This window comes from Rhineura floridana, chromosome 1 (assembly GCF_030035675.1).
Source record: "Rhineura floridana isolate rRhiFlo1 chromosome 1, rRhiFlo1.hap2, whole genome shotgun sequence".
Taxonomy (NCBI): Eukaryota; Metazoa; Chordata; class Lepidosauria; order Squamata; family Rhineuridae; genus Rhineura; species Rhineura floridana.
In genome coordinates this window covers 282,546,523-282,834,880 of record NC_084480.1, presented here as the reverse complement: position 1 = coordinate 282,834,880, position 288,358 = coordinate 282,546,523, and the positions used below count along the sequence as shown (strand labels likewise).

Sequence of the window (288,358 nt, the reverse complement as noted above, 5' to 3'; positions counted from 1 at the left end):
GGAGATTAGTTGGGGAAGTATGCTAGGTAATAAATATGAAGTATGTTGGGGTTTTGTATCTCCTCATGAGAAATCATAACTTCTTAAGACTACACTGAATACCTTACACAGGATGTGTATTCCAAATACTTTCCACAATAATTAAACCTAATGCCTCTAATTATGTCTCACTCTGTTCTCTGAAAACATAGCAATTTCCTAGCAATTCTGAGTAGAATTGCCAGGTCAGAAGCATCCTAAACCCTGAGATTTCAGGATGGGCCCTAGTAATGTCACAGGGGTGGGCCCAAATGATGTCACTGGGGTGAGCCCAAGTGATGTCATTAAGCATGATACATTAAGCATCAGTCACAGTTACTTGGAGCATATAATTCAAACAAAAACATTTCTCTGATTGGAAATCTTAGCTAAAAGATGGAGTCTGGATAGGGAACATTTAATCTAGCCTTCTTGGCTAGAAGGGTTTAAGTGCCCTCAGGTCAGGCCAGTCACCAGAAGGCCATTGTAGGAAGAAAGAAGCCTAGTGTCGTGGTGTTAGATAGTAGCACTCAAAGAGTAAAGATGAATGCCCCTGAAGGCTGCAATTCTAAACACACTTACTAAGCCCCATAGAACTCAATAGGACTTACTTCTGAGTAGATATGGTTTGGATTGTGCTATTGGTAAAACTTGACTAGAGATCCTCTGCAAAGTTATCTATATCCAAGCAGGGTTGGCAACCCCCTGCCTGAAATGCCCTGCCCTTATCTTTTAACATGGCTGCTCCAAACTTCTTTACAGATTTGACCCTTCAGAAAGAGGTTTGAGATATGAGTAAGAGTAAGAAGATTCTCTACCCTTTCCTGACTACTCTGTGGGCTGCTATAAATGCTCTTTGACAGCCAACTCAATTCCAGTGAGTAATAACTGACAGAGAGAAAACACATGGTTTGGTCTACCTTCACAGGCAGCACTTTGGGAACAGCAATTGCAGCCACACTTCTCAATACGTGAATTCTCTTTTACCACTAATGGGCAAAAAAACCCCATCATACAACCAACAAGGTGCATCATCAGTGGGTTTAAGGGGGTTGAGCTGAGCACATGGAACCACTGTTGCTGCTTCTATGGATGTAAGGGAGTGAAGTTAAAGGTAAATGAAATGTAAATAGAAAAACAAAAGACAGTGATGCTTTCCTAAATGCAATACCATACCAACCACAACAAATTCCTATAAGGCAGAACATTCAGCATCCTACCACCAGTCAGGATTCCTAACCAAAACCAAAAACTAAAAAAATCCTGGCAGCCAGCCAGCCAAATTCACAGAAATCCCCATGCAGCACAACTGGGGGCTGCAGTTAGTGCAGAATGCAGTGGCATGATTGCTGACATGAGTGAGACCCTGTCAGCATATAATACCTTTGCCCTGAAAGCATCACTGGTTGCTGATTTGCTACCAGGCCAAGTTCAAGGTGTCCTGTTCATGTTACAGGTGCCACACTGTACTTGTTCTGTCTGCTTTTGTATGTAATCTGTCCTTTAATGTGGCAGCTTTGGAACTCCCTGCCTATTGACATCAGGCAGACGGCTTCATTGTACTCTTTTCAGCACCTGCTAAAAACCTTTTTTATTCAGGCAAGTCTACCTAGGCACATAGAAACTATTGTGTTTTTTTATCTGTTTTTAACTCATTGTTGGTTTAATTATTTTGAATGTTTTTAAATACCTTTCTTTAACTGTTTTTGTCAATAATTTTATTGTTTTAATTCCTTCTGTAAATTGCTTTGAGATTTTTTACAATAAAGTGGTATATAAATGTTGTAAATAAAATGCATAAATAAATTTCAGTGTCACTGTGGCCCTTGGGTCTCTTTCCACTTTTAGAAATGAAGGAATCTGCCTTATATCGACTCAGGTCATTTGGTACCAACTAGCTCAGTACTGATGACATGAACTAGCATTGGCTCTTCATGATACCAGGCAATAGTCTTTTCCAGAGATTGAATTTGGGACCTTTGCACGCAAAGCATATGCCCTACCACTGAGCTACAGCCCTTCCCTTGTTTTTTTAAAGAATATCTTTTAAAATTGTTCTTTTCAGTTCACTAATGAATGCACATCATACCTAGGGCAGATCCACACCATGCATTTAAAGCACATTCAACACACATTTGAAGCACATGAATCACACCACAGAACCATTGGAGCTGTAGTTTGTTAAGGGTGGTGGGAACTATAACTGTGGGGGGGAAACTACACTTCCCAGGATTCTTTAGAGGAAGTCATGTGCTTTAAATATTTATATAAGCATGACTGTCAAATATGCTTATTATTTACACAACCTGTAAAGATATTTGTAGTGCAATCCTATGTTTGTTTACTCAGAAGCACATCCCAATGTATTCAGTGGGGCTTACTCAAATAGGGAAGCATGCACAGAACTGCAACCTCAGGTGATAAGAAACTCCACTCACCCATCCCAAAATTCAGAATTATGACACTCTAAGCTGTTTTGCAACTATTTATAGTTTTATGGTTATTGGATTTTAAAGGGATTTATTTCTTGTTGTAAGCTGCCTTGGTTTCCAATCACCTACCCTACCTCACAGGGTTGTTGAGAAGGCTCCATATATACACACACACTGGAGATGTAAAAATACATACATCCCATATAATAGTTTATTGTCAAAACCAGTTGGTCATTGCAGAACATTTTTTAAAAAAATAATAAAACCAGTATTAGTTTCCTACATAATAAAAGCAGTGATATCTATGTAAGCACTGCCTAATTGCTTTAAAAAGCAGGATTGATTTACAACACAAAGACAATTCTTTGCTATTTTCTCTCAAATGTCCCATTAATTTACCGCAAAATCCTAACCATGTCTACTCAAATGTAAATCCTATTGAATTCAATGGAGTTTACTCCAGGTATGTGGGATTAACATTGCAGTTTTACTCCCAGAAAAGTGAGTATTGGATTAAAGTTTCATATTGGGAAGGTTTTCAAAACCCTGACCTCTTCAACAGCCCAGGAAAATTTAAACTTGTTTGACTTCTGCACACAAGAAGGAAAAAGACTGAAGACGAAATACTTAATTTTTGAAACAACAGTTTTCAGGCCTTGCAATGTGGTCCTGGTACTGCCTGGAGGTCAACACTTATTGGCTATAAACCTGAAAGGACAGGGTTAGAGCAGCCAGCTACGAACTTGTTTAACAGACATTGCGGAGGTAGCTGACGTTTTGGTATATATCTCGAGAACCAGACCACCTAGAAACTTAATTTTTTTTAAAATGAAAGCTGAGAGTCCAGAGATTAAGGTGACCTACCCAGAGAGGATCCTAAAAACCCAGAGCCTCTGGGCAAAAACCAGTCACCTGGCAACCCTAATTCTGAGTATATGTTGCAGGATATAAACAGGGGCCCTCATTAGTATGGTAATAAATTGTATGCTCCATAAATTTTTGTATCATTCATAATCTTGGGCAAGGAAGTTTTTTTAAAAAAAATCTGTTGACTTTGGAGTGACCTTAAACATTAAGGTTTATGTGTGCATGGGGAGGGAGTAACACCATGCCTTTTGAAACAGTTCATTTCTACTAGATTTGGGGGGGGGGATCCTGTGAAATCTTTTTTAAATATATTTTTTTTAATGCAGTACAGTTGGCCCATCAAGTTTCAGTTTCATTTTGAAGTGTATGGTGCGGGAACAAGCTGTAAAAGTCAATATATTCAGCAAGATGAATTCAAAATTATTGTGGCTTGTAATAGTGTTTCATTTGCACTGATTTCTGTTGGTACCACTTTTTTTTAAAGAGAGAATAGAGGAAATGTCAAGTTCTCTCTCTTTTTTGTTATTTTTTTTAAAAAAATCCCTTCTTTCTGCTGAGAGCTCAATGCAAAATTGTGATCTCCTTTCCTGATCTTTCAGAGTTTCCCTACAGAGAGATCCACAGCTAGGGATTCTGTTGGTGTACTTAGTATTGACCCTGGAGCATTAGCAACATGAGTTCTTTTGCTGACTAGATAAAAATGCAAAGCTGAAAAGGATATTTGTTATGACTGACAAGCAAGAGGTGCATCTGTCGGCAAAAACTAGCCAGATCCTTGATGATACCCCTTGAACAAACAGTGTGACAGTTATCTCTCTATAAACGCAATTCATTATTGAGTGCACATTTAGTTTGATAAGCGGTTTTGTGTAAAAAAAGAAAAAGGGGGGAAAAGCTTTGCATGTGACAACTAAACACTTGGTGAGACAATTTTCTTCACCAGCGCAAGTCAGCATCAATAGAGATGTTGATTGATATGCATCAAAGGGGAACCAGATAATCTTTCAGTATATGAGAAAATCAGTTAAAAGCTCTGTGATTTATAAAACAGCAACAATGGATTTGTCTGAGTAATACAGGTAAGATAAGCATTTTATAAATCAATTTGACCATGCAGCTTCCAGAGAAATTGGGCAACATCTAGTGATGTCCATTTTCTCGTGCAGTGGAAATCTACTTGCACAATTTGACTTCTGGTTTCTCTTCTCTCATCTCTAGCCCCTTGTGCACCTCCAAAATCTGCTTTGGGTGTCCCTAGCCCTCTGGACCAGTTTTTTTGGGATGCACAAGGGCAGTAAGAAGAGGAAGAAATCCAATTGTGCAAGCAGACACTTCTTGTGTTACATTAGATCTCAATTTTTTTTTTGCTACTTTCACTCTTTTGTTGGACTCCTCTCCAAGTCCCATGGAAAGGAATACATGTTGTGCAGCTAGAATTCCACAGTACACATTTCTTTTATTTAATATCAACATTTATATAACACTTAACATCACAAAGGCATTTCCAATGCAACCAGGAACACCAAACAATTAAGATACTAACTATGGGGAGACACATTTGTGGACGATGAAATGGCAGGGCATTTTTGTGATTTTTTGGGTGTGTGTGTGTGTGAAATTTTGGCGAAGGGGATGAACTTAAGCCCAGAAGCAATTGTGTTCCTGTTAGTGGCTACCAGCCACAATTTCTCACCTACAAAAAATGGATTGCTAAACTTTTTCAGTCCGAGGGTCACACTGATAGTCAGCTATCCCTCAGAGGGCCACAGGGCAGCAATGGGTTGGTCAGTGGATACTTATGCACATGTGTGCATACACGCAGACTCACCACACACACAGCACACATATAGACCACACACACGAACACGCACACCTCCTGTTTAGGCATTCCTAGCTCCCGGATGTGACCTTGCACTCTCCTTCCTCAATGTCCATGCATATAGCACAAACATCTGTAGCAAGGGGACCTCTGCACATATAGTTATACACATGAAGGCTTCCCTGGAATCTTCAACCTTGAATGATCAGGGTGTCTTTCTACTAGGGAAAAAAATCACCTCTACTGCCTGCTGCTGCTGGAGGCAGTGTGCTTCTGAATACCAGTTGCTGGAAACTGCAGGAGTGGAGAGTAGGGTTGCCAGGCTCAGGGCCTGAGACTGATCCTGTATCTTCAGAAGAAGAGACAGTCAGCCAAGCGCAGGTTTTCTTGCAACACTGTAATGGGAAAAACCACAAGGTGGAATTCTCCCTTCCCCCTGCACAACTTTTAAAGATACAGAAGACCTCTTGGAGAGTGCTGTTGCAGTCAGGTCTTGCTTGCAGTCTTCCCACAGGCATCTGGTTGGCCAGGAGGAAGGAGGGCAGGCTTGATCATTTGCATGCTTATTGAATTCAATGGGATTTACTCCCTTTCGATCATGCTTATGATAGGTAAAACTGAGCACAGGGGAAGAAGGGAAGGGGGAGTGGGGAGGGTTGGAGTTGGAAGGGGAGGGGAGGAGAGGAGGAGGGGAAGAGGGAGGGGAGGGGAAGGAGGGAGAGGAAAGGGGGAAGAAGGAGAGGACAACAGGGCACTGGGCAGAGCGAAAGCCCCTTTTCTTTCCAATAGGAAAACATTAACAGTATCATTATTTTGTGGTCCCCCCCCCGGCTTTTATTCTACAGCAGGCACATGGAGTCTCCCACACAAATTTAAACCAAAGCTGTCCCTGGCCACATCCACACCACACATTCATTCCACTTTAAATAGCTGTGGCTTCTCCTAATGAAACATGAGAAATGTAGTTTGTGAAGGGTGCTGAGAAGTGTTAGGAGATGCGCTATTCCTCTCACAGAGCTACAGTCCTCAAAATTCTCTGGCAAGGGGCTGACTGTTAAACCACTCTGGCCACTGGAGCTCTGTAAGGGGAACAGGAGTCTCCTAACAACTCTCAGCACCCTTCACAAACTACACTTCTCAGGATTCTTTGGGGGAAGCCATGACTGTTTAAAGTGGAATAAATGTCTGGCATGGGTGTGGCCGCTTGATTAGCCAAGCCAAGCAGCTGTTAGTCTGGCTTTTAGAACACTGACAGCTGGTTCTTACAGAACATGCCTGTGCTATCATAGACTCCAAATGTTAATTTTCTTAAATTAATTAAAAATCAGCCATTTTTTTTTAACTTTTAAACTGCAGAAGTGGAAGGTCAGAGTATGGGGCAAGGTCAGTAATAGGATCACATGTACTCTGTGAACATGGCTGATTTTTAATTAATTTCCACAAATTATGAGACCACTGACAGAAAAAGTCCAACAGGGGTCCAGATTTTTCCGTCTTCTTTTACATTTTGAACTCTTTATTCTCTCTGAGTGTTTAGTGTATCACCATGAAAACATAGAGGATTGTTAAGCAAGTGCTTCTGAGTTCAGGACTATAAGTTTTGTAAGGGTTTGTTTTGAAATGAGCTTCTGGGAAGCAGCAGAATGGCATGGGGGAATTTTCAATTTAACACGGCAGAATGTGAAAAATCCATGCTGGCTATAGCATACATATAGCCACTTTTATGGCTGTATAATTCATACATAGATACCCAGATGCATCTCGATGCATCTCATGAAGTGAGCTGTAGTTCATGAAAGCTTATATGCCACAATCAATTTATTTGTCTTTAAAGTGCCACAATATTCTTTGTTCTTTTTGCTGCAACAAACTAAAATTATTTCTCCTATGGAAACATAAAGATGTGCTTGTGTGTGTTTGTTTCCCCCCAGTTAATGCATGACTGTTCTAAATTATTTTAAAGGAATTTCATTTGCATTCCCAGCCTGACACTTTTCTATTTGTTAATTTTGAAATGCCTTGTATCATCCAAACTGTATGCTAATCTCCTTGCTCTGCAAGCTTATTATTGGAACTTGCCCAGTGTCACAGAAACAAATCTATAATGTGCATGCAATGCTTAATCTATTATTAACCACTCAGAAGGTGCTTGGCTGCCTGCAGCTTTTGCAAGAAAATGTGGGTTCACAAATTGTTTGGAAAAAGAAATAATTTTTTTCCCAAACTCACTGCAAGGTTTGCTTGCTGACATTTAAAAATAACTGAGTTGTTTACCCACGTTTTCCCCTCCCCCTTACCTACACCATGCAATCCATACAAATAACTGAAAGACTCCATTAGTGATTCAGTTTCAAAGCTAGATTCACGGACACTGTTTTTTATTATTGTTTAATGTTATGTTATTATTAACTGTGTTTTTGGGTGAATAGCTAAAATTCCAAAACCATCATCAATTAAATAAATATATTTTGAGGATACACTCCAAAGAGAAGTCTTTTCTCTTTGTTGCATGAGCACTGTGGGTGACCTGTCACCTTTGTTTGGAGTGTTTATACCTTCGCAGAGTAGGTTTTTATCTTGCCCAAAGGAAGACAGTCACGTTTATGAAGTTTAAACTGGGTCTTTTACTTAAAATCATTACTGGTTACAGCAAGAAGCAAGGTGGAAGAGAAACTAAACTCACAACTCAGGAAGACCATATAACTTCCTGGCCCTAGATACATTAACCCTTTGGTGGCTTTTCCCTGTTAGTACAGTGGGTAGTAATTAAATACCTCTGCTTATTCCAACATAATACTTCACTTTTTGACCTGCCAGGATTCTTAGAGAAGTTTACTACACAATTTGAAAACTATAATAAAAAGAGTATCACAAGTAAACCAACAGAGCCAAACAATAACAGCCCATGCAGAGCCAATAAAAACCTACAAGGAAACAGTATCAATGAGGGAGTAGGGAACTACATTTTTTAAAAAGCAAAAACAAACAAACAAAAAACACCAATAACAAGAATGTCCCAGAACGATGCTATGGTCAGGATATTTTGGAGGTGAAATGCTGGTTGCTGGCTGATGGCCACTAATGGATAAAATGTAACATTAATCAATTAACATTCCAAAGCCTGAACACAGCAGTTTTAACTTGTCATCTAAAAGCTAACAGGAATGGAACAAGAAAAGCCCCTCTGGCAGTGATGACTATTGCCCATTGAGACTGGTAAAGTGAAGGCAGAAGGACCAATGGGAGGTGGAGCCAGAGACAATGACAGCCAGAGTCAAGTAATTTCTAGTTTTGCCCCATCCACCTCCCTGCTGAGTTCTACAATGGCAACATTGATGCTACATTCACTCAAAATTTTAGTCTAGAGTACTTGTTTTTTCTGCATAGTCTACACACAGTCTTTATCTATTCCTTGTGTTTTGAACCTGAAAAGTGCTTCCGGAGAAACTGCAAAGCTCATTGAAATAAAGCAAAACTCACTGCAGATTGATTCTGCATTACCCAGCAGTGTGTCCATTTGAAAACAGATGAAAACAGATGAGGGAAATGGGGTATGTGTGTATCCATACCTGCCCAATGATGTTGAACAGCTGTGTGGTTAAAAAATATAAGAAGAAGTAGCAAACAGATATAATTAAGTTGAATTAAAGAGGTTACATTCAAGAGATTTCCTAGTGAATTACGAACCAATGTGGTATAATGGTTAGAGCAGAGGCAGTCAACATGGTGCCCTCCAGGTGTTGTTGGATTACAACTCCTATCAGCCTCAGCCAGCATGGTAAATGATCAGGGATGATGGGAGTTGTAATACAATAATTTCTGCAGGGCTTACATTAGCTACCTCAGGGTTAGAGTGCCAGTCTAGGACTGCAGAGACCCGAACTGAAAGGCCCACCCAGGCACAAAATGCACTGGGTGACCTTGAGCTAGTCAGTGTCTCTCAGCCTAACCTACATTCCAGATATTCATAATTTCCATGATGGCAGCTTTTTGGTCTTACTCCAGAACGTTCGCTCTTATCCAGCTTTAAGAACAACTCATGAGCCATTCAAGCTTGCTAGCCCTAATCTATGATTCGGAGTTAAAAAAGCGAAACCCCCCCCATTGTAAAGGAAACTTTGCTGAACCCAAAGTCAGAACAAGATGGGGGTCAGGAGAGAGTGGGGAGGGTAAAGGTTGAGCAAACCATTATAGCAAGTTAGGGAGGGCAGTGCTGGCCCTGAATGGGTCCTCTTCCCTGGATGGCCAAAAAACCCCTTCACTGATGTTGCTGCTGCTCATCTGCTTCCTCTTTCCCTCTGGGCCCAATCCTCCCAGGAGAACAGAGGGAGAAGGCAGGATAAGCCGATACTTGTTTTCCTTGACCCTATTACTGCTTCCTCGCTCACTCAGAGAGCAGGCACACAAGCAGAGCAACAACCAGAAAAATGATAGGGCCGGTGGGCTCTGATGGTTACCCTTGCCTCCCCTTTGCATGCACATGGGCCTTGGCCAATTTCTGATGCCAGCCCCCAACAATGTGGGCGTAAATGAGAGGCTGATATCTTTGCTCTTAAAATGGAAATTTAACAGGATTAAAAGCTTTGGCCGTTTCTACTGATTTTCTACTGAAAATGAATAGTGATAGTTTAGTTTGTGTTGATTCGCCAGTTAGAGTCGCCGTGGTGACTGTTAACTCATGGAGTGGATGGATTCAATCAGAGATTCTCAAGAGCAAAGTCTGCTTCAGTCGTCCCCCTAAAAATACACAAAGGAAACCACTTGCAGTTATGTTTTTTGGCACATGAAGAAGTGTAAACCATCGATCTCAGTACAAAATGCTGAAAACAGAAGAAGGAGAAGGAGAAGAAGAATCCAATTTATTCCACATAAAACTACTCTGTTCTCTGGTGACAGATTCCAGAGTCAAACACCAGAGGGGAACTGACAGCAGATGTTTTAGAGCCAGGACACAGAGAGGCTGAGTAATAGTAGAGAAAAGAAATTGCTTTGAACTTCACCCCTGCTTTAAATACTTCAAATCAATAGGGTCACAGAGCTCTTTAATAGAGTGATGAGGTCCTGGCTTAGCAGATCTTCACAGTGACAAGTTGATGTGCTTCCTAGCAGCGGGGTCATAAAAATTTCAGGCTTTCTTCTGAAAGAAGGCTTTGTGTTTCAGGGGTCCATTTGGAGTAAGTCCCTTGTATGGCCACTCTCAAAAGCAGTGCCCTAATAGTCTACATCTAAATGGGACTGACCTCATGAATTGCCTCCCGAAACTTCATCTATAAACTGGCTCCTTCTTATACAGACTGATGAATTCTTGTTTATTCCTAAATGGCTGTCACAAAACCTATTCATCAAACTCTTAACGGGGGATGAGAAGACTCACATAATCCGGCGTCAAGCACGGCACCATTAAATAATCATTAGACTTCATTGCTGGTCTTGAGACCCACATCAAATCCACAAAGCAAGCTTTTTACCATTCATCAGAACTGCATCTAGATGAGATTTTGACCTGATTAAAAAAAATAAAAAGGGTATTTTTTGTCACTATCTGTTTCATGGCTGTGTTCCTCGTCCTTTCAGAGGAGGCTGGGATTTCCACCCTCACCCCCCTTCTTAACAAAAGTAAGAGAAAATAAAGGCAGATGGCCAACTCTTTTCAATATCCATTTGCTTTATTTGAGCAGTTTAATGTAGTGAAACAGAGTGAAATGTTGCTACTTACTAAATGGTAAACAACGCCATTACCCAGAATTCTGTAGCAGAGCAGCAACAAAACTGACTGCTAGTGATTAATCAAACTGTTGTAATTGTAATGCATGATACATAATAGATAGTGTGTGCTGTGTGTGTTTTTAAAGCTGCAAATTAGCAAATAATAACTTCCATACAGAGCACATATCCATTCCATGCTGCTAATGCACAAATCATATAAAAATAAATAAATAAAAGGCCATTACGGCTAGCCATTATGTCTGTTTTATTTATTTTTCTTTACCCTGCAACAAGTGCTATTAGAGTTATATGTTCTGGTGCAGCAGGTCAACCGTGTCTGCAGCATAAGGGAAGAGGTATTCGCTCTAGAGCCTTACTTACATAAATGTGAATTTTTAGGCATTGGGGTGTGTGTGTGTGTGTGTTTCCCATTTCCTTGTAATGTAAGGTCTGGATTAGTTATCTGGAGCTATCTGCTTTTTAAAGTCTTCCACCACACATGCCACTATGATGCTTTTGTTTTGTCTTCTTGCAGTCTCAATATAAAAAGGTGCCCGCTTCAAGCCTTTTTCTAAAGCTACTGGGTTGGATCCAAACTAAACTAATTGCATGGACGTCTCATTGAAATCAACGTGACCTTCATGCAGTGTGAAAACTGATTGTCCTCCAGTGTAGAATTGCAGCATAAGTTAGTTGCACATACCTGTAAGTCTCATTGATTTATACTCACAAGGGAGTAAGTCTCACTGAACACAATGGGGCTTACCTCTGAGTAGATAGGCATAGGATTGTGCTGCCAGTCCAGACACAACCCACTATTTTTAGTAGTCTCAAAAGTCATTACTTTCACAGCAAGAGACAGATGTCATGTCTCACACATGTTTATGAAAACATACCTATCTAAGCAAATATCACCTATCAGGTGTATCCAGTGCTTAATTCACACAACGTAAACTAGAAATTCTTGATTTTAGGAGACAGAGAATTTTGTTAATATTTCAGCAACCTTGACCATTGATTTGGCTGAGCTATGTAGTTTGGTCTTAGAGACTACTATATTGATAACTCTCATACTAATGGTCAGTTCCCACATGCATGCATGTTATGGGATGTCTCATCATTATAGTACTCAACACTATGTGATATGGGATGATGAAGGACATGGGGGAAGGGACATAGTCCAATGGTAGAGCCCCTGCCTTGCATGCAGAAGGTTCCAGGTTCAATTGCCGCCCTGGGCTCCTTCTGGGAGGAAAGGTGGGATATAAATTAAATAAGAATAAATCCCAAGCATCTCCAGGTAGGGCTAGGAGAGTCTCCATCTGGAATCCTGGTGAGCTGCTGCCAGTCAGTGCAGACAATACTGAGCCAGATGGACTAATGGTCTGACTCAGTATAGGGCAGGATTCCTATATGGCTCCCAGTCAAATGTGTGAACTATTGCCATTGAAAAATATTGTGTTTAAGCTAAAACTGGATGACATAAAAGTGATTCATTTGTGGATTTCTGATTGTTCATATATACAAATAATCAGTCTAGTGTATTTCAGATGTTTTGGACTTCATTTTTGTCAGCTCCAGCCGGCATGGTCAATGCTCAGGGATGATGAGTGTTATAGTCCAAAACAACTGAGAGCACCTGATTGGTGATTGTTGCTTATGAGTGATGTGCTTGCATAGGTGAACTAGCTTTTAAAATGTGTGGTTTCAATATGTATTTGAGTGCTTTGAGTCATTTATTTATTTATTGCATTTCTATACCACCCCATAGCCGAAGCTCTCTGGGCGGTTTACAACAATTAAAAACATTAACAAAGAAATATACAAATAAAAAAAAACACATTTTTAAACAGCAATTTAAAAACACATGCTAAAATGCCTGGGAGGAGAGAGATGGTGGGAAGAGAGCAATATTGCATACGCTGTTCCTTTCTTGAAGACCATATGTTGATATGAAGGTTGGAAGTGGGGGTTAGTGTCCCGGCTCACCATCACAAAGCATCACAACAAGTTTCTTTCTTTCTTTCAAGTAATAGAGACAGGTTTATTCAAGAGGGCTCAATACAGGTTCATCAGAAGGCTCAGATTACAGGAGTCGCAATGCAAGCGTCTAACAGCAGGGTCTGGAGAACAAGACTGCACGGGAGCTGCAACTGCTCGTGCTGATGAAGGCAGCGTTGAGCCTTTGGTGACAGAATAGTGGCTTGCCTCCCTGGCTCCTCCTCCTCCTTTTCTCCCTCCCATCCGGTCAATGACTTCTCTGGTAACCAGTGAAGCATACTGCTCTGGAGGTGGGGCAGGACAAAATCCAGAGACTGTGCTGCCCCTTCCCTAACATCCTGAGTCAAGGGGAGTGGGTTCTCATCCTCCCTCCCAGTTGGCCCCAACACACTCATCCCCTCTGCCTTCTCCTCCTCCTCCTTGTCTGTCACACATAGCTGCCCCAGTCCAGACCCTGTCAGAACCATGGGGCTTAACAGCACATGACATCACACTCCTTGAAACAGTACTGGTCCCACGAGAAGCAGAATTCTAGCTAAAGTGATAACTGGCCCACACGAAAAGGAATACATTTAGATTTGGAATTTTGCACACAGCCATTATTAGAGGTGTCAAAAAGAAGACATGCTTATTATGACTGAATAACTACCCATTGAGAAAAATGGAATCATGCCCTCTTTTGCTCCATTCCATATGGTAGGGCATCTTGATTCACCTTTTTTGGCCCTAGTTCAATTCCAGAACTGTGCAAAGGACCACATCGGACGTCCTACTGGCAATCCCACTGAATTGCAAAACTGCATTTTGGACTTAAACATCAGGATAGTTGCATACAGATGCTTTTTGTCACTGCTCCTCTCCAAAATATATGGAGTGGGAATATGAATGGTAAGAGAGCCAGTAGTATCTGACTCATGCTGAAGCTGGTTGCCACACAATTTCTTTTTCTGCTGCTATCATGTCTGTAACGCATCACACAAAGCCATTTTCTGAGGTAAATCTAGTCTGTACTCATGTGTCGACAGAGGCATGTTCTTGTGATGTGAATAGTTCGTCACTTACAATATGTTTACTGTTTGTATCTGGCAAGATCTGGAGAGTTTTACTACAGACTTGAAATTTGGCTTATGGGAGGTCAGGCATGTACATGTCATATTCACCACCCTATTTGTGGGCAGAGAAATGGGAGGGCGGATATCATCAGATTTTTCCAAGGGGACAGAAATTCTCCAGCAGTTTCTCAGAGGTGGCTGCCATTTAGCTTCTTTCCCCCCCCAAAGGCAGGAATGGCCAACATGGTTTCCTCCATATGTTTTGCTGCCCTGGGCTTCTACTGGGAGGAAGGGCGAGATATAAATCAAATAATTAAATAATGTTTTGGACTACAACTCTCATCAGCCCCAACCAGCATGACCAATAGTCAGAGATTATGGGAATTGCAGCCCATAACATCTGAAGGGCACCACATTGGCGATTCCTGTCTTAAGGAGGTTGGGTTTTGTTGTTTTGGTACAAGATGTAGCAACAATTGTGTTGGCCACCATTCTGCAGTCTTCTTAGTGCACCAAACCTAGTATCATTCCAGGGCATTGTGGGATAAGATAGTGCCTGTCTAAAATTATAATAATGATGAATATCTGGAGACCATTCTGCAAAGTGGCCATTGGGGAGGGGTGGTGAAAAAAATCAGAATTTTTCTCAGACAAAAAGTCTTCTGAGAAATTTTGCTTCAGCTGTATTTCATATATACAGAGTACTTTTGCAAAGAGGTTTCAAAGCAGAGGGAAAGAACATAAAATGTAAGTCCTATTTGAAAACAACTTTGAAGAAAAATCTTTGTGGCCTTCATGTTAACATTCGGCCTCTATTAACCTATTAATTGAAATGCCTCTTTGCTGGCTGTCTGGATCTCTTCTCAGTGTAACCCAGATACTCCCAAGCCACTTCAGTCTCCTCCTTCTACTTCCGTAGATAATGTGTATGAGCCAGCTCTCCAGCTTCGTCCACTCTGGGGTTCTCTAAACCAGGGGGTTCTTCCTTAATTTTCATCAGCTATAACAGTTTGCAATGGACTTCCCTTGATTTAATGGCTGTACCATTCCATATCTCTTCCCTTTCCCCCCCGTTTCATTTTGTTGGAAATACCCCTGAACAGGGCTGGCCCTACCTAAGACAGAATGAAGAGGGAGTAACAGGGGTGGGGGGATTGGAGGACAGAGTTGTGTACGTAACACAGCCTGCCATGTGTCCCCTCAGTGGCCCATTATCAGTGCTGAAGTTAGATTCAACTGGGTGCCATCTTGTCCTTCACCTCAGAAAGCAAAATGCCTTGGACCAGCACTTGCCACAAATGTGTTATTCATTTTTACACAGACCATAAATTGGCTCTTCTGAATTGGAATAATATTGGGCGAATCTGGGTCTCACGGATGACCACCCTCCTGAAATTCACTAATCTTAATAGAGACATTTAACTTAATTTGTTTATTTATTTATAAACATATTTCTAAACCACCTATTTGTTTAAAATATCAAGGTTGTCTACAGCAATGTATACAGATACAATAGAACATTATACCTTAAAAACAATACAAAATATAATAAAAATGACTGGCTCATCTTAAGAAACTATTGGCTCACTTTAACCAGTTGAATAGGCCTGTTGGCATAAAAAGAGACACCTGAAAGTTAGTAATAAGGATGCCTGCTGAATCTCTGCTGGAAGAGTATTCCACAGCATGGGACCAGTGACACTAACAATGCTCCTCTGGATGATTTCAGTGGTTGAGTTGGGCAGGGCTGGCACCAGGCATGCCAGGGCCCTTGGGCACCAGCCTACCCCAGGCCCCGGCACCCGCACACACGCCTCACCTACCTATCTTCTGCGATCCATGGCAGCGTTGGTTCCTGACCCTGCCATGGATTGCGGAGAGGGAGCTCCCAGACACCCCTACTGCTGCTGCGCAGGCCCACGTTGCCTGCCTTCATGGCCCACCTACCTCTTCCTCAATGTAAATGCTGGTTGCGCTGCAGGCGCAAGCCTGCCATCAACCAAGATGGCAGCTGAGACTTCCCTAAGGGGCTGATGCCACCTCCACCACCATCTTGGTTGATGGCATGCATGTGTGCTACACGTGCGCATCCCTGCCATCAACCAAGATGGCAGAAGGGGAATCAGCCCCTTAGGGAAACTTCAGCCGCCATCTTAGTTGATGGCAGGCTTGCGCCTGCAGTGCAACCAGCATCTATGTCAAGGGAGAGGTAGGTGGGGTCTGCGTAGCAGTAGGGGGTGTCTGGGAGCTCCCTCTTGCGATCCACAGCAGGGTCGGGAGCCAACGCTGCCACAGATTGTGGAAGGGAGCACTATCCACCCACCTTAAGGAGGGGCCCTTTAGGGGCCCCTTGGGAACCAGCAGCCCTCAACCAGGGCCCGACCTGGCCGCCCTCTGGTGCCAGCCCTTGAGTTGGGATATAAGGACTCAATTAGTCCTTATGGTATGCTGGACCCAAGCTGTTCAGGGCTTGCATATTGTATATTAATATGGGCAACAAGTGCAGATGTTTTAGCAGAGGTATAACTGGCTCTTGGGCATCTACTGCCCTCAGCAGTGTAGCTGTTACATTCTGCACTAGCTGGAACTTCTGCAGCAGGCCCACATACAGCCTATTGCAGTCTTAAGTTTACCAATGCATATCTCCACTTTGTGCCCTATTGGAAAATTGAGTTCAGCTTTTTAACCATCATCTCCTCAAAATGGCACAATTGTAAATGTTTGCAAATCATCATCATTATCTACATATTTATATCCTGCCCTTCTTTCCAAAGGAGCCCAAATGTTACAATACTAATCCTCAGTGCTCTTTACATTACAACAGCTCTGTAAGTTGGCTGCCTGTATGTTTCCGAGCTCGATTCAAGGTGCTGGTTTTAACCTATAAAGCCTTACATGGCTTAGGACCACAATACCTGATGGAACGCCTCTTCTGATACGAACGCACCAATACACTACGCTCAACATCCAAGGCCCTCCTCTGGGTGCCTACTCGGAGGGAAGCTGGGAGTCTGGCAACTAGAGGGCCTTCTCAGTGGTGGCCCCAAATTATGGAATGATCTTCCTGACAAGGTGCACCTGGTGCCAACACTGTTATGTTTTTGGCACCAGGTCAAGACTTTCCTCTTCTCCCAGGCATTTTAGCATGTGTTTTTAAATTGTGTTTTTAAATTGTGTTTTTGTTTTAAAATTTGTATATTTGATTTTAATGTTTTTAATTGCTGTAAACTGCCCAGAGAGCTTCGGCTATGGGGCGGTATATAAATGTAATAAATAAATAAATAAATTAGGTGCAAGGGACTGGAGGGCTTAAACCAGGGACTGAGGGGGCAGAAGCCATACACCACTGAAAGAGATGTCAGTCTGGGGCACTACTAGCTCAATTTTCCAGAGGTGGAGCTGCAGCTCTTCAGTCCAGCCAGGACCATGTGACTTAAGTGATGAGTAGGAGCCTGGATGGCTGTTTATAACGTCTACTCAGAGCTGATCTGGGGCTTGACCTGCAGCCTGCCTATGCCTACATCTTTTGCCTCTGGCTCATTTGACTTGTGCTTACCTTGCCAGAATCAGACCCTAGCTACAGCCTGCTCCAAAGCTAAGCCCTGAGTCTGACAGATGGTCAGCATAATTCTTCCTGTATTACAATAGGAGAAAGAGGCTTAGAGAATTCCGGTGTGCTCTGCCGCCATTTCAATGGCAGCCACGCACCCCCCATGTCTGTGCATTTGATGTACTTTGGAAGCAGTTCTATTTATTTATTGAAGTATTTATAATACACACTTTCATAAATTATATCAGGGTGGTGTGCAACCTATAAATATAATAAGTAAAAATATCCATAATTAAAAGAGTAATGAAAAACTTCAATAAAGCATCAGCAGATACTGGCTGTATTTATTTATTGAAATCTTTATAATGTGTGTACCCATGTATGTGCGTAGAGCTCCCCCACACAAGGAGGGACCCTGATTGGGTCACTCTTTGAGTGGAGGAGTTCTAAGGGCATACATTGCTATGCAAATATAACACCTTCTGGCATATGCCAAATGTTCAGATGGTGAGGACCATGATAGTGGGGATGAGGCACACAGCCCCAGACCCCCCTCCACAATGCTTTCTATGTGTGTGTGTGTGGGGGGGAGTTGCGTAAACCCTCATTATTGTTACACCTGTTCTACAATGAAAAAATAGTAATAAAACATAAAGACCATTATTTCAGGTTTCAGAATAATTTATTCAGCTTTGGGGATGGGCGAATCTGTCAGTTTGGTGTTCTCTCAGTTATTTCCAGTTGTAAGTTTAATTCTGCACATTTCCACATCAGTGTGCGACTTTTTTTAAAAAGGGGCCTCATGAAAATTCATCAGTATTTTAGCATGAATTTCTCCTTATACACATTTTTGCAAAGCAATTTCCCCTAAAATAATACATTTTACATGTTATTTTCACTAATATATGTATTTATATGGACACTGTATTCCAGTATATGCATGTTTGTACACATTACTTGGCTGGGGAACTGCATTGCAAAATTCAGATTAATGATAATTTCGAAAGGTGGCTGTGTTTCAGTTCTCATATTGTTTTAGAAAGTGCAAATAAGAGAGATCCACCTTTAAATGTGAACTGAATGTATTTTCTTCCCCATCCCTAGTGGCTGAAACTCTGAAATCCAAGACCACCTTAGCAGCTCATCTTAGGAGCTCCATTTCATTTCTGTCCTCTCTCTCTCTGTCTCTCTCTCAAGAAGAAAGTGAAATGCTTCAGAATAAAGAGGGACTTGTGGGCATCAATCCATCTGGTTCCAGGGTGGTGATGGTGGTCTGTGGGGCCGGGGGGAAGAACGCTAGCCCAAACTTTTCAAGTGCGTCAAGCTTATCAGAACTGTGTAAACTTTTGAAGGCATGACAGCCTCGGTCTCCTACTTCCTCCCTTCTTTGTTTATGGCTCTGACCTGCACTTCTTCACCACTTCAAACAAAAAGGCAGAAATGCTGTGCTTTCTCTGCCTGGATTTTGTTATTTTAGGTTGCTTGCATGACACTGAGACGGACTCAGATTGCTCTTATCTACCTTGGTTCAGGGAGATGTTAAACGTCAGACCTCACAGAGCCCACATAGCTGAGGAGTAGCTCTCAGCCCTGGCGTACCTCCTGAGATACAAACAAATCTGATGGGTGCTAAAAGCTAATAAAAATAAAGAAGATATGAAGGACTAAAGTGACTGCTTGCAGAGTCCAAATTCCATATGCAGCCACAGTCTATTCATCAGGCTAAAGAGACAAACAGAAGACAGAAACAACAGTAAACTTATATCTATTGAGCTCATTGGAACCATTTAGTTAAGGTACACACATTTCTACTGAATACGGAGTGTCAGCCTGTTCTTTTACACTTTCTTATTTTTTAGGGGTACACCTAAGATTTAAGTCTATATCTAAAAATCTAAAATGTGAATGTGACAAACTCATGGAAACACATCATACAGGTAGGTATGTTTGTCAGAAAGCTGGGGATTAGCTGAGGTTGGTTCCCTGCTGAATTTATGTATGTATTTATTATTTGTACACATAACTCACTTTCCCCCAAATAGCCACAGGGTGTGTTACATATAAGAGCACCATGTAAAACAGTCCAATTAATAAAAACCATGACCTTAAAAACCATGATACTAAATAAAATCACAAGAGAGCAACGCAGGAGGGAAAACATCTATTTACCCAATTTATACTCTTTTATATACTTGTTGACGGTGGGATTTGATTCTGTGTAATGGGAGTAATCAGCTGATGAATTAACCTCTCTCAAGTCTAGCATTCCCTCATGGTGTTCAAGACCCTTTTTGGGAATGTGTCTTTCAGGCTTGAGATGTGTCTTGACATAAGTTTAATCAGGGCCAGTGCCAGACATGCCAGGGCCCTTGGGCACAAGCTTGCCTTGGGCCCCGGTGCACATGTGCGCGCATACACACACACGTGAGCGCTTGACCACCTGTCTCTCACAGGGAGAGAGCTTCTTCCATCCTTCCGTTCACTGGCTCCGTCACTCCTGTCTGTTGCAGCTGTGTAGGCTGCTATGCCCATGCATCGCTGCCATCAACCAAGATGGTGGTGGAAGCTTCAGCCTCTTAGGGAAACCTCAGCCACCATCTTGGTTAATGGCAGTCCTGTGCTTGCAGCCGCAAAAGACAGGAAAGACGGGTAGGTGGAGCCAGTGAACGGGCGGGTGAAATAAGCTTCCTCCCTGGGATCTCTGTCAGCTACTCTGCCACGGATCGTGGAAAAGGAGTGCTACTCCTCCCCCACCTTGTCAAGAGGCCCCTCAGGGGCCTTTGTGGCTCCAGGGGCTCTTAGCCAGGGCCCAACTTGGCTGCCCTTTGGGACTGGCCCCTAGTTTAATTGACAGACTGTAGCAAAAAGATGCATTTATTTATTTAGTAAATATATATGCTGCTTATTTTTAAAAAAGTTTTTTCTCAGTGGTGAATGACTTTGTTTTTCAGTCTCTCACTAGACTGCTGATTTAGGTGTTTCATATACTAGTCCTACTCAGAGGAGACCCACTGAAGGGAATGGACATGGCTAACTTAGGTTCATTAATTTCAGTGGGTCTACTGTGAGTAGGACTTACGTGAATAAAACTCTTAATGTTGCCTCATTTAGTTGGAGGTCACCAGACATACACTACTCTCTCATAAGCCTGTTTCACACATTACAGAGGATTAACATAACATAAGAACATAAGAAGAGCCTGCTGGATCAGGCCAGTGGCCCATCTAGTCCAGCATCCTGTTCTCACAGTGGCCAACCAGGTGCCTGGGGGAAGCCCGCAAGCAGGACCCGAGTGCAAGAACACTCTCCCCTCCTGAGGCTTCCGGCAACTGGTTTTCAGAAGCATGCTGCCTCTGATTAGGGTGGCAGAGCACAGCCATCATGGCTAGTAGCCATTGATAGCCCTGTCCTCCATGAATTTGTCTAATCTTCTTTTAAAGCCATCCAAGCTGGTGGCCATTACTGCATCTTGTGGGAGCAAATTCCATAGTTTAACTATGCGCTGAGTAAAGAAGTACTTCCTTTTGTCTGTCCTGAATCTTCCAACATTCAGCTTCTTTGAATGTCCACGAGTTCTAGTATTATGAGAGAGTGAGAAGAACTTTTCTCTATCCACTTTCTCAATGCCATGCATAATTTTATACACTTCTATCACGTCTCCTCTGACCCGCCTTTTCTCTAAACTAAAAAGCCCCAAATGCTGCAACCTTTCCTCGTAAGGGAGTCGCTCCATCCCCTTGATCATTCTGGTTGCCCTCTTCTGAACCTTTTCCAACTTTATAATATCCTTTTTGAGATGAGGCGACCAGAACTGTACACAGTATTCCAAATGCGGCCGCACCATAGATTTATACAACGGCATTATGATATCGGCTGTTTTATTTTCAATACCTTTCCTAATTATCGCTAGCATGGAATTTGCCTTTTTCACAGCTGCCGCACACTGGGTCGACATTTTCATCGTGCTGTCCACTACAACCCGGAGGTCTCTCTCCTGGTCGGTCACCGCCAGTTCAGACCCCATGAGCGTATATGTGAAATTCAGATTTTTTGCTCCAATATGCATAATTTTACACTTGTTTATATTGAATTGCATTTGCCATTTTTCCGCCCATTCACTCAGTTTGGATCACCAGTTTTAAATCGCCAAATATTGATATAGATATAGATATATACAGAAAGAGAGAGAGTGTGTCTAAGTGTTCAGATATTGGTCTGAGATTTTCAGCACATTGTGATGCCAATTGATCTTGATAGTGACTCTGATGCATTTAACGGCCAGGCGCTTCTTCCCATGGTGGTCTTTGTAGGGTATAGGTCCATTATAGGGAAAGCATCTGTTACTGATTTTTTTCCTGTTGTTCCTCTATCCAAAAAAAGAGTTGGCAATCATAAACTAGCCATATTTTGACCTGCTTATATTTTATTCTTGGAAGCACTGCCAACTGCACACACTGTTCCACATCCTGTTGTTTCACCTCCTCTCAGATATACCTTTTTCTGTCTGAGACTGGATCTATGCATGCAGCAGAAATAGACAGGAATCACCAATAGAATGCTGAGGTGGTACAATGTATCACCATGCAACAGGTGTGCCATTTTGGAATACTTCTTCAAACCTTCCCTTACAAGAGAAAACTAACAAATTCAGGAGGAACGGTCTTTGCCTACTGTGTTCATTTCTATCTGTACAGATCTGAGGAGGATATGATTTTCGTTTTTGTCTTTATGCTATGCCTTTGGCTTTTAATTTTTTGTAAGTTGCTTTGTGACTCTTGTGTAGCGAACAGCTACTAAGAAGTCAAATAAATAAGTAAATAAATGGACGCACACCAGTTTTCCCCTTTATTTTTTATTTCATGTACATTCATGTAGATTTTGAAGATTAAGTAGTATAGAAATCCTGTTGAATAAAATAAAATGTGTGGAAGGCGATGTGCTAGTCAAAGTGATGTCATTCCATTGCATAGGCCCTGCCATGTCAAGCATGTAAAAGTCCCACGGCTGACACTGGCACATCAACAGCTCTTTCCCTAATATCTACATGTTAAGTCTATGCTATAGGAACCCTGTATGATCAGGGTTCTTGCTTGGAGAAGCCTCCCACGTACAATTATACCTTCATATGCATGTCTTTCTGAGGCCCCATCTGTACTATACATTTAAAGCAGTATCATATCTCCTTCAACAGTCATGGCTTCCCCCAAAGAATCCTGGGAACTGTAGTTTGTTAAGGGTGCTAAGAGTTGTTAAGGGCCCCTATTCCCTTCACAGAGTAATACTGCTTTAAATGTATAGTGCAGATGGAGCCTGATGCACTGCTCAGTGCACCATCAGGAGGTGGGGTAGCAGCAGGCCAATGTTGAAGGTGAGGCCAGAGGGCATGGTCCTGCTCCCATTCACACACATGTTGGATATACATGTTGTCAACAGCCCTTTTGGCTTGGTGTATGTATGTTGCAGAATGAGGTGTTACAATGGACAGAACCACTTCAGACTTTAGGTACAGAGAGGACCACATTTTTGAAAGCTTCTGCATGATAATCTATTTTTTAAAGTTCCTGCAAATTGAAAACCAGTAAAGGCAGCAAAGGACTGAGATAGAACTTTCTTGTGGAGGTGCCTTTCCCCCCCTGGAAGCAGAAGAAAACACTTTTCCTTATTTAAGTTATTTTATTTTATTTAGAAAAAAATATAGACTGCTTAATTAGAAAAAATGCTAAGCAGTGAACATAATAAAATAATATATTGCTAAAACAAGATAAAACCAGTAAACATTCAAAAGACAAATATAGATAAAATAATTATCAATAAAACCAAGGTAAGGTCAGCAACACTTTTAAAAACCAATATACATAACTACAATATACATAATTCTACAACAAAGGCTCTTACCATATATGGAGCGAGAAATGCCAGACGTCCAAGCTGGATTTAGAAAGGGAAGAGGCACCAGAGACCATATCAAAAACATACATTGGATAATGGAAGGAGCAAGGAATTTCAGAAGAAAATCACCCTGTGCTTTATAGATTACAGCAAAGCCTTTGACTGTGTAGATCATGAAAAACTATGGAATGCTTTACAAGAAATGGGGGTGCCACAGCATCTTATTGTCCTGATGCGCAACCTATACTCTGGACAAGAGGCTACTGTAAGGACAGAATATGGAGAAACCGATTGGTTCCCCATCTGAAAGGGTGTGAGACAAGGGTGTATTTTATCACCCTATTTTTATTTATTTATTTATTTATTTAATTTGTATCCCGCCCTTCCTCCCAGCAGGAGCCCAGGGTGGCAAACAAAGCACTAAAACACTTTAAAACATCATAAAAAAAGATCTTAAAATACATTAAAATAAAACAGCATTAAAACATTTTTTTAAAAAACAACTTTAAAAAAGGGTTAAAAACATTATTAAGAACTTATGAAACAATTCTGACACAGATTTATTTAATCCATACGCAGAACATATCATACAGAAATCAGGATTGAACCAAGATGAAGGCAGTGTGAAAACTGGAGGGAGAAATATCAATAATTTAAGATATGCAAGACGGAACAATACTACTAGCAGAAATCAGTAATGATTTAAAATGAATGCTGATGAAAGTTAAAGAGGAAAGCACAAAAGCAGGACTACAGCTGAACATCAAGAAGAATAAAGTAATGACAACAGAAGATTTGTGTAACTTTACAGTTGACAATGAGGACATTGAACTTGTCAAGGTCAATACCTTGGCATAGGCATTAACCAAAATGGAGACCATAGCCAAAAAATCAGAAGAAGGCTAGGACTGGGGAGGGCAGCTGTGAGAGAACTAGAAAAGGTCCTCAAATGCAAAGATGTATCACTGAACACTAAAGTCAGGATCATTCAGACCATGGTATTCCAGATCTCTGTGTATGGGTGTGAAAGTTGGACAGTGAAAACGCAGATAAGAGAAAAAAAACTCATTTGAAATGTGGTGTTGGAGGACAGCTTTGCACATACCATGGACTGCGAAAAAGGACAAATAATTGGGTGTTAGAACAAATTAAACCAGAATTATCACTAGAAGCTAAAATGATGAAACTGAGGTTATCATACTTTGGACACATAATGAAAAGACATGATTCATTAGAAAAGATAATAATGCTTGGAAAAACAGAAGGGAGTAGAAAAAGAGGAAGGCCAAACAAGAGATGGATTGATTCCATAAAGGAAGCCACAGACCTGAACTTACAAGATCTGAACAGGGTGGTTCATGACAGATGCTCTTGGAGTCACTGATTCATAGGGTAGCCATAAGTCGTAGTCGACTTGGAGGCACATAACAACAACAACAATATATAATTAAATTGTATGTCTGGGTAGGCTTACTGAAATAAAAGAAGTTTTCAGCGGGCATGTAAAGGAACATAGTAAGGACACTTCCCTCCTTAATCATGAAACTTTCCTTGAGGAGGTTTGGTTTTGTCAGTGTCTAAATCCTGCTCTTTAGCACAGCAAGCAATTTATTATACAGTTACTGATTTTCTGACTCAGATTTCCTTCCATTTTGCTGTTCAGTTCTACATCTTCAGGTTCATTACAAGCCTCACAGAGCTGAGCAGAAAATCAGCCGAGCCCACCTTCATATTATGTCAGATAGTCAAGCTTAGTCATGCAGCTTAAAATAAAGCAAGCAAAGGGCAGATGGCAAAGAGGACCGAAATGTGGTTTATTTAATCTGTCTTGTGTTTGCAAGGAAGCAATTGTCTTTGAGGCTCCTGAAAAACAGAGTGTGACCAGAAGACAAACAGTCAAAGCTTCCCTTTCCAGGCTACATATGACATTGTTTGTCTAGCCTCAGCAGCAGGGCGCTGGAAGTTAATGCAGGGCTTTTGATAAAATTTGAAGTCACCATATGCACCAGTGCAAGAACACCTGAGCAGCATCTTGCTAAGAATTGGGAAACAGACCTTGCTTTTTGAATATCACATGACACCTGGAGGTGACAGCCTTTGTTTTGAGTAAATAACTGTAGCTCAGTGGCAGCAGAACATCTACTTTGTATATATACATTCAATCCTTGTCATTTCCAGATAGGGCTGGAACAGACCTGTAGAGCCTCTATCAGTTGGTATAGGCATTGCTGAGCTAGATAGGCCGGTGATAAGGTGGTATAAGGCAGCTTCCTATTCCTAGTGCATGCTGGGATCTCTCAATGGACCACTCCACTCTCTCTTGATACGTTTGAGCTGCTGTTTTAGGAGCAAATTAGATCACAGAATCATAGAGTTGGAAGGGGCCTATAAGGCCATCAAGTCCAACCCTGTGCTCAATGCAGGAATCCAAATTAAAGCATTCCTGACAGGTGGCTACCCAGCTGCCTCTTGAAGGCCTCCAATGCTGGAGAACCCACAACCTCCCTAGGTAATTGATTCCATTGTCGTACGACTCTAACAGTTAGGAAGTTTTTCCTGATGTTAGTTACAATCTGGCTTCCTGTAATTTGAGCCTATTATTCTGTGTCCTGCACTCTGGGATGACCGAGAAGTGATCCTGGCCCTCCTCTGTGTGACAACGTTTCAAGTACTTGAAGAGTGAGATCATCCCCTCAGTCCTCTCTTTTCAAAGCTAAACATGCCCAGTTCTTTCAGTCTCTCCTCATAGGACTTTGTTTCCAGTGCCCTGATAATCCTTGTTGCCCTCCTCTAAACTCTTTCCAGTTTGTCTGCATTCTTCTTAAATAGCGGTGTATGGAACTAGATGTGGAGATCTGAACTCATTCAAAGGGATTAGGTATTCCTTGACCATTTGTCTATCATCTTCAAACTGTAATCCTGCTCCTTAAATTTCACGTTTCTCAGGAGGGTCATAGAACCTGTTTTGGGAGAAGACTTAGCTAAAGTAGGAATTGAGCACTTCTGCCTTTTCTTTGTCATCTGTTATCATTTTGCTATCCTCATTGAGTAGCTGTACCACCATTTCTTTTCTCCGTCTTTTACTGTGGATGTACCTGAATAAAGCTTTTTTGTTGCTTTTGGCATCTCTTGCTAACCTCAGCTCATTCTCAGTTTTAGCCTTCCTGATGCCATCCCTACAATTCCGTGCTACCTGTCTGTACTCTTTCTTCATGGCCTGGCCTTCCTTCCACTTCCTTATGTGCCCATTTTTGTTTTCAGGTCATCTCTAAGCTTTCTGTGAAGCCACATTGTCTTCTTCTGCTGTGTTCCTCCTTTTTTTCTTGATGGAATTGTTGGCCATTGTGCCTTTAGAATTTCCTCTTTTAGAAACTCCTAGAGCTTGGAAAAGTTACTTTTTTGAACTACAACTCCCATCAGCCCAATCCAGTGGCCATGCTGGCTGGGGCTGATGGGAGCTGTAGTTTAAAAAAGTAACTTTTCCAAGCTCTGGTCCCACCCATCTTGGATGCCTTTTCTCATTAGGGTTGCTCGCCATGGAATCTTACTTATCATTGTTCTGAGTTTATTAAAATCAGGCTTCCTGAAGTCCAGGGTACGCTTATGACTACTCTCAGCTCAAGAACCCTAGAATAGGATGGTCACTTTACCTCAGAGTTCCCGTAATTGCCACTTCATCTACCAAGTCATCTCTACTGATTAGAATCAAGTCAAGGATAGCCGATCCTCTAGTTGCTTCCTCCACTTTCTGTAGGAGAAAGTTATCTCCAACATAAGTCAGAAATTGTTTGGAGGGGCCGTGTTTGGCAGAATTTGTCTCCCAACAGGTATCGGGCTAATTGAAGTCTCCCATTGCTACTATATCATGCCTCCTTGAAACACTGGCAATTTGCTCGGCAAAGGTTTCATCCTTGTTTTCTCCTTGATTGGGTGGTCGGTAGTAGACTCCAGCTACCATGTTCCTTTTATTCTTTGCCCCATTAATTTTAATCCAGATACTCGCGGTGGAGCTACAAAGCTCATCCTCCTGTATTTCTGTGCAGGGATATATATTTTTAATGTATAGCGTGACTCCGCCTCCCTTTTTTATTCCTTCTGTTGTTTTTGAACACCTCCAATTGCTGTATTCCAGTTGTGGGAGTCATCCCACTAAGTTTCAGTTATACCTATCAAGTTGTATTTACTCTATTAAGAGTTCAAGTCCATCCTGTTTGCTTCCCACACTCTGAGCATTAGTATACAGGCATCGAAGACCAAGTGATTTACGGCCTGGCTTCCTTCCTACATTTTCATGAAGACTATTACTGGGCCTCATTAGAGCAGTTCCCTCAGTTCCTCTTACTGTGCACAAGCCTTCCTGAGTCGTTACCGCCAAGTTTATGTCTCCTTCCCCCTTAGGATTCAGTTTAAAGCTCTCCTAATGAATTTCTTCATGCTGTGGCCAATACATTCTTCCCAGTCCTTGTGAGGTGCAGCCCATAACTTGCCAGCAGTCCATCTTCCAGGAAGCATAGCCCATGGTCTCAGAATCCAAATCTCTCACGTTGGCACCACCTTCATAGCCAGTCATTCACCCAAAGTATGTTTTCCCTCCTTCCCACTCCTCTTCTAAGTACAGGAAGGATGGACGAGAAAACTATCAGAATCCCCCGTCAGATGTTCCAGGTAACTGCGTTTGCTTCAGTCACATATAAAGTGAGGTTGGATGGGTCAGCTCTTTTCACAGAAAGTAATGAGTGGGAGAGGTGTCTTGTCTCATTGTGCTCCATAGTACTACCACACTTGCTTGGGCCACAGGTCTCTAAGTATGTCTCCAGGCTATGTCTCCTTGTTCAGGGAAAAAGCCGTTCTGGAACACAAAGTATTAAGGAAATTACTTCCCAATGCGACCCTTGCCTTATGCTGCCAGAGGGCAGGCTGCTGTTGATTGGGTAGAGCTGGTCCAAACCAAAATGCATGGGAGTCTAGCATGGGAAACATTAAGATTGTTTAGTCTGGGTCAAGAAGTGCCCTTGTAAGGGATTCAGGACGCTGCAGAGATAAGCCAGAAAATGGCGTTTATTGAATGACAGGGTTGACCCAACACATTTTGCTGCCGGATGTGGAACAGCAAATGGTGCCACCCCTTAAGTCAAGGTACTTAGTACCAAAGGCTGGCCATTTATTTTGGCACCTGAGACAGAGCATCCCACAAGCACTTCTCTCCCATCCTGGCAGTAAGAATACAATGAAAAGAAATCCAATCACCATTTGATGCCCTTGCATAACACTCCAAAATCAGTTGTGTGAGGTTGAGCCAGAAGATTTGCTGAGCTTGCTTTAATTTCTAGTTTATGATTCTATGAGAGAGAGAGAGAGAGAGAGAGAGAGAGAGAGAGAGTGTTACAACATCAATCCTTTGCACAAAACCCAGAGTTAATGGTGGTATAGAGATGGTATGGAAACGGCGGCGGTGGAAGGTTAAACTGAAACCACATTCTGCAAAATTTCAGAATTCAGCACATTCCCAAATTTGATTGTGAAATTAGGCATGTCAAATGGCAGATTCAAGATATGGGGAAAAATGCACATAGTTTGATTAACTGAATGGATTTTTGCTAACATCTGTCATAAGTCAGCTGTCAGATGCTGAGCACAGAATATTCGGTATCAATCAGCATGCACAGAGGAAACACTGAAAATCATTTTTAGGCAAATTCATTTCAGTTCTAGCAAGGAACCAATGCATGCAGTGACCTCTTCTACCCCCCTCCAAGCAGAACTTTGCTGGCCATCAAACCTGCTCTTTCCTTCCCCAATAAGTTAATGGCCTGGAACCAGAAATAGTCAAGCTTAGAGCACACCCAGTGAAATCAATAAGACTTAAACTAGTAATGACTTAGCTTAAGTCCTAATTATTTCAGTGAGTCTGCTCTAATGTCCCATCTGCACTATACTTTGAAAGCAGTGTCATGCCACTTGAAACAGTTATGGCTTCCCCCAAATAATCCTGGGAGCTGTAGCTTATTAAAGGTGCTGAGATTTGTTCATAGATCCCCATTCTCCTCACAGAGCTACAATTCCCAGAGTTCCCTAGGAAGAGGGACTGATTATTAAACCACTCTGGGCAGGGCTGCCATGGTGCCCGCCTGCCCCTACCTTTCCTGCTGCGGTAAATGCTGGCTGCGCTGCACATGCATGCCTGCCATCAACCAAGATCAGCCCTTGGGAAGCCTCAGCCACCATCTAGGTTGATGGCAGGCATGCACACAGCGCGGCCAGCATTCACCCTAATGGGAGAAGTAGGTGGGGTGTGCAGGCGTGCATCGCAGGCCTACATGGTTGTAGGGGGGGTGCCTGGGAGTTCCTTCTCTGTGATGTGTGGCAGCAGGGCCGGCCCTAGACATGCCGGGGCTCTTGGGCAAAAGCCTGCCCCAGGCCTCCCCTTCCATGATTCGTGGCAGGATCACTGCCGCGGATTGCACGCCCCACTATTGCCTTGCTTAACCTATCTTTCTCAGCTGTTCTGTGGTTGTACACACAGCGCTGCCCTTAACAAAGATGGCAGTCGAGGTTTCCCTAAAGGGCTGAAGCCTCTGCCGCCATCTTGGCTCATGGCAGGGATGCATGTGCGCAGCATGCATGTGTGCCATCAGTCAAGATGGTGGCAGAGGCTTCAGCCCCTCAGGGAAACCTCAGGCACCATCTTTGTTAAAGGCAGCGCTGCGTGCACAACCGCAGAACAAGGAAGGTTAAGCAAGGGAATGGCGGAGCCCCGAAGCTCTTGCCGCGTGATCCGCAGCAGCAGTTCTGCTGCGACTCGAGGAAGGGGAGCAGAGGGGCCTCTGTAGCCCCAGGGGCCCTCAGCCAGTGCCCCACCTGGCCGCCCTTTGAAACCAGCCCTATGTGGCAGGGTCAGGAGCTGATGCTGCCACGGATCACAAAACAGGAGTACCACCTGCCCACCCTAAGGAGGGATCCTTGGCCAGGGCCTGCCCTGGCTGCCCTGTGGTGCTGGGCCTGACTCTGGGAATTGTAGCTCTGGAAGTGGCATAGGCATTTCCTACCAACCCTCAGCACTCTTAACAAACAGTTCTCAGGATTTGGGGGGGAAGCCTTGATTGTTTAAAATGGTATCATGGTGCTTTAAATTTATAGTACATATGGGGCCTAAGTATGACTAAACCTGGATATAACCCAATAACTCCCATTATCTGTTACTGCTGAAATTCACCAAGTTGTTGAAGTGGGGACAAAACTGTCACCATTACACTGGATTCACCAGTGTCCTTGGTAAGTCTCTTTTTATTCCTCCCATGTGAGTCAGTGGGAGATGTTTGCTTTACTAGCAAAAAGAAGGGCTACAAGTCAGCAACATCAAGGTGGAAAACCAATGTGATTTGGACAAGTTTTTTCCTCCCCCCCTCCCTGTACCCCCCCAATCACCACCATATAGGTACATGGAAGCCAATGGAAGTGGATCTAGTCACATTAGCAAAATGCAAAAAAAAGCCATTTTATTTACTCTCATAACTCAATCCTAAATACATTTTTTTACAATTAAATAAGTATGGGATGTTTTTCCTTCTTTATGTTTTCTTTTTCTTTTTTTAAAAAAACGGTTGGCGGGGGGTGGAGAAGCACCTTTAGCAGTTGAAAGGTAAATGCTTCTTTTTCAATAGGCATCAAGAGAAGAGATTGCATTAACCTTTTGGATAACCGGAAGCACATTAATCTCACCCCCTGCAGACTTTGTTGCCTTTCTTTCCCTTCCTCCTTAAATTCGGGAACATCCGTTAGCAAAGCAGCATCTGATTAGCAAAAGTATTTAGTAAGCTAATGTTCACTGTCCACAGCAGGAGGCTCACACAGCTTGGCTGATGAGAAATGAACTGCCTGAAGCGAGCTTTTAATGGCAACTAATTCCCCATATTTGATACTCAGATCAACCAGCTTATACGTAGTTCAACCGTGACAAGACAATCACAGTTAGGTTCAGAAAATCCTTTAATCTGGGATGCAAAACAACATGCTCAAGGCCATAATGAACTTCTGAGATTATGTGCTGGCTATTTCTTTGTGGCTTGGCAAAGTTGAAGCATCCAAGGTTTTCCTTCTTCGCTTGTGACTTGGCATAAGTGAAGATGACCTGCTAACAAACCCCAGCCTGCTGCCCAGGTTCAGGAAGGTCACAGAAATAACCTTCTCCTGAAATAACCCAAAGGAGATGGCGATAAACAGCAGCGCAACTTTATCCATGGCTTTTAAATCTATTGATCTTGTAATTCGTAAATGTGCTTAAAACAGCTACCATGTATTATATACTGCAGTAGCTTCATCTTTGACAAATCCCATTACTCTATCTCATTACACAGTGAATTATTAAATAGAACACTTAACCTAATTAGATATGATTGCCATGAAACATGAAGGCATCTTTAGACAACTCATTCCTATCAGTTGTTTTCAGGACTGCCTATTTCTATCTGCAGCATTCTCTTTCAATTTTCCCTGCCTACACACACTACTTCTCCAAATCCATCGTATCAAAGGATAAAATTTTCCTGTGAGTGCCACACATTTTTAAAAATGACATTGATTACAAAATTATGTCTGGGTCTGGCCTTTATTCTAACAGCTAAACATTCTCAAGTAAATGCAATACATGTTTAGACAAATGACCTCTGCAATATTATGGTTAGGCATGGGAAGATCTGTCTGTTTTGGTTCTCTCAGGTTCTCATTTTTCCAATGTTAAATTCAGTTCTCTACATTTTTACATTGATCTACAATTAAAAAAAAATCCTCATGAAAATTCTCCACCATTTTAGTGCAAATTTCTCCAAATAAAACACATTTTTGTAGGCAGTTTCGACAAAGATACACATTTTTGCAAGCCATTTCTCATCATTTCATGCCTTTTTGCATGTCATTTTCACTCATGTATTTATTTTTATGCACACTTTCTCCTAATATATGCATTAAATGTTGTTTAGTTGGCGACCTGTATCCCAAAATTCTAATAAATGAGGATTTCGAAGGATGGCTGTGTTTCGGTTCTCATATTGTTTTGGAAAGTGCAAATTTGATAAATTCTGCTTGAAATGTGAACCGAATTGACATTGTTCACCCATCCCTAATTATGGTACAGGAAATGTCCAAAATTCACCTGTGATGGTGAGAGCTTGAATTTGTGAACGTCCAGAAGGGAAGATATGCATACGTACAATTTTTTTTGGGGGGGGGGAGTGGGTGTTCACAAAATTCCTTTGGGACTGTCAGCATTCACATCTGAATGTTGACATTTGAGATATTCAGTACTATATAAAAATGTCACACTATGTATGAGAGCAATATATGCAATTCTCTAATTTGAAACTTTATATCTCATGCACATATTGAGTAAGAACAACTTCCCCCTCAAATATTTCACCCTCTCCTCTAACACTGTATATCTTCTTCCACATGCATGGATTAAATATGATATAATTAGAAATAGTTTTGGTCTTAGTCTTGCTCACCATTTTTTCAGCTCAAAGAGAGCCATACTGCTCTATTTATGCTTCAGTAATGATAAAAGTCTTAAGACTGTCTTATAAATCACTTGAAAATTCATGTCAGATAGGCACTGTCGTGTATGGCTAACATAACCCAGAGCCTCAATGCTGTCAAGACCTCACTGGTGGGCTGTTCCTAACCCCAGTGATTGAGGCATGTATCTGGGAAGCCCAATGAGATAATTGCAGGCTATTCCTTTCAGGGAATTATCAGATCTACAAAGCCAGGCTGGTGGGTTTCAGTCGACCCCTTGAGAAACACAATGACCTCATCTGCGGCTGATTAATGGGAATAGTTCTTGCTGCATTTCATAACGTGCACTTTCTAAATTACCAAGACATACTTCACATACCTGTTTCAGTTCAATCTGCCGATCAGAGTACCGTTTACCAGAATAACCTTAGACATAAAAATAGTTTCTTTCTTGCAACCAAGCACTGATAATCAAGTCAATATTGTTACTTTAATGAGGCAACTTCACTTGAATTACATGCTCTACATGACTTGTAGTGGGCTCTTTTCCCCGATTTCTTTTCACAAGTATATTTACCAGTGTATAACATTTTCCACTAGAATTAGAGATGGGTGAACCCCCATCCTTGCTGGTTTGATTCGTAACTGAGCTTGGCAAATGGCACTATTTTCCAAAATAAATAAATAATGGAATATTTAAGTTTATTCCAAGTTTATGCATGAATGTGTTTCAGGCCCTCCCCCAACTCCCTGTGAGCCTTCAAATCCCTTACCCCTCCCTTGCTTATCTGACTACTGCTTTGGCAGGAACTGCAGGAGGAAGGATGTGAAACAGCTCCTCTCCACTTTGGTATTTGGAGTGTCACTACAGCAGCAACACAGATACCAGTGGCCTTGGGAAATGTAATTTCCCAGGAAGGAAGGGAGAGAGTTCTTCTCTGCTTTGGTATTTAGAGGAGTGCTACTACAGCAGATACTCAGATATTTGGAGCCTTGGGAAGCATAATTTTCCAGGAAGGAAGGGAGAAAGTTATTCCCCAATTTGGCATTAGGAGTGCTACTACAGCAGTGACCCAGGTGATCATATCTTTAAGAATTGTAATTTTCCTAGTTTTACCGATGTGCATAGAAAATTCCAAGGGCTACTGGTTACTGGGTTACTGCCAAAGCAGTAAGAGTTTGGAGTCAACCTGGAAGGCTGAAGGCCAATGGGTGGGTAGAAAAACAGAATGAATTATGTTATCTGACTCAGATTAATATCCAAGCCAGAGAAGAATTCAGGGGCCATAATGCTCACCTCCCACTAGGAATACTGCTGCCACTGCTAAGCCTCTTTTGGTGAACCCTTTATTCCATTTTGTTCTCCACAAAGTCCCTTGAAATACCCTCATACATTTCCAGCTATGAATGGGTCTGCAAAAATGTCAGTGAGGGTGCAGGATTTCAGCCTAGCTTTAACTTAGAATAAGGAACATGTAAGAAGGTAGGACTAAGCAAGGGAATGAGCTGCTTGCCTTCTAATAGGTTTGCACTACAACTGGAAAATATGGCAGAGCAGTTGTCGCAATATTAGCCACCCAGCGGTGGAGTCACTGCTGCTTTCCACGAGGCGATGAGAGTTGAGGTGGTGGCAAGTTTAGGGCTGTATGGATACACTTGCAGGAGCGAAGGACACACTGGCAGGAGTGCAGAAATGGCTCCACTAGTCCATCTGCACACAGCAGAGACTGATGGCTTCGATGTCAGTGGGGCAGTGAATTGCTCTGTTTTAGTCTAAACTCTCAGTGATTAGCCTCCTAACAGCAGAGTTTGGACTAAAGCCTAGAGTGGATTTACTGCCTCCCTGACATTGGAGCCACCAGCCTCCATTGCATGCACAGCCCTGACCTCAGTGTTGCTTTTCCTATTCCAGTAAGCGGCAGTGACTTTGGTCCCAGAAGGATATTGTTGTGGTTGTGCCCAACCAGGCAAGCTGCTCTTGCAGCAGGATGGTTGTTTTACCTTTTTATGTAACCTGAAGGAGGAGAGGAATGTGCTCATTAGCACGGCCCATAATTGCAGGAGTACTGCATTGCAAATTGCAACGTTATGCAAACCAGAACATACAGGTGGAACATACAAGGAGGAACAGGTAGGAGATAAAGTGGGAAGCAATTACATATAGAAAAATAATATTGCCAGTCATCTTTCTTTGTTTTTTTCTTTTTGGTCTTCTTCCTAGATTCCTAATGAAGAGCTTTTTGCTAGAACAAGGGAGAGGAAAAGGGAAACACTGGATGCACTTTAGACAACCACTAGAGTTTTTGGAATAAGGGCCAATTCAAATCTGCAAAAATAGAATGGTCCTCAATGGGTTGGCGTAACTCTAGTGCTTGAAATAACCCCACTTCTGGTTTATTTCAGCCTTGATACAACAAGAAGCCTGTTCAAGTTATCTCCTGGGCTAAATCAAAGGTTGTCACTTAGAAGGGCTTGGGAGGAAAATGTGCTTACAATCTCCCACCACCCAAAGATGATGCAATTTAAGGGTGCGTGCGAGCCCTGTCATACTGAAGCTTGATTCATACATGCATGTACATCGTTTGATTTCTCTGCATGATCTGTGGTTGCTGGATGCATTAATTTGCACAATGGAAAAGCATGCAATGTGAAATAACAGACCTACTCAGGCATTCTAATCCCTCATATGATTGGAGTTGCTCATTAGCTGCTAAGTTCAAGGTTCTGGTTTTGGTGTACAAAGGCCTGTACAGCTTGGGACCAGGATATCTGAAAGATCATGTTACCCCCTTGTGTGCCCAGTAGAACACTATGCTCTGCAGGTGAAGGCCTCCTGCAAATACTTTTTTTAAAGTATTTTTAAAAGCTTTTTAAAAAATATGTTTTTAAAGATGTTTTGTTTTAATATATTTTAATGTCTGTTTAATATTTTTTAACCTCTGTTTAGTGTTTTTGTTTGCCGCCCTGGGCTCCTACTGGGAGGAAGAGTGGGATGTACATTTAATTAGGAAGAAGATGCAGATGAAGATGATGGAGGTGGACCGAGCATGCTTCCTTTTACGAGTAGAAAAAGCTTCCTGCTGCAGAAGGTTCAGTCTCCAATGTGGAGGGCTGTGGGAGCGGCAACAGTGATCTGAGGAGGGGGTGGGGTAGGGAGGATGTCCTCCTCTTCTCCTCATGTGATGGTAATAGGGTGTGAGGGAACACAAAGAGAGGGATGATGTAGATGTTTTGTCTTGTATGCTATCAGTGGTTGACCATTCATACATGCAAATCATCACTGGATGCTGCGTTTATGACGGGTTAGTTCACCCATGCGTATTCTCCACTTCGTAACTGCAACAACTACTAATGACTTGCATGTGAACAGGACATCATGGAGGTAGCAACACCTAAGCACAAGGGTGTGGATCCAGAGTTGTGTGTGCAGAACTCTGCTCACATTAGGAACGGGATCCATTGGCCAGTGCCAGTTTGAAAATATTCCATTGACCTAACAGGTCGCTATCAATTTGAGTTTGTTTTTTGTCTGCTAGTTACAGCCTTTATCAATCTGTTTTTTCCCCTTCACAATAAATATTGATGTTAATCTTGGTGTTTTTAAAAGCAGTATCTATAATTTTAAAAGAAATATCAATGTTTTGAAAGGACATATTGATAAATGAAAGGAACTATCAATAACATTATCATTACTAATATTGGTATTTTAGGGGCAGATTTTTTTTTAAAATCCATTTTCAAAAATAGCCGCAGAAAATCACCACATAAAAGTCCAATTCGTAACAATAGAGAATAAGCAAATTAAAGCAAATACAGTTGTGAACTGTGCACAAGCGATGAACATAAGATGCATTAAAATGCATGCATCAATGGACATGAATGCATGAGTATGTAATCCTAAATATTCAAGTTAAGATCTGTTGGACTCAGTAGGACAGGAGTTACTTCCAAAGATTTGTAGATATGCTTCAAATCATGCTGCAAAGTCCGTGAATATCCTTTGTATTGACCTGTTGTTGAGAAGCACCAAGGGAAGATTTTGTATGGAGCCCATGTTTCCCAAATAATTAAACACCTATTAGCAGAATAAAAATGCCCCAGTAGGAGTCCTTCCAGGACTCTTTGCAATTTCATATTAAATTATGACTTTTCAGCCAAATTATATACACACACACACACACATATATATACATACATATATATCTTAATGCCCACCCTCTCTGAGAAGAGCTTTGATTTACAGAGGGAAGTGAAACTAATTTGTGTGTGTGTTGTGTGTGTGTGTGTGAATCTAATTGTGCACCTTGCCCAACCTAATTTACATAACCCAGATTGATAAGATAGGAAGGAAAATGTTTACAATGCAAGAAGATAGGAATTTGGGGATTTAAGCAGGAAGCACATCGAAATGAGCTGTCTGAGGTAATTATGAAACGCATACTTCGTATGTTTTCATTATATATTCCTATTATACCACACAAGGCAACAGGGTTTGATTAAACTGCCTCCCAGTATAGAAACATTGGCACAAATTACCAAGGAGCTAGTTCATTAGATCTTAAAATCTCAGCAGGGTTTCCAAGAGTGTGGGTTTACTCTCCAGGTACATGTTGGGTTTAATAAATTGGACTCAAATAAGAATTATTAAAGTGGGGAGAGGGAAATGGCAGAGAGTTAAAGTGACTGTTAGCTTATGCCACTGCCCTTTTCCATAGCTTGCAGCAATGGAATCTTAGCTATAGGAAGCCAGCATGGAGGGAAATTATAGCAGAGTGTCATACGATATTATACAACATGATATTTCACTTAGAAGTGGGTTCATGCTTCCTTTAACTACAGGGCTAATTCCAGGAGGTGAAAGGCAGCTTCTGGGTCTGACAGACTGACTTTGATAGAGGACTATCCTATTTTTATTTCACATTTTGTTGTTGTTGTTGTTAATTCAGTTTATGACTTGGCTTATGCTAGGGATGAGGAACCTTTTTTTCCTCTGAGGGCTGCATCCCCTTCTGGGCAACCTTCTGGAGGGTGCAATGGTGGGTGGGTCCAGGGAAAAGTGGGCAGAGCAATTAATGTAACTTTTAACTTTGTAGAGTAGGCTAATTTATGCACACACTCATACACTTCACTCTATCCTCCCTTCAGACAAGCAAGAGGCATTATCAAGAACACATTTCATTTAGGCGAAGCAGCATCAGTGAGGGGTGTGGCCTGGGGCAAGTTCCAAGGTCCTGAGAGAGATGCCTGGAGAATTGCCTTTGGCCTCTGGGCCTGGGTTTTCCCACCACAAACTTATGCCAAAGTCTATTTTAAAAAATAGTGAATACAACAAATACATTTCAAATAAGAATCAGGAAATATAAGACACAGTACAGGAAGCAAACCCAACACTTAAGATGGCAGGAATGATCACATAAATTGTTGTTGAATTATCATTTCCATCATTTTACAGAGCAACACAAGGAAAACACAGACATATCCTTATGCCACAGATTTTCAAAATTTCATCAAAAATGGTAGGTGTCCCATTTTGGCAAGGCTGTGAATTCACAGGGTGTTACACCAATCACGGGAAACAATTTGCAGATTCCAGTACCAGGTATCAGGTCCAAAGTACAAGTTTCAGAGAAGCAGGATTAGCCCTAAACTTTGCAGGATCTGAGAAAGCTTCCAGGAGGAGTTCCTAGAGAAGGAAGTGGTTGATCCAACAGAGTTCAGAGATAATCTGTGACCATATATCTCCTTGATGAACCGTTTGGAATACTTAAGCTAATTATGATGTGCATCTTGCTATACCATGGATTCTCAACAAGGGGGGGATTTTAGGGTTCCAGGGGGGGAATTGGGACCACTATTCAGCAAAGTGTGATGTTCTGTAGATTATGTACAATCTGTAAAATTGTAGTTTGTTTTTAATTTAATCTGCGACATTCAATAAAGTTTGGTAGACCGGGGCACCTACGTTTTCAATGTGAGGTTGCCAACCCCATTAGTAATCCTGCTCAGACAAGGGCAGTGAAAACAGAGCCCAAGGCTTTAGAAACAGCGAAAAAGGTTCAGTTCTGCCAGATAAACTGGACAGAAGTAACAGACCTTGATTCAAGTCTGAGAGAGGAAGTGAGAGTACAAGGGGCAAATTATTGGGCATTGCTTGATACTGGTGCCGCTCAGACATTACTGAGGCCAGATTTAATAAAATCTGAGGTAATATTACTTCAGGAAACTGTGACTATCCAAGGAGTGAGGGGTCAACCAGAAAGTTTGCCTGTGGCCCTGGTGGAAATGAGTTGGAGAGGCCGAGAGGGCCGATATAAAGTAGGCATTAATGCCCAGCAACAAGAACCAGTAATACTGGGAAGAGATGTAATGGGAGCCCAAGGAAAGAGAAAGGATGAATGTGAACCAGTGAAACAAATGATGGAGGTGGTGAAAAAGAATTTGAGTCAAGCACAGGAGAAGCAACGTTACTGGTATGACAGAACAGCCAGGAACATGTGTATAATGTGGGAGATATGGTTATGGCGTTCATACCCAGGAAACATGACAAATTACAGGCTAACTGGGAAGGACCATATACCATCAGAGAAAGGCTTGACACAGTGACGTATGTAATCACCACAGACCAATTAAACAAAAGCAAAGTGGTTCATGTAAATATGTTGAAGCCTTACCATACCAGGGATGCACAGGTGTTGCAAGTTACCTTATTCCCTGAGGGAAGTGGGCCTGAACTTCCAGATTTGGTACAGGAAAGCAAAGACAAAGGAGGGCTAGATCAAGTGGAATGGTCAGAGGAGGTGAAGGAGGAAGTAAAAGAAGAGATTCTGAGAGTTTTGAAAACCTATAGGAATCTCTTTAGCAACAAACCTGGCCGAACCAGTATAGTTATACATTCCATTGATACTGGAGATCATGCCCCAATCAGATCTGTTCCGTACCGTGTGAATGGGAAAGTTTTGAATGAGATCAAAAAGGAGGTGGAAGAGATGCTGGAATTAGGAGTGATCAGGGAATCCATCAGTCCCTGGGCCTCAAGTATTGTCCTGGTTCCGAAAAAAGATGGAACGACCAGGTTTTGCATTGATTATCGGCTAATCAATAAAATTACTGTCCCAGATGCGTATCCTATGCCTAGGGTAGACGCAATGTTAGAGTTATTGGGGGCAGCAACCATTATCTCTACACTAGATCTCTGTAAAGGATTTTGGCAAATGGAACTAGACGAGCAATCCAGAGCCAAAACTGCCTTCAGTACACCAGATGGGTTATATGAGTTTGTGACCTTACCCATGGGACTAAGGAACTCACCAAGTTCATTTCAGAGGCTAATCAATACTGTGTTGCGAGGCATGTCAGATTTTGCAGTGGCCTATATCGATGACGTGGCCATTTTTAGCAAGTCGGTGCCTGAGCATGTCCAACACCTGACAACAGTATTGGAGGCCTTAAGAAAAGCAGGCCTCACAATAAAAGCTAAGAAATGCCAGTTTGGACTAAAGGAAGTAATCTATTTAGGACATAAGGTGGGGAGTGGGAAAATCACCCCCTTATGGAGCAAGGTGGAGGCAATACAAGTGTGGCCAATCCCCTTAACCAAAAAACAAGTAAGGGCATTTCTGGGTGTGGCTGGATTTTATAGGAAGTTTGTGAGAAATTTTGGGGAAATAGCAACCCCCTTGCATGAATTAACAAAGAAGTGTTCTGAGCGTGTGGTATGGACGGATGAATGTCAGAAGGCTTTTGATCTACTGAAGCAAGCCTTGTGCCAAGGACCCATATTAATAGCACCAGACTATGAGAAACCATTCATCGTGGCTACAGATGCGTCGGACCTCGCGCTGGGAGTCGTCTTGCTACAGGAGAGAGAAGGCACCAGACATCCAGTGGCGTACCTGAGTCGCAAGCTGACGCCGAGGGAGAAAAACTATTTGTCGGTCCAGAAGGAGTGCCTAGCGGTCGTGTGGGGACTGAACAAGTTGCGCCCATACGTGTGGAGACGAAGATTCACAGTGACTACGGATCATCGGGCCTTGTTATGGTTGCAGACTATGAAAAACCATAACACTATGCTGCAGAGGTGGTCCTGGGCCCTACAGGACTATCAAGTGGACTTCCAGTTCATCAAAGGCAAGGACAATGTACTGGCCGATGGACTTTCCAGGCAAGTGGCTGGGACTGCAGTGACGTGACCAGATGGAGGGACAAAGAAAGACATTTTCCCCATAGAGACTTGTTTATATTGTTAACGCGACGTATAAATCCTGGAACAGGAATAATACTCTGCCGTTGTTTAAGGGGGGGAAATGTGATGTTCCTATATTAATGTATATATGGTAAGTGTTGGTTGTTTAGAAGATACATGGTAAGTGGAGTGAAAGAGGAGGGGAGTGAATGGGCAGTAGAATGCTAGATGATTGGCTGAGTGTTTAAAATGGCTGAACATATAAAAGGAAGAGTGAGAGTGGAATCTGGGGGGAGAAGAGAAAGAGTGGGTTGCTTGGTGGGGTTTGAGAGAGTTGTTTGCCAGGAGAGAGTGGAGAAGGAGGGGGGTGGAGTTCGGATTAGTATTGAGTAAAACCATATGCTTATGTGCCTTAAGAAGAAATCTTGTTAATCTTGTTAGCTTTGTTATCTTTAATAAATACTTAATTTGGTTTACCAAAGGCCTGATCCTTGGCTGGGGTTTCACAGACCAGAAGGGAGGGTAAGGTAATGACCAAGGCTGAAGGGGAACTGTAACAAATGGTGGCAGCGGTGAAGAGAATAACAATATCAGTATTCAGAGTCTCTGGGAATACTAGTATTAGGACGTGACTGGTGGTTGCCTAGCAGGGGGATCTGTTGAGATCTGTGCTAGAGCGGGGACAGAAACCATAAGAGAGGACAGTCCGGACTGGTGGAGTCCCTGGTGGTGCCTAGTGACAGGCAGTAACCACGAGCAGGTAGGAACCTGACAGGGAGAGCCAGGGAAGGACGCCTCACATCTATCAATATGTAATGTTGCCATATTGAAAAGCTTATTAAAAAAATAATTGAATTTACATACTGTCTTGTCAGAGCTTGGAAAAGTTACTTTTTAAAACTACAACTCCTATCAGCCCCAGCCAGCATGGCCACTGGATTGGGCTGATGGGAGTTGTAGTTCAAAAAAGTATTTTTTCCAAGCTCTGGTCCTTGTTCACACATGATGCTAAACCAAACCATGGCTTAGTATGAACTAACAAACATGCACTGTGCTGAGTAAATGTTGGTTACAGCTCGTGGTTTGTCTGGAGGGAGCTAAACCAGAAGCCCGGGTTTGGACAATACGCTAAGCCAAACAATGAAGTGATGAAGAATCGAGATGTACATGTATGAGGGAACTGGCCTATTGTCTTACCATTTTGACACACAGGTCATATCACTTTCTCATCTTCCCCTTCCAATACATCATATTTAAGAGCTGTATCACACTTGGCAGTTCTCCTAAACATGGATATATTCTACAGGATATGAAAGTGCCTACCTCTAATGTGAGATCCCTGTACCAGTGCTCCCATTCATCTCCCAGCAAGCAATTCTCAAGTTATGGAAGGTGTGGCATCAAGGAAAAATGCTCATCACACACAAAAAAGAAAAGAAAAAAGATCATTAAAGCTCACCTTGTGGTGGCTTGGCCTCATTAAAAACAAACATGATAAATAAGCCTTATACACATGAAACTGTACAGAATTGCTGTGCAGTAGAATATGAGATAATTCCCTTTGTAGCATCTTGTAGCAACCCTGTGCATGCACTATTATATTTTGAGGATTAATTTGTTGTCTGTGTATTTTCCGCTGAACATTATAAGAAAGTCTATCTGCAAAACACACACACACACACACACACACACACACAAAGAAAAGAAAAAGAACAAAGGAGAAAACAAACCTAGTAGACTGCCACCAGGAAAATAACAGCAACAACAAACCCTGCTAAAAGCAATACGTTTGCTGACAGATGGTAGAATCAGTTGAAAACCGAGTACCATATTTACTAAGTCGAACCCATTTAGTAAGCCAGAAAAGTGTTATCTAATTCTTTCCCCTGTGTGTGTGTATGTTTTGGAATAAACAGATGCCTAATGAGGAATGTGTTGAGAATTATTTTTGAAGAACCTGGAATCATCCTGGTTCAGATTCTGTTCTTGATTGTTTAAAAAAAGAAGACTAGCAAAATGGACATCTCAGGACCTCTTGTTTGTAAGAAAGTTTGCCTGTGGAGGGAAAATGATGCAAAAAGCTGTTAACACATCATGTCCATAGATGCAGAACACTCTAACCCTCTCACTGGATTTCCTATTCTGTTTATCCAACACCCAAAGAATGTGGTAAGGGAAAGGGCAAATACTCTCCAAGTGCTCGCAAACCTGACAATGAACACACAGGATTCATATGTGTTTTGCAGTTGGTATCACACAATAATAGGGAGCTGGCTGAGGCATATGTTTGCTTGCACCCTGGCTGAGAAACAGGAACTGCACGTATGGAGATAGATTTTTCAACTCTTTGGAGATAAACATTACACGTAAATGCTTAAAATCTGAGAATGTAGATCTGAACTAAGATTTTATACAAACTGATCTGTGCTTCCATGTTAGCATGGCTTGCTGAGGAGGTAACAAAAATGCAGCAGAATGAATAGCAGATTCTCAGCTTTAGAAATTAGAATGAAGCCTCAGTGCCCAAGTTAATATTGTTATTAATATTAAACAACCTGGTTGCTACTTTTGTATTGGCGCTGTCACCTACATTTTTTTGCAAATCAGATGATATAATCTGTGAAAATTCCCAGTTGTTGTTGTTTTACAAAGATGACCTAGGACTTTTAAACTTCCAGTTTTGCTGTGATAATTTGCTCCTGTCTGTTATTGCTGTTTCTTAAATATTGCAAAACTGAATTTTCTGAACTATTTTACAAATAATAATCAAGGGTACAACAAACTATCAGGAAGTTGCACTGAACAGGCCCAAGGCAATGAATGGGAGCTGTGGAGAAGCTCAGTAGTGCATGAGCACGTGCATGAGCATGAACACATCCATACGCAAACACGAACTCTTCCCAAATTGTTATCATTTAGGGTACAGTGGAAGCTCACTGTACCATGGATTTGGATATACCACGGGTTTGACCATGTACCCCAAATAAAATATACAGTACAGCAATTTACCCTCATCTTTTAACTCACAAGATTGAAAAAAGTTGGTAGGTTTCCATCCTTCCAAACACCTTTTCTTACTTCAGTGCCTGTCTAGGAACCAATACTCACTGGCTTTAACCCTTAAGAGTGAGCCTGAACTGAAATGCAACAAGGGTAAGTTTCTCATTCGCTCTTATATCAGCCTTGCTTTCTACTTCATTTTTTTTCTGGTTGTTCTATCTTATTCTTCATCTCCAGTGTTCCTTTCCCTGGTGAGTTCTGTTTGCTTCCCTGGGTGCTTATGAGCCATTTTTTCCTGTCAAGGTTCTTCTATTTTTTCTCCTGATGCTTCCTCCCCCCATTTCCAACCCCTTTTTCTTCCTGGTGGCTTTTTTCTAGGGGTCATTTATCACTCAAGCCTTCTCCTCAGTTTTGGTTACTTCTCAAGCCCTTTTGTTATTGTCTGTGGAGTCTGTTATATTGATCAGGATGAGACAGGATAAAACAGAGCTTCTTTATTTAAAAATTCTTAAACAGTAAAACATCTGACCTTGTTATGTGCTAGGCCTCACCCAGCACAAGAACACTAACTCCAGTAACTAAATCAGTCTAGCTTCCTCTAGGGTGTGTAATACCCTCTAGTGAAGGTTGACTCTTTCTTTGCTGTGCATCTAACCTAAAGACACATTTCACTACATTTCCCTTTCTTTGAGTTCTAACTTATTTTGTGTCTTTTCCTATCAGCAAACATTGTATAGAATAACATTTAGTTTCTATAACATTCTGTTTTTCAAATTACTCTTCCAATGGATGTCACTCTCTTCAGACACCCAATAGATAGGCTGTCTTTGGCAGGTCATGCTTGCTCACAAGAATTTGTCAGTTCTTTGTTCTCAGTCTTTTGAGATTGTTCTGGCAATAAATTCTGCTCTTCTGGTATTTCTGCCTCTGAATTCTCACTTTGTGTGAAATTGGTTGTGGTTTGGGAACCAGCTGTAGATGTCTCCTGTTCCTTTGGAATGTTCCATTGTTGGTAGTGACAACAAGATCTTGGAGTTTGACTTTGGCTCTGGACTGTTGCTGGTTCAGACCATCCTTTCTGGTCGTCCAGTTTCAGTCTTACTTGTGAACCAGTTTGTAATTTTGGAAGTGTCTTCACTCCATAACGTCTGTCGTAGTAATATTTGTAGTTTCTTTTAGCCATGTTGTCTATGACATTAACTTCTCCCAAATCAGGCCACTTAGGATACAAATTTGCTTAGGTTTGAATTTGTGTTCTTAATTGTCTTCCCATTATCAGTTGTGCAGAACTGCACTTCGTTGAGTTGATAGGCTTTGCTTTGTAGCTTGGCAGTGCTAGGAAGGAATCTTCCTGATATAAGATTCGCTTTGCTGTTTGTACTGCTCTCTCTGCTTCCCCATTAACTTGTGGGTAATGGGGACTGGCTGTAATGTGACAAAAGTCATATTTCTTTGAGAAGAAAGTAAACTTTCCCTGCAAATTGCAGTGCATTGTCTGTTACTAGTTCATTTGGGCAACCCCATCTGGCAACGATATTCTTCAGACAACTGATAACAGCAGAGCTTGTTGAATCAGGCATGTATGCAATCTCTATGTATCTGGAGAAATAGTCTATTGCGACTAAGTACATTTGTCCTCATAACTCACAGATGTCTGCTCCCACTCTCTTCCATGGTCTATCCGGCAATGGAGTGGTAATGAGTGGTTCCTTCCATTGTGAAGGTTTATTCGTCTGGCAAAACTCATAGTTTGCTATTATTGCCTTGAGGTCTTGCCCTATCCGTGACCACCAAACAGCCATTCTTGCACATTCTCTGCACTTAGTGATTCCTTGATAACTGTCATGGAGTTTTCCCAATATTTTCCGTCACATTGTAGCAGGAATGACAATTCTATCACCAAATAGGACTGTTCCTTCCAACTCTGTAAAGCTTCCCTTTTTTGCAAAGAAAGGTTTAAGGTTAGTTGTCACTTCAGACATGTACAATGGCCAACCAGTTCTGACAAATTTCAGCACCGTTGAAAGGTCTGGGTCAGTGCTGGTAGCTGCTTGAATGCGTTGAAGGAGTGCAGTAGATATTGGTTTAGAAGCTTGTAGAAGATTTACATAGACTGATTTCCTCAATTAACTGGGTTGTTTCAGGGTCTGAAGTTTCCTATGGATTTCTTGACAGTGTGTCTGCTATGACTAGAGTCTTGCCTTGTCTATATTCTGCTTGAGGATTGTACCTCATCATGCGTAAAAGGAGTCGCTGACATCGTATTGGTACTCGATCCAGGTATTTGCAATTTATCAGTGGTACCAAGGGTTTATGGTCTGTATAGAGCAGCCTTTCCCAACCAGTGTGCCTCCAGATGTTGTTGGACCACAATTCCCATCTTTCCTGACCATTGGCAATGCTGGCTGAGGCTGATGGGAGTTGTAGTCCAACAACATCTGGAGGCACACTGGTTGGGAAAGGCTGGTATAGAGTGTAAATGATTCTAGCCCATAGAGATATTTTGAGAATTTTTCACAAGTCCAAACAGAAGCTACATTCCTTTTCTATCTGAGTGTATTGGGTCTCAGCTTCTGTTAGTGTTCTTGAGCAATAGGCCTCTGGTTTCAACTCTCCATCATGATTTTGGAGTAGTACTCCTCCCAGGTCATAACTGCTGGCATCAGCACTCACTACGGTCTGCCGGTTAACTTCATAGTGAGTAAGTACTGGAGCCTCTATTAAGAGTTTTTTCACTGTTGAAAAGGCCTTTTATTGGCTTGGGCCCCAGCTCCATGTGCTGTCTGCTTTCAAAAGTGTATTTAATGGGTGTAGTTTCTCTGCCATATTTGGCAAGAAGCGTCCTAAATAATGTACCATACCCAAAAATCTTTTCAGTCCTGTGATGGAGTCTGGAGGTTTGATTGCGGAAATGGCTTCTACTTTCTTAGGATCTGGACTCACACCACACTCATTTATGCAGTGCCCAAGATATGTAAGGTGTTTCTAGTGTAAGATGCATTTGATGTTGTTGAGTCTTAACCCTGCTGCCTTTACTGTTGCTAAGACTTTGGCCAATATTTCACCATGTTCTGCCTTTATTTTTGGGTAGCAGTGGAACTGATATTGTTCTGGCAGTGTGAATAGCATAAGGTACAGCCCCTTCTTTGAGCCTTATATGTACTGATGGTCAAAGGTCCAATTCTGTTGGGAATTTCTGTGGAAAGCTCATCTAAACGTTGCACCAACCTCATCATAGTTGCAACATCTCGGCTTAGGAGGTTATTAGTCTTTGCACAGATCACATAGACCTTAAAGTCATAGTCATTGTCTCTATAGCAGGTGCTTGCTATGAAGTATCCCGTGCAATTTAGATTCTGTTCTCCAGGGCCAGTTAAAACTGCTGTTGTTTGCTGGAGACTAGGCAGGTTAGAAAAAGACGTGTAAACAGACACAGAAATTATGCTGACATCTGCACCAGTGTCTATTTTAAACTTCATCGAGAGCCCACTGATTTGTAGTGATACTACCCAAGGATCTGTGGAATTTTCCACCCGTGTGGCTGGACCCAGGAAAAAATTGTTCTTGACTTTTCTGCTGCTCCAGTTTCACTCACCATTCTAGTGCGGCACACAGTGTCAAAATGTTCTTCTTACATTTGTGGCATTCTGCAGTCTTTGCAGGACAGACTACTCTTTGTGTATGCCCTTTCCCACATCTTGTGCATCTACGGGCTTTTATTTGAGCATTAGGTGTTTGGCTGTATATTTGTTTCTGGTATTTTGGAGTTTGGGGTTTCCATTTCTGCGGAGGTTTCTTTGATATTTCTTACAGCCCTTTTAAAGCACCCTGGTCTTGGACCTGGCCTTTTATAAGCTCAGAGTTTCTTATCTCCACAGCCCTCTCCAAAGTGAGATTGGATTCTATCTGCAGCTTCTGGGACAGGTCTTTATCCAAAATTCCCACTACCAATCGGTCTCCAAACATTTCACTCCTGGTGTCCCCAAAACCACATGTACCAGCTTTCTTATGCAGTCATCTTATGTAGGCCTCTGCAGATTCCCCTGGTTTCGAATGTCTCTGATGAAAGTGTGCCCTCTCATGAATTACTTTTCTTTGGCACAAAATATTCACCAAATTTTCCCAGGACTAGGAGGTAGTCATCCTGGTTCTCTGCAGCAGCAAACTCAAATGATTTAAGTATCTGCTCTGCTTGCTGGCCCATGGCATAAATCAAGGAGCATACCCGAATGTCTTCCTTCTCTTCACTCAGTTTTGTAGCAATGTGGTATCTGGAAAACCTCTGGTTCCCATCTGACCATGCTGCAGGCCTGATGAAATCAAAGGCCTCTGATGGGGAAAACTTTGCCATTGCTTTCCTTTGTTTGTTTTTCAGTTATCCCAGGAGCTCTGCTACTCTGGAAACACTATGAGGATTTCTTAACTTCTGACACCATGTTATATTGATCAGGATGAGACCGAGGATAAAATAGAGCTTCTTTATTTAATAATTCTTAAACAGCAAAACATCTGAGTTTGTTCTGTGCTAGGCCTCACCCATCACAAGAACACCAACTAACTGACTTCAGTAACTAAATCAATCTAGCTCCCCGTGGCCTAGGGTGTGTAATATCCTCTAGAGAAAGTTAACTCTTTCTTTGCTGTGCATCTAACCTAAAGACACATTTCACTACAGAGTCTAATTTGTTAACTTGTTCTTTCCTAAGCATTACCCTTCTTCCCTCCTGCCCTGTTCCTTAGATGCAATGGCAATGGTTTGGCCTCAGCCATGGCAGTTTGTCTTTTTCAAGCAGTTTTTCCCCTCAGTTTTCCTCTGCAACCCTATACCTCTTCCCAGTTTTTCTGTTCCTTGTTACTGTTTTTATTAGTTTTGGTTACTGCTTCTGCACTACACAATCCTCTTGTCCATTATATAGATATATTTCAAAAAATCACTGTAAGTGCCTTGCAGTGCTATTTTCATTATAATGCAGAACCGCTATAACACAGGTACACCCTTTGGCCCCCAACCCCTGCTTTATAATGAGCTTTCACTGCAATGCATGAATTTCACTTCAGGATTGCCACATTCTAAACCTGATTACCCAAACATTTATAAGCTGATGACATTTCTAAGGTGATGACAACATTCCTACAGGGGATGGAACTCATTTCTATGTGTCACCCATGTGCAGTTCACCATGCTTGTGTGCATGCATGTATAGCAAGGGGTGGGGAACCTACTGCCCTCCAAATGTAGTTGGACTACAGTTCTCATCATACCTGACCATTGACCACATTGTACCAAATTGTTGCATTAAATCCTCAGACTCAGAAAAGAAAGCCATTGGCCCAGATATGGTCCACAAAGCCTGCCACTCAAGCCTCTGATAAGCTGGTATCTAAAAATCATCCTTGTCAAAACAAACATATTTTTAAAAACTCACTCTGTCTGCTGCCTAACACTAAAGACTTCCAACCTTCAGGGAGGAAATGAGATGTGGGCTGACTGCGTTGATCACCGACCTGCAATAATGTATTAGTTACATAAAGCACACCTGCACTACACTAGACACACTGACCGCAATCAAAGCATGCTGCCACCTTTTATCACTGCACAGATGTTTCAACTTAGCTTTGCAGTGAGGCAGCTAATAGGTCAAAGTTATTGTAAGTGATGTAAGGATAGATTGTAGGGGGTCACTTGCTCCAGGACTCCAGGGCTATCAGAGGTTAGTACCTTCCATGAGCAATAAATCCAGTGGCTTTATTAAAGGACAACCTTTTCCTCATGCTGTTCTCCTGCCCTCCCTTCCCCAAAGCTGTAGCTATCAAGTATAACAGATGGGAGAGGAATAAAGAGTGAAGCTAAATGAAAAATAGGCCTTCCATCCAATTTAAAATATTACTTTTCACTTAAAAAACAAACAAACCCCAAAACACCCAACCTCCATTTTGAAATCTTGGCCTCTGCACTTGCTTAGCTTTGGGCTTTGCTTTGTCAGTCCACAGGGAAATAGTAGCATGATTCATCTTATTACACAGTTCTCTTTTCGAGATAATTGTGGATAGGGTTGGAAGGATCTGTCAATTTTAGCTCTCGCCGTTCCTCATTTTTCCAGTTCTATATTCAGTTCTGTAGCAATTTGTGATTTTTTTTAAAAAAAATGCTCATAAAACTCTTTAGCATTTTAGTGTGAATTTCTCATAGTAAACATATTTTTGTATGCAGTTTTAACTAATGAACACATTTTGGCAAGCAATTTCTTGCAATGCATTTTTATGTTATTTCCATGAACATGTTCATTTTTATGTACACTTTCCCCTAAAATTTGCATTTTTGTAAACAGTGGTTGGAGAACTGTGTCACAAAATTTGGATAAGTGTGAATTTCGAAGGATGGCTGTGTTTTGATACTTGTATTGTTTCAGAAAGTATAATTTTAATAGATTTGGCTTTAAATATGAACTGAATCAAATTTCTCTCCTATCCCTAATTGTGGATAGGAATGGTTGATTTCATACATTATTGAGCTTGCAATCAATAGAGATATTTATTCTGAGTACGAGTCAGTGAGAGAAACACATTCTGTGTTGGTAGTGATGTTTCATCGGTGCTAAGTGATAATGCTCAGCACTAATACACTTACTACTCTTGGTTGCTTTCAGCGCAGCATCCTTGGGTTCAATGCATTGGGTTCAATGCATAATCAATCCATTGATTATGACCCTCCCAAATTCTATGGCTGTTTTGTAAATTGTGCTGTATCATCCATACCTGTCATATCTAGGCCACTGTCAAGTTAAGGGAAGCAACCACTTGTGTCCAAAGGGCAGGGCAAATCAATATATATCAACCCCAACTTTCAACACAAGCTGAGAACCAAAACTGCAGTTTGCTATTGCTTCTTTAGTTCAAGCAAGTCTGCTTTCTCCCTAGAATTGAAGGCACATGAGGTCAACACTTTGCTAAAGTTAAGCAGCTTTGGAGCTGGTCAGTGGCTGCATGGGTGAACACCTGGAAAGCCTCTTGGGTTCCACGATGGAAGGAAGGTGGGATAGAAATGTTAAAAAACAAACAGATAAGATGCACAACTGGAGCTACTGGAAAAACCTTTGATTAGTGCCTGAGCTCTGCCTATGCTAGAGTCGCAAGCAGCAGTAAATCTATGTGCTGAAGCCATAGACGGGATCTGTTTTATGTCTTTCAGCAGGCTATGATTTTAATGCACATACTCCGTGCATATCTCTGAATGTTTCTAGTGCTCCCCTCTCCCCCACTACCCCAGACATAGTTGTCTGGAATTCATTTTGCAGAGTCATGTTTTCTGTTTAAAAAGTAGCATCCCTTGCTGCTTCTGGCCCTTGACTGCCAATTTGCGATCCTCTGGCAATGCTGCACCACCACCCCCTACCATTTCTGTAATGCACCCTCAGTGGTGGCAGAGGCCAGGGCTGCATGGGATTATGAAGGGTAGCTGGAATACAGGGGAGTGGCTAGCAACATGCACCATAGTGGTAGCTGTGTGTTCCCATTTTTCCTGGCCAAAGCACAGCTGGAACAGTGCAACTGAGATCAGAAAAATGGTGTGCAGGAAAGTGTTAAATATGCAGGAATAGTGTCAGGAAGGCTAAAGTTGAGAATGAGCTGAGGTTAGCGAGAGATGCCAAAAGTAACAAAAAAAGCTTTCTTCAGGTACATCCATAGTAAAAGACAGAGAAAAGAAATGGTGGTATGGATACTCAACGAGGATGACAAAATGATAGATGACAAAGAAAAAGTAGAAGTGCTTAATTCCTACTTTGGTTCAGCCTTCTCCCAAAAGAGGGTCTATGACCTTCCTGGGAAATGTGAAGTTGAAGGGGCAAGATTGCACCTTGAAATTGATAAATGGTCAAGGAATACCTAATCTTTCTGAACAAGTTTAAATCTGCAGGGCTGGATGAACTGCATCCTGGTATTGAAGGAACTGGCTGAAGAACTCTCACAACCACTGTCTATTATCTTTGCAAAATTATGGAGGATGGGTAAAGTGCCAGAAGACTGGAGAAGGACTAATGTTGTCCCTGTCTTCAAAAAGGGCAAAAAGGAGGAACCTGGGAACTACAGACCAGTCAGCCTGACGCTGATCCCTGGAAAAATTATGGAGCAGATTATAAAATGGATAATCTGTAAGCACCTTGAAAACAATGCACTGATTACTAAAAGCCAACATGGATTTATCAAGAACAAATCCTGCCAAACTAATCTTATCTCATTCTTTGATCAGGTAACCTCCATGGTTTGTTGTTGTTGTTATGTGCCTTCAAGTCGACTATGACTTATGGCAACCCTATGAATCGGCAACCTCCAGTAGCATCTGTCGTAAACCACCATATTTAGATCTTATAAGTTCAGGTCTGTGGCTTCCTTTATGGAATCAATCCATCTCTTGTTTGGCCTTCCTCTTTTTTTACTCCCTGCTGTTTTCCCCAGCATTATTGTCTTTTCTAGGGAATCATGTCTTCTCATGATGTGTCCAAAGTATGATAACCTCAGTTTCATCATTTTAGCTTCTAGTGACAGTTCTGGTTTATTTTGTTCTAACACCCAATTATTTGTCTTTTTCACACTCCATAGTATGCGCAATGCTCTCCTCCAACACCACATTTCAAATGAGTTGATTTTTCTTTTATCCGCCTTTACCTCCATGGTAGACTGTGGGAATGCTGTGGATATAGTATATCTCAGTTTCAACAAAGGTTTCAACAAAGTGTCCCATGATATTCTGATTAGCAAGCTAACTAAATGTGGGCTGGATGGAACAACTATCAGGTGGATCCACAGTTGGCTACAGAATCGTACTCAGAAGGTGCTTATCAATGGTTCCTTCTCAAACTGGGGGGAGGTAACAAGTGGGGTACTGCAGGGCTCTGTCCTGACCCAGTGCTCTTTAATATTTTTATTAATGACTTGGATGAAGAAGTGCAGGGAATGCTTATCAGATTTGCAGATGATGCTAAATTGGGAGGGATAGATAATACTGTGGAAGAAAGAAACAAAATTCAAAGGGATCTTGATAGGCTGGAGCATTGGGCTGAAAGCAACAGAATGAAATTTAATAGGGATAAGTGCAAAGTTTTACACCTAGGAAAAAGAAATCAAACGCACAGTTACAAGATGGCTCAGCAATACTACATGTGAGAAGGGTTTTGGGATTGTTGTTGATCACAAGCTGAATATGAGCCAACAGTGTGATGTGACTGCAAAAAAGGCAAATGCTATTTTAATTTGCATTACAGAAGGATAGTTTCCAAATCGCGTGAAGTATTGGTTCCCCTCTATTCAGCACTGGTAGGCCTCATCTTGAGTACTATGTCCAGTTCTGGACACCGCACTTTAAGAAGGATGCAGACAAACTGGAACTGGTTCAGAGGCGGGCAGTGAGGAAGATCAGGGGACTAGAAACAAAGCCCTATGAGGAGAGATTGAAAGAACTGGGCATATTTTGGAACCAATAACCTAGGGAGGTTGTGGGATCTCCAACACTGGAGGCCTTCAAGAGGCAGCTGGACAGCCACCTGTTGAGTATGGTTTAATTTTGATTCCTGCATTGAGCAGGGGGTTAGACTCGATGGCCTTATGGGCCCCTTCCAACTCTACTATTCTGTGTGCTCCCCCCATAGCACCACTCCCCAGATCCATTATGTCCTCCCCCACTGCTGCTTCCAACAAAGCCCTAGAAGATGAATCAAAGCTTTCCAATCAAACACTCACAAACCACCTGCTGTCACTTCTATACCCCCCCGAGCCACCTGGATACCCCCCACAAGTGTACACTTGGGCAAGCAAGCAGAACAGCATTGGCTTCACTTCAGGCTTGCCCTACCATTAGGCAGTGTGTGGCAGCAGGCATTGGGGGGCAGGAAGGTGCTGAAGGGCAAGAAGGACAGAGCTGTGCACATCACCTCCCTTTCACTCCCTAAGTTAGCCTTAGTTGCCATCCCATTGCCCATATTGAACTAAGATTCAACTTCCAGTCTACTAGGCTTTTGTACATGGAAGGGGGGGAGGAGCTTTTTCTGTCTTTCACCTCTGGCAGCAAAACGTCTTGGGATTCAGGCATTCCCACTCCTCAGCAGAGCATCTTTCAGGGGCTGGTTTCTGCCCCATTGGGGTGGAGAGCATCGTTTTCTCACTGGGGATGCTGGAACTTGTAGTGCTCAACCCCTAGATATATTTCGGGGGTGGGGGTAAGGATAGGGGAAAGTTGTGGAAACAGCTCCCAGGATCATAGTCCATATAGCCCTCCTTGCTTTGATCCTGCTTGAAAGCATTCAGTCATGGGTGCTCACTTTTTCAAGCCCCTTGATCAAATGCTTCCAACAACCCTAGGAAGCATGCCTCTCCAAATTAACAAATTAAGCACTGGAAAGAGAGAAAGAGGAAGAGAGGTCAAAAAAGAGTGTTGTAGTTTGATAATAATCAAAAGTCAACATTGTTCCAATGATTTGCAGCAGTCCAGTGCCAAAAACTGGCCCTTAATTGTCCAACCACTTAAGGGCCAGTTTTTGGCACTGGATTGCTGCAAATCATTGGAACAATGTTGACTTTTGATTATTATGCAACACATTATTTCCTTAGCAGACTTTTTTTTTAAATGACCTTTTAAGTATATATTCTTGTGATTAGAGCTTTTTAGTTGTTGTCGCTCATAGTCCCCACTGATGCTGCCTCCAAAAGGTGCAAGGGAATCAAACCAGTAGCAGTCACTGTTGTTTTACTTTGAATTGTTGTCAGCAGTTTCATGTGACTCATTTTCTTTCATACAATTAGATTCTAAGGACACTGGGACTGGGCTTTTTCTTCTCTCCCTTTTTTTAATTCCAAGGTCTCAGTAAGAACAGCATAATGTATTCTCCCCAAACTGTGAGAACAGAGCAATACAGAATAATTTACTTCCCTAATGCCAAATTAAAATTCATAATGCAATTCTTTAATTACCATCTGAATTTAATTCTCAGAGAAGTGTGTCCTAATTGCATTGTTGATATGCACAGATGCAAATAAGATGTTGACTGTTTCCCGTTGTAGCAAATTATTCTTTTTCTAATGTCTGTGCATCAAAACACGGTGGGGCAAATCCATCATTTGGGTTTTGCCCACATGTGCTTGGATAGACAGGTGACCATTTATACTAGAACTGGACTTTCCAAGAAGCAGCCCAATGGCAGATGGGTGTAGAGACTATTCCTCAAATGACACTTGCCCTATGTCTAAAACATTTCACCATGCCCCCCCACAACCATTTTCTGATAATTAGCAAGAAAAATTGCATTTTAAAATGATCAAAAATGAGATAAATGTTCAGTTAAATCTTTATGGGTGATGTCCTGGGCCCTGTAGAAGAGAGATCAAGAGGAGGAGGAGGAATGCGATCCTGAGGAGAGGCCCAGTGGACTGTAGTGGGAGAGGGCTGAAACAGGAGGAGGCTTCAGCTGTTTAGACAGTGATAGCTTTGCCCCCTTAGTTCCAGGGACAGCTGAAGGAGTGCTGTCTGACAATGAGCTGGCCCTTGTCCTACCTATCAACCCTGCCTTGTTGTCTGAACCACCACTTGTGCCCCTCCTGAGGAGGAGGAATCAGAGGCTCAACCAAAGGTGGTGTCAGAGGAGGATCTCGCTGAAGTGCCACCGCCACCGTGGACATGCAGGTTGCTGATGCAGACACACACGGCTAGAACCAGCTTTTCAACCTGTTTGTAGGAGTGCTATTTTGCTTATGGGGCTTTTTCAGATCATGCAGCATAGGCAGCCAGGGATGCTGCAGAGTGCTGGAGAAATGTTTAATGGAAAGAAAACACACACACTCACACACCACCCTCGGCCATTTCATAACAAGAAGCTCAAAACCCTACACCCACCAAAATTCTAAATAAATTCTAAAGGGCCATGGATGGATGGATGGGTAGAAAGAAAGAAAAAGAAAGAAAGAAAGAAAGAAAGAACCTCTTGGGGGTTCATTTGAACTGAAGGTGACATAGGAAGAATACAACCAATCAATCAGAAAGCAAAATGGAAGTCTCTTTTCAGGGAGGGAAAACTTTCAGGAAATTGGGGAACACACTAACAAACACACACACACACACACACACACAAAGAGAGAGAGAGAGATGTAACAAATGTGTGTGTGTTGCAACAGGTACCAAAACCAACAAAAGAAAACAGAACTGTGTGTGCCCCTTTGTTGTCATGCAAAAGCAATCTTTTAAAAACATTGCAAGTGGTTAGGAAGACATAGAAATAGATTCAGAAGGTAACCTTGCTGGTTAAGGGAAAAAGAATAGTACATGGCATGATATACCATGATGTGAAAACAATGGGGGGAAAGTCTTCCAAACCCAAGACACTCTGGCAATGTGGAGCCCAGCTTGCACCTTGGTACACCAGTGAGCTAAGGGCAATGAAACAGGCTGGACGATGGCTAGAGTGCAAGTGGCAAAAAATGTGCTATGAGGCTGATTGGGCATGAATAAAACATCATAACTGTGCCTACTGTGTGGCAGCGAAGGTGGCGAAGAAGGCCCACTTCTCTGCCTCCATCGCATCCTCAAGTAGCTGTCCAGTGGAGCTTTTCCATATTGTCAGGGGCCTGTTGACATCAGCTCCAGGAAATGGAGTTTTAGATCCCTCGGAGGCCCACTGTGAATTGTTTGCAAGGCACTTTGAGGGTAACATTGCTCACCCCTGTAACAATCTTGATGCCTCATCCGCATCTACTGTAGTCTCCAGTGAGGTAACGTCTGCTGCAACTTCTTGGGAACGGTTTCAGTTGATGTGGCCTGATGACATAGACAAGGTGCTTGCAACGATGAGGCCAGCAGCGTGTCCTCTTGGCCCTTCCCTTCTTGGCTTATTAAAGCTTGCCGAGGGGGTTTGACCAAGTGGATCCACGGTGTGGTCAATGCATCATTGCGGGAGGGAGTGGTTCCAGCCATCCTGAAAGAGGTGGTGATCCGACCACTCCTGAAAAAGCCCAACCTGGACTTATTGGCCTGTGACAGGTACCACCCTGTTGCAAATACCCCCTCCTTAGGGAAGGTGATTAAGAGGGTTGTGGCGCAGCAATTGCAAGTACTCTTGGATGAAACAGATTATCTTGACCCATTCCAATCTGGGTTCAGGCCTGGTTACGGGACTTAATTGGCCTTGGTTGACCTGATGGATGACCTTGATTGGGAGAAGGACAGGTGGAGTGAGACTCTGTAATTCTTACTTGACCTCTCAATGGCTTTTGCTACCATTGACCATGGTATCCTGGGCTGAATTGATGAGATGGGTATTGGAGGAACTGTTTTACAGCAGTTCCGATCCTATCTCCAGGGTCGTTTTCAGAGAATAGCATTGGGTGATTGTCTTTCAGCCCCCTAGCAGTTGTGCTGTGGGGTTCTGCAGGGTACCATCTTGTCCCCCATGCTGTTTAACATCTATATGAAGCCCTTGGGAGCAGTCATCAGGAGATTTGAGGTGAGGTGTCAGCAATATGCTGATGATTCCCAGCTCTATTTCTCTGTAACATCTGAATCAGGAGAGACCGTGGACCACTGCCTGGACTCGGTGGTGGGCTGGATGAGGGCCAATAAACTGAGTCTGAATCATAGCAAGATGGAGACACTGTAGGTTGGTGGTTCCCAAGTTTGGATAATTGGCCAGTTGCCTGCTTTGTATGGGGTCGTACTCCCTCTGAAAGAGCAGGTCCATAGTCTGGGGGTGCTCCTGGATCCATCTTTGTCTCTAGAGGCCCAGGTGACCTCCGTGGCTAGGAGTGCCTTTTACCAGCTTTGAGTGGTTAGACAGCTGCAGCTGTTTCTGGACCGGGATAGCCTGACCACTGTTGCCCATGCACTGGTAACCTTCAGGCTGGATCACTGTAATGCACTCTATATGGGGCTACCCTTGAGGCTGGTCCAGAAGCTGCTGGTGGTGCAAAATGCGGCGGTGAGATTGCTCACTGGGGCAGAGTATCACCAACATGTTACCCCGCTGCTGAAAGAATTGCACTGGCTACCTATTAGCTACCGGGCTAAGTTCAAGGTTCTTGTTTTGGTGTACAAAGCCCTATACAGCTTGGGACCAGGATACCTGAAAGACTGTCTTATCCCTTGTATACCCAGTCGATCACTGAGCTCTGCAGGTGAGGGCCTCCTGCAGATACCACCTTATCAGGAGGTCCATTCTGCACAACATAGGAAATGGACTTTTAGTGTAGTGGTGCCTACCCTTTGGAATTCCCTTCCCTTAAATATTGGACAGGCGCCATCTCTGTTATCTTTTCAGCACCTTTTAACAAACATTTTAAGTAGAGACCTTATCCAGTCTGCGTCTATGTTGGAATTGCTTTTAATATATTTCTAACCCTTAATTTTAAAAAAATAGATCTTTTTAAACCTTTTAAAATGTTTTAAGATGTTTTGTTTTAAGATGTTTTTAATAATTGTTTTGTTTTACTGTATTTTTAAGTCTGTTTTTATGATGTGTTAAAGTGTTTTTAGTGCTTTTGTTTGCTGCCTTGGGCTTCTAGTGGGAGAAGGGGCAGGGTATAAATCTAACAAATAAATAAATATGATAAATATAGTAAATTCAAGAGGAGATTTGCCAGCTTGACAAACGGTGTATCTTTGGCCAGATTATTGCTGATAACAACCCCCACTCTCTCTCTTCAGTAGATATTGTCCCAGACCTCATGATGTGCATCCTTTCTGTTGGTTACTAGATGCTGTTGCCATGGATCAAAAATGGACCCAAGGGAGGATCCACAGACAGCCAGGAAAGCAAGTGAGACTTCAATACTTGTATCTGTTCTGTAAGCATCAGGTGATGGGGAGGGGCAGCAGGGGAGTGTTGGAGGACAGAGCTCTGTGTACCACAAAACCTTCCCTGCATTCCCCTCAGTTAGCCGGCTGTCTTCAGACATGATGCAGGTTGCTGTGCAATCATCAATGTTGAAGTAAAATTCAACTACCCATCTTGTCCTGCACTCCTGGAAGCAAAAGGGCTTGGAGCACTGTGTCATCTACTTGGACATCCTGCACTGACCACTTTGCCCTGTGTATATTGAATGTAGAATCAAAGGATGGATAAGAAATTTCTCCAGTCTACATTTTAAAGTGAACTGACCTAATTTGCTGTTCCCAGACATGTATGCAGATTGGAACACAGCTATCGGTTGGATTATCCACTTCTCTGAATTTTGCAATACAGTTTTGGTTCAAACAACATGCACAAAAATATGTATATATGGAAAATATGTATTATATGTATTTTAGGAGGAAATGCATTAAAAAGCACAGAAAAACATGTGCTTTAGGGGAAGAATGCATATAAAATGTGTTGCAATTTAAATGCAAAATTTCCATGCTCTTTTTTTAAAAAATGGGATGGAATAGCTCAATGTTGGAATGCATATGAAACTGTCATATCCATCCCTGGTGCAACCCTTTGTGTCTCCTCTCTGTAGTCTCCTATTTGAAGTCCCATCCAGTGGTCAGAAAATAGTTTGGCTGGAGGAGGGAGTAGTCTAACTCTAGATTGGAACATCCTGTGCTCAGGGCCGGATTATCCATTAGGCTTAGTAGGCTGAAGCCTAGGGGCCTGGAGTCTTGGGGGCCCGTGGGGCACTGACCCGAGGGTCCCTGGAGCTACAGGGGGCCCTCCGCTCTTCTTCCGCAATCCACGGAAGCATCCGTGGACCGCCATCCCCCCGCTATCCCCCTGCTTTACCTACCTTTCTGTTGTTTTTTGCGGCACGCAGATTTGCCATCAATAAAGATGGCGGCCAAGGTTTCCTTAAGGGGCTGAAGCCTCTGCCACCATCTTGGCTGATGGCACACAGCTCCTTAGGGAAACCTCGGCCGCCATCTTGATTGATGGCAAACCTACGTGCGCCACAAAAAACAACGGAAAGGTAGATGAAGCATGGGAAGGGCCCCCCAAACACCCATCAGCCTAGGGGCCCTCCTCAGCTTAATCCGGCCCTGCCTGTGCTGCTTGTATTTATTTATCACAGTTATGCTCACTTCTTCCTTCGCAGAGTTCAGAATGCTTCACATTTGTTTCTTAGGCACTTTCCCATCCAGGAAACAAAGCTGCTTTAGCTTCAGCAGCAGAATGGTGACACATGCCCTCATTTCTGCTCTCTCCCAATTTACCCTTAACTATGCTTGAGGTCCTTCCAGCTTGTGCAGGGAGAGGTTCCTGACCTTCCTGACCTCTCTTTCTGTGCCCTCACTGAGGTAGCAATTAGGGAAGACAGAACTGATGGCTGCCTAGCAACTACCCTGAAGTCCTAGTAGGTACCACAGGTAACTGGAAGCCATAGGATAGATGATGGGAGATATCTCCTCTAGTTAATACTCTTTGGTGGAGAGAGGGGGGAAGGCCATAGTCAGGGATGAGAGAAAAATTGGAAGAGGGTGAGCAGGTAGGCAGGTTGGTGGGGACAGCATTTATAACCCAGCCAACAAACATCAGTGCAACTAGATAATTTTAGATTGTGGACTTAATGGTCTTCTGCACACACCACTTTAGATGGCCACGTGCAGTTGTGAAGCACACAAATAATGTTTCTTTTTTCTCTCTCCCCCCCCTCATATGGCTCTTCTATTCTTTACAACTGCTTCTACAGTCCTGATATGTTAGAGCAAAACACAGTTTGCCATCCCAGCTTAAGAAGGAGAGGAGGAGGAAACATCCTATGTGCAGTTTCATATTTTAAACTCACTTAAATCATAGCACCATTATGTCTACAAGAATAAAATAGAGTTTGCTTCTGCTACCCTTATACTAAATATATTTACTTGGGAATAAGAACAATTTGCTTGTATAAAAGGATCAGATACTTTAAAAGTAAAAAATAATAATATAATAGGGTAGCTCTAACCATGTTCCTGCTGTGCTGGACTCCCTGATTCTCTCTCTCTCTATATATATACATGTGTGTGTTTGTGTGTGTTAAGGGAAATGTAGGTTGAGCGGTTAATGTGCATAATATATGCACATTCCCCAAGGCCTGTTGGAGATTGTGTACATTGACTGGGAAATGTGCACACTTTCCTCTTCATGGACGGATTATGTGCACATTCTCCATGAGGCCTGGGGAATGTGTGCACAATGACCGGTCCTTATGCACATTAATACATACCTACTTGTGATTAACAAAACAGAGATTTTCATTGTACTACCAAAATGTTTTGGCTTCCTCCTTCATCAGCCGCTAATATACAAATGCTGTTACCAAGGTGGCAGCTATAGAGCTTTGAGGATGGAATGCTCAGAGGGGCTTCAATTGCAGAAGCTAAGTCATGTTTGTACTGTCCTCCAGGTTAAGGTCATGTGATGCCAATGTGTCCAGAGAGTATATCCAGAAGTTCTATTTTGTCAGTGCTGCTGGATCTGTTGGCATCACTAAGCTGTTACAGAAAAGTCTAGCAGACTGTGGCCCTCAGTGTAGAAATGTTTTGCAACTGGCTGCTTCATTTTTTTGTCAAGATTGCTGATTTGTGGTTTCTGAAGCATATGTGTAGGTCAGTTGTAGTTTTTCCTACGTGTTGGATATGACATCCTGGGTTTTTGCATTCAATGACATAAATTATATCGCAGGACCTGCAGGTGATGTTCTGTTTGATGTAATATGTTCTGCCCGTCCTAGTAGTTTTGAAAGTAGCTGTCAACATGAGGTACACACAGATGATACAGCGTTTGCAATGACAAGGATGAGACTCAGGGTTACTGATAAGTGGCTTAAGCACAGCTCTCACTAATAGTCTGTGTAAATTAGGAGGCTGGTGAAATGCTATAACAGGAGGTTTATTGATGGCTCTAGCAAGATGTTCAGAGTTTGCTAGGAATGGGTAACTCTCTCTGATAGTTAGGAGATGTTGAATGGAAATCTACCACAAATGGAATCCATTGTTCTTTGAAATCTCATTATGATATAGGAGGTTTTCTCTGGACAGAATGGAGGCTCGGTGGATGTTGCAATCAATAATATGTGGAGGATATCCTCTCAGAAGAAGGTGTTCACTAATCCTTCTCTAGTATATATCTTCATTGTTGCAAGTATGTTTGATTCTGAGAGCTAAGCTATAGACAATGTTTTTCTTAGGAGGGCAGGATTTCCAGTTTAGATAGGTGTGGGCAACAGTGGGTTTGCTGTAGAAATTGGTGGCTATTTTATTGTTTTCAGTGGTAAGGACATCAAGAAAAGGGATATGTGGATTATCATTTGTACTATTAAAAGTAAACTTAATAGATGGATGGATAGAGTTGAGGTCATTTTTAAATTGTTCTAAGCTCTCTACCATTTGTCCAGACCATAAAGATGTCATCAGTGTATCACCACCATATAAATGGTTTGTTAATGTCCTTTTTGAGGATCTCTTCTTCCAGTCCATGCAAGAGCCCATAGCTGTGCCTTGTAGTTGCAGGTAGTGTTCTCCATTGAATGTAAAGTTGTTGCAAGTCAGAAATAGTGTAGCTAAAGTTGTGATAACCTCTGTTGGAGGATTGTTAGCGTTTATGGTGTTAAGGAACTCATTTAAAGCCTGGATCCCATCATTATGTGCTGTATTGGTGTAAAGGGGACATCTAAAGTAGCTAGTATAGTATTCTAGTGGAATTGATACTGCTTGTTTAAAGACTCAGTTTTAAGAAAGAAGTCATTGGTGTTTTTGATATATGATGGGAGGTTTTACACCATGTTTTGTAAATTTAAGTCAATGTACAGAGAAATCTTTTCAGTAGCTGTGTTGTTGCCTGAGACAATGGAGCGACCAGGATTGTTGGCATTGTGGATTTTAGGCAAAACCTTCCGGGGTGGGATTTGGATTAACAAAATATATATGAAAGGATGCTGGGGTGATGAAAATCAGCCTTGGGGGGCCACAGCTAGGGATGTAAGAATGCATCATTTTCTGTTCTGCCCTATATTTGTCACATGCAGCACTGTCTCCATTCCACTGCAGGTCATATTCCACCCCAAACCATGTCCACTGTGGTGAAATGACATAGCTTATGTCATTAATTACATAAATTATGTTGCCATTATGCTGTTCCATCCCATTCATTTCAGTGCAAAGGAAACACAAGTAAAATGGGGGGGGCATAATTAATGACATATCATTTGCAAACTGAAAGCAACCACAAAAGTGAATACCAATCGTATTCACTGAGTTGGTTTCTGTTCTGGACATGGGACAAATCAGCAAACGTTGCCAATTTCCCCTCCTGTTTCCATTTTCACTGGAACTCTCTCAGCCCTATCCATGACATGCCCATAAGAACACAGAAAGCTGCCTTATAGATAGACCATTGCTCCATGTATCTCAGTATTGTTTGCACTGACTAGCAGTGGCTCTTCAGAATTTCAGACAGGGTTCTCTCCCAGCCTACCTGGAGATGCCGGTATTGAACCTGAGACCTTCTGCATGCAAAGCAGATGCTCTACCACTGAGCTATGGTTCTTCCCCATTTTGGCCCAGGGACTTATGTGTGGCCTGTTTGCCACTGTCCCTATCATCTGCTGCTCTTGGGTTGGTCATTTGGGGGGGGGACACACCCTGCACTGTGGAGCCCTGGTCTAGTCCAAGCTCCACCACTGCTGATTTAACTCCTTAATTGCTGACTTTTGCCCCAATCCAGGCAATATGTTAAAACATCTGCTTTCTATTCTGTTAGCTTTCAGAATTTGTTTTGAAGAAACATTTTCCCATGTTTCATTTTCCCCAGCAGCTCTTCTTACTCATAATGGCAATGCTCTCAAGTGTACCCATTCCCCTTTGTCAGAGGTTGGAAGGCCTGTAATAATAATAGGTGGGTTTTTTTTGTAACACTAAATGGCACAATGCCAGGAGGATTTGGATCTCAGATTTGCCACCAGGGCACACAGCCCAGGGTTGTTGTTTTTTAAATGCAATCATTGAGGAAACTCGGTTTGCTTTTCATCTTGAATCTATAAGCTATTCTGCAGAAAGTGGCTGAAGTCATCACCACTTTTGCAGACAGAGGGGAAAAACTTTCAAAACTTGGAATCCAAAAGGACTTGGGGTGGATTTCTGTTATTTTTCTCTCAGCTCTGTGCTAAAAAATGCCTTAATTGCCATCAGCAATGACATGACATGTACACTAAATAAAACAATTGCAGAGCAATCCAAACTATAGGAAGCCGGCAGAATTTATGCCAGTGTAAGTTCTGCTGATTCTAAATCCTGTTTGGAAGGCTCTGGGAGGGGCTCTAGGCAGTGGAAACTCATGAGCCTGGTGGATCAGGGGTTTGGAGTGTGCAGTAAGAAGTGTACTGATGTTAGCATGCCAAAAAATAAATGGAGTCCAGAAGTCAAAGAAGGAGGAGGAGGAGGAAACACTGTCCATAGTTTGGAGTGGATTCTTTGTTTTCCCGTGAGATCCTAGGACGTTCCTTGTGTGCAAGCACTCTTCAATATAGTGTGTCAACTGGTGAAATCATGAGAAACTTGAGATGTAGTCCCATTATGGGCTAATTGATTTTTAAATACTCTATTATTCCACCGTTGGCATCTAATTATTTTCTTTCAATACCATGACATCCTAGTGGTAGTTTCAATAAGCAATGATTGTTTGGAATGTAATGCTGTGGTAGGCAACAGAGGTTCAGCTTGAAAAAAGAGGAGGCGGTGGTACCCCTGCCGTTTTTCTATGGGATCTGATTGACACGTTTGATGGATTGTGTGGCACAGCACACAGAGAGAGATGTGAGAGATGAAGCAATGGGAGGCTTGTAGATGTTGTCAGACTCCAGCTGGGGTAGGACTTCAGTGCAGAGATCAAATGCATTACCTTTGTCAAACAAATCAGCTCGGCCTTTGGGTCAGCCATATTTATAGTAAAGAGCTAATTAGACACACACCCTGCCCACTTGAGAGGTGGCTTGGAGGAGGCGGGGGGAAGCCACACAGCTTTCTATAGTCTCTAGCCATGATTGCAATATTATTTGATAGCTGAAAGAAGAGCCAGTGCTGGAGATATGCCAGGGCCTAGTCAGCTGATGTCTACGTTGGGCACAAGAGAACACCTGTTCTCCCACCATTAGCATCTCATGTGGCATTTTAGACCATAAAGACCAGTCCACATGTTATGGCCATCAATTGCTTGATGGAAACTGTATAGAATGGCTGGAGTACAGAAGTGTCAAGCCAAAGGCTTGGCTTTGGTAACGAGTCTGGTTTCTGAGTCTGACACAGGTATGAGCTAGCCAGATGGGCCAGAAGGTGTCATCTCAGAAAGGCCAAATGTCTGATGCTAGATCAGGCAAATGGGAATGAATGGCCAGAGGCCAAAGACATGTTCATGGACAGGTTTATTTTATTTATTTATTATTTGATTTATATCCTGCCCTTCCTCCCAGTAGGAGCCCAGGGCGGCAAACAAAAGCACTAAAAACACTTTACAACACCATAAAAACAGACTTTAAAATATATTAAAAGAAAACATCTTTAAAAACATCTTTAAAAAGGTTTAAAAACAGCTTTTAAAAAAGGTTTAAAAACATTAAAAACCAGTTGCAACAGAGATGCAGACTGTGATAAGGTCTCAACTTAAAAGGCTTGTTGAAAGAGGAAGGTGTGGTTCATTAGCATTTGAGGGTATATGATGCCCTGCAAAACTCTCCACTTTGGAACTTTAGCATAGATCAGAAGATCTATCTATCTATCTGCATCAGATCTCACAGGAGCTTGTCCATCGCCATTCCGAGGGCTTCCTGGTGATTGGAAAGGACATCTCCTCAGAGAGAAGGAACTCAGTGGAGACCACCGATCACGGTGCTACATGGTGGTCAGCTCCTACAGGGGCCTGTCCACTGTTATCCTGAGGGTTCCCAGGCAGCAGAAGGGACAAAAGACTGACTGCTTTGCATTCTGTTCTTGTATGCTTTGCTTAGTAATTTAATAAAATTTGTAACTTTCACCCATTTGTGTTGTTATTGTCTCCAGAACCATAAAGAACCTTGCCCTTTGACATTACAAATTGGCTTGGGAAATCAACATGGACAGCAAAAAGAAAAGAAAAGAGGAGCCAGTACTCTGTACCAGTGAGTATTGTCACAAAGAAGCACTGCTTGTATGATACATACATTTTCAAACATCTTTGCAAAATGTTTGTTACATTTTTAAAGCGTAACTTAACATGCAAATACAGATCTTTTTTGAAAATGTCAGGTTGTATTCAACTAAGTCCTACTCAGAGTAGACTCACTGAAATGAATGAACCAAACTTAGGCTGCAATCCAATACACACTTACCTAGGGGTAAGTACCATTGAACTCAATGGAGCTTACTTCTGAGTAGACATGTATTGGATTGCATCTAAGTCATGTCTATTAACTTCAATGGGTCTACTCTGCGTAGGACTAGAATGGAATACCACCCATAATGTATAAAGTAACCTGAGTGTGCAGAACTCCTGTGTGGTACCGCTTCCAGGCCCATAGGGATCTGTCTTCCAGCCATAAGTGTAGCTCTGCTTCAGAGAAGGTGGTAGCTTCATGGGATGAGTAGCTTGTGATAGGTTTGGTAGTCTCCCCAGTTACAGCCCCAGGGCTGGCCCAAGACATTTTGCTGCCCGAGGTGAAAGACATTGCCCAGACCTTCCATTCCACGTACAGAAGCCAGGTGGACTGACACTCAAATATTACTTCAACACTGGAAAAGAGATAGTATCCTAAACTCTACTTGAAGGCAACAGGCTGGTTAAGGGGATTCAGGGCAGGCTGCTTGAGAAATGGAGCTCTGTCCTCCAACACCTTGCCACTGCCTTCTAGTATCTGCTGCCTCACTCTGCCTAATGATAGGGCTGGCCTTGAACAGCACTATAGTCAGCTCCCCTTGACATGCCTGGAGGGTCTGTGGTTCTCACAGGAAATAGCCTTGCAGCCACACTATTTGTCGCCCAAGTACAGGAAAGTACCAGAAGGTCTCAATGTTCAGAAAAAGCAAACTATGTAAATCCAAGTTGAGATCAAACACAGTTGTTCTTAATGTGAACATGTTAACACATTAAAACTACACATTTAAAAACACTTTTATTCTTATTATGGACATTTTAATGAACTAAAACCACACATAAATATTTTGAAAAATCACTTTTTCTTCCCTGTCTAGGTTGGTACTCTCTTTGTTTATGAGGCTTTATGGTTTTATGAACTAATCAGGTACATTCAAATACCTGAAGTAGTTCACCATTCTGATCTCATTTTTCATGGCATTTTTATTGCTATACCTTTGCTCACATCTGTATCAAATACAGAAACCCTATTCAGATGATATTTAAACTGATTATCTGTAATCCCTTTTTATTACTAAGATTCCCCCCCCAAATAATCTCACTTTACGAACAGTTGCTGCTGGATACTTTACAAAAAAAACCCTAGCCAAAAATACAGATTAAGATGGCTTCCAACACATCTAGGCTTGGGGTTTTTTTTAAACACCATGAGGTTTGAAACTATTTCCAGAAATTAAATACATTTTCAATTACATAAAATTTTCGTGAACAAAAGCCTGTATGGTTTTGTTTTAATTCTTAGGTATATGGTGATATACGTTAGTTGGTTAGAGGCCAGAGTGTGGGTGAGTAGGTGCGAAGGAGAGGAACACAACATCTTTGGGAAGAACTGGGGTGCTGGGTCTGTATTATTATAACCATGTGGTCAAGTCCAGGAGGAGGTGATCTGCAGACAGAAACAGATTTATATAGGTAGACCACCCCCACTTGGTACATACATATCCAGTTGCTTTGTGGAGGGAATGTATCAAGTAGCCCATGTCAAGTAGCCAATGCATCAAGTAGCCCATGTGGAGGGAATGTATCAAGTAGCCCAGATCTTTGGATCTGTGAATCAGCAGCAAGTGGGTGGCCCTATGTCTTACATTATTCTCCTCCTCGTCCTTAATTAGCTTTCACCAGAAAGCCCCAGGATTGGCTACAACATTGGAAAAATACAACATTATAATCAGTTAAAACAATTTACAAACAAAAGAACAGGGTAGGTCCTAAATCTCAGGTGCCAAGGGCCAGGGTAAAGAAGTGTGTCCAGCATATAACAAAGGCTGTAGAACAAAGGTGGCAGACATACTCCCATCCTCTGTTTCCAGGACTGGTTGTTTAAAGATCAAGAACTCAGTGGAGACTGGTGGCTCCAATGTCAGTGGGACAGTGAATCCGCTCTGGGTTTTAGTCCGAACTTTCAAGGAACTCGGAATAAAACCCAGAGTGGATATACTGCCCCACTGACATCAGAGCCACCAGTCTCCACTGAAAGAACTATGTATAAGAAGAGAGAGCCATTGAAGTTTCTCATCAACAGTTAACAGCACCTGGGCAGCAGACTGAACAGGCATGTAAGTCATCTGGCTCCAGTCCCCTGGCCCTCCCCCACTATGGAAAGATGTGTTGCACTTCTGTTTAAATTATAGTAATTCTTTCTAAATGTGCATCAAAATAATAATAATTATGATAGTAATAATTTTAAAATTAATATAACTTCTTTTGTCAAAAGACAACAGGATTGTTAACAACATAAAACATAATAAACAATTTTTGTTAATGCATAATATCTATACAATATAAAATGTAAATGTAATTCCTAATTGTAAGCAATACTTAGTAATAAATAATATAGAATAGTACATAATTCATAATGAATACATTGCTAGGCAGCAATGTCAAATTATATATGTATCAATTAGCATATGCACATTTTAGGCAAATACCTGTCCTCTTTTCTGGTGATGCATAAGAGGCTACGCTAGCAGCAGGCTGTTTGAGCTTGATAGAAAAACCCCATTCCACTTAATCCTGGTCCCTCCTGTTTCTCTTTGTCCCCATCCAGCTTATTCTGTTAAGAGAATGACAGTGCCAATCACCTGTACAGGAGGGAACAGGCCAAGGGTGCAAACAAAAGAGTTTAAAAAGCCGCTGGGGGAGGGAGACAGATGCACCAGTGGTTATGTTCGCAGCATGTTTTGAAAAAGTTAGTCTCTTTTTCTTGAGATTTTCTTCCGTGCTTATTGGAAGGCTGCTCAGGGCACTTTCCCTTGCAGCTCTCCTTGCTGAATCTGCTTAGGTGAGCTGCAAGAGAAAGTGCCCCAAGCAATTTTCCTATAAGTTAGCCTTGAAATAAATCCATTGATAACGAGACTGACTTTCTCAAAATGCCTTGGGAACATAACCATAACCATTGGCTGTTAGCACCCACTTACCCTCAGCAGTAGCAGAGGGAGAGGAAGCCTGAACTATCTATCTAGGTAGAGAGTGAGTAGCGTGCTGTAACATCTGTTGCCTGCTGTCTCTACCTGTGGTACTCTTACAGGAGGATTACCTGGGAACCCCATGCATGTTGTCTTGTGTTCCATGGTGGAAGAAAGGTGGAGATATCAGTGCAATACAATAAAACTTAAAAATATAATACCCAATGTATTGAGATCATGTACAGTTTCCTGGGAGTATGCTCCACTGAACCCAGTATTGTTTGCTTCTGACTGCATAGGTTGAACTTGTAAAACTCACTGAGCTTTAAACAAAGATCTTCAGCCAGCTGAAATGTAACTGTTAACCTTTAATTAGAAATGCAGATCATCTCACAAAGAGGTGTAACCATGTAAATTACTAGTGTGAAGTAGGAACCCCATCAAAGGAAAGGAAAGAAGTATCCACCCTGTGCTTGATTATTTTTCCTCATTCTCTGACTTCCCCTACGCTAATCTGTCATAAACAAACCCAAAAGCCTCATTCACATGCCAGAGCAGAGAGAGTCCATCAATTATCTTGGGGGTCCAGAAGATGACACCATTGCTTTGCTCTGGGGGAAAAAACTTTTCTGAATTGTGCTCCTCTGTGTTCTATCTATGGTACACCACTGAAGCCACCCCTTTAGTCCAAATGAATACAGCCACCTCAAATATTTTGGCCAACATTTAAAAAGCTTCAAATGGACTGTTTGTGGCTTTTTTTTTTAACTGCTGAGACCTGGGAAGGTAAGAGGCCTGGGACATGCTTCACAGCAGTTGTTGAGGTTCTACAGAATTAGACTCAAAATATAAGTGCAGGTCCATTAGGGTGAATGGAGCACATATTCATAAAGGATAATGGTTTTTCCACTACAGGCCTTCCTGAGCAATCATGTTTTGGTCAAATACCTAAAACCATCAGGGCCAGCCCAAGACATTTTGCTGCCTAGGCAAAGTACAAGATGTCCCCCTTTCTTTGCACATACTACAGTTGACACTTATTTCAATACAGTGGAATCTTACTTCAGTCAGCCATAGGCCTGCCCTTGCTGTCCCCCCATCCCTTGTTGCCCCTCCCCAGTATTTGCCACCTGAGGTCATTGCCTCACATTGCCTAATGGTAGGTCTGACCCTGAAAACCATAAAGTGTCAGGACTCTGTGAATCTCAACCGGGGCATTCCACAGACAGCCCTAATCCTAGTTGCTGCCTGCCAGGTCTCAGATGATGCATGGAGCATGTGAGCAGGAACATACAGAAGAAAGCAGTCCTTAAGGTTCCCAGTAGGGATGTGCTAGAATTATTCCCAGTGCGGATTTGGTAACAAATTTCCCATTAATTCACTTACTGTCTATAATTTTGAATCAGATTTTTATGTAACGATATTCCATGGCTATTTTTGAAAACTTTTTTTTTTAAAAATCTGCTTCTAAAATATCAACATTAAGAACAATAATTTTACTCATATTTCCTTTCATCAATATTTCCTTTCAAAATACTTTTATTTCCTTTCAAAATAGCAATATTAATATCAATATTCTTTGTGAAGGAAAAAAAACGGATTGTCAAAAGCAGCAGCTTTTGGACAAAGAGCAGACTCAAATTGATACTGGCCTGCGAGGTCGATAGAATGTTTTTGAATTAACCCTGGCCAACGAATCCTATCCCTAGTTCCTAGATCCCATCATTTAGGGTTTCAAAGATTAATTCAGAACACTGAACTGGACTCAGAAACAAACTGGCAACGATTGTAGATCAAACAAAGTGTTCATAATATGTACTGTTCACCTCGTTCCAGTCAATATCCCGGCAGTAGCATTTTGCCCTAGGTGCAGTTTTCAAACCCCTTTCAAAGGCAACCCCACAAAGAACATGTTACAGTAGTCTAACCTGGAAGTAACTAAGGCAGGTATGACTGAAATGCTGCAATTATTAGAATAATTGTAAGGGGCAGTTACACTTGACTCTTATCACACTTAGCAGCAAGAACAACAACAATCCCCCGCCACGCACACTAACCAGGCAAGTTTATGGAATGTACAGATGAACAGACCTGGTAAATAGAGAAAACAAACTTAATTCTGGCATCAAACACAGAATGTAACTGCAAAACAGCATGTTGCAAACCAGCATTGTCTCTAGGTAGTAGCAGCAAGAATACAGTGTTCATTTAAATTAAACTAGTTCCTTGGATAATAACAAAATAATTAAAGAAGCCACCAAGGAAAAAGAGCCAATTTATTTGAATCATGTTCATAAAAAACTACAACAAGGGCCTGAAGGTACAAAATAATGTAGCTAAGATGGGAGATTGACAAGGTTTTTTTTTTTAAAAAAAGCTTCTTCATATTAATTATTGTCCCTAGTTTGAGAATCATAGATGTAATAGTTTGTTTCTCGTAGTCCCAAGTTTTTAAACCAGGCTAGGTTTTTAAAAAAACTGTTATTCTCTGATGTAATAGTTGACCATCTTTTTTTTTATCCTTTAAATGAAACTAGAAGCCTGTAGCCTAAGTTAGTGAGTTTATACTATTGATAAATTTCAATCAGTATGTGAAATTCAGCTGCTCACACACAGTGAAGCAGCTTGCCTGGTGGTGCGGAGCTGCAACACTAGCTTTATTTATTTATTATTTATGTGTTTATAATCTGCACTTTCATAAAAATATATCAAGGCAGTAACAACATATAAAAATAAAATCAGCAAAAAAGCATCCATAAAACATCAATAAATACAGATTGGTTAAAAAGAGAACATTCACATTGCAAAAGCCTGTCTAAACAATATAGTTTTCCAAAGACATCTGAAAGAAGGGAGGGGTGGTTCCTGCTGAATCTTTACTGGAAGGAAGTTCCATAGGGCAGGGTCTGCCACACTAAAGGCTCAGTCCCGAGTGAAGGCCAGCCAAACCTCAGGGGCATGGGGAACCACCAGAAGTGCCCCATCAGAGGTTCTCAGTGATCGAGGTGGAGCATAAGGAATAAGACAGTACTTAAGGTACTTTGGGCCCAAGTTTTTTAAGACGTTGTGAATTAACACAAGTCCCTGGAACCTGGCCTATTAGCAGTGTGGGGGGGTAGGAGGTTAGTGCAGTGTGGGCACATCTGGGGGACCACTGGATTTGCTTTACCAGTGCACCTGCATTGTGCAAACCTCCCAACTGCCTCACCTCTCCTCATAAGTGGGAGCAATCACACTGTCAGGAACCTAGCATTGTGGCTCCATCCCACCAGGCAAACTGTATATATAAATATATATAGAAAATTTCCCCCTTAAGGTTGCCAAGTCTTCATGCTCCACTGATAGTAGAAGCCACATGTAATGGATTTCCCCCGTAAGGTCTAGAATCTAGAGCAGCCTTTCCCAACTAGTGTGCCTCCAGATGTTGTTGGACCACAATTCCCATCTTTCCTGACCATTGGCAATGCTGGCTGAGGCTGATGGGAGTTGTGGTCCAACAACATCTGGAGGCACACTGGTTGGGAAAGGCTGATCTAGAGTATCCTTAGCCTGGTGCCCTCCAGATGTTTTGCACTACAACTTCCATCAGCCCTTGTTCAAATCTCCATGCAACCTGGGGCTGCTGGGAGTTGTAGTCCAACACATATGGAGAGCACCAGGTTGGCAAAGGCTCATCCAGAGATAGCAACCCTCAAACCTTCCATTGCCAGCCCAGTTATTTACTGCCTGAGGTGCACAACCCATTCTTAGTTTTTAGGATAATGTTGCATATAATTAGTTGGACTTTTAAAAACCCATTATAATGAACAAGCAGCTCAAATAAAAGAAGATGCTGAACGCAAGAGCTGGTCCAATGTGAGCAAAGGAGCAGTTGGAACTGCCACTTCAGTGTATAAATAAGTTTAAAATTGATGCCTCCTCCATCCCTAATCAAAAGCTGATGAGATATTGAGCAAGGGCAACAGGGTCACACATTAGGTCCCAATGTATGTCTTTGGAAAGGCATACATGAAGATAATACTTTTATTTAATTGATTCAATGTATGAGTCGCCCAATTAAAAAATATTCTCTCTGCTCTCTAATTATGGATTGAAATATATAGTTTGTGATAAAATTTGGATTAAAATACAATTTTCAATATAAATTTTCACATGATTTTAAAAAATGTTCACAGATTATTGTGGAACCAGGACAGAGCGAAATTATGAATGAGCTCATGCAAAATTGGCACAGACCAGAAATTGATTGATCTGTCCATCACTACTGGCAAAGTGCATCTCTGCAACTAAGCAGACAAACTATCTTGGCTTTGTAGTCATATAGTATATTAGGAGCACAGTCCACCCCTGAAAAGAGTTCATATTGTATGGCTTTTCCCAATCAAAATATTTATGTTTGAGTTTTATATCAGTTTCCTTTGGCATGAGTGTTTCATGTTTCTAATCCCTTAACTACTTTTCCAGAGGAGTGACTTGGTGGCTGTAGCTTAATATAGATATCATTTTAACTTTCGCAGGAGAAAATAACTGTTTTCAGCCTTCAAGGGGGAGGGGGGAACCTATGTTATAGAAAAGTTAAGTGAAACAGCTGAAATAACTTATGTAAATTACTGCACACAGTCTAGTGGAAAAAACATCAGAAGACATAAAAATTAGAACACATTGCACTGAAGTATAACAAGTTTCATTCACTGTCTCTCTGTGGCTACACACATACACACACACACATATACAATACATGCACATTCAGGGAACACTATTGCTAAGACATTGCCTTAATATCCCATGCAAGTAAAGTAATGGTCAAGATTCTACAACAAAGCTCTTACCATATATGGAGCAAGAAATGCCAGACGTCCAAGCTGGATTTAGAAAAGGAAGACGTACCAAAGATCATATTGCAAACATATGGTATTTCAGAACATATGGAATTTCAGAACACAGTCACTGTACTTTATAGATTACAGCAAAGCCTCTGTGTAGATCATGAGAAACTATGGAATGCTTTAAAAGAAATGGGGATGCCACAGCACTTGATTGTCCTGGTGCACAATTTATTTTATTTATTTATTTATTTAATTTCATTTATAAACCGCCCTTAGCCAATGGCTCCCTGGGCGGTGTACAACATACAATAATAACAATAATCAACAAAAATCGCAAGATATAAAATACAGATACATAATAGGACTACCTAATGTTAAGGTAATTAAAACATTAAAATACATACAAATGAATTAAAATGCCTGGGAGAATAGGAAGGTTTTGGCCTGGCGCCGAAAGGATAACAGCGTAGGCGCCAGGCGTACCTCCTTGGGGAGACTATTCCATAATTCGGGGGCCACCACCGAAAAGGCCCTAGATCTTGTCATTACCCTCCAAGCTTCTCGATGAGTCGGTACTCGGAGGAGGGCCTTAGATGTCAAACGAAGTGCACGGGTAGGTTCATAGCGGGAGAGGCGTTCCATCAGGTATTGCGGACCCACACCGTATAAGGCTTTATAGGTCAATACCAGCACCTTGAATCTGGCCCGGAAACAAATCAGCAACCAGTGCAAACGGGCCAGAACAGGTGTAATATGTGAGGACCGATTGGTCCTCGTCAACAGTCTGGCTGCTGCGTTTTGCACTAGTTAGAGTTTCCGAACCGTCTTCAAGGGCAGCCCCACATAGAGTGCATTACAGTAATCCAATCTAGAGGTCACTAGAGCATGAACAACTGAGGCGAGGTCGTCACCGCAGAGATAGGGGCGTAGTTGGGCTACCAAGCTAAGATGGTAGAATGCATTCCGAGCCACTGAGGCTACCTGAGCCTCAAGTGACAAGGAAGGATCGAAAAGAACCCCCAAACTACGAACCTGTTTCTTCAGGGGGAGTGTAACCCCATCCAGAACAGGATGAACATCCTCCATCTGTGCGGAAAAGGCATTCACCAACAGCGTCTCAGTCTTGTCTGGATTGAGTTTCAGTTTATTAGCTCCCATCCAGTCCATTATCGCGGCCAGGCAACGGTTCAGCACATCAACAGCCTCACCTGAAGAAGATGAAAAGGAGTAATAGAGCTGCGTGTCATCAGCATACTGATGACAACGCACTCCAAAACTCCGGATGACCGCACCCAAAGGCTTCATGTAGATGTTGAAAAGCATGGGGGACAGAACCGATCCCTGAGGGACTCCACAATGGAGAGTCCAGGGTATCGAGCAATGCTCCCCAAGCACTACCTTCTGGAGACGATCCGCCAAGTAGGAGCGGAGCCACTGCCAAGCAGTACCCCGACTCCCAACTCCGCGAGTCTCTCCAGGAGGATACCATGGTCGATGGTATCAAAAGCAGCTGAGAGATCAAGGAGAATCAACAGAGTTACACTCCCCCTGTCCCTCTCCCGACAAAGGTCATCATACAGGGCGACCAAGGCTGTTTCTGTGCCAAAACCGGGCCTAAAACCGGATTGAAACGGATCTAGATAATCGGTTTCATCCAAGAGTGTCTGGAGCTGGCTGGCAACCACCCGTTCCAAGACCTTGCCCAGAAATGGAACATTCGCTACCGGTCGATAGTTGTTCAAATTATCTGGGTCCAAGGACGACCTCTTTAAGAGAGGTCTCACTACAGCCTCCTTGATACAGCGAGGGACAACTCCCTCTCTCAAGGAGGCATTGATCACTTCCTTGGCCCAGCCGGCAGTTCCAGCCCGGCTAGCTTTTACTAGCCAAGAGGGGCAAGGGTCCAGTACCGACGTGGTTGCACGCACCAGTCCAAGCATCTTGTCAACTTCCTCAAGCTGCACCAACTGAAACTCATCCAATAATTGAGGACAAGACCGTGATCTAGGTACCTCAGTGGATTCAACTTTCCTAACATTGGAGTCGAGATCCTTACGGATGCATGCGATTTTATTTTGGAAGTGCCCCGCAAACTCGTTGCAGCGGGCTTCAGATGACTCTGTGATATCCTGAGGGCCAGAATGTAAAAGCCCTCGTACTATCTTAAAAAGCTCCGCTGGGCGGCATAAAGATGATCTAATAGTGGCAGCAAAATAACACTTTTTTGCTGTCCTTACCGCTTCTACATACAACTTAGTGGAGGGACTTACCAAGGCATAATTGCATCCGTCAGGAGTTCGCCTCCATCTGCACTCAAGCCTCCTCCTCTCTTGTTTCATCACTCTCAGCTCCGGGGTATACCACGGAGCTGTATGAGCTCTACATCGAAGGGGGCGCGCAGGAGCGATCGTGTCAACAGCCCGGGTCATTTCCGTATTCCACAGTTTGACCAGGGCCTCGACAGGAGCACTAGTCTTATCAGCCAGAAAGTCTCCCAGAGCCTTGTGAAAACCCAGAGGATCCATTAGTCTCTGGGAGCGGACCAGGGAGGAGTTGCTCTTTCCCAGCTCTGCCCACCTGGGTATATGGTTCAGCATCATGGTAGAACCGAAGAACGGGGAGGTGGGGTCGCTGTGATCTATAGGAGTTCTTTCTCGCTCACCAGGCACCCTGTCCAGGTGACGACTGGCTTGGAGTGTCTCCAACTTGTGCTGGGCCAGAGAGACAGACTGGGAATTTTGTTGGTGTACCGCCCACCCTGCTGCTCAACAAATTCCCTAACTGAGCTGACAGAAGTAGTCTTGGAGGTATTGTTGCGGTCCCCTAGACTATTGGTACTGGGGGACTTCAACATCCATGCCGAGACTGCTTTATCTGGGGCAGCTCAGGACTTCATGGCCTCCATGACAACCATGGGGCTGTCTCAATTTGTTACTGGCCCGACGCATGTGTCGGGACATACCCTTGATTTGATCTTCGCCACTGGACATGGGGATGGTGATCTGGAGGTTGGCGGTTTTTCATCTATTCCGTTGTCATGGACAGATCATCGCCTGTTGAAGTTTAGACTCACAGCGTCCCTTTCCCTCTGCAAGGGTGGGGGACCTATTAAAATGGTCCGCCCCCGGAGACTAATGGATCCGGAAGGTTTTCAAAGGGCTCTGGGGGATTTTCCGACTGAGAAGACTGGTGCTCCTGTCGAGGCCTTGGTCGATCTGTGGAATACAGAGATGACCCGGGCGGTTGACATGATCGCTCCTATGCGCCCCCTCCTATGTAGAGCTCACACAGCTCCATGGTATACCTTGGAGCTGAGAGCGATGAAGCAAGAGAGGAGGAGGCTTGAGTGCAGATGGAGGCGAACTCCCGATGAATGCAATTATGCCTTGGTAAGTGCCTGTTCTAAGCGATATATAATAGCGGTGAGGGCAGCAAAAAAGAGCTATTTTGCTGCCACCATTAAGTCATCACTTTCCCGCCTAACGGAGCTCTTTAAAATTGTACAAGGGCTTTTACATTCTGGCCCTCGGGATATCATAGATTCATCTGTAGCCCGTTGTGACGAGTTCGCTGGGCACTTCCAAGATAAGATCGCATGCATTTGCCGGGACTTAGACTCCACTATTATAGCAGTTGGATCTAATGAAGCATCCAGATCACGGTCTTGTCCTTATTTATTGGATGAGTTTCAGTCTGTGCAGATTGAGGATGTTGACAAGATCCTTGGAATGGTGCGGGCGACCACGTCTGTGCTGGACCCTTGCCCCTCTTGGCTGGTGAAAGCTGGCAGGACCGGAACCGCCGTCTGGGCCAAGGAGGTGATAAATGCCTCTTTGAGAGAGGGAGTGGTCCCTGACTGCCTAAAAGAGGCAGTAGTGAGACCACTCCTGAAGAAAGCCTCCTTGGACGCAGATAATTTGAACAACTATAGACCTGTGGCAAATGTTCCGTTCCTGGGCAAGGTGCTGGAACGGGTGGTTGCCGGCCAGCTCCAGGGGCTCTTGGATGACACTGATTATCTTGATCCATTTCAATCCGGTTTTAGGTCCGGTTTTGGTACCGAAACAGCCTTGGTCACCCTGTATGATGACCTCTGTTGGGAGAAGGACAGGGGGAGTGTGACCCTGTTGATTCTCCTTGATCTCTCAGCTGCTTTTGATACCATCGACCATGGTATCCTTCTGGGAAGACTCATGGAGTTGGGAGTTGGGGGTACTGCTTGGCAGTGGCTCCGCTCCTACTTGTTGGGTCGTCATCAGAGGGTAGTGCTTGGGGAACATTACTCGACACCCTGGACTCTCCATTGTGGAGTCCCACAGGGATCGGTACTGTCCCCCATGCTCTTTAACATTTACATGAAGCTGCTGGGTGCGGTCATCAGGAGTTTTGGGGTGCATTGCCATCAGTATGCTGATGACACGCAACTCTATTTCTCCTTCTCATCTTCCTCAGGTGAGGCTGTTGACGTACTAAACCATTGCCTGGCCGCGATAATGGACTGGATGAGAGCGAACAAACTGAAGCTCAATCCAGACAAGACTGAGATGATGTTGGTGAGTGCTTCCCCTGCCCAGATGGTGGATGTTCATCCTGTTCTCGATGGGGTTACACTCCCCTTGAAGGAACAGGTTTGTAGCTTGGGAGTTCTTTTTGATCCTTCCTTGTCACTGGAGGCCCAGGTGGCCTCGGTGGCACGGAATGCCTTCTACCATCTTCGCTTGGTAGCCCAGCTACGTCCCTATCTGGACGGTGATGACCTCACCTCTGTTGTTCATGCTCTGGTAACTTCTAGATTGGACTACTGCAATGCGCTCTACATTGGGCTGCCCTTGAAGATAATTTGGAAACTACAGCTAGTCCAGAATGCAGCGGCCAGACTGTTGACGCGGACCAGAAGGTCCGCTCATATAACACCTGTTCTGGCTCGTCTGCACTGGCTTCCTATTTGTTTCCAGGCTAGATTCAAAGTGCTGGTTTTGACCTATAAAGCCTTACACGGCATGGGACCGCAATACCTGGTGGAACGCCTCTCCCAATATGAACCTACCCGTACACTGCGCTCAACATCTAAGGCCCTCCTCCGAGTGCCATCTCATCGAGAAGCTCGGAGGGTGGTGACTAGATCTAGGGCCTTTTTGGTGGTGGCCCCCGAATTGTGGAATAGTCTTTTTGATGAGGTGCGCCTGGCGCCGACGTTGCTATCCTTTTGGCGTCAGGTGAAAACCTTTTTATACTCCCAGGCATTTTAAAGTGTATTTTAAACTGTTTTTAAAGTATATTTCTAATTGTATTTTACTAGTGTTGTATTATGATGCTGTTTGGTTTTTGTTGTTGTTTGTCTGTTTTTGGCTTTTGACTTTTATTTTTATCGTAGTTATATATTGAGCTGTTTATCTCTTATGTACACCGCCCAGAGAGCTGTTAGGCTTAGGGCGGTATATAAATGAAATTAAATAAATAAATAAATAAATAAATAAACTTAATAGGTCCCCCACCTTTGCAGAGGGAAAGGGACGCCGTAAGCCTAAATCTCAGCAACCTATACTCTGGACAAGAGGCTACTGTAAGGACAGAATATGGAGAAACCGATTGGTTCTCCATCGGAAAGGGTGTGAGACGGGTGTATTTTATCACCCTATTTGTTTAATCTATACGAAGAACATATCGTACAGAAAGCGGGATTGGATCAATATGAAGGAGGTGTGAAAATTGGAGGGAGAAACATCAGTAATTTAAGATATGCAGACGATTCCATACTACTAGCAGAAACCAGTAATGATTTGAAACAAATGCTGATGTAAGTTAAAGAGGAAAGCACCGAAGCAGGACTACAGCTGAACATCAAGAAGAATAAAGTAATGGCAGCAGAAGATTTATGTAACTTTAAAGTTGACAATGAGGGCATTGAACTTGTCAAGGATTATCAATACCTTGGCACAGCCATTAACCAAAATGGAGACAATAGTCAAGAAATCAGAAGAAGGCTACGACTGGGGAGGGCAGCTATGAGAGAACTAGAAAAGGTCCTCAAATGCAAAGATGTATCACTGAACACTAAAGTCAGGATCATTCAGACCATGGTATTTCTGATCTCTATGTATGGATGTGAAAGTTGGACAGTAAAAAAAGTGGATAAGAGAAAAATCAACTCATTTGAAATGTGGTGTTTTAGGAGAGGTTTGCGGATACCATGGACTGCAGAAAAGACAATAATTAGAACAGATTAAACCAGAACGACAATTAGAAGCTAAAATGATGAAACTGAGGTTGTTATACTTTGGACACCTAATGAGAAGACATGATTCACTAGTAAAGACAATAATGCTGGAAAAAACAGAAGGAAGTAGAAAAAGAGGAAGACTAAACAAGAGATGGATTGATTTCATAAAGGAAGCCACAGACCTGCTTACAAGATTTGAACAGGGTGGTTTATAACAGATGCTATTGGAGGTTGCTGATTCATAGGGTCGTCGTAAGTTGTAATCGACTTGAAGACACATAACAACAAGTTGCTAAAACTAGGGCTGGGTACAGACCTTCAGATTTGATTCATGGGCCTGATTTGTGAATCCAGATTGCACCTGATTTGGTCTGATTTGGACCGATCCAGAACTAATTTGTTTCTCCGTAGATCAGAATTGTGATCTGGAAAATACAATTGTTTGGAAATCCTATTGACTTGCATTGTGAAACCAAAATGGCTATAACTTTTTCTTTTACATAGCTGTGTGAAAGATGGCTAAATTGTAGCCCCTACAGAGGAGATTAACGTTGCCAAATTGCAGAGCAATAGCTTCAGGAGTTTTAATGCTACCTACTTTTAAAATTTGCTTTTTTTGAAAAAGGAACAAACATATATTTTTAAAGACTGTTGGTGGGTGCTCAACCCTGCCAATTCTCATGTTCCCATGTTTGGCCTGTTCCTTCCATGGAAATTTTGAAAAAGAAATCATTTGAGGGCTTTTCTGTTTTCTTCTTCTAATTATTAGGTTGAGATACTAGGCAGGGACTGGCAGCATCAGGCAAACACTGGTGGGCAGCCCTAGGCAGATATACATCGGGGGGGAATTAAATATTCAGGAGTTTTTTTGAGGGGCAGATTGTCAGCAGTGAGAAAAAAACAATAAATTTATTCACTAGAGTCACAGAGAGGCCCTATCATATAAGGAGCAGATTGCTGGCAGCAACAATGTGAGGGGAAAATACAATAAAATCAGTGCCTACATGTCTTCGTAAGTTAACTATTGAGATCTAAAACAAAAACAACCATTGTTGTTGGTGTTGTTACAATAAAGGATTCTTTAAGAAAGGATGGGAGTGATGAGACAGACAGACAGACAGACAGACAGAAAGAAAGAAAGAATGAATGAAAGGGGGTGAAATGGGTGTGAGAGACCCAGGCCACATTCACATCATATATTTATTCCACATTATTCCATTCTAAACACTCATGGCTTCCTCCAAAGAATCCCAGGAAGTGTAGTTTCTGCTGAGAGTTTTTGGGAGACTCTTACTCTCCTCACAGAGCTACAATTTTCAGAATGGTTTAACGGTCACCCCCTCTTCCAAGAGAACTCTTAAAACTGTAGCTCTATGAAGCCACTGCTCAATGCAGGAATCCAACTTAAAGCATACCCGATAGATGGCTGTCCAGCTGCCTTTTGAATGCCTCCAGTGTTGGAGAGCACATCACCTCCCTAGGTAATTGGTTCCATTGTTGTGCTCCTCTAACAGTTAGGAGGTTTATATAGCTGCGAGAGTGGCTATATACTATAGCCAGCGTGGATTTTTCACATTCCGCAATGTTAAATTGAAAATACCCCCATGCCATTCTGATGCTTCCCATAAGCTCATTTCAAAACAAAACCTTCCAAAATCTATAGTCCTGAACTCAGAAACGCTTGCTTAACAACTGTCTCAATTTTCATGGCGATAAACAAAACAGTCAGAAAGAGTCGAGAGTTCAAAGTCTAAAGAGAGAGAAAAAAATCCAGATGCCTTTTGGACTTTTTTCTGTCAGAGTTCTCATAATCTGTTGGAATTCAATAAAAATCGGCCATGTTCACAGAGTACCTGAAATCCTGTTGCCCTTGCCCCATACTCTGACCTTCATCTTCTGCAGTTTAAAAGTTAAAAAAAGGCCTGGCTGATTTTTAATTAATTTAAGAAATTTTGCTTTGAACAGAATGATAATGTCAGGCATGCTCAGCAAGAATCAACTATCAGTGTTCTAAAAGCCAGACTCACAGCTGTTTTGCTTGGCTAATCAGGGCGACACCCACACCAGACTGATTTCACATGAGACAGTCATGGCTTCTCTCAGAGAATCCTGGGAAGTGTAGTTTATGAAGGGTGCTGAGAGGAGACTCCTATTCCCCTGAGAGAGCTCCAGTGGTCAGAGTGGTTTAACAGTCAGCCACTCTGACTGAAGCTCTGTGAGGGAAACAGGGCCTCTCCTAGCAACTCTCAGCATCCTTCACTAACTGCACTTCCCAGGATTCTTTGAGAGAAGCCATGACTGTCCAATATGAAATAAAGGCCTGGTGTGGATATGGCCAGGGATTGCTTCAGTTTAAATTTGGGTGGGAGGCTACCCTGTGCCTGCTGTAAAATAAAAAGGTGGGAAACACTGAAAAGCAATGATACTATTCACAATGTTTTCCTTTTGGATTCCCCTCTGCCCAGTGCCCACCCACCCAATCTCCTCCCCTCCCCGCCCCTCCCCTGGGTGTGTTGGACTAAGACCTGGGAGACCAGGGTTCGAATCCCTACACAGCCATGAAGCTGATTGCATGACCTTGAGCCACTCACTGTCTCTCAGCCTCAGAGAAAGGCAATGGTAAAACCACCTCTGAATACTGTTTACCATGACAACCCTATTCATAAGGTCGCCATAAGTCGGGATCAACTTGAAGGCAGTCCATTTCCATTTTGAAACATGATTGTACAGCAATAAATCCCATTGAACTCAAAAAGTATGCAACTGATCAAACCCATCCTCCCTTCTCCTCCCTCATATCCCCTCCCTCTTGTCCCTTCCGATCCACTCCTACCCCCTCCCTATGGTCAGTTTTACCTATCTAATTATTGCACTGGAGTAAATACCACTGAACTCAATAAGCATGCAAATGTTCAAACCTGCCCTCCCCTGCCCCTTCCTTTGCCCCTCCCCCTCCAATCCCCTCTTTCCCCTCCCTTTCTCCTCCCTCTCCTCTCCGCTCCCCCTGCTCCTCCCCCATGGTCAGTTTTACCTATCCTAACCATGATTACATAGTAGTAAATACCACTGAACTCAATAAGCATGCAAATGATCAGACCTGGCTTTCCCCTTCTTCCCCCCTCCTCTCCCTTCCTGCTCCCCTCCTTTCTTCCTTCTTCCTCCTTCCCTGCTCACTTCAGCCATCCCTCCCTTCCCCCATCAGTTTTACCTATCCTAAGCATGATTGCATAGGAATAAATCACACTGAACTCAATAAATATGCAAATGATCAAACCTGTCCTTCTCCTCCCCTCCCCCTCCTGCCTGCTTCCATCCCCCTCCTCCCCTCCGCCCTCCCTCCCCTCCCTCCTCTTCCTCCCCTCCCCATCCCGTTGTCAGTTTTACCTACCCTAAGCATGATTGCAGGGGAGTAAATCCCACTGAACTCAATAAGCATGCAAATGATTAGTCCATTCTCAGCAATCTTGCACAGGATCCCATTTCTTACCTCCCGGATTAAAAAGCAGGGAAATTCACTAATAGGCAAAAAAAAACCTTTCGGTTTAAGAACATACCTATAGCCCACAGCTATTTCTATCAAACTTTAAAAAGCAGGGAAATTGGGCAGCTCTAGTGAATGCACCAGGGGAGCAGGAGACATGACCTCCTCTCTGAGATATTGGACTGCCCTACAAATTTGTCAAAATGCAAACACAATTTGCAATTTTAGTGAAATCGTTTTCTTTTGCTTCTATTTCTGTGAATATGTGAAGTACAGCAACACTTTGCAAAATTTACACTAAAAGAACTGCAAAAATTATTGTGGGATAATGGCACTGACTATTCTGCAGAATAGTCTCCAGTGGACACCAGGAGTGTCTGTTTGCACAAGATAAAACAGTGGGAGGTGAAATATATTCTAGCAAAATTCTAGGTGTGCTCTATGTTTTTAATTGACCGTGCCCACCTTGCCTTAAATGAAGGGGTTTAAACATAGCAGGTTTGTTTTTTCCAACAGCTAAAGTCATTCCTGAAGTAGGAACATATTGTAATCAATCTGATTTTACATCAAACTGCAGTTTCAGATTCAACTGTTAATGCACCCAAAATAGAAATAGAACATAACCTCCAATTTGAAACACAAAAGCCTGTCTTCACCATCATATGACACTGACCAATAAAAAGGCTTTGAAATTAATAAAAATAAATTTGACAAAGGTTTCTAGGATGAATAATGAGATAAATAAAATTTTCTAGATTAGATTCTCTGTAGAAACAATAGTAACACAGAAATGATGCAAAGTAAGAAGAACACCAACAAACATAAAAATGTCATTCTCCATCTTTGAAGATGGCAGGTATTGCCACCACTCACCATATGCTCAGAGGCACATGTTACCAAATTCTTCCAAGGTACACAGGAAGCGGATTGGACTGTGTAAGACCAACCCAAATTGTGTTTGCATTTTAACAAATGTGTAGGGCAGTACAATATCTCAGAGAGGAGGTCAGGTCTCCTGCTCCTCTGGTGCATTCACTATAGCTGCCTAATTTCCCTGCTTTTTAAAGTTTGATAGAAACATCTGTTGGCTATAGGTATGTTCTTAAACCGCAAGGTTTTTTTTTCCTATTAGTGAATTGTTCTTATATTCAGATGAAAACTGGCATTCTGCAACTTGAGCCCATTATTCTGTGTCGTGCACTTTGGGACAATTGAGAGGAGATCCTGGCCCCCCTCTGTGTGACAACCTTTCAAGTACTTGAAGAGTGCCATCATATCTCCCCTCAGTCTTCTCTTCTCCAGGCTAAACATGCCCAGTTCTTTCAGTCTCTCCTCATAGGGCTTTATTTCCAGTCCCCTGATCATCCTCATTGCCCTCCTCTGAACCCATTCCAGTTTGTCTGTATCCTTAAGTGCGGTGTCCAGAATGGGATGCAGTACTCAAGATGAGGCCTAACCAGTGCTGAACAGAGGGGAACCAATACTTCATGCAATTTGGACACTATACTTCTGTTAATGCAACCTAAAATAGCATTTGCCTTTTTTGCAGCCACATCACATTGTTGGCTCATATTCAGCTTGAGATCAACAACAATCCAAAGATCCTTCTCGCATGTATTATTGCTGACCTAAGTATCACCCATCTTATGACTGTGCATTTGGTTTCCTTTTCCTAGGTGTAGAGCTTTGCACTTAACCCTTTTAAATTTCATTCTGTTGTTTTCAGGCCAGTGCTCCAGCCTATCAAGATCCCTTTGAATTTTGTTCCTGTCTTCCAAGGTATTACCTGTCCCTCCCAATTTTGTATCATTTGCAAATCTGATAAGCATTCCCTACATTTCTTCATCCAAGTGATTAATAAAAATATTAAAGAGCACTGGGATCAGGACAGAGCCGTGCAGTACCCCGCTTGTTACCTCCCCCCAGTTTGAGAAGGAACCATTGATAAGCACCTTCTGAGTACAATCCTGTAGCCAACTGTGGATCTACCTGATAGTTGTTCCAGCCAGCCCACATTTAGCTAGTTTGCTAATCAGAATATTATGGGGCACTTTGTCAAAAGTTGAGATATATTTTGTCCGCAGCATTCCCACAGTCTTCTAGGGAAGTTATTTGATCAAAAATGAGATAAGGTTAGTCTGGCAGGATTTGTTCTTGATAAAACCATGTTGACTTCTAGTATTCACTGCGTTGTTTTCAAGGTGCTTACAGACTGACCACTTTATAACCTGCTCCATAATTTCCCAGGGATCAATGTCAGGCTGACTGGTCTGTAGTTCCCAGGTTCCCCCTTTTTGCCCTTTTTGAAGACAGGAACAACATTAGCTCTCCTCCAGTCATCCGGCACTTTACCCATCCTCCACGATTTTGCAAAGATAATAGACAATGGTTCCGAGAGTTCTTCAGCCAGTTCCTTCAATACTCGAGGATTCCATTCATTGGGCCCTGCGGATTTGAACTTGTTCAAAGTGATTATGTATTCCTTGACATTTGTCTATCAATCTCAAGCTGCAATCCTGCCCCTTCACATTTCTCAGGAGGGTCATAGACCGTTTTTGGGGAGAAGACTGAGCCAAAGTAGGAATTGAGCACTTCTGCCTTTTCTTTGTCATCTATCATTTTGCAATCCTCGTTGGGTAGCCGTACCACCATTTCTTTTCTCTGTCTTTTACTATGGATATACCTGAAGAAAGCTTGTTTGTTGCTTTTGGCATCTGTCACCGAAGTGAAGAGGCTAGAAAGCACAGAGTCCCAACAGACTTAACTTAATGCATTTGGCCAGAATTGGATGATTACCAAAAATAAATTCCCAGACATCTCCCAGTACAGTCAAATATTTATGCAAAAAAGGGCGAAGCCTTTATCTGGTGGTGCTGTGAAGCACACTATCATTGCCCTTTCACAATACTGTCATTCTTGTGTGCTTATAATGCCAAAGGCAAAAGCCTCTCACCTTGTATTTTGTGCAGTGCTAGCATATTTTATTATAAGCCCTGTCTTTTCCCCTTCCAAATGCATTGGTATTGGCTTCTTTATCTTCTTTATCTTTATTCAAGACCTCCTCTTGAATTGCCAGAGAATCCAATTCTCCAGAAGTTGAAATATGCAAAACTAGGCCATGTGTATCCTATATTTGAAACAGAGCTGGGACATCTTGCAAACTGTGGAAAGAGAGATGCCTTGAAAGAAATAGTAAATCTTTTGTATAGTTGGTACCTTGAAAGATCTTCCTACATTTTCTGAAAAGACATGGAGTGGGAGTGAGGAGAAATTGATTGCACTGAAATGGTAAAGAAAGAGGTAAGAATAATTGGAAAGAATAGGGCATTTAATGTATAATTAATTCTCCACTTTGAAATAGCCTTTAGTTGAAAATAGTGGGCACAAAGCAGGGATGTAAATATGTAATTTATTTTCTCTTTAGTAAGGCTGGAGCAAGACAGGTCCATAACATTTATTTCATTTTCCTGTTGAACTAACCAGGTAAGAGATTCAAACCCAATGTAACTTACTAGGGCTACAATATATAGTCCATGACGGGAAAAGTCAAAACTCAGTCTGAGATTCAGGAGCGCATGAGACAGCTGGTCTGTGACAGTGGAGCTGTTAAACATTGGAATGACCATGAACATGGTAAAACGCACCTTAGTTTTTCAGCTGGGACTGTCTTAACTGCCTTTCAGAAATCACTTAAGCTGGAGTTCTGTGGCAGAGTGCATGCTCGTTCCCTGGTTTGTTCTCTGGCATCTCTAGCTAAAAAAAGGACACAGTAGTTGGTCCCCCCTGAGATCCTGGAGAGCTGCTGTCAGTCAGAGTGAACTGCTGGGGGGTGGCACACTTTGTCCTAACATATGCGTTTTTGTAATCATTGGATGGTTGGTGAACTGCCCTGAAAAATTCACATAAGTGCGAATTTCAAAGGATGGCTGTGCTTTGGTTCTCATATTGTTGTGGAAAGTGCAGATTTTCCAAATTCGGCTTGAAATGCGAACTGAATCAAAAACTTTTGCTCATCCTTAGTGGGAAGCCTGTGACTCTCTAGATGTCGCTAGATCCAGTTCTCATCATCCCTGACTAATGGCCATGTTGGCTGGAGCTGATGGGAGTTGTAGTCCACATCTGGAGGGCCCCATGTTGGCTGTCCCTGCAATGTAAGGCAGCTTCCTGCATTCCCTGTGTGCATTTGTAATGTCCCAGACCATTCCCTGTGACCTCCCATTAAAAGGGATTCTCATAAGCAGAGCTAGAAAAGACCTCCTCTTGAATTGCCAGAGAATCCAATTCTCCAGAAGTTGAAATATGCAAAACTAGGCCATGTGTATCCTATATTTGAAACAGAGCTGGGACATCTTGCAAACTGTGGAAAGAGAGATGCCTTGAAAGAAATAGTAAATCTTTTGTATAGTTGGTACCTTGAAAGAAATGGCAACCATTCAGCTACCATCTTACATGTACGTTCACACATTCAAGAAGTAATCAGATTTCAGGGGTGTGCTCACAATAATATCAGTCTGGCCTTTATTCATTTTCAGTTGATCTTCAGTTCATGGGGGGGGCAGAGGGAGAGTATCCAGTTACTTGCTTACGATATCCATGCTTAGGGCAGCTTTTAGGGGGTAGCAGTAGCACATATTGGGGAAACAGCAGGAAGTTGGACCTGAATAGTGCAGATGGAGGAAGGAAAAAAGAAGACAGTCTATATTGAAGGGGGATTAAAAGCCTCCTGAAGTGCTGTGACTTTTTCTTCAAGATATAACTAGAGAGAGAGGGCAAAGGGGAAAGTTGCCCAGGGCCTCCTCCCTTCTTTCAAACCCCTTCCTTGAAAGCACCCAGTAAGTGCTTGTCACCTCACTGCTTCAGACATCTGATGAAAATAAAATTGTACACCCCCACCCACCTAACATACCAGGGACTGTGCGTGGATTGCATAATACATTTTGGGAGTGGGTGGGAGTGGAGAATGCCTCAGTGAGACTCATCTTTCCAGTCCAGGTGTCCTTTCTACTCTGAGTCTCAGAAGAGGAGCTAAATTATACCATCCATTATCCCAGGCACCATATTTGCATCAAAATTATTTGCATACATCCTCCTGTCAGGATACCAGTCACTTTTTGGCTTCAGCTCTGTGGCCACCATTCACTGCTTTTGACATCTTGACATCCACTGCCTTTCTGCGTGCTTTGCAGCATGCTAAATGCTTCAGTCAACCATGCATACTTGCAGAAGCCCTTTATTGTTTGGTGAAGATGATGTTCAGGGTGAGACAGTTACAAATTCTTCTTTGCCAAAAAATCCAGCTTCTTGAACTTTTTTTTTAAAGTAAGAAGTTTCCTCCCCAAACTGTGCATCTCTAAGTTTATATAGTCTAATGATAGGATTTCCCTTCCAGATTCATTTGGGAAAACAGCTGCCTAGAAAGGAGAATGTGGGCAAGAGAAGCTTTCCCCATTTTTTTGCTGTACCAGCAAGTAATACTGCACCTTTGAAATGGAACTGTAAAAGGAGGAGGAGTCCATTCGTTTAGGAACAGGGGAGAAATTCAGTTCAGTTTACATTTTAACACACACCTACCTCATTTGCTCTTCCTAGAACAATATGTGGACCAAAATGGAGCTATACATCAAAATTTCTCCAAACAAAAAATGTGTACAAAAAAGCATATATTAGAGGGAACGCATGCATAACAATGTATTTGTGAAAATAACATACAAAATGCATTATACTAGGGGCAACTGCTTGCAAAAATGTATATATTAGGAGAAATGTACACTAAAATGCTGAACAACTTTCCTGAGGACTTTTTTTAAAAACAAAAAAAGGTCGAAACTGAAGCAGAAACATGACGAACTGAGCTTAAGGCTGGAAATAAGAGAGGCTCAGGAAAACTGAACTTGGCAGACTTGTCCATCCCTACATCCATTTAAACGTCACTGATTTAATGGCTTTTGATCCTGTACACAGTGATTGAATCCTATTGATTTTCATGGGGTTTAAGCAGCTTTTCTGAGTTCAGGATAGCAATCCTCACTGGGCAATCTTGACAGATATTTATTTTATTTTTTAATAAACAAATCTATCTACTGAGGGGATCTAAAATTTTCACCAAATATTTATGTGTTGTTTATTTGCCCCCCCCCTTTTAATATGCAGTTGGCTGGTTTTATACCAGCCTATTCCTTTCACTCTGGACATATTCTTCAATATTAAAACATTTCTTTAAATGCCTCTGTTGCTGGGCATGTTTCTTAGACTGAATCACATAAAAGGTCATTAAAGTTGCAGGCTGCCGTTACTTCCACATGTCAAACAAAAGGTGTCTTAGGGCTAATTTAATGACACGTGAAATTGGTAAACACAGGGCAAGATGGTGACTGCCTGGGAGGACAAGAAAGCTCTAAATTTTTCTGTAGTGATGGCAACTGCCTTTCTCCTCCCCTGACAATGGTCTGGACCAATAGGATACATATTAAAAAATGGGCTTAGGAACCAGTGCACTGGAGTTCTGGAAATGTCCGTCCATTATCAGATGGCCCGACTCATTATCAACATGCTTGCTTCTGCCATTTAAACATTCATCTTAACTGACACACAGTTATACCGTCCATCAGAGGATGGCTTTGAGCGTAGTTTTGAGCTGCATTTCAGTGGCATGTTATGTGGAAGTGGGTTGATATCCCACTTGACACATGAGCCCTGCTGAATCAGGATAAAGGTCCATCTAGACCCCACAGTGCCAAGAAGATGCCTTTCTGAAGTCCACAAGCAGAGTATGAAGGTAATAGCTTTCTCCCACTTTTGTTCTTCAGCAGCTGACATTTAGTGGCATACCGCCTTGGATCCTGAACACTGCATATATCCATCATGGCTAACAGCCATTGATAACTGCGCTGAGTGGAAATTTTTCAACTTGCTTGGTGTGAGAAAATATAAGATATTTCTTTTTTTTCCCTCATAAAAAAGAGACCATTTTCCACAGAATTTTCTCCAAATATTCTATTTATTTATTTCATAGAATCATAGAATAGTAGAGTTGGAAGGGGCCTACAAGGCCATCAAGTCCAACCCCCTGCTCAATGCAGGAATTCAAATCAAAGGATTCCGGACAGATGGCTGTCCAGCTGCCTCTTGAATGCCTCCAGTGTTGGAGAGCCCACTACCTCTCTAGGTAATTGGTTCCATTGTCGTATGGCTCTAACAATTAGGAGGTTTTTCCTGATGTCCAGTCGAAATCTGGCTTCCTGTAACTTGAGCCCAGTATTCCATGTCCTGCACTCTGGGACGATGGAGAAGAGATCCCGGCCCTCCTCTGTGTGACAACCTTTCATGTACTTGAAGAGTGCTATCATATCTCCCCTCAGTCTTCTCTTCTCAAGGCTAAACATGCCCAGTTCTTTCAGTCTCTCCATATGGGGCTTTGTTTCCAGTCACCTGATCATCTTTGTTGCCCTCCTCTGAACCCGTTCCAGTTTGTCTGCATCCTTCCTGAAATGCAGAGACCAGATCTGGATGCAGTATTCAAGATGAGGCCTAACCAGTGCTGAATAGAGGGGAACTAGTACTTCACACGATTTGGAAACTATACTTCTGTTAATACAGCCTAATATAGCATTTGCCTTTTTTGCAGCCACACCTCATTGCTGGCTCATATTCAGCTTGTGATCAACGACAATTCCAATTCACATGTCATACTGCTGAGCCAAGTATTCCCCATCTTATAACTGTGCATTTGGTTTCTTTTTCCTAAGTGTATAACTTTGCATTCATCCCTGTTGAATTTCATTCTGTTGTTTTCAGCCCAATGCTCCAGCCTATCAAGGTCCCTTTGAATTTTGTTTCTGTCTTCCAGGATATTAGCTATGCCCCCCAACTTTGTATCATCTGCAAATCTGATAAGCGTGCTCTGTACCTCCTCATCCAAGTCGTTAATAAAAACGTTAAAGAGTACTGGGCCCAGGACCGAGCCCTGTGGTACCCCACTCGTTACTTCTGCCCAAAGCTTTGCTGAAGTTGAGATATATTATGTCCACAGTATTCCCACAGTCTACAAGGGAGGTTACCTGATCAAAAAATGAGGTGAGATTAGTTTGGCAGGATTTGTTCTTCATAAATCCATGTTGGCTCCTAGTAATCACTGCATTGCTTTCAAGGTGCTTACAGATTGACTGCTTTATAATCTGCTCCAGAGTTTTTCCAGGGACTGATGTTAGGCTGACTGGTCTGTAGTTCCCTGGTTTCTCCTTTTTGCCCTTTTTGAAGATAGGGACCACATTAGCTCTCCTCCAGTCATCCGGCACTTCACCAGTCCCTCATGATTTCGCAAAGATAATAGAGAGCGGTTCTGAGAGTTCTTCAGCTAGTTCCTTCAATACTCTAGGATGCAGTTTATTGGGCCCTGGAGATTTGAACTTGTTCAAAGTTATTAGGTATTTCTTGACCATTTGTCTATCAGTCTCAAGCTCCAATCCTGCCCCTTCAACTTCATGTTTCCCGGGAGGGTCATAGACCCTTTTTTGGGGAGAAGACTGAGCCAAAGTAGGAATTGAGCACTTCTGCCTTTTCTTTGTCATCTGTTATCATTTTGCCATCCTCATTGAGTAGTTGTACCACCATTTCTTTTCTCTGTCTTTTACTATGGACATACCTGAAGAAAGCTTTTTTGTTGCTTTTAACATCCCTCGCTAGCCTCAGCTCAGTCTCAGCTTTAGCCTTCCTGACACCATCCCTGCAATTCCATGATACCTGCCTGTACTCTTCTTTTGTGGCCTGGCCTTCTTACCACTTCCCTGTATGTGTCCTTTTTTGTTTTCAGGTCATTTATAAAAGTATTTATATACCACCTTCTCACAAAGCATCAAAAATATTCCCTTTTGTTTTGTTTTGTTGCGGCAGCCATTTCCCACCACCCAGCCAAAAAGAACCCCATCCAGAATAACACTTGGTCCATGGCATTGTAGATGATGCAAAATGATGCATTACAGATGATGGTCAGGCTGCCTATAGAGTTGCTGATGCTGCAAAAATAACCCTGATGGGAAAAAAAAAGCTATGAGAACACCACTGCAAATGGTGAACCCCACCCCAGAGAAACTGTGGGATAATTTCTTCTCTTCCTGATGACAGAATCTCCCTAACTTCTCCAAGTGTCCACAAATAGAATGGAGACTTTTGAGACCCCATATACACACAGCTCTAATTGATAGCTCTATCCCCATGAATTTGTTTAATCTCCTTTTAGTAATCTAAAATAGTGCCCATCATAACATCCATAGCAGAAAATTCCATAAATTCCATAAACAGGACTGCTTCCTGTTCTCTATCGCCAGTTTATTTCATTTGATGACCCCAAGTCCTAATATTATGAAAGAGGTAGAAAAAAAATTGTCTCCATCAACCTGAATCTCTAACATGCCCTTCCTCCCCACCCCCATTCATCCTCATTTCTAAATTGATAAGGCCCAAACATGTTAATGTTTCTTAGTATTCCAATCAACAAAAGCCCTCTTGTGCATGTTTACCTACTGGACCAGTCAGCAAAGAGGCTGCTGATGTTCTAAATGTTGTCTTCCCTCAGTTGTTCACCCATAAATCTTCTGTTCTGCCTCCCTCCCTAGACCATGATTCCCCTCTCCAAACAGTTTTAGCCACATAGATTCTTTATGGATTAGTTAGAATTTAGTATCTGGATGAGATATTACGCGAAGACTGAAATGGAATAGGAAGTAGAGGAAATAGTCTGTACCAGGAGAAGAACCATAGTTCAGTGGTAGAGCACATACTGTGCATGCAAGAGATCCCTGGTTCAGTCTCCAGCACCTGCAGGTAAGGCAGAAAAAGATTCCTGTCTGAAACCGCAGACAACCACTACTAGTCAGCGTAGAGTGTAGAGTATGGAGCAATATTCCAGTTCTGTATAAGACAACCACCCTGTGTTCTCGTGATTCACAAATGAAGTCCAAGTCTGAAGTCCAAATGATGCAGGAAACTGCTAAAGCGAAGCAAAACAAATCTGGGTCTGGTCACTGCCTGGATGAGAGACTAGCCTTGAGTTCCCTAACCCTATCATGAAAGACAAGTTTGTATGCTTCTCAAAGTAAACCCATTAAAATTAATGGACCAAAGTTAGTCATGTCCATTAATTTCAATGGACCTACTCTGAGTATGACTAACACTGGATACAACCCACAGGATATACATGCTACAAAGAGATAAACTAGTGTTTAGTGCAGGGATGGAAACCTGTGACTTCCGGATGTTTCTGGACTACAACTCCTATCATCTCTCTCCATGCTGGGTGGTGCTGAAGTGAGCTGGAGTCTAACAATATCTGGCCCTAGTTTATCAAAAGGAGCTGAAGCATGTCTTGAAAAATTAAGTCTCCATGTTGGATGCACCTTTCATTATATGCTCTTCAGAGTAGAGAGGTTTCTCTATTTCCGCCAATATATATAGGCAATGGCATCATTCCAAATGAAACGGGATAAGGATGGGAAGGCTGATAGCTCAGTAGCAGAGAACTTGCTTTGTATGTAAAAGGTCCAAGTTTCAATCTCTGGCATCTTCAGATAGTGCTGAAACCTACTGCCAGTAATTGAATCCAATTATAATCTGGATGGACCAATAGTCTGATATAAGGGAATTTGCTATGATACACTGCAATTCCCTGACACGGTCTGTACACTACAGCTATCAGGCACAAGAGAAACCTGGAAGAAACACTGGAAGGCAAGATGAAGAGATATGAAATTATGAATGAGATGGAGGGATCAGAAACAGGTAGTCATAAAAGCCCTTTCTAAGGGTACAGACACACTTACTGTTCTGCCCATTCCAGTGCATCTCCATCTGTCTCTTCTGAAAAAGGAGGCATACAACGCTAGTCAAACCTTGCCCTTTTTTCTGTAAAACCTGGTGGGATCTGTTTGAGTACATTTTTAAAAAAACCCAGCTTCAAGCAGATTTTGCAAATGATTGGCAGCTCAACGGTTCCCCCTCCAGGTGTGGCCAATGGAAACGCTTTGCTGAAGGCGACTAATGTGCTCACAGCCTTAGATAAGAAAGACAGGAACTATCCCTGTTGAGTTTCAGGCCACTGTTTAGGGGTAGGACTGTAGCTAAGTGGTAAAGCATCTCCCTTCACACTGAAGATCCCAAGTCCAATACCCAGCATCTCCAGGTAGGGCTGGGAGAGACTCCTGCCTGAAACTCTTGAGAGCCACTGTAAGGCAGTGTAGACAATACTGAACTAGATGGACCAATGCTCTGACTCAGGCAGCATCCTATGTTCCTAGAAGTATTTTATTTCAAGTGACCTTTGCTCTATGAATGCTTCTCTAATGTTTTAAATAATTTTTTATATTCTTTGTTTTAAACTTCTGAGATTTTTTTTGGTGGTTTAATTTATATTTTAAATTTTGTACATTGTATATTGTTGTAAGACATGTTGAGACCTAAAAGAGGATATGCATTTTTAAAATAAATAGATAGATATATAAACAAATAAATCCAATCAGGCACTGCAAAACAATACCTGTTTTAGGACCAAACAAGATTCATTTTGTGGCACGGTAGGTTTTGAGAGAACTTCCTCATGTTAAAAGTCAAACAAAAACAAATGTAGACAGATTTTTAATTAAAGGGTTTTCTTGTATAATTTCCAGCCTAAGGAAGAGTCAAGGGTTTAATTTTGATACAGCTCCCTTTGCTCGGAAATAGAAAAGAGTGTTACTCAACCTTCACTTGCACACCTTCAGTGAATTATAATTATAGAAAGACCTGCTGACTTACAGGATATAACGGCGAAAAATAAGAGGAGTTACATATATCAAAATATGCCTTCATTCTTTATGCACTCCTCTTTGCTAGATGGCAGCAGTATCATTATTCTGTGTCAGCCTTTGTTGACAATCCTGTTTTGAGTTCTGCTAATGGAAAACTATCACACTGATTTGCTTCAGTTTAACCTAATCTTCCTGTCACACTACAGGTATTTTCCATTATGCATAGCATATCTATGGTGATAGGTAAACGATTTTGATGAATTCTGACGCAGTCTTTAAAATAGTGGGACAGAAGTGTTATTTTGGAACCAACAATAGCATCAGAGAAATGGCGTCTCTCAGATGTCTAAGGTAATTTGGCTATTTTACTTCATCTTACCAATATATATATGACTCTGGTTGTGATGGAGGCTGCTTTTATGTTTCAGTTGTACAGGCTGGTGAGAATAATGCTTCACTTGTTACTATGGATGGGTAAATCTGTACATTTTGATTTCTCTCTGTTTACCATTTCTCCAGTCTTAAGTTCAGTTGCCCACATTTGCATGTCACTTTGTGCATTTTTTTTAAAAAAAGTCAATGAAAATTAATCAGCATTTAGTTGAAATTTCTCAAAACATGCACATTTTTGCAAACCGGTTTTCCCTAATATATGCATTTTTCTGCACACTTTGCCCTTGCCATATGCAGTTTTATACAGCTGACTTGACTGGAGAACTGCATTGCAAAATTTGAATAAGTGTACATTTTGAAGAATGTCTGTCTTTTGGTTCATGCATTGTTTTGGAAAGTGCAAATTTGGTAGGGTCCCCTTTAAATGTGAACTGAATCAAATTTCTCCTCCATCCCACCTTGCTTCACTTTTACCAAAGTGTTAGGTAGGGAGAATTTGTGTGGCCAAATTGCCATAGTCAGGACTGGCCCAAGCACTGGAATCCTTGAAGAGGAACATGCAAATAGCAATCATCTCCCAGGAATTAATATGGGGTCTAATCCATTGGGGCATTTGCCTGCATAAGCCCCACAGAGATGAATGGAAACAGTGTATTATGCCATGCCCTTGTGCAGTTCCTGTTCATTTTGAAAGGACCATTCCGTTTAATTCCATGCACTCTTCAATAACAACAGGATCAATTGTCCTGTAGTGTTTTATCTTCCGTCTCTCCCCTTTCTTTTTTTCTTTTTTAATTATGTTTAACTTCGGGCTCTGCCAGATAGGGTTGCCATGTTCATGGCCTGAGCCGGGCCTGGCAACCAAGAGGTCTTCTGTATCTTTAAAAGTTGTGCAGGGGGAAGGGAGAATTCCACCTTGTGGTTTTTCTCATTACAATGTTGCAAGAACACCTGCACTTGGCTGACTTTCTCGTCTCCTAAAGATACAGGATCAGTCTCAGGCCATGAACCTGGCAACCCTACTGCCAGATGATCTGTTTTTTGAGCATTCATCCTGATTTGTTTGCAAGGAGATTAGAGAATGTGAGCTATTTTAAAATAACATTAATTCTGGTTTCTTTATGGGGAGGTTAGATGATGTTATGTCAGTGTTACAGTTTCTAGCGCATTTCCCCATCATTGCAAAAACTATGAACTTTGGGGGAGGGGGGTTGTGCAAGACTCCCAATCAACTATCATTGCACAACCTGATTTTGGCAGTATGTAATTGAGTCTTAGAGGTCCAATGAACCCTTCTTGAAATGAATGGAAAGTGGAACTACTAAACACTGAAGTTAACAAGGGCAAGTTCTACTTCCAGCAACTGGGTTATAGGTGATTTGGAGATTTAGGAATATATTCCCAGGTAGAGTGATCAGAGTGTAGGTGACCAGGTAGAGTGTAAATGAATTTTAAAGTAAAGTAACCTCCACATGGCCATTACACATATACCAGCCCCTCAGAGATGGGAAAGAAATGATTAATTTCTCAAGAGTAATTTTCTGTAAAATAGACTGTCCATATCTTTTTAAGGCTGAAAATGTCACACTTGTACAAAGAGTGTTCTTGGGAGCTGCGTTTGGTCATTTGTTAACCACTGTGATATAAAATGTAGAAAATCCATGTGTAATGCTTCAAATCTCAAATCTGGTTAAAAAGGTCAGTTGCAGCCTAAAAGGACTTGACATTTTCCCTTTAAAAATCTGACTTTTTGACTCTGAGCTAACAGCATTTTGAGCCTGAAGGATAAATGCAAAAAGCTGGTTTCAATTAAACTATTGTGGGGGAATCTTCTAATTTATAAGATAACATTCACAGAGCTTCTTTCCATTAAGAACTTGATCGACTGGAAAAAAATTATTTCCTTAGTTATTCTACCATCTTTCTGTGCTTTTGTACATTTTACACAAGAGAGGGTCAGGGAGTGATGGTCAAGATGTGTAATGTCATGTCATGAAAGCAGAAAGCGGGAGCCTTCATGCAAACCATGTATAGGATATCTATCCCCCACTAACCTGCTTGCTCTGCCTATTCAGGCAGAACACAATCTGTTTCAGCTGGTTAAAGCAGCTATCCTATGTGCACATACTTAGGAACAAGTCCCACAAGTGGATCCTGCAACAAAATGTTGCAGTGTATCCTCACTTAGGAGTGTTCCTGTTCAGGACTCCAGATAGACAGCCATATCTTCCTCTAGGAAGTATAAGCTGTAAAGCAGGGGATGATTAACCTGAAGTCCTCCAGATGTTGCTGGATTACATCTCCCTTCATCTCTGACAACTGTCCATGTTGCCTGGGGCTGCTAGCAGTTGGGAATTCAACACTTAGCCAGCCCATCTGTAAAAGGGTTCAAGACACACATACCCGGTTTTCAGGGTTCCTTTCCAACTGACATTCAACATTTTGTGGCTCCTGGTGATCATTAGGCAAGCTAATTCTTCAATGCGCTAGGGTGTGTGTGTGGTCATCTTTTGGTTTAATTTTTTTATACTTCTGTAAACCTATGGGATCTTCTGAGCATGCTGATACCTTCCTCTTGTTTCTCTGTGACCCTGTTTTGGCTCTAATCCTGCCAGCATGGGGGCACTGAGTTTGCTCTTAAGAACTCAGGTCCTGCCTGCAGGCTTCCCATAGGCATCTGGTAGGCTAATGTGATCACTGGATGCTGGACTACATGGGCCATTGGCCTGATCCAGCAGGACTCTTCCAATGTTCTTATATAGGGAGTGACTGAACTTACTGGGACTAATTTCTGAGTAAACAGACAGAGGAGCAGGCTACACATATGCCCTACACCATTGGTATTCTACTTCAAAGTGAGCTTAGTTACAGCTCACTACTGTCAAAGATACACCCATTGCATCCTGCCTTGTAGATCCTGCACTGAGTAGGGGGTGGTGACTTCTGAGATGACTTCTGAGATGCCTCCCAACTCTAAAATAGGTGATATATAGATATAGAAAATATTCATACATTACAAAATGATTATAAGAAATAAGGATAAGATAGAGATAAGCCCTTTGGAGGCATTCTCTTGTCACATGATTACAGCCACGGGAGGGGAGTGTGGGGCTGTTGCACTCACTGGCCCTGACCTGCCCCCATCCCCAGTGGCCCTAACCCCCACTATCCATGCATTTGGGGGAAGGTCTGAAGAAGACTACACAGGCCCACCACTCAGTTTAGAAACCAGCATGATCAGTGGCTACTAACACTGATGGCAATGTTCTACCTCCACGGTGGGAGGCAGTATGCTTCTGAATGCCAGCTGATGGAAACCACAGGGGGGGAGAGTTCTCTTGCACTAATTTCCTGCTTGTAGGCTGTCCACAGGCATCTGGCTGGCCATGGTGAGAACAGGATCCTGGACTGGATGGGCCACTGGCCATATCCAGCGGGATCTTCTTGTTTTCTTATGTCTATGATCTAGGTTCTAAACTGCGTGGGGAGGTTACATGCATCATACAGCTGACTCCCTGCTCCAGACTGCTCCCCTAAAAAACAGATGGTGAGGACGGGGCTAGTAAAAATGTGAGGGCAGGGTCTGCAAGCATGGTCCCACTCTCCTCCTCATGCAATTGTCATCACATGAGGGGAAACCACGTCAAAAGATCTATAGAGATTGATGTGAATGCTCTCTGCCCTTCTCATACACACCATGGGGTCCCACTTTGGCCCAGTGTGTGATCCAGATCAAAGCCTCATACAGCTGTTTTTCTTTCAAAATAAAAGCATCCAGCTTAAGCATGCTTTTTTTTTTAAAAAAATGTTTTATATAACATATAGTTTGGCCCACTGTGAAGCTAACGGCTTAGACATGGGCATCATGAGAGGACTTTTAGATGAGCATTCATCAGTTATAATGACTGCATCTACATCAGTCACTTGGCATTGGAAAAATAGTCATTTTAACAGAGCATTATCACAGGATCAATGTCTCCCAGCTTTCCTTCAATGTTTATTTTTGATAAATGCCTCTGCTCCAGCTCTGCAGTTATCTTGCAGTTAGGGGCTATTACACTGTGACAACCTTCTATTCCATTGTCATTGTGTCAGATTCTTGAATAAGATGATAGGCAGATTTTTTTTTGCTCTTCAAATGTTAAGAAAGAAATGACATTGCTGTTCCCTATTTAGTCACTTCTTAATTTTAATAAATGATTATAGAAATAATTACCAGATCTTGCCTTTTTAAAAAAAAACTTACAAAAGAATGTCTTTTGACTTGATTTATTTATTAACAACACATACACACACACACACCTTTTCTTCCAATGCACCGAAGGAGGTTTACAGTTTAAAATAATATCTTACAACTGAAGAGACACGATACAAAAGGAAAAGCATGGGAAAGAAAGAGGAAAATGAATGCACATTTAGATACCAGCTTTTTCATAGGCCTCATCTTCACTATACTTTTAAAGCAGTATTATATCACTTTAACAGTCCTGGCTTCCCCCAGATATTCCTGGGAACTATAGTTTGTTAAGGGTGCTGAGAGTTGTTAGGAGACCCACAGTTCCCCGAGTTCCCTGGGAAGAGGGATTGGCTGTTAAACCACTCTAAGAATTGTAGCCCTGTGAGGGGAACATTCTAATAGAAACTGTCACGATTGGCACCTCCCATACTAATGTGAGGATTGATTGAAAATTTGGTAACTACCATTGGTTTGTCTTGAATGAACAGGGATTACCTGAGCAGCTAATTCTATCCTTTTTCACTCTCGCTGGCACTTAATTATAGGTCTGTCACAGCCTGTTGTATGCTGCTTGGTTCCATCACATTTTGTACACACTTTTTACATAAAATATACACCTTTATTGCACTTTTTGACCCCGGAAGCGTACTACAAAACTGAGGGAAGTGCATGCTCCAACTGGGAGTTGTGTTCCAATCCACAAGCAAGAAGGATGTTCAGAAGTGCCAGGTCAGTCTACTGCAAAAAGCAGACAAAAGAAATTCCTCTCCCATCCCCAATATAGAATTAAGCAGTTCAGATGTTGTACATTTGATGTATGGTAGTATCTGCCTGATAAAGTTCTGGTCCATTGAGGGTAGGAATTCTTGAGAAATTTGACCTTTGTGAATTCTAGTAGGAACTCACCAGATCTGAACCTCCCATACGAATGTTGAAATTGATTGAAATGTAGGTAACCTCTGGCTTTTGCATTTCTCGAATGTTCTAACAGTGTTTTTGACTAAAAAAATAGTATCAATGTACATTTTTACAGGTGCATTTTGAGAGAAAATATATTTAGAAATGTATATTTTGAAAGAAAACATGCTTAAAAATACACAAGTGGGACTTGCAAGACCATGCTGCAGTGTGGGAGTGCTTGTGTCTGGTGTTCTGGCCACTCCATTCCATGTTGCAGTGTGGGAGTGTTTGTGTCCAGTGTTGTGGCCACTTCGCTGTATTTTCATTTTCCTCCCCACAACGCTCAGTCTGCATCCTGTGGCCAGTGAGCATTCTCTTTGCTCCATGGGCTGTTTTGGGGTGGTTTCCTTGAGGGTTTTTTCTTTCCGTACATCTGCCAACTTTGGAGTGCCCCCAAGCTTGCTAATAACTTCCCCTTCTGCATTGGAGGTGCTGTTTTGACTACCTAAGCCAAGATATATCAGAAATTGAAGGTTTTCTATTTAAAAGTGACTTTTATATGGTTTTTTAAAAAATATTAAAAACATTTATTTATTTATTTAGATTAACCAGTTATTATTACTTATTTGTTTATTTTTAGATCTCCTCATCAGTTTCTCAGTTCAAAAAAGGAGAAAGGGGGGGAGGAAAAAAAAGAAACAAGATAAAAACCAAAACACTGTCTATAGGTCTATAATCTATCGGTACTAAATTATATAGTTAGGTCCCAAGCATTCTAGGTAGAGCAGAAGCAGATCATTTAGGTGGGGTTCCCTCAATTATTTTGAGGAGTTGCTTAGCATCATCAATATTACGCACCATTACCTATTCTATTCCCATTAGGGTTGCCAGGTTCATGGCCTGAGAGTGATCCTGTATCGGCTTCCCATGAGTTGGAACACTCTGTTAGCTGCCTCTAGACAGCTTCAGGTACCAGTGGAACAGGCACTGACTTTTGAATCTTGCTTGAGAAACCAAGTGTACTCATTTGGCTCAGCTGTAGCCATTATATCAATGGATGGTCGGGCTCCACCCATTTGAAATATCCTCAGACATATTCCAAATAGTGTAAGTAACATCATCCTACTTTGTAGGTCTACTTCTGTGTAAATTCAGAAATGAATTTCTTCATTGCAAGTAAGTTAAAGTAGGGCATAGTTAACTCATTGGTGCAATATGTGAGTGGAGATTCATAGTAGGATGTCCATCTTGATCCCCTTTCTAGCCCAACTATTCATGCGTAGCTATGCACAACTAGAGATGGCCTGGGATGAAAGTCTTTCTATGCAGTGCTGGTAGATAATGAAACTACTAGCACAGTATGGAGAAAAAAAGGAGCATTGGCCCATTTCTCTGGGCACTCACTGGAATGTTTAGAGAAAAGGCAATGTTTAGTCGCCTCCTCTATTACATCATAATGTAGCATATCTGATTTAAAGCATGGAGCCATGAGATCTGTTGGAATGGACAAATGTTGCATGTTCACTTGGGGGGGAGAGATATTTGGTAAATTTCCCATGTACCTGTTCACCATGATGTAACTTCCTTATGAGTGGAGTTAGTTACCTGGTTTCCTCCTTCCTTTGTCCTGGAGGATTTTTGGAATATTCTCCATTGCTGATCAATCCACCATTGAGAGAGGCCGCATGGCAAATGATGCTCTCTGCTGAGAGCATCAATACCAAACACCAAAAATGGACTGAGACTTCTACTTTCTTGCATCTAAGCTACAGCCTATGTTTCTAACATATGAGGAGGTCGTGAGTAAATGTTTTTTGTTTTTTACCTAAGAAGATTGAGTCTGTTATTTATATAGAGACAAAGGTGGGGCTGGTTACATTCTCACTCTGCTGCTTGTGTTTTTATATCTCTGCTAAGAAATAGGACCAACCAAATTAGTTCCTGTTTCTCTCTGGTATTTTTATAATACCGAACAAGATCATCATGCTCACTACCTGGTCTCTGATTGGCTGGGATTTCAAGTTTTAAAAAATGGTGGCAGTAGTAAATTGGAGAAATGATAGATGCAAACTGGAGTGGAAAATGTGTGGAAAAGTGGAAGGTAGTGTGCCCCTGACCCCCCTGCTGGTCCCTTTCAATTCCCAAAGCACCAAGTTTCAAATTGAAAACCAAACTTCATGAAAATTCAGTGCAGCATTGAATTTGTCTTTCAGAAATAACTGATTGTCAGTGTTCTATTTGGAACAGCCTTCATCTAAGCCATCTGAATATGTTCTCAGTGCCCTGATGTGGCAACCAGGAATAACAGGATACTCTTTCTCTCCTCCCCCCAGATGTGTTACATTTTTAACCACTTAATCTCAAGGACCTTTTTTGAAGTTCAGAGGCTCTTCCTTTATTCATCACTGAGTGTTTAGATGAAAGTAACAAATGATGGAGCTAAAAGTCTTTCAGAAACAAAATCCTACCCCTTTCTCTCCACCCTTTTACATAAACAGATCTGCAGGCCTTGCATTTTTCACCATCTGGCCCACAGTGTGAAATGACATTAGTAGCATGTCAGGTTTATTCTCTTATTGAAAAAGGGGTGGGGAGAAGAGAAGAAAAATACATAATCCTAATCTACTGTATGAAGAGCATTAAAATGAAAACATCTGCCCTACAGAAAAAGTGTAGATGAACTCTGCAGTCAGCAAGCTGCTGGGCTTTGTCAAGTACATGTTTACATTGCTGACGGCTGTACATTTTCAAGATGGTGACAAGTCTTCTAAAATATCTTATTCAAATGCTTTTAAATACATGGCTTTTTTTTTTACCTTGTCAGCTTTATTATTTTTCATAAGTTAACTTTCCTTTGTATAAGGGACAGAGGACACCAGATGGATACAGTGGTTCAGAGAGCTCAGGATCAGATAGAACATACAAATACTCAGGTTACAATAAAAGTCCCTAAATGAGCCAGTATGTAGGTAAAATTACAGACCTGCTAAAAAACTATAAGGACTCAAGTTTGTGGTGTAACATTATGCAACTCCTGTCAAAAAAATCAGCAAAGTATGGATTGGTTTTAAATGCACTTTTTTTTTTGCTTTCCCTGTAAAATCTGTTGTAGGAGTTGTAATGCCAAACACTCAACTGCACTTGTTCAGAAGATCAAAGTGTTGACTCATCAAAAGCTTTCTAAAAACAGCAAGCTGGTCAGAAGGGTGGGGGAGGAGTTGTATAGTCTACACAAGGAACCTGATCCCTAACATAAAAAGTTTGGTTTGCACTTCACTCTGTTTCCAATTGTATTCTAAACTCCCTGGCCACAATCCAGTACAGACCTGAAACCCCACTGATCTCACTGGGACTCAGCCTCACATCTTATATTGTGAGAGCACCACAGCTGCTGGTTGACTGTGGCTCTACATCCCATTTCACTCCATGAGACAAGATCCAAAAATATGGCTACTTTCACACTGGCATCCCTCATACCTTGCATTGCTCCTCTCTGAAAGCTGGGTGATACCAAAATGGGAAACAGGAATATAGGAAGCTACCTTATATAGACCATTCATCCATCTAGCTCAGTACTGTCGACACAGACTGGCAGCAGCTATCCAGGGTATCCGACAAGACTCTCTCCAAGTCCTACCTGGAGATGCTGGGGATTGAACCTGGGTCCTTATGCATGCAAAGCATGTGCTCCACCATTAAGCTCTTTCCACATGGTTTTATTATGGAGTGGTGTGATGATGAAAGAAAAAAATGATGCACATCCAAACAAACCCAGGTTAAAAAAAACCACATCACAATATGCTGCATTTTTTTTAAAGCCCAATACGTTTTGGCCTGCTTGTATTCTAGGCCTTCATAGGGGGCCAATTCAAAATGAGAAGACAAACTTCAGAGATCTCTGGCAATACATTAAATCTTTTTCTTTTCAGTGCTGTGGGATAAAGCCACCAGGAATACAAAGATTGCATCCACACCATACTGTACATATAGAGCAGGTTTAAAGGACATAGCTTCTCCCCAAGGAATCCTGGGAGCTGCAGTTTAGCCCTCACAGTTACAATTCCCAGCACCCTTAACAAACTCCAATTCCGAGGATTCGGTGGGGGAACCAATGTGCTTTAAACATGCTTTAAAAGTATGGTATGAGTGTGACCAAGAATCCACCAGTATGTAGGCTGCATTCTGAGCTCTGGGTAGGTGCAGAACTGTTGGGTACTTCCGTGAGATGCACAGAAATGTCTCCCATTCCAGGCAATGGCCAGCACATAGCCATGTACCTAGCACAACACATGCCCAGTGCAGGGCCCAAGAGGATGTAGGGAGATATATATATACAGAGAGAGGGGGGGATCCACTTAATGAGCTTGGTTCGAAGCTGTGCCTGCAAGAGGGGACAAATTGTGCCAGTTGTTTTTCAACGTAAGTGAATATAGCTGAGCAATAGTAATACTTTCTATATTTAATATGTCTTTTTAAAATCAGAAAAGTAGTGAACATGTGCATGTCTGTGTACCCTATTACAAGGAGTGAGCTGTGGCACATATTTCTGTGTCAGGATTTTTCCTTCCCCATCAGTATATTATTATTATTGTTAGCATTAGCATTTATTGCTTGCGCTTCATCCAGAAGTTCTAGGGCAGGTTACAACAACCTTTAAATACAGTGTTAAAAACAATTAAAACCAACCAAAATCACAAAATCAGCGTGGGTCCTAAAAATATATGCCTCAAGTGTCAAAGGCCAGGGTAAAGAGATATGTCTTTAGCATTTTCCTAAAGCTGTGCCAGGGCCGGCTCCAGACATGCCAGGGCCCTTGGGCACCAGCTTGCCCTGGGCCCTGGCATGCATGTGTGCATGGACACATACACACGTGCGTGTGCCCAGGGCCAGCCCCAGACATGCTGGAGCCCTTGAGCAAAAGCCTGCCCAAGGCCCCAGTGCTCCCCTTCCGCAATTCACACACTGTGAGAGCTTCGGGGCTCCTCCATTCCCTTGCTTAACTTACCTTGTTCTGCGGTTGCTCACACAGCAGTGCCCTTAAGAAAGATGGCAGCTGAGGTTTCTCTAAGGAGCTGAAGCCTCTGCCGCCATCATGGTTCATGGCAGGGATGCAAGCGCACAGCACGCATGTGTACCATCAGCCAAGATGGTGGCAGAGGCTTCAGCCCCTTAGGAAAACCTCAGCCGCCATCTTTCTTAAGGGCACTGCTGTGTGAGCAACCACAGAACAAGGTAAATTAAGAAAGGGAATGGCGAAGCCCCGAAGCTCTTGCCGTGTGATCCGCGGCAGCGATCCTGCTGTGAATTGTGGAAGGGGAGCAGAGGGGCCCCTCAGGGGCTCCTGTAGCCTCAGGGGCCGTTGGGCCAGTGCCCCACCTGGCCGCCCCTTGGAACCGGCCCTGAGTTGTGCAGTGAGATTGCCAGAAGCACCTCGGTGGGGAGGGAATTCCACAACTTGGGGACTGTCACAGAGAATGCCCTCTTGTGGGCAACTGCCCCCTGAGCTTCTGAGGGCCTCCTCTGCTGGTTCCCAAGCACTTGAGAGTGTTTGGGAGGATAGCATTGATATAATGAGCATAAAGGAAACATGGTGGAATGGATAAAACCAGTGGGTCACAGTTATCCCTGGATATAAACTATATTGGAAAGACAGGAAAGGACATATTGGAGGTGGTGTCACTCTATATGTGAAAGAAGGCATTGAATCCAGCAAGCTAGAAACCCCTAAAGAGGCAGATTCCTCCACAGAATCATTGTGGGTGGTGATACGGAGTCCCAAGTGTAATTTAGTATTTGGGATGTTCTATTGTCCCCCTAACCAAAATGCTGAGGGAGATCTTGAGATGAAAAATGAAATCGAGGAAGCATCCAAGCTAGGAAATGTAGTAATGGGTGACTTCAACTACCCTGACATAAACTGGCTACATATGTGTTCCAGTCATGACAAAGTGGTAAAATATCTAGATACCCTAAATGACTGTGCCTGAGAACAATTGGCCATGGAACCAACCAGAGAGACACTGAATCTTAAGTGGCACCCAGGACCTGGTGAGAGATGAAAGTGTTGTCAAATCAGTTGGGAGCAGTGACCATAGTGCTATTAAATTAAACATACATGTAAATAGCCAATTGCCAAGAAAATCCAACGCAGTCACATTTGACTTCAAAAGAGGAAACTTCCCAGAATGAGGGAATTGGTTAAAAGGAAGTTGAAAGGCAAAGTCTACCGAGTCAAATCACTCCAAAACACTTGGGAGTGGTTTAGAAACACTATATTAGAAGCTCAACTGGAATGTATACCACAGATCAGGAAAGGTACCACCAGGATCAAGAGGATGCCAGCATGGTTAACAAGCAGAGTCAAAGAAGACATTAGAAGCAAGAAGGCTTCCTTCAAAAAATGGAAGTTTTGTCTGAATGAGTACAATAAGGAACACAATCTTTGGCAAAAGAAATGCAAGACAATAAGGGATGTTAAGAAGGAATTTGAGGAGCACATTGCTAAAAAAAATAACAAAATATTTAAATATATTAAAAACAGGAGACCATCTAGGGAGGCAGCTGGATCTTTGGATGACAATGGAGTGAAAGATGTGCTAAAGCTAAATTAATTTTTTGCATCTGTCTTAACAGTGGAAGATACAGTAAATGGCAGAGATCTCTGTGCCTGAACAAACTTTTGCAGGAAGGGAGTCTGAGAACTGAGATAAATAGTGGTGACAAGATATTAAGTTCTAGGCTTAATAGACAAAATAAAAACTGGCAAAATGTGAGATTGCAGATCTTCTAACAAAAATATGTAACTTGTCCTTCAGATCTGCCTCTATACCTGAGGACTGGAAAGTAGCCAATAACGCCAATAGTTAAAAACGGATCCAGGGAGGATCCTGGAAATTCTGTCCCAGAAAATTGGTAGAAAGTATTATTAAAGAAAAAATAACCAAACATATGGAAGAACAAGCCTTGCTGAAACAGAACCAGCATGGCTTCTGCAAGTACTGCGAGAATTTACTGTCTCACTAATCTATTAGAGTTCTTTGAGAGTGTCAACAAGCATATAGCTAAAAGTGATCCAGTTGACATAGTATGCTTGGACTTTCAAAAAGCTTTTGACAAGGTACTTTGCTAAAGAGTTAGCTTAGCAGTCATGGAATAAGAGGAGAGGTCCTCATGTGGATCAGAAATTGGCTAACTAGCAGGAAGCAGAGAGTAGGAGTAAATGGACTGTAGAAAGAGGAGTCCCACAGGAATCAGTATTGGGACCTGTGCTTTTTAACTTGTTCATAAATGATGAAGAGTTAGGGGTGAGCAGTGAGGTGGCCAGGTTTGCTGATGATACTAAATTGTTGAGGGTTGTTAAACCAAAAGGACCTCTCCAAACAGAGTGAATAGGCAGTAAAATAGCAAATGTAATTCAATGTAAACAAGTGTAAAGTTATGCATATTGGAGCAAAAAAACACTTAATTTCACATATACACTTACGGGGTCTGAACTGGCAGTGACTGACCAGGAACAAGACCTTCGGGTCATAGTGGATAGCTTGACAAAGGTGTCGACCCAGTGTGCAGCAGCTGTGAAAAAGGCAAATTCCATGGTAGGGATCATTAGAAAGATATTGGAAAAAAGACTGCCAATATCATAATGCTGTTATATAAATCTTTGGAATACTGTGCACAGTTCTGGTCATCTCACATCAGAAAGGCTATTGTATAGCTGAAAAAGGTTCAAAAAGGGGCAACCAAAATGATCAAGGGGATGGAGCAACTTGCCTATGAGGAAAAGTGGTAGCATTTGGAGCTTTTTAGTTTAGAGAAAAGGTATGAAGTGACCTGATAGAAGTGTATATTATGCATGACATGGAGAAAGTGGATAGAGAAAAGGTTTTCTCCCTCTCTCTTAACACTAGAACCCGTGGACATCCAATTAAGCTGAATGCTGAAAGATTCAGGACAGACAAAAGAAAGTCGCTTCACACAGCGCATAGTTAAACTATGGGATTTGCTTCCATAAGAGGCAGTGATGGTCAGCAATTTGGATGGATTTAAAAGAGGATTAGAGAAATTTATGGAGAAAAAGGCTATTAATAGCTACTAGCTATGATGGTTATGCTCTGCTTCCATAGGTGGAAGCAGTATGCTTCCAAATACCAGTTGCTGGAAACCACAGGAAGGGAGAGTGCTCTTTGCACTCAGGTCCAGCTTGTGGGCTTCCCATGGGCAAGTGATTGGCCACTGTGAGAACAGGGTGGTGGACTAAATATGCCATTGGCCTGATTCAGTAGGCTCTTTGTATGTCCTTGTGAGAGGGTCTGAAATGAAACAAAATGACAACCAATGTAGCTGTTTTGAGACAGGGATTATATGATATCTAAAAGGAACCCCAGTCAGTAACCTGGCTGCTGCATTTTGGAGTTATCTTTAAGGGCAGCCCCACATAGAGTGCATTGCAATAATCTAATCTGGAAGTTAGCAGAGCATGACTGTGGCCAAGTCATCTCTTTCCAAAAGAAACTAAAGCTGGCAAGCCAGCCAGAGCTGGAAAATGGTACTCCTAGCCACTGAGGCCACCTGAGCCTCCAGTGACAAAGCTGGATCCAGGAGTACCCCCAAGCTGCAGACCTGCTCCTTCCAGGGAAGTACAACCAGGCCCAGATCAGCCCATCTCTCTGCCTCCTGGACATGAGAACTCTGGACACATAACATCTCTGTCGTTTCAGGATTCAGCCTCAATTTATTGCCCCACATCCAGCCCATCATTGCCTCCAACGACTGGTCCAGCACCTCAAATGGAGCACTGATCAGCTGTTGGGAGGACAGGGGGAAGGTACGTCCATTAATCTAACCACACACCTTTTTCAGTGCTCTTAGAAAGGACAGCAACAATCACAGATTCATCAGCATGCATGCAAGCCATTGTGACAGAGATCTTTAAACTGTCAATTTCAGTTCTCTCAATTTGTCATTTTTCCAATCTTTGATTCAGTTCTCCACATTAGTTTGCAACTTTTTAAAAAAGAAATCATCATGAAGATTTATCAGCATTTTCATGTGACTTTCTCCTGATAAACACATTTTGGTATGCAGTTTTGACTAATATACATATTTTTGCAAGCCATTTCCCCCAATATAATACATTTTATGTTATTTTCATAGATATATTCAATTTATGCACATTTCCCCCTGATATATGCATTTTTGTAAACATTGGTTGGACAACTGTATTGCAAATTGCAGAGAAATGTGAATTTCAAAGGATGGCTGTGTTTCAGTTCTTGTATTGTTGCGCAAAGTGTGAATTATGTAGGTTCACCTTTAAATGCAAACTGAATTGAATTTCTCCCCCATCCCTAGCTGGGGGTCAGATCCCTAGGTAATGGAGCTCCTCTCCCCACCATTTCTAAGACTAAATCTAGCAAGGCAATTGGTATTTGAACACTTGTAATCCATACTTAGGCAGATGTACTTAAGATTTTACAAATTTGAGTTTTAGAGTTTATGGATTCTACTTTTAGAGTAATGGTTAGTGTCGGGGTTTGAGGATAGACCACAATAACAAATCTATCAGTGAGCTACGTGAGTGAGAGCATAGATGAGCATTAATCTCTGTCCCTTTGACAGACTACGTAAAACTGATGAGCATCATTGTAAGGTGAGGCTGTACTTAACTGTTTTTATATTTACATACCGTATCTTACTAAATAATATTTTTCTAAGTGTCATGCTATCCGTGAACATTTCTGGGCAGGCATGCACCTGTGCAGAAGCATTCACAAGTAGCCTGATGCTGCTAGGTGAGGCAAAGTGGCAATGATGGTACTTAAGGCACCTGGTGGCAGCAGCACTTGAGACACCTGGTGGCAGCAGCAGTGGTGCTTGAGGTGCCCAGTAGTGGTGGCATGAGAGGTGCATGGTAGCAGCAGCTGCACATGTGGTGCCCAGTGGCAGTGGTGGCAGCATGCAAGGTGCCCAGTGGTGGTGGCAATGCGTGAGGCACCTGGTGGTGGCAGTGAAAGAGATGCCCGGCAGTGAGCAAGTGAGGGAGGTGGAGGTGAGCAAGGTGCCTGGCAGTGGTGGCTATGCTGGCTAGGCCTGGCCCTCGGTCAGTAGGTCAGTGGGTGGGTGGGAGACCTGTGGGGAGGGTACGGGACAGGATGGGGTAGGGGTAACCCATGGGGGAGGGAGGAAGGGGGCGACCCATGGAGGGAGAAAGGGGTGAACTATAGAAGGGAGGGAGGGGGCAACCCCTGGAGGGGGGAGGAAGAAAGGGGTGATCTATAGAAGGGAGGGGGCAACCCATGGAGGGGGTAGGGAGGGGGTGACCCATGTGGGGGGGAGGGCTGGTGACCCATAGGGGAGGGAGGGGGAGGGAGGGCTGGTGACCCATGGGGAGGAAGGGGGAGGGCAGGATGGTGATCTGTGGGAGGAAGGGATGGTGACCCATGGGGGAGGGGAAGCACTGGCAACCCATGTGGGAGTGAGGAGGAGTGCTGGTGAACCATGTGCAAGGAGGGAGGTGGAAGAGCTGTTGACCAGTGTGCAGGAGGAGTGCTGGTGACCAGTGCGGGAGGGAGGGGGAAACCTGGTGACCCATGGGGGGAGAGGGAGGGAGAAGCACTGGCAACAGTAGGTGGGGTTGGTGAGTGAAGCAAGCAGGGGCGGAGCTCTGAGTATGAATTATATATGTAATGTCACTGTTTTCTGAGACTTCCATTCCATTCTATTTGCATGTTTGCTTCAATCTTATGCTACCTCTGCAGAGATCAGTATGTATTTGCTTTTTTACAGATGTGAAGTGGGGCTGAATTAAATCATATGTCAGGAGTATGTATCTTAACATTCCTTCTTTTTGTTATTATGGAATAAGAGAATTGTTTTCTTTATTTTTGAAACACCCACATCCACAAACACACATCCCAAATTTCCTACAATGATTTGGAATACTCCAGATCAGTCCTGTACTTAACTATCCCAAAAATCGGTGCTAGGAGATTCATTCTAAATGCAAATATTTGGAGAAAAGTGAATAGGGCTCCAGATTATTAAGCATGTGAAAATCATGGGCATTTTGAATGATCTAGAATGTCATATGAAGAGAACACAAAAAATATTAACACAGCATATACAATGTAGTTAAAGAAATGAAGTACCATCACTAAGGGCGCAATCCAACTTGTATTTATGCTGGGCTGAGGGGAATTGGATGTGGTGATTCTGCTGGCAGAAGTCCCCCACCCCGGCTGAGCCACAGCTGAGCTGGGACTCTGCCAGCTCAGCCAGGGGTCTGGCAAGGAAGCCCAGTCCAGGGGGTGCCAGCGGAAGCCAGCATGAGGCCTGAAAAGAGGTGTTCCAGTGTTGTGTCAGAGGAGGGACTGGGGGGGGGACTTATGCAACATCCAACTCCAGTTCAGGCTACTCCCGAGAAAAAGGCCGAGAAAAAGGTCGGTCTAAAAAAAATTATAATGGAAGTCAATGGGGAGCGCTTACTCACCAGTAGGGGTATTCATGAGAGCTAGTTTTTTCTCATCTTTTCATGTGCATAGCTCCTGGCTGAGCTGAAGCTCCACCAGCCTGGTGGCTCCTGAACAGCAAATGGATGTTACGGAGCTTCCCTCCAGCTTCTCCTCCGCTGGCACCCCTTCAGCTGGCCTCCCCTGAGTTGGATTGCTCTGTAAGGAAAAAGTATTCAGTTTACCAGCCTCTCTATGCCATTTTAATATCCCTCAGAGTGACTACAACAGGAGAAAATCCTTTTGTTGTTGTTGTTTAGTTTTCACACTGCATGTGTTACATATATATATACACACACACACACACTGAAAAAGTAATGCTTTTTCTCCCCACTGAGTTTCAGTTCAAGCTGCCTCAGCTTGGTAGTTTATCTAAAGGACAAATTATGAGGAGCAACCTCTACCCTGTTACGGGGATGTTTTTTGGGGGTATTGTTTACATAGGTATCACAGAGAGAGATGTTTGATACAAATTGTTCCAGTTGGAAGGAGTCATGCCAAAGAAAACAGACAGGCAGCTGTTTTCATTGCATATACATTTTTTTGTTAAATATGGCTGCACCTGTGTAAACACAAACTTTATTTCTAAGAAATGCCCCTGCAGCTGCAAAAGCTTTTAGACCTTGCCAGACATGTTATTTTTATTAAAGCATGTTACATACTAAATGGCTTTTTGCTTGGCTCTCGTGCCTTAAGAAAATGTGTATCACTAGAAACCTTGCACATTTTAAACAATATATATTCTGTTTGTGCTTTATCATATTCTGGCATAGCCACAGCATACTTCTCCATTTAAATTTTTCATTGACTTTTTATGAGGGCTTAAAATAGGCCCTATAAAATACTATTTAAGTAACCACAAGAGTTTTCTCGTGTGTTCAGAGCTTAGCATAGAGATCAGTCAAACCTCACCAAAGTCCATGGGATTCATTCCATAGACTTCAGCAAGTTTCCCAGATTACTTGAAAACAATTACTCCAAATATTTCAAAATTCAGAATTAGTGTGGATTTGGGGTGTCCAAAAGGAACAGAGAAATCAAACTAACTGGAGAGTATGGGAGTGGGGAGGGAAGGGAAGGGAAGGAAGAGGAAATTCAAAGATTAGCATTTTTAAAACAGTAGTATATGGAGCGTTTCTGTTCCATAGGCAGATTTCAGGGCCAGCCCTACAATGAGGCAAAGTGGCAGCTGCCTCAGATAGCAGATGCTGAAGAGCTGGAAATGGACCGGGCTACATGTACTTCATGTCCTGATACCCTCAGGAGCAATGGAGGAAACTATCCTGTTGCCAGTATTGAAATAAGATTCAAATGACAGTCTGGTAGTCTTTTCTATACAAAATGGGGAGGGAGACCTCATCTTGTCCTTCACCTCATGAAGCAAAATATCTTAGAATCATAGAATCATAGAGTTGGAAGGGGCCTTGTAGGCCATCAAGTCCAACCCCCTGCTCACAGCAGGAAATCCACAGCTAGAGCATCTCCCGCAGATAGCTGTCCAGCCTCTGCTTGAAGACATCCAGTGAAGGGGATCCCACCACCTCCCTAGGCAGTCGGTTCCATTGCCGAACCGCCCTTACTGTCAAGAAGTTCCTTCTAATGTCCAGTCTTGGGCAAGCCATGGTAGGTTTCCCATGCTTTTGTAGTTATGTGGTTTAAGATGTAGCAGTTACTTTAAAAGCATAAAAGTTTCTTCAAAAGGAAGACTATTTTCTTGGTCTAATTCTCTTCCCAGATCTAAATGAATAGCCAACTGCACATAAATTTATTCTCCCCTAGTTAACCAAGGGTTTCACCTGAAGTCTTCCCTCTGTAGGGTTCTTTTCACCCGGTGAAGACTTCCCTTCCCTTTACAGACTTCACGGAAGTCTTTAGCTGAACTCTTTCTGATCAGACACTTGCCACTTCTTGAAGGAGCAGAAGGGTCATAGCGCAGTTTTAGAGCAACTGCCTTGCACTCAGAAGGTCCCAGTTTCAATTTCCAGGTAGGGCTGGAAGAGTCTGAAACCCCAAAGAGCCACTGCCAATCAGTGTAGACAATACTCAGCTAGATGGACCCATTCAGTGTAAGGCAGATCTCTATGTTCCTATATTGAAGGCAATTGACAATCTGGCTTCAGCTCTCCTGGAGGCCTGCTGCTGAAGTTTTTCACTTCCTGCAGACCTTCCCAGCTTTAGCCTTTAGTGGTTTCAACATAGGTGTCATGGTTTCTTCCTTCTCAACAGCTGCTTACTGTGCTGCCACTAGGATCTCACAGTTCCTCTGACCTCTTCCCCAGACTGCTGCTTCAGCTGTCAGCTCCAGACTCTTCAGGCTCAACTTCAGCCTCTTCTGACTCTCTTCCTAAGTCCCTCAATGACACCAACGAACAGACTCACCCCCCAAACAGTACTTTGCCTGTCCTCTCCAAGAAGAGAACCCCCAAACTAGTCACAAGATTATCTCTGGAATTTTGACATTGCATTAGGCTATAACAAAAGACCAATGAGTTTAAATGGAATGTCCACTAAAGGACCTATCACAGCTTGCTCTTTTTTTGGATTCTACTGACACACATAAAAGGGAGGTCCTACTGCCATCCATCAGAGCAGGAAACCTCAGAAAACACGCTGTCTACTCTTTAGTAACTATCTGCCTAGCAGCTTCTCGGCAGACTGCAAAGTGAACCCCCTCCTCATACATTTTATCTCATGGCCTTCATTAAAAAGTAAACTGCCAGTCTTTTCTTTCATGCATTTGACAGGCTTTTTAAAAAACAAACAAACAGGACAGTATTTTAACATTTTAATTCTCCACAAAGCTACTGTAGCATAGTGGCTAAGGTGCAAACAAAAGAAGTCCCTAACTCTTGCCTCTGGCATGAAGGCAGTAGGTGTTTGGATCCCGAGCTACATTGGCCTTGCCTGCATCCTCTTCTCCCTTCATCCTTCTTTGTCACCACCTGACTGTATGCTTCATCATATTTTAATTAAACCCTGATTAAACATGCAGTTCCCCCTCTAGGATGCACACCTTAATGTGGTGTGGGGGTTTGAGAGTGTTGAAGAAGCTGAGAGCAATGCCGTCAGGAGTCTACACCATGAGGCTAGACTCCTAGCAGGGGCACCCAAGGCGGAATGGTCAAAGCTGAGACACCAGACTAAGATGCATCCAGACTCAGAGGAAGGCAATGGTAAACCACCTCTGAATACCTCTTACCATGAAAACCCTATGAACAGAGCATCCAAAATGCAACATGACATATTTATTTATTTATTGCATTTATATACCACCTCATAGCCAAAGCTCTCTGGGCAGATTATAAAAATTAAAAACATTAAAAAAAAGTATACAAATTTAAACCATACCAAATTAAAACCCATAAAAACTGATAGGCAATTTAAAACACATGCTATTTAAATGCTGTTAAAAACATAGTGCTGGAAGATGAGACCCCCAGGTCAGAAGGCACTCAACGAGCTACTGGGGAAGAACAAAGGACAAGTATGAGTAGCACTATGAGTAATGACACAGCTGGGTCAAAGCCGAAAGGAAGCCCAGAGGCTGATTTGCACATATGTGAAAGGAGAGTCCGGAGTTGTACAACGCACACAATAAGAACATGGAATGTGAGAAGCATGAACCAGGGAAAGTTAGAAATTGTCAAGCAAGAAATGGAACGTATCAACATTAGAATACTTGGCGTGAGTGAATTAAAATGGATGGGAATGGGACATTTTCAATCAGGGAACCACAAAATATTTTATGCAGGAAATGAGAAATTAAGAAGAAACGGGGTTGCTTTAATAGTGAGAAGTGATGTAGCAAAAACAATAAAGAGCTATAACACAAGGTCTGAATGAGTTATATCAATGAGATTTAATGGGAACCTATTAACATAACCGTCATCCAAGTCTGCGCTCCAACGGCAAATGCAGAAGAGGAATTGGAGAGATTTTATGCAGAAGTACAGGAAGAAATAGATCACACACCAAAATAAGACGTGCTGATAATCATGGGAGACTGGAATGCAAAAGTAGGGAACAGAGAAGAACTAGGAATTGTGGGGAAATGGGGCTTAGGAGACAGAAATGAAGCAGGAGAAAGACTTACTGAATTCTGTGAAGCCAATACTTTGTTTCTTGCAAACACATTTTTTGAGCAACTGAAAAGACGACTGTACACATAGACATCACCAAATGGTCAATATAGGAATTGAACTGATTATATAATTGGTAGCAGAAGATGGAGAAGTTCTATACTTTCTGTGAAAACAAGACCAGGAGCAGAGGGTGGTACAGATCATGAACTGGTCATATCAAAATTTGGAGGAGAGCTTTGCGCATACCATGGACTGCAAAAAAGACAAATAATTCAGTGTTAGAACAGATTAAACCAGAACTGTTACTAGAAGCTAAAATGATGAAACTTAGGTTATCATACTTTGGACACATTATGAGAAGACATGATTCACTAGAAAAAACAATAATGCTGGGAAAAACAGAGGAGAGTAGAAAAAGAGGAAGGCCGAACAAGAGATGGATTGATTCCATAAAGGAAGCCACAGACCTGAACTTACAAGAACTGAACAGGGTGGTTCACAACAGATACTCTTGGAGGTCGCTGATTCATAGGGTCGCCATAAGTCATGACTGACATGAAGGCACATAACAACAACAAACATGTGGTTGGGTGCCAAGGATATGGGGGAGGAGACGAAGCAGGCAGAGTTAGGACATTTTTCCTGATGTTCAGTCAAAATCTGGCTTCCTGTAACTTGAGCCCATTAGCCGATGTCCTGCACTCTGGGACGATCAAGAAGAGATCCTGGCCCTCCTCTGTGTGACAACCTTTCATGTACTTGAAGAATGCTATCATATCTCTCCTTAGTCTTCTCTTCTCCAGGCTAAACATGCCCAGTTCTTTCAGTCTCTCCTCATAGGGCTTTATTTCCAGTCCCCTGATCATCCTCGTTCCTCTGAACCCATTCCAGTTTGTCTGCATCCTTCTCAAGTGCGGTGTCCAGAATGGGATGCAGTACTCAAGATGAGGCCTAACCAGTGCTGAATAGAGGGAAATCAATACTTCATGCAATTTGGAAACTATACTTCTGTTAATGCAGCCTAAAATAGCATTTGCCTTTTTTTGCAGCCACATCACACTGTTGGCTCATATTCAGCTTGTGATCAACAACAATCCCAAGATCCTTCTCACATGTAATATTGCTGAGCCAAGTATCCCCCATCTTATATGTACATTTGGTTTCATTTTCCTAGGTGTAGAATTCATACTTATTCCTTTTAAATTTCATTCTGTTGTTTTCAGCCCAATGCTCCAGCCTATCAAGATCCCTTTGAATTTTGTTCCTGTCTTCCAAGGTATTAGATAGCTATCCCAATTTTGTATCATCTGCAAATTTGATAAGCATTTCCTGCACCTCATCATCATCATCTTGATTTATTAACTACCCTTTATCTGAGGGTCCCATAGTGGGTCACAATTTAAAATACAACATTAGAAACAGTTTAAAACAGATTACAATTACAAGAATAGGGTGGTTCCTAAAAGTATGAGGTGGATTCTGTGCTAGTCCTACTGAGAGTAGACCTATTCAAGTTAGTAGACATGGCTAACTTAGATTCATTAATTTCAGTGGGTCTACTCCAAATAGGATTTATTTGAATATGACCCACAGATCATATTCAGTGTTGAGGGCAGGGTAAAGAGGCGCATCTTCAGCTGGCACAGGAAGCTATTCAAAATTCCCTTCACTTGCTGATTGTGAATACTGGCCCTCTGACTGCAGTGATGAAGAGTTTTTTGTATTCTAATACCTTAGATTAGAGGTGGTCTGTAGTGTGGTATGGTATGGGAGGATATATCCAATATGCACATGCAGGCTAGTTCAGCTGAAAGATTCCCTTACCCCATATGTGCCCACTTGACCACTTGGATCTGCAGAATGGGCACTTTTACAAGTGCCACAGCATGTTCATTCCACATTTGCAAGGAATCCATCTTTCAGCATGGCAGCACCTGTTCTTTGGAACTCCCTGTGCACTGACATCTGGCAGGTGTATTCACTGTATTGTTTTTGGTGCTTGCTAAAACCATTTTTGTTTAGGTGAGCCTAACTAGGCATGTAATTTTAACATGCAGCTTAAACACATGATTTTATTATGTATATTTGTTTTAAAGCAGCTGAGTTTACTTATGTTTTGATAAATTTTGTGTTGATTTTTTTAACATTTGATTTTATTAATATTTTTAATGAGTATTTTATATTGTTTTATGTAAACTGCTTAGCCATAAAAGTGTTTGTCAATTAAGCAATATATAAATCTTGTCTAAATAAATAAACAAGATATTGTCAGATCAACATATAATCTGAATACATTCTTGGTGATGTATATAAACTGATGAATATGAATTGTTATTTGTGTATTACACAGATGTACAATACATACTTTATTAGAGATGCCTGTTTATCAATTTAGATTTAGTACAAGAGAATTCGTACCTCTTCTCCCCTCCCCACTGCATGACTATTTCACATGAAATGACTATTTGAGAATCAGGGCATCTAATTTTAGTTGAAGGATGAGCTGAAAGTGAAAGGCAGAGGTCATGCTGTAAATGACTAAATTATGACAGCTATCATTACTTAAGGTACTCCATAGCAGATTTAATGTAGCCACTTAAAGGCTAATAGAAATACCTTCCAGAATTTAATCATTTGAAGATCAGATTTTGTCAAGTTGTTGTAATTTCAAAATGTTATAAAGTGTCTTATGGACTTTCAAAATTTTACACAGTATTTGTGGGCAGAAAAAAGGGAGGGAACATTTCACCATATTTCTCCAGAGTGTGGAGAAATTCTTTGAGTTTCTTGGGGATGGTTTCACCGTTAGCAGTGGCAGTAAAAGCTTCTTCCTTTTTTTGCTAACCCCCCTCCCCTTTTCATATCTTTTTTTGGTGAAGCAACTGTGTTGGCAGCCTGGCCACTATTTTACATTATCCACAATGCCCCGGACCAAACATCATTCCAAGGAATTGGGGAGGGAAGATGGTAGCCATCTCTCTCTCACACACACTAATGGTGGAGAATGTGCAGAGAAAGTTCTGCTAAGTAGCTTTCTTTTTCTAGAGGACAGAGAACAAGAAAAATCTCAGAAACTTCCTCATAAAAATGTCTTCTGAGAAATTTTGGCTGACCTCTACAAGTGATTTAGATACATTTTGTATTTCTTTTGTAGTATATTTGTTCCACATCCTACTTTGACTGTCATTGGCTGGAGGAATTGCAGAATATCAGTTGCTGGGGATCATGAGCAGGAGGGTGCTGTTGCACCCATTACCTGCTTTATGGGCTTCCCACAGGGACCTTGTTAGCCACTCTGGGAACAGAATGCAGAGTTGGCCCTTGGCAGAAAGACCTCATGCTGACTTCCCAGCAGATGTGTCACTGTGCTTACTGGGAAGCAGAGGGACTGAGATGGATGTCAGTTCAGGTGCAGTGACAGAGCCAATCTGGCACGTTCACTGCTAAGCCTCCGCTGCACTGACCACCCTGCTGCCTAGATCCAATCCCTCTCCCTCCTGGTAAACACAAAGACACACCTGCCGGAAACCCAGCATTGTGGCTCCACTAGGAGTGGAAAGATCTGCCATTTTCATTTCTCAATTTTTTTCCAATCTTAGATTCGGCTCTCCACATTTGTGCAGCAACTGTGAATTTTGTTTTTAAAAATCCTCATAAAAATTCTCCAGCATTTTAGTGCAAATTTCTCTTAATAAACACATTTTCTTCTAATAAACACATTTTTGTAGGCAGTTTTGACTAATGTACACATTTTGCAAGCCATTGGTCATCATATAGTACATTATTGTATGTTATTTTCACCCATTTATTTGTTTTTATGCACATTTCCCCCTAATATATGCATTTTTATAAATATTGTTTGGTTGGAGAACTGTATCACAAAATTCAAATAAGTGTGAATTTCCAAGGATGGCTGTGTTTCGGTGCTCATATTATTTTGGAAAGTGCAGATTTGAAAGATTCAGCTTGAAATGCGAACTGAATCAAAATTCTCACCCATCCCTAGGCTCCATCTACTTGGCAAGCGATTTCTGGCTTTTGGCCTGACCCAGCAGGGCTATTCTTATGTTCTACATTAAGAGCTGAAGACAGTTGCTCAACATTGGGGTGCTGCATTCTCTACAGAGTGGACTTCATTTTCTAATTCTTAACATTAGAAAGTGCCCTGATGTATGTCCTAGGGAGCTAAGCTCAGTCTGGTAAAAGGGGCCAGCTCCTGATGCCCAGGGAGCAGTATGGCTTACCTGGATTTGTCAACATTATAAATAATTCTTTTTCATGTGTTTCTCTTTGGCTAGGCTTGGTGCACAAATGGACTCAATAGTATGAGGGCAAAAGGTAAAGGTGTCCCCGTACTTGTAGTGCGAGTCGTTTCCGACTCTTAGGGTGACGTCTTGCGACGTTTACTAGGCAGACCATATATATGGGGTGGGATTGCCAGTTCCTTCTCTGGCCTTTCTTTACCCCCCAGCATATGCCGGGTACTCATTTTACCGACCACGGATGGATGGAAGGCTGAGTGGACCTCGACCCCTTTTACCGGAGATTTGACTTCCTCCTTCCGTTGGAATCGAACTCCGGCCATGAGCAGAGCTTCGGCTGCGTTACCGCCGCTTACCACTCTGCGCCATGGAGGGCAGTTTGGATTTATTTTGGCCCCATATCACATACATGCCAGAGATAACTGTGTGTAGGAAGAAAAGATTTCTTTCCAACATATCTACTTGCAGGGAAATAGATATTTAATGTATAGATATAATTTGTACACATCTTTTATAGTTTTCTTTATCTCAGCACAGAGGAGATCTCATGTATAAATCAATCTGCAAAGACTGTGACAAGCCATAGGTGAGGATTCATTCTTTTGTAAGAAGATATACACAGGCACAAACAGTGTACATTCTCACTAAATGACTATGCACGGGGTGGCATAGAACCTGGCAGTTGTGTTGTCTGACTCTCTTTATTTGCGTAAGCCAGAAGAAATGGCTGCTATTTTAAGCTCCACCACAAAAGGAAACAAAACCACTTTTAGTTTGGAGTTCTGCATACGAAATGCAGCCTGGCTCCAAGTATAAAAACAATGCAGAGAAATATCAGAATGCTTTGCCCCAACTACACAGGGTAATTCATGTTTTATTGAATCCAGTCCTGAAACATAAAGCATTAGTTGATTATGTGTAACCAAATGACGTTAGATGTCCATGAGCAATTATAATAAAATATTAAAAACAGTTTCATTGCTTTGGAGGAAAGAAGAGAGGGAGGAGATAAAACTATACAGCTATATACTTTTGATTTAGGTGCTTCAATTTCCCTTTTTGGACATTAAAAATGTATAGAAGAAATGCCATCTCCACTGCAAGGAGATATGAAGCTGCATTTTTTTAAAAAAAGTAGCAAGAACACCAAGTTTACCAAAGTATGTCTGAGTTCCTAAAAGTCAAGGAGTTTCAGCTGCTACGCTACTTATAAACAGAGTGAAGCTCCAAAATCCTTCTTTAATGCTGAAATCCAAGATTCTTTACAAGAAAAAGCATATCAACTTTGGAAAGAAATCACTCTGGTCAGGAATCTCTCAAAAAGAGAGAAATGACTTGCTTGATTAAGTCTAATTCATTCTTCAGGTTACAGTCAGGTTATGTAATAGAAGTGGTTGTGGTTACAAAATTAATCAGTCCTGTCTATTGCAGCAAATTGGTGAAGATTCTATTGACATGTCTTCATCTACATGTCTCATCAGAGGTGTCCGTGCCATTTAGCTACGAAACCCCAGAGGGTTTATTCTTCACAGAATCTTATAATACTTCAATTAAGGGACACCAAGCTGCCAGCCAGACAGCCGAGCGTTTTATTTCTTGATGACTCCTTAAGTTGTGCCACAGGCCTATCATTAAGAGAATATTTTTCACAGCATGTTGCAAAGATCCTCGCACCATTAAAAGGAATTGAAAAAGCATCCAATTTGTTGTTTCCACCTAACACAGATATTTTTCATTGCTGGAACAGCCATTAAAAACAATCTGTTTTATTGCCTTCTGAAAAGATCACAGGAAGTACACACAGTGATTTATTTCAGGGGTGACAATAGTATTAAAAGCACCATGAATCTGTAGGATTTGGAATAAATATTCAGAGAAAACAAAACATTATGGAATTTTGGCTTTTACTGGTATCCATTTATCATATGCCACACTTGGCCCAGCTTTGCTGAGACCCAGGAGAGGTCCAACATACGTTGGTGTCTGAGGTGAAAAAAATCCAAATGGAACTGGGACCCAATACAAGGGAAACAACTGTAGTTCTGTGGCAAAACATCTGCCTTGCATGCAGAAAGTCCCAGGTTCAATCCCCTGCATCTCCAGATAGGGGTGGGAGGGACTCCCTGTCTGAAACCCTGGAGAGCCACTTCCAGTCATTGTAGACACTTCTGAGCTAGATGGACCAATGGTCTGACTCGATATAAGCCAGCCATGGCTTATACTCTTAACATGCAGCATGATCCAGTGGCACAATCTTCTGGGGAGTCCTCTTATGCAAGGCTCACATGTTATCCAGTGGGAGTATTTCCCACTGGATGATATTCATACTTCATGTCTGCCGGTCTCTTAGGGCTTATTCACATGGGAGCATTACTTCATACTAAAGATGCTATTTTTACCTCCGTTTTCTATTTCCAGTACTTGCAACTGCTCCATCACAACCCTCTCAATCACCTTCCCTAAGAAGGGGGTATGTGACTGGTTGGTAATTGTCGAAGACCAATGGGTCCAGGGTGGGCTTTTTCAGGATCACCATCTCTTTCAGGGTGGCTGGAACCACTCTCTCCCGCAATGATGCATTGACCACAACCCTGGATCCACTCAGTCAATCCCCCTCGGCAAGCTTTAACAAGCCAAGAAGGGCAAGGGTCGAGAGAACACATTGCTGGCCACATCACTGCAAGAGCCTTGTCTATGCCATCAGGCTGCATCAACTGAAACTGTTCCCAAGAATTTGCAGCAGACATTGCACTGGACACCTCATACAATTCTCAGAGTGGTTTAACAATCAATCCATGTTCTCAGGGAACTCTGGAAATTGCAGGTCCGTGAGGCAAATAAAGGTCCCCTAACAACTCTCAGCACCCTTAAAAAAACTACACTTCCCAGGATTCTGTGAGGGAAGCAGTTTAAAGGGGAATAAATGTATGGTGTGAATGAGGCCTCAGGGTAGGGTGAGAGCCCGGATGGGATGGACAGTGGGGAAGAAAGTTGTTAAGTTGCTCAGAAGCCATAGAGTGAAAGTCTGTTGGTACAGAGTGAGGCCCTCTTTGTGTGAGTGACGGGAGGGGGTGAGTGGGCTGCCACAGCTGAAAAATGGGATGGGAATTGGCTAACACCATTGGTTGTTTAATCTGAGTGTCCTCTGTGTGTGTGTTTTATCAAGGTATTTGGTTAAATTGGACATTTAAATTTTGTGCTGATTGTAGTTTTGCCTGTTTGCCTTATGGTAGACTTGTTGTTTTTTGGGCCTGTTTATATGATTTTGTTATTTTTGTATATTGTTTTTTCTCTATTCCTCGTTATTACTTTGTTCCCCACTCTGGGACTGAAAATGTTCAATGAAGGGTGGAATACGAATGCTTTAAATAAATAAATCAATGTGGAAATGTTCCCCCCCACCTCCCTATCCAGCTTTCGAGACTGTCCCCAAGCCCTGCCCCTCACTAGCCCTGCCTCATACCTTCCCTGAGTGCTTTTGGCTGGCTGGTATGTGTCCTTGAACTCTGATGATGCCTCTCACTTGCCTGAGAGGATGATGGAAAGATCTGGAGATGGGTGTAGAAACCTCTGCCTTTTGCAAGGCTGGAATTTAGTGGCTTACACAAAAATAAAAAGTCCCACCCCAGCTCTACTTTCCTTTGCCTCTAGCCCTTCCCATCATGGGTGTGCAGCCCCAGGAAGATTGCCCATAAGGGAATGTGGCTCTTGGGCTGGAAAAAGTTCTCCACCCCTGTCCTGGAGGGAATAACTTTATCATATGTCTTTACAAGAAATGATCAAGGCAAAGAACAGAGTAAGGCAACCATAAAATCACAAGGCAATGGCTAAAAAAATGATATCTGTTAAATAAGATGCTGAGTAGACAACAGCAGCAGAGATAACTTATACAATCGTAGAGAGGAACTCAATGCACAGTATAAAATATCCCCAGTGCTTGCTTAAACAAAAATGTCTTAGGAATCTATCCAAAGGCATTTATTTATTAATTACATGTTTATTTCTCTCTTCCCCCAAGAATTTCAGTGTAGCATACACTGTTCACACACTTCCTCTTCACTGTATCCTCACAACAATCCTACAAGGTAGATTAGGCTGGGAGAAAGTGCCCAAGGTCACCCAAGTAAGCTTTCCAGAAACAAATCTAAAGGGTGAAGCTCATTCTTAGAGGAATTTTATTTACTTGAGTGGAGCTTCACACAAATCCAGTAGTAACCTGGAACAAGAAACCACACACACACAGAGACAGAGTCACATGCAGTCTCTTGTTGCAATGCAAGATCTGCCTTCCACATGCACATGCACTCCTACAAATACATTTTGCTAGAATTATTGAAATTCTTTTGGACTTCCACAACATGCCTCAGATGCTGCAACATGTCTGAACTTTCAAGGAGCTGTCCAAGATAATAACTTGGACAGTTCCTTGAAAGTTCAGACTAAAACCCAGAGTGGATTCCACTGCCCCACTGACTTAAAACCACCAGCTGCCACTGAAAAGCTGTCCATTTCAAGTCTGGTTTAAAAATTAAAAAAGACCGTAAGAAGGGGGAGAGCAGGAGGGGCCTTGAGTTGCCCATCATCAGTGAACACCTGGGAAGCAGACTGGCAGGCACACAGCTCCCCTGGTCACAGCCTTCCCCACTGTAGTGAGGTGCATTATATTTCTATTCAAATTATGGTAATTATTTCTAAATTTGCATCTTTGCATATTTAACAATATCAGAATTATTTATATGTGTAAATCTGTTTTGAAATTGTGTTCAAGTAAGAAAGTGTTAATAGAATGTTAGTAGGTGGAGATAAAGTATGACTGACAGGTGGGAGGGTATGTGTGAGTGAGAATTCCGAGGGGACTTTTGAAAAGAAAAGCCATTGGGGTTTGACAGTTAGAGTTAGATAGGATTAGGGATCAAGAAAAGAACATCTAGTTAGAGGGCTGTGGTTTTGGGGGAGGATTTCATTGGGATTAGTGGGCAGGATATGTAGGTAGGATTGGGACAATAACAATTTACACAACTTATCACATTTAATATCTTGTATATAATACAGTTTATTTGTTTGATTCAAAATCCCACATGTCAGCTTGGTCAAGAGTGCTACCAAACTGAGGTCCTATTCTATACCCATACTACACCAGTGGTCACCTTTTGGGGAAAAGGTGGTGGGGTTGAAGATTGTGGTTCAGAGGGCATATGTGACCCAGGCTGAGGCAGACTTCCTGGGGGTTTCCTGATCCAGGCATTTGGGAATCAGGAGGTGGTATTCCAGAGACACAGGAATGTCACACATATAAATTGACATATATACATATTCACTAATAGGCAAAAAACCTTGCGGTTTAAGAATGTACCTATAGCCCACAGATATTTCTACCAAACTTTAAAAAGCAGGGAAATTGGGCAGCTATAGTGAATGCACCAGGGGAGCAGGACACCTGAACTCCTCTCTGAGATATTGTACTGCCCTACAAAGTTGTCAAAATGCAAACACAATTTGGGTTGGTCTTTCACAGTCCAATCCACTTGCTGTGTAGCTTGGAAGAATTTGGTAACATGTGCCTCTGAGCATATGGTGTTGCTCTTACTATGAATGCGCCTTGCAGTGGTCAGATGGTACTCCATATGAGTTCTTTTGCCTTCAGGAGCTTTTTACATAGCTGAGTAATTGTGTAATCAACGGATGGGGAAGCAGTTGTTGTTTGAGTCCAACTCCCTTCAGACCCGGCCAGCATGGCCAGTTCTCAAAGGTGATGGGAGTTTAGTCCAGCAACATCTGAAGGGATACATATTCTCCAACCCTGTAGCAGGCTGGTTGAGAAAACCTTGATACTAAATAAATGGTTGTCACAAACCCGCCCTTCACCAGGGATTATCCTTCCTGAAATGCCATGCTTAGCTCAGGAAATCACCACCCAGCGGGATACTTGCCTCAGCCTGGGTCAGATAGGCTGTCTGCACCATAAGCTTCAGCCCTTCCACCTTTGTCCCAAAAGGTGACCACTGGTGTGCCCTGTTAGCACAATAGGATGTAGGTACAGGAACTGAATAGGAGCCTGATATGGTAGCACACGTGACCAGGCAGACACGCAGGAATTTAAATGAACAAAATAGCTTTTTTAAAATACAAGGTGTTAAATAGTATATTGATGTATAGACCCTATCCTCCCTACCTGTCCTACCCCCTTCTAACTAATATATAATCCACCCTTTTCTACCCAGCTCACTCCCACAACACAACCTCCCCCCTTCCACTCCAAACCCCAACAACGAAAACTCCTAGCTGTCAAAACCGTCTTTTATTCAGACCTCACACTCTTACTCCCACTCCCACCTGGCAGACTTACATCACTCATACTCCCAGGCATTCCATTAACTCCTTCAAACCTGTAACACATTAAATAACAGTTCCCAACAAGTGGTTTCGTTACAATGGTCTTGCCTTAATTTAAGCTGCTGTTTTATTTCCCATACTAAATGTGTGGAATGTCAGCATTGATGGTGCTTTTCCTGGGTATGTGCCAACTTAACATTAATTAAATGTTATTGTGATATTTATGCCATCAGTGACATTTCAAAAGATGCTAGAAGGATGCCGTCAAATGGTACTTCGGCTATCAATTAAAAAAAGCTTCACTTTTTAGTCATCTTCAACAGGAAAGAAAATCTTCCTTCCTTGTTACAGCCAGGCATCCCTTTGCCCCCTCTGTAAAGACAGCCCATACAATTTCTAAGATATTCCCTAACATTAAACAAAATTAAATATAGATTGAACATAAAACTGATATTTTAAATTACCTGGCTGGCACAGAAATAATCTCAGTTCTGCACTTCCTGCAGTCAGTTTGATATAAGGAACTGCCCACATGTGCTCTTCTTCATTGTATTTCATTTTGAGGTACATCCTGTCCAGCAAAGCTGTGTGAATGTATAGCCTTGTGGGAGTCCTATGGCAGTAGAAAATGTTATAGGAGGAAAAATAAGATAAATTTACTTAAATGGTTGGAGCTGCAAACTGAGCACTTAATGAACCAATAGTTTCACTAAGGATAAAGACTCATCTACACAGGGTTTCTTTCTATGCATTAAGTCTCCACTATCCCCTGCTTGTAACTGTACTGTTGAGTGCACCTAGCTTGATTGCTCCTGCAACTCTGCTGACTGGCAATAGATTCAGGACTAACAAAAAGAAGTACTTCTTGACACAGCATTCAGTTAACCCCTCACGATATGCTCAGAGGCACATGTGACCAAATTCTTCTAAGCTACACAGGAAATGGATTGGACTGTGAAAGACCAACCCAAATTGTGTTTGCATTTTGACAAATTTGTAAAATGGTACAATATCTCAGAGAGGATTTGTAAAATGGTACAATATCTCTCCTGTGCCCCTGATACATTCATGATAGCTGCCTAATTTCCCCGCTTTTTAAAGTTTGATAGATATATCTGTTGGCTATAGGTACGTTCTTGAATTGCAAGGGGTTTTTTTTGCCTGTAAGTGAATTTCTCTGCTTTTTAATCTGGGAGGTAAGAAACGGGATCCTGTGCAAGTTTGCTGAGAATGGACTGATCATTTGCATGCTTATTGAGTTCAATGGTATTTACTCCTGTGCAATCATGCTTAGGATAGATGAAAATGACTTGGAGGAGGGGGAAGGAAAGGAGTAGTAGTAGAGGGAGGGGAGGAGATTGGGTGGGTTGGCACTGGGCAGAGGGAAAGCCCTTTTCCTTTTCAAAAGGAAAACATTCTTAACATTATCATTATTTTTCATGGTTTCCCCCATCATTTTATTCTACAGGAGACACATGTAGTCTCCCACACAAATGTAAACCAAAGCTGTCCCTGGCCACATCGACACCATCCACACATTTATTCCACTTTGAATGGTCATGGCTTTCCCCAAAGTATCCTGGGAACTGTAGTTTGTGAAGGGTGCTGAGAGGAGTCGGCCTGTTCTCCTCACAGATCTACAAACTCCAGAATTTTCTGGGAAGAGGGGCTGATTGTTAAACCACTCTGGCCACTGGAGCTCTGTCAGGGCAATAGGAATCTTCTAACAACTCTCAGCACCCTTCACAAATTACACTTCCTAGGATTCTTTGGAGGAAGCCATGACAGTTTAAAGGGGAATAAATGTCTGGCATGGGTGCGGCCCCCTGACTAGCCAAGCAAAACAGTTGTGAATCTGGCTTTTAGAACACTGTCAGTTGGTTTTTACTGAGCATGCCTGCACTATCATAGAGTCCAATGTTAATTTTCTTCAATTAATTAAAAATCAGCCATACATTTTTAAAAATGTTTAAACTACAGAAGATGAAGGTCAGAGTATGGGGCAAGGGCAGTAATAGGATTACAGGTATTCTGTGAACGTGGGTGATTTTTAATTAATTTCAACAAATTATGAGACCACTGATAGAAAAAAGTCCAACGGGGTCTGGATTTTTTTCTCTTGTTTTACACTTTGAATTCTAGATTCTGTCTGAGTGTTCTGTGTATCAGTGTGAAAACTTAGAGGGTTGTTAAGCAAGCATTTCTGAGTGCAGGACTATGTTTTGTAAGGTTTTGTTTTGAAATGAGCTTATGGGAAGCAACAGAATGGCATAGGGATATTTTCAATTTAACATGACAGAATGTGAAAAATCCATGCCGGTTATAGTATACAGCCACTCTTGTGGCTGTATAATTCACTGCCACAAGATGTGGTGAGGGCCAATTATATAGATGGCTTTAAATCAGGCTGGGGAATCTTTGACTTTCCAGAGTAGACCATGTTGGACTCTTATCAGTTCCGGACAGCATGGGCAACTGCCATAAATGATTTGGTCCAGCAACATATGGAAGGCCACAGGTTCCCCAACCCTCTTTTAAAGGAAGGATTAGACAAATTCATGAAGAATGAGTCTGTCATTGGCTATTAGCTAAGGCATCTCTAGCTGCAGAAGCAATATACTTCAGCAAACTAAATGCTAGAAACAAATGAAAGAAGAACAACATCTTCATGTTCTGCTTATGAGCTTCCCAGAAATGACCTGACATGCTGGTGCTGAAGCAGAATGCTGGATGAGATGGACCTTGAAATGACTCATCAAAGCAATTACCATGTTCTTGTATTTGGCATGATTTCTGAATATACATTTAAATCTTATTTATTTATTTTATTATATTTATACCCTGCCTTTCTTGTCACGATAGCAAGGCGGCTTACATATAGTTTCCAGGCGCTCTCCCATCCAGGCACTGACCAGACCTGACCCTGCTTAGCTTCAGCAGGGAGCTGGCCTTATGTACCTTCAGACCATAGTCTGGGACCAATCTTGTGGATACGTAGCACTTCTCCCAATTGGCATTCTAAATGTTTCCTGTTTCTTATCACGTAAAGATGCAAGGCAATGACTGTTTTCCATAAGGCCCATAAATTGCTAAAGTGCTTCCTTGATCTGTCTCATGAGAGGAAATTTATATATACACTTCCTTTGATATGATGTTTGCACTTCCTACCAGAGATATAACAATAATCCTCCTAATGATGGTAAAAGTAAGAAAAAAGAGACACTCCTCTGTTCAATTAATAATGAGGTGTGAGTTGAGCAGCAGCCCCCGGCTCACCCCATACTTCAATCTCCCTCCATAGCCTTAGCAGCCACACCCCCCCACATCTCCTGCCCTTCCTATTAACTAGGGCAGCAGCAGGAGGAGGTGATGACAGAGGCAGGAGAAGTGGCTCTAGCACCACTGCAGAGACTCCTGTCCCAATGAGAACGCACACACTAACTGTATGCCCCAATGTCCCTGATAGGAAATTGATGCTATCCACATAAATTTGGCCTGATCAAAGAATCAAGCCTTTTTGGAATGGGTCACTCTACTTCTTTAAATTGTGATTGCTTTGTTGTTCTTCTTTAGCTTTACTCTTGATTTTCGATACGACCAGTTCATGATCTGTACCGCAGTCTGCTCCTGGTCTTGTTTTCTCAGAAAGTATGGAACTTCTCCACCTGCTACCAATTATATAATCAATTTGATTCCTATATTGACCATTTGGTGATGTCCATGTGTACAGTCGTCTTTTCGGTTGCTCAAAAAATGTGTTTGCAAGAAACAAATTATTGGCTTCACAGAATTCAATAAATCTTTCTCCTGCTTAGTTTCCATCTCCTAGGCCCCATTTCCCCACAATTCCTAATTCTTTTCTGTTCCCTACTTTTGCATTCCAATCCCCCATGATTATCAGCACATCTTGTTTTGGTGTGTGATCAATTTCTTCCTGTACTTCTGCGTAAAATCTCTCCAATTCCTCTTCTTCTGCATTTGCCATTGGAACATAGACTTGGATGATGGTTATGTTGATAAATTTCCCATTTAATCTCATTGATATAACTCGCTCACACCTTGCATTGTAGCTCCTTATTGCTCTTGCTACATCACTTCTCACTATTAAAGCAACCCCATTTCTTCTTAATTTCTCATATTCTGCATAAAATATTTTGTGGTTGCCTGATTGAAAATGTCCCATTCCCGTCCATTTTAGTTCGCTCACACCAAGTATTCTAATGTTGATGTGTTCCATTTCTTGCTTGACAATTTCTGACTTTGCCTGGTTCATGCTTCTCACATTCCATTTTCCTATTGTGTGCGTCGTACAACTCCGGACTCTCCTTTCGCATCTGTGTGCATCAGCCTCTGGGCTTCCTTTTGGCTTTGACCCAGCTGCGTCATTAGTCACAGCGCTACTTGTCCTTTGTTCTTCCCCAGTAGCTCCGTGAGTGCCTTCTGACCTGGGGGTCACATCTTCCAGCAGTATCTCATTTTGCATTTTGGATACTCTGTTCATAGGTTTTTCATGGTAAGAGATATTCAGAGGTGGTTTACCACTGCCTTCCTCTGAGTTTGGATGACTCTCAGTCTGGTGTTTCAGCTTTGACCATTCCGCCTTGGGTGTCCCTGCTAGGGAAGAGGCACCAGAGATCATATCGCAAACATACATTGGATAATGGAACGGACCAAGGAATTTCAGAAGAAAATCACCCTGTGCTTTATAGATTACAGCAACGCCTTTGACTGTGTAGATCATGAAAAACTATGGAATGCTTTAAAAGAAATGGGGGCGTCACAGCATCTGACTGTCCTGATGCGCAACCTATACTCTGGACAAGAGGCTACTGTAAGGACAGAATATGGAGAAACCGATTGGTTCCCCATCGGAAAGGGTGTGAGACAGGGGTGTATTTTATCACCCTATTTATTTAATCTATACGCAGAACATATCATACGGAAAGCAAGATTGGACCAAGATGGAGGTGTGAAAATTGGAGGGAGAAATATGAATAATTTAAGATATGCAGACGATTCCATACTACTAGCAGAAACCAGTAATGATTTGAAACAAATGCTGATTAAAGTTCAAGAGGAAAGCACAAAAGCAGGACTACAGCTGAACGTCAAAAAGACTAAAGTAATGACAAGAGAAGATTTATGTAACTTTATAGTTGACAATGAGGACATTGAACTTGTCAAGGATTATCAATACCTTGGCAAAGTCATTAACCAAAATGGAGACAATAGTCAAGAAATCCGAAGAAGGCTAGGACTGGGGAGGGCAGCTGCGAAAGAACTAGAAAAGGTCCTCAAATGCAAAGATGTATCACTGAACACCAAAGTCAGGATCATTCAGACCATGGTATTCCCGATCTCTATGTATGGATGTGAAAGTTGGACAGTGAAAAAAGCAGATAAGAGAAAAATCAACTCATTTGAAATATGGTGTTGTAGGAGAGCTTTGTGGATATCATGGACTGCAACAAAGACAAATAATTGAATGTCCGGTAAAAGGGGTCAAGGTCCACTCAGTCTTCCATCCATCCGTGGTCGGCAAAGTGAGTACCCGGCATATGCTGGGGGGTAAAGAAAGGCCAGGGAAGGAACTGGCAACCCGACCCCATATATACAGTCTGCCTAGTAAACGTTGCAAGACGTCACCCTAAGAGTCTGAAACGACTCGCACTATAAGTGCTGGGACACCTTTACCTTTATCACTAGAAGCTAAAATGACGAAACTGAGGTTATCATACTTTGGACACATATTGAGAAGACATGATTCATTAGAAAAGACAATAATGCTGGGAAAAACAGAAGAAAGTAGAAAAAGAGGAAGGCAAAGCAAGAGATGGATTGATTCCATAAAGGAAGCCACAGACCTGAACTTACAAGATCTGAACAGGGTAGTTCATGACAGATGTTCTTGGCGGTCGCTGATTCATAGGGTCACCATAAGTCATAGTCAACTTGGAGGCACATAACAACAACAACTTCTTTAAATTATTGCAGAAGATGCTGCTCATAAAGGAGGCTAAGGGTGCTTCCAGACTGTTGCTATTTTCAGGTAGGATTCAATCACATAGCAGCAAATTCAGGTTGTGCAATTATAGTTGACTGGGCACTCTTGCACACAAACCTGCTTCCCCAAAAGATCTTGTCAGGAAAGTGACAGGAAAATGCAATGTGTGGGATCACTCTTGCTTGATGCAGTGCTGTCTAACCTAAATGCAAGCATATCAGGAGGAATACTTATTAAACAGCAACTGGAAGCACCCATAATGAGGGAGGCCATCTCTGTAATTCAGAAGCGCCAGAAGTGAAGCTCCAGTTCCACATCTGTGTATTAAGCAGGACAGGCAGTGATAGCTAGTTCACTGACACCTCATTTGTGAAATGCAAATTGAATGTATGAGGATGCCTTATACTGAATGAGAGCATTGGTCCATCTACCTAGCCCAGATCGCAGGAATCATTCTGAGCCCTGCTGCTTGAAGGTCAAAGCATGTGCTATGAATACTATTGGTAGCATGGAGTAATGTTTCTCTTTTTCCTTTACTTAATTACAGGCACTGAGAGGGCAATGGTGGTTGGAACACAGTGCCCAATCACAACTAGGGAGGGAAGGTTTTATCCCTCTCCCCAGTCACATTTGGGTTGAAAATCACTCCCCTCATGCAGTTACAAGGTTTAGAAAATGTTCCCAAGTCTTGAAGCCAAGGAGGGGGGTATATTGGGGGGATTGCAGCTGAGAAGTTAACTGATAAACTTCTCCTCCCTTCCCTGCACACTGTAATCTTGTTCACACTTGTCCCCTCCTCCCGAAGCTGTAAATTGTTTAAGAAAACTGCATGCCATGCTTTTAACGTAAGGCAGAGTTTGGCTCTGGGATCTGTTAGCCAGGGAGACCAGAGACTGAATCTGGGACCATCTATCTGCTAAGCGCATGGGATATTTTGAGTAGGGACAAATGTAAGCTGCACTACATTGCTGAGGAAGAAAAGGGCAACATACTTTTTAGAATGTCGCTGCAACTTTCTATTTGCATTCCATAGTATTTTGAATGCATTGGATATTAGAAATATGCCTGCAGTTAAAGGGGGGGAAATGATATACAGCCCAGTCCTCTGCAGGTCGATAGGATTTACTTCCATATAAGTGTGCAGAGGCTTTCAAGTCTTACAGTGCAGTCCTATATGTGTCTGCTCAGATGTAAGTGCCATTTAGTTCAGTAGGGCTTTCTTGCATGTAAGAAGACAGATAACATTTCGGAATTAAATCCTGTGCATGTACTTGATTTACTGTATACACATTACAGTTTTCTTATGTGGAAAGAGCTCATAAGAAAATATGGATTTTCTACCCTGTCTGATGCCCTGAGGATATTTCATGTAGCACATGTGGAATTTTTGTCATCTTCTGGCTAAAATCCTCCAGCATAGAACAGAAATGCGTTGGCCACCCCACTAATGGTACAGTAAATTGCATTTTCTCATTTGGAACAATATAATAGATTTCTCTACAGAGTGATTTATCATGCAACAATTAGGAGCCCTAGGGAATTAGATGACCATTTAAAATTTTATCAGCTTGTTTCAATAAACTGTTAATGTGACCCTAATGTTTGGGAAGCACTTTAATATAATCAGATTTTAGTTGTTCAATCTACTGACATTAATGGCTAACTCATTAATCATGGGATTCTCACAGAGACCTCTGAGTCTGTGCTAAGTTTAGTAGACCAGTTCTTACAATAATAAAAACAACAGGCAATTTTCCAGTGAGAAAAATCTTCTCACTTTCACAGTAAAATACTGTGTTTTTAGTCAGCAGTTGACTGGGTCATTTAGTAATTCATTACGGACTTACGGGTATGAGGGAATGCTCCCTCTCAAATGTTTGTACCTCTTTCTTTTAAGCAACCTCATTAGAATTAATCCAGAACTGGGCAATTAAATAGATAATGTATCAATCTTTAATAAGCAAACATTGTCTGAGAGAGAAGATGGGAGGTAGTTACATATCGGTGATAGGGTAGCCATGCAGAGCCAAAAACAGGAACTGTATTACCAGAAGAGGACAAAAGAGGATACTGATTTGCATATCATAGAGACAAATTTAGAAATACTTACTATAATTTAAATAGAAATACGCTACATTTTACCACAGTGGGGAATACTGTGACCAGAAAAAAAAAAGCTGTTCTCATAGCTGTTCTCCAGATGCATAATGGAATGTATTGGAAGGCAGAAATGAAGGGCAAGTCCTACACAAAGCTAATGTTATGAGCAGGGCTACTGTAAGCATCAAACTCATTTGCCACAAGCAAAGTTTGTCACCACTTTATGACCATTCAACCCACCTGGAAGTCATTTGTAGGGACATGCTCAGTGTTAAGCTTATGCCCATAGTGAATGACTCGGCCAATTCATTCAGTCAAAGAGCAGTTTTGCTGGGCCCAGGGGCGGGGGAAAGAATTGAATCCATATGCAGTACAAGCTGACTTTTATTGGCTGTATACACTTCATGAACAGTTACATAGCCTTAAATACTACCCTACTAGCGTGGATTTATTGACAATTTCTTAAAGAGTACACATGCACACTATAGACCACTCATGTTACAATGGTTCCAACTGCAGCATCCACTAGTCTCCACTAGTCTCCACCTGACATACATCTGTGAAGTCAAGATAACTGCCTTAGGCTGCAATCCAATATGCAGTTACCTGGGAGTAAGTCCCATTGAACCCAATGGAGCTTCCTTCTGACAAGACATGTATTGGATCGCAGCCTTAGTTTCAAATTACCACAATTATAGAGTGAGCATACTGTGGCTTGATAGTCTCTCTGGCAGTCGAATGGAAACCTTTGATTGATTTGCTTTTCAAGTTTTGATCCTGCAGACCCTTTTTATGGTTCACAGATGGGAATACGTCTGCGTTGAACTGCCCCAAAGGCAAAGCTATGCATAAATGCAAGGATAGTTGAATTTATAGTGTTTGTTCAAAAGTAAGACTTCGACTTAACAATGCATGTTGTAAAGGGAACGAGGCCAATTTTTTAACTATCCCAGTTTATTCATTGGTCAATGCTGCTGATACTCAACTGAACAGTGATTAAATATTTATTTTGCCAATAATAATATACCTTTTGTAAATGGGGTATCTCATACTAACTTACTTCTATTGGAGCATCTTATACTAACTAATGGGATCTAGTTCGCATTTCAAGCATCTCTGACAGCAGTGAAGAATTCATTTTAAAAATTGATTTTTGATAGCTTTGGGTTTTCTATAATGATATTGCAATCTAAATTATGTAATGCAATATATAAATTATTCACAGTACTGTCAGCATTGCTTAATGCATATTTAGTTTATTTATAAAACCTGTCTGTGGGCCCAATATATTAAATAAGCAACCTGTCTTAGAGGAAGTATGCAATATTGACAAGTCACATTATATATAGGGTTCAATAAAATGAAAGCAAGTTAGGTCATTATTATTTTAATGCATTATCAAAACCTCTGTGTACTTCGAAAGCCTTTTTGTTTGATTGCAAAACTGGAGATTCTAAAAAAAATAAAGGTTATTCACTGTATTAAAACTGATTTCGATCCCCATGTAGAGATCAGCAAATAGAAGGTTGTAGCCAATAGGAAATTGAGTGGACAATGATATGGCCAACTGTGCTGCCAAGGCCAAACTGAAGATTATTTAACCTCTAAGAACTATTATTTCTCAAGATTACAATCCACCTTTCCTTGCATGCAGATTTTCAGTGCAGCACATTATTGGATGCATCAGCCCAAGCATCATATCAACATCCGAAGAAAAAACATACAGAGATTCAAGTAATTCCAACAAGATGGAGCAACTGACAGCGCTAGCTCAGCCCTGATCTAACCATGAAGTGATGTCTGAGGATGGATTGTATGGGAATATTTGTATCCATTAAATACTTGAAAACACATCACAGCAAGTTCAAGAGGCTTCCACATCTGGGTGGCCAGAAGCAAAGCAATAGAGCCCTTTACCACCCACAAGAACTCCACTAGATGGCATTCTACAGATGCAGCGCTGGCAAAGAAGAAACAGTCAAGTCCTTTAAGTAAGCTCTATGCCTATGCCATGTTTTGTGTTCTATGGCTTGCGTTTTGAGTACACAAGTACACTGACACTGTGAAACTGAAAAGGCAGGATAGTTAATGAGAAGATATATGTGAAAGTAGAAATGGACAGTGCTCTTGGGAGGCAGAGGAATTTTAACTTAACCTGCAAGTCTTCCTTGACTTTAAAAGAAAATCCTCATCTATAGCAATAGCCTGAGTGGGTTTCCAATAGAGGACAGACATGATGAATGACTTCAGTGCAATACATGACAGTTTTAGTGTACATTATCTGCAGTTCATCATGGAATGATGTGTCACATTAGCCGCTGGAGCCTTCCTGGTTAGATTTAGCTGACTTTATTTGTAGTTAGTTTATTTTGAACTACTTTGGTCAAATGGCTCCCAGATTGCTCTGCTATTGGGCTACGCTTGTTGCATGAGCAGAACAAAGAATTTTGTTCACAGAGGTGCAGTTGCTTCAAGATGCAATGTCCTTATATTTACTGAAAGCCATAATAAGAAAGCACAGAAGAACTAAATTATAAGAGAAAAGACAGACAAAACTTTGGGATCACACATCTAAGAAAAGGTAACACTATTCTAAATAATTAACATTATTAACTAGATTTGCTTGAGGACATACATGAAATGCAATAGTATAATGGCAAAGTTATATCTACCTTGTATATATGTGGCAGATAGGAGTTTGAGTCCTGAACTGAAGCAGGCCTTCATACCCATTACATTTCACATGAAGAATGCACATAAATAATCCCCATAACATTCACAGAGAAAGAGCTCCATAATATCTCCAAAAGAATAGACTGATATTTTCATAAAACATTTATGGATGAAGAGGAAAAGTTGGTTTAATAAAGCACTTTTACCAGGGGAGTTACACTCACCAGCCTATGGTACTTTTATATGTTTAAGTTATCTTGTGCATTGCATTAAGGGATATGAAAATAAAATAATTTAAAAATTGGATCAGTCATTTGGAAATGGGAATAACAATAGTGTATATACCAGTATGCTGGTGAAGTATAGCTGCAATTCCCTTCTTATTTTGTTCAGATGTATGATGCTTGTGGTTGAGCTTTAGGACAAGCTGCAGCTGGGGGCTGCTTCTGGAAAAGGTAGGTGAGAGTTAAATGGGCTAGAGGCAGAAGATTTGGTCACAGACAAGTGAGAGATCAGGCGGAAGATCAGGCAAATGATGACTGAGGACCTTTTTGAGGGGTAATCAAAGATGGGCCAGAGGTCAAAGGCGAAGCAGTTTTTATGCTCTGTTGGACAAACTACTCAGATTGAGAAACAGAGCTTTAATCAAAAATTATATGGTATCAGCCAAGCTCCTGTTGGTTCTTTAGGGCACATGGTCCTGGCTGATAAGAACATTATGTTCTTATGCAAAATTCTTTCATCACAGCATATTCCTAGGATGTTTCTATGACACAATATATCTCAAATGCAGCAAAGCTTTTGACAAAGTGCCCCATGATATTCTGATTAGCAAGCTAGTTAAATGTGGGCTGGATGGAACAACTATCAGGTGGATCCACAGTTGGCTCCAGAATCGTACTCAAAGAGTGCTTATCAATAGCTCCTTCTCAAACTGGGGGGAGGTAATGAGTGGAGTACCTCAGGGCTCACTCCTGAGCCCAGTGATCTTCAACACTTTCATAAATCACTTGGATGAAGAGGTGCAGGGAATGCTTATCAAATTTGTAGATGATACAAAATTGGGAGGAATAGCTAATGCCCTGGAAGCCAACAACAAAATTCAAAGGGATCTTGATAGGCTGGAGCGTTGGGCTGAAAACAACAACATGAAAGTCAACAGAGATAATTATAAAGTTAGGAAAAAGAAACCAAATGCACTATTATAAGATGGGGGATACTTGTCTCAGCGATAATACATGCGAGAAGGGTCTTGGGATTGTTATTTATCATAAGTTGAATATGAGCAAACAGTGCAATGTGGCTGCAAAAAAAGACAATTGCTATTTTAAGCTGCATTAACAGAAGTTTACTTTCCAAATCTCATGAAGTATTAGTTCCCCTCTATTTGGCACTGGTTAGGCCTCATTTTAAGTACTGCACTTTAAGAAGGATGTAGACAAACTAGAATGGGTTCAGAGGATGGTAACGAGGATGATCAGGGGCTGGAAACAAAGCCTTATGATGAGAGACTGAAAGAACTGGGCATGTTTAGCCTTGAGAAGAGAAGACTGAGGGGAGATATGATCACACTCTTCAACTACTCCAAACAAAGGAGGGCCAAGATTGCTTCTTGATCATCCCAGAGCGCAGAACATTGTATAATGGTTGAAGTTGGAGGAAGCCACATTTCGACTGAACATCAAAAGAAACCTTCCCAACTGTTAGAGAGGTGGGGGTGGGGAAAGGACTGCCTTCAAGTCGATTCCGATTTATGGCAAACCTATGAATAGGGTTTTCGTGGTAAGCGGTATTCAGAGGGGGGTTACCATTGCCTTCCTCTGAGGCTAAGAGGCAGTAACTGGCCCAAGGTCACCCAGCAAGCTTCATGGCTGTGTGGGGATTCAAACACTGGTCTCCCAGGTTGCAGTCCAACACCTTAACCACTACACCACACTGGTACGACAATGAAATCAATTACCCAGGGAGATGGTGGGTTCTCCAACACTGAAGGCATTCAAGAGGCAGCTGGACAGCCACCTGTCGGGTATGCTTTAATTTGGATTCCTGCATTGAACAGGGGGTTGGACTTGATGGCCTTATAGGCCCCTTCCAACTCTACTATTCTATGTCTATTTTGAAGTGAGTCCCATTGAGTTCAATGGGAGTTATTCCCAGGTAATTGTGTACAGGATGTGCTTATGAGAGATCTTGCAGTGGTGGCAGGTATCTTCAAGCCTTGAAAAAAAAAGCAAGGAACAGTATGCCCAGTGATCTCATATCATAAGTAAAATCTGCCCCACTTTTTGAGGAAATATTTGAATGTTCAACATCCTCGTTCTCAACAAGTAAATAACACATTCTTTGGCTACATTATGACCAGATTATATCTATTAGTTACTGCTGTGCACCATCTAAATCTCCAGATTCCCCTGGGAGATGCGAAAATCATTTCAGACTTCAATAACTAACAATCAGTTATTGCTCTGGGCAATAATAAAGCTGAATGCAATTACCTAAAGTGAAGTTAGCTGTGTAACAAATGAAATACAGATCTCTCTCTCTCTCTCTCTCTCTCTCTCTCTCTCTCTCTTGAAATAAATGTAGCATCTCCTCATCACGCATGGTGTAGAAGTGGCTTTTTAAAAATGCATTGTCTGAACACTCTGTTTGAGGTTTGAAGTATATGTGATTAAAACTTATTGAAAGTTACTTTTTATGATATCACTTGCATGATTAACACAGGGTATGAAAGGCTATGGGCTATAAAACTGCAACAGTAAAAACATTCATTCTAGGAAAGTAGACATCTTTAAAGGCGATGCATTTGCCCATAGCATCTTCTACTATTTATAAGTGCAGTAGAATTTTTATGTATAAAACATACACACACATTGGGAGAGGGAATGTGGTCAGGATCCAAAGGATCATGCCACAATTTCCACACTCCTGACGGCATTTTGGGATTTTGTTTCTCAGACAGCAGTTCTACTATGCCATTCAGCAAGCAACTTTTGAAAATGAGAAAAGTTTCTATAATGCAGTGTTCAGCATCACAGGATTCCTCCTCCCCAGGAATATAGACAGACAGAAATAAATAAACATTTTAAAATCCTACCAGTCATGTATTACTGTTTTTTTTAACAAAACCAATGTATCATAAACAATCAGAAAAATGAAAAAGATAAGAGTGCTTTCACCTTGGACAGCTCCTTTAAAGTTTGGACTGAAACCCAGAGAGGATTCACTCCCCCACTGACATTGGAGGCACCAGTCTTCACTGGATATAAATGTACTAAAATAAATGAATAAACTCAATTTCAGCTGTCTCATGAATTTCAGTGGAAGATATGTAAATTGCAAGTAAGTATGCTTTGGTGGTCAGCCTTAACATGCTTACTTTCACTGAGCTGTTAGTATCAAGTAATTTTCTAGACTGAAATTATTCTAATTAATATTTTTAATGCATTTCCCCTTTGCCACAACAGAATTTAGTTATTTGCAGATAGACTTACCAATAGAAAGAAAATTTACTAGTGGAGGGAAAATCAAGCTCCTAATATTTTGAAAAATCTATGTTGATTTAGTCCCATAGTTTGGTGTCAAGTAAATAATGCTTATAAAAGAATCCACACCTATATCCCATCACATAATTTTTCTGTTCTTGAAAAATAATTTGTGCTTGGGGAAAACAAATAGTTGTATTAGGACACAGCCCTATAGTCCCTGAGAAAACATCCCAGGAGGCATAGGATTTTGTGGACCACTTTCTCCATAGATAGAACAGAGGTTGCCCACGCATGGCTCCTCAGTGCAGCCATGGAAACCTCCACAGTTGTCTCTCTATCTAAATGATGATGATGATGGTGGTGCAGCCTCAGAGGCAACATCTCATTCTTAAGGAGTTCTTGTCAAACCTGACCTAAAGAAGCTCTCCGGGGTTCTGGTCCGTAGTTTCTCACCTTACTTCACCTCACCTCACCTTCCTGCCTTAAATTACCTTAGACTGGATTTACTGGCTCACACCACTTGATCCCGGACTCACCAGTCAAAATGCGAGTGCTCAGGACTCTACCTGCTCCTGGGTCTGGGACATTCCCTCCCCTGCACCCTTTGTATGGTTTAATTCCAAAAGACACATTCCAGAGGGGTAGTCTGTTTCACCGAAACAAAAAATGAGTACTGTGGCCCCCTAAAGTAACTTCCTAACCCACATGGGTGAGGAACCTCATGCCCTCCAGATGTTGCTGGATGACAACTCCCATCATCCTTGAACATTGGCCATACTGTCTGGGGTTGATGGAAGTTGGGCTCTGTGAATGTCTGGAGGGCAACAGATTCTCCATCTCTGCTATAACCTTAAAACAGCTCAGCCCCATTCCCTTGCCTCAGAAGGCCTCAGTGGGAGCTGTTGAGTGGCAACTGCCAGCAAGGGAAGGCTGCTGTTATCACAGGTTGAGTGAGATCCAGGTGTTTGCTCCCATTTTCTTCCATCAAAGGAGTTGTTGCCAGTATGCCAGAATGGCACCAGAACAAGGCCATACATGCTCCATGAATAAACCTGGTTCCATATGGACACCCCCCCTCTACGATACAAATCTTAACGTGGTGAGGGGGTTTGAGAGTGTTGAAGAAACTGAGAGCAATGCCATCAGGAGTCTACACCAAGAGGCTAGATTCCTAGCAGGGGCACCCAAGGTGGAATGGTCAAAGCTGAGACACCAGACTAAGATGCATCCAAACTCAGAGGAAGGCAATGGTAAATCACCTCTGAATATCTCTTACCACGAAAAACCTATGAACAGAGTATCCAAAATGCAACACAAGATAGTGCTGGAAGATGAGACCCCCAGGTCAGATGGCACTCACTGAGCTACTGGGGAAGAACAAAGGACAAGTACGAGTAGCACTGTGACTAATGACGCAGCTGGTCAAGCTGAAAGGAAGCTCAGAGGCTGATGCACACGATGTGAAAGGAGAGTCCGGAGTTGTACGATGCACACAATAGGAAAATAGAATGTGAGAAGCATGAACCAGGCAAAGTTAGAAATTGTCAAGCAAGAAATGGAATGTATCAACATTACAATACTTGGTGTGAGTGAATTAAAGTGGATGGGAATGGGACATTTTCAATCAGGCAACTACAAAATATTTTATGAAGGAAATGAGAAATTAAGAAGAAACGGGGTTGCTTTAATAGTGAGAAGTGATGTAGTAAAAACAATTAAGAGCTATAATGCAAGGTCTGAGCAAGTGATATCAATGAGATTAAATGGGAAACCTATTAACATAACCATCATCAAAATCTATGCTCCAACGGCAAATGCAGAAGTACAGGAAGAAATTGATCACACACCAAAACAAGATGTGCTGATAATCATGGGGAATTGGAATGCAAAATCAGGGAACAGAGAAGAACTAGGAATTATGGGGAAATGGGGCTTAAGAGATAGAAATGAAGCAGGAGAAAGACTTATTGAATTCTGTGAAGTCAATAATTTGGCAGAAGGCGGCTGGGACTGGGGAGGGCAGCTATGAGAGAACTGGTAAAGATCCTCAAATGCAAAGATGTATCACTGAACACTAAAGTCAGGATCATTCAGACCATGGTATTCCTGATCTCTGTGTATGGATGTGAAAGCTGGACAATGAAAAGGTAGATAAGAGAAAAATAAATTCATTTGAAATGTGGTATTGGAGGAGAGCTTTGTGCATACCATGGACCGTGAAAAAGACAAATAATTAGAACAAATTAAACCAGAACTATCATTAGAAGCCAGTGTGGTATAGTGGTTAAGGTGTTGGACTACAACCTGGGAGACCAGGGTTCGAATCCCCACATAGCCATAAAGCTCACTGGGTGACCTTGGGCCAGTCACTGCCTCTCAGCCTCGTGAAAACCCTATTCATAGGGTGGCCATAAGTCGGAATTGACTTGAAGGCAGTACATTTACATTATCATTAGAAGCTAAAATGATGAAACTGAGGTTATCATACTTTGGACACATAATGAAAAGACATGATTCACTGGAAAAGAGAATAATGCTGGGAAAAACAGAAGAAAGTAGAAAAAGAGGAAGACCAAACAAGAGATGGATTGATTTCATAAAGGAAGCCACAGACCTAAACTTACAAGATCTGAACAGGGTGGTTTATAACAGATGCTGTTGGAGGTTGCTGATTCATAGGGCCGCCATAAGTCGTCATCGACTTGAAGGCACATAACAATAACTTATGGACACTATGTAATTTCTGTTTTAGAGTTATTTTATTTTGAGTATATTTTGTAAACCTCTTTATTGCTGCTTGGGGCTATAATACAGGATAGAAGTATTCTAAATAAATGAATGAATAATGAATAACAACAATTTATTGTGTCCTAGCTTTTCTCTGATTGGTTTATAATTCCAAGAAGTGTTTGATTTTTTTGTTTTTGTTTTCTTGCTTTATAATTTTCATTTCTCCTCACACATCCAGAAACTAGGCAAGTATATACATAAAATTAGTACAGAAATAGCTTGATGCTGACATAAATGCCAAATAGAAATAGTATCAGCGCTGATATCCCCATCTTCTTTCCCTAATGACTTTTTAGCATTGTCATCCATGGATATTAACCTGTTAGTTTTATCTATCCACAAGGGTGATATATAGATTGGGGTTGGAAAATTCTTTAGTGAACCACATCACAATATATTTCAGAACTATATTGGAAAAGGGACATAGCTCAGTAGTAGAACATCTGTTTTGCATGCAGAAAAGCCCAGGTTCAATTCCTGGCATCTTCAGGTAGGACTAGGAGAGAATCCTGCTTCAAACCCTGGAGAGCCACCACCAGTCAGTGTCGACAATACTGAGGTAGATGGGCCAATGGTCTGACTTGATATAAGGCAGCTTTCTATGTTCCTATGATCAGTCGTTTGTGGAGTTATTCCTGTGGTACTCCAAGTGTATCTGTTCAAAAACACAGGGCAGCCTATAGCCACTTTCCAAATCAACACTGAGGTGATTCCACAAAACATTTATCTGAGAGATTCTGTTTTCACATGTTGTTGAACACCATTTTCATGGAAGAACTGTCATACTACAATTCAGAATGTTCTAGTTATTTCTTTAAAACCTGTGTTTGAGAAGGAGAGAATTTTTATAAAATCATGGTGTTGCAAAAATGACTTTATGTTGGTGAAGTAGATGTGACAGTGTAGTGCAGAAGTGTATTTATTCGTATTTATAACCTTTCTAGCCAAGAGTGGCTGCCAAAGTGGCTTACAACTAAAGTCCACACAAACACGTCGAATATTATGGATATGTTGGTATGTGGGTGTGTGCAGTGGTCTCTCTCATCCTTGGCAGAAGTTACAAGTCGTTCCAGAGGGAGGGAGCAGAAGGATTTGCAGATGGACTCAAGATCTGGCTGATAGCAAAGATGCCAACCAACAGAAGTTCCCCTTTCTGTTGATTTGCAGGCTCCTGGCCTTTGGCACTTTGTGATGCACTCCACATTCCAGGCTTTTCTCTCTAGAGAGAGGTGGCAGAAGGCACAGGAGGGTCTGGCTGATGATAAAGATGCCAACCCATAGAAGCAGCCTTTCTGTTGATCTGCAACATTGGGAGTTAGATGCAGGAATCACACAGTTCAAATCCCTGTTCATTCAAGAAGTGCATGGGGTGACCTTGAGCAGTTCAGGCGCTCTCAGCCTAACCTATAGTGTGCAGGTTTATTGCAACACAAAACTACTGCTCTAACCTCCATGGAAGAAGAGTAATATACTAATTTAATATAATTAAAGCACATTTCTGCCTCACAGGTTTTATAATCCAGCTAAACAATCAATGGGTGCTTCCAGATGGGTGCTTAATATTGTTAACAGGTTGTTGAGATATCTCAAGCAGGTTTCTGGCAACAAGGTTTTTTAACTGGATTTTCCCTAGAAAGTAGAAATCTGGATTAAATTGGGGGAAAATACTGAATGACATTTTGGTGACAACAACACTGTGCGGACATTGCAAAAAATGCTCATGCATGAGGAGCACTGATCCTACAATAAACTCCCACCTGGAAGCCCCCTCATGCTCTTAGCCATTCAGGGAGGGAAACAAACTCCATTCTGATAATGGTTGAGAATAGGTAAGTGCCACCTTCACTATGTGCCACCTTCTGTGTAAGAATCAGGCTTCCCTGCATCTATAATTATTAAAAGGAAAAACCAGAGACATATCTGCGTGCCCCATAATTAAGTAAATATTTATTTATTATTTAATTTATATCCCGCCCTTCCTTCCAGCAGGAGCCCACGGCGGCAAACTAAAGCAGTAAAAACACTTTAAAGCATCATAAAAACAGACCTTAAAATACATTAAAACAAAACAACTTTAAAAACATTCTTTAAAAAAGCTTTAAAAACATCTTAAATAAAAAGGGTTAAAAAACATATTGTTTAGAAACAAATGCTTTAAAAAAAACATATTAAAAACAATTCCAACACAGATGCAGACTGGGATAGGTCTCAACTTAAAAGGCTTGTTGAAAGAGGAAAGTGTTCAATAGGCACTGAAAAGATAACAGAGATGGTGCCTGCCTAATATTTAAGGGGAGAGAATTCCACAGGGTAGGTGCTCCCACACTAAAGGTCCATTTCCTATGTTATGCAGAACGGACCTCCTGATAAGATGGTATCTGTAGGAGGCCCCCACCTGCAGAGCGCAGTGATCGACTGGTATATAAGGGGTAAGACGGTCTTTCAGGTATCCTGGTCCCAAGCTGTATAGGGCTTTGTACACCAAAACTAGAACCTTGAACTTGGCCTGGTAGCAAATGGGCAGCCAGTGCAATTCTTTCAGCAGCGAGGTGACATGTTAGCAATACCCTGCCCCAGTGAGCACTCTTGCCACTGTATTTTGCACCAGCTGCAACTTCCAGACCAGCTCAAGGGCAGCCCCACATAGAGCACATTACAGTGATCCAGCCTGGAGGTTACCAGTGCATGGACAACAGTGGTCAGGCTATCCCAGTCCAGAAACAGCCGCAGCTGTCTTACCAGCCAAAGCTGGTAAAAGGCACTTCTAGCCACGGAGGTCACCTGAGCCTCTAGCAACAAAGATGGATCCAGGAGCAACCCCAGACTACGGACCTGCTCTTTCAGAGGGAGTACGACTCCATTCAAAGCAGGCAACCGACCAATCCTCTGAACTCGGGAACCACCAACCCACAGTGCCCCAATCTTGCTAGTATTCAGACTCAGTTTATTGGCCCTCATCCAGCACTCCACCGAGTCCATGCAGCTTGCATGGCCTCTCCCGATTCAGATGTTACGGAGAAATAGAGCTGGGTATCGTCAGCATGCTGCTGACACCTCGCCCGAAATCTCCTGATGACTGCTCCCAAGGGCTTCATATAGATGTTAAATAGCATGGGGGATGAGATGGTAGCCTGAGGCAACCCACAGCACAACTGCCAGGGTGTCAAAAACAGTCACCCAATGCTATTCTCTGTGAGCAACCTTGGAGATAGGATCGGAACCACTGTAAAACAGTGCCTCCAATACCCATCTCACCAAGTTGGCCCAGAAGGATACCATGGTCAATGGTATCAAAAGCCACTGAAAGTCAAGTAAGAATAACAGGGTCGCACTCCCCCTGTCCTTCTCCCAATAAAGGTCATCCATCAGGGCAACCAAGGCCGATTCAGGCCCATAACCAGGCCTGAACCCAGACTAGGATGGGTCAAGATAATCTGTTTCATCCAAGAGTACTTGCAATTGCTGCGCCACAACCCTCTCAATCACCTTTCCTAAGAAGGGGGTATTTGTGACCGATCGGTAGTTGTCGCAAACCAGTGGGTCCAGGGTGGGCTTTTTCAGGAGCCGCCTCTTTCAGGGCGGCTGGAACCACTCCCTCCCGCAATGATGCAGTGACCACACTCTGGATCCACTCAGTCAGACTCCCTCGGCAAGCTTTAATAAGCCAAGAAGGGCAAGGGTCGAGAGGACATGTTGCTGGCCGCATCATCGCAAGCACCTTGTCTACATCATGAACTGAAACCGTTCCCAAGAAGTTGCAGCAGACTTTGCACTGGACACCTCATTGGGGACTACAGTAGATGTGGAGGGGGCATCAAGATTGCTATGGAGGTAAGCAACTTTACCCTCAAAGTGCCTTGCAAACAATTTACAGTGGGCCTCCGAAGGGTCTAAAACTCCATTTCCTGGAGTTGATGTCAACAGACTCCTGACAATACAGAAAAGCTCCACTGGACAGCTACTTGAGGATGCGATAAAGGCAGAGAGGTGGGCCTTCTTCACTGCCCTCACTGCAACACAGTAGGCATGATTATGATGTTTTACTCGTGCCTGATCAGCCTCACAGCAAGTCTTTTGCCACTTGCGCTCTTGGCATCGTCCAGCCTGTTTCATTGCCATTAGCTCACTGGTGTACCAAGGTGCAGACTGGGCTCCACAATGCCAGAGAGGGCCCTTGGGAGCAACCGTGTCAAGAGCCCGACATGCCTCGCTGTTCCACAGCGTGACAAGGGCTTCAACAGGGTCACCTGCTCTATCTACTGGGGACTCCCCCAGGGCATTCAGGAATCTAGGTCAATCTCTAGTTTAACCCTAATTGTAGACTTTCATTAACTGTAACGTTGTTTTCTGGATTTAGCTCTGGCCAAACCTTTGCTTGAAAATCTTTCCATTGATATTGCAAGGCTTTGAACCCAGATGCAAAACACACTTTTGTAAGTGCTGGCATGGAGAAAGAAGAAAAAGAAAATAAATTAAATGCATCTTCCAGTGACATAAGTCTCGTGAAGAATAAACAAGGATAAGCACTTATTCTACATAGTGCACTGATGATCTGAACAATGCAGACAAAAATAATAATTAAAACATAGCTTCATGCTGACATAAAACTTTCAAGTGACTCAACTGTTGAGCTTATGATTTTTCTGTTTTTGTATTTGTGAGCATAATTATGTCCCCGAGGCAGCAGGAGCTAGTACTTGTCATCTCCCATTTCCCCCTCCAAAAGAAGATTAATTTCTTTACATAGAAATCCAAAGTTGACGCCAGAGCAATAATAATAAATGTAAACAAAGCCTTTTTAAAAAAATTCTAGAATGCATAATTTAATGGAACAGTCACATAAATAATGAAAACACTACATATACTTTAGCCAATTAAGGGTAAAGCTGAAAGGTAACATTTAATGAAGTATTGACTCTCTATGTCAACAAAATGATGGCAGACATCTGTATGGATGATAGCATTTAGCAAAATGCTATAAAATCAATAGGGAGAAAGCGGGGAGTGGGCAGGAACAGACTTGATGGCTCAGAGCCTGGGTAATGGGTTATGGAGCCTTTTGTCCTTCACTCACCAACTGAAAGAAGACTAGTGACTGAACATGACAACTTTCTCATGGCTGGTTAGAAGCCTATGTTGGATGAGCTCATTTTCTTAGGACTCATAATAGGCAGGTGTCTGCATCATAAAATTAACGTATGCTTCTTCAAATTATCCACAATAATTAAAAAGCTAACCCTTTTCACACAATCATAGAGGTTCAGTGAAAACACATGGAGATGGAAGGAATGGAATCATAGCAGGAGCCCTTCTCTTTATGCCGTAATGTCAAAGTCAGAACACATCTATGTATGTGTAACTGCATGGCATGTAGGGCTTTGTTTGAGGAAGCAGGAGCCCTGGGCTTGTTTTGACCTTGAAATAAACTCATTGAGGTCAAGGTGTATTCTCAACATTACTAAACTGAGTCAACTCATTTTTTAAAGAAAGTTTGTAGTTGAGTCCACATTGATACCACACATGTAAAATCATATTCTTACATCTAGAAGAATTAGCACTACCAGTGATCAGTACTTAAAACCACAGAAATAGATTAGAATCCTCACTCACTTATGAGTTTACAGTGAGACTACAAGGAGCTCACATGATTTTTTTTGGGGGGGGGCCAACATAGATATGACAGTCGGAGGCAGTATGCTTCTGAATTCCAGCTGATGGAAATTGCAGGGGGGGAGAGTGCTGTTGCGCTCAGGTCCTGCTTGTGGGCTTCCCATAGGCATCTGGTTGGCCATCATAAGAACAGGATGCTGGACAAGATGGGCCACTGGCTTGATCCAGCAGGCACTTCTTAAGTTCTTAAAAGAGCACCCTCCATAGGAGTAGTAAATATTCACACCTATGAGGGGAAATAAATTGGGCACTTGGAGACACAACTGGGAAGTATGGTACACCATACACCCCTGCCCAGTCACTGTGGTCATCTGGTGAGGCCCTCCCGGTAGCGCCACACACTCCTGCAATTCAGCTTGTGACTACCCAGACCAGGGTCTTTAGTGTGATGGCACACCGGCTATCTGGAGCACACTTCCCCAGGAAATAAGGCATACACCTACGATTTTGTACTTTCAGTGCATGTTAAAAACTTTAATTTCACTTATGCTTTCCAATATTAGTTTATTGATCAACTCTACTGCTAGTCATACTGAATACCTGAATTATTACACAGTAATAATCCTCCTCTAGGATGCACACCTTAACGTGGTGAGGGGGTTTGAGAGTGTCAAAGAAGCTGACAGCAATGCTGTCAAGACCAAGAGGCTAGATTCCTAGCAGGGTCACCCAAGGCGGAATGATCAAAACTGAGACACCAGACTAAGATGCATCCAAAGTCAGAGGAAGGCAGTGGTAAACCACCTCTGAATACCTCTTACCATGATAACCCTATGAACAGAGTATCCAAAATGCAACACGAGATAGTGCTGGAAGATGGGACCCCCAGGTCAGATGACAGTCAGCAAGCTACTGGGGAAGAACAACGGACAAGTACGAGTAGCACTGTGACTAATGATGCCACTGGGTTAAAACCAGAAGGAAGCCCAGAGGCCAATGCGCACAGATACAGGAGAGTCTGGAGTTGTACGATGCACACAATAGGAATATGGAATTTGGGAAGCATAAAAGTTAGAAATTGTCAAGCAAGAAATGGAACGTATCATCATTACAATACTTGGTGTGAGCGAATTAAAATGGATGGGAATGGGACATTTTCAATCAGGCTACTACAAAATATTTTAGGGGAAATGAGAGATTAAGAAGAAATGGGGTTGCTTTAATAGTGAGAAGTGATGTAGCAAAAACAATTAAGAGCTATAAAGCAAGGTCTGAGTGAGTTATATCAATGAGATTAAACGGGAAACCTATCAACATAACCATCATCCAAGTCTACGCTCCAACGGCAAACGCAGAAGAGGAATTGGAGAGATTGTATGCAGAAGTACAGGAAGAAATTGATCACACACCAATACAAGATGATCTGATAATTATGGGGGACTGGAATGCAAAAGTAGGAACATAGAAGAACTAGAAATTGTGGGGAAATGGGACTTAGGAGATGGAAATGAAGCAGTAGAGAGACATATTGAATTCTGTGAAGCCAAAAATTTGTTTCTTGCAAACACATTTTTTGAGCAACCGAAAAGACGATTGTACATGTGGACATCACCAAATGGTCAATATAGGAATCGAATTGATAATATAATTGGAAGCAGAAGGTGGAGAAGTTCCATACTTTTTGCGAAAACAAGACCAGGAGCAGACTGTGGTACAGATCATGAACTGGTAATAATAGAAAATCAGAGTAAAGCTAAAGAAGATCAACAAAGCACCCATAATGCCAAAATACAATTTAAATAACACCCCAGAATATAAAGATCAAATAAGGAACAGATTTGAGGCTTTAAACTTAGTTGACAGAGAACCAGAAGAAGTATGGAGTGAAGTCAGAGAGATTATCCTCTTTCAACAAGCCTTTTAAGTTGAGACCTATCCCAGTCTGCATCTGTGTCAGTATTGTTTAATATGTTTTTTAATGTTTTTAACCCGTTTTAAAGTTGTTGTTTTTAAATGTTTTTAATGCTGTCTTGTTGTAATGTATTTTAAGATTTGTGATGTTTTAAAGTGTTTTGGTGCTTTGTTTGCCACCCTGGGCTCCTGCTGGGAGGGGCGGGATACAAAATAAATAAATAAATAAATAAGAATGCAAAAAGACAATACCTCTAGTTAAAAAGAGAGAAAGATCTCAATAGATGACTGAAGAAACTCTTAAAATGGTTAAAGAGAGAAGGAAAGCAAAAGCAAAAGCAAGACAGAAACACAGTCAGAACCCTAAGTGCAACAATACAGCGACTAGTACATAGGGACAAATAGAACTATTACAATAGTTACTGTATAGAAATAGGACAACAAAAAAGGTAAAACAAGAGCCCTATTCCAAAGATTAGAAAAATTAAAGGGAAATTTAAACCAAGAGTAGGGATGTTGAATAATCACCAGGGGAACATACTGACTGACCAAGATGAAATAAAAGTAAGATGCAAGCAATACACTGAAGAACTGTATAAAAGAGATGCCAGGATGACAGATTCATTCATGGAGGAACCGTATGATGAAGAACCAGAAATTTTAGAATGTGAGGTGAAAAGTGCTCTTAAAACACTTCGAAGAAACAAATCACCAAGAACAAATGGCATACCAATAGAGTTACTACAAGCTGTTGTTGTTGTTGTTATGTGCCTTCAAGTCGATTACGACTTATGGTGACCCTATGAATCAGCGACCTCCAAGAGCATCTGTCATGAACCACCCTGCTCAGAGCTTGTAAGTTCAGGTCTGTGGCTTCCTTTATGGAATCAATCCATCTCTTGTTTGGCCTTCCTCTTTTTCTACTCCCTGCTGTTTTTCCCTGCATTATTGTCTTTTCTAGTGAATCGTGTCTTCTCATGATGTGTCCAAAGTATGATAACCTCAGTTTCATCATTTTAGCTTCTAGTGACAGTTCTGGTTTGATTTGTTCTAACACCCAATTATTTGTCTTTTTCGCAGTCCATGGTATGCGCAAAGCTCTCCTCCAATACCACGTTTCAAATGAGTTGATTTTTCTCTTATCCGCCTTTTTCACTGTCCAACTTTCACATCCACACATACAGATCGGGAATACCATGGTCTGAATGATCCTGACTTTGGTGTTCAGTGATACATCTTGGCATTTGAGGACCTTTTCTAGTTCTCTCACAGCTGCCCTCCGCAGTCCTAGCCTTCTTCTGATTTCTTGACTATTGTCTCCATTTTGGTTAATGACTGTGCCGATGTATTGATAATCCTTGACAAGTTCAATGTCCTCATTGTCAACTGTAAAGTTACATAGATCTTCTGTTGTCGTTACTTTAGTCTTCTTGACGCTCAGCTGTAGTCCTGCTTTTGTGCTTTCCTCTTTAAGTTTCATCAGCATTCATTTCAAATCATTACTGGTTTCTGCTAAGAATATGGTATCGTTGGTACAAGCTACTGAGACTGAATCTGTCCATATTGACAAAAAATTGTCAAGAAATATGGAAAACTAAACAATTGCCCACAGACTGGAAGGGTTCAATATATATCCCAATGCCAAATAAAGGGGATCCCAGGGAAGGCGGTAATTATCAAACGATTGCCTTAATATCCCATGCAAGTAAAGTAATGCTCAAGATTCTACAACAAAGGCTCTTACCATATATGGAGTGAGAAATGCCAGATGTCCAAGCTGGATGTAGAAAAGGAAGAACTACTAGAGATCATATCACAAACATACATTGGATAATGGATTTCAGAAGAAAATCACCCTGTGCTTTATAGATTACAGCAAATTGATTGTGTAAATCATGAAAAACTATGGAATGCTTTAAAAGAAATGGGGGTGCCACAGCATCTGATTGTCCTGATGCGCAACCTATACTCTGGACAAGAGGCTACTGTAAGGACAGAATATGGAGAAACCAATTAGTTCCCTGTTGGAAAGGGTGTGAGACAGGGGTGTATTTTATCACCCTATTTGTTTAATCTCTACGCAGAACATATCATACGGAAAGCAGGATTGGATCAAGATGGTGTGACAACTGGAGGGAGAAATATCAATATAATTTAAGATATGCAGACAATACCATACTACTAGCAGAAACCAGTAATGATTTGAAACAAATGCTGTCGAAAGTTAAAGAGGAAAGCACAAAAAGATAAAGAGGAAAGCAATCAGCTGAACATCAAGAAGACTAAAGTAATGACAACAGAAGATTTATGTAACTTTAAAGTTGACGAGGATATTAACCAAAATGGAGACAATAGTCAAGAAATCAGAAGAAGGCTAGGACTGGGGAGGGCAGCTATGAGAGAACTAGAAAAGGTCCTCAAATGCAAAGATGTATCACTGAACACCAAAGTCAGGATCATTCAGACCATGGTATTCCTGATCTCTATGTATGGATGTGAAAGTTGAACAGTAAAAAAAGCGGATAAGAGAAAAATCAACTCATTTGAAATGTGGTGTTGGAGGAGAGCTTTGTGCATACATGGACCGCGAAAAAGATAAATAATTGGGTGTTAGAACAAATCAAACCAGAACTGTCACTAGAAGCTAAAACGATGAAACTGAGGTTATAATACTTTGGACACATAATGAGAACACATGATTCACTAGAATAATGCTGGGGAAAACAGCAGGGAGTAGAAAAAGAGGAAGGCCAAACAGGAGATGGATTGATTCCATAAAGGAAGCCACAGACCTGAACTTACAAGATCTGAACAGGGTGGTTCATGACAGATGCTCTTGGAAGTCACCAGTTCATAGGGTCACCATAAGTCGTAATCAACTTGAAGGCACATAACAAATCATTAGAAGCTAAAATGATGAAACTGAGGTTATCATACTTTGGACACATAGAGAAGACATGATTCACTAGAAAAGACAATAATGCTGGGAAAAACAGAAGGGAGTAGAAAAAGAGGAAGACCAAACAAGAGATGGATTGATTCCATAAACAAAGCCACAGACCTGAACTTACAAGGTCTGAGAATGAAATAAATAAAACACTCTGCTTCTCCAAGAACCACAGCCATGATTGAGCACGAAGCCTGCACCTCTCTGCCTAGTGTTGTGACTCTTGGGAACCGGTTTAAGGTCTTCATATAACTTCCAGAATAGGCTTAGCCGCAGACCCTCAGCTCAAGTGTAAGATCACTTCTGGAACCTAGTGAGCTCTTCTCACATGGGGGGGGGGATCCGTGGATGAAGGTATGCCTTTCGGCAAGAAATCAAGTTCTGTTCCGGGGGCTCGGAAGAAGGATGTTGCAGCTGAAAACTAATGGGCTGTCGAGTGTTTTAATTTATTTTTCTTCAACTTGTTCAGTTTCAGAGCATTTTCCTCGAGCGGCTTTTGTTGACATTGGAGGGAGAGGCGGACCCGTCGCCGCCCGAACGAGGAGGGCGTCCCTCAGACATCGTGAACCCACCCGCCGCTGGAGGAGGAGAAGGCGGAGCCGACACTCTCAGTAGGTATCGAGGGGCTGCCCGGTGTTGGGGGAGGGGGCAAACAACGGAGGGAGAACTGACTGCCAGAGCGCTGCTCCCGCTCCAGCCAGCCCCTCCCATACTTGATCACAAGCGCCTCGCCAGCCACAGCTAACGGTCGACGCAGTAAAAGTTCAGTCGCGAGGCTGACGAAGGCCAAGGCTGCTCAAGGGATCTTTCTTGTCTAGCTCATTGTCTTTCTCTCCATTGGTCAGGATAGAAACACTTTGATTCGCGGTTGGGTAGACCTTGCTGCCAATCTAAAATACGTCGAATTCCACAAGTCATTGCTTTTGGAGGGGGGGGGTAAAATAGTTCCGTGGGCCCTGCGCCGGCCATATTGCTTTCGGGCACGAGAAAGGGAGAGAGTTGGGAGGAAGACATCTCAGATGAGGAAAAAGAGCTGTGGGGGTGGGGAATTAATGGAGTAACCTGCCACAGTCTCCGTGGAGAGAGTTAATTTCTTTTGCTCATCAGCAGCATTCGTTAGTGTGCAGTTTGCTCCCCCCACCCCCGGTGTAAACTCATCGCAGACCTAATCAGCTGCTTTTTGGCTATCTATGATGATGATGATGATGTACTGTAAGCGGTATTCAGAGGCCTTCCTCTGAGGCTGAGAGGCAGTAACTGGTCCAAGCTGGTCCAAGCGAGCTTCATGGCTGTATGGGGATTCGAACCCAGGTCTCCCAGGTTGCAGTCCAACACCTTAACCACTACACCACACTGGCTCTTTTGCACAGGTCTTTTTCAGACTGGTGGAGGTGGCTGTGATCTCGTTGTCCATCGCGGAGATGTTAATTCATGGAACTTGCCCTGGTGTCTGATTAGGCATTCCTACTCAGTTGAAAGCTGTAAGAGAACATTGTGAGGAGGGAGGGAAGTGGTGAATATGTTTGGACTGAAGGATCTGAATTATGTCTTCTTTTACTCAGAACTGGATTTCCCCCTCTTGTCTGACTCTGCAAGCGACCTTGTGCAGATCTGCCAAAAGTTTTCTTTCTTTTTTTTGGCATGTAGACTAATGTTGCCAGTGCTAATTCCCTTGCACAATTTAAGGGCATATGAAAGAAGAATGATGCTGAGCTGGAATGGAATAGCCTCTTGAATTGCCACAGGAATGCACAGAGGCTTCCAAGTTTCAAATGACTATAGGTGCCCATTGCCCAGTCCATCTGGTTGACCTTAGGACCCTAAGGATGTTGCCCTCCTAAACCTGTGGTTAATGGTACCGGGTGTAGGGGAGAAAGGCCAGGTTCCTCCCTGTTATGATACTGGTGTTATTGTCAATGCTGCAAGTCCTGGTCTCATTTATTTGTTTGAAGGTGGGTGGGACTGGCAAGAGTGTCCTGCATGTATCATAAATAAATAAATAAATGTTTTATTTCTAGGCCGCCTATCTGGCCGCTTTTCCTCTCTGCAGAAGATTATTAGGTCTCCTGCAGATAAAATACATCTTTCAGCCACAAGAAAGTTATAGAGGTGTGTATCTGGCATCTTTTCTGTACATCTTTTGCCTTATGCTGAAGATGCATCTCTTTACCCTGGCTTTTGACACTTGAGATGTACATTTTTAGGACCATCTAAGATGTGATTGTAATTTGCTTTAAATTGTTTTTAATGGTGCATTTTGTGTTGTTGGGACCTGCCCTGGGACCTAATGGCAAAGGGTGGGTGGTGGTGGTGGTGGTGGTGGTGGTGATGATGATGATGATGATGATGATGATAATAATAATAATAATAATAATAATAAAAGATAGACCAAACAGTGGTCATAGATGACCATTCATGAGCTTTCAGTTGTTTCTCATTAATTGAACACCACTCCCTTCCCATTGAAATGTCCTCCCAGTCAGTCACAGAAATTCACTAGACTCTAGTGACTACTGTGCCATATCATAGTCCATACACAGTGGCGCATTTATTCATTTTTGCAACATGTCATCAAAATGGCAAAGTTGCAGTTCTCCCCTTAACACTTGGTTCCCTACCAGCTCTATTGTGGTGCATGTCGTTGGCACTGACTAGTAGTGGCTCTTCAGGTTTTTAGGCAGGAGCCCTTCCCAGGTCTATTGGAGATGCCAGGAATTGAATGTGGAATCTTGCATGCAAAGCATGTGCTCCACTGCTGAGCTACAGGCCTTTTCCTCTGGCAGGTGTGAACCTTTGGCCCTCCAGATGTTGCTGTACTACAACTCCCATCAGCCCCAGCAAGCATGACCAACAATCAGAGATGGTGGGAGTTGTACTTCAGCAACATCTGGAGAGCCAGTTACTCCACGCCTGCTTAAAATGATTGACCATGCACCTGTAAATGGCTTTTACATTGGATTTAATCTTGTGCTGGCAGTTGGCCTAGCCATTCAGAAAGCATGCAAGTCTGGTGGCAGTGCTAGAAGATACCACTGCTGCGCTGTGCAAACTGTGAATGTTCAAATGGAAGTCAAATGAGAAAAAATATAATTTAAAATGGAAGTAGAATAAGAAGGCTTAGCTCTATTACTAAGTATTAACACGTGCAAACGTAAAGATTGTGCATCAGGGAAGGGTAGATGTGTCCTAAGTAGGTTTACGTGTCATTGATTTCAGAGGAACTGTAGGCAGCCTTAATGGGGCTTTTATTTTTAACAGAATGAAGCTAAGTATTACTAAGCTAGTTTGATTAACTCTACTTAAAACACAGGAACATAGGAACCTGCCTTTTACTTAATTAGACCATTAGTCCATCTAGCTCAATATTGTCTACACTGACTGGCAGTGGCTCTCCATGATTTTAGATAGGGCATTTCCAGCCTTCTGTGGAGATATGAAATAAGAAGAGCCTGCAGGATCAGGCCAATGGCTTATCTTGTTTAGCTTCCTGTTCTCACAGCAGTTGCCCATGGGAAGGCTGCAAGCAGGACCTGAGTGCAAGAGCACTCTCCTGTCCTGTGGTTTCTGCAACTGGTATTCGGAACATCCCGCCTCTAACTACGGAAGCAGAGCATAGCCATTGATATAGCCTTATCCTCCATGAATTTGTCTAATCCTCTTTTAAAGCCATTTAAGTTGGTGCCTATCTCTGCCTCTTGTGGGAGTGGATTCCATAGTTTGCGCGCTGTCCTGAATCTTCCAACATTCAGCTTCATTGGATGCCCACAAGTTATAGTGTTATGAAAGAAGGAGAAAACCTTTTCTCTGTCCACTTTCTCCATGACATGCATAATTTTATACACTTCTATCATGTCACCCTCTTACTCACCTTTTCTCCAAACTAAGAAGCCCCAAATGCTGCAACCTTTCCTTATAGGGGATTGAGCCTTGGACCTGCTGCTTTCAAGGCAGAGGCTCTGCCACTGAGCTATGGCCCTTCCCCTAGGGGTGAAGGATTTTTGGACTGGGAATCAGTTCATTATGTATGATCTGCCTACTTGGAACTCTCTGTGATTAAAGTTGCATGGAAAACTCACGTCAGTAACTTCAAATATGAAAACAGTTAAAAAGGAATAACAGGACAAACAGAATTATTATCCAAATACAGTATATTTCAAATTTCATACAAGAGTGAAGTCCATCTTTTGTTCAATGGCAAACTAATGTATTTTGCATCTTTTCTTTTTTGGTCAAAAAACCTGTTAGCTTTGCTGAGTATTTTTGAGCTTTTTGTACTCTCTTGTATTAATGAGATTGTGTGGTACTAAAATCGCTTTGATTGTATATTTAGTGAGAGATATTTTTCTAAATCAGTGAATACTCATTCAGATAAATCAAACATACTGTGCAAATCTTTGTTAAAAATACCAAGTTTTACTGTTCCAGAATTTTTATGTAGCTGTGGAGGTAAAATATTTTAGGAGGTTTCCATGTACTGGTATGCAGAGAGTTATTGGAAATAATAACCATAGAATATTGTGGTAAATTTGTATCTATTCCTTTCTGGGTTGTGTGACGGAAATGCCCCACAAGTCCTATCACGGATTCAGTTACCAAACATTTCATGTAGTGTTTTGGCTGTTGCTCATTTCTCTTTACAAAGCAGATGATCTTGGCAAATTGTAAACTGAAACCAGAGCTGAAGCTATTCTTCAACACATTAGCAGCAAATTCAGTGCTTATGATGATGAGATAGTGGTAACATTAGTTTCCACAAGGAAGAGGGATGGTATGAAGTGTAGAGGTGTGCACAAACCTTTACTCTTTCATTTCAGCTCCAAGTGGTAGCATTTGCCATTTCCTTCCTGGATCTCTCAAGGAAAACATGTTATGCTGTATGTTAGCCATGCGATGTGGACCAGGATGAGGCAATAATTAACTTTTACTGTTATAGCTGCAGTTTTTGCTTGTGCAATCTGCAGTATACTATTTCACCCAGGAACCTGGGGCGTGGTGATTGATATAGGTGTTTGACTCTAGACCTTATAAACAAGAAATGAGACAATAACGTTTGTTGAACTAACTGGTCCTTAAAATATTGGAAGTGAGCTCTTTGTCAGCTTAGCCGTTCAGAACAAAAGTAAAAGATGTCACATTCTGTTTATCACCTTGCTCTCTAGAATTACCTAGAAGGAGCAGGAAGCAGACACATTGTTACAAATGGCCAGGCCTTGCCTGAAAGACAGAATCTAATAAATGTAAGGCATTTCTCCATTTTCAATACAATGTTGCTTCACTAGAGTCTTGTAGGATAAATAACAGATTAGACACCACCACAAAACACCCTAGACATTACTTTAGCAAAGTTGAAAGTTTAAATTAGATAAGGAAGAATTAGCTCAGATCAAATTCAGTGGAGTTATCCAGTAGCTATATGGCATATCATTGTGCCCTCTCTCGGAAAAAAAAGCCCAATCTCTTAATATGGTGTAGTGCCTAAAAGGCACACACTTCTGGTCTCCATACTTCCCTTGGCCAACAGAATGAAGTGTTGTCTATAGTTTCAGAGAATTCTGGGATGTGTTCCAGGTTGCACACTCATTTCACATTACTTAGCACTACAGCATAATACTGCAGATATATTTCAGCTCATACCTAACAGAGCAGATAATACTATAATTCACTCAGCTATAGGGAGACTCCCTTCTCTAGATCTTAAAGGTAGCTGTTGCTGGGTCACACACTCCTCCTGCCCAGTCCTTAATGGCGGCATGTGGAGTTTCTTAACATTGGTACCTGCAGTCTCCCCTAACAATGGACTGTCAGCTTCTATTATACTCAGTTGTCAGTCCCACTTCCCAGAGGCTGCCCCCCTGTGCAGCCAATCAGGAGTAATGCATCTGCCATCCTCCTGATAGCCAGCTACTACATGAGTCAGCCCATTCCCACACATTTATTAAGCAGTTTCAGACCTTATCTAGGCTAGGGCATAAAGGGGACAATTGCTGGATTCCACATCTCTCCAGACAATACAATTTCATTTGACAATGCTGGTGCCTGCTGTGCCTCCTCCCCCTTGAAGGACTAACAGCAGGTTCAGTAGTGGTAGGAGTAATTTTTATTTGGAAAATGAATGTGGGTAAGGGATTAAAACCACCTTCCTAGCATTACTGCTTTGATCAGAATTGAAGTTCCCCAGAACTTGGTCTGAAGTTTTTTTTAAAAAGTTGTGAGATCTGATCCTGCATCACAGAATGCTCTCAGTACTTTGTAGGACAAGAATACTGATGGTGGGTCAGTGTCTGCCTGCCATTTTTTAACCTTGCCATGAAAAAATATTAGTTGAGGTTCTGAGGAACGCTATGGTTCCTTGGAACAAAGTTTGTAAAACACTGACAGATTCCATTCAGACTCTGGTACTAGCAGCAACATGCCTTGGACTTCTTCCCCTTCCCCTGCTTCCTGCCCTAGGGAACTTCCAATTACATTAGAAGCTTCATTCATGGTTTGCACCAAACCAAAGGTTGCTTTTTCATCAAAACCCAGCAAGCTATAGTTTGGTGCAAACTATCATTTGCCTACAAAGATTGAAAATTTTGGTTTGATGCTGGTTTGCTGGCAAATGACAGGTTGCACTAACCATAGTTTGCTGGGTTCAGAAAAATGACAAACAGTGGTTTGCTGTAAACCTGCATTGGCAGGCTCTAACTGGGGTGTGCAAGGGGAAGGAGAGAGCAAGAAGAAGTGAAAAAGAAATTGGGTTAAAAATCTTTGAAATTCCTTGTCCATATAGACAGAGGTTTTTGATTTAGCATTGTAACCTTGTGTTAATCTTAGGTGTTCTTCATCTTGTAAACAGCCCATAAAATGAGTACTGTAAATTTAAATTTATTGGCATTAGAATGTCTGTGTGGAATTGTCACTGACCTCAGTGTTGAAGTTCAGGCCGAACAACACATTACACACAAACATGTGTAATGGTAGCTTTTTTGTTTCCAGTTTTTCTGAAATAACATCTACAGCAAAATAAGAGCTATAAGGCTATCGTGTTTTCAGGCAGTATGTAGCTTGGCTGTCATATTTAAAATTAAAAAGCTCTGTTGCTATACCACTCTGGAGCTCAAACCAGTTTGTCTGTAGCTAGGTTTGCAGATCACAGTTTTAGTAACAAAACACTCTTGAGCTGTTGTGCCTAGAGTAGAGGATGTGAGTTGTTTTCTATAGGATTGTGATGTTTTGGAATAAGAGATAATCCTTTAAAATAAGGCATATCTGGCAGCCCAGTCTGTTGTCTGCAGCAAATCCATCAGCCTTGACTTGGAATGCTGCCATGAGACTGTTGTGAACTGAAAAAGCATTCTGTGTACTGTCGTATTGGCACACCTGAGCTTCATCACACACACCCCAGAATGATTTTCCCCAAACACAGCAGTGCGCAAGCTTCCGCTAATTGACTCACAAGTGGCACATGCCCTTTCTCATCTTGTGACTCCCCCAACCTGTATACCCAATGAAAAGGTGCCCTCTGTTAAGTTCTCCGTGACTGGTGCAGAGCTTGACAGAAGGAGTTTGGCATCTGCAAAAGCCCAACAGGTAACACCCACCCCCCTCTAATTCCTTCTGAATTCTAAGCAGTGCATAGAGCAGTCAGGAATGGGAGAAGATTGTTTCTCTTCTTGCTGGACTTTTTCAGATGTAGTGAGGCACTCTTTGACCTTTCAGGAAAAGCTAGTGGAAAGATAAACTCCTCCTTCAGCCAGGCCCATACTTATGAATCCTTTTTTCTGAAACCCTGGACAACTGCATCTAGTCAGTGTGGAGTCACTGTAGACGGCACTGAGCTAGATGGTCCAATAGTGTGACTTGGCATAAAGTAGCATCCCAGGCTAACGTTGGCCTTTTTCTCATATATATCTCCAGCTTATCATTTGGCATTTAGGCTTGTGGTCAGCTTCTCCCTTATTGATTAGGAATGGGAAAATACTTTGAACTTCCCAGGTATCGGCACCAACTAAGTGGCCAATTGCTTGGGATTTCTTCCTCCCCCTCATTTCTGGTGCAGGTGTACCCTGGCCCAGAATTATCATCCTGGTTAAAAGAATACATTTTTATTTTTATTTCACTTTACTATACCAGAAAAGGTGTGAGAGCTTGGGAATACCAAGCATAAGTTTATTCACACAGAAAGAAATAAAAGAAAGAAATAAAAGACCTTTTTAAAGGGACATTAGTTTATTAGTTCAGGTATTAGCAACACAAAGCAATGGGCCTACCACATTTTCCCACCCACCTGGGCAAACATGATGTGGCCCCACATTTGTAGAATACTATCCTGACAGAGATACATATGGTCTCATCAGTTCAGGACTTCAAATGGGGATTTTCTTAATAGACTTAGGCAGATAAGGGTGGTATGGCTTTAAACCCATTTTTAAAAAACAATTATGTTATGTTGGGCTGTTATTGCTATTGATAATTATATTGTTAGATGATACTGTTTTATGGTGTTTCAATTCTGATGTACTGTGTTCTGTGCGTTGGAAGCTGCTTTGAAAGAGCAGGGCTCTAAGAGAGGGCTAGAAATCTTTTAACCAAATAAACTCATCCTGCAGTCTGGTCATTTGAGTAGACAAGTGGAAAAATATTTCTGGTCCAAAAGCCTCAGGAGGGCAGATGTGGCCTGTCAACATTACACTGCTTTCTTTTGATGTAGATGGCAATCCATTCACTTGCTTTGGGAGAGACAATCAGTTCTGTACCCAGCACATGGCAACACCTACTAAACCACTCTTTTCCAGTTTACTGAACAGGGTGTCATATGAAAGCTTGGGGAAAGTTTGATTGAAGTCAACTCCTTAATGCATTGGGGAAATCCCTTATCTGTCAAACATGAGTGGAAGCAGTTAACAGCTTACAATGTGATTGCTGCTTAACATTTGCCACATGGGCCAGCCATTTGTAGACTCTGCCTGTGCAGTGCTGTGCTCCCAATGACTGAGTACTGGTCAATACATCCAGCAGCGTGAGATGAGAATGAGGTACCAGAGTTCTGAACTGGCAGAATGGACTCTTCCACTTTCGACCACACATGGGAAGAGGCCACCATTTTTGAATACTCCCCTCTATTCCCCTCCCTCAGGTAACAAATAGAAAAGAAAACCAGCACAGCAGGTAGCAGAGTTGGATTCTCTCTCTGTGTATGTGTTTTAATGTGGGAGAAATTAAAAAAATTGCACCTGCTACTTCAGCACGTGCTTTACAAGGTGACATAGTGTAAGGATTTATGACGGTATACAGTTTGTGTGGTCAGGGACAGAAATCCAGATCACAAAAGGTAAAAGGTAAAATTCAATGTTATTGATTACATATGCAATGGCAAATGCCCACAAGGGTTACCATACAGTTCAGAACAAATGCCCCCAAGGATTCATCCACAACAAAGAAAGGAACTTTATACCTTCAGCAAAGGAGGATGGCTAGTCCTCTGATCTTTAGGTAGAAGTGAGTCTTGGACTTTTTCTGGTCAGTCCAAGGCAAGACTTCACCAATGGAACTGGCTGGCCGTTCTGCAGTCTGTTGTCCAGGGATTTCTTGAAATCCTCATCTTAACACAACGAGTTAATTGTGTCAGATTATTCTTTCATTTGCTTTCCCCTTTTTTACTCCCCTCCCATTATACCTATTTTCCCTATGCTTACAAACTTGATTAACAATCTCATAGTACCCTTGCTGTATTTCTTGGACTGTTCTATGGCTGCTGCATAAACTGTGTGACATCCTGCATGAACAGTCTTTAAGTCTTTAAGGTTCTGAACCGTTGCCTGGTATCAGTGATGGATTGGATGGGAGCGAACAAGCTGAAATTAAATCCTGACAAGACAGAGGTGCTCCTTGTCAGTCAAAGGGCGGATCAGGGAATAGGGATCCAACTTGTGCTGGACGGGGTTACACTCCCCCTGAAATCACAGGTTCGCAGTTTGGGAGTTCTCCTGGACTCGGCCTTGAACCTGGAGGCACAGGTCTCGGCTGTGGCAAGGAGTACCTTTGCTCAACTAAGATTGGTACGCCAACTGCGCCCGTTCCTTGACCTGTCAGACTTGACTATGGTGACACATGCCTTAGTTACATCCCGATTGGACTACTGTAATACGCTCTACGTAGGGCTGCCCTTGAAGACTGCTCGGAAACTTAAACTGGTACAAAGAGCTGCAGCCAGGATGTTAACTGGAGCTGGGCTCAGAGAACATACAACCCCGCTGTTGTACCAGCTCCACTGGCTTCCAATCTGTTTCCGAGCACAATTCAAAGTGCTGGTTTTAACCTATAAAGCCCTATACGGCTTAGGTCCAGGCTATCTGTTAGATCGTGTCTCCCTCTATGACCCTGTCCGAGCTTTGAGATCATCCGGTGAGGCCCTGCTCAATATTCCATCTTTCTCACAAGCTTGCTTTGTAAAAACACAGAATAGGGCCTTTTCAGTGGCTGCCCCTAGATTGTGGAATTCCCTCCCTAGTGAGGTTCGACTGGCTGCCTCACTTTCGTCCTTTCGTGCCCAGGTTAAGACTATTTTATTCAGATGGGCTTTTAACTAATATTGTCTTTTTTAACTTTTACTGATTTAATCTATTTTTAATTGTTTTAAACTGTATATTGCTTGTTTTTAATTGATTATGGTTTTTATTTGTAAGCCACCCTGAGTTCCTTGGAAATAGGGCGGGGTATAATTTTTTTTTAATAAATAAATAAATAAGTGTCTGGGTGAAAATGAATCTCCCTAAAATATGGAACAAAGTTGTGATGTTTAACCTATTTTACCAATACCCTTAACCACCTAGCAAGAATATTTTCGCAATTCTTTTCTTGACCTCTCCCCATATACACACCACTTCTTAAGGTTCCTTCCCAATTCTTTCAACTCTGCATGGCCTTTTTTTTAAGTTTAAAACTTTGACTTGTCATCATCCAGTCAGGATGTGACCTGCATATTCTACCTGTTTCAGTATTTTTGTCTCTATATCCTTCTTAGCTGCAAGTGTAAGTATAAAGGTTCACACAGATTCAGAGCAAAAGCTTTACTGATGTCAGACCAACTTGACTAGGCCTTCAGTGGCCCAAGGGGGCTGTCCCCCTTACCTTTTGTGAAGACTCCCTTAAGTCACTGTGTTTCGAAGACTACATGGGGTTTGTATCAGGAGGTGGGGCTTGTAGGGGTCTTAAATACCCTCCTAGTTTTCACTTCATAACTCAAGCCTGCCTCACCTGTCATTTGAAGTGGCAATGCCTGCAGCCGTAGATGTCTGCCATCTCATTCTGCTGCATATGTAGACAGTGCCTCAGGGCAAGAGGACTGTGTGCGATCTCACCATGAGTGATATAGAGAAAGGCCTGTAGCTCCGTGGTGGAGCATCTCCTTTGCATGTGGAAGGTTCCAGGTTCAATCCTTGCCTGTCCAGATGGGTCTGGGAATACCCCTTTTCTGAAACCCTGGAGATCTGCTGACCGTCAGCATAGATTATAGTAAGTTAGATAGACCAATACTCTTTCAGTAGAAGAAAGCTATCTCCATTCCTCCGTCTTTCCATGTGATGAGAACTCCCATGGGAAGCTTTTTAAAATAACAAATACTTGGTAAGATGTCTTTTCCTACCAATGGCTGTCAAAGAAATGGATTGTTTTGGCCAGTTTTTTTAAAAATAAATGTAAAGCTTTGGTTAACAAACCATAAATTTCAATAGTCCCCACCTGCCTTCCCCCTTTGACCCATACCCCAACGTTAAGGAAAGCATTAAGCAAAAAGATTATTGAAACTAGGAGAGAAGGAAATTTGATTATTTTTGTGTTATGATGTAATTTTCAAGCTGACTCTGTTTAATTCATGTGTAATTTCCAAAAATGGAATCAATATATTAACAAAAGACAAACGAGGATGTATATGAACAAAGTTAAGCTATGCTGAATGTGTAACATACAATGAATCAGAACTCAAAAAGGCTGCAAAAAGTCATCTCCCCCTTATAGAATGTGAATGATTACATCACTTTCTTTCTTCTTAGAGCAAGGTGTGCTCTGTTGCATCTTGGAAGCCTTGGTGGCCCATGCAACCCTCCACAAGTCATTATTCTAACAACGCTGCTTTAGGAGCCTCAGATGATTTTGATACCATGTGATCAATGACCTTTATCGCTGGGACTTTTATTTAAATTCTTTCCCCTCTCGCATCAAAGGAAATAAGATGCAGAAGGTGTGTGTGAGTGTTAAGAATCAAAGAGGGAATGAAACCATTCCAACCTCTTGTTTGCTGCTGATCTCCGTAATCACTAGGGCAGAACAAATAATTGCCTCTGGAAGCTTTTCCTTTTTTTGTTTTTAACATGGAAGTATGCTGATTTATTTTTTTTTACATTGTCAAACAGTGGCAGATTCCTGAGCTTCTGCCAGTTCAACTTTTAATAATATTCTACACAGCACAGCTTCTGTATTTGTGCTCAGGCTTTTTACATAATTTGATTATCGTGCTGGATCTGCTGTCACCTCGTATTTCTTTCACCAAAGCTGGTTGCATATATTCCATCCCATTAACCCTGAGGGGAGCAGAAGATGTGACATAGCTGATATCTTCCCCACCCCAAGCACACTAGACACCTAGAAATTTCAGTTGCAGTTGGGGAACATGTAGTACTTGAGTTGTCCCAGCATTAAGAGTGCCCACAGGGGAAGGGCTGTTGCTCAGTGGCAGAGCATCTGCTTTGAATGGAGAAGGTCCAAGGTTCAAACCCAGGTTCTACAGGGAGGACGGGGAGCAACTCTTTGTCTGAAACCTTGGAGAGTCGCTTCCAGTCAGTGTAGACGCTACTGAGCTAGATGGACTAATAATGGTCTGACCAGTATAAGGCAGATTCCTATGTTCCACAGTGTGCCCGTTTGGGGAACTAGTATGCAGCCTTGCCCAGAGTGAAGGAAAATTGGTGGTAGCAGAAGGAGGAAGGCAGTTGCTGGAGAGCAACAGTAGGAGAAATCTTTGCACTCGTGACTTTGTATGTTTCCCATCTGGTCGGCCAATACGAGAAGAAGGTGCAGTCAATGGACCTTTTCTTTGATCTAGCAAGACTCCTCTTACATTGTTATGAAAGTAAAGGGAATTGCAGCATGTCCACAGACATCTCTATGATGTCTCTATGATCCTAAACAATGGCAATGACATGTCTGGCAGCAATGCTGCTAGGCATATTGCTCACAAATTTATACTGATGAGGCCTAAAGGTATACTTGAGTATCTTTCCTGTAAGCCAGTGCAAAACAGCAAAAAAAATCAAAAATCAAGATCTTTACAGTAGCAAAACATACTTATCACCCACCTTAATACTGTCTGCAGGTTTTGGGAATTTGGGAGTGAATTCCTTCATACTGAACAGCTGGGTAGACTGCTGCTTGCACAGTTTCCCATATATGTTTGTGCAGATAAAAGTTGGAAAACAACTTTTGGGGAAAATTCATGGAAGGTGCATTGAATATTACTGATGCCCTTTTAGCTGTGGTTACAGCCCTGAATGCTAGTGTGGTAGATGAACTAATGCATAACTAAAATGAATCTTCCTGCAGAAGGGCGTACAATGGCGTAGGCTTGTTCATGGGATAAGCTATTGTTCTCTCCTTTCTGCAGTACCTACAAAAACCTAGAAATATGCCATTTCCTTTGAAAATATAAACCTGGCTGCATAATTATATAGATTCTGCTGCTGGATCACAGTCTAAAAAATTAGCTCACTTGGTTAATGCAAATTCTTAATTTCTTTTCTATGTAATGGAGGACTGCCTTCAAGATTTCATTATCTTTATGATCAAAAAATACTTGGTATTAATATTTAAATATCTTCTACTATTGAAGTACCAAAATATATTATACAAGATCCAGTCTAATTTTCATGAAATTTTGTCTGCCGGTAGATATTGCTATGTACAGTGCAAGTCCCTTTGGACCTTATTATTCTTATTAATCATTTATATGGGGCTATAAATGTACAAAGCACAGTGCCATGTAGTTTATAGCCTTGATATTCATTTTTATTATTTTAGTCATTCACAATATATATATTTTTATTAATGAAAGGGAATGTGTGATCCCCAAGATAGTGAGGGAAAAGGTGATAAATTTCCCCAAAATGTAAAAATAATGGGTACTTCATGAGTGGTGAGCTCAAATATATTCTCATAGAGGCTGTACATAAATTATATAACTTTTATAAAGTGAACCAAGCTCTGCCCTTCCCTTTGTAATGCTGTAAAAAACCTTCTGTGATGCAAAATTAAGGGACCTAAATGTATGTTGCAACATTTCTGGACAGATTTGCATCCCTCACATCTGATTAGACAATAAGATTTCATGGAGACTGACCCAGATCTATTGAAATGAGAATTCCAATAAGGTCAGGAGTATATTTTTAAAAGGCACCAAGGGCCTGATTCTATGTAACCATGTCTAAGTTGGTTACAGAGTTCATCATATAGGCCCTTTTAAATGATGAAAGATTCAACAGAGGCTCATACCCTGTCACACGATGAAGAAAACAGTCAGTGTGTGACGTTGCTTTATGGGAACACACAATGGTCACATCTGCACCATGTATTTAAAGCACATTTGAAGCACTTGGCTTCCCCCAAAAAATCCTGGGAGCTGCAAATTGCTAAGGGTGCTGGGAGTTATAGCTGTATGAGGAATAAACTAAAGGTTCCAGGATACTTTGGGGGAAGCCATGCATTTTAAATGTGTATGGGGGGATGGGATTGGTATTACAGAGCATAAGACATGGCAACAAACGAGAGAGAGCAGTGTTCCTTACCTGCTGCAGTTTCTGTTGCTGCCACTGCAGGCAAAATGGGGGGAGATTGCTTTGGCGCTCAATTCAAGGTGTTAGTACTAGCATATAAAGTCCCAAATGGCTTGGGACCCAAGTATCTACAATACACATATCTATGGTGCAACTGAAGATCAGGAAAAACTTCCTAACTGTTAGAGCAGTATGACAATGGAAGCAATTGTCTAGGGAGGTAGTGGGCTCTCCAACACTGGAGGCATTCAAGAGGCAGCTGGACAGCCACCTGTCGGGTGTGCTTTAAGTTGGATTCCTGCATTGAGCAGCGGGTTGAATTCGATGCCCTGATAGGCCCTTTCAACTCCCCTGTTCTATGATTCTATTATTTGGGATACTGTGTATAGTTCTGGTTGCCTCACTTTAAAAAGGATATTGTAGAGTTGGAAAAGGTTCAAAAAAGAGCAACCAAGATGATCAAGGGGATGGAGCAACTCCTGTATGAGGAAAGGTTTCAGCATTTGAGGCTTTTTAGTTTATAGAAAAGGCAAGTAAGAGGTTTCATGATAGAAGTATATAAAACGATAGAACTCATGGACACCCAGTGAAGCTGAATGTTGGAAGGTTCAGGACAGATAAAAGAAAGTACTTCTTCACACAGGGCATCGTTAAGCTATGGAACTCGCTCCAACAGGAGACAGTGATGGCCACCAACTTGGATGGCTTTAAAAAAGGATTAGACAAAGTCATGGAGGATAGGGCTATCAAAGGCTACTAGCCATGATGGCTATGCTCTCTATGCTCTGCCTCCACAGCTGGAGGCAGTATACTTCTGAATGCCAGTTGCTGGAAACTGAGGGGGGAGAGTTCTCTTGTGCTCAGGTCCTGTTTGCGGGCTTCCCATGAGCATCTGGTTGGCCATCGTGAGGATAGGATGCTGGACTAGATGGGCCACTGGCTTTAACCAGCAGGCTCTTCTTATGTTCTTATTAGCACCTTCCCCAGTATCAACCATTTGATACTATGTTGTTCATAGGGCTGCCACTGAGCGCTGCTCAGTTGCCGCTGACCCATGAGAGGACCTTTTCAGTGGTAGCTCCCCATTTGTGGAATGCGCTCCCCATTTGTGGAATGCTCTCCCCAGTGAGGTGTGTCTGTCTCCACTCCTATAATTTTCAGGAGGAATTTGAAAACATTCCTGTTTACCCAAGCATTTGATGGCTAAAAACAACTGTTCTTAGCAACTTGAAGACCACTGATGATAGAGTATTGTAAATTGTGTTTTAGAATGTTTTTAATAGTAGTTATTTTTGGACTGTTTTTAACTTTTTAATATGTTTTTATTTTTGTTAAATTTTCTTGTTTATGTTTGCCCTTTTATGTTTGCTCTTTTGGGAGGAAGTGTGGGATGTAAATAAATAAATATAATGCAGGGAGCAGACCTGGGCTGCAGACCAGCTGTTACCACGCCTGCTATAGTATACAGTGACTGTAGTCCATGTACCTGTATTGTAAGGGGCACAGTTAGGTCATTCCAGGAGGAGTGGAGGGAGAGGGGAAGCATTGGCAGGCTAGATTTATTTACTTACCGTATTTATATCCTGCCTTTCTTCCAACAAGCTCAGGAGCATACATACCAATGTAAAAGGGGAAGGGCCGTAGCTCAGCGGAGAACATCTGCTTTGCCTGCAGAGAGTTCTGGGTTCAATCCCTGTCATCTTCAGGTAGGGCTGGGAGAGACTCCCTGCCTGAAACCCTGGAGAGCTGCTGTCAGTCAGTGTAGACAATAGTGAGATAGAGAGACCAATGGTCTGACTCGTAAGTCTAAGGCAGCTTCCTATATTCCTCCTCTCCATTGATCCTTCCAAGAGAGTGGCTTGCTCAAGGTTACTCAAAGAACTTCTTGATTGATCCTAGATCTAGGTAGACACTAGTGGGGCCTTGTGTTGCTGCAGAACAATTAAAGACCTACATGTACATTTTTTCCTATATGACCACATAATTATAGAAGAATAACTGTGTACTCTACAAATTGTGTACAGTTGGATTGCAAAACTGCAGGCAGTGTTTTACTGGGCTTTTTTTAAATAAAAAAGCTAGGGTTGCCAGTTGATTAAATGAATTTTAGTCGACTGAAATTTGCCTTTAGGCACAGCCTCTTATATATATTTTTTCTACTTCCCCATGCCATGGGATGAGGCGTGATAGGGTTCAGCAGCAACCACAGGGAAATTCTAGTTCCAAAGCAACAACCATTCGTATCTTCAGATCCAGCCAACTATTAATTCATCAGGCCAAAAACCAGAGCTGTGCTGAGCATTGCTTGTTTCAGGTAAGAAAGTATTCAGGGGGTGGGGAGAAAAATGCTCCCTGAAACGCCTTCATAGCTCACCTTGTTTTCTTGATTGTTTGTTCCTTGATGTTCCCTGTGAGCTCTATTAACAAAAATAGTTTTCTTTTACCTGGTAACAGTGATTACAGCCAGTCAGGGATCCTATGATTTCTTCATGTGACAACATCACAAAGCCAGTTCAGAGGAATAGTAATGCTTCCTGAATTGATATTGTCATCCTTGGGGAAGAAAAGGGAGATATAAACAAACAAACAAGCAAACAAATAATCACTTTGAACAGGCAAACCCTTTCTCTCCCTTTTCACACCTTCAGAAAACTTTTTATACCTGCATAAAGCTTTCGTGAATACTGTCCCCATTCCTTTTTGGCCCATTCCTCCCAAAAGCTGCTCCTCAATTCTCCTTTGCTGGTAACAAAAAATAAAATAAAATAAAAAATACATTTTTAAAAAAGTTGTTTCAGCTTAAATTGCCATCTTTTTATCACTTGGGTGATAGAACAATGGGAAAAGGATTGAATTCATTCCTTGTTTAGTTAAAAACATGCCAGTAGGTTGCATTATTTTAGAAAAACCATTTTAGTTTAACAAAGGGCTGATCGTTTTCTTTTCAAAGTATTTCATGAGCTGTAGAAATCTGATATGATAGTTACAATGAAAACCATCACTGTGCAAGATTCATAAATAATGAATATATTTTCTTATTAATCCATATTTTAGTTTAACTTGGGCTCATAGCAAGTTAGCTCCTCAGGGAATGCAGTTTTTTTTTCCAAGGGAAGGTGATGAGCTATGGTACCCTGGGGATTAAATTGTGAAAACAATCTTGGTTTCATACATGCTAATATGGATCTGTTATTCCCTTTCCACATTTATTGCAAGTCATTTTAAATTGTGGCTGATCTTTTATCCAAATAGCTGTCTTATTAGACATTGTGGCTGTATGTGCTAATATCTCCGTGGGTTTCTTGGGAGTTTGCTATCTAACCATCAAAGCGGTTGAAATGAATGATGATTACTGCACAGCTTTGAAGAACAAAGAAAAGTCACAGCAATTTTAGAAGTCTTGGATACTGCAAAACCAGTGACAGCTTGAACCACACAGACATCCAGGAGTGTCTCTGTGGCTCATATTAACTAAGCCAAACTTTTTTTTCTGTTTTAATAACCATTTGTTTTGCTTCATAGTTTACTGGCAGCTGCAAAAAGTGCAGTCTTTTTTCATTAATGACATTTTGTTGCAAACATTCAAAGAGTATTGAAATTGCAAAAGGCAAATTAAAAAAACTCACCCTATTTCTTCTAGAGAATAAAGTAAGCTGTGAACTGGATGTTGTACATAAAAAATTATATCATCAGATCTGCTAGTTTTTGTTTTTGTTTTATCTCATCTGGAATATGATAACATTAAAGATTGTACAGAAAAAGAATCAAACACCAAGGGTTCTGTGTGGGGTGGGGGGAAATTGTTGTTCTCATTGTCTTAATTTTATTACATGGGCCATATCTGCATTACAAGCCTATATCAGTTTTATACCACTTTAACTTCCCAGAAAGAATTCTGGGAATTGTACTTTGGTGAGGATAGTAACAATTCTCTAGCTTTTTCCTGAGAGAAACTACATTCCTATGTTTTCCTGAGAAAAGGGGGATGGCTATTAAATGTGTTGTTAGTCTGTAGTGTGCATCTGTAGAACTGAAAGACTAATGTAAGAGCTTATAGCCACTGAATCTATAAAGTTATAATGAAGGAGTATTTGTGTTGGTGTTTATGGGATAAAACAATTATGTGGTTCTATCTCTGGCAGAGTAAAATGGCAGAAAGATCAATAACGAGTCCCACTCTCCATCTTTTCTCCTTACTCACACAGTCTAGCAGAATAAAGCAATCACACTTTCCCCAGTATATAAAAATAGTTTACTCACAAGCATTTCATGTATACAGTGAAACAGGCACAGCTTAGGAAATCAGAAAGAAGAAGTGGTGGTTATTTTCAGTCTATAGTTTTCAGCTTCTGGGAAGCAGTGCCACGCCTGCTTGTTTCATGTAGTAACACAGAATTCAAAAGGCAGCACAGCAAGGAATAGTTTAGAATAGTTTATTATTACAGTCAAAGACCCAAATGTGAAAAAAACAAACATAAAGAAGATTATAGCAGAATAGAGGGAATCAACATATAATACAAAACAAAACAGAATTCATAATACAAACATTAGGGGGAAGCACGTATTGACTGAGCGGCAAATACAAATTTGGCTATTTGTATAGTGATGTCTTTATCAGAACCTGAGAGGAGCAAACCAATCGTTTCATCGGGGGGAGAATTTTTAAATTTCTGGTCCATCAGAATGGGTTTAAGGGATTTAATCCGGATTTGTGAATAAAGCGGGCAGTCCAAAATGGAATGGCAGAGGGTTTCAATCTGTTCATTTCCACAAGGGCATAAACGATGTTCATAGGGGACTCGTCAAAATCTTCCTTCCATTATCGCTGAATTTAAAACATTGAATCTGGCTTTTGTAAAAGCTAAACGTAATTTGGGGAAAGTAAGAAAATATAGATAGGGGACGAGTTTACCAGATTCAAAAGAAAAATTTAGAGACAATGGGGAACATATTTTTGAAGCGCTGGAAATTGAATTTTGATAATCAATATCTATGAGCCGAGAACGAATCTGTGAAAGTGCATCATTAGGGGACTGAGTGGCCAGGTAGTCTTTGGAAAGGCCATTCTCCTGTGCATGGAAAGATGATATCAGATGGGTAACTAGCTCCACCTAGTGGTTGAAGGCAAAAGAGTACTGCTGACGTTTTACTGTAGCTCCGTTCCTGGTCTGCACCTGCTCCGTGCTCAGTTTTCTCTTTTGCCTCACACAAAGTGGTTGCATTCTCTCTGACTCCGTGATTCAGGCTTGTAGCGTTTTGTTGTTTGGGTCTTCTGGGTGAGTTCGTTCTTGTTCTTTCCCTCAAAGTTTTTCTTATTCCTCTTCCTTCTGTAATAGTTTAAAACAAAACAAAACAAAACAAAATAAAAAGGTTCCTTCTGTCCTTCTCCTTCTAACCTTCCCCCGTGGCGAGGAACAGCCAGCCCCTCCCCGCGGCTTTGGCAGCCGTCGACCTATTCAGACTCCCTCTCTAACTAATTTCGCTGACGTTCCTCCTCGTTCAGCAAGCTACAGCGTCGGCGGCTTCAACCTTAGCGGCAGCCTTCCCAGGGCTCGATACCCAGGCCTACACCCAGTTATTTCTCGCTCTTTACGAGCGGCTTTCGTTTTTACCCGCTCTGTAGCGGGAGACGCGCAGAAGCAATAGAGGGGAAGATGCTGGCCGCTGCTAAACTTCAAGAGTCGCCAGGTCGTTTACTAGCACTGTCAGTCACCAACAGCAACATTTATTAACCCCATAAGTCCCGCAGTGTGTGCCCACGATGGGGAAAGCCACGCACAAAACGAAACACCTCTCAAAGGGGTTGAAGCCGCCTCCCTGCATGGCATCAACAGGCGCAGTATCAGAGCCCCTTTCCACACTGGGATTGGAGCAGTCTCATTCCTCAGGGGATCATTCTGAAGTAGCGATGGCCCGCCCCTCTACCGTCAGGCACGAGGTGGCTGAGGCTCAGATTCTGGCGGGCAGGGTGGCTACAGAAGGCAGGATATCTGTCCCACATAAGCGAACTTGTAGAGATGGTCAAGCTCCTGTCCACCATACAAGGGACAAGAGAGACCTGGAACCCCTGTCTGATGACGAAGGCAGCCAGCCCCAACCTCCCTTAGATGCTATTTTTTCTACTACCTCCTCTCCTGAGGCGTTTACTGGGTTTTTGGATGAACCAATCCCTGTTCAACAGGTTCAATCTGCTGAAGGGCACAGGCTCTACTCTTCTCACACTCAGGCTTGCCCTGTTTAGTTACATCTGTCAGCGCATTCAATTCAACAGCTGAAGGAGCAGCTTAGAGAGGCTCTCTTATTGGATCTGGCCACTCATCTCCAGATCCCCATGCGGCATCTCAAGGCAGACATCTACAGCTCCCTGACCAGGAGCCTATGGACGCAGAAAATGAATTGATTGTCTTGGATGAGGAGGAATGGAGTGGGGAGTCGGAATCTGAGGAGATTCTATCTACCAGGATATTTCAAGAGGCTCATTTTCTTCCTCTGCTGTGCAAGGCGATGGAAGCCCTTACCCTCACCTCTACAGAGGATCCTCCTACTCCATCCACTTCGAGAGTGTCAGCAGTATGTCCGGATCCAAAACCTAGGTCGAGAGTGTTGAAGCTTCCTTCTCTTCTCCCGAAGGTGCTCAAATCAGAATTCGATATTCCTTTACAATTCAAAAAGTCAGTTTCCATCGCCAACAAATATTATACACTAGAACAACCGCTCATGGATCAGTTGAAGGTCCCACTCATAGACGCGCCTATAGTCAATCTCCTGAACCCATCTTTGAACCCGAAAGACTCAGATGCTCACCTCAAGGATGCCACTGAGCGTAAGATGGACCAGGGGCTTAGAAGAGTGCACGAGGCTAGTGCGCTATCAATCAGGGCAGCAGCAGCCTCCTCGGTATTTGCTCGAGCTTCCCTTCTCTGGTTGGAGGACCTGCTGGATGACCCACAGCAAGACCCAACACGAGTGCGCAAATCTCTGCTGAAGGTCTCTCGGGCGGTTACCTTCATGGCAGACGCGTCCGTGGATGCTATGCAGTTTGCAGCAAGGTCACTGACGGCAGGGGTCTTCACGCGAAGGACCCTTTGGTTTCGTCACTGGGAAGCAGACCCTGCAGCTCGCTTGAACTTTGCCTCGGAACCCTATGTGGGAGGACACCGCCCTCGCGCATGTCTTGGAAACTAAGGAAAAGAAAAAGTCCATGCCATCCACCAGGAAAAGGGATGACGGCAGAGCCTTTCGTCGGTCATTCCATCCATATTTCTTGTCGCACTCCTTTCAGGGCTCACGTTCCTTTGGAAGACAGAAGGACGCCCGCTCCAGCCGTCCTTTCTGGAATAGACAGCGCAGCCAGCTTAAGTCCCAACAACACCTTTCGGGTCGCTCCGGATTCACATCCCAGTCGTGTGGAAACAGAGGTCAGTTCTGATGCCTCCGCCTCGCCGGTGGGTGGCCGTCTCCAACAGTTTGCTCACCGATGGAAGGACTTGTCCTCCGATCAGTGGGTCCTACACACTCTTCGATACGGCCTTCGCCTGGAATTTTCTTCCACCCCTCCGGCGAGATTCATTCCATCCCCTCTATCAACCAATCCACACAAGAGGGACAAAGTTTTACGGTCAGTTTCCCATCTTCTGCACATGGCAGCCATCGAGAAAGTTCCTCCAGGAAAGAGGTTCCTGGGAAGTTACTCTCTGTTCTTCACCGTCGGGAAAAAAGACGGTTCATCCAGGCCTGTGTTAGACCTCAAGAGTCTAAACTGCTTCATAAAATACCGCAAGTTTCGTATGGACACCTTGCTTTCAATCAAGGAAGCGCTGAGGATAGGGGACTTCCTCTCCTCTATCGACCTGAAGGAGGCATACCTTCACATACCAATCTTTCCCCCTCACAGAAGGTACCTCCGCTTCGCGGTGGGACAAGACCATTATCAATTCAAGGCTATGCCCTTTGGCCTGTCGTCTGCTCCCAGGGTATTCACAAAGATCATGGTTGTCCTGGTGGCACACCTCAGGACTCTGGGGATTCATATATTTCCTTATCTGGACGATTTTCTGATCCGCTCACCATCATTGCACAAGGCATGGGAAGACCTCCATGTCACCCTGGCCTGTCTAAAGGACCATGGCTTCCTGATCAACAAAGCCAAAAGCCATCTCTTTCCGTCCAACCGCATTACACATTTGGGAGCGACTATAGACTCTCTACACGGCCTCCTCACTTTGTCCCAAGACAGAGTCAGCAAGATTCGACAAGTAACATTGGATATACTATCATCCCCCTCGCCGGACCTGATGAAATTGGCAACGCTTCTCGGCTTGATGGTGTCCATGTTCCAAACGACGCCTTGGGCACGTCATCACTCCCGCACACTTCAGTGGGCACTTCTGCCCTTCCAATCCGACATAGCGTCCAGACATCACCGCAGGATAACTCTGTCACCACATGTTCGACAGTCACTGTTTTGGTGGACCCACGGATTCAACCTAACGAGAGGCGTTCCCTTCCAGGATCCACCGCACACCCTGATAACATCAGATGCCAGCTTATCAGGTTGGGGAGCCATATGCGACAGGTAGGTGGTTCAAGGCACATGGTCGCCTCAGGAATCCACTCTGCCAATCAACCTGCTCGAACTGCGTGCAGTTCGTCTGGCCCTCAGGCACTTTGCAACCTCCAGACAGTTGGGAGCGGTGCTGGTCAGAACAGACAACATGTCGGCCAAATCTTATTTGAACCGTCAGGGGGGCACACGCTCCCTTCTTCTTCAGAAGGAAGCCTTTCTCCTCTTCCAGTGGGCAGAGAACAATGTCGACTCGATAGCGGCAGAATATCTCAAGGGGGAGGACAACAGCCAAGCGGACTGGCTCAGTCGAGAAAAGCTACTTCAAGGGGAATGGAGTCTTCACCCAGAGGCCTTTCATCAGATAGTGAAACGTTTTGGCCACATTCATGTGGACCTCTTTGCCACCAGGCACAATCGACAGGTGAAGAGGTTCTTCTCCCGGTATGTGACACCAGGCGCAGAGGGAACAGATGCCTTAACTTCCCGGTGGCCTCCGGGCAGACTGTATGCCTTTCCTCCGATTCCAGTTATTCCCAGGGTGATCAAAAAGCTTCGGGCCGAGAGATTGGCAATTCTATTAGTGGCTCCATGGTGGCCATGGAGACCTTGGTTTCCAGCCCTTCTCGACCTGTTGGTGGAACCACCATGGCAGGTTCCAGTGCGAAGGGACCTACTCTCTCAGGGACAGCTCCGGCACCCGGATCCAGAGTGGTGGGCGCTTCATGTATGGAACTTGAACGGAGGAGACTCTTGAAAAAAGGCATCTCTCCCCAAGTGTTGGAAACTATGATGGCTTCTAGACGCCCTTCCACACTCAGAATTTATGAGAGCACATGGAAGGCCTTCTCATCCTGGTCACGGCAGAAAGGAATTCTTCCTCGGAAGGCGGGGGTCAACCAGATCTTGTCTTTTCTACAAGATGGCTTATCTTTGGGTCTCAGACCAAATACCCTGAAGCGCCAAGTTTCGGCCTTGTCGGCAATCCTCTCCAGATCTCTGGATAATCCGATCGGATCTCACCCTTTCATCAAACGTTTCCTCAGGGGTGCGACGATAACAGCACCACCTACGGTGCACCGCTACCCAACTTGGGATTTACATAAAGTTTTGTCAGCCCTTCAAAGACCTCCATTTGAACCTCTGAGTCAGATTTCCCTCCGTCTTCTCTCCTTTAAGGTCTTGTTTCTCGTGGCCATCACTTCGGCCCGTAGAGTGTCTGAGTTGAATGCCCTATCTGTCCATAAATTTTTTTGTATATTTCATAAGGATAGAGTAGTCCTACGTACTGTTCCTTCCTTTCGTTCCAAGGTGTTGTCTACCTTCCATTGCCAGCAAGAGCTGGTATTGCCGTCCTTTTGTCCGAATCCTGTCCACCCTTTAGAGAAAGCCTGGCACTCTCTTGATGTGCGAAGAGCACTTAAAGTTTATATTTCCAAGACAAAGCCAATTCGGAAAACAGATAATTTGTTTGTCTCTTTCCACCCTACCTCCCTAGGGAATAAGGTGTCCACGTCCACACTAGCCAGGTGGATTAAGGCATGCATATCATTAGCTTATGCCTCTCTAAGATTAGCTCATCCTACCGGAATAGTAGCTCACTCTACCAGAGCAGTGGCCACATCAGCGGCCTTTTCCCGTAATGCCCCTCTCGCAGAGATTTATAGAGCAGCCACATGGTCCACTCCCAATACGTTCATTAAACATTATAAAATAGACTCCTATGCTTCATCGGAGGCAGCCTTTGGGAGGAGGGTGCTACAGCACGTCCTCACAGATCAATTGTAGACACAGCCCAGCAGTATTCCCACCCTACATGGGTCAGCTTTGGTGTGTCCTATCTGATATCATCTTTCAAAGCACAGGACAAGAGATATTTGGTCTTACCGTGAAATCGGTCTTCTCTGTGCATGTCAAAGATGATATCAGGGCCACTCCCTATGAGGGCTGGGCTGCCTTTATAAGCACGGTTAGTCCTGGAGCAGAGAGTGTATGAGTACTGTTGTCTTGTCTTGTTTGTGGCGTCTATTGGCCTGATTTGGTGGGCTTGTCATCGTAAACTGAGCACGGAGCAGGCGCAGACCAGGAACGGAGCTACAGTAAAACGTCAGCAGTACTCTTTTGCCTTCAACCACTAGGTGGAGCTAGTTACCCATCTGATATCATCTTTGACATGCACAGAGAAGACTGATTTCACGGTAAGACCAAATGTCTCATCTTCAGCAGTTTGGCTTCTATATTTGTGAGCCAAGAAGAGGGATAGAAATCATTCCAGAATAAAGCTAGAAGGCCTTGGGGAGGATTAAATGAAATTTTCGCCCAGAAGTTAAGAGTCATGATCCATGCTCGGCAGTCCAAGGAGGTCAGCCCGCACTCGAGTCTTAAAGCCGCTGAGGGGACACATCGAGGCACAGCTAAAAGGCAGCGAAGGAAAATGGAAAGTGTGGTTTCAACAGAGGAACCTAGAGAATGGATCCAAATGGGGGCGCCGTATAAAAGTTGGGGGATAATCTTATACGAGAATAGTTTAATAAGGACTAGAACAAAGCGGCCACCTTTATGGTGAAAGAAACGAAGTAAATTCTTTATGGAGTACCTTGCTTTCATTACTGCCGCTCGTATGTGGGTAGACCAACTCAGGGAGGTGTGGAAAATTATGCCTAAATATCTGTAGTGGGCAACTTGTGCAATTTGGTGTCCATTTATAGACCAAACAGGAAGAGATTTGCTATTGGAAAAGACTAGTCTTTTCAAAATTAATGACTAGTTGGTTGTCATTACAATAGGACATAAACGCCTTTATCATGTGAGTAAGGCCAATCTTCGTGAAAGACAGAAGCACAACATCGTCTGCATATAATAGTAATGGACAGCATGCAGAGGCAATTTTGGGAATATGGAAGTCGTTGGAAAGACACTGTTCTGCCGGGTCGTTTAAGTATAAATTAAAAAGGAGAGGAGCTAAAATGCAGCCTTGTCTCACCCCTATAAACGTATGTATGAGGTTTGACAGGCCACCATCTTTGCCACAGCAGACTCGAAGGGAAGTATTTTGATGTAATTTGTAAATCAAGAAAAGAAGTCTTTTATCAATAGTGGTTTTTATTAATTTAAGCCAAAGTTTATCCCGTGGTATGGAGTCAAATGCGGCCTTTAAGTCTATAAAGGCAGCATGAAGACCTGGACTATTATCAGCACAGCAAGGAGGAGGAGGGAGGGGAGGGCAAAGACAGCAATCAAACAGAAAACTACATCACAGCAAACAAGAGAGTCTGGCCAGACATGATACTTCTCCCTTTAACTGTACTAAAGCATGGATAACCCTGCTCCATAGTTGCAGCATGCAAAGTTGCCTAATTCTAACCATCTGTTGATGTGAAACACATTGGGTTAGATCCAGAATTAAGCACACATAGCTGGGCTGGTGGAAGCTGACTTCCCCACCCTCTGCTCCCCATGGCAGCTCCCAATTCCCCAAAATGTGCCACTAAGGGGACTTTGGTGAATGGGATGTGATCTGGTGTATTAACCTTAGAGGGAATGGGTGATTCTCTGAATATCTGACAGGGGCAACTTCTGTGAGCAGGAGCTCTGCTTATGAAAGGTGCCTCTGCTGGATTTTTGGGGATCCCCCTTCTACCTCAGTTCCCTGTGCCACAGCCCAATTCATTGAGCAGATCTTCTGACCCTTGGTGGAGCACATAGGTGGGGTGTGGTTCTGCCGTGGAGAGAAGGTGGCAGGGAAGTTACATGCACTTAACCGTGGATCCAATCCATGGTGAGTTTCAGCCTATGACACTTTGACCTAATAGACACATGCAACTCTGTAGATTTAGCATATAAGCATCAAAATGGGCAAGCAGAGGAGATGAGTGGCTAATCACCTCTGAAGCAGAATAGTCAAGGTGGAAAGATGGATTCCAATGAACAGCATAACACAAGGGATATAACATGTAAAATACATCTATAATATGTGAAAATTGGAGATGTATCTGTAGAGCAAGGCAAATTACTAGAAAGAAGTCAGCTACCATGTTAAACATAAAAACTTGTATATGGAAATATATAATAATCCAGTATGAAATAACACACTATGTAGCTCTGAATGTAGTGCTAAATCTAAAAGGCAATTTCCCACAGCACATCCCACACCATTGCTGAGAGTTCCCCAATGCTCAATAATAGTTTTGGGGTGGGGGCAGTGGGAGGAGTGGCAGCAAAAGCCATGTTCCATAGGCAGAATTCTTCTCATGTTAGGATCCAACCCAGAGAAATCAATACAGCACATCCAGTTTGCAGTTGTGTCCAGTTTAAAATATGAATTGAGACTGACTCAGAAAAGATGAGTCTACAAATAATCAATGAAAGTGTAACTTGATGTTCAGAAACTAATTGTAAGGAACTAGTAGATAGTGGCCCCAATCCTGTGTCATACATAATATGGATGATTTGCTCCACAGTCTGTTTGTAACACATTTTTTGTGTGCATCTGTGCATTTATTTATTTATTAGATGCATTGATATCCTGCCTTTATTCAGCAAAAACTGCATTCTGGATGGTTCACACCACTTTAAAAAAATAGACATTGATAAACTCTTTTCATCTTTCCTTACAGAAATCTTGAATACATAAAAATGGGTAGAAAAGATCCTTCTTCTACAAGAATTCCTGTCGATCAGTACAGAAAACAAATAGGTAAAATGTTCCTTGGATCTAGCCGTGCACATTTGGTTGTCTTTTTGGTTTTCGTGAGTGATACATTCTTATAGAAAAGACAGTGAACACTAAATCAGACTATTTTAACTGCCTTCTACCACTGTGTTTTGAACTGGATCCTTCATAAGTGATACAACCCTCTAATACAGGGGTGACTAATCTTTGGCGCTCCAGGTGCCCTCCATTCTTGACTGTTGGCCATTAGTCTGGGGCTGATGAGAGTTGGAGTCCAACAACATCTGGAGGGCCAGAACAGATTAGCGACCCCTGCTCTAATGGTTCCACAAGTTATTTTGCACTTTGAAATCAACTCAAATTTGAAACTCTGTGTAATGACATGTCTCTTTCAGTTAAAAGAAGAATACTGCATGTAGCACATACCAGATTAATCAATGGTGTGGGTGGCTTGAACTGTTGGTTGGGTGAACGGAGACTATTGAATTGAGACTGCATTCTCACGAAGTCTGGGCTTATGATGAAGTGGGCATGTGATTGCTTCACTGTGCATCCAGTTCTCTGTGTGGACATTATCCTGTGTCACTGCAGCGCCCTGTCAGGAGAATAATATGCTGCTGCTCTTGGTGAGCTGTCCCACTTTAGACTGAAGGTTATATGTTGTTCTAAAAATCTTCCTGTACATTAAGCAATAGCATGTCAGGCAGAAGACTATGCATAGTTTTGCATTTGTAAAGAAGATATTTTATATGAGTGAGGATTCACAGTCTGAAATGGTACAACCTGTCATAAGCAGAATCACCTCAAAGAGCTATTTTGCTGTGGTGTGCTAGAACATTTCCGGAAACTGAAAAATTGGGACTTGGATGCAAGTAATCACACATCTCCTTCACTTCAGGCCCAACTTTTTGCAATGTTTTCTTCGTCAACATTTGAATGAGAGTCGTTCTTCAGTCTGAAACCAGTCTGCCGCCCTGGCTCCTTCTGTGAGGAAGGGTGGGATATTAAATAAATAGCTAGCTAGCAGGCTATTCCTTAGAGGGTTGAATGCAGTCAACACTCCAGCAAGTGTTTTACTTCAGTTTGTTGCACAGACAAGCATCAAGTACTAGATACTATTTTTCTGCCTAAGTTGCTCTCCCTTAAGGCAAACCAACCAAAAAAGAAATAAGAATGAATGTTGTTTTGATTCAAAGAGAGGAAAGACTTCTAAATCAGGATGTGTTTCATGAATCACTTTCCTCTGCTCTGTCCCTTGTATGAACTACAGAATTCTTCATCAATTTTCTAGCATGAGGATAAAAGTGATTTAAAAAACCTTTCTTTTATTATTATTATTATTTATTTAATTTGTATCCCGCCCTTCCTCCCAGTAGGAGCCCAGGGTGGCAAACAAGGCACTAAAAACACTTTAAAACATCATAAAAACAAATCTTAAAATACATTAAGACAAAACAGCATTAAAAACATTTAAAAAAAACTTTTAAAAAGGGTTAAAAACATTATTAAAAACATATTAAGCAATTCTGACACAGACACAGACTGGGATAGACTCAACTTAAAAGGTTTGTTGAAAAAGAAAAGTCTTCAAAAGGCGCTGAAAAGATAGCAGAGATGGCGCCTGCCTAATATTCAAAGGGAAGGAATTCCACAGGGTAGGTGCTGCCACACTAAAGGTCCATTTCCTATAATGTGCAGAACGAACCTCCTGATAAGATGGTAACTGCAGGAGGCCCTCACTGGCACAGCGCAGTGATCAACTGGGTATGTAAGAGATAAGACGGTCTTTCAGGTATCCTGGTCCTGAGCTGTATTGGGCTTTGTACACCAAAACTAGAACCTTGAACTTGGCCCAGTAGCAAATGGGCAGCCAGTGCAATTCTTTCAGTAGCGGGTGACATATTGGCGATACCCTGCTCCAGTGAGCAGTCTCGCCGCCGCATTTTGCACCAGCTGCAGTTTCCGGATCAACCTCAAGGGCAGCCCCACATAGAGCACATTACAGTAATCCAGCCTGGAGGTTACCAGTGCGCGGACAACAGTGGTCAGGCTATCCTGGTCCAGAAACAGCCGCAGGTGTCTCACCAGCCGAAGCTGGTAAAAGGCACTAGTGGCGCAGAGTGGTAAGCAGCAGTAATGTAGCCGAAGCTCTGCTCACGGCCCAAGTTCGATTCCAACGAAAGAAGGAAGTCAAATCTTCAGTAAAAGGGGTCGAGGTCCACTCAGCCTTCCATCCATCTGTGGTCGGTAAAATGAGTACCCGGCATATGCTGGGGGGGGGAGGTAAAGAAAGGCCAGGGATGGAACTGGCAATCCTGCCCCATATATATGGCCTGCCTAGTAAACGTCGCAAGATGTCACCCTAAGAGTCGGAAACGACTCGCACTACAAGTGCAGGGACACCTTTACCTTTAGCCACTGAGGTCACCTGGGCCTCTAGCGACAAACATGGATCCAGCAGCACCCCCAGGCTACGGACCTGCTCTTTCAGAGGGAGTACGACCCCATCCAAAGCAGGCAACCAACCAATTATCTGAACTCGGGAACCACCAACCCACAGTGCCTCCGTCTTGCTAGGATTCAGACTCAGTTTATTGGCCCTCATCCAGCACTCCACCGAGTCCATGCAGCTTGCACAGCCTCTCCCGATTCAGATGTTACGGAGAAATAGAGCTGGGTATCATCAGCATACTGCTGACACCTCGCCCCAAATCACCTGATGACCACTCCCAAGGGCTTCATATAGATGTTAAATAGCATGGGGAACAAGATGGTACCCTGCAGCACCCCACAGCACAACTGCCAGAGTGTTGAAAGACAGTCACCCAATTCTATTCTCTGAGAACGACCCTGGAGATAGGATCGGAACCACTGTAAAACAGTGCCTCCAATACCCATCTCACCAAGTCGGCCCAGAAGGATACTAATGTCAATGGTATCAACAGCCGCTGAGAGATCAAGAAAGAATAACAGGGTCGCACTCCCCCTGTCCTTCTCCCAATAAAGGTCAGCCATCAGGGCGACCAAGGCCGATTCAGTCCCATAACCAGGCCTGAACCCAGACTGGGATGGGTCAAGATAATCTGTTTCATCCAAGAGTACTTGCAGTTTCTGCGCCAGAACCCTCTCAATCACCTTCCCTAAGAAGGGGGTATTTGCAACCAGTTGATAGTTGTCACAAACCAATGGGTCCAGGGTGGACTTTTTCAGGAGTGGTCGAATCACCGCCTCTTTCAGGGCAGCTGGAACCACTCCCTCCCGTAATGATGTGTTGACCACACGCTGGATCCACTTGGTCAGACCCCCTCGGCAAGCTTTAATAAGCCAAGAAGGTCAAGGGTCGAGAAGACACGTTGCTGGCCGCATCATCGCAAGCACCTTGTCCACGTCATTTGTTCTCACATTACATGGTTAGGGACTTAGGGAACTATAAGGTTCAGGTGATAGGCCATGTGTGACACACACTCTACTGCATTGCCTTCTTCTTTGGCTTGTTGTAGATAATTGAGATAAGGGCTTTCTGCACAATCATTCCATGTATCCTAACTGCTTTTAGTCTTTGTGTGTTAACTCCTGCAAGTACCTTTTCAGTTACAACAGTACAATTAGGGATATGGGGGAACTACAGTTTTGCTGGTCCACTCTATCATATCAGATATTCAGGGAAAGTTTGTAGAGCATTTGAGATTTCAGTGTAATTTCCCAGTAACTTTGGTATATACAGGTGTTTTTTCTTCTCCCCTGCTGTTTTTCTTTCCCATTTCCACCTGGTTGATGAGTGTTTGCACATCCAGCAGCCACTTCTGGAAAATTGTGTACTGATTGCTCACTATCTGGTTTTCATACAGTGTTGCAGAGCAGCAGGAAACTGACATACTTTTTTCCTACCAGTGCAATGAGTGAAGAGGTTTGTGAAATTGGCTTGTACTAGTCAATTTCACCTGTGCTCTGAAAGGACTTATTTGGACTAAAGCATGTCAGTTTCAAACTGATTCTTTGCCTTTTTAGAACTTCTGCAGGTTGTTGCGCATCCAACTGTGTCATTTTTCTCTGTCTGAGCAGCATCATGTCCAAGACCTTCCACATCCAGCCATTGATCATTTTTATTTCCTCATAGAAATAACATTGACTAGAACTAGACATAATGAAGCATTACGATACTTGCCAATACTAGCAGAACAGAAAGTATCTGCAATGGAGAATGAACCAGGAAGATTTATGTGTTATTCCTAAGTCAGATATCTTGTTCATTCACAATAGATTGGGGAGCCCTGAATGCTAAAACATGAATGCCCCAGGAGCAACAAGCCCTGGGACATGTAGTTTCCAAGGCATCTGATGGCCAAATGAAGGACTCAGAGACCCTGAAAAAATTGCATTCCCCCTGGTTGCATTTCACCTGGAATACTGGTGTTGCACTATTTATTATGAACTGGAGAAGAAATTTCAGAGTAAGTAGGGCTTGGGTTGTCATTGCACCAAGTGCTATGAGCTGTCCAAGTTCATATACTGAGACAGATAATTATAATGATAATTTATGTAATTATGATGTTTGCTGCCATTACTTCCAGCATCACAGGGAGTCAGAGAGTACATCTCTCTAAATAGCATCAGTCTGCCATACTCAGGGCCAGTTCACATGGTGATTTAATCTGAGATGGGTTCTACTTGCATGCCCATTTAATTCACAGCAATCACATGATGTAGGAGGCAAAGGAAAGGTGTCCTGGTGCTTTTAGCTTTTAATTTGCAGGAAATTGATCCATTTTTAATCTGAAAAGGGAAGGAAAAACTGTCTATGCTTTGCATCTCTAGAGGCATGTAGATGCTTAGCTTCGATGCTTTTGTGAGTCCATGCCCACTCCCTCCTCCTCCCTTTGTTATGTCATTTCCTGCTGGCTCCCGTTCTGCAAGCCTGCTGCAAATGGTGCCTTTTTTTTCTTTCCCCCCTAACTTGTGCAAAAAAGCATAACATTGTTCAAACAAATATTTGTATTTCTGCTGGATTCTGAAAATACAAATAATAAATCTTGAGGATTTTTTCTTTTTTTATGAAACTTATTCTGGAACAAACTGAACATGCTCAGTTGCCCAGGGAACCAGAGCAAGTGATAGTAGTAGATGGTATCCTTCTGGGAAGACTGGCTGAGTTGGGAGTGGGAGGGACTGCATGGCGGTGGTTCTGCTCCTACCTGGCGGGTCGGATCCAGAAGGTGGTGCTTGGGAACGTTGCTCGGCACCCTGGACTCTCCAGGATGGGGTTCCGCAGGGGTCAGTTTTGTTCCCCATGCTGTTCAACATCTACATGAAACCTTTGGGTGCGGTCATCCGGAGTTTTGGAGTGCATTGCCATCAGTATGCTGATGACACTTAGCTCTATTTCTCCTTTTCATCTTCTTCAGGTGAGGCTGTCAATGTGCTGAACCCGTGCCTGGCTGTGACAATGGACTGGATGAGGGCTAATAAACTGAGGCTCAATCCAGACAAGACTGAGATGCTGTTAGTGGGTGGTTCTTCAGACCGGATGGCAGATGTCCAACCTGTCCTGGATGGGGTTGCACTCCCCCTGAAGGAGCAAGTTCGTAGCTTGGGGGTTCTCCTAGAACCATCTCTGTCACTTGAGGCTTAGGTAGCCTTGGTGGCACAGAGTGCCTTCTACCAACTTCTGTTGGTGGCCCAGCTACGCCCCTATCTGGACAGGGATAACCAGGCTTCAGTTGTCCATGCTCTGGTAACCTCCAAGTTAGATTACTGCAATGCACTCTACGTGGGGCTGCCTTTGAAGACGGTTCAGAAACTGCAGCTTGTGCAGAATGCAGCGGCCAGATTGGTAACAGGGACCAGATGGTTCGAACATATAAAACCGATTCTGGCCCAATTGCATTGGCTACCTGTATGTTTCCGAGTTTGATTCAAGGTGCTGGTTTTAACCTATAAAGCCTTACACGGATTGGGACCACAATACCTGATGGAACGCCTCTCCTGACACAAACCCACCTGTACACTACGCTCAACATCAAAGGCTCTCCTCCGTGTGCCTACTCCACAGGAAGCTGAGAGTCTGGCAACAAGGGAGAGGGCCTTCTCAGTGGTGGCCCCCAAATTATGGAATGATTTTCCTAGTGAGGTGTGCCTGGCGCCAGCACTCTTATGTTTTCGGTGCCAGGTCAAGACTTTCCTCTTCTCCCAGGCATTTTAGCATGTGTTTTTAAATTGCTTTTTAAAAATGTGTTTTTTAAAATTTGTATATTTGTTTTCAATGTTTTTAATTGTTGTAAACAGCCCAGAGAGCTTTGGCTATGGGGCAGTATATAAAAGCAATAAATAATAAATAGTTTGACCTTAAGAGGGCGTGGTCATTAGGAAGCTGCGGGATTGACTCTTTCCCTTCAGTATTAATGGAAAACAGTGATTGGAAAGTAGGAAGTGTGATCTTTACACTCCCATCACGTTTTAAAGGTTCGTCTTTAAAACGGAGTTCAGCTCCTATGTCAGCCTTTCCCAACCAGTGTGCCACCAGATGTTGTTGGACCACAATTCCCATCTTCCTGACCATTGGCAATGCTGGCTGAGGCTGATGGGAGTTGTGGTCCAACAGCATCGGGAGGCACACTGGTTGGGAAAGGCTGTCCTATGTGAATGAGCCCTCAGGGTTTGAGGGAAGTTCTGACGAACACACACAGTCTCCTATCGCTCTTGTGGTGTGGTATAAAAGGAATGCGCTTACTTGCATCTATGGAGTAGGAAACAAGGAAGCAAATTCTCATTTTCTGCTAGAAAGAATGACTGGCTACTAAGCCCTACTAAGCCCAGGAAAAATATGCGGACTCTTGTTTATATGTATGTGGTGGGGATAATTATACTCACATAATAGCAAGGTATCGCTGTGAGGCATTGTAATGCAGACTTGCTAGTAATCAGTAAAGATGGCTAGGTAAGCACTTTTACATGGGAGATGTGCTACAGAGGAATTTGGAACCATTAATAATTTGAATAGAAAAAAAACCCTAAAAAGGATTCACAAAATGAGTTCAGCCACTGGTAGTGGAAAGCTGTGAATCATCATAAATCATACCACAAAAATAGTCTGTTAATAAAAGTGTAAGTGGTAGAAAAAATGTGATATCTCTGCAAATGAAGATTGAAGAGAAAACACTCAGACCATGCGTAGCTAATAAGAAACAACATATTTTTATTGCCCAAGAGAAGGCCCCTGTGGTAAAGGAGATTGCTCCCTCATCGCCCTTGCAATCCTGAGTGATGACTGGCAGTGAAAATGCTAATATGGCTTCCAATGATAAACAGTCATATACATTTTTTTTCTACATCAAAAGGTAGTAAATCAAGTACTGAGGAGACCACTTTTGTCTTTCGCATTATTCTTCAGCCAGCATCACACATGCACAGCTTAGGGCTTTTGTTATCTCTGAATGATAACAAAATGAATGACACCACCACAGAGGCTCACGCTGTAAGCAGCATGGTGCGTCCTTCAAAGTGTTGAACTTAATCTTTAAAGCCCTACATGGTTTGGGGCCAGATTACTAGAGAGTTTGAAGTAGAACTTGGAGAGTCCCAAGGACCAAATAGAGAGGCCTGGAGGGCTGCATTTGATCCCCCAACCCTGCGGTTTCCTAGGCCAGCCCTAAGTCATCTGCGACACTTCTCCAGATAAATGAGGTGAAGTGGATGGCCACTACAGAGAAGGTCTTTTCAGTTGTGGAATACCATCCCCAGAGAAGCTCACTTGGTGCTTCTATTATGGTCTTTTCAGTTCCAGACTGTTTAGTTCTTCAGGTTTGTTTTTTTTAAAAAACACATGTTGGTACTTCTACACTGGTGTTGTCCTTTGCTGTTGATTTTACTCTTTTTTCATTATGTGGCTGTTTTATTTTGTTTTAGATTTTACATAATATTTTACTGTTGTATCCTTGTTTTTTTTTTTTTTTTGTGAACCACTCTGAGAGCTTCAGTTATTGGGCTGAAATGTAGTAAATAAATAAATCCAATGTATATTTTTTGGAAATACCTTCCTTTACAACACCAGAGAAAATCCTGCTAGGATACCAGGAGTGCTTCTGTGCCTGTAGAGTGTTTTGTGTTTCCTGCCAGAGCCTCCTGCACCACCTGCAGTTCTATTCCACAGGATCTCCCAGCCTTCAGCAGTGACTTTGATGGTTATGCTCATGGAACATGGTAATCAGCCCTCTGGATATGGGCCAAAGCATATATCTATACTCATGCACCCCTCACATAAAGGAAGGTTCATGCAGATTCAAAATAAACCCAAATTGCCATTGATGAGACAGGGATGGGGAACATGTGACCTTCCAATCGTTGGACTGCAGTTCCCATCATCCATGACCACAGGCCATGCTGGCAGGGGCTGATGGAAGTTGAAGTCCAACAATATATAGAGTTGGAGTCTGTTTTGGAATCCAGGATTAGCATCCTGCTTTTTCACATGGCATGACACTTCTTAAAATGAATAATATGAATGAATAAAGTTGCTCAGTCCTATGTTTTTGCACATATTAGATAATATTAAGAGATATAAGCTTGGGATCAAAAGTATGGGATATTAAATTGATTTGTTTAGCAGTCACACCAGAACAGGAAAGCTACTTAAAGAGAACCAAAGCCTGTGCTGTCAGGTATTTATGTTTGGAAGCACAAATTCATACTCATTAACTACTGAGAATCGATTTACAGACAGCCAAGGCTTGTCTTTAATCTGTTGTTTAAAGTCAAGGAAGTTCTCTCTATGAACTCTTCTTCATTACAGCTGTTCTAGTTAAGCAAGTGTGTTATTTATTGGGAACCTGATTAAGCACAATGATATTTTATTAATCTTAAAAACACTATCTCCACCATTTTAATGAAGTTGCCAAATTTGGGCTGAAAGTCCAGCACCAAACCATTAGCATTTTATTTCTATTGCCACCAAGAATTATAACTGCTCCAAAATTCTGAATACATAAACAGCTTCATTTTTATTTTTCTTGTTTTAGAATTTCTCTTATTTGATTTGGAATACATATCTTCCTGGAACTTTCCTTTGCAATTTTATTTTTTTTCAGCACAATTAAAGCTTCAGTCTTATATTATAAAGCCACAAGAGTAGCTGTATGCTATAGCCAGCATGGATTGTTCGCATTCCACAATGTTAAATTGAAAATACCCCCATGCCATTCTGATGCTTCCCATAAGCTCATTTCAAAACAAAACCCTACCAAACTTATAGTCCTGAACTCAGAAACACTTGCTTAACAACCCTCTAAATGTTCATGGTGATGCACAAAAGAGAGAGAATCGAGAGTTCAAAGTGTAAAAAGAGAGAGAAAAACCATACCCCTTTGAGGCTTTTTTCTGTCAGGGTTCTCATAATTTGTTGAAATTCATTAAAAATCAGCCATGTTCACAGAGTACCTGTAATCCTATTACTGACCTTGCCCCATACTTTGACCTTCATCTTCTGTAGTTTAAAAGTTAAAAAAAAAATGCCTAGCCGATTTTTTATTAATTTAAGCAAATTAGCATTGAAGTCAATGATAAACCCAGGCATGCTCAGTAAGAACTGTCAGTGTTTTAAAAACCAGACTCACAGCTGCTTGGCTTGGCTAATGAGGGGGCCATACCGACACCAGACCTTTATTTCACTTTAGACAGTCATGGTTTCCTCCAAAGAATCCTGGGAAGTGTATTCATTGCCCGCCCACCCAATCTTCTCCCTTCCTCCCTCCACTCCCTGCCTCTTCCTTGTCTGGATGGAGGACAGAGAGAGGTGTGAGACTGCTTGTAGAAACTAGCCTACCATACAAAGGTAAAACTGGCATTATTTGCTCTATCTGCTTTTGCCTCTGGTCCTCCCCATGACTGGCATGTGGCCTCAGAAGGTTGTCCACAAGGGAATATGGCCCTTGGGCTAAAAAGGTTCCCCATCCCTGTGTTAGGGGTAGGTGGTCACACACTCCAACTGAAATCAACTCCATATTCTGCTGGTAGCATTCTGGTTCTCTAGATAGATCATATAGTCAGACCAGACTCTCAACACAAATTAAGGGCATGACCCATAAAGACATAAGAGGCTGCCTTGTACTGACTCAGACCATCGGTCCAACTAGCCCATTATTGCTGACACTGACTGGCAGTGTCTGTCCAGTGCTTTAAACATGAGTCCTTCTCAGCCCTACCTGGAGATGCCAGGGATTGAACCTGGGACAGTTTGCATACAAGACGGTTGATCTTCCACTGAACTATGGCCCCTCCCTGTGGACATATAGCATCTCAATGTGGAAAAATTAACCATGGAATTTTATAAGTCCTGCTTCCTTCCTTCCTTTCTTCATTGGTGTACAGTCATGCATGGAAGCAGCATTATAGGGGGCATTATGAAGACCAGGAGGTGACATGAAAAAGAGGGTGCTTAATGCCCCTTCCTGAGCCCTTCTGGCACCTTTATGTCCAGAGGAAATGGGACATATTTTCCACAAACCTCAACTATTTTCCTTGCATTGCAGATGAACACATCCAGAATTCAGGGGTATTTCTGCTATGTGTGTTATTCTAGTTTATTTTAAAGAGAATAGATGCTATTTCCATCACAGCCAACTGCACAATTCAGAAGAATGGAAGAATACAATCATGAATTAAACAGGTTATTTCCTTTAGTTGAAGTGAATAGGAAATTCATGCTGAGTGACTATAGTAACTATTAACCTTTGTCATGCATCCCTTGAGCTCCCAGCACAAAACAGTAAAACCATCAAAGTGACACAGGTTAAAGAAGCAAAAATGTGCTCGGTTCCAACACAGCACTTTTTAACCATACTGTATTTTTAACCTGTCAAATAAATACAAGATTGTCACTGCTGTATCTTATAGTCATGTAAAACATAGGAACCACAATATATACACTTTGTGTAAAAAAAAAAACACCTGTGAGATGCCTCTTGCCAGTTTGCCACTCCCCCCATTGGCTGAACCTGCTGTAATGTCGCATAATGATGTCACAAACATTCTAACTGCTGTGGGGAAGGACTAGTTTATGGAATGCTGGAAATCAGTGGAACTCTGAGAGAAAGTGGAATGTTAGCTTGACTTGGCATATTTGGAGTCTTTTCCACACAAATGGGCGGGACTCTATTCTGCATGGGGGTTGGATGGAATGGGAGATGGAACAGAGGTGGGCTGGAGGGATGGAGCAGAACACAAGCAAGGCAGGAATGTATAACCTTCACAAAAGGGTTACAGACAAGTGGGGCTGTGTGTGGTTGCTGGGAAGCATTAGTAGGGATCCACTGGCTTCGCTTTGTGGCAAGCTGACATATGATAAGACGATAAGCAGTCAACATGTGGTACTCATAGAGAGAAATTCTGTTCTCATCTGTGTAATAGTAGAATCTGTATTCTGCCTTGGGATGAACAACTAGACATTTGTACATGGAGGTTCTGTTTTCTCTGACTTGACTGTAATGATCATAAGGCTATTCTCCAGCTGGGAGGAAGGGCGGGATATAAATCAAATAATAAATAAATAAAATAAATATTCTCCATGTATTCATCTGAATTTAGACTGGCTCAGTATATTTTGCAAGCTGACTATTTAGGCTTTTTTAAAGGCTTTGTATATATGTCATACCATGGCCTGTGTTTAATTCCAGAAAGTGAAATCGTTATGCATTTGTCTATAAATATTTAATAGTAGTTTTTTATAAATGAGAAATTGATTTTGAAGTCTGGTAATAGCAAGAGTCAATTTGAAAGAGGTACTTTTGCAATTGTTTTCCATACTAGTAGTAAATATAATTTATGAGCCTTTTTATAACATGCCATCAGGGAGATGGCTCTCACAATACATTATGATATTGAAACAATAATTACGTTTAATACTTTTTCATATATGTAGCACCTTGTATCCAATGAAGTCCAAATGCTTTACAAGTTCTCCTTGACTGTTTGATTACCTGGTAAAATTTTGAAAGAAACCAGTTGTTTCAACCCGGATTACTTTTAATTAGGCCAGCCAACTGTGTCCCTTTTGTCCTGGGTTTTATAATGATGCTGAGCATATGTTTAGAGTGGGAATAGTGAAAAATAAGCATATCAAGAGTTACGTTCCTCAACTCCAAATTGGCTAGGAGTTGTCCAATGAAGGCCTTTCATTTGGAGTTGTCACTTGGTGGCCTTTCATCTGAAGAAAAGTTTCCTGAATCATTGCTGCTTGGTCTGAAAATGCAGAGGACCAACATGCAGTTCCTCTTATTAAGTGGTCTCTTACTAGTTTTGCCCTGATCTGCCTTGCTCATGCCTTTATCTATTGCCTCTGTCCGGTCCTGACCACAAGGGCATGATGAATATGTAGTGACTGATGGGGGAGTGTGTAAGGGAAGTGATTGGCTTTTGGGGTGGTGGCGGGGAAACAAAGATAATGCTGGTATCCCTCTGGGTGAGAGCCACGGTGGGACTGTCTGCACAACCCACTCTCTAAAGAATTGTCTCTGGGCTTTTGGAACTATGGTAGCTTTGTATCCTAAATATTTAAATCCTCCATGCTGTATGTTTGCTGTTTTATGTCTCTCTTTTAATATGTGGTCTGCGACCGTAATAAAATGATTCATTCATTCACCCTGGGTGAGAGATGGGGCGGGGCCCCTGGATATTTGAAGACTGAGTCTCAAATCCAAACTGATGGATGCAGGTGCATCCTGGAACATAATGATGTTTTGTATACTACGATTTTTTAAGCTGTTAAATTATGTTTGCTTATCTGTGTTTGGCATTATTCTCTCTCGTTTAGTTTTAAACTATTAAATTAGGTTAGCTTATTTGTATTGTTTTATACAGTGTGGTATGGATTTTTTTGCATTTGCTCATCAACCTTAGGACTATTTTATGTTTTTTTGAATTGTTATACATATTGTTTGCTTGTTTGTTTATTAAATTTATCTTTCCTCTAAAAGGAGCCCACAGTGGCAAACAAGTGATGAAACCAGATGCAGAGTATTTGATATGTTGTGAGCCACTTTGGGCACAATTTTGTGGAAAAGTGACATATAAATAAATAAACAGATGATAATGAAGCAGCAGGGCCCCATGAGGACAAGAGACTTAGTCTGTCTGGTAGATGGCAGGGTTAGGCTAGAGTTCTCAACAAGGTCTGGAGGTCAACTGAGGCATGCTATCCTCTTAGGCCAGGCTGTTTCTCCCACTTCCAGAAGAGCCTTAAAGGTGTCTTCTGGCCTGAGCTCAGCACTTCATTGCCTACCCATCAGTTTCAGCTTTGTGCATTGCCTGTGCTGGCAATCAGCCAATGAGACCCCTGCTGTAAAGGGGAGTGGTTTCTCAGGGGAATCTCAGGGCTGCTGTCTTCAGGGGTTCCCAATTCAGGGGTTTCTAGCTCAAGGGGTCCTGGCTGACAGGCTTTGGCTTAGCTCCACAGCTTGCACCATCTTCCTGATCCAGCTGATTCTTTTTCTTTTTGCCAAGAGTCCAGGCTGCTGCTTATGGTAGCCTCCCTTCTGACTGCTGGGATGAATTCTAGTGAATCTTTGATGGGCATATTTATGATTTTTTTCCCTAGAGCAACATAGTAACTATAGGTGCTGTATATATACCCGAATAAAACATATAGATTCTGTCATCTGGCTTATGCTCTAAAATTAATGATCAATAAACACACAAAGGAAGGAGTAGGGATGGGGGGAATTCAGTTCAGTTCGCATTTAAAGCAAAATGTATTAAATCTGCACTTTATGAAACAATATGAGAACAGAAACACAGACAAAATTTTCACTTATCTGAATTTTGTAATGCAGTTCTCCAGCCAAACAGTTTACAAAAAAATGCATATACTGGGTAAAAGTGTGCATAAAATGAATGTATTAATAAAAATAACATACAAAAATATCCTCTAATAGGAGAAATTACTTGCTAAAATGTGTAATTAGTCAAAATGGCATACAAAAATGTAGTTATTAGAAGAAATTGGCAGTAAAATGCTGTAGAATTTTCATGAGGATTTTTTTTTAAAAAAATTGCAAATTGCTGCAGAAATGTGAACTGAATTTAAGACTGAAAAAATGAGAAACTGAGAGAGCCAAAAGGGACAGATCCTCGCATCCCTAGAAAATGAAAAAATGAAAATGAAAAAGGTAGAAGGGAGATAGAGTTTGAGAATGCCAGAGTGAAAAAGGTGAGGTTTTAATTGCTGCTGTAAACCACATAATTTGAATGAGAAAAGAGTTCCAAATGACACAGCAGCAGGAATGGAAGATGCCTTTTGGGGTTTGGAGAGGAGTGAAGAAAGTGAGAAAATATATATAAATGAGGGGGGAAGAGACTGAAGACCTCTGAAAGTCAACAGAAGTTTCAAAAGAATGTGAAAAGGTAGCCAGTGTAGAGGAGTAACATGATTATAAAAAGACCAAAGAAGATTTGAAGGAAGAAGCAAGCAATGGAGAGCAAACAATAATTTTAGTTTATTGTTGTATCAAAGCAAGGCTTTAAAACCCCAAATAGTACAAATGTTACAATGAAAGCAACAGGGTTCAATAGTTGAGAAGAGAAGGTATGGGGTGAAAAGATAAGAGAGGAAACAAAGTTCAACAGCCTTCTGACTAAGATCTTCTTGAAACCAGTTGCTTTGGAGCTGTCTCTTCAGCTCTTTGATTCTCCACCCTCCTGACCCTGACAGTGACACAGGTACTCTAAGTGAGTACAGAAGGCTGGAAGACCTATTGCCCAGCAGTGTGGTGGGGAAATAACTTCTCCTTACTTCTCAAAGTCATCTAGCACTTCATTGAAAAACCTGTACATTCCACAAATTGGACATTAATTTCAGCTTTTCTGTTCCACCCTAAAAAAAAAACACCCAGGAAATTTCAAAACCTTTGCAAGCAATCCAGATAGCAAGTTGTATATTGGCGAAGTGGACATTTTGTGCAGCTTAGACGTACTTTGGAAGGTTAAAGACCAATAATAATTTTATAAGGGATGTTGTAATATATCTTTGAAACAATCATTAAGCTTTCAAGCATGATTGATTTTTAAAAGCTTAGTAAATAAAGCCAATGATAGTCACCCCCCTGTAAAGTGGGAAAAGTGTTAACAGGAAAGTTAGTAAATCCAGGACTGAATTAAAATGGCAAGCAAAAATGTCCTCCGTCTAAACAAAAGGCTTGCGCAAGGTGTAGGCCCTCCTGTTAGAACTGCTGCTATCAATAGCCAGAGACTGGTTCTCTCCTTTGTCCCGTTACTTCTTCTTGGCTGTACCATCTGTGCAACTACTTCAAACAGCAATGGCATGCAGGTAGACATTTCCCAGTGGCTCCCTTACAGTTTTTGTTGTTGCTGAAACTCCCTTCCCCTAGAGGAAAAGTCTGAACCTCAGCAGCAAAACAGAAGGGCTTTGGCTGGAGTAAACAGGTAAACAGATGTGCAGTAATTTTCATTTCTATTCTGCAAGTATTGATTCCTGCCTCCCCCCGGTGACCACTAAAAGCTCTTTCCCTAAGTCTGGTCTATGTTAAAAGTAGACTTCTGTTCTTCTATTCTAACACATTTGCTTTTCCTGTTCCTGGTTGACATTGCTTGCCACTGCAAACCTATACTCACCCACTCTGAGGAACATTCGAACATGTGAAAGAGTCACAGATTTCCATTTCATCACATGCACAATTGTTTTCCCTGTCTGGTAGAATGCTGGTTACTCCTGTGAAGTAGCAAAGCAGGTTTTAAAATGTCCCATTTTGGGACTTTAAAACTAATGAGGGTGATTTGGATCTATATATGTACCAAATTTCAGGTTTTTATATGTCACAAGATCAGATAATTCATTAATTAAAATTCTATCTTGCTCTTCCTTCTAAAGGAGCCCAGGGAAGTAAACACCAGTGGTAAAACAATGCAATTAAAAATAAAATGAAAACATATTTAAATCAGTTTTTTTTTTAAAAAAATCATGTAATAAACGGTCACATACCCTCACAGCTGATAATTTCAAGGTTGCCAGGAACAATATCTCAGAACAGCAGCCAAGCGAGGAAGGAGGGAGGGAGGAGGGTGGGTGAGCAGGAAGATGAGACCAGGTGGAGAGTGGGGAAACAAGTGGCACTTTGTTGCCTTCACGGAGGCTGAGGCCAGCAATCAAACGAGGAGGGAGGTGGGAACTGAGACAAATAGTGGTAACGAGAGAGGAAGTTCTAGGCTTAATGGACAATATAAAAACTGACAAATCACCAGGCCCGGATGGCATCCACCCGAGAGTTCTCAAAGAACTCAAATGTGAAATTGCTGATCTGCTAACTAAAATATGTAACTTGTCCCTCAGGTCCTCCTCCGTGCCTGAGGACTGGAAAGTAGCAAATGTAACGCCAATCTTCAAAAAGGGATCCAGAGGGGATCCCGGAAATTACAGGCCAGTTAGCTTAACTTCTGTCCCTGGAAAACTGGCAGAAAGTATTATTAAAGCTAGATTAACTAAGCACATAGAAGAACAAGCTTTGCTGAAGCAGAGCCAGCATGGCTTCTGCAAGGAAAAGTCCTGTCTCAGTAACCTATTAGAATTCTTTGAGAGTGTCAACAAGCATATAGATAGAGGTGATCCAGTGGACATAGTGTACTTAGACTTTCAAAAAGCGTTTGACAAGGTACCTCACCAAAGGCTTCTGAGGAAGCTTAGCAGTCATGGAATAAGAGGAGAGGTCCTCTTGTGGATAAGGCATTGGTTAAGAAGCAGAAAGCAGAGAGTAGGAATAAACGGACAGTTCTCCCAATGGAGGGCTGTAGAAAGTGGTCCCTCAAGGATCGGTATTGGGACCTGTACTTTTCAACTTGTTCATTAATGACCTAGAATTAGGAGTGAGCAGTGAAGTGGCCAAGTTTGCTGACGACACTAAATTGTTCAGGGTTGTTAAAACAAAACGGGATTGTGAAGAGCTCCAAAAAGACCTCTTCAAACTGAGTGAATGGGCAGGAAAATGGCAAATGCAATTCAATATAAACAAGTGTAAAATTATGCATATTGGAGCAAAAAATCTTAATTTCACATATACGCTCATGGGGTCTGAACTTGCGTTGACCGACCAGGAGAGAGACCTCGGGATTGTAGTGGACAGCACGATAAAAATGTTGACCCAGTGTGCGGCAGCTGTGAAAAAGGCAAATTCCATGCTAGGGATAATTAGGAAAGGTATTGAAAATAAAACAGCCGATATCATAATGCCGTTGTATAAATCTATGGTGCGGCCGCATTTGGAATACTGTGTACAGTTCTGGTCGCCTCATCTCAAAAAGGATATTATAGAGTTGGAAAAGCTTCAGAAGAGGGCAACCAGAATGATCAAGGGGATGGAGTGACTCCCTTACGAGGAAAGGTTGCAGCATTTGGGGCTTTTTAGTTTAGAGAAAAGGCGGGTCAGAGGAGACATGATAGAAGTGTATAAAATTATGCATGGATTGAGAAAGTGGATAGAGAAAAGTTCTTCTCCCTCTCTCATAATACTAGAACTTGTGGACATTCAAAGAAGCTGAATGTTGGAAGATTCAGGACAGACAAAAGGAAGTACTTCTTTACTCAGCGCGTAGTTATACTATGGAATTTGCTCCCACAAGATGCAGTAATGGCCACCAGCTTGGATGGCTTTAAAAGAAGATTAGACAAATTCATGGAGGACAGGGCTATCAATGGCTACTAGCCATGATGGCTGTGCTCTGCCACCCTAGTCAGAGGCAGCATGCTTCTGAAAACCAGTTGCCGGAAGCCTCAGGAGGGGAGAGTGTTCTCGCACTCTGGTCCTGCTTGCGGGCTTCCCCCAGGCACCTGGTTGGCCACTGTGAGAACAGGATGCTGGACTAGATGGGCCACTGGCCTGATCCAGCAGGCTCTTCTTATGTTCTTATGTGGGCAGGTGGGGAGGCGAGTCCAGGCGGAGAGTGGGAGAACATGTGGTGGGTGGCGACCTAGGTGAGCCACAGCGTGACAGGCCAAGGCAGCCTTCCTATGCGGCTCACCTGGGAGGGAGAGGCCTTGGTCTGGGGAGGGTGCCTTGGTGACCTGGGGAGGAGGTTTGGCATATGAAGCATGCAGGGGTGGAGCCCCTAGTCTTCATATTTTTAAAAAAGAAAAGTTTGCAGAAAGAGCTCTCCGAAGACCTTTTATCTATTCTGACTGCAAATAGCAAAACACACACATACCATAACCTGAAAGATGAAAGCAAATAGTCAAGGCAGGGCTGAACGGCAAGCCCTGCCTTATAGCTATTTAAATCTCTAACTTCAAAATGCAGTTGTAACCCAGAAATGATATGCATGCAATGGCAAAATGCATGGACTATATTGCATATTTGCAAAAAACACAAGGCTGTTGAGACAATCTCCCCTGTGCTTTAATCTTGTAGCAATTCCATGCTTCACACAACATCTGAGCTCTTGCCTCCCCACTGAACAGGTGATGGTGAGGAGGGGGCCCAGAGGCCTTGATGAAATCTGGTTGCCACATCCAGCCTGTGAGCTAGGGGTTTCCCACCCCTGCTTTAAAGTATGCTATTTAAATCAGTGCATCTGTTACTGAGTTATGTGGCTTGGGGATTCCAGTCCCCTTTTTTGACATCAACACTGATATCTTTGGATCTAACTAGTTAATATTTCCTGGTATAACTGGTATTCATTATTTCATTTCACCTGAGGTCCAATGTTCCCATTGTTCATAAATATGTACAGCCTCTACTCCTTAGTGTAAGCTATTATTGGTGTCATTCATCTTTTCGTTAAGACCTGTCAGGTGGCATTTATGTTGAAGGGATGTAGTATAGAATAACAAGTGCCCCAAAGTCTTTGGAGTGCTAAAATTATGAGTGATTTGGGGAGATTATTCCTCACAAGTAAATTTAGCAGGAGATAATACTGAATCATGTAAGAACAGATCTCTTTCCTGTCAATTCTGTTAAATGCTTCAGTTTTTAAATAAGTATTCCAAGAACATGATGGGACCTTTCTGTCGTTTCCGGCACTATTTTCTACTTCTATTATCTTTCTACCATGACAATAAATGCATTGGCATATGAAATGATGTAACTGGTCTCATTTTAATTATTTTTCTACATTGCTTTTAATGTTTTTTAAAAAATATTAAAAATGTTATATTGTTGTACACCACCTTGATATTTTATGAGAGGGTGGTATAGAAATGGGAGTGTATATTGCAGCTCAGGAAAGTTACCACCAGGGCCAAGATGATGCTGGTATGGTTAATGAGCAGAGTGAAAGAAGCTATTAGAGGCAATAAAGCTTCCTTCAAAAAATGGATGTCTTGTCCAAATGAGGAGATTAAAAAGGAACGCAAATGCTGGCAAAAGAAATGCCAGAATAAGGAATGTTAAAAAGGAATTTGAGGAGTGCATTACTAAAAACATAAAAACCAGCAACAAAAAAATTATTTAAATACATTCAAAGCAGGAGACCATCTGGTGAGCCGGTTTGACCCTTGGATGACAAGGGAATCAAAGGTGTGCTAAAGTAGGATTAGGAGATTGCGGAGAAGTGAAATTAATTCTTTGTGTCTGTCTTCATAGTGGAGGATATAGGGCAGATCACTGCGCCTGAACTGAGTATTTCAGGAAAGGAGTCTGAGAATTGAGGCAAATAGTGGTGATGAAAGGTGAAGTTCTAGGCTTAGTAGACAAAATAAAGCCTGACAAATTGCCAGTTTTGGATGGTATCCACCCAAGAGTTCTCAAAGGACTCAAATGTGAGATTGTGTTCTTACAAGAATATGTAACTTGTCCTTCAAATCTGTATGGACCTGAGGACTGAAAAGTGGCCAATGTAATGCCAATCTTTAAAAAGGGATCTGGGGGGATCCCAGAAATTACATTAGCTTAATGTCTGTCCCAGGAAAACTGGAAGAAAGTATTGTTAAAGATAAAATAACCAAACATGGAACAATGAGCCTTCCTGGTGCGGAGCCAGCATGGCCTCTGCAAGGTTAAATGCTGTTTCACTAACCTAAGAGTTCTTTGAGAGTGTCAGCAAGCATATAGATAGAGGTGATCCAGTTGATGTAATGTATTTGGACTTTCAAAAACCTTTTGACAAGGTACTTCACCAAAAACTCCTGAGTAAGCTTAGCAGTCATGGAATAAGAGGAGAGGTTCTCTTGTGGTTCAGGAATTAGTTAAGTAGCAGGAAGCAAAGAGTGATTGCCCAGGGATCGGTATTGAGACCTGTGCTTTTTAACTTGTTCATAAATGATCTAGAGTTAGGGGTGAGCAGTGAGGTGGTCAAGTTTGCTGATAATACTAAATTGTTCAGGATTGTTAAAACAAAAAGAGAGTGCGAAGAGCTACAAAAGGCCCTCTCCAAACTGAGTGAATGGGTGGTAAAATGGCAAATGCAATTCAGTGTAAACAAATGCAAAGTTATGCATCTTGGAGCAATTTCATATATACACTCATAGGTTTCATCTGGTGCTGACTGACCAGGAACGAGACCTTGGAGTCATAGCAGATAGCTCAATGAAAAGCAGTGTGTGGCAGCTGTGAAAAATGCAGATTCCATGCTAGGGATCATTAGGGAAGGTATTGAAAATAAAACTGTCAATATCATAATGCTGTTATATAAATCTATGATGTGGCTGCATTTGGAAGACTGTGTACAGCTGTGGTTGCCTCGCCTCAAAAAGGATATTATAGTGCTGGAAGAGGTTCAGAAAAGAACAACCAAAACAATCAAAGGGATGGAGTGACTTCCCTATGAGGAAGAGGTGACATGATAGAAGTGTATGAAATTATGCACGGCATGGAGAAAGTGGATAGAGAAAAGCTTTCCTTCCTTTCTCATAACACTAGAACTTATGGACATCCAATGAAGCTCAGTGTTGGAAGATTCAGGACAGACAAAAGAAAGTACTCTTCACACAGTGCAAAGTTATACTATGCAATTTGCTCCTCAAAGAGGCAGTGATGGCCACCAACTTGGATGGAATTAAAAGAGGATTAGACAAATTCATGGCTATCAGTGGCTACTAGCCATGATGGCTATGCTCAGCCTCCATAGTTGGAGGTGATATGCTTCCAAATACCAGTTGCTGGAAACTGCAGGAGGGGAGAGTGCTCAGGTTCTGCTTGCAGGCTTCCCATGGGAAACTGATTGGCCACTGTGAGAACAGGATGCTGGACTAGATGGGCCATTGGCCTGATCCAGCAGGCTCTTCTTAAGTTCTTATGTTCTTAATTTATAAATAAATAAACATAAAATAAAACAGCATGGATATGGAACACAGAATCACTTTGTGTTCCAATGTCACACCCAAGCTACCAATAATAATAATAATAATAATATACACACAATGATGAACATTGAGATTTCTGATGAAAAGCCATTCTCCTACCCCAGGTCTCATCTAGTGGGCTTGAACACTTTTCAATATGTATACAATGTTGCAGAAAGCATGCATATATATACTACCTTGATTGCTTTGTAGAGAGCCTTCCACCAGCAGAGTACCATGCAGGTTAGTGGTCTTGGTGGCCTCCTTATAGAGGCTGTAGTATATGAAGTGACTTTTATCTGCAACCAGCTTGCATCAGTTCTGCCTCCGGTGTTCATTTAGAATGTGTGAGATGGTTGCTTTATGGATTTAAAATTGTAGCTTAACTTGTACAAGCAGACTTCTGAGTTGAAACTGCAGGGAGAATAGAAATAATTGAAGGTACAGACATTGGTATACTCAAGAAAGTCTTTTATTCAGGTAAAGAAACCCGTGCTGATAGCATAAAATAAACTTATTCACTTTAATGCATCCTTCTTGTTGGCTTAAAGCTGAAATACAGTTGCTTGAAAATTAATTTACCTCTCGTGAATGGCTGGCTGGATTATCTTTGTAGCATAAAATGTAATGATATGTCAACCCTGAGCTCAGAACATGTTGTGTCTATTGTAAAAAAAGTTGTTCCTGAGCACTTAATGTTGTGTTAAATGATGATGTGTCCTTTGCAAATGTATTATTAGTGTCAAGCTGTTCCATCTCTCAAGATTGAAAAATGGCCAGTGATTTGAGCTACCATTAAACCTGAATAAAAAAGAGAGAAACTGTGGGGTTTTTTCATGCTCTCTCTTTTGAGTACTAACACTTTGATTATATTCAATATATATCAAAATGTTTCTATTAGTTGAAGACTCCAAAAACATATTTAATCGCAGCAATCGAAAAGATATTAAAGCAAATCTCTCTTCCTCTTTTAAAGAATAAACTGTCTGTGCCAAGGATGTTAATAGTAAGATATTGTAAAAGACCACTATGAAGGCTGCTTATGTTGTAGTGTAGCTGTTTGCTATTAACTTGAGCGGCGATGAATCTGGAGTCCTTTTATCTGAAATGGCATTTTTCATATTGAAAATCTCAGTTAATTTCTAAATATTGTAGCTTCCCATGCTGATAAACTCTTTCGTATCACTTTGTATTAGCTTTTAGTTAGAGAAAAATGGACACCCTTATTTATGTTATGTGAACAAGGGATTTGTGGCATGATAGTTAGCAAACCACTTAATGGTGTCTGATCGCATGCATTGGCAAACAATTTTTGAAATGCTCACTTCAACAATATACATTTTCTATGTTGCTACTACTTAATAACTCCTACTTTTTAAATTAAAGGTATTGACATTTATCCTAGTGACTTGGGAGTTAGATTGTGGCTCATTTGCCAGCTGATTACATGAAAAATAGCTTTAGCACTTTCTTGCTTGAAGGACAGCTGAAATTGGCAGTGCCGCTGCAGTACAGTTTAGCTTAGCACAAGCATTGTGGCTTGAGAAAGCAACAAACAAGGCTCTTGGAATGACATGCTCTGTGAAGGCCCTGCAGCTTTAGAATTCCCCTTCCATGTAGCTTACATTTATCTCTTTCATAGCACATGTTTAAATGGCTATCCTTGGGGATTAGAAAAGAGGAAAAGCATATGTGAACTTGGAAATGGCTGATACTGAATACGCCAAGCATTTCATTTATATTGTAAATGTTTTTTCTATCAGTTTAAAATGTAAGACTTAAGGATGCCTGATTCAAAATAAAGGGCACTGTAGTTCATCCAGTGTCTCTGTTCCAAGGTTGCAGGGAATTCTTAAAGTATGTGTACCTTTTGAGGTCAGCTCCTGCTTCTGATGTGGAGATCTGCCATCCAGGATCTGTCTGTGTCTATAAGGCAGGGATGAGGCAACCTGTGCCCCTCTAGATGTTGATGGACTACAATCCCCATCATCTGTGACCATTGACCATGCTGGTTGAAGCTGATGGAAGCTGGAGTCAAAAAACTTCTGAAGGTTCCCCATCCCTGCCATACGAGGGTCTTTTTGAAAGTCTGAATAAGTGGGAAGACACGAGTAAATTCTAGGAACAATGATATTTTGTTCAGTGTTCTTGATACTGCTTTTCCTTTTGTTCCTGCACCATTTATTATTGTGATATAGAAAATGGGTTGCAAACTATAGGAAAGATTTTTTTTTTGTTTTAGTTATTATTTGTGGTACCAGCACAAAAAATATTCAGGGCAGCAGTTTCTTGGCAGTTGCAAATTGGAGAGAAAGTGCTGAAAAGGATTTTAAATTTGTAATGTTGATTTCTTTTGCTATCTGTCAGTTTTTGGCATGCAGTAAATAACTCATTTTCAAATAATTTGTCTGTGTAATTAAATTTAGATTGCACATTTCTCATTTCAAATATTTTGACTCTTCCTTGCCTGCCATTCAACTGTGGCATAATTGGTGTGTTCTGTATAAATGGGCAATAAATTTATGGACTTTTGTTTGAAGATCAGGAAGTGAATACAACTTGGTAATCATCCCAGGAGGAATTATGATTGAACATACTTTCAAGAGTTAAAGAACTGAATTTACTTTTGTTTTTGAATTAAAGACAATTAAAGATTTGCAGGCACCCATAAAAGACAATGAATCGAGGAACAAGTTAGAAGCAAGTCCATTTGCAGGTGAAAAGAAATGCCTTTGAATCAGAACCAGCTGTATTTTCCATGAAAGAATGTGCTTGCTTGATAGCACAATGTGCTCCTAAGCAGCTTACGCGTTACAGTATTCAGAAAATTGGAGTGCATTAATTTTTAAAGTCGCAAATGCAGGCGAAGAGCAACACTGCCTCATGATGATAATGAAGGTGGATATTGGAAAGTATGCGGGTGCGTGGGGGACAACAAAGGAGCTTCTGAAATGTGAGCATTCATAAAACAATAGCCAAACATCCATATGATAATGAGCTTGGACAGCAGCATGAACAAAGGGCAAAGATGAAGACCCCATTAATATCTATGACTGAAACTGAAAAGCAGTCTGATACTCCTAGTTGGTGGCTTAAGCCCAGAAGCAAACTTGCAGGTATGCTGGAATATTTCACAGAATGAACACTGATTTCTCTGCAAAACTGTTAAATAGAGAGTTTGCCAAAATGCCCTGTTGCGTGATTTTGGCTGCTATGAGGAAGCAGTACTAGCTTTACTAATGGGAGTAAGTGTAATATGATGATGATGTAAGTTTTGGGAATGGACTGCAGTCTGTCATTCTAGTATAGTCTCATGCAGCTTTCTCCAACCTGGTGCCCTCCGGCTGTTTTAGACTACAACTCCCATTATCCCTGACCATTGACCAAGCTGGACTTCAGCACTCAGCAGTGGGTGGGGTTGTTCAGAGCTAAAGTCCTATGCAGGAGTTGAAGTGCGTGTAGAAGTTCCCAGGTTCAATCCCCAGCACCTCTAGGAATGGCTGGGAGAGACCCCTGACTGATATCTGTGAGAACTTTTGCTAGTCAGTATAGACAATAATGAGCTAGATGGGCCAATGGTCTGACTCAGTATAAGGCAGCTTACTATGTTCCATAAGCATCTGGTGGGCGCCAGGCTGGGGATGATTGTCAGTATCTGTTGTCATTTGCAGTTGCTTTTTTGGAGAAGGAAGACAAGCTAGTCCTCCGGAAACATCCTTCTAAGTGGAATGTATTAGTGTAAAGAAAACTTCTGAGTAATAAATCTGACCTCTTTCTGTGTTACAGAGTAGAAAAACTCTGACCGGCTGCTTCATAATATGCTTCATGCTACTGTGCCATACTCTGCTCATGCTCCTAAAATGTGTACCCTTCCATTCATATATTCCATAAAACTTTTTATACATTTATTTTATTTAGAAAATTTCTTAATAGTTTTATATTCAAAAAGAATCCCGATAAGCGATGTACAAACTAGTGTCCTGGCCCAACCCATTGGAATCAGACTCAGACCCACTGGTATATCTTTCTCCAGTAATGAAAAACTCCAGTTTAGTGTGCTTCATGGATCAGCTTACAGGTAACACAAGATTCTGCATCTCTTCACGGCTTAACAAGGCATGACTACTCAAAGCTAAGATTTCGCAGCTAAGTAGGTTTGGGTAGGCTCTTTCTAGTTGCGTGAGGAAGGTGTCACAAAACGGGAATATGCACACATGCAAGTGCTCCTTCAAGGTGCCAGGCAATTGTCTTAATATTTATTTGTTAATTTGTATTATATATGCATTTGTATTGTGGTTTTACTGTATATTTTTATAACATTTGCTGTTGTTTTATCTTCTGTACACCGCTAGAGATTTTTATATATATTAAGTGGTATAGAAATAGCTTAAATAAAATAAAATAAATAAAAGGTGAGAAAGTGAGGGCCAGCTGTGCCTGTCATTTCAGTTGTCTGAGTGTCTGGGGCGATGTGGCGGCTCGACTTCAGCAAACTTTTGACAAAGTGCCCCATGATATTCTGATTAGCAAGCTAGCTAAATGTGGGCTGGATGGAACAACTATCAGGTGGATCCACAGTTGGCTACAGAATCGTACTCAAAAAGTGCTTGTCAATGGTTTCTTCTCATACTGGGAGGAGGTACCACAGGGCTCTGTCCTGGGCCCAATGCTCTTCAACATTTTTATTAATGACTTGGTTGAGGAGGTGCAGGGAATGCTTATCAGATTTGCAGATGATACAAAATTGGGAGGAATAGCTAATACCCTGGAAGACAGAAACAAAATTCAAAGAGATCTTGATAGGCTGGAGCATTGGGCTGAAAACAACAGAATGAAATATAACTGGGAGTGGGACAAGTGCAAAGTTCTACACCTAGGAAAAATAAACCAAATGCACAGTTATAAGATAGGAGATACTTGACTCAGCAATACGACATGCAGGAAGGATTTTGGGATTGTTGTTGATCAGAAGCTGAATATGAGCCAACAGTGTGATGTGGCTGCAAAAAAGGCAAATGTTGTTTTAGGCTGCATTAACAGAAGTATAGTTTCCAAATCACATGAGGTATTGGTTCCCCTCTATTTGGTATTGGTTAGGCCTCATCTTGAATACTGCATCCAGTTCTGGACACCACACTTTAAGAAGGATGCAGACAAACTGGAACGGGTTCAGAGGAGGGCAATGAGGATGATCAGGGGACTGGAAATAATTCCCTATGAGGAGAGACGGAAATAACTGGCCTTGAGTGAGTTTGAGGGGTGATATGATGCCACTATTCAAGTACTTGAAAGATTGTCACACAGAGGAGGGCCAGGATCTCTTCTCAATCATCCCAGGGTGCAGGACACAGAATAATGGGTTCAAGTTATAGGAAGCCAGATTTTGGCTGAGCATCAGGAAAACTTCCTAACTGTTAGAGCAGTACAACAATGGAACCAATTACGTAGGGAGGTGGTGGGCTCTGCAACACTGGAGGCATTCAGGAGGCAGCTGAACAGCTACCTGTTGGATATGCTTTAAGTTGGATTCCAGCATTGAGCAGGGGGTTGGACTCGATGGCCTTATAGGCCCCTTCCAACTCTATGATTCTATGAGTCTATTATTCTATGTGTTGCAAATTTTCAGTTGGTGCCACTCCAAACCGCTCTTGGATGTGGCATTCTGGAGGCTCTCAGATTGATCTTAAGGCATTGTTAAGTTCATGTAAGGGGAGGCATTTCTTCAGGTATAGGGGTTCCAAGCTATGTAAGGCTTTATATGTCAAAACCTTGTGTCTTAGTGTCACTTCTAGCAACCCTCCGCAGAACTGGAATAAGTACATAAATGCCACAGTCAAGAGCCAGCCCCTCTTTCTAGCACCTTCAGTTCTGAAAATGCCCTCCACTATAATTATTGCTCATTTAAATTGGTATACATTCATCTTGTAGCTAGTAGAATGTATTGGTTGAACCATAGTCAAAGGAGTTTGCGTTGCTTATATAAGCTAGATATTTCAGGTGGCAAACGTTTAGGCACATATGGCATTTTTGTAGTACAGGTGGTTATCTTGGAATTTTTTTGGAAAGTTCAGCTGTTTAAAGACGTGTCCAATGGCAAAATGTGGTTTTCATTACCAAGAACTTAACAGATGTCCTTTGTACATTTTTACGCACAGTTGATTCAGACTTCTATTCTCTGGTATGTACTTTCTCTTCTGGCTGTAGCATTTAGCAAGGAGAGTGGTAAATTAATCACAGATGCTTTATTTTGGAGACTTACTGGGTGCAGAGTCATTATTAAAATAGATTGTTTGCAATAAAGATAGTTTCAGTTGTTAATATCAACTTTAATTTCAGTCTGCAAATATTGTCAGTGTTAACTTGTACCAAGGTCAAATTTAGGGAAGTGGTAACAAAGGCTGTGGAAGTTACTTCAGCTGAAATCCTAACACCACTTACTCTAATGAAGTCCCATTTCTGTTCATAGTCCTTCTCTGGAATGAGTAGCTGCTAGAATATAGTCTTGAAAAAGATCAATAAACTTTCTTTGTTGAAAAATAACTGATTGTTCTTAGGACATAATGGTGCTGAAGAAAATCCATTATTGCCTGTATCTAAGATATACTCTGATGTGCACTTAATCCACGTAATGTCGCTCATAGGCCACAGATCAACCCATTTCAACTGTGCTTAAATTCATGAGTTTATAGAGTTTACTTGGTTGCAAAAACGATGCCTTCGTGTGATTGTTCTGTACCACTTCACACAATTGCCTCAAAAAGGAATAATTTATTGAGTGGGCAAGGATACCTTACTCTCCATCTTTATGTTTGGTAAGGGGGATACAATCAGATGGCCGCTTCACCATCCAACTAGTTGTAACACACAATGATGTAAGGCCTGATGTTTGGTTGTATATGTTTGTCCCCAGTCCCCAAAAGTCACAATTTAAAATTTGATCCTAAACCTGGGGGTTGGGCAGGCAAAGGAATATGAACAAATTATCTTCTAACATCTGTACCACATACTTCATCTCTCCTGCTTTTCACCCATTACATCTTACTCCTCTAGCCTTCCAAAATATTAGAGGTAGATTCTATTCACATTTACTCTGAGGAAATGCCAAATAAACAGGATATCTGTATAATGCTCTCTGCTTTTCTAGATCTGCATCTATTTAATTCTGGCTCATCTCTAGACAGAGCAGGTCTTTGGGATATAAATCACATCTTGGTTGTCCTACCTTTTGTTTTCACTGCAGACGTAAGGATAATTTAGACTTTCTGAGATCTTGAAGTGAAACAAGCACTTTCCACTTGTTTTCTTCTTAAAGTCTTCTAGATCTGTGCTCAAAGCCCCATGTGAATAAATGTCTGCATTCTCAAGTAAAAGTTTTTAGCAGCTGAATGTCTTTAGCTGAAATTGGCTCCAAACAGTATTACAGGTTCAGATATGTTTTTGAGCCAAGTTTCATCCTGGAGTGAATTTTTACGAGTATATAAAGTCAATCAATTCATAATGGAAATTCTGACAGGTCCTTTACTATTGCATAGCACATGGTAATATCATAATGACTGGTGGAGAGCAAGCAACGTATGTAAGTGCTTTCCCTTACTCCAATTTATGACCATATTTTCCCCTTAGAAAAGAGCCATTTCCCCCCACGCATTAGACTCTAAAATATATCCCACTCCTGTTGTATAGTATAGATCACTAGAGAATCCATCTTGTATCCTCTCAGTAAGGAAAATATTTTCCCTAATATTAAAAATTTTAGGATTGTACCTAGTTTTTTTTAAATGATATCTTTCACCTGTAATGACCAGAGAGAAAACACAAGTCCTATTCACATGTTACTCACATTATTTATTATTATTATTTATTACATTTGTATACCGCCCCATAGCCAAAGCTCTCTGGGTGGTTTATAACAATTAAATACAAATATACAAATTTAAAAACACTTAAAAAAAACAATTTAAAAAAAAGTACTGTAATCTAGATAAGCCATTGACCCGATCCATGTTCTTAAGTAGAGCTGTGTCTAATATTTGGCATGTGGTAGTGTTGAATATTTCAATATATCTGATTCCTTGTAAGTCACGATTATATTTGACACTGTTCAGTAGCTGGCACATTCTAGTACTTACTAGCTGGCAACAAAAATGATCATTTGATCATGCAACAAAAATGGATATGAGAGGTTCAGATTTCATTATTTGGTTTAACTTTGGTTTCTATCAGTCACGTAATGCTAACACGTCTAAGGCTGCAATCTTATATGCACTTTAACTGGGAGAAAGTCTCATTGACCTCCTAAGGAGACATGTATAGAATTTTACTCAAACTTTGAGGTAAAACCTCACCTTCACCTTTGATATCTGGGCATGTAGGGCATATGTGTGTACAGTGAGGAGTGGGACCGTGCTTTGAACCCTGCCCCCAGTGTCACATCTCCCCCCCATAACCATGTGTTGAGTGTAGTTGTATGCAAAGAAAGCTCTTACTCATGAGTAGGAGCACTGCATGTCCAAGAGAGCCAAGGCCCATTCAAGCATTTGTCTGAACTTGTGTGAGTTCAAACAGGGATTGGGGTGGGGTGTGCCCAGAAGCCCCACCTCCAGCATCCTTGAGCACATGGGCTCCGTTTTAGACATTTGTGTTTTTAACATGAAGGCCTGCACAGGGTTGGCCACTGTGAGAACAGATGCTGGACTAGATAGGTGTTTAGCCTGATCCAGGAGGGCTATGTGATGTTCCTATATATTAGTGTATATATGGTAAGTGCTGGTTGTTTAGAGTATACATGGTAAGTAGTGAAAGAGGAGGGGGAGTGAATGGGCAATAGAATGCTTGATGATTGGCTGAATGTTTAAAATGGCTGACAGTATAAATGAAAGGATGACAGGTAAATCTGGGGAATGTGAGGTGGTGAATTGTGGAATCTGGGGGGGAGAAGAGAAAGAGTGGATTGCTTGGTGGGGTTTGAGAGAGTTGTTTGCCAGGAGAGAGTGAAGAAGGAGTGGGGTGGAGTTCAGATTAGTATTGAGTAAAACCATATGCTTATGTGCCTTAAGAAGAAATCTTGTTAATCTTGTTAGCTTTGTTATCTTTAATAAATGCTTAATTTGGTTTACCAAAGGTCTGATCCTTGGCTGGGGTTTCACAGACCAGAAGGGAGGGTAAGGTAATGACCAAGGCTGAAGGGGAACTGTAACAAATGGTGGCAGCGGTGAAGAGAATAACAATACCAGTATTCAGAGTCTCTGGGAATACTAGTATTGGGACGTTACTGGTGGTTGCCTAGCAGGGGGATCTGTTGAGATCTGTGCTAGAGCGGGGAGAGAAATCATAAGAGAGAGCGGTCCGGACTGGTGGAGTCCCTGGTGGTGCCTAGAGACAGGCAGTAACCACAAGCAGGTAGGAACCTGACAGGGAGAGCCAGGGAAGGACGCCTCACAGGCTCTTCTTAGGTTCATCCACATTCTGCCCCAAGTCATCTGTAAGTATGTACAACTAGAGTGTGGCAAGACAAGGAGCCTCAGCTCAGTTCCCTTAGTGAGCAACGGAGATATAAGGCTGTTCTTCTTACCAACTGCAGATGAGGAGAGTGGGAGGGCTTCATTTGCTCTCTTAGTGACACTATTATGGAGCCATATCTAATTAGCTCTATGGCAGCATGGCCTTATGCTTCCTACATACTCTCTGATGGGATGGGATCACAGAGTGAAAAAGCCCTTTCAAGTTTGTTTAATTTCTTGAATGGTACTGAAGCAGCAACAGATGAAAAGGCTTGTGGTGAAAGGGCACACAATGGTGCAGAAGTGTAGAAAATGGGGTGTCCCCCCCCTTATGGACCCTCACATACCCAAAATAGCAACTTTTGTACTAAAAACTGAAGCTCACAAATGCTTGGCATAGCGCTAGTACAAAATACATTTGCTTAAGTTCAGAGCCTTAAAGACTACACGGTTACAAAGTATAGCTTTCAGCTAATCTAACATTGATAGGCAGGCAGGCATGCCACCATGATGCAGTCTTGTGACATGAGGCAAGAAAATGGATACTGTTAAAACAATTTCAACACGGTCAAAACCTATTATTACTAGGCAGGAAATCCATTTTATTTTTCTAGAACTGAATTTGGGTGTTAGGCTAATAACCTTCCAATTTACAAGCAGAATGGGTTCAAATGCTCATGAATTGTCTCCAAAAAGTTTTATCTTATGGCTAATTAACCCCAACACATACAAATATTGTATATACTTGTTCTCAATTATGTATCATTTTTTGTTTTTCATCACGCACTTTTTCTTATTTTCTGCATTTGGATTTGGAATGGCTGCATGGTGTGCTGTAGCAGCAGTCTTTTAAACTATCCACTTGTAAATAATGTGACCATCCCAAGCACAATATAATAAATTGCTCAAATTATACTGTCATATGTATTCCCTATTAGAGCAAACATTTCAAAGTTTGTCACGTTGCAAGCAGCTCTAACATATGCATTTGCTCCACGGCTGTTAAAAGATTGCAGTTGTTTTTTGTGCTTTGCCAGGGAAAATTTGGATATGCTGCAGACATTAAAATAATTGTCTCTCTTGAAATGTTTTCAGTAACTGTTTTTTTTCTCCTCCTTCAATAGGAAAACAAGATTACAAGAAAACCAGGCCAATGTTAAAAGCAACCAGATTAAAAGCAGAGGCCAAGAAAACCGCGCCAGGCATAAAGGTATATCTAGCTGATAGCTTACACCAACATCCTGTAGATGTTGAGTTTCTTTTCCCCATAGATGTCCTGTGTGAATATTGATCTTTGAGAGGTATTGTTTATGACACTTCAAAATCCTAAGTGGAATGCCAGGATCTAAAATATTCATGACCGATTTCTTTTACATTAACCCACAACCAAACTGGAATAATGGAAACTCAGAGGCTGCAATCCGATGCAGCTTTGCTTAGGAGTCAATCCTATTGTGTATTTTGTGAAACTTATTCATGAATTAAGATTTAGTTTATTTATTCATAAGATTCCTTACCCACCCTTTGACATAAGGTTCCAAGAGGTGTTACAGCAATAGAATATACAATTATAAAAACAGCTAAAACCATTACAGTGATAAAACATGTAAAACCATTCCAAATGGAACAGATAGCAAAAGAAGCTGGTCCCACAAAAGAAAATTCCCTTATTGTCAAAAGCCAGGGTATAGAGGTACATCTTCAGCATATGGCAAAAGCTGTACAGCGAAGATGCTAAATGCACCTCTGTGGGGAAGAGAAGTCTTCCACCACCACCACCTCCTCCTCCTCCATGCTCACTCATCCCTTCAGCAGTTGGAGGCTTTGAAGGCTCTGCTGTGAGCCTTACCACAGCCACCATTACCAAAAACATGTCAGGCCCTGCCCCTTGGAAGCAGCCACAGCTACTGTGTCTGCAAAGTGTAGTTTCCCATGCCATGGAGCCCTGATGTGCTTCTGGCAGTGTGGCTGCAGAAGGACTTGTGGCAGAGCACCAAGAGTCTGCTGCCGCTGAAGGGACAGGCCAGGCTCTGAGGAGGAGGAGGTCATGGTAGTGGTGCCAGTGGGTCCTGCAGCAACAAAGATGGGTGGGAGGAGAAGGTGACCAGGCCCAGTGCTGGTGGTTGTGAGGGGCCCACTGTGCCCGAGGACCCCCAGAAATCTGGAACCAGCCCTGAAAACAGCTACCGATAGGACTGCAGTGAATGCTTTACAGCACAATCCTAGGCATATCTACTCAGAAGTATGTTCTAGTGAGTTCAGTAGGACATATTCCCAAAGCTGAACACATAGGACTGTAGCTGTAATGATTTTTACATGTCACTAGTGACCATGACAGGGTTTTTGTATAGATACAACTGTTAAGTGTTACTGTTTTGTCATTAGTACATATAACAAATATCCAGGCTACAGTTTTCATCTTTCTCTCCAACATGGAAAATTATTGCCTTCTCTGTCAATGACCCAGCAAGAAAGCTGGTGGACTCTGAATTATTTTGAAACTTCCCGTTTTTAAAGTTAAAGTCAAGAAGGCATTATTATGAGTTAACAAGTGAAGGTAATAAATAATAATATGAAAGATGTATATAATATTTTCATACACACCCATGACCCTGTTGTAGAGCTTGGCTAAATATATGTAGTTTGTTTAAACTACTTCCAATAGTTTTATCTCCATTTATTTTTGGTTCAAAATAAATTAAATAAAATCATCTTAGAAACCCATGCTGAGGGATTGCTGCAGATCAGGGGGAAAAACAGGTTCAAAAATTAGCCATTTCTATTGAAAGGAATGTCAGTAATGTTCAAAGGACATTTTCTAGTTTCTGGCAGATGAGAAATCATTTTTTCCCAAGTTATAGCTTACAGCAAATGGCAAGGTATTACAACCATGCTGTAACAGCTGTTGAGCCGCCAGATGATGTATTTGGTTGTCTTCCAGAATTTGCTATTATAATCACGAAACAGTGGTTTCTTTTTGCTCCCTGATAGCTGATCTTGATCAAGCATTGCCACGCAATGCGGTCTGTTTTCACAACATAATCTCCTCAGTTAGTGCTGTGTGTCAGGTTTTAATGAGAAAAAGTAGATTGCCTTTTTTGTTGTTTGTTTAAAAGGCAGATTATTAACCTACTGAGTTATACCATTTTCTCCTCCTCTTTCTCATTAAATTTTACCACTTTGTTGGGAGTTGCATGTTCCAGTCCCATTGGTCCACCTGGCTCAGTATTGTCTACACCGACTGGCAGCAGCTTTCCTAGGATTCAAACAAGGGACATTCCCAGCCCTAGCTGGAGATTGCATACAAAGCAGATTACCACTGAGCTCATCTCATTCATGATAGACTTGGGCCTGGCTCATCTAGGAACCAATAGAAAGGAAGATGTTATAAGCTACAGCTCTTTCCCAAGCGATTCAGAAGTCCCAGGGCCAGCAACCTCACAGCACAGCGTTGGGGGCAGCCTCAAACCAAGAACGTTATACATAGGAGGTTTGAATTCCCAGCAGAGCCGCAGGGAAAGACGTAACCTTTTTTTAGCTTCGGTTTCCATCTATACATGTAATTTAACTTGGTTAAATTATGACAATTAGAATCATAGAGTCGTAGAGTTGGAAGGAGCCTCTAAGGCCATCGAGTCCAACCCCCTGCTCAATGCAGGAATCAAAATCAAAGCATTCCCAACAGGTGGCCGTCCAGCTGCCTCTTGAATGCCTCCAATTAAACAAGGTAACGATTGTGAAGCATTTTGCATATTAAAAGTACTATGTAAATGATTAATAAGAATAAAATAAAAATCTTGCAGAAGCAGAATTATACTGCAGTGTTATGTTTTCAGGTTTTAAGCATATTCATATATGCACATACCTTATTTCTGGACACTTAATTGCGCTTGTTGACTGGCAACTGGACGGGAAATGTACTGAAAAGCAATCTTCTTGAAGCAGTGATCCAGTTCATATGTAATGCTAAACCATTGTTTAGAGCTGTATAAGCAAGCCTTGTGCCTATATCTCCCTGCCTTCATGCACTCAGATTCAATTAGTTGCTTCCAGGTGAGAGCAAAACACAGTTTACCTTTATATCAAAACTGGAAAATAATGTTTAGTACTTGCCCTCTAAATCAGAATTGCAAACCATAGCTTGATGATGCTTTGCACTTTGGTTTGGTGGACAAAAACAAACCACAGCTTATTCATTTGGATGTTACAGCAAACTATGGTTTGTGTTAAAGAGGAAGTAACAACTGAATATGAACACTGAAGAGAGGAGGAAGTGGAAGGAGGGAGCATATAAGCCTGCAGCATGTTCCTGGTCCTTGAAGCTATGATTTGGGAGATTGGGAATGTTTTATTTGAACCAATTCAATGTGATATGAGTCTAGCTATGCAGTTAAACCTATCAATCTGACAGTCTTTAAATGACTTAAAATCGAGTCCCACAATACGATGTTTACCCATGCAAGCCATTCAAGGACCTGGTTATGCTTGGACCTGTATAAAGTATGAATTCAAATTCTTGGGATCAGAATGCCAATTTAAGGGTTTTGCATCCTCTCCTAGCATGTATACATATAGTAAAATATTTGTATGGGTTATATTTGTAAGCAAGCTATGGCAACATCCACAGTTTGCTTGAATTTTCCTATCCATACTGAAGGCTATCCATACTGAAAATTAATCACATACGAAGCAGCAACAAGTGGGAGTTGTAGGAACTGGGCAAGTGAAGAGGTGAGGCAGAATAAATAAGTTTCTAAATGTTAGGGGCATAAAAGGTCCATTAAGCTTAGAAGGACATTGTGATTTCATAATGTTTCAGAAACACTGATTTAATTAAACATGTTAAAGATGCTTTAAAAAATTCATGATTATTACTTACTTTGTTTATTACTTACCCAGGGAAGTAGGTTGAGTTTTCACCAGGGATGTAGTTTGCACAAAGTTTGCTCTTTTAAAAAAATGTACAATCCCCCCCCCACACACACACTTCAAAACAGGCATTAAACTTTTCTAAACCAACCCCGGTAGGGTACTTTTGATATCATAACTGGCATGCTAATTAGTCTATCCTGTCAGATTTTGATTGCCTATCATTTTTATGCCGAATTGAAAGTAACGAACTTTCATTTAGTCATTGCCATTTAACACTTTGTTAATTTCCCCAATGGGTGATTTTTATCTTTTGCTGATAATGTCAACATAGTAACTTGAGGGCAATAAATATCCAACATTTTTGACTCTGTGTTGTTGAAGCAGGATGACTATGGTAAACTGCAGGATTTGTGTGTTTTTCTACTTCTGTTAAAAGCTCTCTGTGTGTCAATAGTTTTTTTCTGTTAAAGAACATGAGAAGAGCCGACTGGATCAGGTCAATCACACACATAGTTGAGCATCCTGTTCCCATAGTGGCCAGCCAGATGCCTCTGGGAAGCCCACAAGCAGGACCTGAGCCCAACAGCACTCTCCCTACTACTGATTCCCAGCACCTGGTATTCAGAGGTTTACTGCCTCTAACAGTGGAAGCATAACCTAGCCATCATGGCTAGAAACCACTGATAACCTTATCCTCCCAGAATTTGTCTAATCTTTTAAAACCATCCAAGTTGGTGGCCATCACTAACATCTTTTGGGAGTGAATTCTGCAGTTTAAGTATGTGCTGGTTGGAGCAGTACTTTCTTTTGTCTCTCCTGAATTTTCCAACACTCAGCTTCATTGGATGTGCACAAGTTCTGTTCTTATGAGAGAGGGGAAAAAGCTTTTCTCTGTCCATTTTCTCCATCCATTTTCTCCACAAGATGCATAATTTTATACTTCTCTGTCATGTCCCATCTTATTTGCTTTTTTCTCTAAACTAAAAAGCCTCAGCTGTTGTGACTGGTCCTCACAGGGGAGTTACTGCATCCCCTTGATCATTTTGATTGCCATTTTCTGAACCTTTTCCAGCTTCACAGTATCCTTTTTGAGTTGAGGAAACCAGAACTGTACACAGTAGTCTAAGTGCACTTGCACCATAGATTTGTATAACAGCATTATGATATCGGCAGTTTTCAACCTCTTTCCTAATGATGCCTAGCATAGAATTTGCCTTTTTGCACAGCTGCTGAACCCTAACTCACCATCTTCATTAAGCTGTCCACTATGCCCCAGGGTCTCATTCCTGCTCAGTTACAGCTAGTTCAGACCCCATGAGCACATATGTGAAATTAAGTTTTTTTTTGTTTTGCCCCAATGTGTATCATTTTACACTTGCTTATATTGAATTGCATTTGCCATTTTACTACCCATTCACCCAATCTGGAGAGATCCTTTTGGAGTGCTTTATAGTCCCTTTTTGTTCTAACCACCCTGGACAATTTGGCTTTATTGGCAAACATGGCTGCTTCACTGCCCACCCCTAACCGTAGATCCCTTATGATCCCTTATGAACAAGTTAAAAAGCACAGGTCCCTATACTGATCCTTGGGGGACTCCATTTTCTGCATCTCTTCATTGGGATTTTTGAAAGTCCAAGAACCCAATGTCAGCTGGATCATTTTATCTAGACACTTGTTGACACTCTCAACACTAAAAAGTTAATGAGACAGAACTTCACCTTGCAGAAGCCATGTTGGTTCTGCTTCAACAAGACATGTTCTTCTGTATGCTTGGTAATTCTATCTTTTTAACAATACTTTCACAGAACACACAATAAGCTAACCAGTCTGTAATGATCTGGATCCCCCTGTGGATCCCCCTTTTTAAAAATGTTATTCTATAGGCCATGTTCCAGTCCTCTGGTACAGTTGCTGATCTTAGGGACAAGTTACATATTTTTGTTAGCAAATAACCAATTTCACATTTAATTCTTTTTGAACTCTCAGGTGGATGCCATCCAGATCCAACAGGGTTTTTTGTTTTTGCCAATAAGGCGTAGAACTTCATTTCTTCTCCATACTATTTGCCTCAGTTCCTTGGTGTGAAAGTTAATTTAAGCACAGGGATCTGCCCTATAGATGGATGCAAAGAATTCATTCCCCTTCTCTTCAATCACCTCATCTTCTGCTAGTGAAGATTTCCTTTAATTGATTTTCTATTATTCAACAAAAATTAGTGTGAGCATCCTAACTGTGACCTTCATTCAGTTCTATCATACCCCCCCAAAAAAGTTTTAAAGCCAACAGTGCTTGTTACATAGGGTGACGTGCAATAGTGACTGTCATCTGACAGAAGGGAATTTGGCAGCTGTATAGGGAGGGAAGGCATTTTTTGCAACAACCCCTCCCTGCTCTTGTCACCTGCATGCCCCTCCTCTCTCACCTAAGTCTGCTCTGGAGGATCCTTTACTTTCTGGAGCAGGTTTCTTTCTACAAAGTAAAGAAAAGGGAACTCATTCTCTCCCTCTCTCCCCTAATTACCAAATGGCAAGAAGGAAAAAGCTGGGGAGGAGAATAAGGTATAATTTAGGAAATCAGAAACGTGTAAGTGATCCGGAGAGTGGGAGAACCCCGAGAGTGCATCTTGCTCAGGAGCCCCTCAAGTCTGGCAGTACTCCTGGGCCCAGATGGGTCTGGGGGCCACAACCATAGTAGATCCAAGAAAATGAATGAATCCTATCTTATGCTGCCATTGCCTTTTCACATAGAGAAGACTTGTGTTCTGCAATCCCCATCTCTTAAAATAAATTTGATGTAACTCTTGTTTTTATTTCAATTAGATGAAAATAAGATAATGGATAATAAGATACCAAAGTTTTAAATAGCCTGCTTATGAGCCTTATAATTGCAAGCTGGGAATGAAGGTATGCCAACAATATATATATATATATATATATATATATATATATATACACACACACACACACACACACACCTTTAAACTGTTGTGAGTAGCATTATTTGTGTGGTAAAGGAAATTGGTGCTACACTGCAGAATGACAATCCACTGAGAAATGTATGCCCAAAGAAGCCATAATATTTGAAAACTGTTTGAGCTGGCATATACTGAATTATAGATCTGAAATACTGATAAAATATAAAGTGGATTCATGTAAATGCAAATGAAGTGTGTTCTAGAGGAGTTTGCCAGATCAGGGAGCTGACATATTTGACAGAGGAATTTTAACTCTTTCTAGGAATGACTCTCTTTTGCATTGTCTCTGGCGTGAGTGCTTGCAGAAGTGCTTGTAGAATGAGAATTCACATGCCCTGTGAAAATCATTACATCTATTTTGAAGAAGTAAAGTAGGATCATGTTACACAGTGCATGAATGGATGTGCATGAGAGAGGACTTGATTATGTATAATGTTCAAATGAAAAAGATGCCCTCTGAAATCCCACGGGACATTTATGCATCTCAACCCTAGAGTTAGTCTTCTTCATGTCAGGTTACAGCATTCTAGCATTATATATAAAGCTGCATGGATGAAATGGCTTTTACGTTTAGTTTCAGTTTTTTAGAAAGTGGGTTCTCCATCAGACTGCCCCGAGTTCTTCCTGCAGTAAGTTTGAGACGGGCTATAATTTAGAGAACTGTAAAACTCATTTCACCCAGTGACAGCAAGGTTCGTGCCTACGGGGGGATTTTATTTTTTTTTAAAAAAATGCAGTATGATAGACTCCTTTCCCTCATCCCAAAGACAGGGAAATTTCAAAAGTAGCTTGCAAATACAAGTAGGGGATGGGAGGAGGCAGCTATTAAAAACGTGAGACACTGTAGGAACACACAAATTCTTGGATGCATTTAAAGTGCTCTATGAATTCTGTCCCTTTTCAGAATAATGGGGACATGGCTACAAACCCTGTCATATAGGAACCTTTCTTCCTTAGCCTAGCAGTCACCAGAGGTCACCTAGTCGTGGTGAAACTCCTCACTTAGGTCAAAAGGAACCAGACTGAATTCTAATAGCCAGACTAGAAGTGACATTAAATGCATTTTTTTAAATGTAACATTTTCTTCTTTAAAATAAGGAGAAATAGCCAGGCCAAGGAAGCACTGGATCGGGACCACAGTGGATAAAGAGGGAGAAGATTAACTCTTTCCTTCTGCTCCAGTGAAAATCCCCACCCCCAATGACACCATTTCAATTGGAAAGAAACCTCCTATTGGTACTAATGGAAGCTTTTGTGTAAAACAGTAGCTTGGGGGGGTCATTGGGGTAGTGGTCCACCTACCAAAATCATGTTCTGTTCCCCACCAGCTGTTTACACTAAAAAAATTGCATGTTAAGTCTAACAATGCATTAAAGTCACACCTACTTTGGCTCTTACTGTTATGCATATTATCCAGGGTGTGTGTGTGAGGGTGTTTCTATACTGTTCTTAATTTCATGCCCCAGAGCAATCTTCACCAACCTGCTGTCTCCAGATATTTTTGACAATACCTCCCTTCAGAGCCAGACAGCAAGAGTAATGATCTGGGATGGCTTTAAAAGAGAATTAGACAAATTCATGGAGGATAAGGCTGTCAGTGGCTACTAGCCATGATGGCTATACTCTGCCTCCATGGCTGGAGGAAGTATGCTTCTGAATACCAGTTGTTGGAAACCACAGGAGGGGACAGTATATTTGCACTTAGGTCCCGCTTACAGTCTTCCCATAGACATCTGGTTGGCCACTGTGAGAACAAGATACTGGATAGATGGGCCATTGGCCTGATCCAGATGGCTTTTCTTATGTTCTTATGATGGGTGTTGTATTCCAAATTATCTGGAGAGCACAAGGTTGAGGAAGGTTGATCCAGAGAATGGTGGGATCAGTTCTTCCTGCATTTCTTAATCAGCAGCTCCTTCATCTGCATGGTAATTATTATTTTGGAAAACGTGGGCATTTCAAAACAAGTTTGTATAAAGCTCCAGGGTTCTGCTCTTGAAATGGAAAAAAAGTCCCATGGAGTGCATGTAAAATAATCTGTCTGGACTATGAACTACATCAAAACATTCTGAAGGTTATCAATAGCTACTAGCATTGATGTCTATGCAGTTCTCTATATTCAGAGGTGGTGGGTATCTGAATACCACATTTACTGGGGAGCACTGCAAGAGACGACTGTTGCCTCTTACGAGCTTCCCAGAAGGCTGTGGCTCAGTGGTAGAGCAACTGCTTTGCATGCAGAAGGTCCCAGGTTCAGTCCCCAACATTGCAGGTAGAGCTGGATGAAACCCTTGCCTGAAACCCCGGAGAGCTGCTGCCAGTCAGTGTAAACAGTACAAAGCTAGATGGATGAATGGTCAGACTTGGTATAAGGCAGCTTCCTATGTTCCTGCATTCCACAGTCATTTGACTGGCCATTGTGAGAAACATGTGATTACTCTAGATTAGGGATGGGTGAGAATTTCAATTCAGTTGACATTTCAAACAGAATTTATCAAATTCACTCTTTCCAAAACAATATGAGACCCAAAACAGCTGTCCTTCAAAATTCGCATTTATTAGAATTTTGGGACGCAGTTTGCCTACTAAACAATATTTACAAAAATATATGCATTAAGGGAAAGTGTGCATAAAAATGAATATATGAATAAAAATAACATGCAAAAGGCATGATGTGATGAGAAATAGCTTACAAAAATGGACCTGTGTCAAAACTGCCTACAAAAATGTGTTTATTTGGAGAAATTTGCACTAAAATGGTGGAGAATTTTCATGAGGATTTTTTAAGAAAACATTTGCAGATTGCTGCAGAAATGTAGAGGACTGAATTTAATATTAGAAAAGTGAGAAACTGAGAGAACCGAAATGGACAGATCTTTCCATCCGTACTCTAGATAGACCTTTGGTTTGATCCAGTAAGTCTCTTGTTATGTTCTTACATTTTTGAGGTTTACTATTTCATCATAACCATAATTGACAATTATAACCATAATTGATGGTTCACACATTACTTTTTTCCACAAGGAAGGTTAGGATTGCTCACATAGTAAATCAGACAAACAAATCTATATTGCCTGGCCTTCAGTTTGAATTAAATTATTATTTGGTCAGGGTTTTGTCTTGCTTTTAAAAATCACATTTTCTAACTGATTAACTAAACTGGTGTGTAACTCATTCTTATGTATGAGAATCTCCAGATTGGAAGCTTGGAAAGCACACGTTTCAGGTTACTTGCATAAGGAGGATAATCAAATTGTACTTGAGTAAATTGCATAGTCCAATGTACAATGTTAATGTGTTTATGTATGAAAAATGGCATTTGTTCTTAATTAAACTGAAATTATGTTATAGCTAACTTTTTTAAAAAACAAACATATCTTGTCATTGCTGCAGGAAGTCAGCCTTGTCCTTGGAGCTATATTGGTATTTTTATTGGCATGTTATGCTTTCTTTTATCTTAATCTATCCGAAGAAGTTGACCTTGATCTGGATCAAGATGAAAACTAGCAGAAGTCTTTTTTGCAAGTTTTTTTTCTAGAAAAGCATAACCTTGATCATGAACAAACTGTCTCTTCATGGATGTGGACATAACTTGAACAAGTTCCTGCAGTTCATCAACTTATAATGCTCATATCATAGCCAACCTTATGAATTTTAATGAAAAATGCCACAGACCGAATGTCTTCTGCTATTCAAACCGTGGTTTAATGGCTGATGTTGACCCTTTTCATAGTTTGCTTCATAGTTTGAATGGAAAATAGTTGATTCCAGAAAGCAATTTCCTACATTTATTAGCATTACTGTGTTTGTGGATAGACTCTGATTTCCTTGGAGTTGTTTCTGAATTAATTTGTTGTTTTCAATGGAAGGCAACAACAGAAATTACAAAAATAATAAAACCAAAACCAATTATGATAGAACAGAAATAAGTTACATGATTTGTGCTATCTATGGGCATGCTTCCATTATTCGCAATTTTAAGTTGCATTAATAGCAATGGGAAAGATTGAAGCATATTTTAATTCTCACACTAGTGGGAATTTAAATATGCTTAACTGCGGCTGGATCATACCCAGTGTTAGTTAGAGCAGGAGTTGTATGCCATGGTTTACTTTGCCTTTGCAAGGAAAAACTGGATAGAAATTGGTAGGCTGGGAAGTGAGCACCCCAGCATAGTCTTCTTCAAAGTAGTGCAACAAGGGTACCCTCTTGCATCATTGGACATGATGCTTGAAAAACAAATTTATGTTCCATTGATTTCAGTGAGAGAGTAAAACGTGCATAAATCCCATTCAGAATGATGAGATTGTAAAAACATGTCCATTGTTATTAACTAAAAACAACCCAATGCCAAGATCCAGATTTTATTATCATTGTTTTCAGATTTTTAATGTCTAATGTATTTGTATGTCTATTTTGTACGTCGCCCAGAGTGGCTAGATAACTAGCCAGATGGGTGACTGACTGACTGACTGACTGACTGAATGAATGAATAAATAAATAAATAAATCCAGAGATCAAAGGAGTTCATAGGATGTTGACTAAGAATAGGACACTGACAGCACAATCCCATGAAAATCGGTTCAGATGTCAGGCCTATTGAGGTCAATGGGACTTTCTCTCAGATAGGTGCCTATAGGATTGCAGACTAGGTAGGTTGGTCCTGTGCAGAGCTTGTAAAAAGTTACTTTTTTGAACTACAACTCCCATCAGCCCCAGCCAGCATGGCCACTGGATTGAGCTGATGGGAGTTGTAGTTCAAAAAAGTAACTTTTCCAAGCTCTGGTCCTATGCAGGTGTGCGTATCAAGCAAGCAGTCTAAATTTATGGGGATTGTTAAAACCAATTTGCAGAGACCACCTTGAGTTAACAAGTTTCCATTTGGAAAGAAAGCTGAGATTTTAACTGAGAAAATAAGTAAAAGCAAGTTCTGGTATTGGACTATAAGTGATATATTTGGATTTATTTCCTAACAGCAAATTAAACTGTGCTCAAATATAGCTGTCAGTGAAAGAACCAAGAACCAGACAAGGGAGGTATAATCAAATATTTTAAGATTGGAGCTAATAGAAACAGAAGGGGAATTACACAACTCTTCTTTTTCCCAATGGGACAAGGGCATATCTATCTACCATCAAAGCATACTCTGGTGTACCTTCCAATGGATGTTTATATAGAATATGGAGAACCTCAGCTCAGTAAAGGTTATTTGGAGTCAACTCTGATCAAAATCTATTATCCAAAGCCTCCAAATTATCAAGAGGTCCCAGAAGAAAAGATCCCCAAATAAACATGCTTTAATAATTTGTAACTGCAGCACATCTATACAGAGAATAATGAAGCAAACTTCTCTGTTCAGAAAGACCTTTCCATTTCTTATTTTTAAAATTTTAGTGCAAGCTTATTTTCAGTGTCATTTTGGCTCCTTTGTGCATATATATATCAGCAGTCATCTTTTTCATTCATTGCCAACTGTTCAAGGCACATGTGTTCTGTCAGAAATGACACCTGGATGACAGAAGCTCAAGCGTTCACATATGCCTCTGAAGCAAAGTTCCTTGCCTCTTGGGCTATCTGAATGAATGTAAATAGAAAGTTCAGTCGATGTTGATTTTAATTAGTGCATTGCTTTATTAATATAAAGTTGAAATTCTGTTTTAATTATACCATTGCTGCTGACTGCAATATCAACATGGAAGAGACATGGTTGGTTGTTTTTGTTTTTTTAAAAAAAAATCTCTTTGGCATTTAGGCAGTCATTTTTCATAAATTCTAATAGCAGCCAACCAACCTTTTCATACATATTCCCAGTAAATTTGGAATATCCTAGCTCCTTAACACTTTCTTGCATGATGCTAGTCTAAATGTGCTGGATAAGATTTTTTCTAACCTTAGTACCAAGAAAAAATATAGACAATATACAAATGCATCTGGGTATATGATAAGGTCTGCAACTGTTCTTTATGATCAATTTTCTGTGCAGGTCTGATGGTTGGGAAATTTATGATGAGTTGAATCCAGCAAGCACTGCTGTTCACATCTTCCATTTATTTTAATAGGGCTTCAGAAAGAAGCCCTAGTGTTGATCAGAATAAGGAAGTAAATTTAATAAGTTAATTGTTTGGCATGTTTACTGAAGCCTTGAAATTCCTATTAACACCTTGACCATAATGCTACTTAGTTCAATCTATGGACCAAATCACAAGTGTGTCTTTTGTTGTTGTTTTTGATTATGATGATGATGATGAAATTCACCTATTATAAGGCATTCAAGTTGAAAGCCTTGACTCAACAAGAAAACATGCCAAAAATAGGTAACACAATGCAGACCAACTCAAACTGAAAAATTGTTCATTTTATATATAAGATTTGTTTATGACTAAAGAAATGTTAATGTGATTTTTTTTAAAAAAAATAGTGTTGGAACTGCTTCTTAAGAGATGTTTGTAGTGAATTCTGATTGTAATTTTGGGAATAAAATTGGCAAAATGATGATTATTTGTTTAATTTTCCCTCCTAACAGGACAATGAACATACTGAGGTCTGGTTCATACATCCTACCGATGTGCTCCACAATCACATTGACACCCGGTCTACATGATCTCTCCATTTTGCAGGGCATGATCAGGTGTCTGCATAGTAGAGTGAACTTGTGGCTGAGGCAGTGTTGTCACTAGGACCCCTTTCTCTATGGTCCTCCCTTCTCCCCTCCAGTGCACCACTGTCCACTCACTTGTTCCGCTTCCTCTGGTCCCAATCCACATACCATCCCAAGAACCCAAAAGAAGTGGACATTGCTATTCCATCTCCTTGCCATTGCTTGCATGCTCAGAGAGGGAAGGTTAATGGACAGGAAAAGCAAAGAGGAAAAGTAGCAGAACCAAGGCCATGGGAAGTGTCAAGCAGTTCCCACTCCCAGCTTGAGCCCTGGGTGGCATGGAGGGCTATGTTTGCTCATTCTCTTACCACATACCTCTGACCTGTGGTTGTGTGGACTAGACCTAAGTCAGAAAAAAAATGTTTAATCCATATCCTTTTAAGTGACTATTTAGCTTAACCTCAGTGCACTATGATATATATAACATTATGTGCAGTATATAGACATAAAATGTTTCAAAGAAGAGGAAAGGAACTTTATATGGCATAATGCACTTAATCAATACCAGCCTCTATGAATGTTTACTGAATTCCAAATTTCTGAGGAGACAGCCAAAATGTTACGTGTCAGTGTCTCTCAAACAGATGTCTCAGCATTATTTTGTAGCTTGTTTGGATGAATAAACATGCACAACTGTGAAATGTTACATTGTAGGAGCCTTTTTTATTTTAAAAAATGGGCAATCTGTTTACTATTCCTAATTGAGACAACAGTATTATGCCAGTTCTGGCAGCAGTAGCTATGCGCTGTAATTGACGGGACCAAACAAGTACCTGGGAATTGCACACACACACACTTTAACTTTTTGAAGTATTAGTTCCCCTCTCTTTCCCCTCTATCTTGAGTACTACATCCAGTTCTAGACACCACACTTTAAGAAGGATGCAGACAAACTGGAGGGCAACAAGGATGATCAGAGGACTGGAAATAATGCCCTATGAGGAGAGACTGAAAGAATTGGCCTTGAGTGAGTTTGAGGGGTGATATGATGCCACTATTCAAGTACTTGAAAGATTGTCACACAAAGGAGGGCCAGGATCTCTTCTCAATCATCCCAGGGTGCAAGATACAGAATAATGGGTTCAAGTTATAGGAAGCCAGATTTTGGCTGAGCATCAGGAAAAACTTCCTAACTGTAAGAGCAGTACGACAATGGAACCAATTACCTAGAGATGTGGTGGGCTCTCCAACACTGGAGGCATTCAAGAGGCAGCTGGACAGTCACCTTTTGGGTATGCTTTGATTCCAGCGATGAGCTGGGGATTGGATTTGATGGCCTTATAGGGCCCTTCCAACTCTAATATTCTGTGATTCAATACTGTTGCATAATTGTATTAAACTTGTTTGGCATGTTAAATCAAACACAAACAGAGGGCAGATCCACATCATTCATTTGACGCACATCCAATGCACATTTAAAGCACAGGACTTCCCTGACAAATCCCGGGAATTGTGGTTTCCCCCTCACAGAGGTCCAAATTCCCAGCACCCTTGAAAACTATACTTCACATGATTCCTTGGGGGAAGTCACGAGTTTTAAATGTGCTTTGGATGTGTTTAAAATGTATACTGCCCATATATTCTATTTTTCCTCTCTGTATTTCCCTCCCTCCCCAAAATTATTTTTAACTTCTTGGTGAAAGAGATGAATTCATGTATCAATATTTACAACCCAACAGGTGGCAAATACTTCTAATAAATAAGCTTGGGATCAACCTGTTAGACTTTACACTAGTCAACAGCCAGATATGGTTGGACCTACAGGAATCAGGAAAAGAAGTTAGGAAGGGAAATTTGCCTTTTGGTTTGGGGCAATAGCTTTGTAAATAAGTCCATAAACTTATTGTCCAAAAAAAGAGAGAAAATCAACTATTTCACCTGTTCAAACATGACTATATAAGTAATTTGTTACATACCTGTAGTTTTAAAGGGGGAAAACATAAGAATATAGGAAACCACCTTATACCAAGTCAAACCATTGGTCCACCTAGCTGTCTATACTGATTGGCAGCGGTTTTCAGGGTTTCAGTCAGAAGTCTGGGGAAGATACTGGGGACTGAAGCTAGGACCTTCTTCACGCAAAGCAGATGCTCTACCACTAAACTTACTTACCTGTTTACTTCATTTATGTCCCACCCTTCTTCCCAAAGAAGCTCAGGGCAGCATATCAACACATCAACAAAATGATTTAACAAGAAAACGAAAAGGATTCTAAAAACAGTTAAAAACATTCTAAAACACAGTTACAGTTAAAAACATTCTTTCATCAGTGAACTTTGGGTTGCCAGAAACCGTCACCTTCAGCTATCAAATGCTTGAGTAAAAGGGAATGTTTTCAGATTCCTCCTGAAAGTCAATAGAGGCGGAAACAGATGCACCTCAGTGGGGAAGGCATTCCACAAATGGGGAGCCACCACTGAAAGTTTATTGGCCCTCATCTAGCCCACCACCAAGTCCAGGCAGTGGTCCAGGGCTTGCACGGCCTCTCATGATTTAGATGTTACAAACAAATAGAGCTAGGTATCAGCATACTGCTGACACCTCACCCCATAGCTCCTGATGACCTCTCCCAAGGGCTTCATATAGATGTTAAGCAGCATTGGGGACAAGATGGCACCCCACAGCACAACTGTCAGGGGGCCAAAAGACAATAACCAAGATAGTGATACGTCTCATCAGGCTGTCCCACTTACCAGCCTAGAAGCCACAATGTGCACTAGCTGCATCCTCCAGAGTATCTTCAAGGGCAGCCCCACATACAGCACATTACAGTAGTCCAGATGGTAAGTCACAAGAGCATGGACAACTGAGACCAGGCTATCTCAGTCCAAGAACAGCCATAGCTGGCGAATCAGCCTCAGCTGGGCATAAGCCACAGAAGCCACTTGGGATTCTAGTGACAAGTTGGAATCTAAGAATACTCCAAAACTACAAACCTGTTCCTTCAAGAGGGAGTACAAACCCTCCCATAACAGGTTTATGCCCCCCCAAAGAGTGCAAGGATTCCTTACCATCTCACATGAAGGTGATAGTTACTAGGCATGAGTGATGCATTGAGTCATTGTTCAGCTGTCTGAATATTAGCATTCACACTTAATAGAGGATAAAACTTATTGTATAATTGTAAATATCATGAACTATGAAAACAAATACTTTATAAGGACTTAATTTGGGGTCAAGGACTTGTGACTCCATTTCAGCAATTCCATGACGATCACCAACCACAATTTAGAAAATCACATGTGCTATTACAAGACATGCCAAACTCTGCCCCCCTCCCCCGGTGTTACTTGTTTCCTAAACAGATGACTTTTAGCAGAATTAATCTAGCCCGCTTCGTAGCCTCTCATCACATGACCATTTTAAATGGCCTTAAAAACATTGATGACTGTGCTGAATTTACATACATCTCCAACCACGGCTGCAGTACAATTGACTATGTCTTAATTTCCCAAAAATTGCTAAGTATAATTGATCGATTCTATATCGGAACAAATCTAAGTAGTGATCATCTCCCCCTGAATGTTATATGCATTATCCCTAGAGAGATTCGCCTGGCCCACAAATATAATCTCATTGAAAATTTTACTTCTTACCGTAAAAGACCTATCTGGACTCTTTCATTAGCTTCAAACATAGGGAAATTTTTGACCGACCCGAGTACTATAGCTACTCGTTCTCTGTTGATGAATTCAAATTCCTCCGATGAAATCCTCACTGTTTACGACTCTCTGTCTTCAGCTTTACACTCTCTTTTATCCCTACGACGATCAACCGACAATTCTAAGAATTTTGATTGCCCTAAATGGTTTGACAAGGAGTGTCAAGCCTTAAAACTACACCTAAGATCCATCTATCTAAATTACCGTCGTCAACATCTTACTTCCCTCCCCCCGGAGTACTATTTAACCAAGAGAATGTACAAGTCAACACTTGCCCGTAAAAAACAACAAGCACTCCAAGAGGAATGGAACAATCTCATTGTTGCATCAAGACAGAATAACTCGGAGAGATTCTGGTTTATTATTACGAAGGCCTTTAGATCTCACCCCATAGCCGTGCACGCTATCTCCCCTCAGACATGGGAAAGTTATTTTTCCTCCTTGTATCAGATTAAACACCCAACCAATTCAATAAATTCTTTGTCCTTTGAACTTTCCCAGCTTCCGGATTGGCCGCCTGTCAATCAAACCGAAATAAGGGTTTTGATTGCGGACCTTAAGAAGGGTAAAGCACCAGGCCCAGATAACATCCCTGCTGAACTTCTCCAAGATAATCAGGATTGGTGGGCCCCCCTATTAGCAAAGCTTTTTACCAACTTCAATAAATCGGGTCTTTTTCCAATATCGTGGCATGAAGCTACCATTATACCCATCTACAAAAAAGGAGACAGGCAAGACCCCTCAAATTACCGCCCGATTAGTCTGCTTTCCATTATTGGAAAGCTATACGCCTCACATTTGAAAACAAAACTACAGTCATGGCTTGATGACCAAAACATTCTGGGCTTAGAGCAAGCTGGATTTCGGAAAGATTGCTCCACTTTGAATCATTGTATAATCTTGCAACACCTTGCTGAAAAATATAACAAACATAACAGTCCTGGTCTTCATGCTGCCTTTATAGATTTAAAGGCCGCATTTGACTCCATACCACGGGACAAACTTTGGCTCAAATTAATTAATACCACTATCGATAAAAGACTCCTTTTCCTGATTTACAAATTACATCAGAACACATCCCTCCGAGTTTGCTGTGGTAAAGACGGTGGCCTGTCAAACCCCATACATACATTCACAGGGGTGAGACAAGTCTGCATTTTAGTGCCTCTCCTTTTCAATTTATATCTAAATGATCTGGCAGTACAGTGTCTCTCCAATGATTTTCATATTCCTAAAATTGCCTCTACATCCTGCCCGTTACTGTTATATGCAGATGATGCTGTGCTCCTTTCTTTTACGAAGATCGGCCTTACCCGTATGATAAAGGCGTTCATGTCCTATTGCAATGACAACCAACTAGTCATTAATTTCGAAAAGACTAAAATCCTAGTCTTTTCCAACAGCAAATCCCTCCCTGTTTGGTCGATAAATGGACATCAAATTGCACAAGTTGCCTACTACAGATATCTAGGCATAATTTTCCACGCCTCTCTGAGTTGGTCTACCCACATCCGAGCAGCAGTAACAAAAGCAAGGTGCTCCACAAAGAATTTACTCCGCTTTTTTCATTATAAAGGCGGCCGCTTTGTCCCAGCCCTTATCAAACTATTCACATATAAGATCATTCCCCAACTTTTATACGGTGCCCCCATTTGGATTCACTCTCTAGGTCCTTCCGTTGAAACCACACTTTCCAGTTTCCTCCGCAGCCTTCTAGCTGTGCCCCGATGTGTTCCCTCAGCAGCATTAAGACTTGAATGCGGGATGACCTCTTTGGACTGCCGAGCATGGATCATGACTTTCAACTTTTGGGCAAAAATTTCATTTAACTTTCCCCAAGGCCTTCTAGCCCCATTCTGGAATGACACCTATCCCTCTTCCTGGATCACAAATATAGAAGCCAAACTGCTGAAAATTGGTCTCTCCAAAGACTATTTGGCCTCCCAATCTCAAAACGATGTACTCCCACAGATCTGCTCTCGGCTTATAGATATTGATTACCAAAACTCAATCTCTAATGCATCCAAAACATGCTCCCCATTGGCCCTAAATTTATCTTTTGCATTTGGTAAACTCGCCCCTTATTTATGTTTTCTTACTTTACCCAAATTACGTTTAGCCTTCACAAAAGCCAGATTCAATGCCTTAAACTCAGCGATAATGGAAGGGAGATTCCGACGAACCCCTTATGAGCAGCGTGTATGCCCTTGCGGTCATGAACAGATCGAAACCCTTTCCCATTCCATTTTGGATTGCCCGCTCTATTCACAAATCAGAACTAAATTCCTTAATCCTATCTTGTCGAACCAGAAAATTAAAAACTTTTCCCCCGAAGATATGATTGCTCTGCTCCTCACAGGCTCTGACAGAGATACTACCATACAAGTTTCAAAATTCGTATTTGCTGCCCAATCAATACGTGCCTCCTCCTAATGTTTGTATCATGAATCTTGTTTTCGTTCTGTATTATATGTTGATTTCTTTTATTCTGTTTTAATTTCTGGGTCCTTGACCGCAATAAACTACTACCTGAACAGATGACTTTCCCTTAGTTCAGTGAGAAATCCTTCTCCAGGTCCAATATTGCAACCAAAGAATTGTTTACAAACATTTAATTAGCTCTTCTGGATAACAGATGTTATGGATCCAATAAGGAAATGAATTCATTCATTGATTTAAATAAGAAAATGGTGGTTAATGGAAATGCTAGACCTGCAGTGCTCAAGGCATTTATCCAGGAGTACTTTTTATCCCAGAGTACATTTATCCTGGACTATGCTGTACTCTGCAGTCTGACAGGTGCACATTGAGTTTCCATGTTTACAAATTTGATTTCTTCATGGATTCTGAAGCCAAACACTCAGTTTACCGTGGCATCTTTTTACAGCACAAAAGGGGACCTGCTGAAAGTTGTACTTAAATTAGTCTCTTGTTGCTTTGCTGGAGTAAGCTCTCAGTGACAAATAAATTGTCAGACTGAGATACACCTCTATAGATCAGGTTTCTGAAGACATTAGCTGCCGAAATGACACTGGGCAGAGGCAAAAAACATCCAATTATGAGGAAATCTCATTTCCAGATAAGTTGCCAACATTTTGGATTCATTATTAGCTTTAATAATGATATGGAAGTGTCCTGGAACTCAACTTTTATTCATCACAACTCAGTTGCATTTGAGGGAGAGGCGATGCGGCACAAAGGTAAAGAATTGCCAGAGGAGAGCAGCTTGAGAATGGTGAAGATTAATGAACAGATAAAGACACATATGATTGCCTGCCTTTCCAGAACAGCAGCTACCAGCTCATTAACCCAGTGAGAACTCTTGAGACAGTTGTTACAAACAGCCTTGCTTTGAGCAGGAAATAGTGGCATCTACGTTCACATCTATAAAGGCTTCTGACATGACAGCAACAGAAAAGCCTTAAAGAACTGATTTATTGTTTTGTTTTGTTTTGTTTTGCAAGAATGTGAGTGTTTGAAGATGAGCCCGAGGAATGGTTGTTTTAAGGGGGAAATACCTTTATCTAACTTACGTGTTCCTTGAACTAAAAATAATAATTTTTTCATATAGTAACCAATTACAAATAAATGTTGTAAATTTTCCATAATTCAGCACAAATCACATGGTCTTCAGAGTTTATGTTCTAATACCCAGAGTATGGGAAACAAAACAGGACGAACTTGAACTCTTAATACAGGAGGGTATTCCTGAAATTTATAACCGAAGTACAACTGAAACTTGGCGGGATGACTCCCATGACTGGAATACAGCAATTGAAGGATATAACTTGTTCAAAAAGAACAGAAGAAATAGAATGGGAGGAGGAGTTGCATTATATGTTAAAAATATATGTCCTTGCACAGAAATACAGGAGGATGAGTTTGGTAGCCCCACCAAAAGTATCTGGGTTAAAATAAATGGGGCAAGGAATAAAAGGAACATGGTGGTTGGAGTCTACTACCGACCACCAAATCAAGGAGAAGACAAGGATGGAACTTTTGAAAAGCAAATTGCCAGTGTTTCAAGGAGGCATGATGTATTAGTAATGGGGAACTTCAATTACCTCAATATCTGTTGGCAGACAAATTCTGCCAAACACAGCCTCTCCAAGAAATTTGCTGTTGCTAATAGTTTTTTCTTACAGAAAGTGGGAAAAGGAACTAGAGGAGCAACTATCCTTGATTCTAACCAATGGAGATGACCTAATGGATGAAGTGGCAGTACTGAAACTCTGGGGGAAAGTGATCATATTATACTTGAGCTCTTTATTTTAAAGGAAGCAAAAACTGAGTGTAGCCTATACGTGTACCCTGGGCTTCAGGAAAGCCAATTTTAATAAACTCAGAACAATGATAAGTAAGGTTCCATTGTGAGTGATCCTAATGAGAAAAGGAGTCCAAGATGGGTGGGACTTTCTAATCAAGGAAATTCTAGAGGCACAACTGCAAACAATTCCAACAACAAAAAAGGTAGAAGACAGCAGAAGAAACCAATATGGTTTCACAAAAAGCTTAGAGATGATCTGAAAACAAAACACATATAGGAAATGTAAGGAAGGCTATGCCACAAAGGAAGAGAACAGACAAGTAGTACAGAATTGCAGGGATGGTGTCATCAACTCTCAGCACCTTTCACTAACTACACTTCCCAGGATTCTTTGAGAGAAGCCATGACTGTCCAAAGTGAAATAAAGGCCTGGTGTGGATGTGGCCAGGGACAACTTTGGTTTAAATTTGTGTGGGACGCTACATGTGCCTGCTGTAGAATAAAAACGTGGGGAAGACCCTGAAAAACAATGATACTTTTCACAATGTTTTCCTTTTGGAAAGGAAAGGGGCTTCTCCTCTGCCCAGTGCCCACCCACCCAATCTGCTCCCCTCCTCCCCTCCCCCAGGTCAGTGTTGGACTACAACCTGGGAGACCAGGGTTCAAATCCACACACAGCCATGAAGCTCACTGGATGACCTTGGGCCAGTCTCAGCTTCAGAGGAAGACAATGGTGAAACCCCCTCTGAATACCGTTTACCATGACAACCCAATTCATAGGGTCAACATAAGTTGGGATTGACTTGAAAGCAGTCCATTTCCATTTTCAAACATGATTGCACACCAATAAATCCCATTGAACTCAAAAGGTATGCAACTGATCAAACCCACCCTCCCTTCTTCTCCCTCCTATCCCCTTCCTCTTACCCCTTCCCTCCCCCTTCCTTTGCCACTCCCTCCCCATCCCCACCCACTGCCAATCCCCTTCTTCCCCTTTCCCTTCCCCTCCTCCTCCCCATGGTCAGTTTTACCTATCTTAAGCATGATTGCACAGGAGTAAATACCATTGAACTCTATAAGCATGCAAATGATCAAACCTCCCCTCCCCTCCCCCTTCCTTTGCCCCCTCCAATCCACTCCTTCCCCTTCCCCCTCTCCCTCAGTCAGTTTTACCTATCCTAACCATGCTTGCATAGGAGTAAATCCCATCGAACTCAATAAGCATGCAAATGATCAGACCTGCCTTTCCCCTCCTTCTCCTCTCCCTTCCTCCTCCCCTCCCCTCCTCATTCTTCCTCCTCCACTGCCCACTCCAGCCATCCCTCCCCCTGGTCAGTTTTACCTATCCTAAGCATGATTGTACGGGAGTAAATCCCACAGACCTCAATAAACATGCAAATGATGAAACCTGTCCTTCTCCTCCCCTTCCTCTCCTGCCTGCTCCCATCCCTCTTCTCCCCTCTGCCCTTCATCTTCTCCGTCCTCCTCCTCCTCCTCCCCTCCCCATCCCCTGTGGTCAGTTTCACCTATCCCAAGCATGATTGCAGGGGAGTAAATCCCACTGAACTCAATAAGCATGCAAATGATCAATCAATTCTCAGCAAACTTGCACAAGATCCCATTTCTTACCTCCTGGATTAAAAAGCAGAGAAATTCACTAATAGTAAAAAAAAAAACCCTTGCGGTTTAAGAACATACCTATAGCCCACAGATGTTTCTATCAAACTTTAGAAAGCAGGGAAATTGGGCAGTTATAGTGAATGCACCAAGGGAGCAGGAGATCTGACCTCCTCTCTGAGATATTGTACTGCCCTACAAATTTGGCAAAATGCAAACACATTTTTTTAATTGTTTTTAAAAAATTAAAATTGTGTTTTTAAATTGTTTTTTGTGTTTTTAAATTTGTATATTTGTTTTTAATGTTCTTAATTGCTGTAAACCGCGCAGAGAGATTCGGCTATGGGGTGCTATATAAATGAAATAAATAAATAAATAAATTTTGGTTGGTATTTCACAGTCCAATCCACTTCCTGTGTAGCTTGGAAGAATTTGGTAACGTGGCTCTGAGCATATGGTGAGTGGTGGCAACACCGGCAATGAGCCCAAATAATAGAAAGAAACATAAGGGAGTAGAAAAAGAGGAAGGCCAAACAAGTGATGGATTGATTCCATAAAGGAAGCCATAGATCTGATCTTACAAAATCTGAACAGGGTGGTTCATGAAAGATGCTCTTGGAGGTCGCTAATTCATAGGGTCGGTATAAGTCATCGACTTGAAGGCACATAACAACAACAACAAATAGGAAGAAGACATGCTGTGTGGATCTTGTTTTAGCAGGGAGGAAGCAACGTTATTAAGATGGTTGACATAGTTCAGATGGTCACTTGAAATATGTCTGATTTACTTTGCAAGTTTAGTGAAGTTTCCTATAGGAAATTGTTTTCTTTTGCTTCTAATTCTGTGAATATGTGAAGTATAGCAACACTTTGCAAAATTTACACAAAAAATTGCAAAAATAATAGTGGAATAATGGCACTGACTATTCTACAGAATAGTCTCCTGTGGACATCAGGAGTGTCTCAGTTTGCACAAGATAAAACAGTGAGGTGAAATATATTCTAGCAAAATTCTAGGTGTGCTCTATGTTTTTGACTGTGCCCACCTTGCCTTTAATAAAGTGGTTTAAACATAGCAGGCTGAAAACATGCATCCTCTTTTGTCCAACAGCTAGAGTTATTTCTGAAGTAGCAACATATTGTAATCAGTCTGATTTTACATCAAACTGCAGTTTCAGATTCAACTGTACCAGAAATAGAAATAGAACATAACCTTCAATTTGAAACGCAAAAGGCTGTCTTCACCATCATATGCCATTGACCAACAAAAAGGCTTTGAAATTAATAAAAATAAATTTGACACAGATTTCTAGGATGAATAATGAGGGAAATAAAATTTTCTAGATTAGATTATCTGTAGAAACATTAGTAGCGCAGGAAAGAAGCAAATTAAGAAGAACACCAACAAACATACAAAAATATAATTCTCCATCTTTGGAGATGGCAGGTGTTGCCACCACTCACCATATGCTCAGAGGCACATGTTACCAAATTCTTCCAAGCTACACAGCAAGTGGATTGGACTGTGAAAGACCAACCCATATTTTGTTTGTATTTTGCCAAATTTGTAGGGCAGTACAATATCTCAGAGAGGAGTTCAGGTATCCTGCTCCCCTGGTGCATTCACTATAGCTGCCCAATTTCCCTGCTTTTTAAAGTTTGATAGAAATATCTGTGGGCTATAGGTACGTTCTTAAACCGCAAGGTTTTTTGCCTATTAGTGAATTAGATATCAGTTTCCTGGTGGAAGGAAGAATTACAGATACATTTAGTGAGACAAGACTGATGACGTTGTCCATGTGTGTGTGTATAGCTACATCAGTGCAAAATATGCTGGCATACAGCATAAATTCAACAAGAAACGATGGCTTAAGAACACATGGTCTGGTCATGGCAGCTAAAATTTCAATGGAATAATGAGTGGGAAGTTTCCCATTCTGACAAGGGTTAGGAGCCTGCGAACCAAGATGGGAGAACTGGAGTGCTTGGTCTTAGAGGAGAGCATTGATATAGTGAGCATAACGGAGACCTGGTGGAATAGAGAAAACCAGTGGGATACGGTTATCCCTGGATATAAACTATATCGGAAGGACAGGGAAGGACGTATTGGTGGCGGAGTCGCTCTATACGTGAAAGAAGGCATTGAATCCAGCAAGCTCGAAACCCCAAAAGAGGCAGACTCCTCCACAGAATCGTTGTGGGTGATGATACCATGCCCCAGGAGGGACTTAATACTGGGAACGATCTATCGTCCCCCTGATCAAAATGCTCAGGGAGACCTTGAGATGAGATATGAAATTGAGGAAGCATCCAAACTAGGAAATGTGGTAGTAATGGGTGATTTCAACTACCCGGACATAGACTGGCTGCATATGTGTTCCAGTCATGACAAAGAAGCAAAGTTTCTAGATATTCTAAATGACTATTCCCTAGACCAGTTGGTCATGGAACCGACCAGAGGGACGGCAACCCTGGACTTAATCCTCAGTGGGGACCGGGACCTGGTGCGAGATGTAAGTGTTGTTGAACCGATTGGGAGCAGTGACCACAGTGCTATTAAATTAAACATACATGTAACTGGCCAATTGCCAAGAAAATCCAACACGGTCACATTTGACTTCAAAAGAGGAAACTTCACAAAAATGAGGGGATTGGTAAAAAGAAAGCTGAAAAACAAAGTCCAGAGGGTCACATCACTCGAAAATGCTTGGAAGTTGTTTAAAAACACTATATTAGAAGCTCAACTGTAGTGCATACCGCAGATCAGGAAAGGTACCGCCAGGGCCAAGAAGATGCCAGCATGGTTAACGAGCAAAGTCAAGGAAGCTCTTAGAGGCAAAAAGTCTTCCTTCAAAAAATGGACGTCTTGTCCAAATGAAGAAAATAAAAAAGAAGACAAACTCTGGCAAAAGAAATGCAAGAAGACAATAAGGGATGCTAAAAAAGAATTTGAGGAGCACATTGCTAAGAACATAAAAACCAACCACAAAAAATTCTATAAATACATTCAAAGCAGGAGACCATCTAGGGAGATGATTGGACCCTTGGATGATAAGGGAGTCAAAGGTGTCCTAAAGAACGATAAGGAGATTGCAGAGAAGCTAAATGAATTCTTTGCATCTGTCTTCACAGTGGAAGATATAGGGCAGATCCCTGAACCTGAACTAACATTTGCAGGAAGGGATTCTGAGGAACTGAGACAAATAGTGGTAACGAGAGAGGAAGTTCTAAGCTTAATGGACAATATAAAAACTGACAAATCACCAGGCCCGGATGGCATCCACCCGAGAGTTCTCAAAGAACTCAAATGTGAAATTGCTGATCTGCTAACTAAAATATGTAACTTGTCCCGTGGGTCCTCCTCCGTGCCTGAGGACTGGAAAGTGGCAAATGTAACGCCAATCTTCAAAAAGGGATCCAGAGGGGATCCCGGAAATTACAGGCCAGTTAGCTTAACTTCTGTCCCTGGAAAACTGGTAGAAAGTATGATTAAAGCTAGATTAACTAAGCACATAGAAGAACAAGCCTTGCTGAAGCAGAGCCAGCATGGCTTCTGCAAGGGAAAGTCCTGTCTCAGTAACCTATTAGAATTCTTTGAGAGTGTCAACAAGCATATAGATAGAGGTGATCCAGTGGACATAGTGTACTTAGACTTTCAAAACGTTTGACAAGGTACCTCACCAAAGGCTTCTGAGGAAGCTTAGCAGTCATGGAATAAGAGGAGAGGTCCTCTTGTGGATAAGGAATTGGTTAAGAAGCAGAAAGCAGAGAGTAGGAATAAACGGACAGTTCTCCCAATGGAGGGCTGTAGAAAGTGGAGTCCCTCAAGGATCGGTATTGGGACCTGTACTTTTCAACTTGTTCATTAATGACCTAGAATTAGGAGTGAGCAGTGAAGTGGCCAAGTTTGCTGATGACACTAAATTGTTCAGGGTTGTTAAAACAAAAAGGGATTGTGAAGAGCTCCAAAAAGACCTCTCCAAACTGAGTGAATGGGCAGAAAAATGGCAAATGCAATTCAATATCAACAAGTGTAAAATTATGCATATTGGAGCAAAAAATCTGAATTTCACATATACGCTCATGGGGTCTGAACTGGCGGTGACCGACCAGGAGAGAGACCTCGGGGTTGTAGTGGACAGCACGATGAAAATGTCGACCCAGTGTGCGGCAGCTGTGAAAAAGGCAAATTCCATGCTAGGGATAATTAGGAAAGGTATTGAAAATAAAACAGCCGATATCATAATGCCGTTGTATAAATCTATGGTGCAGCCGCATTTGGAATACTGTGTACAGTTCTGGTTGCCTCATCTCAAAAAGGATATTATAGAGTTGGAAAAGGTTCAGAAGAGGGCAACCAGAATGATCAAGGGGATGGAGCGACTCCCTTACGAGGAAAGGTTGCCGCATTTGGGGCTTTTTAGTTTAGAGAAAAGGCGGGTCAGAGGAGACATGATAGAAGTGTATAAAATTATGCATGGCATTGAGAAAGTGGATAGAGAAAAGTTCTTCTCCCTCTCTCATAATACTAGAACTCGTGGACATTCAAAGAAGCTGAATGTTGGAAGATTCAGGACAGACAAAAGGAAGTACTTCTTTACTCAGCGCATAGTTAAACTATGGAATTTGCTCCCACAAGATGCAGTAATGGCCACCAGCTTGGATGGCTTTAAAAGAAGATTAGACAAATTCATGGAGGACAGGGCTATCAATGGCTACTAGCTGTGATGGCTGTGCTCTGCCACCCTAGTCAGAGGCAGCATGCTTCTGAAAACCAGTTGCCGGAAGCCTCAGGAGGGGAGAGTGTTCTTGCACTCTGGTCCTGCTTGCGGGCTTTCCCCAGGCACCTGGTTGGCCACTGTGAGAACAGGATGCTGGACTAGATGGGCCACTGGCCTGATCCAGCAGGCTCTTCTTATGTTCTTATGTTCTTAATAGTATGATAGGTATTAATGTTATTTATTTCTACCAGTGGCAGGGCAACACATCCTTCTACAGAGATAATAGGAACATTTCCATGAAACCATGTGGTAGCCCAACTGTCCCCATTTAAAGTGCTGTAAATAGTGGGATCCTGATTGCAGAGATACACTGTGTAATAAATACACTATTACCTTTTTTTCCAAAGCCAGTATGAACACCTAGCCTGCAGGCAATGCTGTCATGATCTATCCAAATATTATGAATATAAACACTATTGAGGAATACAGGAAACACGATGAGATCAGATTTTATTGTCTTGCCTCTCCAGTGCAGAAAGGTGAAGACTGACCTTGCAATTGGCTTAAGCTGAAGTCGGCAGGGTAAATGAGACTGGTTGCAGCTGCTGACAAGAGAACCAGTCAGATGAAACAGGAGTGAGAGACACCGAGACTGAGTAAAATAACCCCTAAACACCTGCATCTCTGTGGGAACATCCAGGTTGCACACATCCAAAGAATTTGGATTCTGCTTTAGGGATGAGGGAAAATTCAATTTGCATTTTCCAAAAAAACCTTGCAAACCAAAACACAACCTTCCTTTGAAATTCACAGTTAACCAAATTTTGAAATGCATTTCTTCAATGCATACAAAAATACATATATTAGGGAAAGTGTGCATAAAAATGAATATATTTGTAAAAATAACATATGAAAATGCATTATATTAGAGGAAATTGCTAGCAAAAGTGTGTTTATTATTCAAAACTGCATATTAAAATGTGTTTACTAGGAGAAATTTACACTAAAATGCTGAAGGAAGTTTCATGAGAATTTATTTTTAAATGCAAATTACACAGAAGTGTGGGGAACTAAGTTTAAGACTGGGAAAAATGAAAAACTGATAGGACCAAAATTGGGAGAGCCCTCCATCATTAGCTCTGTTAATGTATCAAGTAACATGAAAACTCTTGGGTTCTGTGTATACCTGTGAATCTACAGAAGCGGAGAATTTGGTAAACAATACAGTATCCATCAATTTAAGAAACTTAGCAACTTGAAAGTTAAAACGTAGAGGTCACTAGGGCAACTGAGCAGGACTAACATTGAGCTGGGGTACCAGGAAGGGCTACTTTCCTTCCCTGGCTAACAGAAGAACATGCATATTTGCATTCATGTTGGTTTCAAAATTACATTTTCATTGGCCAATAGTACAGATTACTTTTAGCACATAGCTTTGAGCTCATACTCTACAAACAGATTTTTGGGGTTGTATCCAATTAAGACATACTCAGAGTTGATCCACTGAAGTCAACGGACTTAGGTTAGTCATGACTAAGTTAATCCCATTGATTTTTAGTGGGTCTATTCTGAGTATGAGTTAGGCTCCATCTGCACTACACATTAAAAGCATAACACACCACTTTAAACAGTCATGGTTTCCTCCAGAGAATCCTGGGAACTGTAGTTTCTTAAGAGTGCTGAGATTATTAGGAGACCCTAGTTCCCCTCACAGGGCTACATTTCCCAGAGTGGTTTAATGGTCAGTCCTTCTTCCCAGGGGACTCTGGGAACTGTAGCTTTGTGAGGGAAGTACAGGATCTCCTAGCAACTCTCAGCACCCTAAGCAAACTACAGCTCCCAGGATAAGGCAGATGGGGCCTTAGTCAGATACAACTCTGTATTATCTGGAGCAGCCAGTGTTTTGTTGCTTGGTATAAATAGCACATTTCCAAGACACATTCATGTTGCAAAGAAATTAGAAACTAAAATGTTACTGACACAACCACATATCTCCTTGCATGGATGGTGAGCACCTTAAGTAAAACTCCAAAGGTGATGATTGCACACACATTTGCTTAAATTGTTCTCTAGGGCAAAGTTAAGCTCTACATTGGCAAACACATTCATTTGATGTCTCTCCTCCTCTCTATTCCTCATTGTCAGCACTCACGCATGATACAAACAGTGTGAGATACTAAATGCTGAAAGGCACTCAGGATGTAAGGTGGAAACAGTCTGAGCTAGAGGATAGAGAAGCCTCCTGGTGGTGGTGGTGTAGCATACTCTGAGCTCACCCATGTCCACATAAGAATCAGTTAACTATTCTTAACTGAATATATTTTTAAGTAGTGTTCCATCTCTATCCTCTGCCTGGTTTACAAAAATCAATGAAATACACAAATACAGTTCAGACAATAATACAAACTTGATATGAATGACAACAGACAAACACACTGAGAGCCCATCATAAAATAATACCAAAACCAAAATTAAAACAGACCAGCATAAAACAAAAATATATAGTGAATAGAAATGGGAGGATTTGTCGATTTCACTTCTCTCAGTTTCTCATTCTTCCAATCTTAAATTCAGTTCTCCACATTTTTGCAGCAATCTGTGTTTTTTTTAATTGTCCTGAAAATTCTTCAACATTTTAGTGTACTTTTTTCCTAATAAACATTTTTTTCTATGCAGTTTTAACTAATATATTCATTTTTGCAAATCATTTCTCCTAATATTGCATTTTATATGTTATTTTCACTCTTTATTCATTTTTATGCACATATATTAATTTTTGTAAACATTCTTTGGTTGGAGAACTGCATCAAAAAATTCGGATATGTCTGAATTTTGAAGGACAGCTGTGTTCCGCTTCACATGTTGTTTTAGAAAGTATGAATTTGATAGATTCAGCTTTAAATGCGAACAGAATTTAATTTCTTCCCCATCCCTAATAGTGGATAGTATTTTCATATAGAGTAAGGCAGGGTAATGCTAAATAAAGATGAGAGAGATCCTAAACTCCTGATCTGTGCTGCTGGAGGGAGCTGGGATCCAGTGGTCCAACCTATCTTCTAGCGGGGGATGGGGCACTCCACAATCACAGAGGCATTCACTGCAGCCAGGCAGTTGAAAAGCTATTGCCAGTGATGTTTCCATTGATAATAATGTGTGGAGGTTCCCAAAGAGGACTGTTGTGAGATGGGGATAGAGTAAAGCCCATCATGGTTCTTCTGGAAGCTTAGTTGCGCCATCCCCCTGAATGGGGCTTAATTTGGGCCCCTCAGATGCATCAGCTTGGAGTTGGTTCAACAATAACAAAATTCTGCCCCTTCCATCTTCTTCTCTGACTGACATGAGCAGCAGGGCCTGGGATGCAGCGGTCTGATCTATTGCTTCCTGGCCGGGGTTTAGATTGCTCTGCCCATAAATCATCACTAGTCTGCATTAATTGGCTTTTGGAGGCTTCAAAAATTATTCTGGACTCTGGACTGGGTCTGCATTAGGCCCCTTGTTTCTTGGCAATGACATCTTCACCAATGCCTACGGGCATCAGTCCTTGCCATAACACTCTTGCAGTGAACGATGCCCTCCCAAACACATCACCACTATGTATACATTGCTTACTAGAAGTGGAGGCTTGGGCTCCATTTTGCACTGCGAAGTCCGTCCATGGTAGGCACTGAGGCCTCCACACCTTCTGTGCAGGATGTGATTGCTACATGCCAGGGCTTGGTGGCATCATGATAGCCTATTAGGGATCAAAGTCAGATCTGATTTTCAGTTCCTTTGGGGATAGGAGGATATCTAAAATCTGGTTGCCCATATTTCAGTTCACTGCCATGTGCCGAAAAAGCTGCTTCAGAAGAAGATACAAGCAAATCCTGCCAACGCTAGTACATTAAAAAGAAGAAGAAAGAAAAACACCTGTAGGGAACAAAATGTAATCATCGTTGCTCAGCGCTGCTGCATCTCACTGTACATATGAAAAACTTCTCTCTCCCTGCCTCATCTTCCTGTACCACTAAAACACAAGCACACCTGTAACTAGAAGTGTCAGAAGCAGTTTAATCCCATGCTAAAAGAATTGCTCCATGACGATTCTCTGCATTGCTCAGATGCTTCAAAAGAAAAGGTGTTAACATAAATGGAAGTTATCATATTGTCAGCTAGGAACTGGGGCAGATACAATAGACCTGCCATCCCATCACAGCTATAGGAACAAATTCACAAAGGTGTATCAATGTCTGCTCTTGCTCACTGTTGCCCATGCTGTATTTTTATATTGGCTTGCTGTTTGTAAGAAGAGGCATTCAAAAATATTTATGTCAATTCAATAAGCAAGTGTGGTTTTTAAAAAACAGTATCAAGCATGATTTTCACATTACAGCTTTATTATCCTGGCAGGTTTCTTGCATTCATTTCTAGAACGTCATTACATCTGCTGTGTAGAGCACTCCTAGGAATTGTTACAGGTGTACCCTACCTGTTGCTTATGATGACTCAACTTGTGTAGCTAAGATAATAGTTACAAAAATGCCCTTGTTAGAAAGTGATTACCACCAGTTTAACTAAACGTGTCAGTCAAACCCAGCTGAATAATGTTTCAAATTCCTGGGAGCAAACATTGTTACTGTATTAGCAGACTGCATCATTTTTAAGGCACCCACCTTTCCAGGATTCTTTGCGGAAAGCCATGGCTGTCTAAATAAAAGTCTGGTGTGGATGTGGCCAGGAACAGCTTTGGTTTAAATTTGGGTGAGAGCCTACATGTGCCTGCTGTAGAATAATAAGGTGGGGGAAACGCTAAAACAATACTGTTCACAATGTTTTCCTTTTGGAAAGAAAGGGGGCTTCCCCTCTGCCCAATGCCCACCCAGCCAATCTCCTCCCCTCCCTGCCATCCTTCCTCCCCTTCTTCTCTTCTCCCTGCCCCTCCCCTAGGTCACTTGCATCTATTCTAAGCATGATTGCACGGGAGTAAATCCCACTGAACTCAAAAAGCATGCAAATGATCAAATTTTCCCTCCCGCTCCCCTCCCCTCCTGCCTGCTCCCCTCCCCTTCCTGCCCTCTGGCCTTCCTTTTCCCTCCTCCTCCTTCCCTCCCCATACCCCATGGACAGTTTCATCTATCCTAAGAATGAGTGCAGGGGAGTAAATGCCATTGAACTCAATAAGCATGCAAATGATCAATACATTCTCAGCAAACTTGGAGAGGATCCCGTTTCTTACCTCCCAGATTCAAAAGCAAAGAAATTCACTAATAGTAAAAAACAAAACGTGCAATTTAAGAACATATCTATTCATATTTTAATGCAGAGACAAGAGGGCATGGATGAATGAGTGAACAAATGCAAAAGTGGCATGGCCCAGAAATTCTGATCTAGCACTGAGTGGGCAGAGAAATAAGATGTGATCTCACTCCTACTCTCCAGTAGATATAGGGGAGTGATTGTAGAAAAGTTGCCATCTGATCTGATCCTTTTATCTGTACCACAAAGAAGAAGAGGTGTACTGGATCAAACTAAAGGTCTATCTAGAGTAATGTCATGTTTCTCCCAATGGCCAATCAAATGCCTCTGGAATGTAGGCACCTAGGAAGCTGCCTTATACCAAGTCGGACCATTCGCCCATCTAGCTTAGTACTGTTTACACTGACTGGCAGCGGCTCTCCAGGGTTTTAGGCAAGGGTTTCACCCAGCTCTACCTGCAATGTTGGGGACTGAACCTGGGACCTTCTGCATGCAAAGCAGTTGCTCTACCACTGAGCCACAGCCTTCTGGGAAGCTCGCAAAAGGCAACAGCCGTCTCTTGTAGTGCTCCCCAGTTAATGGGGAAAAGTGCATAGACATCATTACTAGTAGTTTCAGAATGTTTTGGTGTAGTCCAGACATATTTTACATGCACTCCATGGGATTTTTTTTCCATTTCAAGAGCAGAACCCTGTGGCCTTTTACAAACTTGTTTTGAAACTCCCAAGTTTCCAAGATAATAATTACCATGCAGATGAAGGAGCTGCTGATTAAGAAACACAAGAAGAGCTGATCCCACCATTCTCTGGACCAACCTTCCCCAACTGTGTGCTCCCCAGATATTTTGGACTACAACATCCATCAAAAGAACATAGGAAGAGCCGGCTGGATCAGGCCAATGGCCCAGCTAGTCCAGTATCCTGTTCTTACTGTGGCCAACCAGATGCGTATCTATGAGAAGCCTGCAAGCAGGATATGAGTGCAACAGCAGTCTCTAGGGATGGGGGAGTAATTCAATTCAGACTGCATTCAAAGCCAAATCTATCAAATTCACACTTTCTGAAACTAAATGAGTACTGAAACAAAGTCGTCCTTCAAAATGTGCACTTATCCAAATTTTGTGATGTAGTTCTCCAACCAAACAATGTTTAAGAAATGCATATGTTAGGAGGAAATGAGCATAAAAGTGACTATATTAGTGAAAAATGCATTATATTAGGAGAAATTGCATGAAATAAATGCGCAGTCAAAACTGTGTTAATGTGTTAATTAACAAAAAATCAAACTAAAATGCTGAGGAATTTCCATGAGGATTAAAAAAAAAAAATACTGATTGCTGCGCAAATGTGGAGAACTGAATTTAAGATTGGAAGCATGAGAAAATGACTGAACCAAAACTGACAAATCCTTCCATCCTTCACACTCTCCCTTTGATCTGAATTTGTTCTCAAATTTTATCAAATATTTAGAATGTATTATTAATACATTCTGCTATCTTAAATTAGGTTTTATTGGTCTATCATTTATTATTTTACTGGTTAGAGGAGGGGGTGTTCTTCTTGCCATTTATAGCCCAGATCGATATGCTTACAATATCTACCTTGCCCTGTCCTTAGGTTGTAGGGGGAACAAGGGAGATGTGATTTTCCCCACATGCACACATTTCAGGGAAATAGCTTTCCCTTAATTAACATTCCACCCGAGTACCCAGTTCTTAAGTTGCAGAAATGGCTTTAGCAAGAGGAAGCCTATACTTAGGAGAGTTTTCCCTGGATGGCTCTTTCTAAAGTAGCACTACAGGAATGCAAACACACAAGAGGTTTTGAGAACAACAAGGTCATAGAAACAATAACTATCACAAAGTGACTGCTAATAATGTATATTTTTCCTCTTTAACTACCATCCACACTGCTGTCCCACTTCTGAATAATACAGCTGTGAGGGTAATTAATTAATGTAGGAACGAGGTTTAATAATAGCACAAGCTCTCTCATTGGTTGCTGGCACTAGCTACCATGCTGATAACAGGTCCCTGCCATTGTTGTCACCTCGCTAGAAAATTAGCATTTAATTAACTTAGGGAGCTGTGGAATCATTTTGATGCAAGACTTATTTGTATCTTTCAAAATTAAATGCTCCTTTTTGAAAGCAGGACAATCCAGATGTGCAGGTTAGTGGGCTTCAAAAACCAGCAACCACCCCATGTCGAGTCTGGCAGCCGGGCAATGGGAATTGTTGCCCTGGCTTTAGGAGGAACAAGAATGATTAAAAACCCTGTTCACAGAATGTTTCTGATACGTTCACAATGGGATAAACAGATCTTTCACTGGCATTTTATTCTGAGTTTTAAAAGTTTATTTCTGATCTACGCTGGACCCTACCTCAAGAGCACCAGATGGATAACAGTTTAATGCAGACATAAAATGAGATGGTTTTCTGCCCTAAAGCCTCACAGTTGTGAAATACCTGAAGTGACTGGAGCACGTCTTCAAACAAATTGCTTGAATTAGAATGTCTGTCGCCTTAATGTTTTGTAGAGTTAATGCTTCTATGTGAAATCCCCTTCTCACTTGTGTTGCCATTCATAGAATCATAGAAGAGTAGAGTTGGAAGCAGTCTCTAAGGCCATCGAGTCCAGCCCCCTGCTCGCTGCAGGAATCCAAGTTAAAAAGCAACTGAAGGTCCCAAGGACATAACAAAAGCCCTGGTGAATCAGACCATAAGTTCATCTCATTCTGCATTGTTTCCAACTGTAGCCAGCTGAATATCTCTGGGAAGTCCCCAAGCAGGACATTGAAAGCAACAGCCATTTATTGTTTTAACCCCTCTAACTGGTGCATAGTCTGTCTCTGTCGCTGGAGCAGGGTTCAGGTTGAGTCTCAGAGTATGGTCTGAAGGCACATGAGGCCACCTCTTTGCAGAGCAGTGATCAGTGCCTGAATGGGTGTCTGCCTGGGAACCACATGCCTATACCCTTCCAGACTCAGTTCAAGGTTCTGACATTTATGTTTAAGCCCTTAAACAGCTTGGGTCCCGATTACTTGAAGGAACACTTGTCCCTCGATTTGCTGGCTTGAGCTTTGTGGTCTGCAGAAGAAATGCTGCTTGTGAAGAAGAACAGGAAGTGGCCTGGAACAAGGCTTTCACTGTTCTGGTGCCCCCACCTATGGAACTCCTTGCTCCTTGAGATGCAGCTGGTATCTTCAGTGCTGAGCTTCCATTACCAATTAAAAATGTATCTATTCACCAAAGCCTTTAGAGAACATCCTGAGATGGCAGACTCTGTCTTAGAATGTTTTTGTTGGCTGCTGTTTAATGGTTTTTTGAACTGAATTATGCTTTGGTTTTAATAAAGTTTACTGATGTACTGAGATTGTGTTTCATGTTTTGATGTTATGTCAAACTGTAAACCATCCTGGGATTGTAACGAATGGCATTCTATGCATAAGGAAATAAAATTAACACCAGATGCCAGTTAGCTACTGGGCTATGTTCAAGGTGCGGGTACTGTTGTGCAAAGCCCAGTACAGCCTGGGACCAGGATATCTAAAGATAACTCATCCTCTAGACACCCAAAATGGCCACTACATTCTGTGGAAGAGGGCATTCTGCAGATACCATCTTATTCCTATCAGGAGGTCCATTCTACACAGTGTCGGAATTGGACCCTTAGTGTGGCAGCACCTATCCTTTAGAACTCCCTCCCATTATATATCAGATAAACACCTTCTCTATTATTCTTTCGGTGCCTGTTTCAACAAGTCTTCTAAGTGGAGACTTTTATTCCAGCTCATATCTGTATTAGATTTGGAAGAAAGGCAGAATATATGAGAAAATAAAATGCATGGCTAGATCTATCCTCCATGAATGTGTCTGATCCTGTTTCAACTGACCTAAGCTAAGTAGTCATCACCACATCTCGTGCCATCCAATTCTGTAATTGTATAACATGTACAGACTTTCCTAAACCTTCTGCCAATCAGTACCATGTGAAAATCTTTTGTCAGGAAAGCTGCTTTACCGACATCACCATGAATATAGTGGCTCATTTTGTTCTTCCACAGCCTTTATACACAGCCTGTGAAGCAGACAGCCACTTGCTATGGGGTGGGGGGTGGCAACCAGATATTATACTCTCATTGAAAGGGATCGGTGGCTGTGTTGTGAAGGGCTGAGTCTCGAGAGGGCTGCTCATTCCTGCCATTACAACCAGCTGACAGGTAGGGACTGACAGCACCCATCAATCACGCCTTTAACGGCCTGAACTTTTGCCATTTCTCTTTCTGAGAGCAACAGCCAAGCAGACAAGCTGTGTTGGGCTGTCAATGAGGTAAAAGTCCTTGGTGTCAGAACTTCTCCTGAGGGGGTTCTCCACTGTTGTGCATTTTGAGTTGAGAGCAGCTGGTTTTTTTGTTTGGTTTTTTTGGGGGGTGGTGGTATTGTATTGTTAGTTTTTTAAAAACCTAACCATGAGGTGCATAATAACATGACTAGAGAATGGGACAGAATTATGATCAGCCCAGATATTTCTTAATCTGTGTGTACCCTGGATAGCTTGACACTGTGATATGTTTGTGGTGTGACAGAAGCCTAAGAGGGACAATCCAATTAAACTGCTGCAGCCAAACAATTGGCAGTCTGGTTCAAATCAATGTATGAAATTACCCAGACACACACATGTGCACATGCACACATTTCTTGGCCCATGTTACCTCCTGAGGTTTATAGTGAGAGTGCAAACTGCATGTGGCAAATAAAACAAAGCCCTTCTGTGCAACAGTCCAATCCTGACATCCCTTTCAATAAAAATGAGACATTCACATAAAAAGAACCCTGCTGGGCCCAAAAGCCCATCTAGTCCAACATTCTGTTCTCACAGTGGCCAACCAGATGCGTATGAGAAGATGACAAGCAGGCCATGAGTGCAACAGCACTCTCCCCAGTTGTGATTCCCAGGGGCTGTTATCCAGAGGCATAGTGCCTCCAACAGTGAAGAGAAAGCATAGCCCTCATGGCTAATAGCCATTGGTGGCCTTCTCATTTTGCTGTATCCTCCTTGGCTTCCCCTTTCTTCAACTCCACGTCTCCAATTACTGCTTCCTTGCTCTGGTGCCTACTTTGTCGCACATCCCTGAAGGCAACCACATCACAACTCTTTTCCCTGAGCCCAGTGGGTCGTCCTGATGCAGACCCTTTTCTCATTACCATCCCCCTTGCTATACGTTCCACTCTCTAATTCTCCTTTACTTACACTTCCTTCTCCATCTATGTTCCTTTTAAAATGTATTTATTACTTATTTTATTGATAACATGTTTATCCCATCCTTCTTCCAAGGTGCTTTCGGTGGTGCATATAGCCCCTCTCCTAGATTTTATCCTCAGAAAACCCAGTAAGGGAGGTTAGCTGAGAGTTTGTGACTATCCCAAGACCACCCATGGGTTTCATAGTTGAGTGGATATTCCCAGCCTTGGTCCAACACTGTAATGACTTTGTGCTGTGTCTTATACTTTAGGTACCTGCTTTGCATCCTTCCTTCAATCCCCTTGCTGGTGGGCTTTGATTCCACTTCTTTGGGCTTCTTTTAGGGTCTTTGGTATGTCTTACAAAGGCACTGGCTTCCCTAGTACTGGAAAGGTTTCTTTAATTAGAGCTGAAGCAATTTTCTCTACCTTACAGAAGCTGGAATGTGAATATTTTACAGCTGACAGCTTTGTTCCATAAGCAGCTGGAATGTTTGTGAGCATTCCATGTCATCGCACCAGCTCATCCAACTAATGCTTGAAGTTTAATTACCACAAGCACAACATAATAGAGTGTGCATACTTTGTTAAAAAAAGTTATGTTATTTCTTCTAAATTAAAACATAAAAGTATAAAGTATCATACATTCTAATAGCAAACTCAGCACTGAGAGATCTCAACATGCTTAGGGGAGGGGCACAAAACACTCCCAGAAGAGAAAAAGGGGGGCAATCCCTGCCTCCCAAATCAGCCCAACAAGAATTGAGTGTGCTCAATGGTGACCAGGAGCCACGGAAAGTTGTGTCACAGATGGAAAATAAAACTATGAAATTAGGGTGGGGAAAGCAAATTGGCTTCTTTGAGATTAACAGATTAGTTTCCAAAAGGAAGTCTTGGAATCCTGAACAGAAGTGCCCCTGTTGTGGATTAAAGATATATTGCAGATCCCACTACACAGCTAATAACAGATATCAGCATCAATGATCTAATATATTACAGAACTGCTATGATCAGGGAAGTTTGTTTGGAAGGCATGGCAGAAAAAAGAGGCTAGAAATGGGTTTTAATTTTACTAGACACTTCCTCCTACTATATCAGATAAACACTAGGTTCCAATAGACCAGATACAATTCTGATAAACAAAACCCTGTAACAACTGTTACAATAGATCTGCAATACCTCCCACATAGAACATTAAGAATGAAACAACAAATAAGTATCACAATTTCATGTTGAAAATAAAGTATGTCAAGAGAGTTCATATAGTACCCCTCTTAATTTCAGCTACTGGAGTTGCTTCAAACACCCTGGAGTAAAACTCAAGAGAGCATACATTTGCCACCTTTCTTATTAAATATAATGGTAAAAGCTGTCATTCTTCTGACTTCCAGCATAAGAAAGGCCATTAAAAAAAACAAAAAAATAAAAACCTCTTGGCTCTCCTGAGGAAATCAGGGTACTGAAACAACAACAAAAAGTGTGGTCGTCATTATTTTTTGTGGTATTTGTGTTTTGAGAGATGGGAGAAAGGCCTGTTGCACCAGCAGACATCCCTGAGCTGACAGGACCATGACTTAACATTGCTTTGGATACAGCTCTGTAAGTTTTAGTATAGTTTTAGCACAAGTCTATATTGTATAGACTTTAGCATAAGTCTGATTTATTTAAATATTTATAAATCATAATAATACAACAAGGCAGCATACACCATGCAAAAGTACAATCAAAACATCAGTAAATACTGGTTGGTAAAAAGAAATTCACAGGATTGTCAGTATAACACCGTTTTTAGGAGATGTCTAAAAGAAGGCGCAAATTATTCTTGCCCAGTCTATATCAGTAGGGAGTTCCACAGGGCAGTTTTAGTACAAGCATTGTACTTTTAGTATATGTACTGTATTTAGTAGTGCTTTAGTTCAAGTCTATACCTATAACACATTTCCTGTGTGGTGTTTCTCCTTGACTAAGTAGATAAAAAATCACTTGTTAGGTGGAAGGAGTTGCAGATGTCTATCAGGTGCCATGCCACTCTCAGCTCTTCAGTGATTCACTCCATGGCAGAGGAAACTGAGCAAGAATTACTTTTGCCCAGAGTGGAAGTGGAACAATACGACCACTAGCACATGTCCTCAGGGCTACATTCAAGCAAGGAGGGTTCAAGCAGGTAAGGGAGCCCAGACACTGGACGAGTTGGATGGGACGTGTAGCAGAGACTGGGTGGGGGAGAACTTTGATTCGGTTCATATTTAAAGCTGAAGCTTCTTTCCAAAACGACATGAGAACCAAAAGACAGCCATCCTTCAAAATGTGCACTTACCTGAATTTTGTGATACAGTTCTCCAACCAACCAGTGTTTTCAACAAGCATGTATTAGGGGAAAGTGTGCATAAAAATGAATATAGTCATGAAAATAACATACAAAAAATGCATAGTATCAGAAGAAATTGCGTGGCAAAATTTGTGCATTAGTCTAAACTGCATACAAAGTGTGTTTATTAGGAGAAACTCTCACTAAAATCTGAAGTATTTTTTAAAAAAGGGACAAGTATTTTTTTAAAAAAATGTGAATTGCTGCAGAACTGAATTTAAGATTGGGAAAAATGAGGAACAGAGAACCAACATGCACAGGTTCTTCCATCCATAGCAGAGACAGGGCTGGCCTTTTCATTTGGTAGAGTGAGGTGGCCCTCTGAGGGGACAGCTACTGGGAGGAAGGAGTGGCACTGAGATGCTGGAGCACAGACTTGTGTGTGCCATGTGGCCTGTCCTGAGCCCTTGCCAGCCTCAGGTGTGGTGGTAGACACAGAGTTAAAGAAAGATGCAACTTACTTTAAGTCATCTACTTTAGGGAACAGAAGGGGTGTGACAAAACATCTTACAACAACCTTTCCCCCCATCATTTGGTATTTTTCTTTGCACATAGTTTGTATTAATTCATGCCCCCCCCTTCCAGCTTTGGCAGAATATGAACCTAAAGGCAGATTTTTCAGTTCTTAAATATTTATCAAACACAGCCGCTTAAAAATTGAAAACTTTGGAGGCAACTGTTTAAAAACTATTTCATAAATTGCTTCTATAAATATTACGAAAATGTAAAGAAGGCTGTGACAAATAAGAGGCCACACCCCATGATTTCACCCAAAACATTGATTCTAAAAGTGTTATATGGTACCTGGATCTACATTTATTTAAAATATATTGTAAATAAACATTTTTAGAAAAAGATTGTATGCCACCCTTCAATTAATTTTTTATGGAGGTTTACAATAGCATGCCCATGACACATGCAAAGAGAGGTTGACTGCCTATTTTACATAATATTTGATAATTTGGTAATTTTGTCTATTTTTAAAGAACTTCATTTGAACTGTCCAAAGAACTTCTTTTGAAAGAAAGAATGCAAAATGTACTGGTATAAAGAACAACTCTGCGCAGATTGCCAAATGGGGTTTGCTGGGAAGGTACCATTTAAAAGAATGATGTAATGTATAATTTTGAACCAGAAAATCGAAGGGAAGGTCCAGTGCTCAGCTAAACTGCTGGAAGTTAATAACGTGTTACTTGAAGTGCCAGCTGACTGTAGCACCTCAGTGCTTGGTTGACAACTGAATTTTAAAAGTGAGAGAATGGAAATAAATAGTGTTTACACATTATATATTGAAAGGATAAAATAGCTGAACTGTTTTAGTCTGGAAATAATCGTGGGCTGCAGTCCTATGAGGTATTAAGCTATTTATAGCCCAATGAAGTCAAAGGACAATATGAGTGTGGAATTAGGCTTCTGCATGTGCACTGGCAGCTGGTGGCTCCCATGTCGCTCCAGGTTTTAGTCTGAAGTTTCAAGGAGCTGTCCAAGATGCCATCGGCCCCCACTGTGGATGTATGTATATGTAGTTGAATGGGAAGTTGTGCACATCAGTGGATACTGTCTGTACTCTTCCCCAGCCTGATCCAACACCAGAACTGCACACACCTAGCTCTTTAAAAAGAAAAGAAAACCCAGATTCTCGCTCATTGGCTGATAGGGTGAGGGGCAGTGGGACTGGATACTCCTATGTGCATGCAGTCCCATGGAATCCATGTGAAACCAAAGGAATGAGGGAAAGCTATAACCTCCACATGCCTTGTCTTCTCCTTCTGGGAAGGCATTATAGCTTGAACTCAGAGGGGAGACAAGTGAATGGGCAGAGCGAGAGTTGCAAGAAGGAGATGGGTGCACTAAAAAAAAAGAGGTCTGTGCAAGAGCTCCTAAAAACCTGCAGCCAACACTGTGTAAACTATTTTTGGATCAGAACCATAGGGACTTGAGCAGCATAATAGCGAGTAGGATTGTAGCTTTGGACACAATCTGCTGGGAAGTTCACTTGTGCAAGCCCAATTTAAATACACCAAAGCAACAGAAGAGCATTTAGTCTCAGAGGGCATGAACAGCAAATCCTACCCCAGATCACAATTAGGGCCAAGCTGAAAGAAGGAGTAAGTTTCCTGAACACTTTCATCAGCAAGCCTCCACAATCTCCAGTTGCAAAAGGCAATTGGTTCAGCCTAGCAGCCCAGGGGATCTCCCCCCTCCCCAGCCCTGTTGCCAGCCTTCTTTGTTATGTGGGCCACCACATTTCTAGGGGCAGCCACATTTCTGGGTGGGGCATTTGCAGGGGAAAAGGTGCATAGCACCAGCCAATCCCCCCCCCTCACTGGTGGAGAGGATGTGAGGGCTATGCTGGGAAATGGGAAGGCAGTGACCTCCCCATCAATCCTCTTCCATCCACAGAGTGTGCTAATTTACATGAATTTTAATATGTTAGATTGTCTCACTCTTTTTGGGGAGATCCCCAGAAATACCAGACTCAAAAGCTTGACTTTGCCTATAGCTGTAGTCCCCTCCCACCTGTGGTCTGTCTGTGTTCTGATTCTTCATGAACTGAAATACTTTGGTAAAGACAGTGAACTCCTGAGCTTGGCTTTGATGCTGCATTGGGTATCTCAGTTTTAGATTTCACCTGAAAAACAAACTTGTACATACTAGAAGTTTAGGGAAAGGCAGAGAAAATAAATACTTTAGGGTGCGCTTGTTAACTCCTCCTTGAGAGTCCCTCTTTCTAGTCTTGTTCTGACCTTCAGATTTTCATTCCTGTTGGACAATCAAGTGAAAACTTTTTAACTGGCTGCTATATGAAGGATGAAATAAGCAACTGGAAACTAATTGTGGAAAGCAATTGGGATTTTTTTTAATGGTTGCTGGGTTGACTTTTCTGTCTAGAAACCCTGAAAAGGCGTCATGCTGAGAGGCACATATTGGGAAATTCAGAAATTAGGTCTGAATTACAGCCTAGGTGTCCAGCCAGCCAGCCAGCTAGCTAACAGTAGCGTACACCACAATATTTCTATTCCTTTAATGCTGTGAGAGTCAGTGTGGTGTAGTGGTTGAGGTGTTGGAATATGATCTGGGAGACCAGGATTCAAATCCTCACATAGCCATGAAACTCACTGGGTGACCTTGGGCAAGTCACTGCCTCTCAGCCTCAGAAGAAGGCAATGGCAAACCCCTTCTGAATACCGCTTACCATGAAAACCCTATTCATAGGGTTGCCATAAGTTGGAATCGACTTGAAGGCAGTCCATTTCCATTTCTAATGCTGTTTTCATCCTTTGCCATCAAGTGGCACAGAGTGGTAAGCGGTGGTAACGCAGCCGAAGCTCTGCTCATGGCTGGAGTTCGATTCCAATGAAAGGAGGAAGTCGAATCTCCAGTAAAAGGGGTCAAGGTCCACTCAGCCTTCCATCCGTGGTCAGTAAAATGAGTACCTAGCATATGCTGGGGAGGTAAAGAAAGGCCGGGGAAGGAACTGGCAATCCCACCCCATATATACGGTCTGCCTAGTAAATGTCGCAAGACGTCACCCTAAGAATCGGAAACAACTCACACTACAAGTGCGGGGACACCTTTACCTTTTTTTTTTAATCAAGAGAAAGAAGATAAAAATAGGCACTGTGATTGTGAGTATAGCGAGTGCCTTTAAAAGAATAAACAGCAGCCATTTTTCAGAAAACTTTAAGTTATCTCTTTATTTCACCCTTTAGTAACAAGCACCCAATCCTGATCTACTCATTATAATAGCTGCAGAATAAACAAACTCTTCCTTCTTACTACAGGCAAACAAACATGCTTCTTTATTGCTGGCTGGGTAGACAGCACAACTGAAAATGAAAAGCAGAGCAAAGGAAAGTGCAAGGGGTGGAGCACAACTCTGGCCCATAATACAAAATTCTAATTTTTAACTCTTCAAGGGATACTATACAGGCTGTTCCCCCCCCCCCCCAGGATCACTTAAGTAATTATAGGATGATTGTGATCATGAACAATCCATCCAGAGTCAAGGAAAGTCTTGAGGGAGCAGGCTTTGGAAGGTTCTTCCAGATGAGGCTTTTGTTGTGCACTTGCCCTGCCTTATTCACTGAGTTTTCTAGATGGTCCTATAATTAAATTGCTCCTGTTCTTAAAACAAGCCGTCATTCTTTAAATTGAAGTTGTCATTGCCCGTCATGTCGCAAATTAAAAAGACAATTCCCCCAAAAAATCATAGGAGGGGCAAAGCACAGCTCTAGGGGGTGCCCCATCCCCCCCAGCTACAGGTCTGTCCTCCCCCACAGAGCCTTGGTGACTGATTCTCCTAGCCATGCAAAACTGCCAAGGGCAGGTAGAAGTCAATAAAGTATGCATGTCCCCATAATTCCTGGCAGTCTTCATATACTTTGTGTGGCTAAGAGAAACCCCAACAAGATTTCTCCTGGCTGCTCAGAGCTATAATTTGGGTGCTGGGGTCTGGCTGGAAGAATTCTTTTCCCACTCGGATTTTTATCCAAGCTGTAGAAAAATCCAGGTACCTCTAAACGCTCACTGCTTCTTTGAAGTGGGAAAACTGAGTACCCGTAGCTTCTGCCTAAGCGAGAGAATTTTACTGGCATCCTTCAATCACTTATTATCTTGTTTGATCTATATATACCTGGGCCTTATCTAGGAATGGACAAATCAGTCAATTTTGGTTTATCTCAGTTTCTCATTTTTCCAAACTTAAGTTCAATTCTCCATATTTCTGCATCAGTTTGTGGATTTTCTTCATGAAAATTAATTAGCATTTTAATGTGCATGTCTCCTAATACACAATTTTTTGTATGCAGTTTTGCCTAATATACACATTTTTGTGCAATTTTCACCTAATGCATTTTGTATGCTTTTCACTTATACCTTTTATGCACACTTTCTCCTAACATACACATGTCTACAGATTACAGAGAACTACATCAGAAAATTTAGAGAAGTACATTTGGGGGGGGATACCTGCATTTCCTGTATTCCTGCATTGTTTTAGGAAGTGCGAATTAGGAAGGTTTGCATGAAAATGGAAACTGAACCAAATTTCTCACCCATACCTAGTCTTATCTGACAAAGAGTTTTATGAAATGCGAACACCTATATACTATTACCCCAATATAAGAAATATTCTAACTACATTGAATCCTTTGGCCAAATATTTATTTATTAAATTGATATCCTTCCCTCCCTCTGAGAAGGCGCCCAGGGCTGCAACCTCTGTCTACTGGTTTAAGAGAGAATAATTTCTAAGAATAGATATTAGGAAACTTGAACAGATATCTGTTGTGGGTCTGAGTTTTTTGGCCTCAGGCCAAAAAAATCATGAAAGTCTGCAACAGCTAAGTTCTCTTTTAAGAAACTTTCTTTAGAAGAATTTATGATGTATGAAACTATTACACATTCATAATTTGATTCATTTGATTTCTCTGTTTCCCTTCTCTTGTGTCACATTCATTCACAGTAAACCTTCTTCACACTAAAATTATATATCTCCTTTGGCATGCTTACTGCCATATAACAACATTTTACAGTATATTAAAACTGCAAATTAAAGGCAGCTTTAATTCAAATTGTAAAAAAACAAAAAACCAACCCATTTTCATTATATAACTGCAACCATAACATAAACTATGTGGGTGTGCGACTCTCACGGGTCTCGCCTCAGAGCTGAAACACTCAGTGAAATGAAAGACACAAAGCCTGAGTTTTCAAATAAAGTAAATAAATAATGCTTTTCATAAATATTGAGATTATGAACATAAAACAATTTACGTGAAAATACAGCTTATTCCATTTCCTTAATTTAAAAAGAAAATAATTTTTTTAAAGATCACTTCCACTCAAAAGTACGGTAACTTACACAGATAACCCCTGTGTTTTATTGGAAAACAATCTGCTTTCAGCTTTCTATAAATTCACCTGACAGATTTCTGTTTGATATTAAGCTCCAGAGAATAGATTTGTTCCTTTACAGCCGCTGCGGGGAACCTCAGGTTTCTCTATCTGGTCCTCAAGACTGTCCCAGGCCGTAGCTGCTCTCTCCAGGACATGCCCTATTCCTGCAGCTTCCCTGCGTGCTTTTGCCTGGTTGCAATGTGTCCTGGGACTAGAAGAATATCGCTTGCTTGCCTGCCTGAATTGGAGGTGTGTGTGTGGCTGGAATGTAGCTTGCTGCACAAAAGGTAGGCGTCACATGCCTTTCTCCACCCACTTTTGTCCCTTGTCCCACCCACCCCTGGCATGTGCCCCCCGGCCCTTGAGCTGAAAAGTGTTCCCCACCCCTGCTTTATTTATATGCATAAACAGATGTGTGTTTATTTGCCAGTTTTTCTCTTACCTGCAGCCTCCAGCAACGTCACCCCCTGCCAATCAGCTCCAGAAATTTGGGGGAATCATCCAGAACAAGGTAGAAGTGTAGAGGGCTGCAAGGGGAAGGGGGAATGTGCAAAAACTGCCTGCTCTGCACTTCGCCAGTGGATCCCTCTATTACCTTGATGCCTCTTCTGTGAGCACATGGGCAGTCGCTGGATTCCATCCGTATTATTTTGGACATTCTCACTTTTATACTCTGCGGCCTGCTGCACCAGGAATCAAATGGAAAGATATTTCTGCTCCCTGTGAAGTTCCCAAGTTACAATTAATCAACTATTTTAAAAAAAAATCTGGGTGACTGCTCTAAAACTAAATAGCCTGCTCAGAATATTCTAGGATAGTAACTCTGATAAAGAATGGATCTGTCAGAAAGACTACAAAAAGGCATATCTAGACATTTGACTACAGCATGTATTCGCAACATCTCAATCCGATAACATCATCGATGGTTTGGCACTACCCATCAGCAATGCCATCATGGCAGAAGACAACCCCTCCCCAATTTGCAAAAGTTTGTTTGTTTATTATTTGATTTATATCCCGCCCTTCCTCCCAGCAGGAGCCCAGGGTGGAAAACAAAAGCAGTAAAAACACTTTAAAACATCATAAAAACAGACTTTAAAATATGTTAAAACAAAACATCTTTAAAAACATTTTAAAAAGCTTTCAAAACATCTTTAAAAAGGGTTAAAAACATTTTTTTAAAAAAGTTTAAAAACATATTAAAAAGCAATTCCAACACAGACGCAGACTGGGATAAGGTCTCAACTTAAAAGGCTTGTTGAAAGAGGAAGGTCTTCAAAAGGCGCCGAAAAGATAATATTTAATATTTAAGGGGAGGGAATTCCACAGGGTAGGTGCTCCCACACTAAAGGTCTGTTTCCTATGTTGTGCAGAACGAACCTGCTGATAAGATGGTATCTGCAGGAGGCCCTCACCTGCAGAGCACAGTGATCAACTGGGCATATAAGGAATAAGACAGGTATCCTAGTCGCAAGCTGTATAGGGCTTTGTACACCGAGACTAGAACCTTGAACTTGGCCCAGCAGCAAATGGGCAGCCAGTGCAATTCTTTCAGCAGCGGGGTGACATGTTGGCAATACCCTGCCCCAGTGAGCAGTATCACCGCAGCATTGTGCACCAGCTGCAGCTTCTGGACCAACCTTAAGGGCAGCCCTGTTTAGAGTGCATGACAGTAATCGAGCCTAGAGATTACCAGTACGTGGACAACAATGGTCAGGCTATCCTGGTCCAGAAACAGCAGCAGCTGTCTTACCAGCCAAAGCTGGTAAAAGGCACTTCTAGCCACGGAGGTCACCTGGGCCTCTAGCAACAAAGATAGATTCAGGAGCACCCCGAGACTACGGACCTGCTCTTGCAGAGGGAGTACGACCCCATCCAAAGCAGGCAACCGACCAATCATCTGAACTCAGGAACCACCAACCCACAGTGCCTCTGTCTTGCTAGGATTCAGACTCAGTTTATTGGCCCTCATCCAGCCCACCACCAAGTCCAGGCAGCGGTCCAGGGCTTGCACGGCCTCTCCTGATTCAGATATTGAGGAGAAATAGAGCTGGGTATCATCAGCATACTGCTGACACCTCACCCCAAATCTCCTGATGACCGCTCCCAAGGGCTTCATATAGATGTTAAACAGCATGGGGGGCAAGATGGTACCCTGCTGCACCCCACAGCACAACTGGCAGGGGGCTGAAAGACAGTCACCCAATGCTATTCTCTGAGAGTGACCTTGGAGATAGGATCAGAACCACTGTAAAACAGTGCCTCCAATACCCATCTCACCAAGTTGGCTCAGAAGGATACCATGCTCAATGGTATCAAAAGCCGCTGAGAGATCAAGTAAGAGTAACAGGGTCGCACTCCCCCTGTTGTTCTCCTGATAAAGGTCATCCATCAGGGTGAACAAAGCCGATTCAGTCCCATTACCAGACCTGAACCCAGACTGGGATGGGTCAAGATAATCTGTTTCATTCAAGAGTACCTGCAATTGTTGCGCCACAACCCTCTCAATCACTTTCCCTAAGAAGGGGGTATTTGCGACTGGTTGGTAATTGTAGCAGAGAAATGGGTCCAGGGTGGGCTTTTTCAGGAGTGGTTGGATCACTGCCTCTTTCAGGGTGGCTGGAACCATTCCTTCCTGCAGTGATGCGTTGACCACACCCTGGATCCACTTGGTCAGATCCCCTTGGCAAGCTTTAATAAGCCAAGAAGGGCAAGGGTCGAGAGGACACAGTGCTGGCCACATCATCACAAGCACCTTGCCTATGTCATCAGACCACATCAACTGAAACCATTCCCAAGAAGTTGCAGCAGACGTTGCACTGGACATCTCATTGGGGACTACAGTAGATGTGGATGGGGCATCAAGACTGCTACAAAGGTGAGCAACTTTACACTCAAAATGCCTTGCAAACAATTCATCGTGGGCCTCTGAAGGGTCTAAAACTCCATTTCCTGGAGTCGATGTCAACAGACCCCAGACAATACAGAAAAGCTCCACTGGACGGCTACTTGAGAAAGTGATAGAGGCAGAGAAGTGGCCTTATTTGCTGCCCTCACCGCCACACAGTAGGCACGGTTATGATGTTTTACTCGTGCCCGATCAGCCTCACAGCATGTCTTTCACCACTTGCGCTCTAGCCATCATCCAGCCTGTTTAATTGCCCTTAACTCACTGGTGTACCAAGGTGGAAACTGGGCTCCACAATGTTGGAGAGGGCACTCGGGGGCAACCGTGTCAAGAGTCCAACACACCTCAATGTTCCACAGTGTGACAAAGGCTTCAACAGGGTCACCTGCTCTATCTACTGGGAACTTCCCCAGGGAATTCAGGAATCCTGTGGATTCCATTAGTCTCCGGGGATGGACCATCTTCATCTGTCCACCACCCCTGCAGGGAGCCATAAGTCTAAACTTCACTAGGAGGTGGTGTGACCATGACAATGGAGTGACAAATTGAGATAGCCCCATGGTCATCATGGAGGTCATGAAGTCCCAAGCAGGAACACTAGAGGCCTCCTCAGCATAGTAATTGAAATAACCCATTCGGGGTACTCCAATTCCACAGCCAAGACTTCCTCTGCCAGCTTGGTCAGAGAAGCTACTGGGCAGCAAGGTAGACAGTACACCAGCAGCAATCCTAGTCTAAACATCCACACACCCCTCTCCAAACCACCCCTTCCACCATCTGGAGCAAATGCGTCAGGCCAGAGACAACTCGAGACAGCCCCATGGTCATCTTGGAGGCCATTAAGTCCTGAGCTGGAACACTAGAGGCAGCCTCAGCATGGACATTGAAATCACCCAGCACTATCGTTCTGGGTTCCTCCAATACCACAGCCGAGACAGACTTCGCCAGATCGGTCAGAGAAGCTGCTGGGCACCAGGGCGGACAGTACACCAGCAGCAACCCTAGTTTATTGTCTCCTTGGCCCGACACCAGGTGCAGGCCCGCACAGCCAGCTCCAAGACAGAGTGGTTTCCTGGTGACAGAGATGGAAGTTCTGTAGACCACAGCAACTCCTCCCCCCTGTCCCCGCAGCCTGTGCTAGTGTTGCACGGAGTATCCAGGTGGGCAAATCTGGGTCAGATCAACTCCTCCCAGCTCACCCACCCAGGTCTCCGTAATGCACACCAAATTGGCACCTTCATCCACAATCAAATCATGGATGAATGTGGTCTTATTGTATACCGATCTGGTGTTAAACAACAACACACACAGGCCAGTGGACACAGCAGATGAGCAATGAGGAACTCATCCATGAGAAAAGTGGCAGCAAGGAACACGGTGTAGATAGCCTTGCCCTTGTCTTAGGTGGTAATTCACCACCTCCCCATGACTATACCTCCATGTACTGGTGATCACCAAAATTGGGGTGGCATCACCCATGTACCTCCTTACTAGACTCCTCCAACAAGAGCCCACTAACAAAACCTACCTGAGCTAATTATCCCAGTAGGCCTCTGAGAGAATTAGGAACAGTCAGACCCACTCAATATTTTTCACACAGGGCACATTCACTCCCCCTGTCTCACACCCATGGAGGAGGGCCAGCCTTCTGCCAGTTACAGACTCTCACTCTGAATGCATCTGGCAACTTTATCCTATTATTCAGTTCACTGCACAGGGTCTCACCCTGTGCAGGAACTACACATGAAGCACACGCCCTTCCCACTACCCAACCTCATCCAGATTGGTTAGAAAAACAAAAGAAAGAAATAGAAGAGGGTAGCACCCTCAAGACTCCCCAAGGGGCTGCTCCTTTTGGTATCACCCCACAGGTGGCAGACCCATTGCCCAACGGTAGATGGGCTTTTATGCCTCCTGACCCAGCCAGCAGCTGATGCAAGAGGCTGCACAATTAACTGCAGCCTCTCTCTGGAGCCAGGGCCAGGCAGGGGGTCCCAGTCCTTGCAGCACTTACGAGGGACTTCAGCTGTCTCAGAGGACAGCAACCCAAAGGAGCAAGCAGCAAGCACCCAGATATTCACTCCCAGGGTAAATTGATGGATCTAAACTAGAAAGAGAGGTGAGTGGCCTGTGTGTGGCCTGTTTCACCTGGCTACAAGCTTATTGCTCTTAATTAGATCTTCCCAGGAAGATTGTTTTGCCACAAAGCAAGGTCACTTTTGTGGTCATTGTTTGCCTCCAGGCTTTCAGGCATCAGATTTGGTTAGTTTACCAGGTATGTAGAGAACAGCAAGGAGAGTGATTTGGTAGCAGGTATTTATCTGGGAGGGAAGAAAGTGGTAAAAAGTTACCTGGGTCTCTGATAGGCAGGTGTTAACTAGATGAACTTGGCATAAATCCTTTTATTTTCCTTTTGTATTCAGTCTCCCTCTCCCTCTCTCTTTTATTTTGTTGTGGGATGTTTGAACATTACACAGCTGGGATATCAGCTTCTGCTTTTAAAATAATGAGCGTTGTTGCAATCATACCTGGGAACTCATTAAAAATATAAGTCAGGCTTCAAGGACTAATTTGTTTGCTTGCGAGTGCTATTTTAAGAACTGTGTGATTTAAAATCTTCTTCTGAATGAAGGCCTGTTATTTAACCCTCTTGGGATCGGATCACTTTCCGCAGTGACTCTAGTACTTTTGTGAATGACAGGAGCACTAGGACAAGGCCACTGACACTTAGCGCCACATGAGGATAGTACTGAGCCCAGTTGCTGATTGCTACTAGTCCATATTGAGCAGCTGTATAAGTCAGGGTGGCATAGCAATGGTATAGGGAAAAAGTAGTAATGAGGGCTACTAGGTAGCCTTTCTTTAAGACACTTGAAATTTGGCTTTCTGTCTGGGTGCCACTCTCATGGGAGAAATTGCCATTCAAAAGCAACATTAGACTGGAGGCTGACTTTTTTAAAAAATTGAGTTTTTGTTGTGTTTTTGTTTTTTGGTTAATTTGTTACACTTTTTAAGAACTATTCTATACTGTACTTTAATATTTTATTAGCTAAATGTATACTGAGTCTACTGAAAAGAGTTCAAGGCAGCACACCTGGTTCCTTGCCCCCCCCTTCCATTTTAATCCCTTAACAACCCTATGCTGTGGGTTAGGCCAAGACATAGTTACTGGTCCAAGGTTATCTAATGAACTGTATGGCCAAGTGGGGATTTGAACCTAGGTCTCCTTGGCCTTAGTCTAATACCCTCACTCAGAGGTTCCCTAACTGTGGTCCATGAGCTTCATTCCAGTGGTCTGCGGCATGTCCACATTAAATATTCCTGTTGATTTTCATTGTATTTTTATTGCTTCTGTTATTTCATCTATTGTGTTTTAGGGAATGCAAATGGTAATACAATAAAACACAATATAAGCCATAAAGATGGAAATGGACTTCCTTCAAGTTGATCCCAACTTATGGCATCCCTATGAATAGGGATTTCATGGTAAGTGGTATTCAGAGGGGGTTTACCATTGCCTCCCTCTGAGGCTAGTCCTCCCCAGCTAGCTAGGGTCTGCCCAGCTTGCCACAGCTGCACAAGCCAGCCCCTTCCTTGTCCACAACTCAGCTGGGGGGGGGCAACTGGACTCCCATGGCTGCACAGGTAGCAGGGCACGTAGGGGTGATCTTTAGCTGGCCCTTGACACCCAGGAGACATGAGCGGGGATTTGAACTCACAGACTCTGGACTCCCAGCCAGGCTCTCCTCCCCACTGTGCTATATCAGCTGTTATAAGAACCAACAAAAATACTATCAAATATCATGCAGCATCTAGCAGAGGGTACTGCAATTACTACAACAGGCAGAACAATCGTGAAGCAGTCCACCACAACCACCAGCAATTTTCAAGTGGTCTGTTGGGGGGAAAAGTTTGGGAGCCCCACACTGGCTCTTCTTATTCTTCTTCAGCTACCTATGGAGCTCCTGCTAGGGGGAGCTATATCAATGCAGTGAATCAAAAGATTACATAAACAGAAGGTTCATGGGGCTGTAAGCACACCTTTGCAACCTAACTGTCAGAAGAGCATAAGAGTGAATTGAAAGCAAGCTCAGATCAGTCTCACTCCACCTGCGCACTCACTCACTACCTCACTCTTTTACTCGTCCATAGCTGCTACAACCGCATACTGTTCCCCCTCTACAGATCTGGGTAGGGCCAATAAACAAAGGATCCCACAGCTGAGTGCCTGTAACAGAAGGAGGCAATGCTGCTTCTGTCTCAGGCCCTTGGCTGAAAGCACTGGAGGGAGTAAGAACAGCGAATAAAGGAGTAAGCAGGAAAGGGTCTGAACCACAGGTGCCATCTTAGTAACCTCAGACAGTGGCGGCTGGTGCCCATTGGGACTGATGGGACAAAAAGCAGAGAGACCAACAGTAGCTTGAGCCAGAGTAAATGGCCGGTGAAGCCAGACTGCTAGCCCCACTCCTTGATTGGTTGTAAGTAAGAAGGCAGACTGTGGTTGGCTGGACAAAACTCCTTTTGCCTTTATCGGCCAGCCTCTATTGACCTCAGAGATTCAGCCTATATTATATCATCTATATTAGCTGCCAGTATGAATTGAAAGTATCGGTTTTAAATATTAAACCCTTTCATGGCCTTGGACCCACAAAGCTCAGAGACAGCCCTTCCTTCTTTTAAGGCCCATGCCAGTTTTGGCCACCTGAACAGGTCCTGCTTCATAGGCCTGCTCTGCCTGGTGTGATGACGTTTACATCAGTGATCCTGTGGCTGTGGAATGACCTCCCCTCTCAAAGGCATGCCATTCCCTCGACTTTAGGGAGATGTTGCCGCAAAATACATATTTTTCAAGTAGTATTTGGACTTGCCAGGCAGTCTTTTGAAACATTTTCTAGAGAATGCAATGGCGGTGGGCAGGGGGCGGTATCTCATTTTAAGGCGATACTTTTACTTTGTTTTAATTGATTATTTTTATAAGCTTCCTTGAGCCATGGAAACAGGGCAGCCTCTTAAGCTTCACCATAAAATAGGACACTGATTTGCATAACATTTGTACGTGTGAATTCATACGCATAGGTGCAAATTCAGAAATAATCACAATTTAAATAGAAATACAGTACATCTGATCTCACTGCAGGTGCCTGTCCAGTCTGCCATCCAAGGGCTAACTTTTGAGAGGCAACTTCAAGGCCCCTCCTGCTCTCCCTTCTTAGGATTATTTATCTGTCATTTGGATGTAGACAGGGACAACCTTTGAAATGGAGGAATATCCTCTGTAAAAGTAGGGCACAAGGCTACCCTACACGGAGAGAGGGAATAGCAATGTTTCAAATAAACAAATGAGCAAACATGCAACCTTCCAAGTGTGTTTATACATCTTTTCCCATTACTCCCTTCTCAGAAGCACATACTTCCCAGAGTGAAGTTTTAAGCAACTTGCTCTTAGTGGCCACATCTTCACTTGAAATAACACCCTCTCACCGTCATTTTGCTGCAGCTCAATGAAGGCCCAGTTCCCAAACCAGGATCACTGGTGAACATCTCATTCTTCTCTCACTTGCATGTAAATATACTTCAGATTAGGGATAGACGGCTCAGTTTCTCTCAATTTCCCATTTTTTTCCAATCTTAAATGTATTACAGTCAAAGACCAGTCCATACAGAATGTACAAGAAGTGAGAAATGAAAAAACAGGTAAATGATGCAACTCTGGTACATAATAAAACCAAACAAACCACAATAGTAGATTTCCTTGTAAAGCATAGAAATATTAAACATTAAAATTAAGAGAATGTTATTTAATCATTACTCTGACAATCAATAGCAGCTGCAAAGAAATGGGCCACTTTTATTGTGACCTGGGAGTTCCGATCAGACAGCAATAATCTAGATAAAATAAGCTGGATCTGCCGGGTATTTTTTGTTATAATCTGAGTAATAAAAATAGCACTAAAATCATGATAAAAAGCAATAGAGTAACACATGGGCAGTTGTCTCCACCTCTCCTGAACCACAAGGGCACAGACGCTCTTGGCAGGGCACTCTCTTAAATCTGCCTTCCAGAAAAGCAGAAAGTGAAACACTGAACTTGGCTAGCATAAACGCTTTCCTATATTTATGGACAGTCAATTTTATTAAATAATTTGTAGGTGCAAATGTCGCCATATTACCCTTAAAATCTGGGTAAAGTGTAGTCAAACCTAAATGTTCTTGGAGTTCAATGTCCCAAATACGCCGCTTAATGCCTGCTTTGGCCTTAGGATATCCTCAAGCCAATATAGCATCGGGAGAAAAACCAAGCCTCTGTAATTTCACTATTACCATTTAGTTCTCCACATTTCCACATCACTTTATTTTTTAAAAAAGCACAACACCAGTCCTCATGAAAATTCATCAGTGAATTTCTCCTAATATGCACATTTTTGCAAGGCAATTTTCTCTAATATAATGCATTTTAATGTTATTTTCACTATATGCATTTTAATATACATTTTACCCTAGTGTGTGTGGTTTTTGTACACATAACTTAGCTGGAGAACTGCACTGCAAAATTTGGAGAACTGCACCTTTGGAAGGATGGCTGTGTTTCAGTTCATGTACTGATTCAGAAAGTGTGGATTAGTCACTTTTAAATGCAAACTGAGGGCTTATCCAAACAGAGCGGGATAATCCACGGTTTCCATATTCGGTTTGTCATCTGATAGTCCTCACTTTGCCTTTTAGTTCGCTCTTTCCCAATTAAAAAAAATGCTTTTCTGCACCCGCACACGCAGCGGTAAGACCCCTACATTCTTTTTGCTTTTTCCAAGCTCCGCCTCTAAAACTTCCCCCTATCAACCAATTGGTCAGCAAAAAAATGATGTATGCTCCTCTCCCCCTTTGCAACCAAGCACAATATGGCTGTAAAGGAGTTCTCGCCTCAGAAGGAAAGGCTGCTGGTCGGTTTCACGCCTGCCTTGTTTGTATTTGCGATATTATGCTTAAATGAATGTATGCTTTTCTGCCTTTATTGATATTTAAGGAGATACACATGCTGGTAATTGCACATTTCTCCAAAAAAGGAAGAAATGTGTCGCCCCCCCTCCTTCTCCCTTTCCTTCCCACTGAGAATGAAACTGACAAAGCTTTCCGGAGCAGGCTTGAAACCGACCAGAAGCCCTTTTCTAAGTTTGTATTTGGATATTACGCTTAAATGAATGTATGCTTTTCTGCCTTTATTGATATTTAAGGAGATACACACGCTGGCAATTGCACTTATTTCTCCAAAAAAGCAAGAAACGTGTCACCCCCCCCTCCTTCTCCCTTTCCTTCCACAGAGAATGAAATTGACAAAGCTTTCTGGAGCAGGCTTGAAACCAACCAGAAGCCCTTTTCTAAGTTTGTATTTGTGATATTACACTTAAACAAATGTATGCTTTTCTGATTTGAAGCAAAAACCCCAGCAAGTACAATGAAATTGACAAAGCTTTCCGGAGGCAGGCTGAAACCAACCCCCCCCTTTCTCGCTTGCTGTGCATTGCAGATCTCACCCAGAGCGGCCGCCCAGTTTGCAGGCTGGCAAAAAATTAAATGCATCTGCGCAGTAGTTGCAGACGCCCCCCAACACCCCACCATTGCGATGATTGGTTCAATTTCCCCGGGCTTATTCTCGCACATGCGCAAAAGTGCAGATACGTGATTGGCTGGAATGAGGAGAAGGGGCAAGGGGAACCGACCAAGAACCGCCCATCAGCTGTAAAGTCCGTGGTATTGCATCATAACTCCTGAAGGCATAGCGGATGATTCCCGATTTTAAACAGCAAATCGCATTTTTGCCGGTATTGCAAGGAGCGGATTTAACCCGCGAAAATGTGTAACAGCGCGAGATGTCATTTGGACGACCGAAAAATAATGAACACACATAGCGGGCGTGTCACACATTTTGCAGTCGTCTGGATGAGCTCTGAATTGCACTCTCCCCCATCCCTGCTTCAGATTAGTGTATTATGCTGACAAAGAAATGTATCCTTTGAACCAGCTCCATCCCCCAATACATGGGTCGCACACAGAGGATATATTTGTGAAGTTATTTGACTAGCATGCCATACTATAATGGCCCTTCTCTGCTGCTCGATATACTGATTGATTTCTCCTTCCTCCGCCCAACAACAAGCAGAACACGGATTTAGACTTACTGGAAGATTAATTCCTATGAGATTTAGTCAGGCCGTAAATAGATATATCAGAATAATACAATATTCAAAGGATTCATTTCTGCATAGGCTGCATTACAGTAGGGAATAGTGAGGAGGCTCCAGGATAAATATATAAGCAATTGGTAACTGTTTGAAAATAATTACAGAAATGAGATGACTACTTTACGTAATGTGGTCTTTTAATTGCAACAGAAAAAATATTCTTCAGAAATTATCTGCAAGATAACTTAATTCCCAAGGGCATATGGGTGAAGTTTCAACAAAATGTGTTAGATAAAGACTGCATGATGTGTGAATGAATTTGATCAAGGCAATAAATCATTCTGACCACAATTTGGATTCTGCTGGAATTAACTATAACGCTTCCTAAATAATGAGGGATTATTGGTAGAGGACAACACGTTTAGCTATCAAACGGAGATGCAAATAATCAAGTGACCTGAGTAACCCAGGCTGCTTTCAGACATGGCATTTATTGTGTCATTTTTCCCTATCATAATGCTAGCAGCACTTCTGTCTCAATTTCTAATGTTCCTTTAACACTGCAGTACCTGTTGCATTATGGAACTGTGGCTTTTGGATGGATGTACCGCCATATTGTGCTACAACTCGTTCACACCAGTGGGTGTTGTGTGACACAACAACAGTCAGGGCCAGTTCTAAAGGGCAGCCAGGTGGGGCACTGGCCTGAGGGCCCCTGGAGCTACACCTCTGCTCCCCTTCCACGATCCGCAGCAGGAGCTGCGGATCGCAGGACAGGAGGAGCTTCCGAGCCGCCCGCCATCCCCCCTCTTCACCTACCTTTCTCTCTGCTGTTTTTTGCAGTGTGCGCAGGGTTGCCATCAATCAAGATGGTGGCCAAGGTTTCCGGAAGGGGCTGAAGTCTCTGCCGCCATCTTGGCTGATGGCAGCAATGTGCATGCGTGCGTGCCATCAACGAAGATGATGGCAGAGGCTTCAGCCCCTTATGGAAACCTCGGCTGCCATCTTGATTAATGGCAACCCTGCGCGCACAGTGCGCACAGCCACAAAAAACAGCAAAGAAAGGTAGGTGAAGCGGGGGGATGGCGGGCTGCTCAGAAGCTCCTGTCCTGAGATCCGCAGTTCCTGCTGCGGATCGCGGAAGGGGAGCGGAGGGGCCCAGGGCAGGCTGGTGCCCAAAAGCCCTGGCATGCCTAGAGCCAGCCCTGACAACAGTCATCAGACATGTTATCCCACTACACACACACAAACTCTTTATGGGCATGTGTGCTTCGGTATGCTGGAATGCCACCCCAAATTTCATTACATAAGCTGTGGTGGTTGATTCCAAGAAAACTGGGAAAAATAAAACGCCTGCAATAAAACTTCTGGGTTAACAGGGGCTGGAATCAGATGTATGGTTTATTGCATTATTTTTCCTGATTATAATGCTAGCACCTCTATCCCAATTTCTAATATTCCTTTCACACTACAGTACCTGTTGCATTATGGCACTGTTTCCCCCCCCCCATCAATGTACCATCATGTCACACTAAATTTCATTCACACCAGTGGACATGCTATGACACAACAGTGGATGTCATCAGACATTTTGCCACCCCCCACCCTTTATGGGCATGCACACTCCTGTATGCCAGAATTCCACCCTACCTTTAGTTATGTGAGTGGTGGTGGCATGGACCCCAGAAAACTGTGGGAAAAATAAAATGCCAGGTTAACAGGGTTGCAAACAGATTTTTTCTAGAAACGGTTATCATGAAAATGAGTGCTAAACTTCCACTTGATTCCACCAGATTTGCAAAAGTGGCTTTTACGGTGTACGAAAGTTCACATAAATTAATAGGTGAGGAAGTATCAGGAAAACAGAAGAAAGTGCTGTCTGAATGCAGCCCCACATGATCATTACTTATATAAATTACCAGAATGATGTGGAGGCTGGTCTCAGAGCATCAGTTTTTCTACAGCCACTGCACCACACTGCTAATGTACGGACATCGGGGTGGCATGGTAGCTGTTGAAAACCTAGTTCCTTGTGGTTGACCCCACATTGTATTGGTGAGGTATGGAAGCACAGATCACGTGGATCACCTAGATCACACATTGCCTCAAGAAATGCAGTGCTGATGCGGGAAGTAACAATGTAAACCAGATGTCCCCATATTATTGGACCTTCCCTGTAGTGAGGATAGTGAGATATAGTAATATACAAATGTCCTGAAATGCATTTATTTATTTATTAGATTTATATCCCGTTCTTCCTCCCAGTAGGAGCCCAGGGTGGCAAACAAAAGCACTAAAAACACTCTAAAACATCATAAAAACAGACTTTAAAATATATTGCAGCAAAACATCCTTATAATATATTTAAAAAATATATTTAAAAACATCTTTTTTTAAAAAAAGCTTTAAAAACACATTAAAAAGCAATTCCAGCACAGATACTTAAAACACTTGTTGAAAGAGGAAGGTCTTCAGTATGTGTGTTATGTGCCTTCCAGTCAATTAAGACTTATGGCAACCCTATGAATCATGAACCTCCAATAGCATTTGTTGTAAGGGAGGGAATTCCAAAGGGTAGGTGCCACAACACTATGTTGTACAGAATGGACCTCCTGATAAGATGGTATCTGCAGAAGGCACTCACCTGCAGGTATATAAAGGGTAAGGGTATCCTGGTCCCAAGCTGCATAGGACTTTGTACACCAAAACCAGCACCTTGAACTTAGCCCAGTACCTAACAGGTAGCTAGTGCTTAATTGATTGGGTCAAAAGCTAGTAATCTACTAATGCTGCAATACTGTACACAGATACCTGAAAGTGAGGGTGTCTCATTTAATTCAGTGGGACTTACTTCTGAGTAGAGATGCATAAGATTGGATTGGGAGGGATCTTAAATATGTGGACAGCTTCACCAGCAATCTCACCCATCCACCCACCCAAGTACCTTGTTATGAAGTTTTCCAACGTTCAAATTTCTTAAAAACAGAGAGCTGTTTTGTTGTCAAAGGGAGGGACAATGGAGTTCACTTAAGCTCCAGGCATGTGGTGGGAGTAGGGGTGGTGGGGAGAGAGTCTGAAGTCTACAAAGAATTGGAATTATAATAGGATATATTACTAAGAAGATAATGAATGGGATCAAGCGGCTATATCTGCTGTTTCCTTTAGGGCTCATTCTCGCATCAATGGTGTAACTAATAGTCTTGAAGGGGGTACCTTAGCTTAAACCATTTAACCTTTGAATTGCTTTTGGTCTTGTACTGGATTAGTAGGTTGGCCATGAAGATATGCAGCACAATCCTGGGCATGGCTACTCAGAAATAAGCCTCATTGCCTTCAAGGGGATTTGGAGGTAAGTGTACATAGGACTGCAGTCTCAGGGAAATCACAGCAGTATGTGTCCCCCTCATGTCATTTGCAAGGGAATAAATGAACAAAGGAAATTTAAGCTGTTTTCCACACGTCTTGTGGATGTTGATTTATTTATTCATTCATTTTAGAAAACCTATTTATAACATTTTCCAGCTCTCAAAATGTAGCTTACAATAATGAAAGCCAATAAAACAAAAGGCACTTTCAAACTGTTGTCATTTTCAGGTACATTCACATACTGGCAAATTTTGGTAGCACAATTAAAGTTGATTTTGAGATCTTACACAACAAATCTTCTCCCCATTTCCCCCCAACCCCCCCCCTGACTTTTTGCAATAATGAAAATGATGGGAAAATGCACTGGGAAGTGTGGGATAACAATTGTTTGATGCAATCTCATACTGTCCCCCTGCAAACAAATCAGAATTAATGCTCAAGAAATAGTTGCAGTTGTCAAATTTTCCTGAATGCAACAAATCAGGATGAATGCTTAGTAAACAGGTCATATGGAAGCAACAAAGTCATTAAACCAGAAAGCAATAAAATGGGCCAAACAAAAAAAACCCTCAGACAGGAAGGGATTAATATAAATCAAAAGCCTGGCAAAATAAGGTCTTAACCGCACACCTAAAAATATTCAAAGAAGGGGGCAATTCTTTGTCATGAAGAAAAATTCTATCTCCTTCCACATTCAGTATATTCTCCATGAGTCTCCCCAAGAATTAAGAGCCTCATTGGTAGCTGTTTTTCAAGCACTCCTGGTGTCAAAGTTGATGAGGCTGACAACTGGAGGAAAAGGTCTTTTCAGTAATGGCACCCGGCAGGTAGAATGTCCTTCCTAAAAAGACTCACCTGTTGTCTTCACTGAATAGAGTCAGATGTCAAGAGAAAACTTTCTTCTTTTCCCAGGCGTTTAATCGTGGGTTGTTTTTTTAAAAAAACTGACAAGTAACTCTTGTGGTGATTTCATTTTGAATGTTTCTAACGGAGTTCTCTTCTGTGTTGCTTTTATATTTGTTAAGCCTTTGGCTGTTTAGCATGCTGTGGTTATGGTTTTACTCTTTTCAGTATGTTGTGTAAAACTGTTTTCTTTTGCTTTTCCATTCATCAGCATTCAGAAGTTTCTGAACTGAAAAGTGGAACAGAAATATTGGAGAACATATAAATAAAATACATGAAGCAAAACTTCTGCAATGTTTTCTAGGGCTTTGATTTATACCATTCAGTTTTGTAGAGAGAAAAAGAAGCAAGACTCAGTTCAGTCAAGCCAACACACACCAAAATGAATATTATAGAAAGGAGCCTTTATAAAATAAGTAGATAATTTAATTCTTAGATTTTAAAAATTACCATACTCAATAACACTGTGAGCCAACAAAGCCCTTTCTTTCTTGGCTTTAATTATACAGCCGCAAGAGTGTCTGTATGCTATAGTCAGCATGGATTTTTTACTTTCTGCAATGTTAAATTGAAAATACCCCCCATGCCATTCTGATGCTTCCCATAAGCTCATTTCAAAAGAGTTTGGAAACGTTACTTTTTTGAATTACAACTCCCATCAGCCCAATCCAGTGACCGTGCTGGCTGGGGCTGATGGGAGTTGTAGTTCAAAAAAGTAACTTTTCCAAGCTCAAAACAAAACCTTATAAAACTTACAGTCCTGAACTCAGAAACACTTGCTTAACAACCCTTTAAATTTTCATGGCAATACACAAAACAGTCAGAGAGAATTGAGAGTTCAAAGTGTAAAAAGAGAGAGAGAAAAAAACAGACAACTTTTGGACTTAAGATGCCTGTTGCACTTTTTTCTGTCAGTGGTCTCATAATCTGTTGAATTAATTAAAAATCAGCCATGTTCCCAGAGTACCTGTAATCCTGTTACTGACCTTGCCCCATACTCTGACCTTCATCATCTGCTGTTTAAAAGTTTTTAAAATGCCTGACTGATTTTTAATTAATTAAAATTTGCATTGAACTCGATGATAATGTCGGGAATACTCATTAAGAACCAACTGTCAGTGTTCTAAAAGCCAGACTCACAGCTGCTGCACTTGCCTAATCGGGACCACACCCACACCAGACCTTTATTTCACTTGAGACAGTCATGACTTCCCCCAAAGAATCCTGGGAAGTGTAGTTTGTGAAGGGTGCTGAGAGGAGACTCCTATTTCCCTGACAGAGCTCCAGTGGCTAGAGTGGTTTAACAGTCAGCCGCTCTGATTGAAGCTCTGTGAGGGGAACAGGGCATCTCCTAGCAACTCCTATAAAATAATAAGCTTATAGTGAATGATAGTGAGTCCAACTGTTATTCATAATATTTAGAGCTGGGTGCAAATGGCTTCTTTAAATTTGTGGACAAGGTATATGAGGGCAAAAAAATTGGAGGGAACAGTTCAGTGAATTTCTCTAGGGATGAAGTTGGGTGCACTGTTAATGGTAGAGCAGCTGCTTTCTTTTTTTCTAAGTTTTTTTCCCCCCTGCCTCTGCAAATGACAGCAGCAGTAACTGTGTTGGCAGCTTGAATGCCATTTTGCATTAGTCCTTCAGGGTTTTGTGGAAGGAAATGGAGGCCACACCATTAAATAAATAAATGGTGGAGAATATTCAGATAAAATTCTGCCAGATGCCCTCCTTTCTGTAGGCAGAGGGATGGGGTGGATAGAAAAAGAAAATATCTCAGAAACTATCTAATATATAGTCCATCTTTTTCCATCATGAATTCATGAAGGCAGTGTATGTAGGGTTCCAAGATGGTCTTCCATCCAGGCAGATCTGCTTAGCTTTAGGAAAGTTGCTGCATGATGTGCCTTCAGACCATACTTCTGAAATCTTCAGTCCAACTAGCCAAGTTAACTGCTTGGACTACAGCTCCTCAGGACCCCAGCTCTGCTACTTGAGGTCCTTTAACTGGAAATGTGGGGATTTGAACTTGGGACTACATCAATGCAGCAGTGTGCTCCATCACTGAAGTCTAGCAGCCTTGGCTTTGAGAAACCTTCCCCAATTTGGTGACAGTTCTGGCTGGGGCTGATTGAAGTTGTAGTCCAAAACAAGCATCAGTTTGGGAAAGGCTGGTATAGACTAATTAACACATAATACAGAAAATTCATTTGCGCCTCACTCCTACTATTGGTGCTATGTGTGAATGCTGTTCTGCCATGAATGTACATTATTCTAAATTTGCTATTAAAAAAAATCACAAATATGCCACCCACAAGGCATTTTGTGCAAACATTTTAGCTGCTTTTTTAAAAAAAAGAAAATAAAATGAGCCCAACTGGATATTTATTCTTGGAAACTCCCCACACCTAATTTGAGATAATTGTAGTTTACAGTGATTTAGAAATTTACACCAAGAGATAAACAGATGCATAGCCCATGCAAATTAACAATTTAAAAAAAGATTTTGAATAACTGTGTCAATTAGTACTTTTCCAAATAAAAACCAAGAGGTGTGAGCTAGTGACATACTTCACCTGGTGCCTAATGTTTGGCAGTTTTATTTGTGATGCTAAACACACGGGCTTTATTCACATGCTAAACACGCATGAAAGAATGAGGAAACATTTGCTTGCTAGAGTAAGTTCACCTTCAAGTTCTTTAAAGTTATTCAGAATATTAGCTGAACTGAGCTTCTCAGCAACACCATGAGCTAGAACAGGCATCAACAGACTTGGGAGAGCTCCAAGGTTTGCAGAGGTATAAGAAAATATCCTCCAAAGAGCCCAATGAGAAGAGAATAGACTGCTAGTGGGGGAGAAGCAGAAACGATTAATATAACAGTAAAGAACGACCATTGTTCATTAAAATTGTGTTTTATATAGTAAGGCTGGAAGATTAGCCCGACATCTTGGCTTGGGAGGAAGGGATTTCGTATAAGATATTTTGACTTTTGGGCTGGTTAAAACTCTGGCACCCCACAGAATCATAGACTCATGGAGATGGAAGGGGCCTATAAGGCCATTGAGTCCAACCATCTGCTCAATGCAGGAATCCATATTAAAGCATACCCGACAGATGGCTGTCCAGCTGCCTCTTGAATGCCTCCAGTGTCAGAGAGCCCACTACCTCTCTAGGTAATTGGTTCCATTGTCATATGGCTCTAACAGTTAGGAAGTTTTTCCTGATGTTCAGTCGAAATCTGGCTTCCTGCACCTTAAGCCCATTATTCCATGCACTCAATTACTCTGGGATGATTGAGAAGAGATCCTGGCCTTCCTCTGTGTGGCAATTAAGTAATTGAAGAGTGCTATCATATCTCCCCTCAGTCTTCTCTTCCCAATAATAATAATAATAATAATAATAATAATAATAATATAATAATAATAATAATAATAATAATAATAATAATAATAATAATAATAAAATTTTATTTGTTAGTCGCCTATCTGTCCGACTTAACGGACACTCTAGGCGACTTACATAAAATAAAATATACAGTATACAATATACAATCAACACATTCATCAAATTAATCTAACATCAAAAACAGTAATTAAAAGATCAAGAAAAACTAATCCACCCCAACGTTCTTATAGGCCTGCCTGAATAGCCAGGATGAGGTCTCTGCTTAAAGAGTTAAGAGTTATAGAGACCTAAAAACATCATAAAGGCTCTTCTCAATAACCAGAAAATGAGTGGCAGGAAGTCTTATGTCTTCTTTGGTTCACATCTCATATCCAGTTGTTAGGGCTCACTTACATTTTTACTGGGTTCCAAACTAGGCTGATCTGGTGCCAATTCCCCAATCAGTAGCAAGTTCAAAAACTTCTTCACGAATGATTTGTCAACATGGAATGCTTCAAAGGCATCCCAAGGCTAAACACGCCCAGTTCTTTCAGTTTCTCCTCATAAGGCTTTGTTTCCAGCCCCCTGATAATGCTTGCTGCCCTCTTCTGAACACGTTCCAGTTTGTCTGCATCCTTCTTAAAATGTGGTGTCCCAGAACTGGGCGCAGTACTCAAGATGAGGCCTAACCAGTGTCGAATAGAGGGGAACCAATATGTCATGCAATCTGGAAACTATACTTCTGTTAATGCAGCCTAAAATAGCATTTGCCTTTTTTGCAGTCACATCACACTGTTGGCTTACATTCAGCTTGTGATCAACAACAATCCCAAGATCCTTATCACATGTAGTATTGCTGAGCCAAGTATCCCCCATCTTATAACTGTGCATTTGGTTTCTTTTTCCTAGGTGTAGAACTTTGTACTTATCCCTGTTAAATTCCATTCTGTTGTTTTCAGCCCAATGCTCCAGCCTATCAGGATCCCTTTGAATTTTATTTCTGTCTTCCAATTTTGCATCAGCTGCAGATTTGATAAGCGTTCCCTGCACCTCTTCATCCAAGTGATTAATGAAAATGTTGAAGATCACTGGACTCAGGACTGCGCCCTGAGGTACTCCACTCATTACCTCCCCCCAGTTTGAGAAGGAGCCATTGATAAGCACTCTTTGAGTATGATTCTGTAGCCAACTGTGGATCCACCTGATAGTTGTTCCATCCAGCTCACATTTAGCTAAATTGCTAATTAGAATATCATGGATCACTTTGTCAAAAGGTTTGCTGAAGTCAAGATATATTATATCCACAGCATTCCCACAGTCTACCAGGGAGGTTACCCAATCAAAAAATAAGATAAGATTAGTCTGGCAGGATTTGTTCTTGATAAATCCATGTTGACTTCTAGTCATCACTGCATTGTTTTCAAGGTGCTTACAGATCGACTGCTTTATAATCTTCTCCAGAATTTTCCCAGGGATCGATGTCAGGCTGACTGTCTGTAGTTCCCAGGTTCCTCCTTTTTGCCCCTTTTAAAGATAGGAACAACATTAGCCCTTCTCCAGTCATCCGGCACTTCACCCATCCTGCATGATTTTGCAAAGATAATAGACAGTGGTTCCGAGAGTTCTTCAGCTAGTTCTTTCAATACTCTAGGACGCAGTTCATCGGGCCCTGCAGATTTGAACTTGTTCAAAGTGGTTAGGTATTCCTTGACCATTTGTCTGTCAGTCTCAACCTGCAATCCTGCCCCTTTTACTTCTTGTTTCCCAGGAGGCTCATAGACCCTCTTTTTGGGAGAAGACGGAGCCAAATAATAAATTGAGCATTTCTGCCTTTTCTTTGTCATCTGTTATCATGTTGCCATCCTCTTTGACTAGCTGTACCACTATTTGTTTTCTCTGTCTTTCACTATGGATGTACCTGCAGAAAGCTTTTTGGTTGCTTTTGGCATCTCTTGCTAACCTCAGCTCATTCTCAGCTTTACCCTTCCTGACGCTATCCCTGCAATTCTTTGCTACCTGTCTGTTCTCTTCCTTTGTGGCCTGGCCTTCCTTCCACTTCTTGTATATGTCCTTTTATGTTTTCATGTCATCTCTAAGTTATCTCCCCCTTTAGGATGCACACCTTAACGTGGTGAGGGGGTTTGAGAGTGTTGGAGAAGCTGAGAGCAATGCGTCAGAAGTCTAGACCAAGAGGCTAGACTCCTAGCAGGGGCACCCAAGGCAGAATGGTCAAAAGCTGAGACACCACACTAAGATGCATCCAAACTCAGAGGAAGGCAATGGTAAACCACCTCGGAATACCTCTTACCATGAAAACCCTATGAACAGAGAATCCAAAATGCAACACGAGATAGTGGTGGAAGATAATATCTGGAAGATATATCTGGAAGATATTATTGCCTTAATATCCCATGCAAGTAAAGTAATGCTCAAGATTCTACAACAAAGGCTCTTACCATATATGGAGAGAGAAATGCCAGACGTCCAAGCTGGATTTAGAAAGGGGCACCAGAGATCATATCACAAACATATGTGGGATAATGGAATGGACCAAGGAATTTCAGAAGAAAATCACCCTGTGCTTTATAGATTACAGCAAAGCCTTTGACTGTGTAGATCATGAATAACTATGGAATGCTTTAAAAGAAATGAGGGTGCCACAGCATCTGATTGTCCTGATGCGCAACCTATACTCTGGACAAGAGGCTACTATAAGGACAGAATATGGAGAAACCGACTGGTTCCCAAAAGAATAGGGTGTGAGACAGAGGTGTATTTTATTACCCTATTTGTTTAATCTATATGCAGAACATATCATACGGAAAGCAGAAGTGGACCAAGATGAAGGAGGTGTGAAAATTGAAGGGAGAAGTATCAATAATTTAAGATATGTAGATCATACCATATCACTATCATTGGCATTGGCTGCCTGTATGTTTCCGAGCTCAATTCAAGGTGCTGGTTTTAACCTATGAAGCCTTACACGGCTTAGGACCACAATTCCTGATGGAACGCCTCTCCCGACATGAACCCACCCATACACTACGCTCAACATCTAAGGCCCTCCTCCTGGTGCCTACTGGGAGGGAAGCTGGGAGTCTGGCAACAAGGGAGAGGGCCTTCTCAGTGGTGGCCCCCAAATTATGGAATGATCTTCCTGACGAGGTATGCCTGGCACCAACACGGTTATCTTTTTGGTGCCAGGTCAAGACTTTCCTCTTCTTCCAGGCATTTTACCATGTGCATATAAATTGTTTTTTTTAAAAAATTAAATTGTGTTTTTAATTTTTTTGTGTGTTTTAACATTTGTATATTTGTTTTTATTGTTTTTAATTGCTGTAAACCGCCCAGAGAGCTTCAGCTATGGGGCGGTATATAAATGTAATAAATAAATAAATAAATAAATACTATCAGAAACCAGTAATGATTTGAAACGAACACTGATCAAAGTTAAAGACAAAGTGCAAAAGCAGGACTGCAGCTGAACGTTAAACAATCTAAAGTAATGACAACAGAAGATTTACGTAATTTTACAGTTGACAATGAGTACATTGATCTTGTCAAGGATTATCAATACCTCGGCACAGTCATTAACCAAAATGGAGACAATAGTCAAGAAATTAGAAAAACACTAGGTCTGTGGAGGGCAGCTGTGAGAGAACTAGAAAAGGTCCTCAAATGCAAAGATGTATCACTGAACACCAAAGTCAGGATCATTCAGACCATGGTATTTCCGATCTCTATGTATGGATGTGAAAGCTGGACAGTGAAAAAAGCAGATAACAGAAAAATCAACTAATTTCAAATGTGGTGTTGGAGGAGAGTGTTGCGCATACCATGGACTGCAAAAAAGACAAATAATTGGGTGTTAGAACAAATTAAACAAGAACTATCATTAGAAGCTAAAATGATGAAACTGAGGTTATCATACTTTGGACACATCATGAGAAGACATGATTCACTAGAAAAGACAATAATGCTGGGAAAAACAGCAGGGAGTAGAAAAAGAGGAAGGCCAAACAAGAGATGGATTGATTCTATAAAGGAAGCCACAGATCTGAACTTACAAGATCTGAACAGGGTGTTTCATGACAGATGCTCTGGGAGGTCACTGATTCATAGAGTCGCCATAAGTCAAAATTGTTTTCTGTGAAGCCACATTGGCTTCTTCTGCTGTCTTTCCCCTTTTTTCCTTGATGGAATTGTTGGCCATTGTTCCTTTAGAATTTTCTCTTTTAGAAACTCCCACCCATCTTGGACTCCTTTTCTTATTAGGGTCGCTTGCCACAGAACCTTACTTATCATTGTTCTGAGTTTATTAAAATCAGCTTTCCTGAAGTCCAGGGTACATGTATGGCAACCCCTGCTTTTCAAAACTTAAAACAATGAATAAAAGACAAAAATGTGGGGCTAACTAAGGTTACTCAGTGATGACACTCTGCACATTCCTATAAGTACTCTTCATTATAATTCTTATATTTCAGAGTGGAACCTTTGTAGCCAAAACACACAGGTTCCAAAGCTAAGCTCCACCTAGTCCTCATGTCTCATTTTAATAATCCACCACTCTTAGCAAATGTATGTAGATGCAGCCATCTTTCCCCAGTGTAATACACCTGTATGAAAAAACTGAGTTTTCTGGAGCAGGGCCACATGCACACCAAACATTTAAAGCACTATTATACTACTGGCTTCTGTCATGGCTTCTGCCAAAGAATTCTGGGAACTGTAATTTAAGGGTACTGAAATTGTTAAGAGACCCCCCCATTCCCCTCACAGAGGTAACATTTGCTGAGTTCCCTAGGAAGAGGCACTGATTGTTAAACCACTCTGAGTATTGTCATTCTGTGAAGGGAACAGGAGTCTCCTAAGAATCCTCAGCACTCTTAAAAACCACAGTTCCCAGGATTCTTTGGAGGAAGCGATGGACATTAAAGTGCCTTAAATGTATAGGGCTGATGTGGCCTTAGTGATAAATGGAACAGATGGCTGGACCAGATAACTAGAGCTGGTGGCTCGAGACTGCTAGGTTACAAACAATTTCTTTGTAAGAGGCTGCTCAATCCAACAGTGTATCAGTTCTCAGCTAAATATTTAGATACTCATAATTGTTGTTTCTTGAGCTCAATATTGAATTTGTAGCTTCATAGAAAGGCTGACTGATTTATGGTGCAATTATGTATTCACACAGGCTCTCATTCGCGGTTGATCAATATCTTTGATTAATGTGTTCTTTTTTATTGTTTATATTTGAAAGCACTGATGAAATAATTGCATTGCAGGGGGTTGGAAGTTACAGTTATGGCTGAACACACCTGCGATATATGTTCCCAAGCATTTTGCTAAAGGGAATTTTGTCTTTTATTCAGTGTTTACGTTTTGAAAAGTAGAGGTGCCAGAGTTTTAGCCAGCCCTAAAGTCAAAATGTCTTATAGGAAATCCCTTCCTCCTAATCTAAGATATGGAGCTAACTAAGGTTATGCAGTGATGACACTCTGCATATGCCTAAAGGTACTCTTCATTATAATTAATGTGTTTCAGAGTAGAAGCTTTGCGGTCCAAGCACCTAGGTGCCAAATCTAAGCTCCAGTAAGCTCTCAGGTCTCATTTAATAACATATGAAGCTGTTGCTTTGCTTAGCATTGACTGTTCAAATTCTCCTAGTCTTGTCGTTTAAACTGAAGTCGTTTAAACTGAAGATGCTAGAGACTGAACTTGAGTACTTATGTGCAAAGCATATTATCTGCCACTAAGATATGGCCCAGTGTTTGTTTAGCAGTTCACAAGCTTTTGATCCATTCTAGGAATGTGTCCCAGGCATAGGAGAAGTGCACAGTCTTCCATCACCTAGAACAACATGCATATTTATTGTTGTTGTGTGGTTCAGGTTCTTCTCAAGTGGCACTGGGACACCGCCAAGTGGGTTATTATCCAACAGCTTGAAGAGGCAGGAAAACATCAGCACTCCAGGTTGCTCATTTCTGATACTGTAAATAGATACTAGCCTGTAAATAGATACCAACTGGTATGCTAACATTGACATGTGCATGAGAAAAGTATGAATGTACTTTGAGTTAAGCTTGGCTAGAAGGTGAAATGAGGCTCCAGGGAGAGAAGTTTCTCAGAAGCAACCTGGGGCTCTGACATTTATATGCCTCTTCAAGCTATTGGTGGATAATAACCCACTTGGTGGTGTCCTAGTGCCTCTCAGAAATACCGTTCCACTCGCCCACGCTGCCTGGATGGGCGGAGCATAGTTGCGGATGGGGGCGATGTCCACACCACCATCTTTAAAATGGGTAATGTCATGCGTCACATGTATTATGCGTGCGCGGCGTGCAACATGGATGGGAGGAGCGACGAGCTTATTTAAGCCCATGCTGCCCTCCCTTGCCTCCTCTTGGCATGCAACGCCCACTCCACCCTCCCTCGTTTATGGTGTGTTCTGGGTCACTTCGGGGCCGAGTAGGAATTTTTATCCTGCCCACCTTAGTTGGCGGGCAGGTTTTTTGCCTGCTCCACACTGTGAGGGTGGGAAGGAATTGGGTTAGGGGGCATCATGATTAATAGTTTTAATTGTTTTGGCTAATTCGGCTAATTTGACATGGTTTGAAATGTTAATGCCCTGAGTGGGGCAGTTTTATTATGGCATGGAGGCAGTAAGGTGCAGGAAGAGAAGTAGGTAAGGACAGCTAGGTGGTCCCCTTAGGCACCTTTGGAGGTGATTGGTAGTTCCAGAGGCCTGTCTGTCAGCGCTTTAAGGTCCGAGGACAGGATATGGGCTGCTTCTGGGGCCAACTTACCTCATCCACCCAGAATTGTACGGCCCAGGGGGTGATGTTGGAAGGCCCCCCTACTCACCTGCAGGGTGTGGCCGGGGTAAGGGGTAAGCAGAGGGGCTTGCCCTTGGCCCAGCAGGGGCTGGTTGCCCGAGAGCTGTATGGCAAACTGCTTGCTTATAGACAGTTCCCGCACCTAGGTTTCCCTCTGCAGGTCACTTTAAGGGGTTTTGTTATAGTTTTAATAAAGTGGCCCTTTGTTCAAGCCAAGCTGCTGTGTCTGTGTATTACTTCACCCCTCAGCTGCAAACACCTTTCAGGTGAGTACCAACGGTTCCTTCCACTGTAACAAATGGGGGACTCCCCCATGCATAAGACATTTCTGCAGCCATGTTTGGACAGTTTGACCATGGTGGTCCATATTATGGTAACCTCCTGGTTGGATTACTGCAATATCTTCTATGTGAATTTGATCCAGAAGCTTCAACTGGTATGGAAAACAACTGCTAGAATTTTGACTGGTATAGCCAGGTTTATGAAAATCATACCAATTTCAAAAGAACTTCATTGGCTGCCTGTACACTACTGGGTCCAATTGAAGGCACTGGTCCTTACCTCTAAAGCCCTAAATGTCTTGGGACCCAAACACTGGAAAGAATGTCTACTCCCATAGCAACCTGTTCATGTTTAAGAGCTCCAGCTGCTTCAGTAGGTAAGCTATTCAGATGGCAGGAGGGCCTCTTCAGTAGTGGTGTGCTGATTATGAAATGTGATTCCCAATGAGGCACATACATTGCAATATTTTAATGTGAGTTAAAACTTGTTTCCCCCCCCCAGGCATTCTAATCTGTTGCAAATTGTAGTCTGCTTTCAAGGATTTTATCTGTTGTTTTATTGCTAGTATTTTGTAGTAGGATATTAATTTTTGCTATACAGTGTCCTGAAATCCATATACTATGTGAAATCTAAATCCTGTAAAAGATGAAGGTAGGGATGGGATCCATTGGCTGGTGGAGCTTCTAGAGGATTCCGTCAACCTAACAGGCTGGTATCGATTTGAGTTCATTCTTTGTCTGCTAGCCATTTTCTCCTTGCAAACAATATTAATATTAATACTGATATTTTGAAAGGAAATACCGATAATTTTAAAGGAAATCAATATTTTGAAAGGAAATATTGATAAAAATTGTCATCAGAACAGGACTTTGGGGCAGAAGTGCTGTACCAGGTGCTGTACCAAGTACCCAGATGGGCACAGCTGAGTTAGGTCAGGCCTATCCAACTCACCTATCCAAGTCTTGGTAATACATCCCAAGTCATCTTTTTCATCCATGATCAAGTTGTGGTTGATGAGCATGGTCTTATTATGGACTGACCTGACATTCACTGACAGCACCTCCAGACTAGAGGGCTCAATGGATAAGCTACCATTAACTTTTGAAGGAGTTGGAGGGCTGAAACAGGGGACAGGGACCAAACATCTAGGACTCCATCCCAGATTAATGTCAACCCTTCCATCCAATTATACATTCCCTGCACACCACTACTGAAATTTGGGTAGGATCTTCATATCTGCCTGCTACTTGCCCACCTGGACATACCCTAGCACCATAATCTGGAACCAATATATATTGCTGGGAAATTAGGGCCACAGATAATAAACTAAGACCCAGTAGTAGGTGCACCCTACTTTGTCAGGTGGCAGATA

At 41.9% G+C, this 288,358-nt stretch overlaps 1 protein-coding gene across 7 annotated transcripts; it reads left to right on the top strand.

The window, feature by feature from the left end:
- The first annotated feature begins 94,878 nt into the window (after positions 1-94,878).
- On the top strand, positions 94,879-228,759 carry TRIQK (triple QxxK/R motif containing). 7 transcript variants are annotated; one of them, XR_009759655.1, is made up of 6 exons: positions 94,879-94,963; positions 95,774-95,918; positions 137,040-137,376; positions 155,274-155,415; positions 214,736-214,821; positions 227,984-228,759. XR_009759655.1 is itself a non-coding variant. In XM_061602911.1 (5 exons), the coding sequence occupies exons 2-5, from the start codon at positions 95,910-95,912 to the stop codon at positions 228,059-228,061; spliced, it is 315 nt and encodes a 104-aa protein (XP_061458895.1). In that variant the 5' UTR covers positions 94,879-94,963; positions 95,774-95,909; the 3' UTR covers positions 228,062-228,759. The 7 variants fall into 7 exon arrangements, 2 of the variants coding, with proteins under 2 accessions (XP_061458895.1, XP_061458886.1); XR_009759658.1 differs by lacking the exons at positions 214,736-214,821; positions 227,984-228,759 and adding exons at positions 156,823-156,913; positions 171,799-171,916; XR_009759657.1 differs by lacking the exons at positions 214,736-214,821; positions 227,984-228,759 and adding exons at positions 156,823-156,913; positions 171,790-171,916.
- The last annotated feature ends 59,599 nt before the right edge of the window (positions 228,760-288,358 follow it).

Bases quoted from the DNA above. Each gene is read 5' to 3' on its own strand.
- TRIQK (XM_061602902.1), top strand. The intron at 155,416-214,735 runs GTAGGTATCGAG...CTCCTTCAATAG, and splicing joins AGGCGGAGCCGACACTCTCA to GAAAACAAGATTACAAGAAA. The intron at 214,822-224,853 runs GTATATCTAGCT...TCATTGCTGCAG, and splicing joins AAACCGCGCCAGGCATAAAG to GAAGTCAGCCTTGTCCTTGG.